General features: G+C 46.0%; 1 non-coding gene across 1 annotated transcript; it reads right to left on the reverse strand.

Annotated features, from left to right (window-relative positions):
• Window positions 1-173,879: 173,879 nt before the first annotated feature.
• Window positions 173,880-173,952, reverse strand: Trnas-gga. Its single transcript has one exon. It is a non-coding gene; the product is annotated as a tRNA-Ser (tRNA).
• Between the last annotated feature and the right edge of the window lie 114,406 nt (window positions 173,953-288,358).

A 288,358-nucleotide genomic window follows, 5' to 3' on the forward strand; every position in this document is an offset into this window, starting at 1 on the left:
CCAGAGAAAGTGACACGAAGAAAGAGGATGGAAGGTGATTTAATTCACAGGGGAGCCGTTGCGTTGTCCACGAGTCACTTCAGGCAGAGACTGCCGAGTTGACGCGGTGTTAAAGAAAATAGTGGGAGCTTTCGTCTAGGTACAACATAAAAAACATAAAAAAAACTAGACCGAAAGAATTTAACTAAACTTTTTTGTTGTTGTTTTCTAGTTGACACATTGTGAGCCTGACTGCCATGACACGTGACTAATTTCGACGCCACGAGGCTCGGGTGTTAAGTTCAAGCCAGGACCGGGAAAAGGGCGAGATTCTAAAATAAAAGGGCAGCGTTTAATAAGGAACGAGACGAAACGAGGCATCTCGCGACTTGACGTTGAGTGTGAAGTTATTGGAGTCGGCGAAGGGACGATGAAAGAAGCCGGGATCGAGGCCGCCTCATCTCTCTCTCTCTCTCACTCTCGAGCAGAATCCTGCGCAATTCCAGACATCGGAATTCAAGCAACGCGCGCTGGCTGAGCTGCTCTGTCTCCGGTGGTATGGTCCCGTGTTTACCCAAGGCGTCGCAAACACTGGGGACACAGCCGCTGTACGGCCGTGTTGTAATGTCGTCTTACTGACATTGAACACACCGGCGGGTGAACTTTTCTGTCGAGTATTCCTTCCGGCGTGAAATGTCGCTTCAACCGCAACGCGACAGGGAACGCGTTTACAATCGCGATGTTGGGCGATTGGATCAGGTGTCCCTACGACACTAAACAGTTTTATTTAGTGCGCAGCGTTTGTGCATCACCAATATTCCATGTAAAGGCCGTCGTCTTGTGTCACGTTGAATTGTTTCATAATAGCGTTCCGGTAACCTTACGTTATGCCATTCGCATACTTCGCGGGCCGGTGCTCCAGATCCACGATGGAATTATTAGAAAAATTAACTTCTTGTCGAAGGTTGGGCTAGTGTCCGGTAGCTTCAGAAGCTCCCCTCTTAGTGCCTACAGAGCGTGTTTGTGGCTATTAACTAGGCGTAATATATCCAATTATTTGTCATGAGCTATTTTTTTTTAACACGGCTTGCAATGTTAATAGCTTTATGCCAATTCAAAGCCATCCCTGATAAACAAAGGGCTAAAGATAAATACTATTTTAATTTTCATTAATAGAAATTCTTGCCTACGAGCTTTTAAATCGCACGAAAATACTTGTTGGCAGTCACATAAAAAAAAGAAAGCTATTCCTGACAACGAACGGGCTGTGCTGCTGGGTGCCAAGGCACATGACGATCCAGTCCCATGCAACCTTCTTGCTAAATCATTTCAGCGAGGCTCATCGATTCATCCGTGAGATCTTCACAGTACGGCATCCACATCCTGGGGTCGCAACCGGGAGGCCACCCCACGTGGTTCCCCGCACGCTCCCCAAGGCTGAGACAAGCCTTCGGCACAAGCTTCAGGCTGGTTGCCCGTACACTGCCATGCGGCTCTACATGATGCGTCGCAAAGCGGATCCTAACTGCCCCACCTGCGGCGGCCCAGAGGACACAGCATATGCCCATATGGTTTGTTCCACACATCATGAGGTTAGGAGAACTCCTTACCATCCGACCACACATTATCTGGCCTGCCATATGAAACTGTTACTAAACTTTTGAACCCGGAGGAACCAGAAGAACAACGGGAAAGCCTTCCGCGCTCTTCTGCGCTTTCTTCGTGGCACCGGGCTCGCGGATAGACTGATTTGCTTCCACTGCACTCCCCAACCAAGGGTTCTGAACTCCGTTGGTAACTAACTGGGCGGAAATTTACACTTCAGTTGGTAAAAATTGAGCATTTAACATATCTTTTTTATTGTATACAATTTCTATCTTCCCTCTTTTTTATTTTTCCTCAACAACTAAGTAGCGACTTGCTCATTAATGGACCTTTTTTACATACCGACGGTACCAGGCGGCGGATGCGCTACCAATCGATAATGGGAGCTACTCTACCAGTTTCTTCGCTCTCTGAGCTGCGGCGCGTGCCCAACGCGACCTTAAAGAGGGGCATCCGTGGCGTCCACCCAAACGTCGTGTTTTTCTCTCCGTTCACTTTCTTTTTTCTTTTTTTTGTGTAACGCAATTATATATATGCTGCAATTACGTGTTCTACTGGCTGATCCACAGCCTCCTTCCGAATTTCCTCGATTTTTGGTGGACTTCCGCCGCTTGGTATCGGGTGCTCGTGCGTGCGCAGAACGCTTCTCGGCAAAGGTCCATTGAGGCCCACACATCTCCTGATTTCCCCCTTTCCCGACACCTCATAATAAACAAACAAACAAAACCATGAAGAGGCGGCGCCGTTCAGACACTTATCTCTTCTTCCACCGTGCGCTGCATGTGGTCCCGGTTTTAACTGAATACTCAAGCCAGGTTTAAGTTTATTCACGGCTCAGTGTGGTAGAGTTGGATGTGTGCTTTAATGAGAAGTTTCCATGGGTTCTGCTTTTTTTTCGAAGGTGCGCGGAGACCCTTGAGTTCTTCGTGCTCTGGGATCTTGCGAAGCCTGTTGTGATATCTTAAATCATCGCGAGGGGAGGAGGGTTATCGCACCCGCTACGCTATATATTGGCTGTCGTGCAAAGTCGTGACATCATGCTACGATTATGCTATACATGGCTTGCACCGACGTCCCATTACGTACTTTTAACCACCGTGTGAAAGGGAGAGAGGGAAGCTGCTTTTGTAAGAATTTTGAGTGACGGGTTATTCTTCTATAATCTTCTGGAAGGAGAATAGCGACGTCTGGGAAAATCTGGGAGACACAAAAGAGGATCTTGTCTGGTGGCTATCGAAGCGCTCTTTGGATGACGTCACATGCAAGCCTAGTATCCGTTGGTGCGTTAGGAGTTTATGAGCCGCCACGTGACGTTATGAGCACGTGAGGACTGGAGCTATGCTTCGTCACTCGAGAGCGAGTTCCACGCCGGTGACCGCCTTTCCCGTGAGTTTTACTTGCTCCTGCTGTTTCCATTTACCTCCTTGCAGTTTTGGCGATAGCGCGTTACAAGTAACCGCGTTACCGGTAGTACTTTTTTTTTGACCTAATAACGCGATCGATACATTTTCAAGACAATGACGTGTAACGCACTCGCTACTTATTTCGAGTAACTGTTAACATAGTTTCGTCTTCCCAAAACATGAAAAACAAACAAAACAACATTAGACTACTTTTTTTTTGTTTTAATGCACCAAGTCTTATAAATTGTTGCGTTTTGCGTTTTTTTATGTTTCAAATTGTGAGTATTTAGGTGGAACCGTAACAAAATTAAGGTAACTACGTCACGCTTCTGCATGGACATAGCGTTTCTTGAAATACAGTGCTCGTGGATACCTGTAACATCAAAACAGTAGAACATTTTAAATCATAAATGAAAATGGAACGCAAACGTAACAGACGTTACTTTTTATCTGGAACGTTAACGCTAACCCGCTCCTTTTATTTTGAGGTAAAGTAGGTCGATAACGCGTTCCCTTTATTTGCAAATAATGAGTAACGTATTTTTTTTTTTTCGTAATGCTTACAACGCTGTTTTCTTGTGGCGCCAAGCAAAGGCGCCAGAAAAACTGCGGCCCCTGTGGCGCCAAAAGGCGGTGCAAGGGCTGTGGATTGCAGGTCAGGGGTTAGATTCCTTTGAGGGACATGGCAAATCTCCCGTGGTACGATTAATTATTTCGAATTATAAATGGGTATGGCCTCACTTGGAATGCTTGCGCGCTGCCTGGTATGGTATGCGCATGTTTTATGATGTCTTGGCCTGCCTGTAACACATTTCTGTCGCACTCAAGCGTAACGCTTCTCGATTAAAATCAGGCCCACCAAAACACTCGGCGTCAAATTATTATGCACGTACGTAATTTAAGAGGGAAGTCATAACGCGCCTGATCACACTTAGTGAAATGAAGGAGCGCATATTAAGGCGCATATTGAGTTCTACCGGTGCATAGCAATACCTCTGTCACGCGGGCATTTCTACTAGCATTCGATCGAGCGGCCAATCAGTTAAGGATCGCGACCTCAATAGGGTTTTAAAGAGCTTTCGATATTTCCATGTCATAGGATCACAAGACTCATTTATGAAAACGCGTATTTCAGAGCCACCGAAAGAAATAGATGAACAAATGAATGGGTGAATTCAAGCAAAACCCTTTGAATCGGACGGCTGTTTGCGCCACCTAAAACTGAAAGAGGCTACACTATATCCGCTGACTCGCAAAACCAATCACAAGTGAACACCGCGCAGTGTGCATTACAATGCTGAAGTGTATGTAACGCGAATACATCGCGGGCACTCTCACCATTGTACGTGGTCTCCAAAGAGGAGATAATGGAAAATATGCAGATGAATGAACCGTACTTCATTGAATCCAGCCAGCTTGAGCAAACTACGAGCGATTGTTGATTGCGTTCTGAGATTCGCAGAACCGTGCTCTGCATACCGTACAGTATTGACTCGGGGCCAGCAGCAATTATTTATGACGTCTCGAAAGCGGCAGGCGCCAATATGCTGGTCCGAGTACAAGCTCGTTCGATTGTTGATCCGTGCGCCGCCTGCTTTATCGTATAGGCGTATACGCTTCTAATTTGAGACGGCCTAGTTTTTTCTGGCGTCGTTCGCTCCCGACTGGACGCAGCCAAAACAATGATAAAACCCTCGAAGCACTGTGGTGGTAAAACGAACTCGCCTGAGATCGCAAGCACGATTGAGACAGTGCAGCAATAAATGAAAATGCCGTATATAAAAAACGAGAACGTCAAAAGAGTGAAAGATATCGGGGAATGCAGGACCAATACATCGATCTCTAAAAGTATTATGCATCTGTTAATGCGAAACGAATTGGAAAAAAAAAGGCTGCGAGAATACAAGCCATATTTACATACTTTGCTTGTTTTCGGAATATACAGTACAAATGTGGAAAATAAATGCGAAGAGCAGCTTTTTCTGTTCACAATTTGCTTATTTAAAATGGAAACTATGCTATTTCGGCGAAATATAATTGTAGGGCTACATGAAATGGTGGTATAAACTGACATGTACCATTTTATATTTTGTTTTATAGCTACAACGAATAAAATGTATACACTTTTTGCTTTGTATTATGACAATGTATGATATTTTCGAGGCATGTATTCGCGACGTTGGGTAGAAGTGTATTATTTAGCGTGCAAGCGCAATTTCAATAGTTGGTTTCTTGAGAGGGTTTACTGCTGTACTTTATTGTGTTAACATCTCACGCAGTCCCACCGGCGTAAATGCTAGTATGTATTATGCGCCAGCTAAATGATTAATAAATGCTTACCGCAGTTAATTTCAGACTGGAATATGCATTTTAAAAGCCAGCCTAAAAATTAAACTTGTTAAGAGGTGAAAGGGCTCACATTTGATTTGTCCTTGTACCGAAGTAATAAAAAAATAATTAAAAAATACAAAAAAAAGTTTGGCAAATGTTGATATAAATTGGTTTAGCGATTGGTCTCACCCAAAGTTAAAGTTACAAAAGTAAGTTAAGGTAGCAATGCATGCGAGTTGGTTCGTGACTTAATAAATTAAAAGCAGCGTACAAAAAGACAGGGACGAAAAGAGAAGCACAGAGGAAGCTCCCATTCCGTGTTCTTCTTTCCTTGTCCCTGTCTTTTCTGCGCTGGTTTTCATTTATTAGAAAAAGTGTCTCAAAACGTCAATACGTCAACCTCATGTCGAGCTCAGGAACCGCTAAATATAAAATGATTCCGATAAGAACGTGTCGCATGGAGTTAAAATCTTAACGAAATATATGAAACAATACTATTGTAGGAAATATTTTCTGGAAATTAAATTGGAACTTAAAAATGCGTGTCATAATTTAAATTGCTTTAAAAAAATAAATAATAATTTTTTTTTGTCTAAAATTTATACGTGAAGTAGCTCTTGGTACGGAGGAGAAAGAAGGGTGTGAAGCAAAAAGTTAGCGTTATGATTATGGGCAGACTGTGTTGGCGGTAACGCGTTACATTTTTTCCGTTATCGCTTGACGTACTCGTTACATCTTCAAAACAGTAACGGGTACATACTAACGTTACTTATTTCCAGTAACGAGTTACTCGTTGCATATTCTTCCCAAGGCTGAAGAACTTACACTTAAATTTTTTTTTTGTGTGTGTGGTTCTAGGAGCGAAGCTATGTGCATTTTTGAGTGTTTTTTTTTAATTTTCTTTGCGGGTTTTTTTTGTGAATATTTAGGTGAAACCCTAACAGCGATAATCTAATTATGTTTAATTTCCGCATGGATATATATATATATATATATATATTTTTAATATGGCGCTTATGCATACCTGTAACGTCAAAAGAGTAAAACGTGTAAATTCATACGTAAAAGAAGTAATGCAAAAGTAACGTGCGTTACTTTTCATCGGTAACGGTAACGCCATCCTTTTATTTGCAAGTAACACAGGTCGGTAACGCGTTCTATTTTTTGGCAAGAATCTAGTAACGCATTACGCTACTTTTTTTCGGTAACGCCTACAACACTGCGGGAAGACGAGATCTAGGAAATTTGAAAACTGAAACGCGTAAAATATTTCTTCTATATATGAACTGATGAGCGTTGGTTACAAAAGGTGCGTAAAGAGGTTCTTGCAGTGACTGCGTAGTGTGCATGGAACCTCTAGATCCCGTTTTTAAGGTAATATACAAACGTTTCAGCGTTAGAAGATGGCGTTACCAAAACTTATTAAAAAAAAAGAAACGCGTCCCGTGACGTCATCGGCTTGACACTGGCCAAGGGACCAGCATCCGCTATATTTTGTTGACCTGGTACATTTCGAACTTTGGTGGCCATAACATTGCGTGTCACGGACGCAGCAGGGTGGTGCCTTACCCCCATTGACTGACATAAGAGATCACGTGACCATAACGACAACCAATGACGTTATCGCTGGAGGCCGCGATGTGAATCTCGGAAGATGAGCGAGTGCACCTGCTGCCGAGATACTAACGAAAAGCACCTGCAGCCGAGACATAGCGAATCAATGTTTCTGGTGATGCCCCCAACAATACCTTACATTCCTTGCCACACTATGCTTCGTTCACCCTTGAGGGCTGTTTTTACTCCGTCGTAACGTCGACGAGCCTGCGCACCCCAAGACGGTGTCCTGCGCCGGCTGCGAACGGGGGACCGGGGGGTTTATACTCATCCGCAAGGCGACGTGTAGCGGCGTAGCCCAACGCGCGTCGGCATAGCGTGCAGGATGCTCTACTGGCAACGTCGACGAGCGCGCATTGGCAACGGTGACTATCCCAGAAGCCCTCGCGCGAGCGCATCAATCGGAGATTCGGGGCATGTCGGGGCGTGCGAGGCGCTTTTACCTGCGATCTGAGCCTGCCTTTCTCGCCTTGTGTCGTGTGCTGTCCACGTGTTTCCGTGTTGGTGTGCGTATTTAACGTTCGTGCGCTCAACTGGGTGAGTGTGTGCGTGGACGTGGACTTCTCCGAGGATGCGCTATTCCCGAGTTTCGTTAGGCCTACCGACTTAACGAGCCGGTGGTTGTGGGCCGTGATGGTGGGGTGTTGGTAAAAGCTGGAAGCTTCATCACGCGCCAAAGGTAGGGTCAAGTAGAATTAAGAATGACCTAATGTGTGGCTATATATGATCATGTGCTCGTCCCACGCGCCGGCAGCCATTCCCGATCGAAACAGCGCCGTCAAATGTATCGGAACGACAGACCCATGGCGAAATATAGGAACTATAGGGTGACTTAAATAACAACGCTCGATCTGAAATAGTCTGAAAAATCGGCGCCTGCACCTAGCAACCTGAACATTTCGTCAAAGGTGTGTTTCACCTGGTCGTTTTTTTAATGTAAAATTACACAGCGTAGCTCCCTTTCTGTAAAAAATAGGCCATAAAACCTGCCAAAAACCAACTGCGGGCGGCGACGCAGACGAACGAGTCGAGTTGCGGGACGCGTTTGGCGCAAATATGCATAGATAGCACTACCTCCCTATCGAGACTGCTCACGATGACCGATGTTTACAAAAATGAACATAATCTTTTTGTGTTGTACAAAAACTTAAAAAAAAAAAAAAAAAAACGCGGTTGCATAACGACGGCGCTTTTGCTGCCGACGGATTTCGTCTGCGTGTCGTCTGCTTTATTTCGCTGGTCGGCTACGCGTTCCGACGCTGTTGGCCCTATTTTTTTACAGAAAGGGAACTACTATTTGGAATTATGAATGAAAAACCCGACCAGTGAAATAGACCTTTGACAAAATGTTTTGTGCAGGCGACGATTTTTACGGCTCATTTGAGATCGAGCCTGCTTATTTCAGTCAACCATCTAACGGGCCAAAAACTTTCAACTGGGGTTTTTCAGCTTGTAAACGATAGTAGCGGTAGGTGATGAACATGGGACTGAATCCTGCATTGTTTGTGTATGGGCTTCATAAAGTGCGCTACAATTTCGAACGCGTACATTGTGTAACTTAGGCATCGTCCGCTCTCTTCGGTGTCCGTTTCTTGGGTCAACATTATGATAATACACTGGCAACCTGTCAGAAAGAGGTCGCTGTGGAATATCGAGTGCACAGATTTCATCGAAGCACGCATCCCGGCTGAATCACTGGAGTCACTTGGCACGACCCCGGTTAACCTGCGAATCGGCTAACCTCAACGACGAGATATTGGAATTTTTTTTTTTCGAACTGCTAACCAGTGTTTCGAATCACTGTTTTGAAGATTTGCTACACGACGTGGACGAACCAGGGAGCGGAAATATAGTGTAGACACGATGCCGTTGCTACGGAGATAGGTATGCGCAAAGTGGGGCGCGCTGTGGACCGCGCTGGACTGTAAACAGGGTCGTTCGGGCGCTTCACGGCGCGGCGTAGCGTAGCGCAGAAGTCGACGGACGTCGGTCTGCGCCAGCGCACATTGCGTCTGTCAACGTTGGAGTATAAACAGCCCTTGAAGCTCGGACTATATAAGCTTCACCCTCAGCGCGAGCTCGCTGGCTTCCGCAGTGCTTTGGTTGCGCGTGCCTGCGCGTTCGCACATCTGTTACCAAGGGCAGAAAGCTCGCACTGAAGGCGTGAGCTTCTTGTCTCAGATTAAGAGTGAACAGAGTATAGAATGTGAGTATAGGGCTGTTGCATGCCACCAGGGGGCGCAAGCGCTTCCACGAGACGCGACCATGTAATGCTGACTTCGTCGTCTTCAAGACGTGACCACAAAGGCGGCGTTGTAGCCTTTGACCATCCACGTGCCATGTTCAAATGCTGTCGTCTGTAAACGTGTGTTCATGCGCGTAAAAGAAAACAAAATAAAATAAAACCAACAAAACATTAACAGCCTTTGGCCTTAGCGTCGTACCGAAACGCCAAGAATGCATTTGTTTCAGCTGCTTTGTTATTTTTCATATCGCCTTTAACCAATGTGAACGCGCAATCAACACGGGACCTAGAAATATTCGATTTTGCGATCGCCAGGGACGTTGCTCAAACCTTCCGAGCTACGGGGGAGAGATATTCTCGGTGTTGCAAATACCCTTTTAAAAAAGTGCTTGCCGTTTAGTAGCTGCTGCGTGAGTTACCTCAGTCTTCCATAGCTGGTCCAGGTAGATACTCTGACAATGTCTCGAATGCGACTCACGAGCGGTGCGTCAGCGTTCAGCGAGAACTCGGATCCAACCACGATCAGAACCTTCATCTTCAAGAAATGGCCGTTAACAATTTTAGTTAGTGAGGCTTCCTAAATAATCAATTTAAGAGAATATGCCAAGGTAGGATGAAGGGAAATCCGGTAGAGCGGAAAAGAAAAGAAACAAAGACCAGTAGCCAACGCTCTGCGGACAGAAACTGTGGGGGAGGAGGAGAGAAATGTCAGAACGCCAAGCTCTGGTTGGTATGATTAGAGGGTAGACCTAAAGCTAACTGCACTCGTCGAAGGCGTTCCAGTGCGAAGCCAAACGCCGGACGCCGGCGTTTCGCCTTCTAACGCGTTCGCCGAGTGCAGTGAAGACAAAGCTTTAGGTCTATTCACTAATCATATCAACCAGAGCTCAGCGTTTTCACATCCCCACGCGTATTCTCCTCTCCCACAGTTTCTGCCCGCATAGGCTTAGAGTATCGCCACTCTATCCATCAATTTCCTTGCTGGTGCCGCCATTTCAGTGCTTACTACAGAGCCGGCGCAAGTGGCGATCGTTACAATTCAAAGATGCCATTTCTCGAGCTTCAGGTACGGTGTCACGGAGCTTTGGGCAATGTAATTTTGCTCCATCGCGGACTGCTTTAATATTTCTGAAGGACGAAAGAGCAAGAGCATTTTCTGTGATTTCAGATAAAACTTGTGATAAATGCGGTTTAAATGTATTTTAAAAAAAGGCGAGAAACGTAACGAGATACCTAAGTCTGACAAAGTATCACGATACAAGCGATACATTGTAAATGTATTTTACTACTGAGATACAAATGCATTTTTTAAATATATCTCGATACAGAGATACAGCTACTCGAAAGTATCAAGATACTATCGCGATACATTTGTATCGCGATACTGCCTAGCCTGTTCTTCTGCTACGAACCCAGCGTCGCGGCAAAGTGAGATCGGACGCAGGCTGAACTTGTGATCGCCTGCTACTTCACGTCGGTAGCCATCGGCACCTCGCTCTTCGTTTGCAAATCATAAGTTGTTCTGCTGCTGTAGACAAGTTGACATTGACCGGTAGATGAAGTGCTAAGGACAATCACATCAGAGGTAGCGAGGATATTTCGCTATTTGTATGTTGATGAGGCGTTTTTACCAAAATATTGAGCGACTGTGAGCTCGCGAACGCATAAAAAATGTCTAATAGGTTGATTACGCACAAGTTCTGGCGTCCAATCAGCAGCTGAGAACGCTCTCGCTTTTACCTTGACCAAAATGAGACCCCTGGTGCAGCGATGATTTTGAGCACTGCCTGGAGTGTCTCTAATCTGAAGCGTAGCTCGGTGCTCTTTAGCGGGAACTATACTCCATCTAATAGACAACTGCAGTGCAGACAAAGGCTTGGGCACTAGAGCGTGACCTTCGAAGGTGCCTCCTATGCACTAGTTCTCATACAAACAACAACATTCTCCCGAGTTAGGCTCAGGAGAACGCTTTTGTGCATTGTCTTTACTTCGGACATTTTCGAGATGGAGTGTAGAGCCACTTTCCGACGTCGTATCAAACGCTGATGAAGTGTCACATACGAATCGTAAGAATCGCCCTTTCAAAACTCCGTCGAGCAACATTGTCGTCTACTGTTTCTTGGTGCAAAGCAATCGACTGGGTCCGAGTCCTCGCCGAGTATACGTAACAGCCGTTTTCGATACGAGACCTGCCGAGTTTACGCCGAATGCTGACTCAGCCCTCGTGCCCCATACGCACTCAGAGCGCGTGCCAAAACAATGGCGTACTCGAATAATAGAAGCTACAGATACTAGACGGCGCGAATGTTCGAAAAGGATCTATGCGGAGAGCAAGTTCGTCTGCTTCTTGCACACGGGTCGCGATGATGTCAGAACGCTCAGCTCAATTATTGGTCGATTGGAAAAAAGAAATAGTGGGTAGACCTCGAGGCATCTACCATTGAGATCTACCCTCTATCCTCTCAATCGGAGTCAATCAGGGCTCGACGTCACTCTGACGTCACCGCAACTTCTGCACAAGAAACATGCTCTCCTCATTTTGTCCACTCTGTACTCGGCATCAAAAATGGCGACCCGTCTCGAGACAATCGCGGAACGGTGTGTCGGCACTCTGCTTAGCAGCTTATTTAAAAGGCTCCAAACCCGCGCTCCCGGGGTTAATGCATTACGCAAAAGGCAGTCGCAGACACAGTCTGATGTCTCGTTTTCTATATGGCAGGACATGAACAAACATGTTTTGAACATGCTTCGTTCGTGTCCGCAGAAAATTTGGTCGCCATGTCTTCAGCGAACGCCGTGTCTTATGTTTGATGTACGAGCACTGGTGATTAAGGTTTTGCGGAAACCTAAGAAGAGACAAATTAATAGCGAGAAAGCGACATGGAGTCGGAAGCGCGTACGGGCGCACAGACGCACGCAAAGGTATACACGAATGCGAAGAGGAGGAAAGAAAGAGTAAAAGAAGGGCGATCATCGGAGCCCGCAGAGCCATCTTGCCCGAGCTCTTGGGGGCCCCCGTGATGAACGGCCCCGGGCTCCGGTCCACCGGCTCGGGTTATCGCCGGGGCTCCAGCTCCGGCGGAGGCCCCGGTCTCGCCGGGCCATTCCTCTCGGCGCTTTTCGCGGAAGTGAGCAGCTTAGCCCGGGGCTACAGAAGCGAGCGACAAGGCGAACGCTACATCTACTCCAGCGGCGATAGCGCTGCCGGCATCTGCTGCAGTGGGAAAGGGACAATATTAAGACGCCCAAGAGGAGTGGGAACGGCCCTCGGGGCATCCATCCAAGGGAGGAAGTCGAGCACGCTGTACACTTCTTCCGAGAGAACCGCCAACGGGGCCCTGATGGGTTCGTGTCTTTTCCTAACGTGAAAAGTGAAAAGAAGTACAATCAATCTTTCTCTCGTCGTTTAGCGATTATATAAAATTTCTTGCAAATTAACGTAACTCCCGGAAAAAAAAAAAAAAAAAGGAAAAATGAAAAAGGAAACGTTTGTTGCTTGGCCTGAATTTGAAGTCCGGAGCAAGTTTATAGACCTTTTGACGCTCCGTCCCATGGGCGCTGCCATCTTGGAATCACTTGACGCGGCCGCCATAACGTGGCTTCAACTCGTCGCTCCTCTCTCCTCTAGGCGCCTTAGCGAAAGCCTGTATTCGAGTTTTAGAGCGCAGCTCTTAGGAGCCCGTTTTCGGCTTGAGCTGCGTCGCCGTCGGCGTAATCGCTCGGTGCATTATGGGAAACGACTCATAATGACATCACGAGGATCCCGCGCGTTGCATTATGGGATACGTCCCATGATGCAACGCGCGGGTCTTACTCGTGACCCGCGCGTTGCATCATGCGACGTCTCCCATAATAACGTCACGGTCACTTGTGAAGGTCACGACAAAGGTATGCCTCCTCCTCCGTACTTCCCCCCCCCTTCTCCTCAAGAGCTGCGCTCTAATTTGGCATTACAGGGAATTTTAAACGTCTTTAATTTATTTTGTCGCGTTTTACTGCGAGTTTTGCCTTGCTTTGTGAAGTGTCGTCTGATACTTATTTTTACTACTTAACTGTGTGCCATCACTATGTGCACAACTTCTGCACTTTATTTCCTAACAGGTTTTGACTACTTGCACCGTCGGCGTACCGGATGCGTCTGCGGAAAGGAATCAGCGTTGTCACTGGCGCGATTTGAGTGTGTAGATGCCTCAGAAACACACGAGGGTTGAGACAGGGTCGGATTAAGGTACGGGCTAAGGGGGCTGCAGCCCTGGACCCCAGGCTGTCAGGGGACCCCATGCTGGCCCCTGAAAATTTAAAAATGCTAGTGTTTTTTTTTTATTTAAGGAAGTTTAGGCAAAAAGCAGAAGAAACACTCCGAAGGGCCTCTGGCGCAATGGCTTTCTCGTTCTCTTTCCCTCAACAAGGAAACAAGGATGCCATAAAGTTTCCGTCTCTAGATCAGCTGGCGTTTTGAGCTCGTTGTGCAAGAGCGTGCTAGAACAACAAAATTTAACACGGCCACCCATGCCCCTTGTTACATTTTTTGTTTGTTTTGTAATTGGAGCTTGGTGGAAGGACGGTTATGGAGGTTTCTTTTGTACAGGGGCCCCTTAGCGTGTTTTACGGACAATCGTGGGCAAGAAGTTAAGCAAGCGTTAAGCAAGCAACGTAGATGGTTCACACATGTTGTTTTAAACTTTTTCGCGAAACTCCATATGGAGTTTATTCCAGAACCATAAGTTTCGAACAAGCGAAAAGGTGCCCGTAAATCTTCCGGACACCGTCTCTATAGCCACCAACAAAGATGCGTTTCAAGGAGCCGGCTCTTAAGACGCACCTTAACAGTTTTCGATGGGTACTGACTGCAAGGAAGTGCTCTAGAGTCGATATCTGGTCTGCCATTGCAACTGAACAATCTTCCTTCCAGCGACTGATGCGAATACTGCAATGGTTTCACCAACATCTGAGGTATAACCTCTTATTTTTTAACGTTGAGTCACATAAATGGCCGCCGATGTCTAAATTACAGCATTTAAAAAGAACAAGATTAGTACTAAATCTGATGCGAAATATTTTCCCCGTTCAAAAAGACAGAGTGTAGATACAAAAAGAAAACATCTTCTCGATACTTATGATAAATTCTTTAAATGCAAATGTGCCCGAACGACAGCGGTCGATGTCTTAAAATCGCACACAGTTTCTCCTATGCTTTAAATGTGGAAGTCTGTGTTTGTTTGCGAAACGAGGGTTCAGTTATTAGAAGAGCGTTTACGAAGTAGTTTGATCCCGATAAAGACTGCTTCAACCAACGCAGTTTCTTTCTTGCCTATGTCACTTCCTTCACTGTTCACACCAGTAATTAATTAACGGAGGGATAGTTAGAAGTTAAATCACTTCCAATAATTTAGAACAATTACAAGAATAATGGCTCTATATTTTCGTGGCAGTTGACGATTTGCGAGGCATGCCATTTAGGGGAAGCAAAATTAGGATGGGAATTTTGCAGGTACCTTTTCGGTTGCTGAATAACTCAATTCGTGTGTGATTAATGATGTCACTCGAAATGTTAGCAAGAGGTTCACCTGTGCTACAAGTAGACATATTGACCAGTTTGTATAAACTGGCCCGGGCATGTACTCTATGAATCTAGCTGTAATTCTAGTCAACCAAATTCATGAACGGAGTCAACATCTTAAACGGAACCAATTTAGTGTTTTTTTGTTGTTGTTTTTGTGGTTAAGTTGATGGGATGTGAACGACAAATCCTAATATTTTCCGAAATGTTTATTTGATTTCATTTTTGTACCTCAAATTTATTATATTGTAAATTGCTAGAGCGGTTGATTATTTGCGAAGTAGCTTCTAAACAATCGCATCCGCATCAATGCCACAAGGAAAACTTGAATTCCATTGAATCTACGGATATAAACAAGGCTCTACAATAATCATACGATGAAACAGATCAAGATTTAAGAAGTTCAAAAATATACATATTCCCGTCGTCATCGTTACCTCCACCACCACCATTATCATAGGTAGAGCTGCCTCATAACAGCCTCAGCCCACGGCCCCCAAATGCATTAATCCGGCACTGATTCAGAGCCCATTTATTTATGTCAGGGCAAATTTGTGACTATGTGTGTTTCTGGAAACCGTCGTGTTCTGCCTTCATAGCAAATCCCAAACAGTTGCTTTTGATTATATTGGGGGAATACATTTTTTTTTTTGCGGTATAAACTTTGTTTTGATCTGTTTTTTATTATCGCTTTAAAAAAAATCTACTTTCTGCTCGGACTCATGTATGCGGTTATTCGATTTTTGTTTTTAGCTAATTCGATTAACGTATTTAAACATAGAGCGTTGGTCTTTTGCGGGTGAAAAGACGTGTCAAAGACAGCTCGAGCGTGCACATTGCGCGCCCCAACACGCAATATGGCACGCCGAAAAGAAGCCGTCTGGATGGAAATCTCTCGAGTGCAGCGTTGTCGATGCCGGGTTTACCCTCGACGCCGCTCAAAGTGAGAGGCGTATCTCTTCGAATAAATGAATATCAGTCTACCCATATCCATGAAGATGTGCCTGTACTTTGACTTGGACCAGCCAAGCTCGGGTGAAGTCAGTTTTCTTGCGCCCTTCAATTTTATTACCCAAGTTATACGAAAGACAGACATACTTCAAATGGCGGGTTTAAACCTTATATAATATTCTCAATAAGGTGTAAAGAAATATCCGTGTAACAAATAGTTTTCTAAGGTCAACATTGTTAAAAGCTGCTTATGCATACTTTAGTAGGCCTGATAGTTGAAAAAAGTTCTACCCGGCTGAGGATGAATCATCAAAGGATCTCTCGAGTATTTAGTTTCTTTAAAGAAATCGATGGAGGCAATAACGCTTTTTTGTCTTGCATTTTGAAGTGGCGCCTAACACCATTTCATGGGATGCAGATGAACAGATGAACTTGCGAGTTTATCTGTTGCGATTCAGCCCATTGTAAGTCAGGCCGTCGACCTGTTTTTTTATTAAGCCTCCATGCAATAATCTATTCATTAGGTTTTTTTTTAAATAAAAATTAGTATCAGCGGGTACGTCCAGTACGGCCGTAGACAATTCTAATCCTTACCCCGGCATCATTTCATTCCTTTCGCAGCAGAACCTGGCCGAACAAAAAACATGATCAGATGAAGGTGTTCGCGAAACTGTTCAGAATGTAGGCTTGTAAATACGACGCAGTTCTCAAAGTGGCCCATTACCACTGTATCGTTCATATAAATGTATCCACAAGAGATACATTTATATCGCAGAACTGAGCCAAAACGACATACCACACAAACACAGCCGCGAGCACGCTGAAACGGAAACCAACCAAATTGAAGCCACCTTATGGCGCCGCGTGTGTCGGCGCCCTCTGTCCACCGGTCATGTAACTACGGAGATGAAAAACTCTATAGGGAGGACACGATGTACCGGGAGGTTTTTTTGGTCTCCTTTGTAAATTAGTGCACCCTCAGGGCAACAATGAGTGAGGTCCTCTGTGATAACTTTCATCGACTGTTTCTTTGTCCCATGCATTTCTAAGGTGAGGGCAAGCCCTCCACATAGCTTGCATGTGATGTCATTCTCGGCCTTGACAGTATTCTATGCGCCATGAGTGTTCGGTTCGCCGTGTTGGTTTTACATCGCATAACTTGTAGTTCAAAGAAACCAGTAAGTAGAAACAAGTTACGACCGTCAATACCCAGCAATGGCGACACATGCATGCTATGTATAGCGAGACGCAAACTTGTTCACTGCTACCTAGTGCAAATTGGCTCAAACGGATGGATCTTGGATCTTTAATTTAAATGGTTACTGTCACTAACAATCGTTCTTATATGGATGATAACTTCATTGTATTATTTTTGCTTAGTGGAAATTATTTTTTTTCTAGAATTTCTTCATAAATACTGTTAATCAGGTTTCTTGATATTGAAATCTCTTTAGCCCATCAGATATCGCACATACGCCGCGCTTCTTCTTTTTGGCCAAGTGGTGTTCACTACAAAATTGAGGAAGGACGCATGAACCCCAGGTAATTCTCTTGAAACAAAAAAACATTTAAAGACACTTCCTGTGCTCGTACACACCAGACATTACTTACTTCGGAGACACTAAACCTAATTGGTTTATTATTTCATTCTTTTTCTTTTTATATTTTCTCCTACCAAACCAAACCCATACAACTGTAGCACAAGAAAAAAAAAGTCAGTTCTACTGCGATTTACGTGATTATTAGCGCGCGATCGAGCAATTTGATTACCGTATTTTCCCAAGGTGCGCAGGCGGGAAAAGTTTTTCTTACTTGTTCCGTTGTTCCGCATTGCGACTGCGAGTAACCAGGACATTCGTGCTTCGTATACCGTTTGCCAAGCTATTGTTAAATTCAAATAGCGCAACGACGGATGGAGTATTCCGAGCTACTTCATGAAAAATTGGTTGCCACGCTTTTCACGAAGAACGGATTACACGGTGACTCACGGCCGTTTGTCGACGCAACACTGTCAAACTTATACAAACGCAGAGGCGTGTATGGACCTTTTTTGTTGTCGACATCGTTTATTGCCGATCGCTTTGCGAGCGACGCTATTACATTAAAAATAATTGATATATGCTGCTGTTACGTACCACGCAAAAGTTACTCGAATACTCAGTTAAGAAACTGCCATTAGAGCCTGCTTAAAAAAAGTGGCTCCGATCCGTACCCGAGAACCGAACAAATGGCGATCTCAACGCCGCCATTTCTCCCGCAGCGACCACTCCAGGAATTGCAGCGCTGCAAGTATTGGTTCAGGTCGAGTCGCCGAAAAGCTGATGGCGCCATCTCGCAGGGCCATCTCACAGAGCCATCTCGCAGTAGCTAAGCAACTTTCACGTTTTGACTCGTCGCTAAAGGGTGACGCTGTTATCGCATTTAGTTCAGATTTAGTTTGGTCTCCGTGAACCCCAGCGGTCCAGGCTTCCAGGGCGAGTTTCCCAGCCGAGTGTTTTAGTAACGTTGGTACCAGTTAGGTCATAGGCTCCTCTATACTAACAAAGCCTGACAGTTCGATCACGGAGCCATAGAGTGCCCGGTTGCAGGTTAGGAGCGCGAGAATCTGGTAGCGCAGAGCGTTTCTCGAGGAGCCTGTAGTCAGCGCACAACTCTTGCTGTGGCGAGGACCCGAAACATGATTTTCAAACCCGACGAGAAATGAAGCGGTAGCCCGAGGAATACGAGAAGCACGGGCGGACATTCCATCGCTCGGCACAAGGGTGTTTCGGCGTCTCGCCTCAACGGGACGCCCGTTCTCACTTTCGGCGGCAGCGTCTCGTGGCGATCTACCAGGCTTTGACAGAACACCTTGATAGGCTTAACGCGGGCGCCATCAGCTTTGCTAACCTAAGACGTGACAAAAGGCATGGTCCTGCTCGAGGAGCCTCGGCGTAAAAGCGACGGGGTCTCGGACTTACGCAGGGGCGTTTACCAATGTCCCCTTTTCGGTATATTTGTACACAACACTTCAGTACACAACAGGCACAGGAAGGTCGAGTCGGAGGAAAGGCTGAATTGATGTGCAAGAAAGATCGCGGCGAGCTAGACAAGGTCTGACAGACGCTTTTTGACACGGACCCGCAGAAGTACCGTAAACTGCGATACGTCAGCCCGGAACAGTTCCTGCAGCTCCCTTCACACGCGGAACCAAGAATCCCGCGACAAAAGGAAAACAAAAAACACAACGATAAGCCATTTTTGTTTCTCGTAAGAATTTTATTTTCTTTCCACACAAAACGCTTTCCTAGTCAGTCCCTGCTCAATACTCAAGAGCAAAAAGCGCTCGGCAGTGTGGGTTCACAGGTCAGCAGACTGAAATAGTATTTTATTTCTGTCGCAATAAACGTTTTTGATAAAAAAATGGTTTTCGCTGTAATTTAATTTATCTACTTTTTTTTAACAATTCACGATTGAAGTCGAGGACGAGCTGACTCCGTTCATTTCGACCAATCGTATGGCCAACCTGTCACGCTCGGGTGTCACTGTGATCGGTACCGGCGTGATTATTGTGAAATCTGTTAAATGAATGTGCGAGGCGCTCAAGTGCAAGTTCGGGATAAAACTTCGGCAACATTACCTGGAATACACATGGCATCCATTTCAATCATAAACTGAACTTCGAAATTGTTTTCATGGTACCTTTGACACAAAGGCCACCGATTCCCCCCTCCCCCTTTCCTAGCCCACAATAACACCTTCTATGAAGCATGAACCACCATTAGCATATTCTGTGATTCACAAATCTCGTCACGTCTTGTCCCAATAATTAATGACATTTTTTAAAAACAAAATTCCGAGGACACCTAGCACTTTTTATGAGTTGTGAATGCGAAAGCATGAATGCCGTTCTTCCGCTCCCTCAGTTCGTCTGCGACGTACTGGCATGGACTCCACTTTCGCTACTGCCGAGGAATAGAGGCCGACGGCCGTGCGCGCGCTCTCGTAATGTGGCCGCGCCACGCTGAGCTTGGCCCTCCAGCCACTCCGGAGTTTGCCCGTTCGGGCTCTGCGGCCAGGCCCGAACCAGGGTTGCCAGGTGTTCGTACTTTGACCCACCAAATTTCTATGAGATATAGCCCAAAAATAGCCAAAAATTCGGTCCTAGGAATAGCCATAAAACAGCCAAAACAAAAATGACCATTTGAAACGTTTATTTTAAACACAAAAGACAAATCATACATTTTTATACATCAAATAGGAATATTCCCACCACAAGCATCACTAGTTCGCAGAACCAACGGCAAAGCATGGGTACATCACTGCGGTATTAAAACGTGTCAAAAAGACCTCTGAAGGAACATAGTCCTTGCGGCACTGCTCTTTGCCCCGCAGTCCGAATACAACATGCAAAATGTTCTCCATCGTTTCCATCGACATCCTGTTTCGAAAGTCCGTCTTTGTGAGGGTGACCTGGCTGAACACGGGTTATACACCAACTCATATTTACAAACAAACTGGAGCGCCCCTAGCGGACGTCACCGGGGCCGAACATGCGCGATGGTGTGTGGGCAAGAGCTCGCCGTCGCCCATAAACAAACCATTGAAATGCGGTGTTGCCGGCGTCGATGTGAGTCCCCCTTTCCCTTTTTCGCGTTCGAAGTGTTGATTCTACGTCTTCCTGGCGATATGTGACTACTTGAGCGGCATCAGTGAAATTACCGAGGCTCGTTACACCGCAAAACTTCGCGTGAATAATGTTACATGCGGCGATTCCTTCCGCGTGGACGCCGCAAAATGTACGCTGAAGCCTGATTCGCATGATGAGATTTCACTTGCAATTTTGAGTCGCGACATCGCACGGGCTGCAAAAGCGTGAACCGTAGCTGAGATGGTCGACGTCGATACTGAAAATCGCAAGCAGAATCGGACCAAGTGAATCAGGCATAACAAGTCGGTCATGGCCACTAATAACAATGATCAACATCTCCTTGTATCCACTGTGTGAATCGAGCCTTCTTACCAACCATCAAACTTAAGACTTTTGAGGCCTGCACTTACTTCTCATCGCGAGTACCGGGCCAAAATTTGGTCTGCGGGCCGGTGTCATCTAAGAGAGCAGACGACAAGCAGAAACGTTTGAAAGAGCAGACGACAGTTTGAACGATCAAACGGCCGTTTGATCTTGAAGGCACACTCAACGTAGTCCGCAGGTGGTCCGTACAACTTGACGGTTGTCCGGCGCTCATGTTGGAACAAAACAAATAAATCTGATGACCACATGTATCCATGAATTCAACCCAAAGTGCTTCCCGCCCAAGCAATCGTGGTCCGACGGCGTCTGGTTTTCTTTTTTCACGGCACATATCCGCGTTTTTGGACGAACCGAGCACATGAAAACTGACTTTCAAAACTTTCTCGACTCTTTTGGTACAGCCCCAGTAGCGGCGTTTTGACGAGAAGGCAAGTTTTTGTCTGATTCCTTTCAAAACAACGCAGGAATACACGCCTCACATGGGGGCTTCCGCCCACAGCCCTAGACCGGAAGTGCGCCCGACGCGCCACCACCGCGCCTTGACGTAACAGAGATGCGTTCGTGTATACTGCAGCGTTGGACAGTGTTGTGTGCTCTGCAACGGTGCCGAAATTTCCCAGAAATGGCGTCCCTTGATTTCTGATTTCTGATTTCTGCTACAGACGACAGGCTTCGCTCCATTGGGACAGGGGAAGGTGCCGTTTGGCGCGGCTTCGAAAGCTAATAGCGTCGGTTCGTTCCATGGGGAAAGCTAATGCCCTTTCGCAATAACAAATCCTCGTATAGCCGGCAGCGCGTAAGATTTCAACTTTCAAGCGTGTATAGTCCGCAGACTACCCGTAAAATTAGTTCACAAAAAACTAATTTCTCCTTGGTCAGCTTTCCCAGGACACTTCACTAGATTTCAAAAATCATCTTTCAATTTCTGGTCATGTTTTTACTTTAATTTGTGCAGGTCGTAAAGCGCTTATCCAATGAAAGTAGCTTTGTTTCTTTGTGTAATGGGTAAGAACAATAAGCAATGTGGATTTAGCAGAAGTGGTAGCTGCGACAGAGAGGGAGGGAAATGCACACGTACGTGTAGAAGCAGTGAACGCTTGTCTCTTTCGCGGTATGTTTGCACTGTGCCCGAGAATTCAGTGAAGTGTCTGCGGCACGGACGGGGCAGATCTCCAGCACCGATACGTTATGGGTTCAGCTTTGCCCAGCCTCGTCTTTATTGACCTTCTTCCCGGCTTTCCTTGGGACTCGTTCGCCGGCAGACGACGAGGAGAATAGAGCACAAAATTGAAAAGAATTAGAAAAAGAAATGAAAAACACAAAAGTGGGTCCCATGATATGAAATCCCGGAAGAAATACAAAAAAAAAAAAAAAAAAAAAACACGGAGAGAAAGATAGAATTCGATTTTCATTCGGAGAGCATGAGTCTATTTGAACAGGCCGTACTATAATTATCTCCAATCTCTTATTGTGAGTGGATTCTCCGTGTTCTTTGTCAACACCTTGTTTTTAATGTTTGCACTAACCTGTAGGACTACGACCTGTGTTTACGAACCTATATAGGCGTACCATTTGAGCGCGACAAAAATAGCGCCTAAAAAAACAAAAAAAAAAAAAACTTTTGGCGGTATATATTAAAAAATTACATTTCTAATATGAATGACAATAATAATCTAAAGAGAAAGAAATACAAAATAAATTATGGTTGTGGATAGATTGGCTGATTTCAAAAAGGCGCTTTCTGCATCGACTTTTGGATATTTTAAATTGCCTGCTGGGCTTTGTTTGTCGTCGATTGTCGGTGATACTTTACGTTCGTCTCAGCTCACCGCACACAGATTTTAATACTACGTTTGTACATTACATTTCGGAGAAATTTCCACAGTCCACGCTTGGGGACACGCTAAAATCTTTGTACAGTAAGATGAGAAAATTGTGGACCTCTAGGCTCTAGAACCGACAGTAAACAACTCCCCTAACAAAATTATTCCCACACAAAGACACAAAAAGCGCGCCTGCACAATCTATTTCCGTCTGTCAAAGTAATAGGAAACACGTCAAAGGGGATTTGCAGTTCATAGAACGAATAACCAGAGGAGTACCGCCCCCCAAACGCTCTCGTTTGAAGATGGCAAATCAGCGAGCGGGACGACACCTGCGCGACGACAGAAAATACCCACTGCCCCCGCTTCAGGAAACCGAGTCTTCGACGCGAACATGGTTCCTTTCACCATGGCTTGGCAAAGAGCGTACGCACAGCACCCTTGAGCGAATAGAGTGAACGAGCGAAACACGTCACATCTCTCCGCAGGAGCAGAGCATTCCGACGATATATAATGTCACGTGCCTCGCATCGACGCGCTGATTGGCTCATTTGGGCCATAGCCTCCGTCGCGTGCCAAGTTATGGTGAAACGGAGAATCTGTAGGAACTGAAACAACACCGAACCCGGCAACGAGGCTTGCAATTCTGTCCCACCCCTCTTGGCCCTGATGCTTACGCGCGTTAGCAGGGTCGGGTTTCCGAAACCGGAAGTAGGTTCCGGCTTTCGCCCCGACTCCTTCCGGCTGGGGAACGCCTGCCGCCGTCCGTCCAGGAAAGGAAGCGTAGCGTTTGTGCGTGCGCGCGCTCGTATCGCCTATAGATTTATCGTCGTCGTTTATCCTTTACGGGCTGCTTCGTCTACAGGCTTGCATTCATTACTTCCTTCCTTCGCTGTGTGTGAATCTACTAATACGGCAATGGTGTCGAACGGCCCCGCAGTAATCAGGCCGTTTTCCGGATATCATGTATAGATCATATTTGGTTTACCAGTGACGATAGTGAAGGAGGGCAAGCGATGACCCATAAGGTCTTTGCACGTGCGAATATTAGCGAGTTTTAGAAGACTAATTTCGTGCGGCCACTCCGCTATACGGAGTGGCGCACAACCTCTAGTGCGCATGCGCGGCCGCCCTAAGATTGAGCGTAGCCGGCTACGCATGCGCAGTTGGGCAAGTTTTAAGCGGAGCGGAAAGTTAAAACAATCTTCTAAAACTCCCTGCTGTCGAACGCGCGCCGCTCGGCACGAAGTGTCAACATTGCCTGGACGCCGATCGTTTTCATCACGATTGATGACTTAGTTCTATCATAAGTCAGAGCGCCGTCAAAGGCTAGACGACATAAAAGCGCAGGTAACAAGGTTACGGCGCACTCCCAGCGCCGGATTGGTTGAGCCATGAATAGCGTGACGCAGCGCTTTTTGAGCTGCTTCATGGCTCCATCCAGTGATTTCCCTACACACCCCCTGAAGGGGGCGGGTGTACACCCCTTTTATATATATATATATATTAAAGTGACTGTATTTATTTTGCCGAAATCAATCTTTTAGACGTTGGGCTGTCTTAAATCGCATTTGGTGACACATCTTACTATCGCATCAAAATGTCTCTAACAGCTTGACCCTGGTGCCCCGAGTTTGACCTCACATAAAGTTTGCAGTTGTCATTAGAAAGTCGCTCTAGTCTGTTGTGTGGTTCAGAAGGACAAGCTGCTTCCAGATAGCTTTCCACTCTTTCCACTTGCGTAAAGAAAACACTGGAGAGGAGGCAACTACCAATGACGGAGAGGTTTGCGGGGAGGGGATTGCCTACTTTTCTCATTAACCAATCCCGAAGGGGGAAGCGTGAACGCCATAAGCCACGCCCCTGGTTTCTTAACCTCACTGTAAAAAATTTTCACCCCATTTTACGGGCAAAAGTTGTGGGTTCAATATGGCCGGTATGCTTTGCCGTAATCTAGAAACGGGACTGTCTGTAAAACCAAGGCATATAATTCCGTAAAATGACGAAACGTCCGTAGTTCAATTTACAGACAGTTATCCGTTTTCCATTTTACGGGTAAAAGTTGCCGGTTCAATATTGCCGGTATGGTTTGCCATAATCTAGAAACGGGACCGTCCGTAAAAACAAGGCATATAATTTCGTAGAATGACGGAACGTCTGTAGCCCACATTACGGACAGCTATCCGTAGGAAATGTGAAAGCTGTCCGCACTAAATACCGAAGGACTATACCTTTCCGAATTATATAAGGCCAAAGCCTCGAGCCATCCGTACCACCTGCACCTCCGATACAACAGGCGACTCACCTGGCAGAGCTCTAGATCTGCCAGGGGTGTCACCTGACTTATCAGAGGTGCAGGACTGGTGCGGATGACTCGTAGCTTTGGCCTTATATAATTCGGAAAGGTATAGTCCTTCAATATTTAGTGCGGACAGCTTTCACATTTCCTATGGATAGCTGTCCGTAATGTGGGCTACAGAAATTTCGCCATTCTACAAAATTATATGCCTTGCTTTTACGGAGAGTCCAGTTCAAAAAGACGTAAATGTCAAGTGCTTCATTATTTAGTGCAAAAAGCTTCCATATTCAAGCAAGCCTAAGTCACATGAAGCTTTTGGGGTAGATTGGTATGGAGAGTTCATAGCTCCGTCATTGTAGATATGAACTTGAATAATCTTTCATCCTCAGCCAAAAAGTTCATGTTTTCCAAAAGAGAAAGAGCACACAACTGGTACTTCTCACTGCCAGGATTTTGTTTGTGTGAGCTCAGCTGTTCCTATAGATGACAGCTCAACAAACGAACCAATTAAGAAGTTTCGCCACAATACCTTTATTGGAAGAAGGCATGCCTTGCTTTAACTTTGGAGAAAATTTACATTATAGTTGTCCTTGTGCTGACCATTTAGATGCCCCTCCATGCTTGTGCTTGAAGTTGTCATTCAATTGAAGACCTCCTCGGTATCTTCATGGTGCATGTAAGGGCAGCTTGAAATAAAGAGCAGAAGAGGATTTGCATTCAAACACAATCGCAACAAATTGTATATGACATGCATGGTTAAAGTAAGTAAGCAACGTGCTTACCAACTAGCCTAGCTCCTACTAAACATGACATATAAAATAAACCCCCCATAAATTGAACCAAAGTAAAAATTTGCATTGATTTGAATACCGAACGTATCAAGTGCTTGAGAAATAAAACTAGCCAATTGAAATTGCACAACTATTCAGTGATGTTAAGCATATTGGATTGAGCCAGATCTCCCTTAGTATATACAGTAGGCTCGCGATAATTCAAACTCGGACATTTAATACTTCTGGTTAAGTCAAACAAATTTGAAAACTTTGGTTGACCCGCTACGTTTTCAATGTATTTATAAGCCGCTTAACTCGAACGATGTTTTCGAGTAATTCATACTTTTTGTTCTCGCAGCACCATTGAGCGCACTTCTTTCGGAGCACCGGTGAACTGCAGAGAAGCAACACCCGTGGAGCTCGCTTCCGCTGGTGTTGCTTTTCCGCAGTGCACCGGTGCTTGGTAAGAAGTTTGTTTAACGGGGTTAAGGCAGAGCAGAACCGTGTATAAACTGTTTTACTAAAAGAGTGCGAGAGATAAAAGGGGAAAGGGCCATCGGCGCTTTCCCCCTTGCTGGAGCGTTAAAGGCAGTGAAAGCCCCAGATGAGAGGCTTTGCCAGTGTTCGGTGTAAGCATTGCCCGAACTTCGTTCGTGTTTTGTTCTCTGTTTTAAACTCCCAAACTTAATTAGAGCCACGGACTTGGATGGCAACAGTCCCCCGGTCATCAAGACACCATTGCTCAGTTATACGGTGCACGAATAACGACAGAAAGCGTCGAATACTGTCCGAGAGCCTGTGTAGCTTGCACGAAATCCGGCAAGGCGAGTGCGACTGCAGTGTCTTTAAGCTCCATCGCTTTCCACATGACCCCGATTTCCGGCAGTAGTGGCTTGCGTCCCTAAATCGAAAAGACTTTTCCCCTACGCCATCCTCTCGACTGTGCTCGGAACATTTTGTGAATGGAGTGGGCATCACATTTAACGCTGTACCGTCAATGAACACGGGGTGCGCTCGCAAGGTGTGTGCAAGTTTTCTCCTGATATTTGCTTTCAGCTTGTAACATTTTGGAACTGAATTTATTTTAATATAGATATTTCGAAGTGGTGACATTGACTCAATTTTATTATCTACAGCACTTAGTTGAAGGCTGATTTTCGTCGCCAGGTGTGGCTGGCAATTGTCAAAAAGTTAGTTCTATTGCTTTGCCTGAATCCCAATCTCCTGCGCAATACTAGAGAGCCATGAGCCCATGCTGACCGTCACAATGCGACTAGATTCTTCTTATTTTCAAAATTAGTACATAATGTAGCTGGAAAGAAACCTTCAATTTCTGTTGCTTAAAGTTGAAACATGCTCATGCATCACTGTTTATAAACATAGAAACATGCTCATGCATCGGTGTTTATAAACGTTTTATTTGAGGATCCCGTGCCAACGAGTGTGTCTTTTGTCGAGAACTGAAAACAGCGAAGTCGAGATGGGCCTTTTGCCGGAGCGAGTCGGTAAATGATTCAACGATTCAAAATTGATGCATGAGCATATTTCAACTTTCAGCAACAGAAATTGAAGGCTTCTTCCCGGCTACATTATGTACTAATTCTTAAAATAAGTATCTAGTCGTATTGTGACGGTCAACATAGGTTCATGGCACTCTGGTATTGCTCAGGTGATTGTGATTCAGGAAGACCAATAGAACAAGCTTTTCGACAATTTTCAGCCACACCCGGCGGCAGAAATGAGCCTTCAACTCAGCGTTGTTGATAAAATTGAGTCATTGTCAACACTTTGAAATATGAATATTAAGATAAATTCAGTTAGAAAATGTTACAACCTGAAACAGCCATTATCTCGAGAAAACTTGCGCGCATCTTGCGAGCATACCCCATGTTCATCGACGGTACAGCGTTAAGTTCGGTGTGCGCTCCATTCACGAAATGTTACGAGCACAGTCGAGAGGATAGCGTTGGAGAAAAGTCTTTTCAAATTACTGAAGCAAACCACTGCCACCGGAGATTGGGGTTATGTAGAAACAGCCGCACTCACCTTGCCGGATTCCGTGCAAGATACATAGGTCCTCAGACTGTATTCAACAATTTCTGTCGTAATTCGTGTACCCTAAAACCGAGCAATGGTGTCCCGATGACCGAGGGACTGTCGCCATCGATGCCCGTTGCTTGAATTAACTTTGGGAGTTTAGAACAGAGAAGAAAGCGCAAACGAAGTTAGGGCAATGCAGATGCCTAACACCGGGACGCAAATAGAGGGCTTGACAAGATCTCTTGGCCAACCAGAAGCCGAAAAGAATCTCCTAGCCGTGGTTTGGGATTGGAGGGCAATGTTAAAGAGCACCTCATGTTTAAGGGAGAAAAAAAGCCGCTCACCTGATGTGCATTTCTGGAAACAGGCTTTGACTAGCAATAAATTATTGCCTCAGGAATGAAGTGCTGCTTCAGTAATGGTTTCTGCACAAACAATTCAAGTGTAAGAACACAAGTTCCAAAATTTTCTTGCCATCCTCCTCCGTCTACTTTTTTGTGCATCTAATTAATTTCATCCCTTGGCAAATCCTAAAGATTTCGAAGTGATTATCCTACGTCTTTCTCTTAGAGCCTAGTTCATGTTGCAGAAACTTGGCTGAGTGGATAAGCTGGAGCGTTCATTGTTGATCGAGACACTTTTTCTTTCACCCCATCCTGTTCTTGAAAGCAGAAAATCCTCTCCCTTGACCACGGTCATTAAGGACGTTTTACAGATCATTCACAGGAGGTTGGCATTGCCAAGACAAACTGATGTCTTTACTTTGAGCGTGGAATAAATGTATGTCTGATCTACGGAAAGTTCCTGTTATACCAAGGCTCGTGCTATTCCGTTGTCAAAGGAGCAGGCATTGTTTATAAAAACTTCGCTTCATTACATTGTTTCAGAGAACAATTGTTCTTTTTTTAATAGGGATCAATTAATCATATTAGGACAATTGTAAAATAATGGCAGGTTCACGCGATGGATTGAATCGTCATTTTCATCCGTGGACCGTTTGTCACGTTACCATCATGTCGGCTATTCCTCCGATTTGCACCTCGTCAGCAGACGCCCAGACTTAACGGCAAAGTGCCCTTCCATGCCGAGATTTTTAGCGGGTGAGTAAAGGCCCGTTCACACCCTTGCGACCAAGTTAGACCGAGAGAGACCAGACCGGTTTTTAAGCCTCTTGCGAGTTCTTAGGACCAACTCCGCTGCATCGCATCCGGTCCTAAGAAGTCGCAAAAGGCTTAAAAACCGGTCTGGTCTCTCTCGGTCGAAGTCAGTCGCAAGAGTGTGAACGGGCCTTAACAGTAAAAGCGTTTACGGTAGAGCACCAACAGCAGAGCAATATTTTTGGTTTTCGAATGAGCCAAACAAAGATAGTGCACTGTACTTTGTCCATTCGCTGTTTCATTTTGTCGAACCATTCTTATTTTCCACTCGTGAAAGAAGCTGCAAGAACTTTGCCCAGCAGGCAAGCCGTAAGTTCTGGTAGTCCTCCGGGTTGGTGTCAAGAAGCTTCAGTGAAAACTTGCCTAGCAAGCTGCAAGCTTCCGTGCATGTCCACCCAGTTTTCAACCCAGCCAAGACCTTTCTTACGGCTGTAGTGTGCTGAAGAGTGGTGCACAAGCAAGCAGTGCGTGAAGGTGTTTCCAAATGCCCCTCCGCAACACCAGGACTTCATCACTTAGACGCTGAAGCCTCCTGGAGCAGGACGATACTTGTGTGATATGGTTAGTAAAGCTAGTAGCGCTTCACGCTAAGCCTGTCATGATGCTTTGTCTTGCTCGGTATATAACAGCTGCACACAATACTTTTTCATAATAGCACAGTGATCGTAGTCTCAAACATCACTTCTGACCTTGGAAAACTGTGCCACAGTGCGATGTTGGCATTTTGCGGAAATGCAGGGCCGGGAATAGGTTCAGTTTGTCCTCGCTGTCATCTGCTCGTCTCCTCCGTATGGATGTGCTTGGAGGACTGATGTTCCGTGGACGTCGTGTCACTTGGTCAGTTTATCTGCGGATAAGTTCATGTGAATCGGCAATAAGTGGACAGCGGAGTCTGCGGTGACTTAAAGGGGTTATAACACGAAAATTAAACGGATCTATTATTCTTGAAATGGATTGCTCATAGACTACTTAGTATATACACCAAGTTACACAATTTTAGAGCTCTGGTAATTGCACTATTCAATTTACGAATTTGTATCATTTTTATCTGGCGACCAGGCAACACTGCCCAAGTTAGTCACATCATGGTGCCCCTAAAGCATGTGACCATGAACGCTCTTTCATTCTAGGGGCCCCCATGATCGCCCAAGCTCTCCTCGCCGCGGTACGATCAAAACCGCTCGCGCAACTCGGTAACCCAAATGCTTTCCTCGCTCTCGCCGCCGGCCCGTTGACCTTCCACCCTGCATGCGCCTGCGAGATATTCCCGGGCGACAGTGACCACAACGAGTTCGCCCGTAACTCGCCGTCATTGGAGTTTGTCGCCAGCGGGTCGCAGTCAAAATGAACAGCTTTGAACATCTCTTGATAGCAATCATACTCATCGCTGCTGCAATCAATGTCGAACACTCTGACAAGGCGAGCGATGTCGTAGACGTAAGCATCACAAACCGCATGCTCGAAACGTGGAAGGTAAACGAGAAAACTGAAGCTCGAGACGCCAAAATAGCCAAATCTGTCAGTGCGTGCAAGGAGACATCGCGCTGGAGGCTGGCTACAAAGCCAGCCTCCAGTTCTGCTTGGATCCGCCCCTCCGAGGGATTCACATTTAAGTGGATTTATCCACGAAAACTATGGCGCCATTCTCAAAACAAATCTAGCAGGGTTACAGGAACATACAATGGGTCCTAGCAGTATAGCTATCTTATATTGTATTTTTGGCGTGTCATTTCACGCCAAACATTTTTGTTGACGTTGTCTGCACGTCATAAAAGTGTGTCTCGTATCCAATTAGACATTGTCGAAGGAACGAGGAAACTGCATAATAATGTCACACACTGTTTACCTTAACCGTTTCTTTTTTCTTCAGTTTTTGATCCTAAGTTGTTTTTTCTATATTTATTGCACGTACAGCCCAAGCTGCCCATGTCTCCACAATCAATCGCCATCCTTAATAATGTGTACAATAAAAAAAAATACATGCTGCCATCTCTGAGCAGCACCGCAAACTATGCTCGGAACAAGCCTGGGATGTCCAAAAAGAGCCAAGGGGTGAGGTATAGTGCGCGGATGAGTGACCCCCATCCTAAACGGTTTAGGAACAACCCTAGGTGGACGAGCTAGGCTCGTCCAAAATGGGTTAAGGTGCACCAACACCTTCCACGTTGTTGAATCTTATGTAGTAGTATATGATCCTAAATTACCAGACTAGGTTACAGAAAGTAAAGAGTAAGAGGAGGACGGGACGTCATACCTTTTCATGTTCTCATTTTTTCGCCAGTCCTGTATTAAAAGGTTTTCATAGTAAAAGTGGCGGTTGTATTTTATTTACCCTTTTGTTTCTCGCAATCTCCTGCCTACCAACTCAACCAGCAAAGTAATGCCCCCCCCAAACACACATCCAACCCACAATAGATATTTTTGGATACAAGTTGCCATGAATGTGCTGTGCATGTGAACGAAGCTAAAGGCAAATTTGCGGTCCGAGGGAATAAAGAGTTACAAAACTGACAAACATGGCAGTAGCATACTTTTCACTTTTGCACATGTACTAGAACCGCTAATTTCTATTAGAAAAGCGGAAAAGCCCAAGGCTATCAGGTTACTCACCGACAGCAACTACCAGGAAGAGAAAGGGGGGGGGGGGTCATGATTGTCAGGGCAGCTGGTCTGTAATGCTTGTGCTTTCCTGAAAGTGGCAAGTAAGACTTTTAAAGAAAAATGACCCAAACTATTGCAACATAATATTCTTTCATTTCATTTCTCATACCAAAAAGGTTGGCATGAGGAACTTTCCCCAACTGACACGACGCAGAATCTGGGACTCATCTGCGTCGAAAAGCTTCTGTAAAGACGCGTCTACCACGCCGCAATCACTTTGAATCTCCAATCAATCTTTCACCCAGCAATACCTTTCTTGTGGCTGTGGTGTACTGAAGGCACAAGTGCAAAGTGAGTGGAGGCATCTCCAAATGCCACTTAGCGGGCCCAGGACTTCACCGCCTCCACGCCAAGGTCTCCTCGAGCAGGACCATGCTTGTGTCTCTGCAATGGTTTGGTTTAGTAAGGCTAGTGGCAATTCGCACTAAGCCTATCATGGTGTTATGTCTCACTCCGCACGTGACAGTGGCGCACAGTTCTTGTTCAAAGCAGCAAATGTCGATTTTAATCTTGGACAAGAGTGCCACAGTGTGGTCACAAACATGTTCGGCTCGTCCTGGCTGTCATTTGCGTGTCTGCTCCTTCGTGTGGATGCGCTTGGGAGACGGACGAACCGCGGACATGATCAATCCGTCTGTGGATCAGTTCGTCGTGTGAATCAGCCATCAATGAAGAGTGCTGTTCATTTTGAACTTGATATAAATAGCCCTTTTGCAAAATCCCCCAAGCACGAAGATTTGTGCGAGACTGTCCCTCGCCTAGCCGCTCTGCCTTGAGATTGCATTGCCTTGTCGCTTGCCTCCTCTAAATCCTCTGTATTTCGATTCCATTACCTGTCCTTATCTATTCCAATGTATATTTTATTGCTTCTAAGCATAGGCGTAGACTTCGGGGGGGCATCGAGGCTCGTGCCCCCCCTGGTGAGATCCGTGGGGGGGGGGGGGGGGGGGGGGGGGGGAGAGGGGGGCAGGGCAGGGCCCCACCCTCGGGCCCTGCCCTGCCCCCCTAAGATACAGCGGTGTGCTGTATCTTAGTTAAGTAAGCGGCAGTCAAAGGCATACGCTACAGTGCGAGTAAATGAAGCGAGCGTGGGTGGCCAAATCACAGCGCGCTCGGCTCTCGCATCACGATAGTTGATTCAGAGCTGCGCCTATCCCTATGACATGTGCGCGGCTGTTCATGAACGGCTCCTCTCGACTGTACACGGGTCTAATTGAACCAACACAAACAGCTAACAGTGCGATAGGAATCTGTAGCAATGGTAGTACTCATACCGGGAAACGACGCGCGAAGCGGCGTGTTGTCCGTCGGCACTCCCATCGAAAAAGGCAAAATAAAGACACAAATACTATATATATACAAGAAATATTGTGCACAGAAGGGAATAGAAACCCTTAGAAGCGATAAAAAATACACTGGAATAGATAAAAATATGTAATGGAATCGAAAAACAGGATTAAGAGAAGGCAAGCGACAAGGCAATGCGATCTCAAGGCAGAGCGGCCAGGCGAGGACAATCTCTCCCACAATTCCTCGCGGGCGGGCCGGGGCGCTCGGAAAAATAGCGAATCGTCTATTAACTGAGCAGCACCTTTCTGTAGGATGGCTAACCCAACCTAAAACCCCTGGACATGTTTGTGTTAGTTTCTTAAGTGGTGTCAAAGTCCCAGTGCACGAGGCCCGTGCAGCACTTGGACGCAAATGGCAGTGCAGCCCTGAAATGAAAGGCATTTGGAAGTGAGTTGCATGTGTCTCTCGCGTTCATACAATTCAAGCTGAACCGTATGTACGCGATTTAGCGAGCGACGGCAACGAGCGACGGAGAGCTCTCATTGCTCGGTTTTTGGATTTCTAGTAAGCTTTGCTCATCGCCTCGGTCGGTTGCTCCCGTCGCTTTCATGTGGCTTGCCTTGTCATGCAGCTGATCGAGCGATAGCAAAAAGGGTCGCCATCACTTTTCTTGTTGCTCGCTAAATTGCTTACATGCGTTTTATACTTTATAGTTGTTTGCACTTGCCAAAATGTGAAGCATGCATTTTATTCAGGGCTTCACCCTTGCTGACTCTCAGACTGCTGGGATAACTTTGGGTTCCAGTGAAATACGACCACGTGATTTCTCCCTTTGCTTATGAGCTGAGGAGGAAGTAGTTTAAAACACTTTTTTTTTTCTGTTTCTTTTGACACTAGTCAATGCGCGTTTTTTTTTCTTTTTTTTTCTCTCCTAACCTTTACAGTGAAGTACTGCCAGAGGGTTAGTTAATAAGTGCACCATACACAGAATTTTTTTTATAAGAAGTCAGTGCCCCAGTCGAGAGAGAACTCGTTTATACTCTTCGCAAGCAACATCATCAATACAGACCTTACTTCTAAAGGCGCACGTCACGCATTGTTTCGAGTAGTTTCCGAGGACGAAAATCGAACTTGAATCTAACCTCGCACAGTGGAAGCGAATACAAGCGCCATCACACTAACGGGTACCTTTAGCAGTCATGGGTTCCGCAAAACACACCGCCTAGCTGTCTGGTACCAAGCCGCCACCCGATTTGCAGAAATCAAGCTCCCTGATACACTCACCAAGTGTCTCGCTTGGCCCCCCTTGCCTCCGGTGGGACCTTTGCCTTTGGTTGTGTTCGCGCAATCTGAGTGCCCGTGCAGTGACAGGTCGGTTCCGTGGCTTCCTTGGCAAAAGCTCGAGGGTCATCCAATGCGGAAAGCACCTGTGCGACAAGGAACCGCACACGTTCGCTTTCACGCCGACTGCACACAAAAGGATCACGTTATGAACGCTCCGAACAGAAAGGACTCAAAAAGTAAAACGAGTGAGCGAGCACTCACCAATTAGACTCATATCCACAGCTGGTTTTATGGGCACACCGGCACCTAGAACACTTCCTTTTTCTAAGAACGTTCTTCGATGTTTGTTCCTAAAGTCTGAAAGCGCCCGAAAGTTGCGAAAGTTTTAAAACTCGCTTCGTTTTTGAAAGTTTTTGCGTTTTGTTACGATGGCGATGGCGATGCGGCGATGCTCGTTGGTTCCGGGTTCCGACCAAGTTTATTTGACGCAACGTGAATTTGCTCGTTTTATTCGACTTACATTAAAACTTTAAGATATAAAAAATTGTTTTAAGATTTATAAAATTATTTGTAATAAAGCATATCGAAGCGCAATGTGTACTAAACTGGAGCTTGGCTTCGTCAGCTTCGTTTCAATTTGACATGGCGGCGACCACTATTGTGCCGTGTACCGTGCTCGACATATTTGCTGTGCATTGGTTGTCCTGTTATCCACCTCTTGCGATCCTCATCAGCCCCAAGCATGCTGTCTAAGTATTGTGTCCTCGCCCGAAAGAATATCCAGTCTTCTTGGAAGCGTTGCTCGAATGTCGTCGGCACCCACGAACCGACCCGGCAAGCCTCACGTCGTTGCTTGGTTCCTCCGCGTTTCCGGCGATGGATCCCCCAGCCCTGGCCTCAGCCCTACAGGACGTAGCCGGTGAAAAACAATCTACGACAACGCGGTGTCTTTGGAATGCGATTGCTACGATCAGTGGCTCTTAAAACTTCAGTAGTCCCCCTTCAATATTGAACTCTGCGATGTGAACGCCCTTACCTTCAGTGTCCGGAGACTGCTGCAAACCTCCGACGAGAGCGGACGTCTCCTCCGGGCTCCGCAAAGCCCAGAGAACTGTACGCGACTGCACGTGATCCTGGTATAAACATCGCCGCGCTCCGTCGGCCCGCCGCAGCACGTCCGCCGAGAGATCGGTTCGCTCGAGTCTCTCGTTCTGCGAGCGGCACGCCCGTTTCTGCTTCGAATATGGCTACAGCCGACATCGCCGCTTCGCAGCTCACCAATATCTCTGCGTCCATCCTGAGACAGGATATGAAAACCTCTCTAGAGCGAGACGACCAAGGTGGGAAATGAATCGCCCCTGGAAAGCCCCGCAAATCTCGTCTTCCGGCCGACTCTGACCCCGAACTTCACGTAGTTATAGTGCATCTCCCAGTCCGTCCTGCTGGTGCAGCTGCGCTGCCTCTTGACAGTTTGCCGGCGTTCTTGCAAGCCGCACAGCTCCTTGCTCATATATGTACCGACGTGTCGCTCCACCTCCGGCAAAATAACCGTCCTCCGCACCCATCACGAAGCGATCGTCAACTGGCTACTTCGCATCACCAATATCACCTTACAAAACATTTCCCCTCCCGTCCACTCCTACCTACCCCCGACGAGATCATCAGTGATCTGGAGTCTTATCAAGGTGACATCCTTCAAGCAAGGCGAGTAGGCACAACAGGTTCAGCCATCATCACCTTCATCGGAACCCATGTCCCTTACACAGTGTACTACCGCCGCCTTGAATTTCGCTGCCGTCCCCACAAACCTTGAGCCCATCAGTGCAACAGCTGTGTCGAGTACGGACACCGCACTCTGGCCTGCCCGGGCAACCGGCGACGCTGCCCCCCGTGTTCCACCACCTTGGCCCGCCCAGACGAGCCCCATCCCTGTACTCTCTGGTTTGCGTTGCTTCAACTCGCAGTGTGGTTCTCAAGCAGGGCACTTGGTCCCGAATAAGCTGCTGCACCTTCACTCACTCCATGAGACGCATCCCTGAACAGTTCTAGCGGCATGTGAAGCGTGGATGCAGGATTCGGTTTATGGCAGTCACCTTGACAATTGCTACAGTGGAGCACACTGCTTACAGAAAGGATCGTGCTAAAAACTGTAGGGGTGTGCTGGTCGTGGTACCTTTTCTACTACCCTTTTGGCGACGCCACGACCTGGAGCTGGAACCTCTCACAAGCATGGCAAGGGGCTGCTATACTGTGCATGCTACCTGGCTTCCGTGAAAGCTGAGTCCTATGACCTGACCAGCGAGCCGCTGATGCTCATTAACATGATTTAATTAAATGTGTGCATACTAGACGTTTTCAAGTTGAGTCGCTCGGAGTGCAGTGTATACCATGGAACCATTTCCAGTGGCCCCAAATACTCGACAGTTCGGCGGTACAGTGTGTTCAGTCCACTTGTTCTCAACATGTTTATTAATCGTGATCCCTGCAATCAACTTCACTGCTGTTACGGACGACCTGATACTGGTGCCGCTTATCAGGTGGCCCCAGAAACCACCAGGGTTTGCAGAACAACATCGACAAGGTCTACTATAAACAGCCAGCTATGCTTCTTCGCACAGCCTGACAACAGTTTTGTTCAAAACGTGCGGAACACTGGGTTTTGTACTTAGCGTGTCCAGTAGACCAGGCCATAACAGACTTACGTGCCTTTCACCAGTGGCGTACCAACTTGGTTTTGAGTGTGTGGGGGGGGGGGGGGGGCAAACTAAACCCCCTTCCCCTCCCCTCCTCCCCCCCGGGACCGAGGAGCGGTACCCTTGGTATCCCTTGGGCGCTGCCAGCCAGTGTTTGCCCTGCCCAGTGGTGGCTGTTTTAGGGGGGGGGGGGGGGGGGGCAAAACAGATGACTTGCCCCCTCCCCCCCTACTCTAAGAACTGGGGGACAAGCGCCCTCCTTGACCACCCGGTTAATACGCCCGTGCCTTTCACAGCCCTGGTCCTGCCACACCTAGAGTATTGCAGCTCCATATGAGACTCCTGTGAGGTTAATCTTGTAAGATCAGTTGAAAGTGTTCATCGAAGGGCAACTATACACTATTATTCAGCAGCCAAGCTCACTCCGCATCACTCACTGCTTTGACATTGGCTAGAATTCTGGCCCTTCAATAGACGACCAGAGTTGATCTCAAGTGTGGCCCTCCAGCGGGTTGTCTTATTATGCCTCCTAAACAGCGTTGTGGAACTGCAAGTTCATGAGACAGCACTGAAGGGAGTTGTTTGCAAGAATTGGGCTGGCGCCTTTCAACCGTTTCGTACTGTAGAGCAACAGCCTTCCTTCTTGGTGTGGTCTTCACTGTTCTGGCAATCCCTTTATTTGCACTCACGCAGAACCCCCCTAACAATCATCACAAGCTCGAAAACATCTGTAGACAGGAAACTCGCTACCTTCACTCCCACTGAGGTAGAGCAGTGCCGATGTGCTTTAACGTGAATTGCAGACTTTTACTTGATTTCTATTTTGTGTTTCCCCCCCCTTTTATTTGTTCCTTTTGCAGGGTACTGCGGGTTTCTTGGTATAGTCTCTGGCCTCTTTACTATAACGAATTGCTCTTTGCAGGATTAGACCATAAAAGCACTTCTAACGCTTTTATCCTCTAGTATGGTACTCTTTGGCACACAACTGTACTATTTTATTCAACCTAACGAAAAACGTGTTTTATGTCCGTTAAGTAAGAAACGGACGCACTGTCCGTCAGAATTACGACAACGTGTTTGTAAAATTACGGAAATTTTTTACAGTGCTGCCAGATATATTGAACAGCCTCTTGAAACAAAAAGGTGGCTAAAGAGGGCGGGCCTGGGAGCGATTCGATTTCTTTCCCATTTTTGTGTTAAAAGAGAAGAAATTGACTTCCACCTGAAATGGAGCTAACTGGCGCTTTCTAAGCGGCAGGGGGCCGCTGAAAAAAATCAGCCTCACCAGGCATTCGATCCCGAATCTCCCCAACACTAACGGAGCGCTCTACCAATTGAGCTAACCAGGAGCTAGTGGTCACTAGAGCAAACGAATGTTATTCGATGTCACGTCTCGATCTTATATGACCACCACAACGGTGAGACGTTAATTATTTGATATAATGAGTTTACGGTGGCTTTGATCGAGAATGGTGGACACTATAAACATCCGTTTGCTCTACACTACCAGCTTCGAGTAAGCCCAGCTGGAACAGCGCTCCGGGCTAGTCTTAGAGGAGTACCCTCGATCAAATCCCGAACAGGGAGGATTTTTTTCCGCAACCACCAGTCACCTCGAGGGCGCCAGTTTAGCTCCGTTTCATGTGAACGTCAACTTATTGTCGCTTAAATCTCCCGCGCCGTGGAAACTCGCCCTAGAATCACAGCGTTAAATCTTTGTACTGTGGCGGCCCACCCTCCTTCATTTACTCTTTGTTACATTAGGGAAGTACCAGAGGGGCACGCCGTAGTGGGATATCATTCAAGCTCCTGTAGGCTAAAACTTCCGTTCGCTAAACAAAAAAAGAAAAAAAAAAAAAAAAAAGGCAAAAGAAACGACCAGGTAGCTCGACAGCGCTTTCGGGTTCAGCGGTCGCTCATCTCGGAATGTAGACATTCCCATTGCATCCGAGCCCGTCCAACCGTGACACTCAACGATACCGGATAACGATAACCCACGAAATATGGATCGAGAGAAGCAGAAATATACCGGAGAGGGGGGAAAGGAGCCAAGGAAGAGAGGGAGAAAAGGAATGGATGGGGCAGAGAGACTAGCGACAAGCGTGGGTCCGCGGGCGAGAGGGAAGCAAGCTGGCCATCGGCTCCAACTGGCGCAAACGGAGAAGACGAAAACAACAGCCATGCCGGACGTCGAAAAGCGGGAGACCTCGCCAGCGCGGTTATCTGCTGGTCATCGCGAGCCCAGCGTCCATTCATCACGGCTCGCTGGCGGCCATTAGAACAGCTATGGGGCAGCAGAGGAGCGCAACAGCACGGCTGTGTGCTCCGCTCTGGCTCGGTTTGGTTTGGCTTGTCTCGGCTGAGAGCCGGGCTCAGGTCTCGTCCGGAGGATCGTTCACCATCAATTACCGGAGTCGAACTCGGTCGACTGTGTGTGTTTGTGTGTATGCTTTTTGTGTGTGTGTAGGAAGGCAAGGCATGCGCTCGTATACGCACGACCACGAATACAGGCGCAGCCAGCGATATTTCTCACCAGTAACGACCGTATTTTCTCACTGCGAGATTCCGACGTATGGGGAGAGGAGAGAGAAGGAAAAAAAACTATGCATAACGAAAAATCAAAACAACAAAAAACTTCAAAGCAGTAGGGAGAAAGAAAGACAATTACTTAGCTGCTTCCTGTTTTAATTTGCTCTAACCTCAACATCATGTCATGTACTGTAAACCGCCCCCGCATCGTAGAATTCCAAATCTCACACGTCCTGCAGAACTAGCGCGAGCAACTTGCTCGCATGAACGGAGCTCGTATACGTGGTGACATGTCGCTTGTGATTGTTCTATTTTTATTGGGATGGGTCCGGAAGAATGTCCCCCTAAAAAATGCCCCCATCAAAAAAAAAAAAAAAAAATTCTGGAAAATATGCCACTTGGAAAAAAGGCCCAAGTGGAAATTAGGAAAAAATGTCCGCAAAGGGTTCTATCGCTGGGTTTTCCCTGATTCTCATGGCCTTCGGGCGGTCCTGTCATTGCGCGGTCACTAATACCGAAGTAATCTATTGTGGGGTATTTTGGAAACCGGATATGACTTTGTCGACCGAGTTTATAAGTTTTAGATAGCCGGTTTCGTTCGTATCGTGTGGGCAAATGCTTGGTCAGCGGAGTTCATTCACATCGGGTACTTGGATGCTTCTGTGAGGCGAGTTCTTTTATCATTCTATCGTCAAATGAAAGTCAAATTGACTTTCTGATAAATAATTAATTTACTCGTGTTTATTTGACTACGATTGCTAACTTACAGCAAATCTTATCTTCCTCCAGTATTTTAAGCTTTATCGCAATTCTACTTAACGACTGATATTGATAAACGCTGTACAGTTTCAATAACTAATATCTATATCAGTATAATATATATTTCCAGAATGGACACCTTAAAGGGGCCCTGCAATCATATTTAAGCGTCTACCTTTTTGCGGTTTCCACGTCTCTTGGGGTTCGGGCAAGCCAGCGGGCACGGAGAGAGTAACTAAATATCAGTGCGTCATATTTTATCCGGACGACGCGGAAACCTCCTCCACCGACGGGGGCGACCCGCGGTACCGAAAGCGCGCAAAATGTGACGTCTTTGGTCCTGGGCTTGCCACAGGTCAGAGCCACTAAATACTTCTTTTTAGTAGAAATACAAAATATAAGTGGCGCGAACCGTTTCAATTATTTATAAGAGTAGTTTCTGTTCAGTATTTTAGATCAAAAAAGAAACAAATGCAGTTCATAAAGTACGGAAACAAGAAATGACCCGTCGACATACCCGCCACCAAGCGGTGGAAAAGACGGCGCATACTAGAAAGGAATAGTGGGATCAGGCGCCGACACGAAAAGGTCTCGGATGTACGCGGCGGCGCTGCAATCGTATGGGCAGGAGGGTCCGACGGGCTCCGAGCCCGTCGGACCCTCCGGCCTTCGGCGAGAAGCTTTGTCTTGCGGTTTGGCCGTTTCGCGGTATGGCAGCGCAAAGCAGCTCCCATTCTAAAGTGATCTTTACCCTGTGTTTGCTGTCTCTTGTGGCCGATGAAGTGTCAAGCCGAATGAGTATTTAATCGCGTAAAAAATGCAATGAGAGCCGCTCTGGCTGCCAGCTGCATACAGCCTATCCAGAACACGCTTTAATGGCGCCCTCTCGCGCCGTCGGCACGGAGTGCGGCAGCCGTGAGCGCTCGATGAGCTCACTACTTCTCTTCTAGTTCACGGCCACTCTGAAGCAACCAAGGACGTCATGAGGGAGGTTATTTTTTGCTTGTTTTTGTAATTTTAATTTGCCTATAACTTTTAAAATAAAGGGAATTTCGAGAAAAGAAAAGTTTTACTAAGTTACTATGTTCAGTGCGCTCAGGTTCGGTGCAAATTAAAAATTAGTAAAAAAGTCATTGCAGGGCCCCTTTAAGTCCAACAAGAAAAGAAGAAAGGTGTGCGTGGATGGGTGCATGAAACAGAAGGACCTGGCACCGGGCGTCCGCTGGCGCTGTGTCAAGCGCGACATTCACTGCAAAGGAGCCTCGATTGTCGGCGGGGCAACAAGAGCCTACAATCAGACTGTTCGTCATAACCAAGGAAAAATGACTGGACCGCCCGAAGCCCATGAGGACCAGGGAAACCCAGAGATAGAGATTCCCTTGAGGACATTTTTTCGTACTTTCCACCTAGGGCCTTTTTTCCCAAAACATTTTGTCCGGAAACTTTTTTTTTTTTTTTTTTTTTTTTTGAGGGGGGGGGGGGGACATTTTTTTGGGGACATTTTTTCCTACACCTGTTTTTATTGATATCGTTGAAGCTGCAGCGGTAAACATCCCGGTCTTCGACGAGAGAAGGAGAGTTGGCGCTCAGCTTTAATCAGCGCTTAAGAAAAGAGAGGGCACGCGTGCCCGCACCTTTGACTGCATTGCCAAGAAAGGTTGTCTCCGAGGGCCAACCATACAAAATAAACGCGTTCCAGAGCCCAGTAGACAATGATGGTAGCACGCAGAAGGCGATGAATGGAACGATCTATACGGCCCAAGATTCTGGCTGGTTTCGACAACGCTGACGAGTGACGCTTTCTACTCTGGACATCAAATCCCCTAGACACTTGGGTGTACCCCACCAGCAGACGTGTGCGACCATCACGTATAAGGGGGATCGCTCATCGGAAAGAAACCAATGGAGGAAGAATTGAGATAGCATCTTCGCCGCACCAAGAAACGGCTCGCTCGAGGGCGGAAGGCGAAACGAAGGGCGGCAACAAGTGATTACCCCAGAAGACGCCGAGAACCTAAACGCGCACTCAGGATGGCCCTCCCCTTCAAAAGAGAGCGCTCCGCCAGATGGGTGACGGACCACCGCCATCCTAACACACGCGGTTGGTCGAGATAAAAATAAAAAAAACACACTAAATCAATATAGGTGTAAACATACAGAAAAACCCTACAAAAAACAACACTGTAAGCTCTTTTCGGGGGAAAGCTCCCCTTCCATACTCTCTCTCCCCATTCTCCCCCTGCCCCCTTCCTTATCCCCCGCCCGGGGTTTTTCTTCGAGCGGACGTCCAGAAGGCTCAATCGGCGCGGTACAAAGAAAACCGATGCGGCTTTCGGCAGCTACACAAAAGGGCCTTTCGAGTCGCTCCGAAACCAACGACAGCAACAGCGGCAGCAGCACCAGCAGCGTCAGCAGCAACAGACAGCCACCGCGCTGCCACTACCGCCTCTGCTTTTTTCTTCCAAGACAACAAAAAGGAGGGGAAAAAGAGGAGCCCGCTGCTCTCTCACTCTTTCTCGTCCATAGAAACTATTGCTTGGTTGGTTCCTTGGCTGCATCACTTCCCAAATTGAGTACGAGCGGGAGACCCGGAGGCTACATGCATACTGCAAGCTAAAACTATAAACTAAAAAAAAAAAAAAAAACGAAAAACAAACGTTTGCGGTGATTTTTGGAAAGAACGTGGTAGCAGAGGAAAGGAATGTTTTCCTGGAATCGTAGCGTGAGGAAGAAAAAAAACTGTGCGGCCCGCTTCCCTATCACCACTCTGCCACAGCGCACACATCGCCCGAGGCAATTGAACTAAGAATCCTTAAAACGAGAAGCAAACAATGGAACGAGAGAACAACGAACCTCGTAATCTTTTTTACCGGGGCGAATGACCGGATTTGTGACGAACGTAAACTTCCTTTTATACGTTCAATGCAAATTCGTGGGCGCGACAGGTTGCACCCAAAGGAAGCTCAGTGCGGCCTCAGTTCTGCACTCAGTGCGAGTGGGCTTAGTCCAGCTTCCGCTCGTGCCCTGAAAGTATGAGAGAAACCTACACTTTATTTCGTAGGCAACTTCTGATAAGCGCGATATGTTGCACTAAAAGGAAGTTCAGTGGGGGGCAGCTTCAGTAATGCTACAACACTCTGTGCAGGCTGCACTGAGTCCAGCTTCCGCTCGTGCCCTGAAAGTATGACAGAAAGCTACACTTGATCTCATCGGTTCAGTGCAACTTCTGGTAGCCGCGAGAAGTAGTACTTAAAGGAAGTTCAGTGCGGCTTCAGTTTTACACTTAGTGCAGGCTACAGTATATGTCGTTAAAAATAAGTAACATGAAGGACAGACAAGTACACAAAGGAGACGGTACTAACGCTGTTTGCCCTTGCTTGTCTTTCGCTGCATTTATGTTGAACACGCTTGAACAAATATTGCCCCCTTTTATAGATAAGCTTTACTATTACACGTTCCGCGTGCTTCTTGTAGGCGCTTGTGAGCAGCTTCTGCTAACTCTCCACTTGCTGCATGCACTCGGGTGGGGAAAGCACGTCCTAATGCAAGGCTCTTATACCTCTACCTCGCCCAACTCTGTACGGTTCTTCTAAGGTAGGGCTATGTACGGGTGTTTACGATCACTTCTAGCTAGTCAATTTATACACTTTTAGGGACCTTCGGATGATCGCTATGATCACTTGACAGTTCATCATCATCACCCGTATTTATTCAACTTTCAGCTCCACGGACATTCCAGAAGTGGCGGGGAGTTGTAGAAGATATGATAAAAGTTTGCACTGAAAAGCTATAATGCGAAAGGCCAGACCTTGTGTTACAAAAAAATAACCAAAGCAAATAGAATATTTAAACAAATAACTAGAAAAGTTTAGTTAATGATTATGTTGTAATTGGATCTGCGAATATTCGCTTAGTTGTGGTATAAGTGTGGTATGGTGACTGAGGGTCACGATGCTCTTGACCAGGGGGTTCCTTTCCGTTATTGTTAATGGCAAGGTAGAGTAAAGGAATAATAGAAATGAGGCGAAAATTAGGCGAACTTTAGCCACGTTATCAATGCAAGGAAAACAACGATTGAGTGGAACTTAGCAGTAAAACTATGATGTGACTATTATAAAAGTAAATTCTATAGAAGAAAGACAGTCGCAATAGTTTCCTTCTGATCGGGTATAAATCAAGTGGAGCCTGTTTGTCTGGGCCCTTCTAAAACTATACACCTATCTCTTTATGTGATTTCATCGAAATTGCCTTCTAGTAATGCACAATATATCAATCTCGAACATGTTACGGAGTCTTTACTCACAAGCTTTACGAGCATTCCTGGGATTGCCAAGATGAACCTCCTACACTGAAACAGTAGCTGAAGCCCGCCCGAGTTTTAATGGTTTACATGCTCAGGAAACAAGAGACGACGCGCATTTATATGTGACACTCGTCACGACTTTAAAATTCTAGTTTAAAAAGCTTTGTTCAAACGCGAAAGAAAAAAAGAAATGCGGGATTTTCCCAGTCAATATTGTTGCTACAGGATAACCTACCGTTGACGTTTGACACTGCAATGGCCTCACCCTCTCCTCATGGCTCTATCCCCCGATGTCGATTATGATTCCTATTGCAGGAATATGTAAAAACTCGAGTTTGCCCACGCCTGTTCTTAGACAACTGACATCGCAACATATTCACAACATATTCACAATACATATGGGTCACAGATCCACATTTACGTGGAGAGATCCCCGCTACCGGCATCATCACCTTATGGAGGCTACATTCCATCAACCCATGTCAGAGTTCTTTCAAATGCAACGTGATCCACATCATCCCCAGCATCCACATCCATCGATTTCAAAGCGGCATTACATGCTTTATCGTCGCTAAATAGACGCTGCCGAAATCCACGATGGATTCATACATGCATGCAAACGAAAAATGTACTCAAAAAGATCACGTCGTTTTGCAGTGGATTCCATGTCATTGCGCAATAACAGAAAACATCCTCGCAGACGTGGCTGCCCAAGATGCGCACAAGACTCAATCATTAACACCGGCGGCGTTTACTCGATCAGATACCAACAGGCTGGTACATCAACTCGGAAATGACATCTCGTCGTCCCTGTGGAACAATCCCTACAACTGTTACAGACGGCTACATAACATCGGCTCCAACCTTCAATTTAAAGTCCCTCGAGGTCTTCCGCGGAAAACAGAGTGCCTAACCCACCGAATTCGTCTGGGCGTTGCCTGTAAAAGCAGGTATCTGCACCATATAGGCAAAACGGAATCCCCTACGTGCCAACCGTTTTCATCGTTTCACTTCTTGAACACATCCTGTGTTCAAGGAAGTGAACACAGGATTTCAAGCTTTGAAGTCACAAAGAAAATCCATGCGAACGCTCTTAGCCATTCCTGCCGACCAAACAATAACAACGGCGCTTTTACTATAGGTTCATGGAAATCAACATATGAAAGCCTGAAGGCTACCAAGGCACTGGTAGAGTTTATCCAAACAGCTGACCCGGACAGGCAACTTTACCTAACCTAAGAATTATCTCTTTCCTTCGGTCTCCCTTTCGTCTATCTTTTTATACCCATTTCTTCTCCCCAAATACGAAGTAGCAGACCAGCATTCTCAGCGAGGTTTAGCTCTTCGTTTTCCCTTTTCTAGCGCAATTGATCTATCTCCTGTTTAACCTGCATAACTAGCGAAGTAGTGTTAGTGTTTCGTGAATATACTGTTTTAATGATTATTTTAAATCTATATTGTCGTGATAACGGCAATGATTCAGAGTTTTTTTGTTTTTTTTTGAAGGCATATACCCAGCTTTATCTGATATAGAGATTAGTGTTTCTGGTGTCCTCAATCTACTAATGAATCTTGACTCTAAGAAAAGCCCTGGCCCTGATGGAATTCCAAATTCTTTTCTTCGCCGATATTCACTTTGGGGTTGAAAATACCGATCTGTCATTTTCAAAAAATCTATTTCTACTCCAACAGTACCTCGATCATGGAAGTCGGCTAAAATGATCCCCTTGTTCAAGTCAGGCAACAAACAGGTAGTTACAAACTACAGACCCATTTCGCTCACATCGTCTTCATGCAAACTTTTGCAACATATTGTCTATAAACAGATATTTGAGTACCTCGAGACTAATTTTATTCTTTGCCCGCAACAGCATGGTTTTCGTCGTGGCTACTCCACCTCAACCCAACTTCTTGGATTCACTCACGACATAGCTTTAGCTTTAGATAAAAGAGGACAACTTGATGCCATCTTTGCAGATTATTCTAAGGCTTTTGATAAGGTGCCACATCATAAGCTTCTTCAGAAACTACAAGTGATTTTAAATAATACGTCATTAGTTAATTGGATGGAAGATTATCTAAAAAATATATCACAGTTTGTTTCATACAGGGATGTTCATTCTAGCAATGTCTCAGTTAGTTCCGGTGTCCCACAGGGATCAGTTTGAGTACCTCTTGTGTTTTTACTTTATAGTAACGACGTCGGAAATGGTCTTCCAGTTAAAATTCGCATCTATGCAGGTGATTGCGTTTTGTACAGCGAAATCAACTCGGTAGACGACCATGCCTTGCTAAATGACTCTTTTGGACAGTTTTTTAATTGGAGTAAAAAGTGGCAGATGGAAATTAATTTTGAGAAATCTGTAGTTATGTCATTTACTAATAAGAAGGAACCGTCTGTTTTTAGGTATGGTAGTAGTAATATAATTCTGCGTCAAGTTCATGAATACAAGTATTCATGAACTTGGTTGTGTATGGTTGTGTGGTGTGGGATCCGTATCTAAAGGGTGATATTAAGCAGATTGACGCAATACAATCAATGGCAGCTACACTCTAAAAAAAGCCCGTGCGTCTGCTTTCCCGCACAGCGCTCAAAGAGCCAATCACCGCAACTTACGGAGGCAGCTCAGCGAATGACAATGCCGAAACATCTGTTTAGACCAAAAAACGCAGACTGAGTTGTGACATTAAGCAATGCAAGCGTGACGTTTTGCATTGCTTAAGGTATATTCACACGATGCATCTTGTTGGCGAATCTTGTGTCGCGAAACTAGATTTCGGGAAACAGATTCCCCGTCTGAACGCCACCGAAAAAGTGGCGCGCCTCCGAAAAAAGTGGCGCGTCTTCCTCGCTTCCGGAGCAATTTCTCGCCGAAACCTCACCGAGGCCTGTCCATCACCCGAAGGAGAAACACGGGCGCTGCCAATGGCCGCTCGACTTTGCTATGATATCTGACCTTCGAGGAGGAGCGAGCTTTTGGAGGAGTCTGATTTTCGGCCGATTCCGTATCCGAGCCAAAGCCGAAAGAAAATAAACAAACATGGCGAGCGACAAGCGGAGAAGCGGTGCGTACGGGCGTACGGGCGACGTCCTACTCGGCGTCAGGTGTGTGAACGGCGCCTAGAGTGCGGGTTGGTGGCGCGGTACAGATTCATCAATAGTCGCGACGAGTGCAAGCACCGGATACAAACCTGGTGACTGGGAATAACTTTCTTTATTAGCGGTGCAAAAATGTCCGAAATGCTTCGAGATCATCTGCCTGTTCTTTGACGTTCGCGGTCTTTTCCGGGTTTGGCAGGAGCCGAATCTGACGAAGTTCATTGAGTGGTATTAATAAAACAGGCTGTCTCTTCACACTGTGCGTACTTCATATCATTTTGATGAGAAACGCTTGGTATTCCCGGTGCAGATGACAAGGTTTGGCGAAATTCTCGTGAGTCAATACGTCACAGGTTTCGCGCGTCATACTCCACGTGTGAACTGGCTGATTTCGCGAAATCTTGGTTTCGCTAAACTGTGGCGCGTTGAAAAGATGCATCGTGTGAATAAGCCTTTAATGTCACAACTCAGACTGCTTTTTTTGGTCTAAACATATGTTTCGGCATCGTCATTCGCTGAGCTGCCTCTGTAAGTTCCGCTGATTGGCTCTCCGAGTGTTGTGCGTGAAAGTAGACGCACATACTTTTTTTAGAGTGTAGATTTATTTGTAATAGATATGACCGCAATGTTTCTCCTACATCTACTATGACTGACATAGACCTTGCGCCTCTTGATTCTAGACGCGCTGTTTTGATGCCAACGAATATTGGGGACCAGACGAATTACCGATATTCAAACTATGGTCTGACAAGTTTAATGTATTTTATACCTTGTTGCAGGTTAAGGTAAGCAGGGCAAGCGCCTCCCGCGATACCTTCCACCCCTTGCACTTGCAAGAGCGACGGCCGGAGATGATGCGAGTTCCTCCTCGCCTTGGTTCTTTTCGGTGTTCACTCTGCTACGTGAAAACAGTGGAGGGTTTTCGCGGGACTCATGACGGAGCTAGTTTTAGATTGCGTTAAGGGAGTGGTCAGCCTTGGACAAGGTGTGTCCAACGCTAGACTTTCTCTCGAATATATCGGATAGCAAACATAATGTCAAAACAAAGAGCGCCAATTTACGAATCCCTGCGGTGCACTCACAGCCAAGTCAAACTACATACACACACTTAAAAGAGCGATGCAACAATTTTTGTAATTTGCGCAAATACCGTATAAAACGGATCCCTAACGTTAATGACCTATGAAACACGCGTTCGTTTTTCACCCCACGCAATAGAAGTCCCAGAAAAAAATTAAAGAAAAACGAGCAGCGTTCACTACTCAACTCGCAGCCAGAACAAGCGGCCACGTGATCTGGAGCCGATTATATGCCGCCAGTGTTGATCATAGCCAGTCTTGGGTAAGTTACTTTTAAAAAGTAATTCGTTACAGTTGCAGTTACTTTCCGAAAAAAGTAGTGAAGTTACCGTTACAGTTACTGCAACAAAAGAGTAACTCATTACAGTTAGAGTTACTTTTAAAAAGTAACGACGTTACTTTTCAGTTACTTTTCTATAACATAAAAAATAGAAAAACCTAGAAAGCGCCCTTCACCAAGTTTGATTGCATAAAATTAGATAGTACGCTCTTTACTTCATATTGTAACTCAGCAGAAGTTACTTCTCAAAATTAGTGTTTGAAAATTTCCACGCCAGAGTAGTGGCACAAATAAAAGTACGAAACATGCGCAGTGTGCAGTACTGGCGATAATCAAAATACGAAGCATGCGCAGTGCCCTCCGCGTGTATTGTTGTTTCACGGTTGATTCACCCGATTAAAAAGCGTTTTCACAGAAAAAAGAAAAAAACACAACATAGATAGTGCTTCAACACTCTAAAAAAAAAGGGAGGAGAAATGGAGGAAAAAGTGATTTTCCTCCCTGTCCCCTACGGAAGGGAGGAAATCGCACCCGTTCCTCCATTTCACCGATTTAGATGCAGCGCAACCTGGTGGCGCTTGAAAAAGGGACGAAAATTTCCTCCCCCATGATCGCGGCGGCAGCGGCGGTTCGAACCGCCGCTGCCGCCGCGAACATGTTCAATGGCGGTGACGGCAACTTGAGGGATTGGTTACCGTCACCTAGATCAATCCCACTACTGCCCATGCGCGGTGCTAGGAGAGAAAAAGCGGAGCTGCGGGGGCTAGCGGAGGTACACTAGCTTAACAAACCAAAAAGCGAGGCGCGTAGCGCGGCGCGCGTCTCGCAAGAATCACGCCGTATGTGCCCGCTTCGAGATCGCGCTTATTCATTGTGAATGAAACCTTGCAGCTGCGATAAGTACAGGTGGCGACTTATCACTGGCATGGCAAGTACGACCGCTTTCGTCGCGTTACTTGCTACATTACAAGTGGACATAGTGAACCTGGAGCGAGGGAACAAAAAAAGGACGAACAGACTCGAAACTATCTATCCTTAACCAGCTCGCCTGCCTATTGGCTTTAACTTCAGTAACAAGTAGGGCGCACAAGAAATAATCGTCATAAGCGTGGAACATTTTTTTCTTTAATCACGTTGTTGCTAAGATCGCTGCTCTATTCGAGTCGACACGTCTATACGTTCCTAGCCCCGTCACCTCCACGAAAAACATATACACTTGAAATAAAGCGTACGTACCATATACAGCGAAAGGTAATCCGTGCAGCGTTTATTTCAGTTCTGTGTAAAACAGAACAGCATATCCAGTCGATAGGAACGAGAACTGCGATGCGGCGAGCGACTGCCGTCCGACACACGTCGTAGTCCGTCAACATCGGGACCACGACCGGCTTGCGGGAACACGCGATATATTTTTTTTTTTTTAAACCTGATCCCCGCACAAGAAAGGACGCTGAAATGACGATTCGGCGAAGGAACGAAGCAACAAATCCGGGAGACAAGGTCAACAATTCATTCGGGAAGAGTCCACTCGGAAGAAAGGGTAGTACAGACATTCCATTCTGGTTGCGGGGCGAAGGGGGGGAGGGAGGCCGGATCTGCGGTCTTGAAGGAACGGATGATCCAACCAAGCGGACGGTTCACCGCCCTTTTTTAGTTTGTGCGGCATCTCCTGCTACTGTGTGCTACATATCAAATAACGCACTCGCAACAAAAAAAAAAAAAAAAGAAGGTAAAGTGAACAAATAATTCCGTCGCACTTTTGTTTTCTTTTATGCGGCCCACTTAGTCCCTTATCGCGCGGTTTCTCTCGTGTCGCGAAACGAGCGCTGGCCGGCTGTAGCACACGACCAAGTTCACCCGGCGTCAACAACGTGAATCTCAAGTCTGCTCGTCGCAAATGTACTGGACTTACTTTTGAAAGAAGCAAGGATGAACATAAGCTTACTATTAACGTTCTATTTAGATAGCGACATGAATAGAATATTACTAACAATTGCTGTACAACCTTTTATTTTAGCTTTAGTGTCCAAAATAGTTGCATTGCGGTAGCTCTCGTAACGCTATATTCTGCAACGGGTTGCAAACGTCCTCTAAAACATGAAAACACGGCTCCGCTACGGTACATATAGCGGAGGCCATACCCATAATGGATTGCTTATAGAGTTGCGGAAGTGACTGAACGATCTAAAACTCTCAACACGGGCTTTTTAACTTTTTGACTTGGGCAGCATGATGTTTTCAAGCGGTTGTGATACCAAAGTCATGGTTCGTGGGTCCTTATCGCTCCCGGCACTTACTATTTATAGGTAGAACGCTCCAGGTTAGAAAATTAAAACAATATTAAATTTCACTTTTACGGGTGACGAAGCGTGACCCAAGATATGTCCCCTGCTCTTGCAACGAGTCTTGTTAAAACCAGGAATATTTTTTGTTTGAAAAATTCCTTGAAATTCTTGTGCAACAATTAAAATTAATCATTCCCCCGCCGAAACTTAAAATTGATTACACTGGCACTGCACACTCCAATCAAGCTATAGCTTGGTGGCAAATTTTAGCACCAGTGTTCTGCATTTCAACACTGCATTGCCAACATGATTCTTCGAACTTATTAAAAATATATTCATTAAATTTTAGTTAATTAACCTAATGATCTACATTTACTTTGATCAGGGTGTTGAATTAAGAGATAGGGGCTATTCCAAGAAACAAGTGAAATAATCTATGAAGTACGAGTAACACTCGCTCCGTCTCTCCGTGTTTATGCGACAAATGATGGCAGTCACCGGCCAATTCGGATTCAAAAATAAGACTGCCATATATAGAGAGAGTGCGAAGTTAGCGTACGTGGAGAGGGGTGGGGGTTCAGTGTCGGTGCGTTGTTGCGTTTGTGGGGTGTTCTCCTTGTGTTTCGTATATTCTGTATGTTCGGTGTTGTATTTCCCATGTAGCGTTCAAACATTGAAAAACAAATTGGTACTCCACCAACATTTTTTTTTCTGTTTTGAGCGCCATCTGGTGGAAGTTATATGAATTACACGAGGGGAGAAAGTTTCCTCCATTGGGCGAAAAAAGGTGGCGATTTTCCTCCCTTCTTAGGGGAGGAACGTTTTCTCCACGAGCAAAAATAGGTGGCAACTTTCCTCCCTTCCTAGGGGAGGAAATTTCCTCCCGTTTTGTAGGAGGAAAATTTCCTCCATTTGTAGAGCAATATATGATACATGCGAGTTCCTCCTTTAAGGGAGGAAGTACTACTCCCTTTTTTTTTAGAGTGAAGACACTAAGATGTAAGTGTTCAGTCACAAAGTAAAAGTGCGTGAGTAAAGATAACTAGATTTTTTTTCATGAAATCTACACGTGGCTATATTCAGGTCGTCACTCGCTAGAAAAGAACGTATTCACGAGTTTGTGCAAGGCCAACTTGACACTCGAAATGTCGGAATAGACGATTTGAAAAGTGCAAGGAAAATCTAAATTGTGCCCTCATTCAGTGATATATTATTCATAAAACACTGGAAAGTAACGACAAAAGTAACGTCGTTACTTTCATTGTTACCCCAGAAAAAAGTAATAGAACAATAGTTACAAGTTACATTTAAAAAAAAATAACTCGTTACAGTTACAAGTTACCAAAAAAGTAACGAAATTACAGTAACGTGTTACTAGTAACCCGTTACTACCCAAGACTGATCATAGCCACGCGCTGGGGTTGGCAAAGCGCAGGACACGCGCTGAGTTCCAGACATTGTTATGGCTCGGCTGTTATCGTCGTTGCAGCGATTGGACACGCGTCACTACCCGAATGCTTCTCGAGCTAGTAATTATCACTAGCCTAAATCGAGTGCTCACGCAATGCTCAGGTCCAATCTATGAACAGCATTCAAATATCGTCATTTGGGTGTACTTCAATCCCCATGTTACGTCATCAGATCTTGCAAAGGAGAGATTGAATGAAAGTGATCGCTTTTGTCCTTGAAATTACACCGCAACAAAGCAGTTTCTTGGCCAGCGGAGTTGCGTGCGAGTATCCTTGACTCCCACTAGGGCCAGTAAGCTCGTGTATAATGAAAAACATCCCAACTGAATATCATTGCACAGCTCCTTTAAATATATTCTTAAGAATAGGACAATAAAAAAGTACACGCAAAATTATATTACTTATAAGCCAGACGCTATGACCACGAAAGCTTTGAGCGCGGTAGCGAACCACATAATTAGGGTTCCGTGCAGCAATGTATGACAAAACAAAAACAATACAGACAAAAAAAAAAAAAGGTTCGCAGAGTCTCAAAGCACGAATTTTCTAAAGCCAGGAGGCACGAATCTTATGTAAAACCCACAGCGCACGACACGACAAAACACGCGGGTCAAGGAAGGAAGCCGCAGCGCCCAGCCGTCCAAAAGCCGAGTCAATCCACGCCCTTTCTGTACAAGAAAAAAAAAAAAAAAGCCGTCGAAAGACAGACGTCGGAACAGTCAAGGCCGTGCCGTGGTCTCGCAGATTCCCACCCACAGAATCAATCGGTTCCACCATTTTCCCCTTATTTTCCAGGGACCCCCTAAGTGAGGTACGCGCGACGGGAGGGACGGACGCTCGCTTTGCTAATGAGCCTGTGCATTTCGGGCCCACCTACGTGTCGTTTCCTTTTCTTACTTCTCTCTTTCCTTTATTTTCTATTCCTTTCCTTTTTGTGTCGGTGCCCCCGTTGTTCCCGGGGATCGTCTGACTCGCCAGCGTTTCTGAGAACGGCGACATCTCCATCGGAACCAGTTTTGAGTCAGCTCCCCCAGCGTCGTTTCGTCGGAAGAGATCCATAAAGGCGCGCTTGAAGCAACAGGAAGCAACAAGGAGAGATCGACAGCAAGGCGAAAGAAATAAAACGTAAAAAGAACGCGTGCGAAGTCGTTCAAGCAGTGTACACAACCAAGCATGTTTCGTCCCCGCCTCGGCTTTGTTGATCGGAGTCCCACCACCCTCCAAGTCGTCACAAGCATGTGAGACTCATAATGGCGGCTCCCTGTGCCGTCTCGGTCCTTCTTGTTCTCTCTCTCTTACTCACTCACCCTAGTTGGTCCCAGAAGCCGTTTGCCGGAATCCCAAAGCGGAGAAAGCGGGGTTGGGCCGAAAATACCGACACAAAAGCCCGAGGCAGGTCATTAGAGCGGGTCATATTTTTCCGGTTCGACTGTCGCCAAATCGAGCGTGTTAGGCTTAGTGCCTAAGTGGCCCACGTGCGAGCCGCCTCTATTTTGATCTTCCTCCGTTCCTTTCTCTTCTCATTGTCACCTCTATTTTTTGTTACCTTAGCAAGCAAGAAAATGGTGATATTGCAATTAAGACAGAAGTGAAAGCGAGCTGGCTAAGAACGACGATAATAATCACTGGAGAAGGAGAACAAAAGGACAAACACAAATCTCCAAACAAAGCTAGGTGATTGGTGCGCGACCAAAAAAGGCGGATTTTTTCGGTCGCAGACCAGCCATCCAGCTGTGTTTAAAAAATTGTATTTGTCCTTTGTCCCCCGTGTTCCCCTTCTATAAGGATTATTATCGTCGTTCTTGACCAGCTCGCTTTCGCTTCTGCCTTAATTGCATTATCATCATAACCTTAAAATGCAAGCCGTTCACCCTTGTTGGTGTTAGACTGGTGGCGGAAACCGGTTTGCTCTACTGACGTCTAACTTCTGGTTAGCTCATTTAGTAGAGCGCTCCACTGGAAACGGAGAGGACCCTGGTTCGATACCAGGGCCAGGCAGATTTTTTCGGTCGTGCACCAGTCACATAGCTGTGTTTGGAGATTTGTGATTATCCATTGTCCCCCTGGTTTCCCTTCTCTACGGATTATTATCGTCAATAAAATAAAATTCTCCCGAAACTGAAAAAAAAGTGAATTGCGTACATGATCGAGCATAGGTTGCACAAAGGTGAACGGGTGAGTCAAAAAAGAAGAGCGAGGACGGCGCCACGGTGGCGACGACAACGAAAACGTTCTTCAAACAAATGGGATTCGGATGTTTGCTCCGAAGGAAAGAGAAACATGCCGAATACCAAAATAGAAATGCACTCCAAAAAATAAGAAAAAAGAAGAAAGTAAAGAAGAAAAAATAAGCAGACCTGGTTTTTCCATGCGGCCTTCGCCACTACTGTGACAGCAAAATTAATTTCGATTCTCGAGTTTCTGGTAGATCTAGGAGAGACGAAAGCAAATAAGGAGTCGCAGAACCACGTCCTTCCGGTCTCAAGACGACCCCCCATGCTTGTCTAAACACATCCATGGCTCCTCGATGTATATTCCCGGTCAGAACAGTTTGTTATCTGGAAGTAATATCGGCGAATAAATGCACGGGTGGGTAAATGTGTCTCAGCTTACTGAATCTTGATAACTTTTTATGTTAACTATCGGCAGAGTGGCCAGAGCTTTAAAGATATGGTAAAAAGCACAATATTTATGAGCAATACCTGAAGCCTCATTATGATTTACCCAATCAATATTTTGCTACTGCTGAGTCACGCATATTTTTAACAATGCCAAAAATCTCAACAGCTCGAAATCGAAACCGAAGCACGAGCACAGAAGCTCATGGCCGGAAGTCACGTAGCTACACCCGACCGCCTCTTTTTTTTTTTCCTCCGCTTTTTTGGCGTGTTAAGCCGACGACGAAGTTGCGTGCAATGTTTGTCGTGCGATTGTTTCGCACTTTATTATATCCATATTCAGCTCTATGTTCTTCGCCCGAAGATCGATTCCGGTGCTACAAACGACAATTCCCGGTCCCACGTTCGTCGCAACGTTGTTCCGTCGTGAGCTGCCATCTCGGTGTCCAGCCCGCGGTACGCCCGCGGTAAGGTCGCCGCATTGAGAACGGCGTGTGCAAGTACTTCCTGTGTTCCGTGCATCCTTTTTTTTCTTCTTTTTCGATCAACGTATTTGCAGCCTTTTGGAAGCCAGAAAAATGGGGTTCGTATTCTTTTCTGTTTGTAATATTGAATACGTGCCTTAGATGACCAACCAATTTGAGTATATTTCGTAAACATAGTTTGAGCGCCACGTGACCTTGCAAGAGAGAGTGAGCGCGACTGAAATCGATCAATTCTCGACCGGCTGTTTTCGGAAAAAAAAAAAGAACGAATTTTGAGTTACAAATCGTGTTCTGGGTTGTTGTGCTGGTATAGGTCGTGGTCAAATAAAAACCTCGGTGAGTATAAATACCCTGTCACTGTCCCTTTAAAATGTTGTTGAATATGTTTAAAAAGGGCCTCAAGTTGCGCTGAATATTTTTGCAGTTTACTTGCTCTTGATTGCATTTATTTTTAGTCTTACGACAACGTCGTGCGAGCTCTGATCAACTACTTTGTTAAGTTAGCATTAGCAACGAGCATAGTCAACGCTAAAAAAATTAACAGATTATAATTAGGATGTTTTAAATTACCTAAAAGCACATAATAAGAAAAAGAGGTCTAAAACTATGCGCAATATTTCGGTGAACTGTTTTTATTAGTTATTTGGAATTATCGATTACAGTCTTCGTATTTTTCACGCTGGTTGCATTTCATGCCTTTCTCATCCGCTGTCGCTGTGGCTCAGAGAAATTCAGTGGCTGCCCAGAAGTATATGCTCTCAAAATGTATATCCTCTCGTCAGCTGAGTCAGCAGAGTAAGTCTACCGCACTGGGAAAAAGAACGACCGCACAAAAAGGACAAAACGTTGCCATGCGTCACTTCAGCAACCATTGCACTCGGTGGTTAGAGCTGACAACGGCGATTTCGATACCGGGTTTACTAGAAATATTTGCGTAATTTCGAACTAATACTTTGGTTATGATCATATTACACCCTATTAAAGCGATATTGGCCATTTAATTACTTTTGATTCGACCCCGAGTGAGGTGTCCCTTTCTAGTAGTACATGAATCGCATCTCAATAAACTTGCCCTCTGTTACGCTGCGTGCGGCGATGCGAGGCACTGCCATACTAAGCTACCACGACGTGAGACGCTCGTTCAAAAATATAAAAGTTTAAGAGTCAAGCTAAATACTGTATTCCAGGTAAAGAGTAACTCTGTACAGCACTAATTCTTCAACTCTTAATAATGTAACTCAGAACAGTAGCTCGTTACTTTCAAGATAGAATTACAAGTTACTGTAATCCAGTCATATAATTATTCTTCAAACAAAGCAAAAAAATAAAGAAAAAAGTGCCACTCAGGATGTTTGATTTGCTAAAAGGAACAGCCCTGTTTTTTAGTTCCTGTTCGACAGCCTGTCGTGTTTGTTTTACAGAAACAACAGACAACGGCAAGCCTGAAGCACGTGCAGCATGCACGCAAAGGTATCATTGGCAGGCTTGCGACCACTCGTGCTTATCCTACGAGCACCAGGAAGCTGCGAGGCTGCCTGTGATGGAGGTGGGGGAAACTAATAAAAATAACATTCAAGGTCCACAAGCACAAGAGCACGAGGTCGCTGCACTGAAAATTTCTTCCAGAAAGCGAGCACTCAGGCTAGGAATGCACGTCTCAAAGCTATAGGACCTTTGAGACGTGCATTTCAAAAGCCCCTAGCTTGTAGCTAGGGGTTCTTGCAAAAAACGAGTAAGAGATGAATCCCAGAGTATTTTTACCCCGTGAATCTGAACATCATGTTCGTTTTCCACGAAGATGTAGCCAAACGGGAAAAGACACGAAAAACCTTCAACCAGTCGTACACTGTAAACGAAAAGTAGCCCGGATGGGGGTTTTAAAGAATAAGATACCGATTAAACTCCCAAGCCTAAAGCATTCACTCCCGCACATGGGAGTATAAAAACTAGAAACCACGACTTTACTCTGGTCGCTAAGAGACGAGGTATAAAAGCGACAACACCTGATTTTACTCCCATTTTAGACTGGAGTTCTAGTATGACAACCCTCCGCAAGACGAAATGGGAGGTGAAAATACTCCCATCCGTCCACCCGTCTGCGGGAGATCGGCCGCCATTGACGCAGCCGGCGTTTCCCCCGTTCCGCTCAGTCCCGGCTCTGGCACCAACGGGTTTCCCGTCGTGGAAGAGTACGTTATAATGGGTCCAAGACGTTTTGGGGCTGGTTTTTGTCCAAAATCCCGACGCTCTCGAACAACAAATATTACACTAGTGAAAAACCAATCACAAAATACGAACTTTTCGCTCAATCTGGCGAATACTCAAAAGTTGAGGGTAGTATGGGGAAGCAGAAGGCAATCCAGCTCTTTTCGGGCAGACTCAAGTATAGTGCAACCATTGTGTGTTGTTTAAAGGCCCTTTCACACGATGCATATTTCTGGCGCATCTTGACTCGCGAAACGAGTTTCGTGAAATGAATGCGCCGTCTGAACAGGACCGAAAAATGTGCGTCTGCATCTCCCTGGGTTTTCACGAAAAACACAGCCAACGGCCTCTCGAGAAAGCTTTCACGCGATCTCAAAAGGATAAGCGAGCCGTTGGCGGGGCCCAGTGGCGGATTAAGAGGGGGCGGGGGGGGGCGGCGGTCTGTTTAGATGTTCTGACTTCCTCTTGATTTGTGCATGTGTAAAAATTTAGGGCGGGAAAACAAAGGGAAAGGGTGGGGGGGAGGGGGGCTTCAAAAGACATCTGATACGCTAACCTCCCCTCTCTGGAAATACCTGCGTCGGTACCTGGCGGGGCCAGATTTCTTCCCGATTCCAAGCCATAGCAGAAAAAAAGTAAATAAACACGGCGCGATCCACGGATGGATACGTAGGTTGCGTTTTCTTGGTCCACACGAGTTCGGGTGCGCACAGGTCGGTGGCGCGTGTCAGCTTTCTCGATTTTTGTGCACTCGTAGCGACGAGCGCGAACGTTGCACGCCGCCGCCAAGAATGCTCTATTCGCGTCATCAACGAGCCCGGAGAGCGCTGCCCGACGGCGGTGACTACCCAGAAGCCCACGCGCGAGCGCCCCATTCGGGAATTCGGGGCAGCTGGGGCCAGTGTGGTGCTCGAGGCGCTCACTTCTGCGATCTGAATCTGCCGTTCTTGCCGCGTGTCGTCTGCTGTACACGTTTTTCCGTGCTGGTGTGCATTTCTAACGTTCGTGCGCTCGACTGGGCGATTGTGCGCGTGGACGTGGACTGCTCCGAGGATGTGCTACCGCCGTTAGGCCTATCTGTCCAACGAGCCCGGGCCCATAGGCCTAACAGCCGGTGGTGGTGGTGGTGTGCCGGCGAAAGCGGAAAGCTCCATGACGCGTCAAAGGTAGAGTTAATTAGAATTAACGATGACCTCATGTGTGTTCTATATTTTATCATGTGCTAGTCGTACGTTAAGGCAGCCGTTCCCGGTCGAAACAAGCGCCATCGAATGTACGGGAACGGAATTCGGGGCAGCTGGGGCCAATGTGGTGCTCGAGGCGCTCATTTCTGCGAACTGAACCTGCCGTTCTTGCCGCGTGTCGTCTTCTGTCCACGTTTTCCCGTGCTGGTGTGCATATTTAACGTCCGTGCGCTTACTGGGCGATTGTGGACGTGAACCGCTCCGAGGATGTGCTACCGCCATTAGGCCTATCTGTCTAGCGAGCTCGGGCCCATAGGCCTAACAGCCGGTGGTGGTGGTGGTGGGGTGCCGGCACAAGCGGGAATCTCCATGACGCGCCAAAGGTAGAGTTAATTAGAATTAAGGATGACCTCATGTGTGTGTGCTATATTTTATCATGTGCTAGTCGTACGTAATGGCAGCCGTTCCCGGTCGAAACAAGCGCCATCGAATGTACGGGAACGGTGGACCCAATGAAACATTTTAACCAAGCCGGCCAGAAATTTTCATCTGGAGTGTCTCGGCTAGGTAAACGATAGCAGCGGTCCGCGATGAAAGTAGGACTGAATTTTTGCATTGCTTGCAAAGGTTCTGTGAAATGCGCTACAATTTCAAACGCGTACGTTGTGTAATTAGGCTTCGTCCGCTTTCTTTGGTATCAGTTTCTTGACTCGGCGAACAGACTGGCCATCTGTCAGAAAGAGGTCGCTGTGGAATATCGATTTCATCGAAGCATTCCGGCGGAATCACCAGAGTCGCTTGACACCACTCCGGAAAATCCGCCAAGCAGCTAGTTTCGACAAACCCGACAGTGTGATTTGTGTTTTGTCACATTTGTGTGAGATTTTGGAGAAAATAAATGCTGGTCTGCATTCGTTATCCCCCAACATTTGTTTGTTTTCGATCTGCTAACCACTACCCCGAATCGTTGTTTTGAAGCGGGTCCAAACCACGGGAACGAAAAGGTACCGACTGGGAATCCGACATACGGTACGTGTAAATACGACGCGGTTGCCGCGAAGACACGCATGCTCAAGGTGGCAGCTCGTCGGAATGCGCTGGCTGGCCGCGCTGATAAACCAGACATTGGCGTAGCCAGGTCGTGTTCAAGGGTCGAAGCACCTTCGAAATTGCATGGTTTTCCTCTTTCCCCCTTTCCCTTTTTCATTGTCAGCTTTTTTTTTTTTTGTGAAGGCATTAAAAGTCCTATGTGCTTCTCTTTCTGTTCGACAACCCACTACGGCGAGGGGCCGGAACATTCCAAAGCAAAACGAAGATGACAACACTGTCCGTGGACTGCGTGAGCGTGAGAAATAGAAGTCCGGCTCCGGCTTTCCGAAGAGCTCTCGCCAAACTCGACAGTGTTATTAGCAACCTAAGCCTTTCTTCGGGCTCGCAGGTGCGGATGACTCCGCTCCTGACGTCACATAAGCCGCGAAATCCTGACCTCGAAGGACGCTGGCCTCGCCTCGGAGAATGCAGGCGGCTTGAATAAAGTTCCCCTAGTCTTTGAGCCTCAAGGACTCCACGCCACTATCAGGGCAGCGAAACAAAATTTCAAAATAGCAATACTTTGACTTTGCAAACCCTACAACCCTACAAACAGGACGACAAAATGACAAACAGCTTAGCTTTCTTTTTTTCTTTTCGTCCCGTCTTTTATTTGTTTTGGGGGCATACGAAAATGTAAAAAAGAAAAAAAAAAAAGAAAAAAGCGGGAGAGAAATGCGGCAGCATATGCACCGTAGAAGCACTTTGGAATGCTCATAATTCTTTTGGTTTCAAAGCGTACCGAGGTTACTTCTTTAATCACTGCAGTGGGTAATGTTTATAATCTTGCGTTCAACACGTGAGTCGTGAAAGTTCCTTTACGTATATAGACTCTCAAAAATTAATTCAATAGCCAAAGCTGTCGCTTGACGCTTTTTTAAATAATGATTATTGACCTACAACTTCAAGCGTGCCATCAACGTCTCCAACAGAGTCGGCACATTCACGTCAGGCAGCATCGTCCGCCCTAGGCGAGAGCAATGTCATGGCCAACGACGTCGGTATCAATGTCGCAATCCTCGGGTTTGGCCAATCACCAGCCTGTGCGGAGCATTCGTTTCATTAAACAAACTGTCTGAGGAAGTTCTGGTTTGGACACAGATGTGAAGGGACCGCACCGCTTAGCGCGTGTCACCGGTAGAGACAATTTGCCTTGGTCCCCAGGTCTTGCATTCTAATGTCAATCGCCTGCTGCAAATCCTGGCCAGCATGCCCGTTAGCGCCGCTGAGGCGGAACGTTCGGTCACGAGACTCCGAAGACGGGAGCCATACCTGAGAGCATCAACGTCCCCGGAGCGCTTGCTACTCCGTTCTTAGCTCGGACCAGAAGCTCCGCCTTCAGCGCGAGCTCGCTGGCTTCCGCTGTGCTTTGTTTGCGCGCGCCTGCGCGTTCAGACTTGTGCCAGCAAGGGCAGAAAGCTCGCGCTGAAGGCGGAGCTTCTAGTCTCAGCTAAGGGTGAACGGAGTATAGGGGTTGCACTTTTGAACATTCACGGGAACATCCAAGACAGCTCCGAAAGGGTCCTCTCGCTTCTTTCGATCGACCGACCGCAGCTTCCACTAAATGTTTAGACCCCACAAAACGATAGAAACTGGTACTTTTCTCTGCCACTTTCTCGGAAAACCACAACGAAGAACGAAAAAAACCAGAAACATGACCACAACACGATCATTTCTGAAAAATGTGCGCAGGAACAATGAGCGTGACGTTTCACTTGCTCGTTGCCCCGGTCAGTGCGCATTGGAGTTTTTATGTGTAATCGTATTCTAAACTTCGCTATTCTTTGGTACTCTTACGTAGTTTTCAGTCATTGGATACCCCAGTGTTCCACAGAGAAGGGAACGCACCGGAATATTTTGTGAGCCTGTCTAGACTTTTTTGTTCAAAGCGCATTATTATATTTTATGATTGCGTGTTTTCGTTGTTCCACAGTAAAGTTCCCCTCTTTAAAGATCGGAGGGACGAAATAAAAAAGGTTGAATTCTTGTCTTCTGAGAAACAGAAAAATAGCAACTAAAATTGTGTTTCCGGGATTTCTTTTCCTCTTTCTTGATTTTTTTTTTTTTCTACTTTTGAATGGTCTGGGCAAAGGAAAGCATCCCCTGAAAACATTTCCTGGCTACGGCACTGGCGGACTGCTTTCTAACTGTTCGCGTACCGGATCGCCGTGCAATGCTCGAAAAGGACAACGAGCTGGCGTGTTATCTCCGATGGGTGGAAAACGCACCAATCTCGCCGTGCCCTTTTATTTCGATATGGCGTAAAATGTGCGTGAAATATCAACAGGTAAAGTGACAAGATTTAGGCACATAAACAAAATCAATCATACTGTGAATTAAAGTCGTCCATCTTTATATTTAATCCCGTGTAGGTATGCCGCGAACTTTTTTCGACCGAAGTTTCGATGATCGATTCAAGTGGTTCAAAAGATTTCGAATTTTCGAAGTTTCCATATTGAGAAATTCGACGGAAGTCGAATTTTCGAACTTATTAAACTAAGAAGTTCGACGCTTTCCGAGATTTCGAACTTATTACCCGGCAAAATTCGATGCTTGTCGAACTTTCGAACTTGATAGACTAAAAAATCGATGATTTTCGAACTTTCGACCTTCTTGCACTAAAAAGTTCGAAGTTTTTCGAACTTTCAAACTTCCTACGCTAAGAAATTCGAAAATTTACGAACTTTCGAACTTATTAATCTACAGAATTCAAAAATTGTCGAACTTTCGATTCCTGAAACGTCAAAGGTTTGACGAACTTCGAGCTTTTAGGGTAAAAGTTCGAAGTTCGTCGAACTTCAAAAAACCGGCGGGCGGTTTCATTTAGATTCAAGCACTGAGGTACATTCGCAATTTTTTTTTTTTTCGCAATTTTACATGCGTTGCCACATTCCTTGCGAAAGACAATGCCGTTTATTTCAATCATCTGGCATGCTTGGTTTTAAAGAAATAGATTCCCGAAGGAGCGAGGAAGGACGACGGGTTTTTGACAATTGTCGTTCGTGCCGTATTTGAAGCGCGCTATAGCCGAAGCTATTTATGGTAGAGATGCTAAACTTTTTTAAAGAATGATTTATGTATAGCCTAGGTAAGTGTCGTCTTAAGATATGATTATTGTTGTTCAAGACGAGTTTCGAAGAAATATCAAAACATATACCTACGGGCAATTATGCCCTAAACTTGGTAATTTTTTTCGCCTATATTCTTTAGGTATCGCAGTTAAATTAACAAAAGAGACAGTACATATCATTACCATCTAAATAATACAAAATGATGTATTTATTTTTTTCCCCCCGTTGAGGAACAAATTAACTCATGGGGGAAGATTTCTAAAATTGTTCAAGTTCAGCACGTCATAAAAAAAACACATTTTTTTTTCTCAGTTTACGTTTTTGTGACGTGTTTCTTTTGGCCTGTACACATTTTGGTGGGAGAAACTTGTTTCATAGTTCTGGGCCTCTGAATATGCAAGAATACAATACTTCCGGCTGGTTCTTGATAGTTCTTTTTTCTCTCCAGCTTTTTATTTTTCCATTTATTGTTATGTGTATTTATTGATTATTTTTTACCAATGGCACAGTTATTTAGGGCGAAAAGACATAGCTTTGAACTTCCGAGCCACCGAGCATGTGACGAGTAGTGCTGACAACGAGTTTCTAACAATGACCATCTACGCGATCTTTTATGCAGTGAAGAGCGACAGTAGCTATACATATGCATAAATAATTTCAGATTAAAAGAAGCTAGACCATGCCCTCTTTCCCTGTATTGTTTTCTTTAACAGTCCGAAATATCTGGGAGGGGGAGGGGGGGGGGGGGGAGGGAGGGACTGGAGCCCCCCCCTCCGTTTTTCCGCTTCCGACGCCACTGGTATTGTAGAACGCTCCTCGACCTCAAGTTGCATCAACTTCTGTGCTTTTTGCTCGGCGTTTCTTCCGCCCCGGAAAATAAACCTCCAAAGCAATTACAAACAAAAAAAATGTCAAGATGCAGGCAAGCTGGTGTATGTTGATCATGATACAAAATACCCCGAGACTGGGAATGAAATTCGCAAGAAATAGTGTAAAAAGAAAGAAAAAAAGGAACAGGACAACGTCTCAAACTTAGCTGAGTTGAGTTTGAGACGTTTTCCTGAGCTGAGTTTGAGACGTTGTCCTGTCCCCTTTTTTTCTGTCTTCTTACATTTTTTCTTTAAAATTTCATTCCCAGAGCTGAGTTTGAGGCGTTGTCCTGTCCCTTTCTTTCTGCCTTCTTACACTTTTTCTTCAAAATTTCATTCCCAGTCTCAGGATTTTGCATCATGTACAAACTAAACTTACTATATGCCAGCGCATAGCCTCCTCTGGAGGCTATGGCCAGCGTCACTCGGGCGGCGTTTGATCGGATTACTGCCAGCGCGCAAGGGGGTAGGGGGGCAGTTTGCCAGATCACTTCAAGGTTTCTCTGAGCCTCAACCACCTGCCTGCCCCCGGCCGTTTTGAACTGGATGAGTATCGTTAAACAGTGCGTTCGTAGAATCACTACTTCGTGATGCACGTTAATGACCACCCCGGGCTGGCGGTCACAATTACTGATCTATTGCCACAGGTCACTCTGCACTGGCAAATATTCCAGCACATCCCGGACACTCGTCGTCTCATTTAATTGCCTGACCAACTTCGCGCAGTCTAAATATCACACCCGAACTTTTCTAAACCTGATTTCGTGAAAACCAGTGTGGCGTGAAAACGTTATTTGAAACTGAAACTGGTGGCGGAACATGAAAACCCGACTTCGAACTTTGCGCACTTGGACATCAAAAAAATTTAAAACCTTAAAAGTTTTTTTTTTTTTTTTTTAATTTTGTTTTGAAAGAGAATCGAAACCTTCGACCTTTTCGAACTTTATGTAAAAAGAAAATCGAAATCTTGGAATTTATCGACCTTTGTCTTTAAAAATTCGAAACGCTCGAATTTTAGATCTAAAGCAATTCGAAACGTTCAAATCTCTCGAATTTCAAATTAGGGAAGTTCGAAATCTTTAAATTTATCCAACCTCAAGTAAACAAAAATTCGAAATAATCGACCCCAACTTTTAGAAACCGTGAAAGCTTCGAACTTTTCGATTTCGAAACCCCGCGATTTAGGAAAGCTGCGAATTTTTCGATTTCAAACCTCCGTATAGTCGAAAATATAGAAGCCTTTCGAATTCGAGCATCAGTTCGGGTCGAAAATATCGAAACCTTTCGAAATCGACCCTAGGGTGGTTCGCGGCATCCCTAATCACGTGCAAAAATAAATATGTTCAAAAATTCATTTGAAAAAAAAAAAAAGAAAAAAAAAGATTTTGTGTCAAAGCGATAGGCAGCATTATCTTCAATCTACCTTTCAAATTCAGGTTCCGATAATTTTAGTGGTTTTAAGTACTATTTGTATCCGATAAAACGATTTTATCTTTTTCGGTTTTGAAACCGAAACCGAAACAGGGTGCCTATGGCAGGTGGCGCTAGCTATCGCCCAAAATCTCCCCGCTCATATCTTGTTTTGAATGGGCGTCCATAACTTTGCTCTCAGAGGCGAGTCGTCGGGTGTCGTCGTCTTGTGCCGGCGTTCGTCGCTTATTTTTTACTTTTAAGAACCTTAATAATGGGCGTTTCTTACTAGTACCTTGTTCAAGAGTGTCAAACGGTATCTCGGAGACGCCGCGTCTAGTCATAGACCGTTGGCTGGCAGCGAGAGGCTACGAAAACTTCAAACGGCCGGTGAGCACAACTCTTTTCTTTGTTCAGAACGAAGTGTTACTTTTGCCGTAAGCTTGCTAAGCTATGCTCTAACCTTTAGCCCCTTTCCCTGGCAAATCGCGAGCGCTTGTTTCGCACTTGGACTCGTCTTCGTGGTTGTGCGACGGCACCGCGTTGTATCGGATCGCCTACTTCTGATGCTCGTAACTGGGCTTGTAACAGTACCGCATCCCTCAGATGTCCACGCAACTTTCTATTGCGAAGTGGCACTGGCACAATCAGTTTCGTGAGTGCCACAACATCGCCAACAGAAATATTGAAGCTGAAATGTTGCGAGTGATTTCCGAATGAACTGCTCCGAAAAAGGCAGAGAACTTCTGTGGCTCGCTCGACGCGCTCCGCCCCTTTCCCACGGATCGGTTGGAGCTAGACTTTTAGTAGATCGTTTTCAGAGGCTCTGTACTGCTACGGGCGCGCGCTTCAGAGCATGCATCGCGAAGTGGCAGCGCGAGCTCCCGCTACGAATAGCGTGGTCTGAAAACACGGCCGCTCGCCGAGCGCTCTACCGGCTCCAGATTTACCAGCGGCACAAGAATCCGCCCGGCGAGCGCGTGCTATTTGCCAAGGGAAGGGCTACTAGTATGCTTGTGTTTGTCCTTTACCTGTCTCGGCTTTCAGTATGTCGAATGCGCCAAGCGACTGAGAGAGAGGAAGAGACGAGTGCGCGAGAACGTTAGAACGCTGAGCTCTGGTCGGATTGATTAGTGGGTAGACCTAAAGCCAGGTACCTTGGTCTGCACTGCATGTGTCAAACACATTCTGATGCAAGAGCATAACGCCAGAAGCATTCTAGCTAGTTCGACAAGTGCAATGAAGACAAAGGCAGCTAAATTTAGTTAGATCTACCCACTAATCATTCAAACGAAAGCTCGGCATTCTGATGTCCCCACGCTCTCTCATTTCCCCTTCTTTCTTAGTCTCCTGCCCAGTATTGTTACCTTCAATAACCGTTTATGTCGTCCAAGTTTGCCACGTTTACATAAATCCGACTTGAGTGCGTAGACTTTAATTATTCTCAGGATTAAGCCGATACGCCAGTATTCACCCTTAAGGGGCCCTGCAATCATATTTAAGCATCAACCTTTTTTGCGGTTTCCACTTCTCTTCTGGTTCGGGCAAGCCAGCGGGTACGGAGAGAGTAACTAAATATCAGTGCGTCATATTTTAACCGGACGACGCGGAAACCTCCTCCACCTACGGGGGCGCCCCGCGGTACCGAAAGTGCACGAAATGTGACGTCTTTGGTCCTGGGCTTACTACTGGTGAGAGCCGCTAAAAGCTTCTTTTAGTCGAAATACAAAATATAAGTGGCAATAACTGTCTCAATTATTTACGCAAGTAGTTTTTGTTCAGTATTTTAGATCAGAAAAGAAACAAATGCAGTTTATAAAGTCCGGAAACCAGAAATGACCCGTCGACATACCCGCCACCAAGCGGTAAAAAAGGCGGCGCATGCTAGAAACGAATAGTAGGATCAGGCTCCAACGAGTGGCGAGCGTAGAAAGGTCCCGGATGTATGCGGTGGCACTGCGGTCATTTACGGACTCGGGGATTTGACCGGTTCCGAGCGTTCGGCACAGGTTTGGCTTGCAGTTTGGCCGTTTCGCGGTATGGCAGCGCGAAGTGGCTCCTGTTCTGAACTGATCTTTACCCCATGTTTGCTGTCGTTTGTGGCCAATGAAGTGTCATGCCGAATTAGTGTTTAATCGTGCAGCAAATGCAATGAGAGCCGCCCTGGCTGCCTGCTCCTACAGCCTATCCAGAACATGCTTTTGTGGCACCCTCTCGAGCTGTCGACGCAGAGTACGGCAGCCATGAGCGCTCGCTGCGCTCACTACCCCTCCTCTAGTTCACGGCCACTGAAGTGGCCAAAGACGTCACGAAGGAAGTTATTTTTTGCTTGTTTTTGTAATATTAATTTGCCTGTAACTTTTAAGATAAAGCGAAATTCGAGGGGAAAAAAAAATTTTCATTAAGTTACTATGTTTAGTGCGCTTAAGTTCGGTGCAAATTAAAAACCAGTAAAAAAGTCATTGCAAGGCCCCTTTAATGCTCAAGTCCTATGCTAAGATGGCACCATGTTGTGTCACATCTCAAAGTTAAACCAGCATTTCCAACTCAAGCCGAACATTGTAATCACATTTTCTGTCTGGTGTTCCGCATGCGGTGGCCTTTCTGATAGCATAAAGATCTTAACCACTGTCTTTGATGCTCTGCAAGAAGTTACAGGATGCAAGAAAGCACTGATAGTTCTGGGCCTTGCCACTCTAGAACCGAGGGAACAATACTGCACACGACATGGCGAGCAAGATCGTTTCCAACGGCTTTCAAGACACTACAGCTACTTCGATCATGGTTGGACCACAAGGACGAGAGGTTCCAGTGCAAGCAGGAGCAGCACTGAGGTAGGAACTACTTTTTCTGCAGTACCAGCACTTTGAGCTCGCGACGCCATTCCTGCTTACAACTTACTCTAGGGGCTCCCTCCGATGCGCAAGGCCAGAGTGGGTGCCGCCCTCGCCGAGCAGCTCAGCTATTTGCGACTCCAGCGAACTATAGGGGCGCGCCGGTCAGGCAGTATGGTGGGCGAAAGGAGGTTGCTTTCGTCGTTCAGCACGCTGACCACCATAAATTCTTTCACTGCAGCGTAAGATCGGTGTTACATGTGAAAGCAAAGCGATTTTTCGACGGTAGAAACCTTCTAGTCAGTGCGTAGGAATGACACGGCGGAAGCATAACAATAATTACTGGAAGCAATGTTTGTTTCTATGCTGCCTACGTGAACCAAGCAGCGATAACAGACGACAGAGTGGAAACGACCTCCTCTCCTGAGCTTCTCGGTGTTGCCGCTACGCAGCGTTGATTTCGCTGGAGTCTCCAATATTCAGCTCATTTACAATGGCAAGAAAGGTTTTCGTTTCTTCTCGAGAGAAACTTACGGAGGGACACCCAGGATTGTGCCCACTTTTTTTCTGCTGCCAACAAGACAAGACTCACCGCCTCCATGTTCTCAGCTAGGCACATAGCCAGGATTTTGATTCGGGGGGGGGGGGGGGGGAGAGATGTGCCCGGTTTTTGCTACCAAGTCTGCCAATACCGAGTTGGCGGCAAAAGGAAAAGGAATGCTATACTCTAGCTCTGCAATGCCTATACAGTTACTCTATATCTGGACTAAGCGCAGCGCTCGCGTTAAACCACAAAACTAAAAAAAAAAAAAAGATCGCAAGAGTGCAAAGACAGGAAAGGACCTTGAGACCAAGTTGAAAAATGTGTCATCTCGGGATCATCCTTATGTTAATTTTATTTCTTACAATTTGTAACAAGTCGTCGCAGATTGTCACCGCGAAGCGGCTTGAATGGGTGGACCAGGTAGGTTAAAAGGATACTGAACCGAAATTTGGTTTTCCCAAAGTAAGGCTGCAGAAGTGTTGAACCAGATGCTACGAACTCCAAAACATCCCTCGAACATCGATGTCTCCAACGGATGGCCATACTTTTGCAAAAAGAAGGGCGCGATCAAGCGAGTTCTTTGACGTAACTGTCCTCCGGGAGAATTTGAGAATGAGGAGAAGCGGCCTCGCTTCTCTCCTCCTCGCTTCGGTTCACCAGCTTGGCGGGACGTAGCGAGGAGAGAGAATGGGAATCGTGACGTGCCTTGTCTCGTCGGCCGGGTTCAATCGCGCACTTCTTTCCCAAAAAAATACGGCGATCCGTTAGATATATCGCCGTATGTGTGGTATTTTTTGGTTTTGCAACTTCCCACCTATCCGCCCGGCCTTGTTTAGTTAGCTCGAAATCTCTGTTCAGTATCCCTTTAACACGCGCCTTAGTGTTACGTGTGCGACATAGTGGTCGTCCCCCACTGCAGTGGCGTGGACAGGGAGGAGGCTTATGGGGCTTCAGCCCTCCCTCCCCTGGTGATAAAGATCCCAGCCTCCTCAGCCAGCCCCCCCCCCCCCCCCTCCCTCCCTCCTAAAAAAATCTACGCATGGCACCGTGAAAGTGGCAAGTTATTTTCTTCGACAAGGAAGGGCACATGGGGGTAAATTACCTTGCTGCAATTTTAGGGATTTCTATGGTGCAGTATTTGCTTTAAAATGTCAGGGAAAAAAGTATATTTTGGCTTTTAAAAAGCTGCATCCAGTTAACATCTGCAACGATTTTTCGTGCAGCGAATTGCCCTATGACGAATCGGCCTATTCGATGAATGAATTGCCGACGAGTTGACCGTCGACAATTTGTCCTAGACCCTCACCACATCATCTCAGCTGCGATCTACAACGCAGGACGACATTGCATTCCTATAGGACAGGGGTCTCAAGCACGCGGCCCGCGACTCGCTGGGACGCGGCCCGTAGGCAACCGGCTACGCGTTCCGGTTCCTGTGCGCTGGAAATGGCATGCGCCATAGTGATCTCATCACGCTGATTCATTTCCGCTCAAAAAGTAGCTCTGCTATTTTAACGTATTCACATAGTTTATACTTATCTGTGCTCATTTGCCCTTTGTTTCGCTTTATTTTTTTGCTTCCCGGCTTTTTGTAATGTACAACAATTACACTACTGCTGCAAGCGCAAACTATTCGTTTCAGGATACATCTCGGCTGCGCGAACTCTCTATCAGCAGGAGTAGCTGCCAAAGATAAAGCTACGAGGTCGGGACTAGATCCATCACAGTATTTTCTCAGTGTGTTGTAATAAAAATCGTCAGGAAAGCAAGGACTGTCAAATTAACTGATTGATTTTTTAGAGACAAGTTGGGCTTGGTGAATTTCCGAGCAAATTAAGCAACGAAAACGACAGTGCAATTTCTCTCTTGTTCCATTAAAAATGCTAGCATGCTGGCGGGGCGGTGTCATTTTAGTTATTGATATCACATGACGTGAGGCCCCAAAGTAGTCATATAAGCCAATCAAATCTACACATGTCACTGGCAAAACTGTGAGTTACAAAAAGCATAGAGGACGAGGTCTTTTCATTTTTAAAATCGTCTAACTCCCCCCCCCCCCCCCCCCCCCCCCCCCCCCGTTGCTTTGGCCCTCGACCTTTCCGGTATGGGATATCTGGCCCTCAGACTCAAATGAGTTTGAGACCACTGCTATAGGAGGTGCGCGTCAGAAACGTTTAATAGGACCCAACAAGGTGGGCAACAATTGCCGGCAACTTGCGACGCGCAAACGTTTCTCGGTGAAGTTATGGAGTGCGAAGGTCAGTACACGAGACCTCTCTTGCTTAGGCGACGCAGGTGGACATTACCAGTCGACTGCTTCCGTTGCATTCTCATATTTAAACAAATCTAAAATTATTACTGTGAACCAAGAAACTTTTTTTCTTCTCAAGTTACAGTATTTTGTGTGCAAAATAAAAAGTGTTACTGTATCTTTGTGGCGTTGCAAGCACGAGGTGCTTAGGCCTTTCTGTTGCGGTGTAGAAACGTTATTCTAAAACACCCTGGCAGAGCGCGCGCTAACGCATGCGCTAAATTTAGTGCTAGCATGCGCTCGGTCGCTCCGGCGAAAAGTAAATCCGGTAGAATAAACACAAATTCGGGACGAAAACAGACGCATGCAACTCTTTCAACTCTCTACGAGATTTATTTCGTCTCCGTTCAAACGACGGCCATCGAGCAGGTTCAGGGGAGGGAGCAGAGGAGGAAAAAAAAAAGGGGGGGGGGGGGGTTGAAAGAAGAAGAGGGGGGAAAACAGGTTATTCGCGGCCTTCCCTCAAGGCCCCTGGTCCCTTCCGCCCAGTTCAGGATGGAGGAATTTCATCTCCCTGTCTGAAAGGGCTAGAGAAGCCGAAGCAACGTTAGTGACCGAGCTGTTAATGGCGTACGATTCGGTGACTTCCCTGCCAAATCTCTGCCGGTGTCCCTCCCAATCGTGCGTACCTTCGTATCTGGGCGAACAACCGTCGCACTTCATACGGTGTACGACGATTGGATGCATGGAGTCGTCGGGGGGTTTTCTCACCTTTCGCGAGTGTTCCCTCAGGCGCTCATTTAGGCACCTGCCGGTCTGCCCTATACAGGGTATCGGAACAAAACGAAAACCAGAAACGAAAAACGAAAAAAACTATATTTTTTGGCGGAACGGAAACGTAATCGAAACGTAATTTATTATTTTGTTCCGGAGTGAAACCAAAAAATTTTCTTATCGGTTTTCGGTTCAAGGGAAAATATCAGGTATTTCAGTAATTCGTTTCACGCAGCGAAGAGACTGCCGTTGGTTTGTACCATAACTAAAGAGAAAACAAGCATCGCCCCCCGCGTCTAAACTCCGGGCGAACAAGCATAGCAAAAACAAAGACAAAAACTACTACGAGAAACAAAAAACATGACGCAAGGCACCATTGCTTCCCACCAATGAGAGCGCGGTGGCGCGACGCCTTCACACGCTCGCAATGCTCTCCTTGGCTCTTGCGCCCTCTCCCTCCATGCTTTCTTCGGACGACACAGACAGGCAACAGATCACGGCAAGCGCGGGAAGTTTGTGACCTGGCGTTGTAGAAGTCCATCTATTGTTTTTCTACGGATACGGCAGTCTGAGACTCTGTTGCAAAATGTACTTCTTCATCCCTATGGGCCTTCAGGGCCTTCTCGGCTCTGAAATTTATTTTATCGGACCAGAGGTCTTGTCTTTCACCGAGCACACTTGATGACGTGCTGCTTCTGAGATCATGCTCGGTGCCTTGATCATGATCTCATTCTCAAGGCAATGAACATGATCTCAGAAGCGATGTCGTTTCCGCGGATTCCTCTATAAAGCACCTGAATTATCTATTTTTGTGTAAAAATAAATGTTACGTTCCTTTTAATTTTTGCTGCGATGTTTGTTTGTTTTTTTTTATAGAAAGAAACCGTTACAAACCGTTACGGAGCATTATTTTTTCGTTCCGGAGAGGAAACGGAACGGAACTTTTTTGTATGGAACGAAAATGAAAACGGAACGAAAAACATTTCGTTCCAACACCCTGGCCCTATATACCCCCCCCCCCCCCCCCCCCCCCCCCCCCACACACACGAAAAAAGGATGGTATAAACCACCTCCTTCCTGCACTTAACTAACTGCTGTCCGTGCTTTTTGTTGCATTGGGTAACGGAGGGTGGGGTATTCACCATTCTGCACATTTGTTGAAGCTTTTGCTTGCAGCTAAACACTACCCCTATCTCGAAGTGATAGGCAAGTCCCTTAAGGCGATGTGCGGTGTTGTGCGAGTAGGGGATAACTGCAAAATGTGTTTTTACGAGGAACAGGAGCGGCTGGCGGTGCCCGGGAGGCAGTGATCAGCCTCTTTAGTGTCTTTGCCACTAAGTCTTCAGGTTACCCTGCCCTCTTTAGCCTCTCTGTCTGTAGAAGCACGCTGTGCGTGGTGAGATGGGGGCACGACCTGGTTCCAGAGGATTTTAGGAGTGAGTTCACGAGACCCCGTTTTACTGCTTTGGAGTGGGCACTCGTGAAGGTCGGACCGTCTTTTGTGTGCGCTATCTGAACTCCCAGCATATCCCATCGGGGTGCATCTTCAGGTGCAGGTCCAAGTATTGAAGACACTCTTCAGAAGGGTCTTATTTCTTGAAGGAGAGTCCGGTGGGTCTCGAAGCGAAGGCCTGAATGACAGACTCGGGAGGGGTCTGCTTTGGGTGCACGATCAGGTAATCGTCTACATACTGGAACACCCGGCTCTCCGGTGCGGTCTCCTCCATTCAGCTCCTATGCACAGCATGCACAGCGTGCTTCTAGAAACAGAGAGGCTAAAGAGGGCAGGGTATCCTGAAGACTTAGTGGCAAATACACTAAAGAGGCTGATCACCGCCTCCTGGGCACCGCCAGCCGCTCCTGTTCCTCGCAAAAAGCGTTTTACAGTTATCCCCTACTTGCACAACACCGCACATGGCCTTAAGGGACTCGCCTATCACTGAGCAAACCCCCGACGACTCCATACATCCAATAGTCGTACACCGTATGACGTGCGACGGTTGTTCGCCCAGTTGCGAAGGTATGCGCGTATTTGGAGGACACTAGCAGAGATTTGGCAGGGAAGTCGCCGAATCGTACGCCATTAAGAGCTTGGTCACCGACGTCGCTTCGGCTTCTCTATCTAGCCCTTTCCGACAGGCAGATGAAATTCCTCCGTCCCGAACTGGGCGGAAGGGACCAGAGGCCTTGAGGGAAGGCCGCGAATAACCCGTTTTTCCCCCTCCTCCTCTTTCAACCCCCCCTCCTTTTTCCTTCTCTACTCCCTCCCCTGAACCTGCTCGATGGCCGTCGTTTGAACGGAGACGAAATAAATGTTGGTGAGAGTTGAAAGAGATGTAAGCGTCTGCTTTCGTCCCAAATTTTGTTTATTCTTTCCGATTGTTTATGTATAATTACCAACACGCTCGTTTTTAATGTTAAATTCGGTCGCTGTAGCTATTTTACTATACGAAGTTGGTACTGGTATTTTACTATACAGTTGGTACGCTAGTTGATCATTTACTGAGATAAAACAACAGAGCGCTAAAGGCTGATTTTGGAGTAGCCATAAATATTCTAAGAATGCGAACCACTTCATAACGGCAGCCACGAGCAAGAGTTCGATGTTTGGTACAGCCCGTCGGTACAGCCCAGAGATGGAGAACGGCAACCTCCCTGTTTGTCGTCTGCTAGCAGAGTCGGGCGCGTGCCCTCTCTCGTTTTACCTCGCCGACCCTGCTAAACTTCCCGGATGTGTGGAGTGGGTGCTGTGGTCTAACAAAATGGCACCGCCTTGAGAGAACTAAATGGAATGGTCTATAAGCTCCCTACGGAAGCCAGAGTTGCGCATCTGTTTTCCACGTGCCGCCGCGCCGCTATTCGCCGAGATCCGATCACGTGAGGAGCAGACTCAAATGCCGTGCAGGAAAGTAGACGTTGCGTGCGCCCCGGCGTACGTTCCCCTGCTTCAGTCAGATCCTCATCTGAATTCAGTCAGATGAGGAGCAGGATCACGTGCCGTGCAGGAAAGACGGCGCTACGGGGATAAACACGCAACTCTGGCTCCCATAGGGAGCCTATACAGGAGCTCTGCAAGCACTGGTACCACAGATTGAGCAGCACCTACCTCTCCATGCTTATGCCGCAAACTCTCAGCCTTGGGGTTCGCCCGTGGTCGGCGCCAGGCATGTAGCAAGTGAAGGGGCCCATGGGGCTTGCTCCCCCCCCCGAAATCTTCCATTTTGCTGGGACCCTCCTGTCCCCCCCTCCCCCTCATACAGCATTTTGTCATAGGCGCCCCCCCCCCCCCCCCCCCCCCCTTGCCCGAAACAAAATCCTGGCTACGTGCCTGGTTGGCGCGGTCTCGCGCGGCGAGATGCAGCAGTGTCCTGTGAGCAGTTAGAAACAATCTCGCTCACCAGGGCGTGCACAACTACATCCTCTCTTTTCCAGAGTGAGGGTAAAAAACCGGATTTTAAGCCTTGTTCAACTTCTTACTAACTGTGCAGCGATATTACCAATTCTAAAGAGTCGCAAGAGATTAAAATATGTTTTTGCACCCTCCGGTCATAAGCAGTCACGAGTTTGTGAAACAGCCATTAGAAACGTTTCATTTCAGTTAATTTATACCGCTAAAACGATATCAGTTTTGAGCAGTCAAAGCAGGATCAATCGAAACTTCGAGTTCAGACCAACATCCTTTTGCGAGTTCTTAATAAAGTATTCGCACGACTAGGTTTCTCCCTGAGCACAGGATTAAACGTCATCGAGCTCTAAACTCACGTGCTCCGCATCACGAATGTTCTCAAATCCCCCCAGCTCGTGGGGAGCCGAGGGGAATTTGTGACCGGCCGACAGAATATCTGTTGTTTCGTCAGAGCGACCAGGCCTCCCCTTTGTCCCCCTGCTTTTAGGAAGGTACAGCAGTTAAAGGGACCATGAAATGACTTTTTTACTTTTTCCAGATAACTTTTACATTAAACCGTCAATGTTCACTGAATGCCGAACAGGCATCCGTTTTCGTCTCGGTTTATTAACTTCTACACAAAAAATTTATGAAATATCGACTTTTTCTTGACCGCAAAACAAGCCGTGACGTACGCTGCTTCCGGAACCGGAAGTTCTCTCGGCAGTTGGAGATGCGAGCGTTAGCGGCGACGAGTTGGGGTGTGCCGGTAGGTTCTACTGCGCCGATGTCACCGACATATTTTCTGAATCGGCGCCTCTCATCGCCGCATCGCAGCTGAGCGAAATTCAATGAGATACGTTGCGCTACAGCGACAGCATGGGACTAGTCCCATACGCCGTTATGCCTGTTGGGAAGTGCAGCGAGTCTTCCGGTGAAGACTCCAGAAGTTAACCAAACTGTCATTGTTGGTAAAAGGCGGCCAGTGTCAGTCGTTTGCAAAGCGACGTAGATGGAAACAAATTGCCGCGGCGTTTTTCGCGGTCTCGGAGATGCAGGAGCGAGCCGAGTGTCGCGTCATACTGACGCGACACTCGGCAAAGAAAGGTTGGACCGGTATTGCGCGTATACCTCCCACGAACTGTTACAGCTCGACAGTGACGTGCAGTCTGTCAGAATAAAAATGGCATACCAATAACAAAGTGTACATACCGTGTTACGAAGGTAATCCATACAGCGTTTATTTCAGCTCTATATCACACAAAACAAGAAGAGAGAATTGACGAGGGTCCCTTTTCGACGAATGTTCGTCAACCCTGCCTCGGAAAACAAGGGGAAGAGATTGACCTCACCTCTTAACCTAAAATTGAGGTCAGCGATCAAACTATAATACGGGAAGGGTCCACAAGGGTAGCGCGGGCATATTCCATTCCGCACGCCAGCCGGTCGTAGGCAGACAGACGGTCTTGCGACGAAGCAACGCTGCGCCGAGTCGGAGTGCCTGCTACGCCTATATATCCTGAGAGCTTCGTAGGAGCGGGATTCGCGGCTGTTGTCACTCTTCTCGGGTGTTTGTGGATCCAGCGTTCTTGTTCGTCGTGGTCTGTTTTAAGTACATTTTTTTCTTGCTGCTTGAAGTCGGCACGCGCGAGATGAAGACGTAGAAAAATAAACGTTCAGTCAGTCAGAGTTCTGAGAGGAAGGAAACCAAAGGAAATCACCGTTCTAAACTCGGCCCTGCCCTACTGCGCACGCGCAGTGGTTGCTTCGTTTACCACACGATAGATGGCGCTTGGCTCTCAGCATTATCAAATTTGGCAATTTTCGCCACACATCTCTAATTATGCTACAAAATGTGGATCTGAATATTATTTAACAAAACTTTTAGGAAACATTCGCCGGCTATTTATTGTTTACGATCGCGGTGCTGGTGAGGTAGGCTCTTACCCAATAGGCGACCTTGATTTGGCTGACGTGCTCCATTTCCGCGGATGCATCGTAGTGAACAGGCGAAGGAAGGAAGGCGCAAAAGAGTCCAGTTTTCTTTTAAAAGTTCTATAGCAAATAATTTTTTTTGGCTCCCTATTTTTGTGTTTTTGTGTTTCTTTTCACACCTTTTACGACGTGCGGTGGATGAAATTCGATTTTAAAATCATTTCATGGTCCCTTTAACAACATTTAGGTGGGCGCCTTTTTTTAAAAAAAATTAATATGCTTTTTGTTTGACGAGTTTCCGAAGGTCGCCAGCACATTCGAAAAAAAAAAAGACTCCGGCAACTCCGACTCGGTTGTGCGAATGCTTGCTTGATATTTCTGCACTGCCTCCTCCTTCTCGTTTTTTTCCTTCTCGCAGCTCTACGACATACTCAATTTTCTCCAGCATTAATGATTTCTCATGAGATACCCCGTCACCATTATGCACATTTACAAGGCAATCAAAAGCCTTTTAGCTGCACGAGCAGTTTCTTTGAAGCTCACTACCCATACAGGCATTGTATTCGATCGACTTGTCTTCCTTTTTTCTTAAAGGGGCACTAAACCAATGTCTGCGAAAGTCTATTTACGGTCATAAATGTGGATGTGTCTGCAATAGTTCCCGAGGAATCGATTTCTGATGCCGATTTAAGTAGCAATAGCTACTTAAATTGGTTAAGTGCTTCTTTAATTTTTTAACAGACAATTGCTAACCAACAGATTAAAGCAGGCTCCTCTGTTCCGTGCAATTTGCTCCGTAATCAGTCGGTCAACTTGACCGTCAAACTATATCTTCGATCTGATATGTTTGGTATACTATCCCCATCACGTGAGCGGATAGTTGAAATAGCTGCAAGGCTATGTCCCTTTTATCAAGGTAGACCATCTTCTGTGGTGAAGCTAAGGTTCTTGAGAGGCAGGTGCTTTCTTGTGGCCCTTGTGGGTTGCTCTTCACACGTCCGTTTGTAGAGCAAGGTTTAGCATGGTGACGGGGTATCTTTTTGGTGGTAGTCTTTATCCGTGCCACAGTTTTCAAGGGCATAAGAGCATTATTTGGTTGACTGACACTTGGTATTGTGAGTCAAGTAGATTGTCACGGCTGTGCTCATCTTCTTTGTCAATGCTTTCAAAATATTGAGAGGTTATTGTCTGATTGGCCACTAATTGTAAGTTGGCTTTGTTACAATTTTTTGTCCTCTGATTCCGAGTTATCAGGATGTAAACCAGACCGAGGTGCCTGCAATTTGACAGGCTTACTGTTCTGCAAGGTCCATCAATCTTAACAATACCTAGGTGGTTGAGATGAATCTTCAAAGCTCTACTCTAATTATTTTTATGATTTTATTATTTTTGTTCTAAGTGATTGCTTCTTTTATGCTTTGTATTTTCAGAAGTGGGCTTTCAACTCCTTCAGCTGGTGCTGCAAGCCTGCTGGCACAACTTGTGGCCCAGGTACCAGAATGAAGAGCTGAAAGCACTGTTCGAGCGAGAGGACCAGTGGCCCTTGCGCAGCTCGAAAACCGGACCGGGCAGTCATCAGAGCTATTTATGTTCCACTTCCATTAGCTCCAAGATGTTTCGTTGGCACCCTTTAATGGTTTCCGTCCGTGACGTCACAAACAGAATTTCCCTTGTCCTGATTGGCAATATTTGCCTCTACCTCCCTGTAATTGGCAGGATTTCCCTCCCCGTTAGCCGGCATTTGGGTAAGCATTATCAGTATTCAGGAAGCTATGGTTCGGCGGATCGCAAACCCAACTACAGCGACGCTTTTTGTCGTGCACGTTGCTAATAGTCTGCGCCACTAGTTGTGTGCAGTGCAAGCGAAGCAACTCCAGGCAAAAAAAAAAGGGCAAGCACTAGGAAGGCTGGACAGAAGAAGAGGGCGAGGCGAGAAAGAGAGAGCACTAGGAACGTTAGAGAGGAGGGTAGGTTTCTCCCCTCCCCAACCTTTCTAGTGCTTGGCCTTTCTCCCCTCGTCTGGCGTTGCCTTTGTCTGTCCTTCACGTAATTATAGTCTGTTACAACTCAAGAATGTAAGGAAAGGGAAAGGAAGGCTGGGGAGGAGGAAGCAGACGAATTGCTGGAGAAGAGAGGAGGAAGTTTTTCCCTCTTCTATCTAGCATTCCGTCTGCTTCCTCCTCCCCGACCTTCTTTTCCCTCGCCCCATCTTCTTGAGCTGTAACTTACTATAATGAAACAGGGTATACGGGACATGTTGCTTTTTGAAACAATCAAGACTCATGAAAGATTGATAAGAGCCTGTTGGTATGGTTATTTTAATCTTTAGTGGAATAGACCGATCTCACTTAGCGTTCAGCGCATGTGTGAAGCCGCCATAACTTTAGTTCACATGAGGCAGGTGGCAGTGCTTGAGACACCTCGTGCCGTCTCGCGCTTTGCACGCGCAGAGCTCCAGCGAGGTTGGGGCACATGCAGAAAGAGGAAAGTTCCCTTGATGCATTGCAGCAGCAGTGGCTTAGCCAAACTGACCTGTGAAATCAGTCTATTACAACTAAAAAAATTGAAATTATTTGTATAAGTTAGGCAATTCCTTGTTATGTATTTGCCAAATATAATTGTTAGGTGTACATCCTTTAGAGGAATGCTGAAGCGAAATTTTGATTTCGGGAAACAACGCAGAAGCGCTACGCGGGACGCTACAAACCTGAAAGCATCATGCATAAATCAATATTTCTAACGGATGGTTGTATTTTTGTGAAAGAAGAGCATGCTTGAACAATGGCCAAAAAGGCCCGTGACGTCGTGATTCTGGTTTCCTCCTTTTCTCACTTTGACTCCGCGAGGACGCGAAAAGGGAAAGAAGCAAAGCCGTTTCCCCCCTCCTCAACTATTCTGCAGGAAACACGATCTCGCGATTCTCACTTATCGCATCCTTATTTTACAAAAATATGGCCATCCGTTCGAGATATCGCTTTATGAGTGGTGTTTAGGGGTTGGTGGCGCCCCGTTGAACACTCCTGCTACCTTATTTTGGGAATTCTAACTTTCTTTTCCTTTCCTTTAAGACCTGTTCACATTAGCACTACACCTGTGCTGCCAAGTTATTAATCTTGGTGAAGCTTTTAAAGTACTGCATTAAGTCGGTTTGGGGATGCATCACGCTACGATTTACGACAGAGGTGCCCGAAGGTATTGGAATCACTGCATCAAAAGCTCAAAGAACAAACTTACCTGAGTAAAAGGTAAAAAAATGACTATTTTTTTCTGCCTACGGCGCCCGTCTGCTAACTGTGCACCCTTTGACTGGCTCAATAACTGACAGATGGCGACATCAACCCTAGCGGCTTGTAGCTGCTCAGCAGCCGCCCAGTCACACCAAAATCGGACAACCTTTTTGAGTCATAAATGGTGCACACTTTTTCGGTGCTATAATTGTCAGAACATTATTTTATTTTTACCCCCAATAAATCACATTAAATGGACACAAAAATAATCAAACCGATGGTTCGTTGAATAATTTCAGCTACATGTGGTGTGCTTTTGGCGTGACCGTGGAGCTACTGAACTGCCATAAGGCGTCGGTGCCGTTGCCGCCATCTGTCGGTTGTTGTGCCAGTCGGAGGATGCGCATATACTAGCACACTGGTGTCATAGGTAGCCAAACCAGTTTTTTTACTTTTTACTCGGGTAAGTTCATTCTTTGAAATTTTTTCTGCGATGCTTTCACCACCTTCAGGCACCTCTCTGGTAAATCGTAGTGCAATACATTGTGAAGCCAATTTATGCGGTGATTTGAAAGGCTTCACCCAGATTCGGGGCATTACAATAGTGCAGTACTATTAGTAAGTGCTGGGAATAGTGCTGATTTTGCTCTTTGTTAATGATCTGATGCTCATACACTGCTGCATCAGTACTAAGTTAAGTTCAAGTCAGCACTGTTTTACTGTTGATTTAGCTCTGTGCCGTATATGTGAGCTATCCCTTATAGTCGTTTCTCAAAAAGTTGATAACTCTTGCATGTTTGCAGTGCACACGATTATGATAATGGGAGGGCTTTTGCTTCTTCTGCCTAGTGATTGTGCGAGAGTGAAGAAAATTATAGTTTGTAGGAGTAAATCGCTAGAAATGTATACTAATTTCAATTTCTTAAGCTTACATGCAGCAAGACAGATATCCTACAGTTTTTGCAATAGGTCGTTTTGTTTGGTTTGACTTTTTTAAAGCTTGCAATAAGCTGTCAATTTTTCCGGCTTTCAAAATTTTTACACGCTTGATGACATTTTTGCAGGACTGTCACTCACTCTTAAAGTTACTGAGACTATGAAACGATGGAAAAGGAAACTAGCACAGAAAGGTAGATAGTTATAAACATGTTTAATGTGAACTGTTGAAAATAAGGGTGTACCTTGGTCTTTTTTTTTTTTAAAGGTTATTACAACAAAATTTTAGCACTAATTGTACTGTCTAAATGTTAACCATGTTCTGCCCACACCATGGAGACACCAATTTTTTTTTGCTAAAAAAGGCGCCGAAACATTATTTAAATAAACCAAATACTGTCACGTCACACCACATAAAAGCAGCACCGCTACACGGGAACATGGTGGCAGGCTGTGTGCGCCCGAGCCCTGTCTAACTTGGCTGAACCGGTTTTCTTTTTTCTCCCGTGCTTATTCAACTCCTGCGGAGAGCGAGGAGGGACAACTCAAGCGGCCAGCTTGCAGTGCATTGACATCATCAAGTGGCGAAGCTCACAGCCACGCCAGCCCCCAAGCCTTGATTGAAGGAGAACCAGACGTCACGAACGTGTAAGCTCACAACCACGCCAGCCCCCACGTAGCTTTGACTGAAGGAGAACCAGACGTCGCAAACGTGATGCATATCGGGAGATCTTCTGAGACACTAGTTCTAGATGTTTTGTGTCTTTTTGAGCAAAAAATTGGTGTCTCCACTGTATGGTCAAAACATGGTTGACATTTAGACAATAAAATAGGCACTACAATTTCGTTGCTATATCACTTTAAAACGATTCTGCCCTTTTACCATATTTTCAGTATCAGTAGTATTGATATTGCTTTGAAGAAACTGTCTTCAATTCACTTCTTGAGAAAAGTCTACTCCCCACCTGGTTTGCAAGGTTCATACGATAACGTCGGAAACATCTGTTGTGTTGATTGTGAGTACATTTTAACTTAAATGCTTGTGCTTTTTTGGTTACAGGTCCCTTCCAGCACTACGCAGGAAAGAGAATGGCCAACAGCGGACTGATTGCAGGAAGAGTGATTGCATCTGCCGCTACTGCATATAACGAGCAAGCTGCGACGTCTAAGAAGGAGCAGTCAGAGTGTTTAACATAAATAAGCTGAGGTAAAAAATCTGTGACTCTCATATTATGTTTTATCAAATTCTGTTAAGTTTGAGGTAATTTATTTCAATATTTTAGGACTGATTAAGGAAGAACTTTGAACTTATGGTATGGCTCCGTCAGGATGTGGCGTACCTCATTGCCGTCTACTGGATTTTCCACATCCACTACGTAAAGAAGGCACATAAGATGCTGACTTTCATTGAACGTGGTTTTGCCGACTGCTACATGAAGCCACGGGTGAAGGCACTGGAATTGATAAATTTCTACAGAGCGATCGTGGCTTGTGTACCACAGTTAGCCTAGCGTACCCTACATTGTAATAAATACCCCTGTCAGTCGGGCATTTAAATGGCCTTCGGAATGAATTCCTTCAAAGAATCGGCAAATCAGTTCACAATCTCGGCTTTGCCTGTGCCCTTTGGTGTTCGCAGACATTTTTTGAGGAGTTTGCTCTGAAGGCCATTTAAATGGCCGTCTGACGGGGTATAAGCCAGTTTGCGCCCAAGGCAAAATGAGCTCTTGTTACACGACATGTGCAAAAAATATTCATAATGCAATAAATTTATTTCGTGCATTGTGCTACCTGCTTATGCCTTTCCTTCCACACTTCCTGGCTTTGAAGAAACTCCTAGATGGATGCGAGGGAATACTCCCGTAGGTATACGACTCTTAGGAGGATGTGAAAGAAGACTCCCGTGGGTCCACGTACTAACTCCCAAATGGATGTGAAAGAATACTCCCTTAGGTCCCGGCTGTAACTCCCAGGTGGATGTGAGAGAATAGTCCCATAAGTGCACGTAAAAACTCCCATATGGATGTGAAAAAATAGTCCCATAAATGCACGTAAAAACTCCCATATGGATGTGAAAAAATAGTCCCATAAATGCACGTAAAAACTCCCATATGGATGTGAAAAAATAGTCCCATAAGTGCACGTAAAAACTCCCATATGGATGTGAAAGAATAGTCCGATAAATGCACGTAAAAACTCCCATATGAATGTGAAAAAATAGTCCCATAAATGCACGTAAAAACTCCCATATGGATGTGAAAAAATAGTCCGATAAATGCACGTAAAAACTCCCATATGGATGTGAAAGAATACTCCCGTGGATCCACGTAAGCACTCCCAGGTGGATGTGAAAGAATACTCCCGTGGATCCACGTAAGCACTCCCAGGTGGATGTAAAGGAACATTCCCGTGAGTCCACGTAAAAACTCCCATAAGGATGTGAAAGAATATTCCCTTGGATCCACCTAGGAACACTCTGATGGAAGTAAATAAATACTCCCATTGATCCATGAACAGACTCCCGTACTGCTGGGAGTTCTGTACATACTCCCTTGCATCCCCCAAAAACCTCTGGCCTGCGTGGGAGTTCATTCTGAACTCCCATCCTGCAGAGTATAAAAACCTCCCATAAGGGAATGCGCTAGAGGACAAGCGATGTACTCCCATCTGGGTATATTTTCGTTTAGTGTGTACCCTTCGTAAAATTATCTTTCGGCCGTCAAGCGCGTGTCGCTCGTGTAGACAGCGTGTGCAATTGCGAGCTTGCCGGGTATATTGCCCCGCACTGACACCAGGGCCGGCTTGCTCATCTTGCGGCTGCGGCCGCGGCCGCGGCCAGGAGGGATTTTTACGACACGTGACCAGCTCCATGGGGACAAGGAAGTACCTAGCGTCCCTGCCTAATGGCGGAGAGATCCGCATCGCTTCAAGCACAAAAGCCTAATTTCGCTCGCAGAAACTGATTGCAGGGACTTTCAACTGTACTCTAATTGACCGCCCCTTTATACTGTAAACAGGAGCCAAAATAAAGAGAAAACCGCACGAGATAAAAGCGACCGCGGTATATTTAAATAGCTCCGCCGGCGCCGCGCCTCGCACCTTCTGTTGTGGTCGAGAGGTTAAAGCGCCGGCACTTCTCGCGGCATGAATGTTCCGGGTTCAAATCGCGCTAGGGACTTTTTTTTTTTGTATTTTGCGCGTGTCTTACTTTTTAACTGTGATCCTTTTTAGGAAATCATCCACTTGCACTACTGCGCCTTACACGGTTTTTACTGTCAGTCCCACCTGTTCAATCGAAACACCGGGAAGCAAAAACAAAAGATCAACGCAAGTTAACGCGTTAATACAATCATTTCATAATGTTAATTAAAAGGAAACCAAGGTAACATCATCGGTGTGGCTTTCACACAAACGGAGCCGAAACAAGCATCCTTTCCCCAGCAAGTACCATTTTATGTTTTCAAATAACGCTCTTGCTACGATTCCTTTCAATAACAAGAGACGCCTATTAGGACTAATAAAAACTGCAATTGTGACAATTAAAAAAACTCCAAAAAACAAGCAAACAGAAAAAAAAGCCTAGCAGCTTTGGATACATTGATTGAGCGAAATCCTACAGGCAAGGCAGCAAGCAAGTCAAACGTCTGAGAAAGTAGTAAAACCGAAATAAAAGAGATCATGCTTTTACTTGCATGGAATGTGATAAAAAGTATATTTATACTCTTTACATTTTGTTGTGACAATCGCCATACCGATGGTGTTACCTTGGTTTCCTTTTAATGAACATTATGAAATGATTGTATTAGCGCGTTAACTTGCGTTGATCTTTTTTTTTTCTTCCTGGTGTTTCGTTTGAACAGCTGGGACTGACAGTAAAAACCGTGTAAGGCGCAGTAGTGCAAGTGGATGATTTCCTAAAAAGGATCACAGTTAAAAAGTAAGACACGCGCAAAATGCAAAAAAAAAAATGAAGTTCCTAGAGCGATTTGAACCCGGAACTTTCGCGCCGCGATGAGAAATACCGGCACTTTAACCTCTCGACCAAAACAAAAGGCGCGAGGCGCGGCGACCGCGGAGATATATAAATATACTGCTACCGCTTTTATCTTGTGTGTTTTTTTCTTTATTTTGGCTCCTATTTACCTTCCCTGGCCGTAACTTTACCTGCCGCTCCTACAGTATAAAGGGGCGGTCAATTAGACTCCAGTTGAAAGTCCCTGCAATAAGTTTCTGCGAGCGAAATTAGGCTTTTGTGCTTGAAGCGATGTGGATCTCTCCTCCATTAGGCAGGGACGCTAGGTACTTCCTTGTCCCCATGGAGCTGGTCACGTGACGTAAAAATCCCTCCTGGCCGCAGTCGCGGCCGCAGCCGCAAGATGAGCAAACCGGCCCAGCCGTGGCGTCTTTTTCTGACCTCTTTGAAAATAGAAAAAGTGCGCGTGCATAACCTTCATAGGCGCTAAAGATACGCGAGAGCGGAGATTCCGAAAACACCTTTTATGACGTAACGCTCCGGGAAGGAAGGGCTTCAGCGGCTATTTGATAGCAATTTTCTGCAGCCTCCGTGCAACCAATTGAAAAAAAATCACGATATCCATGATCCTGGAGGCTAAATGAAGACGATTTAAGTGATTTTCCACAAATAGAGTATCACTTCAGTTTCCCTTGAAGCGTGAACGGAGTTACACCGCAGTTACGCCAGAGCCAGGGCGCGCACCAGACGCAGATCTAGGGCTTCACATGCTGTCTTGGCCAACCAAGCCGAAAATAATCCCCGAGTGGTGGTAGCGAGAAACAGTTTTAGTAAGTGCGTAAGAGTTAAATGTAGTACCTCTTCATGGTTAAAAATATGGCGCACGCGATATTTCGCTTATGATAATGCAAAAAAACATCTAAGAAACGAAGATGCCGCTCGAAGTCCGATTCCCTCTGGCGGAGTCTGACAGCTCGGGCGGAAGATTCCCGGGCCTCGGCGCCTGGCGTACGGATTACGTCAATCGTTCTGCTAGTCGCGCACGCCCTTTTGTAACGTCTATATCTTTACATAACTTCCAGCATGATTTTGCATGCGCGACCGTGATCGAAACATCACGTGCACCATATTTTCACTCAACAAGAGTTATACCTCTGTCAGACCGGCACCTCCTTTAGGATTTTCATATAACCATTACGGTCTGCCGTGCCAGACAGCGCAAGTAAATGTGATTTAGACGATGTTTACAGCGGTAGAAGTCTCGTAGCTCGGTTCAAACATACAAATCACGTTCACGCCAGAAAAATATTATTTTGGCGATATAAATATTTTTTAAAGTTCTTCCTAAGCAAACAATATATATATATATATATATATATATATAAATGTCGAGTTCAGTCGAATGATTACCACAAAGTCCACTTTAAGTCCAAGCAAAGTGTTTTTTTAGCAATTAGCAGCAACCTTGGGCGTCTCCCGCCCATATATCTTAACTTTGTTCAGTGCTCCCGCTCCTTTCCTTGCTTCTGCTACGCTTTTGCCCTGTTCGTGTTCGGCGTCGTGCTCACGCTTGAGGTTCATCGCACGCGTCGGAGGACCTCCAGACGATCCTCATAAAGTCGCATCGGCGCCCAGGTCGCCTCAACGCTTCAATGGAAGCGCGGCGACCCCTTCCTAACAGTCAACGTTACTAAAACACTCAGTTGGGAAAGCCGCCGTCGAAACCTGGGCCGCTGGCGTCCACCGAGACCGAGCTAAATGCGACAACAGCGTCACTCTTTATCGTTTGTCTGTACTGTAGTCACCTTGAGCTTTTTGAAAGACTGTTTTTTCGTAAAAACAAACAGAAAAGACTCTTTTTGTATGCAATTTATTGGAGTTTAGTACAAAAAGAGGGGCGCGTTATGTTTTTAAAATCTTTAGTTTGCAGGGTTTTGCGGCACAATTAATATTGTTTTTATACAACTATGCCTCAGCGGTCCTTTCAGGTAGCGCGTCCCGACCTAGGTGCATTTTAACTCCGGTAGTTTGACGCGGCGCGTCCGCCGGGGGTGGCACCCCTGTAACCTCCATCTCTTCTTAAAGCCAAAATAGAAGTCACGTGCAGTTCTTCGTCATTAGTTCGGTGCTCGGAGACAGACTGGGGCCACTTCTTTAAAGCTGTCTCTATGGGAGTTTCGCAACTGAGTGTTTTAGTAACGTTGCTAACAGTGGACGCTCCTCCGTCGTTCGACATATCGCACGACGTGAGTGTGAGGTATAGAAATAAATATGTACGTTATTAAAGGGTGAAAAATATGAAGTAGAGAAATAAAAGTTAGATAACGATGGTTGTAAAAAAAAAACCAAGAGCAGGAAAACTGAAGCGCCGAAGCGGACGATGCGAGCAGGCGACGACGATGCCTACAAGATAGCTGGGGCCGTAAGTATACGGAAAACTATTAGTAGAGCGAGGTCTGTACAGAATATAGTGAAACACGCTCTTTTTCAATAATAAAAAATTAGAAAGCATTGATTTTAGATATCGGTAAGATCTTTTATTTCAATTCGCAATTCTAGTGTATAGCTCTCTGCTGACGAGAGGCCTTTAGCAGCCGTAAAGGAGTTCCGGGAACTCAGTTTCGCGAAAAGGACCTTTAAGCTATAAATGCCATTTGAGTTGCCGTGTGGCGCTGCCTAAATGACATTTACACTAAAGGTCCTTTTGCGTAAAGGTCATTTTAGGTGCCCGTCTAACAGGGGTATTACTCCGACGCACATGTTAATTGTGTTTCTCGCGACCACCACCAGGGCTCCCGGATCCTGGCTGGCCGTATCTGAATTTATGAAGACGCCCTGGAAGACGCCCAGCCCGCTTTCGGCCAATGGCGCCTTCTCAATTGCCTCTTATACTTCCCAAGAATGGCGAAACTCTATATATTCGCCCTTTTTCGTTTGGCAACAAACTCAGTGGCGCCATCCCTGGCAGAGTGGCCGGTTCCATTTTCAGCGTTCGTGCGTATGGCGCGTGATTTGCTCGCTTTCCCAAGCGAGAACATGCGCGTGCTGGGCTGATGAGATCGCTCTCTGGGCTGAGGACTTGTTTACATTGGAATGGTGTATAGACGCTTTCAGGCAGCTGCGCATAGACGCCGCGCCGCCGTAACCGGCCTTCAGTTTTTGTGTCCTTTTATTTCGTTTATTTCACTTCAGCATTGCCACAGCACGCAAGCTTATTGCCACCTTAGCTGCTACTCTGTCCATGTCTTCAGCATAGGCCTTTGTGGAGGCTCGTCAACGACCGCATCAGTGGCTCGGCATCTCGGTAAGGCAAGAGAAGGTCGGCTATGCGGCTACAGCATACAGTTTGCAGCGTCTTTAGCAGGTGTGGCCAAGCTGCGGCTCGCGAAACGCATGCGGCTCTTTGCGTGTCAAGGCGCGTTCACACTCTTGCAACCGAGTACGACCGAGAAAGACTTCTTGGGACCGGATGCACTGAGCGGAGCTGGTCCTAAGAGATCGCAAGAGGCTTAAAAACCGGTTTGGTCTCTCTCGGTCGCACTCGGTTGCAAGAGTGTGAACGGGCCTTTAAAGTGCAGCCCGCGGCTCCCTAGCGCACCCCCCCCCCTCCTCTTCCCGCCTCCCTACCGATCACACGAGCACTTCCCCAAAAAGGGAATTGGAATGCGTTTTAAATCGAAAGACAGGTTGCGGTTTGGTAGTCTTGTGCTAATACTTCCTTATGTACAGTTGAACTGCTTTTGACTCAGACAGATTGAACGTAGTTTGAGTTTTTATCGCTCTGGACAAAAGTTTGCCCCCCCCCCCCTCCCCCCCTTTCCGCGGCTCTTGGAAATTTCGTTTTGTTTGCAGCTCTTAGGCCGGTTCAGCCTGGCCAGCCCTGGTCTATAAGTTCGGACCGGTTACTAGGGATGGGTCCACGTTCGGTGTGAAGTCAAAAAAGAAAGGCGACGGAACGCAGAGGTTAAAGCGAAACAGAAATTTAATTATGCGATAAAAAACCACCATACCGACAACACGAATATCTACCAACTAAACGCTAAGAAGCGTTCACCACGAAGCACGCCAAGGAGCCTTCGGGCAGTGTGGCCACGAGGAAACAAACAAAACTCAAAACCAAAACACCGCGAAACAACGCGTCGCTCTCGGCACCAATGCAGACGGGAACAAAGGCAGAGTTCTATCTGCAGAGTTCTATTTGAACTACAAATGAAGGGCAGCCCAACTGGCCTCCGCTCGTCAGAATGCATTGTCATCGTGCGGTTGTATTGATCTTCGTTGCCTTTTATGGCCCCTACTAGCGAATGCTCAAACACGAATCACCAAAAAAAAAAACTAAATCCGCGCAAAAGATAGGTGCCGAATAATGTTGATTGACCGGAACTTTGCCCTCCAAAAACAGCAACAGCGGGAAGCAAGGCCAGAAGAGTGTGTGCGCTTGCGCAGAAGCTTGCAGGAAAAAGGTCCACTAAGAGGTACACCAGTTAGCCTCGCGCTTCCATTTCCTCTCTCCGCGGCGCTGCTGACGTACCTCCACATACACACACGACCATGGCTACGCCCCCGGCTATGATCAGGATCCGGCCGACCACGACCCTCAGGAATACGACCCGGACGAAGAACGGGCCCAGATTAAGGACCAGTATCCAACAACACCGTGGGAAACTTCCCCGAACGCGGATCCCCTTCCCGGAGGTTTCGGCAGATGGGCTACGGTACTAGTCCCTACAAAAAGTACGCTCGGACACCGCTCTCCCGCCCGCCCGCATCGCATCGTGGAGCAAAGAGAAACCAAGTCTGGAGCTTGCTCAAGATGCAACATGGGAAAAAAGGCTGACACTCATCAAATTTTGTGGGAGTGCCCTAAATCGAGTGAAGGACCAAGCGCCGAACCCCCAGATACCGACTCTCTGGAAGGGTGGGCTCATCCTCCTGGATCCGAGGGCGACCAAAACAGAGCTCTCACCGGCCGCCTGCATTTCATCGACGGAAAAAGTTGGGGACGTTGGCGACCAACATTGAATCCCGCCCCTTTCCGTTCGTGCCAGCGTCCGAACCGCGTAGTCACCAACACCTTCCTTGTCCCCTTCACCTTTTTTATGACCAATAAACGCTTTTTGAATGACTGAACGAGAAACGAACGCCGGTATGTTTCTTCGACCTACGCGAAGCATAAATACAAACAAAATCTACCAAAATATGTGACACTCCCAAAGGCTCCTTCGAATCCACGTTGCTTCGAGTGGATGTTGCGCCTGCTTGAGGCTCATCGGTGCCGGCTGTTCCTTTTTGTCGCTCGAGTGGTACTCGGACATTAGATCTCATGGCCGCCGGAACTGGACAGACGCTGAAATTCACAGGAGCGTTGTCATTAAAAACAAACATGCTCGTGAATCACGGGGTTTATTGTTATTGTGTGTTTTTGTCATCAGGCCTTCGTACAGGTTGACAGGTCTTCTGCAGCGGCACTTTGACTCTTAACTACAAACACCACCACCACCACCAACAACAGCAACCAAAAAAAGTAATCCCTCTCTGTTGTTAGTCGCGCTGCTCCCGCGCTCTGAGAGCTGCCGGTCAGTGTTGTCTTTTGGAACACATTTTTAGCACAAGGGACACTGACAGAGTATTTATGCTCGCCAAGGTTTTTATTTGTACATGACATATGAGAGCCCAACTACCCAGAACACAATTTGCGGCTCGAAATTCATTTTCTTTCCGTCCGAAACCGCCGATCGAGAACTGGCCGGTTTGAGTAGCGCTCACTCTCTTCTCCGTATTCACGTGCCGTTCTTTATGGTTTAGACACACACTATAAATATAATCAAAATCATGGGTCATCGAAGGCGCACACTCAATATTAAAATTAAATAAGAAAATATTATACACAATTTTAGTGGCTTCTACATAACTGCAACTACGTTGATCGAAGGAAAAAAAAAAGAAGTTGCACAGTGATCGGGAAGCGCTCTGTGCATTCCCTGCTTCATTCTCAGCATGGCGGATGGCTGAACGAACCAGATGAAACGATAACTGCGGACAAGGGGTGTGAGACCTCTACTTCAGAAATACTGTTCGCGGTACCGGCGAATCTGTCTAGCTTTGAAAGAGAAATCGTTTACCGATCAAAACAATTCGGGTTTTTTCAGTACGACACGTCTGACCACCAAGCTTATTCTCACGAAGGCGTCGCCGAGTCATCGCCCCTTCTCCTGACTTAAGACATCACTCATCTTACGAACACGAATTGGTAAGAGCTTGAGAAACGCGCTAGCTTAAAGCACGAAGTGGTTGACCTTGCGTTGTAAGTGCGACGTGCGACGCGCACGTTTTTTGTCTGCTTCGCACGGCCAAAAAAAAAAAAAAAAAAAAAAAAAAACGAGGTTTTTGGCAACTTTTTTTTACATTTCTTCTTCCACTTCAGTTTAATTTAGGTTTCAAGCAGTTGCGTTTTTTGACATTACAAAAAATATACGTGACTCTGTAGCAAAATATTGATTGGGTCTGGCACCATATTGAATAGCCTGGCAATATGTATATATCTATATATATCTATAGGTATATATATATATATATATATATATATATATATATATATATTTTTTTTTTAGTTGGGAGTTTGGCATTTTTAAATTTTGCCGTGCCGATTCAAGTGGAAATTGTAGTTATTCAAAACATACTTCGGTGAAAATAAATGTAATGGTGCGATAAACACACAAACAAAAAAGTATTGTCAAAAACAATCGATCTTAATCAAGTCATTAGAATCCCCCCCTCCCCCTTTTCCTTTTCCCGCAAACAAAGAAAAATCCGTCATGTATAAGCAAAACAGTAGTAGAAAGAAAGAGGGAGAGAGAGAGAGATAGAGACAGTGGGCCGGAAAGAGTAAATAGGAGATATAAAACAGGAAAGAAAGCCGTGAGGAGCGGTGTAAAAAAAAAGCGCGACGAAGGCGCAAAAAAAAAAAAAAAAAAAAAGCAAATAAACCGAAAAATTAAACAGGCAAATCGGCTGTCATCGCCTCGTTAGCTCGTCGTCTCGATGCCACATCGCCTGCCACCATTTTGCTTACAGGAAAAGGAGCGAGAGAAGCAAAGAGAGGGTATCAAGAGAAGACCGAGGAGGAGGAACACCAGGAGGAGGAGGGCAAGGGGCAAAGGCGTAAGACGATCCCCTCCTTCCTCCTTCCTGCATCCCGAGAAAGGAGTATGGCCGGAGCAGGAACACGTTACGCGAGTCGGACGAGACGCATTCCGAACGCTGCTGCCCGCTCCCTTCCCCTTTTCCTTCGGGCTGGACCACTGCGGACGCTACGAGCCATCCCAGCCAATCAAACGCTTCGAACGTACCACGTGACTCGTACGTCGTTGGGGCGTCTTTCTTAAGGTCACGCGACACTCACAGGGGATTGGATTGGCACCGAGGGCACGGCATGCCATCCGTCGCGGTCCACGGTATAAGACGAAACGCGGTGAAGAAAGCGTTCCAGCAACGAGCTGCGCGGCGAAGCACCAATTCAGGAGCGTGGAGAGTTTTAGTCAAAAGAACAGCAAAGCTGTGAGACGCGAGAGCGAGGGAGGTGGAGAGAAAGAGAGAGTAAGAAGCGCCTTATCACGGCCGGTGGAGGAGGCTGAGGGAGATTGCTGCAGGCAGCGGCGCCCATTCAGAGAACCATCCGCCTCTGCTCTCCCCGCCTTGTAATTGGGAGCTACTTAGGTACCGGTTCACTCTGCCTTGCCACAGCGCCGCCGGTACGTAAGAGGGGACCAAAAAACAACGAAACAACCAGCACTCTAGCTCTACGTTGGTTGTGTACACGTAGACCGACAAGCTCTAGAAACTTAAAAGAAAAGAGGAGAATACAAAGTTTTAGGGACGCGCCCCAGACATCGCCTCCATTCTTAGATGTCGCGTGGATGCACACGTTTGTGGAGCGGAGCAAAATAATAGTGTGTGTGTGTATACATATGTATATAAGAAAGGAAGCGAGCACACGCCGAAGAAACCCTTCGACCAACGCCAGCGAAAGGCGGGAAGCGCGTGAGATGAGAGGTTGGAGTCGAGCCAGCACGAATAAAAGCAACTGGGGCGGGACTGCTCCCCTTCCCCGCCCTCGCATTGCCGGGACTCTTCTAAGCGGCAAGTCTTTCGCGGTAAGAGATGACATCATTAAGATATGCTAGGAATCCGTCGCCCTGTAGAAGGAGGGTAAGCGCAACGTCGCGATATTTTAACGAGTCTCCAGTTCGGAATGTTTTGCCAGTAAATGCACACCTCAAGCGCCCGCCGCACGAGTCTTCCACTCACAAGCCTGTCATGCTCGCTCGTGTGTTCGTGGAACATGAACTCAAATGCGTCGGTTTCACAGAAAGAGCTCCGCAACCATGAACTACGAAAACAGTGGACTTACTAAGGCCAGTAGACAGGTGAAACATTAAAATATTCCTCGCTGTACTCTCGGGGCTTTAAAGGGACCATGAAATGATTTTAAAATCGAATTTCATCCACCGCACGTCGTAAAAGGTGTGAAAAGAAACACAAAAACACAAAACTAGGGAGCCAAAAAAAATTATTTGCTATAGAACTTTTAAAAGAAAACTGGACTCTTTTGCGCCTTCCTTCCTTCGCCTGTTCACTACGATGCATCCGCGGAAATGGAGCACGTCAGCCAAATCCAGGTCGCCTATTGGGTAAGAGCCTACCTCACCAGCACCGCGATCGTAAACAATAAATAGCCGGCGAATGTTTCCTAAAAGTTCTGTTAAATAATATTCAGATTCACATTTTGTAGCATAATTAGAGATGTGTGGCGAAAATTGCCAAATTTGATAATGCTGAGAGCCAAGCGCCATCTATCGTGTGGTAAACGAAGCAACCACTGCGCGTGCGCAGTAGGGCAGGGCCGAGTTCAGAACGGTGATTTCCTTTGGTTTCCTTCCTCTCAGAACTCTGACTGACTGAACGTTTATTTTTCTACGTCTTCATCTCGCGCGTGCCGACTTCAAGCAGCAAGAAAAAAATGTACTTAAAACAGACCACGACGAACAAGAACGCTGGATCCACAAACACCCGAGAAGAGCGACAACAGCCGCGAATCCCGCTCCTACGAAGCTCTCAGGATATAGGCCTAGCAGGCACTCCGACTCGGCGCAGCGTTGCTTCGTCGCAAGACCGTCTGTCTGCCTACGACCGGCTGGCGTGCTGAATGGAATATGCCCGCGCTACCCTTGTGGACCCTTCCCGTATTATAGTTTGATCGCTGACCTCAATTTTAGGTTAAGAGGTGAGGTCAATCTCTTCCCTTGTTTTCCGAGGCAGGGTTGACGAACACTCGTCGAAAAGGGACCCTCGTCAATTCTCTCTTCTTGTTTGGTGTGATATAGAGCTGAAATAAACGCTGTATGGATTACCTTCGTAACACGGTATGTACACTTTGTTATTGGTGTGCCATTTTTATTCTGACAGACTTCACGTCACTGTCGAGCTGTAACAGTTCGTGGGAGGTATACGCGCAGTACCGGTCCAACCTTTCTTTGCCGAGTGTCGCGTCAGTATCGAGTTGCAATCGCAAAAGATCGGTCCCGAAGCGCTTACCAACAGCGCGAATACAGCACTTCCATCAAACGCGCGCGTCCGCTCCGAGTGTGAACAGGTATTTACGTGGCTCTTGCTGACACTCGTAATTCAAACGTATCTTCTTTAACGTCGGCTCGCTCCTGCATCTCCAAGACCGCGAAAAACGCCGCGGCAATTTGTTTCCATCTACGTCGCTTTGCAAACGACTGACACTGGCCGCCTTTTACCAATGACACCCTATTGGAAAAACCAGCATGAAAATCAAACTGGCCAAGCTGGTAACTAAGCTGGTCAATCTGGTCAATGTGGTAATCAAACTGGTTTAACTGGAAATCAAGCTGGTTTAAGCTGGGCAAGGTAGAATTTAAGCTGGTCAGTCTGGTTTAAGTAAAAACCAGCATGGTCTAACTAGAATCTGGTTTTAGATTCAATCTGGTGTAGCTGGGAGCCAGTCTGGTCCTAACTGGTCAAACTGGTTTTCCATTGAGCCAATGTGGTCAAGCTGGGAGACAAGGTGGTCATGCTGGGAGACAAGCTGGTGAATCTGGTCGAACTAATAATCGTGGTGGTCAAGCTGGTCATGCTGGGAGCGCGGACGCCAAGGTCGGCTAGAGATAGCCGAACTGGCATTGCTGGGAGCGCGCGCGCCAAGGTCGGCTAGGATGGAGCGAGGCCACGTCCTGTTCTTTGTCCTCTCGTTTTTGGTAGACGACAGGGCGCGTCAGGCGCACTGCAAGCTACCTTTGTGTGTGAGAAACGAGAGAGAGGGAGTGGTAGGAACGGAGAATTTTAGGACGCGTTTGGCTATCTTAGGCAGACTTTCGAAGGGACGGCTGTGCGCGCGTTGTTTGGAGACTAGTTGAACGACGATGCAGGCGAAGCGGGTTTTGAGGAGGCAGCGAGCGGCACTTCGTTCGGTGCGGGAAGATGTCGGACGCCCCGACTGAGGCGTGTCTTCGAACGTGTTTGTGCTCGTGAATGACGGTGGTGCCGAGGAGTATCGCCAATGCCATCCAAGCCACACGGATTTCCTCGCCTCTGCCGACCACGCAAGTTGCCGCTTCGCCCCCATCACTGGTGGGACCCAGGTTCGCTTCTCTCATCCGAGTAGTTTTTTCTTTAGCTATTGCCTGTTTTTAGCGTGTGTCTAGTATTTTTCGTGTTGAAAGATAAACAATATGGTTTTATTAACATTGTTGGCTTTGCACCGAGAACCACTGTCTTTGCGCCGGTTGTACTGTGTCAGCGCCGAGGATATGTAGCGTCTGAGTTCATGTGAGGCGGCCGCAAGTACGAAAATAATAAATTGGATGCCAAGTTGGCTTTTCTGAAGAGCTTGGCTTGTTTATCCTATGTATTAATTTAAACAGGTTAAACTGGTTGGGAAGTCCACCAGCATGACCGGTATAACTAGCATGACCAGCATGCCAAACTGGGCATGCTGGGGCAATAACCCAGCTTGAAGCTGGGACCAGATCAACCAGCATGACCAGCATGCCACACTGGGCATGCTGGGGCAATAACCCAGCTTGAAGCTGGGACCAGATCAACCAGCATGACCAGCATGCCAAGCTGGGCATGCTGGGGCAATAACCCAGCTTGAAGCTGGGACCAGATCAACCAGCATGACCAGCATGCCAAGCTGGGCATGCTGGGGCAATAACCCAGCTTGAAGCTGGGACCAGCTTAAGCTGGTTTTTTCAATAGGGCAGTTGGGTTAACTTCTGGAGTCTTCACCGGAAGACTCGCTGCACTTCCCAACAGGCATAACGGCGTATGGGACTAGTCCCATGCTGTCGCTGTAGCGCAACGTATCTCATTGAATTTCGCTCAGCTGCGATGCGGCGATGAGAGGCGCCGATTCAGAAAATACGTCGGCGCAGTAAAACCTACCCACCTACCGGCACACCCCAACTCGTCGCCGCTAACGCTCCCATCTCCAACTGCCGAGAGAACGTCCGGTTCCGGAAGCAGCGTACGTCACGGCTTGTTTTGCGGTCAAGAAAAAGTCGATATTTCATTAATTTTTTGTGTAGAAGTTAATAAACCGAGACGAAAACGGATGCCTGTTCGGCATTCAGTGAACATTGACGGTTTAATGTAAAAGTTATCTGGAAAAAGTAAAAAAGTCATTTCATGGTCCCTTTAAGCTTAGTTCACTGAATACAAACTCGATATTGACGTGCTGTTGGCATTGATTTGGGAAGTTTAAATGTGGCATTAGTTGGTGCATAGTTTTTCACGGTTAGGGATGACCCCATTATGATATTCTAGCAATTTATCGCCGCATATGAACAGTGAGCGCAATGCCTCAACCCACCTGCTGCTGGTGCTGACAGTGTTGAAGACGCACACAAAACCAGAAAAGGCAGAATGTTTTACTTTGCGGCGGACAATTTGCCCGAATAATTCATGGTACAAATAAAACCAAAGGGGAAATCGGTAGGTGGAAATTAAGCTTTTTTTGGTTTTGTGTGCGTCTTCAACACTGACAGTACCAGATGTAATGATTTAGGGAAAGTAACCAAGATGAAGATTAACGCAAGAGTAAGGGGGTTTCTACTTGAAGCAGAGCGTAATTCGCACCATCTATAGGCGACTGGTGGCTGCTGAAAAAGCTGCCTTGTCCGGGTATCGAACCCGGGACCCGGGACCTCTCCGAGACCAGCGGATCGCTCTTGGAGAGGTCCCGGGAGAGGTCGCGATCCGATACCCGGACCAAGCAAACTTTTTCAGCGCGACCACCAGTCTCATAGAGGGAGGAGTTTCTCTCCATTTTAGGTGGGAGTTTGTTTACTCTCCGGTAATCGAAAGCTAAGGTAAACAGAGAGAAGCAGCTAATATGCTCCGGTTCGAGAAGCGATTCCTGCTCTCGACGTTTCCCCACACTGCCCGCTTTGAGTGCCCGGATGTGGCTGGAAGCGGAGGAGCAACCCCAGCCCAAGAGAGACAATGCGCGCGAGGAAAGGGACTGCCGAACAAGAGACGTGACTAACAGCGTCTTTCGTCGTCTCGTCGGCGCGGTCCGCCTCCCTAGTTAGCGCGGGGAGGGCCACCCACGACGCTGTTTAGGGCGAGAGGGCGAGCACAGGGACACGACACAGGCTCCCCCAGGAAGATCCTAATCAACGGCCTGCCCAGGCAGCGGAGGCTCGGGCGGCTTGGCCTTTGAAAAATGAACCTCCCGGGAATTCACCTACTTCGCGGCGCGCGCGGTTAGTCAGCCAAATGCCATCTCCGGAAAATTACGCTACCGCTCACCTGATCTCCGGGGAATAATGCATCGCAGGCCCCCACCTCCTCGCCACGGCGTTTACTCTAATGACCTCCGAGAAGGTTCCTCGAAAGCCGACTCCAATGGAGTGTTTACCTTGTCTTTTTTTTTTTTTTTTTTTTCTAATGTCCCGTGGTCCGCGATGGGCGGTTTGTGTCGGCTCTCTTCGCAGAAGGAGCAACGGACGTGTGGTTTTCGTGCGTAAGGGAAAAGCGACTGATAGATATCCTCCGTTGGATGCTTATGCATCACGCGTCATGAGTTTGAAAAGGGACCGTAAGCATCCGGTCTGTTATTCGAGACGATTGTGACGCGTTGACATACGCATGCTTTTCACTCAAAACAAACAAACATATGCTGGCAAAGATTTCTATCGAATTTCCCGCTTGACATCTGTTTTGCGTTGGCGTGGCTCGGGTATTTCAGGCGCGGGGATGTAGAAAGCAGCAAAACAGAACATAAAAAAATATCGAAGGCTCCAGGAGGAAGCAACTAATTGTACTTTAACGATGCTGGGAAGGAAACATGAGATGGTAACTATACTCCCTCTACACGATAGCATCGCTGCAAGGCACGGGGAGCTTGATACAACGATAACCCAGGGTAAACAAACAAGGCCCCAAGAGTTTTCGTGTGAGCAACGAATTGTGATTATGTAAGTTCCCGAAATTTGTAAGCGATGCTGCTGTTGGACATCCGATTTTTTCTCGTGAGAGAGATAACGATATAAATAAAAATAGAGACAACACCACACCGCTGATAGTTTGACAAGGATAAGAGCATTGCGCGCACATCTATCATTAGGCTATACGTTGTGAAAACGTAAGTGGCGCCTCGGTTGTCTGGCTTGTGTAGCTTCTTTGTCTGGCTTAGACAACCTTGTCTGGCTGAGACAGCTCAGGGCCAAAAACGACGAAGTGAAAGATCAACATGGATCTTTTCACTTCCAGAAGCTCTACAGTCGGGGCCTTCGGCACGCAGGCGCTTTTGTGGCCTCTTCGTTGCGGAGGGCTTAGCAGAGGGGGAAACGCGGTCTACGAAAACTCCCCTTATATTTTACACCCTGGAGCGGGGCCAGTCATTAAAAGGCAAACGATTGAATGGTCCGGCGAGCTTCCAGTGCCCTTGCAGTAGTGTTGCAGGCGTTATCGAAAAAAAGTAACAAAATACGTTACTCGTTGCTTGCAAATAAAGGTAATGCGGTACCGTCCTACGTTATGCCAAAATAAAAGGAACGCGGTACCGTTACCGTTAACGACATTGTGGGGGCCCCATGGGGGCCCACTTCGTTGTTTTTTATTTTCTATTTTAGTTCGCAGCACCATCACCATTCGCCATGCACAAACGCTGGTGTAGTCGCGAGCGCGCGTGATTAACAGACATTCGATCTGAGACATCGGAGTCGCTTGACGTTTTTTCTACAGACATAAAGTAACGCCGGTTACTTTGGCGTTCCTTTTGAAATTTTGAATTAACACGTTTTACTGTTTTCAGGTTACATGTATGCATAAGTGCCACATTTCACGAACCATTATGTCCATGCAGGAACTGAAGATAATTACTTTATCTTTTTATGGTGTCACCTAAATGCAACAAAATGCGCAAAAAAAAAACGCGAAAAACAAAAAAAAAATTACATGGCTTGGCACCTAGGAGCACAAAAAATAATTAAGTGTAATTTTTTAAGTATTGGAAAGAAAAAGTAACGGGTAACGTAACTCCGTTACCCGTTACTCAAAATAAGTAACATAAGTACCCCCTATTACACGTTACTGTTTAAAAAAAAAGTAACAAATACGTTCCGCGTTACCAAAAAAGAGTCACGCGTTACCGGCAACGACGTTACTTGTAACTCGTTGACGCCAACACTGCTTGTCAGCTTACAGTGAACGGATATCTTTTGTGTCGTTTTGAAACTTGCACAACTATGTGGAGCTGAACGGCGTGAAGCAAAAGGCAACTGTCCTAAATGTTAAATAAACGTTTCGCTTAAATCCTGATGAATCCCAGACAATTAGAGTGTGTTTTTTCCTCTTTTTTCTATTGTGATCAACTGATTGATTCTCAGTGTGCCTGCGATGTCGTGCAAGCGAAAAAACAAACAAACTTGGAACTTGTTCTGATCGTCCTCCTGGTCGTCTTTCACGGGTCACCGAGAGAATTTCGAGGCCGATTTTTTGTTTCATTGCACATCTGGGTCACTCGCTGCTCTCGCTCGACAAATGGAATCTGCTACCAGCCAAGCCAATTTTTGTTTTAGCTGCGCAACTTATAAAACGCTCTGCTCAGTCAAAATATCAAAATAATATAGACGTGTTGGAAAATTACTTCTACGCTCCGAATAAAAATTTTATAAGCGATCAATCGGTGGCTCTTAATTGATTGATTATTTGGTCGAGTGTGGACGATGGTTCAATTGAAGACATTGCGCGAATGATCCCATTATCTATTTGGAACACGTATAATTTTTCGGATTTGTAAGGATTTTCGATACAGAAAGAGACAAATATTACGCTTGAAGGAAGGCATTTAATTTCACAATTTTTGTTTAGATGCATTCAACTGCACTACGCTTGAAGGAAGGCATTTAATTTGACAATTTTTTTGGATAAATTTAAATGCCATGGGCTGATAAACGAAGCAGAGGAGTAAGCAAAAAGAATTGTATACATGTATTTTTTTTAAGCAAGTGGTCAGCTAGAAGTTACTGCAAAACTTATCGAAAAGTGTGATATATGTATTGTTTACCTAAAAATCTATAGTTATTATTACAAAATGTGAGGCTTTAAAAATTGCAGTGTGTGGCCTTCACTCACCCATTATATCTCCCTTGCTGTGAACAGTATCAACTTGAAAACGTAACACAACACCAATACGCAACAAGCATATTTGCCAGTATAGGTAACCATAAATCAGATATAGTGTAGCCTTTAGACAAGTTATGCTTTCATCTGAAACTGTGTACATTCACGGTTGTGTGTCTTGAAATAATGACATCCCGGAGAAAAGTTTCGCCAGTAAATAAGTTATTAATGTTGGGTTTGGCAGAGGCGTAGCTATTGTGCATAGGAATGTACCGGGGACTTTTGACCGCTTAATGGATGGGAAAATTAAGCAGTAATTATTGTATTAATTGATTACTTGGAAGGTTCATCGAACAATTTCACAGCCCTAACACAAACGAAATATATTATATTCCTCCCTCGCTGCGTTTGTTAGCAATCACCTGTAACTATGTGAGCTCCATGAAACCGAACACTTTATTTGCCTCTTTGATGTTAGTTAAATTGTTGCGTTATTGCGGAACATTTTCAATGCTTTCCATCCGTGACTAATTAAAGTAGTTCAAGCCTAGAGGCTGTGCTGTGTTGCGAAATGTTGTGTTAAAGTTAAAGCTTGCTGTCTTGTCAGTTTTTGTGTGACATCATGCATGTATGCTGTGAATGTTCGACATTGTTTTCAAACGTTGCGGAGTATCGTGAAGAAATGTCCGGGAATCCTGCCCGATAGCGGCCAGGGTTCTGCATGGGTGAACTTTGCTTCCTGGCTCGGTACGATGTTCGCATCTCACTTCATTGAAAATTTCTGTGTTGTGCATCAGTAATAATAATAATAATAATAATAATAATAATAAATATTTTATTGCCTCGTTTTTAACACACTACATAGACCGGCCCGCAAACGCATGCATGGGTATGCTTGTCTGTGGGACCTGGCGTCCAACAGGTTGCTTAGAGAGTTATAACAAAGCATGCATTTTTTTGCATGCAACTAAACCAAACCAAACAAAGAGAATTATACCCTATAAGAGAGCAAGCGAAACACGTGGTCCATTTCAGTTACCTATCGTCTGACAGCACCAGTCTCTGAGGTCTTGTTTTAGTCCTTTTAGGGAATCCAGGTTATGAAGCTGTTCTAGAAACTTATTAAAATAAAAAGGAACATAGTATGACCTTGCATTCTTTTCATATTTAGTATAAATCCTAGGAAGAATGAACTTTTCTGTTCTCATCAAAATTCGTTCTTTTGGTAAAGGAATTCTAAAATCACTATTAAAGTGATGTTTTACCAAACTTACATAACAGTGCAACCTCTCAATAGTCAACACTCCCGCGGCATTAATTTTCTTATCTTTCTCTACTTCCTCGCACATTGTCCCATATGTGATATTACAAGCAATTTTATAGAGGATATTATCGATTTTTTATTTTTTATAGTTGGAACACATTCCGTATAACGAGATTCCATAACGTAGGATAGACTCAGCCAGTGCGTTATATACCCTCCTTCTCAGAGAAACGTTCGCCACACTACGCAGCCTGCACAAATAGGCTGAGACGGCTCTAAGTTTTTTGATGATATATTCCACATGAACATTCCATAAAAGATTTACATCCAGATAAATCCCTAAATATTTGGTTGTTAGAACATAATCTAAAGGTACGCAGCTACAGGTTTTGCAACTATCTGAATGAAGGAACAGTGGAGTTGACAAGTTAACATGTTTGTACGGACTATGAAAGCACATCAATTTAATTTTACTAGAATTAACAAAAACATGATTGTCAGAAAACCATGTCATTAATAATTCGATATCTTTCTGGAAATTGAAAGTGCGCTTGTTTCATCGCTATGTTCTAGTACCAGGGCTGCATCATCTGCATCTTGATACACTCGAGATGCAAGAGGCAGTGCTCCAATTTGATTTACGTAAATATTAAACAGTAAAGGTCCTATTGTTGATCCCTGTGGTACTCTCGATTTAATTCGGACTACATTACTCCTAGAGTCTCTTATTTTGACCAGTTGATATTTATCTGTAATGTAATTCTGCAAAAATGTATAGAAAGGCCCCCTAAAACCTATATTTCTTAGCTTTAATAAAAAATTTTCATGATCGATTGTTTCAAAAGATTGTTCAAATCGAGAAAAAGACCTAACACAAAATGATTCTAGTCTAGACTGCAGCCGACATAATGTGTAATATCTTTCAGCAAAAGTTCAGTGCTTGTATTTTTACGAAATCCGTACTGGGATGAGCATATTAAAATATACTTTTCACAATATGAAGTCCTTACATTGTATATCTATTTTTACATAATCTGTGCAATAAACTGGCAATATAAAAATAGGTCTGTAATTTGAAACGTCCTTTCTATCGCCATTCTTTGTATAACGGTCTAACTATAGCGGTTTTTGACTCTACCGGGGCTTGCCCCGTTAAAAAAACTGCCGTTTGCTATTTTCCATAAAACTTCTTTTAGCTTAAAAAATATGTTGAATATTAAGCGTATTTTGTCAATCCCCGCATATAGAGCTCGCGCCTTTACATTAGTGTTGTTGATCAGGAAGTATTTTCCGTTTTTCGTGCGTCCATAGACGAAATTAACTTTTGCCGTTACTGTTTTTTCTAATACGCCTAGTAGATTTTGCCAGTGACATATTTTTATTACATCTTCAAGGACTATTTCTGTCATCTGTGGTAAGTATGCAGAATGCAAACTACCGTCGTAATCCTCTGGTCCCCTCCCCCCCCCCCCCCCCCCCCTTGATATCTTATACTTTTTCTAAGATCAGTGACCCCTTGAGCAAAAGAATCGTTAAATAAATTACACAATGAGACAATGTCGTGATCTCCAAAAGCCTTTGCAATTGTTTCATCAATTGTTTGCTTCCTTTTTGAGCCGTTGATTTGTTTGTTTCCCTGGCACTTCTGAAATCTATTAGTGTAATAAAACGTTTTTGCTAGTCTTATTTTCGCGGTTACCTTACTACTTAACTTTCGAAATTCTGCTCTTATTTGAGTATTGCCGGTGTTTGCCTTACATATATTCCATAATGTATCTTTTTTATGACATAACGTCATGATTTCACCATTTATCAATACATTATCTGGTTTTCTTTGTTTCAGTTTCACTGTTTTCCAACACTGCTCATAAATGGACCTCATCTTGTCGCTGAACCTTTGATAAGCAGTAATATGGTCGTATTCCAATTGTTACCCCCCAATTATAAGCTCTTATTATTTTGTCTATTCTCGTATTGTCTAGAGTGCGTTTATAGACCGTCTCTTTGGTTCCCCTAGAGTTTACTCCCAGTATAGACAGCGCTACAAAATAGTGGTTGGCAACTTTTTGCTTAATCACCCCTGAAATTAACTTGAGATCGCTGCCTCTAACAATGATATGATCAATACAGGAACGCGCTAGGCGCGTTCCTAAACATTCTTCCCTAGTGTAATAAATAATTACAAGCTCTAACCCGTAGCCTGCAAGTAGATTCCGGTAGTCAGACACACCGAACCTGGCTGCACTCATAATATCTATGTTCAAGTCACCAGCAATAATTAAACATTTGTTGTTAATAAATTCATTGAGTAGCTCGTCGAATTCATCGAGAAAAGAATGTATATTCGCACCAGGTGGCCTATATATCCACAGATAACAAAGGATACCTACTGATTCGACCCACACACCACCAAACCTTCCGCGTGTATCCAAGATAACTTCAGCTGCTCAGTCATCGAGTTGTTATTTATAAAAACTAATACGCCACCACACCCCGTCTTCCCTCTCTGCACACGGAAAACGAGTGATATCCGACCAGATTAAAACAACTAACCATCGTTGTATCTATATTGATTTCTGTCAAAATGAGTATATCAAGACGCGTCAATCTGTTGCTTAAGTAGACATTTAATTGGTACCAATGTTTATGTAGACTTCTTACATTTATGTGCAATACGTTAAGATCCATTCTACCACATTCCACATCTGCCATCACACTCTGGGCGTTGATATCCCAGTTTGAAATGCTGGGAACGACTTAGCCATAATTAATGTAGTTGAGATAGATAAATTTTGTTCCTTTTCCACGTGGATCGCAGCCGCCTTTTCTTTTTCCCGGACTATAATTTTTTCGTTAGTAATCCACACAAATTTGTAGTTCTTCTCTTTTGCGCACGACTTCGTTTTCCATAGTAGTTGTCGAAGTAACTTTGTTAAATTTTCATTAATAAATATCCGTTCCCTTGCAAGAGCCCTTCTCTGGGAGATCCAGAAGTCTCTAACCGCTCTCTCTTTAAAGCGAACAATGATGGGCGGGAATTTCCCTTCCTTCGGACTTAATTTGTGTACCTCTTCTATACTGTCGTGTGACGGAGCCGGTAGCTGCAGTTTAGCAGAAAGTTGCTGGATAGATTCCATTAGGTTCTCGTTATCTTTTTTGTAAACCCCGTAAATTTCAACCTTTTTCCTCCTTGAGAACTGCTCTGCCGCATCAACTGCGGTCTTCAGCTCCTGATCTCTCTAAGTCTTTCTTATACATCGTCCTTTCCAGCTCATTGGTCTTACTTTTTAGCTCTTTTAGCTCTTTTTCTTGGACATTCACCTTTTCCAGAAGTTCATGGTACTCTTTTCCCATCACTTCTAAGGAGTGCTGTATGCCTTCCACGGTTTTTTCTTGACTGGTAAGCTTCACACTTACCGCATCATGTTTGTCAGATTGCTCATCGATGGATTTTTCGATTTTATTAATATGGGTTAAAACGTCCGTTAGTTTTGTGCTCATGGCAAGGATGTGCTTCATTAAATCTGAAGCATTCAATTCTTCCGAAGTTGCGTGCACGACGCTGAATTGACTAACTTCCTGGGAGTCCCTAGCCGCCTGCGTCGTCTGTCTAGCCTCATGAATTTTACAGGTTGCACACTGCCAAGCACCCAAATCCTCTCTCGTCAAGGTTTTAAGCAGAGTCTTAGCCACCCCGGCACACTTCCCCACATGATAGCTATTATTACATTCAACACACTCCAGACTTTGGCTATCTGTCGGAATTGACTTCAAACAGCTCAAACATTCAATAAGAGGCATCTAGGAAAGAGGAGCAGTCCAGCGAGGCGGCAAACAAAGGAGAGCAAGATTGATCAGGAAAGATCCTTACCTAGAAAATGCAGACGAGAAAACAGTGTTACGTCTTGCCACACACCCCGCTGGACTGCGCCCTGCCGTAGACTGCTGCTTGGTTTTGTTGACCGCAAGGGGGAGGTACCGTAGCCAGCAACGACACTTGAACCAATTGTGTTTCATGCGACTATCAACGTCCGACAGTGCAAGTGTGGTTTCACTGTCCGATAATTCGGTGACTTTTTCCTTGGGGCAGTTGATCGTCAGCAATGACTCAGGCACTCTGACGTACTGCGCTCATCCTCCACCGCCGCTTGCTCTCGTTGACTGTTGGCGATAGTCCCACTTCTGTTTCCTTGGCACGAAGATAGGTCTTTGCCGGGAGCGCGTACCAGGTGCTAGAAAATGGAGACGAAAAAACAGTGTTACGTCTTGCCACACACCTCGCTGGACTGCGAGTTCACAATGCATTGTTGAGAAATATTGATAATTGATGGCCATGAGATTTAATGTTATGAAACATTGCGCAAAGCCGTACATGTTACGAGTAATTATGCGGATTATTTCAAAATATTTCAAAATGCTGACCGTCACTTGATAATGACTTGAATAGTATAGTGCTGCTGTTAGGCGTCATATGATGCTGTGCATTGTTGTAGGCTGTGAACTGCACTGCTTCGTACGTGGAAAGTTGTATTTTGGAAATCGCTGGGCAGTGCGTCACTAGTGAACTTCTCGTGCGGTGCTCTTCTGCTCCAAATTATTCGGTCGAATTGGAGAGGTTGTGCTATTACGTGCTGTATTACTATATATTAATCATTGTTGCAGACGTTCTGCAGTGATGGGCAGCGCAATAGGAAGTGGCATTGAAAGGCGGCTTGTGTAATGGTGTACTCTTAGGAAACATATTCGGCATCGACAGAACGTACAATGACAGGGCTGCGTCTATTAGTATGCCATATTTGTAAACACGTAACAGTGACGCGGATTTGCGAGCAATGTGGCGCATTGAAGCAAAAGTTAGGCATATATCGAGCATTGTCGCAAAATCGCATGCGATGCTGTACATAATAAAGGTCACACGCAGTAGCTAATAAATATGTAATTGCGTACCACAGTAAAAACAGAATAAATGAATGCATGTGTTTTTATTGGTTTCTCGAAGACTTTTGACCGCCTCAATCACGAAACAAGTTACACCTTTATGGTATTCGTGGTATTGCCCTGAAATTGTTCAAAAACTATCTTCGTGACCGTAAACAATGCGTAGAAATTGCTAACAAACTTAGGCCACAAAAGGCTACAAAAGGGGGTTGTACCTCAAAGCAGTATCCTGGGACCTCTTCTTTTCAATTTGTACGTAAACTACATTGTAAACAGTGACCATGATGTAAGTTTTATTATCAACGCAGATGATACGAGTGTCTTTTTTTCGAGAAATCACACCAATAAAGTTATAGAAAGTGCGATTAAATTTCCTGATCAGCTAAATGGTTGAACGAAAGCCAATTCATTGGAAGTAAATGCGATCAAAACGAAGGCAGTTTTTTTAAGCACGCAACACAAATAGCTTTCATGCGGTCAATATTTTTCTTGGGGGAAATGAAATAGGTATAGTAACAAGTTTAAAAGTTCTCGGTATAGTCTTTAATCAGTATATGATGTGGGATAAAACAGTGCAGCATATATGTAAAAAAATATCCAGGTTTGTTTGTATATTTTATGAATATTGTGACATACTCCCCATTTCGGCTTTGCTGCTCATTTATAATTCTGTTTTTTATTATATGTATTATATGCCACGCTGCTTATGACAGTCACCCGAAGCCACCCTTTAATAAATTTAATATAGTACAAATTTTGAGTCGTTACAACAACAAACTTGCTCTTTCTTACAAACATTGAAAATATTTATTTCACAATGGCCAAGCTTGAGCGAGGAAAAGTGGTATATCAAGATCGATGTGGAGAAAAAGTGATACTGTCGCACTCCTGAACAAACTTCGGAATAAAAATGCTAAGGTACACGTTCCTCTATCTCTTAAATTGTTTAGACAGACTGATCATAGATATTAGTGTTGCAACTAGGAAACATATACGCAGGATATTTATTTAAGTATCCGTCAGTGGGTAAATAGTATACTCGAAAGCAAAAGGATTGCTCAGGGTCATTATCATACGTTAAATTGTTTTGTTGTATTTTACGTCTGTAATTATGAGTACGCTATTTATTTGTCGGTGTTAAAAATACTTGTATGCAAACTCAAAGAATGTTTACTACTCTATGTTAGTTTGTTTTCTTATATTTTTATTTCTGTGATTCTGTTAAACTGTGTTTTCTTGTTTTTCTGATCTGCTGCTGCTGTTGCTGTTGGGGGAGGCAAAGGCTTTGTCAAGCAACTAGTAAGTAGCTTGTTTTCTCTCCCTCAAAACTTTATGCTTAAAAATAAATTTTAAAAGAAATTAATTTTAATTTTAATTTGGTTATATAAACCGTATTTTGCATTTTTAATCATCTCGATCGCGCACAGTTTCAATGTGCGCCTTATCATTAATCGCTTAAAAATATTGGGTCAAAAAACAACAACAACAATTGGTAGTCAAACTGAAGTGTTTTCAACCCGTACGTTTATGCTCGTATAATATAATTTTGCCCCAATGACCGCAGATACGAGCAATCTTAACTTTCATTATACATACTCATATGAATTAACAGCTTTGTTTTTATTGCTTCAGCTCCGAATATTCAAGGACTCTGAGCACGTGTAGATAACAAGAAATATAAGAATACGGCTCGCGAGAACTGTTGAAATAAATTTTCCGTCTTAAGAAACAACATTTGATAACTAAAAAAAAATGTACAAGATGAAAATGAGCGACGAAGACAACAAACTATCGGATTACAAATCCATTTGCCCCTATATTACAATTAGAGCAACGATAAAGCGTAATGAAAGTGCCCTGAAGCTAAAGAAGCTTCAAATGAAAAAAGAAAGAAGACGTGAACAGGAAATTAAAAGCAAAACAGTAACGGCAGACTCTAAAAAAGAAAAAAAGAAAAAAAGAATAGAAATATCTCGGAAAAACCAGACTGGTTTTATAAACAATCCCCCTTCTTCCCCTGCACTATTCTTCTCAGAAGCAGCGAATGATTTATGTCGATTTGAGGTTCATCTTCGATGGCCGGCTCCACTTGGTAATCCACTTTGCCGAGACCTCTCGAAAGAAAATGGACCGAAGACCAAGGAGAGGAGATTAAGCTGCCGCCGCACCCAGTCGGGACGCGAATTGAGCATATTCAATTCCCCTAATGGGATTTACTGCCGCAGCGCCGGACCTTCTCTAATCCAATTAAAAATCGACCAAACTTTCTCCTCCGAGTACTTTATTTATTACAGTGACTTTTTTGCCCCCCCCCCCCCTCCCCCTTCTTATATTGGCATCCAACTGCCTTAGCGCATCTTCGAATCGTTTGCCGGGAACTAGGCCGAACAAAATAGCAAACAAAGAGTAAGTAATTCCTCGTTTATTATTTTTTTCTTTTTAAACTTGAGGGTTTATCGGGTTAGAGAACTCCGTGGTTAGATAAATTCCAGGGCTACGCATTGTTTCGGAATGAACCCAGGAGGACGACAAATCGTAGATTCATGAAAGGGTTTTATAAAGTGTCGGAAGGGTAACTGTCTGCAGGATCAAAAAAAAAAAAAAGGAGCCAGATAAAGCGTAAAGGAAAAGAAAAAAAACTCACGGATTTCACTTGAATCAAGTTGACAGGAAACATCGTTTAAGAACTAGTATTTGCTGTTTTCCTTGATAAAGAGAGAAGTGTGCCGCGAATAGAATGCCCCTTGCGTAAAATTTAGTCGTGCTATTTTCTTTCGTTCCGAACAGAAGAAGAAATGATTGCGCGTCTACAGAGATCGTGAACGCCATTGAAGGGTAAAAAGAAAAGAAGATACAAACAAGCTAATGAACGGCCGGAGTGCCATGAAACTTTTCCCCGGATGTATGTTTAAGTGGTGTATTTATACCATTAAAATTTTATGAGTGCAGGTTTCGGGTAAAAAAGATTCGGCAGGGACACTTACCGCTCATTCACACTGGAAGCGGATCCGCGTTCGCAAAGCGGTTGCGAACGCGGTTGCATAAAGATCCAGTACAATTGCACGCGCACGTGATGTCATCGAGTGCGCGTGCAACTGCACTGGATATTTATACAACCGCGTTCGCAACCGCTTTGCGAACGCGGATCCGCTTCCAGTGTGAATGAGCGGTTAAAGGGGCCCTGCAAGGACTTTTTTACCGGTTTTTAATCTGCATCAAACCTGAACGCACTGAACGTAGTAACTTAGTGAAACTTTTCTTTTCTCGAATTTCGCTTTATTTTAAGAGTTATAGGTAAATTAAAATTACAAAAACAAGCAAAAAATAACCTCCTTCATGACGTTCTTGGTTGCTTGAGTGGCCGTTAACTAGAGGAGGGGTAGTGAGCTCAGCGAGCGGTCACGGCTGCCACACTAGTGTCGACAGCGCGAGAGGGCGCCACTAAAGCATGTTCTGGATAGGCTGCATGCAGCCGGCAGCCAGAGCGGCTCACATTGCATTAGCTGCCTGATTAAACACTAATTCGGCATGACACTTCATTGGCGACAAACGACAGCAAACACGGGGTGAAGATCAGTTCAGAATGGGAGCTACTTCGCGCTGCCATACCGCGGAACGGCCCAACCGCGAAACAAAGTGGCTCACCGAAGGCCTTCGGAACGCTCGGAGCCGGTCGGATCCTCCAGTCGATACGACCGCAGCGCCGCCGCGTACATCCGGGACCTTTCCGCGTCGGCGCGTGATCCCGCTACTCCTTTCTAGTATGCGTCGCCTTTTCCACCGCTTGGTGGGGGGTATGTCGACGGGTCATTTCTTGTTTCCGTACCTTATAACTGAATTTGCTTCTTTTCTGATCTAAACTAGTGAACAAAAACTACTTTTATAAATAAATGAAACGGTTCGCTCCACTTATAGTTTGTATTTCGTCTAAAAAGAAGATTTTAGCGGCTTTGATCAGTAGTAAGCCCAGGCCCAAAGACGTCACATATCGCGCGCTTTCGGCACCGCGGGTCACCCCCGTAGGTGGAGGAGGTTTCCGCGTCGTCCGGTTAAAATATGATGCACTGATATTTAGTTACTCTCTTCGTGCCCGCTGGCTTGCCCGAACCCCAAGAGACGTGGAAACCGCAAGCGACTCACGTTGCATGTGATGGCGGTACGAAGATGTACGGCATCACGCGCGGCGTCGGTGCTTGGGGGCAATGAAAAATACTTTTACTGTCTTAAAACACGCAAGAAGAGCAATACAATTGTAAGAGATCTGGAGAAATAAGCATTAGTGATAAGTTTATTGCATGCACAGTGCCAAAGTCGCTCATATTGGCCGAGGAACACTTTCAGTACGATGATGCTCCATAGCGATCTTGGGCGACTGGTTTTGACGACCCTTTCGAGATTCGAAACTTTGAAAGGGTCAGAAATGGCGATCACCATGGCAACCAACAGCGATGAGACAATCACCTTGAGAGGTTTCGTCATTTCTATGTTGGTATTTGTTTGTGTCCGGCTAGCAGGTGAGAAGGCAATGGCGCTGCTTTACCAGATCCAGTGCCTTTAACCGAACGCAGCAAGAAAAGAACGCCGTGACGATGCACCTTTGCCGGTCTTTGATTGGCTACGTTGGATCGTCGGCTGCTGTCGGACTGAAATTAAAACAAAGTATAGACGTTTTCCAAGCAGCCAGGGTACGAGACCGGGTCTGGCCACCGTGGATGGAAAACGCTTTGGTCTCGGCGCCAGTCTGGAAACCCTGGGTACGCCTCGGCAATGTTTGACTATCAGATGATCTGCCTGCCCTTACAAAAACATGTATTCAAATTGTAAAAAAAATTCTAAACAAAATTGTGTATAGACGCTAAAGATGTTCTAAAGAAAATGTTTCCACTTTTCGATACACTGTCTATAGCTCTTTGGCCGCTTTTATTCTCTAGACTTTCTGGAAACAAATTGTAGAAAAATTGTATATAAAATGTATAGAACAGAAATAATAGCGTTTCTATGCCCTGTCTAAAACCACAAAATCAGTTTCTCGCGTAAAATAATTAATTTATGAATATTAATTTTAGATTTGTCAAGATCACAATTCATACCCCATAAACAAGCACTGGCCACTTGCTGTGTGCAAATACGCAGGGACTACAAATGCACCTCCATGAAGCAGTTATAAAACTAGTAATTAAATAGTGTTGACTGCTCTACCGCAATACAGGGTGTACTCTTTATTTTTCAAGCTTCAAAGATTTATTTAAAAAAAAGCATGGAATCTACACTTACGCGGTTTGTTCAGGTGAGTTATACAATCAGGGGGAGATAGTATAAGGGGCTAATAGTAACGATTAGTTGGCTAATTAACTGTATTTTGGGCATGGCGAAGTGAAACCAACCACGATGCTGACCGAATCCGTCCTTTTCGCTGTTCAGGCGTTCCTGTTCTGCTGCGGTCTCGCTAGCTCTGCTGGCCTGCCGCCGCCGCTCCGATGCCCTGCAACTGCCTCGTCATCTCCGTCCTTGTCTGACCTCATGCCAGTACCTTCACGCCTGCCGGAACCCTATCTTCTCATCGACATCGGCGTGGCGCTGCGATCAGTGACGTCACCTTCGGCGGGAGCTATAAACACCGGCCTACAGCACTTCCAGTTCATTGGGCATGGCGAAGTGAAACCAACCACGATGCTGACCGAATCCGTCCTTTTCGCTGTTCAGGTTCGTTACGCACATTGCTCAGTAAGATCTAGCAATAGGTTTCTTGTTATTTTGCCATGCCCAGGCACTTGTATGTGTATCATGTATGATTGTTTTCTTGTTTGTCGGCTCCTGCTTTGTGGGGACGTTGAATCAAACCCTGGCCCCGACAGTGATTGCATGTTAGATAACATTCTCAAAGGACAAGCTGAGATCCTTAATGGTATTCACGACTTGAAGTCACAGCTAGTTGCTTCCGATGCAGTAATAGCCTCCCTTCGTACTAAAGTAACTGAGCTGGAAAGACTCCTGCAACTCAAGAGCTCTTCTACATCCAAAATAGATGGTCTCGACAGCACGTTAAGCTTGCTCCAGACTAACACAGCACAACAAACTGAAAAACTTGTTGATCTTGAGGACCGTAGTCGTCGCTCTAATTTAGTGATTTATGGATTACCAGAGCCAAATAATGAAACTGACCTTCAGCTTAAAGATCACGTAGTCGGGGAACTGTTTGAGAAGAAACTTGATGTGAAATGTTGTTCAATTGGTAGAATTCACCGACTCGGTCGAAAGAAAGCTAATCGTCCGGTCATTTTGTACCTCCAAGATTATAACGAAAAGCAGGCTATTCTGAAGAACGCTAAAAAACTAAAAGGCACGCACATTTTTATTGAAAATGACTATTCACGTTGCATACTTCGAAAGCGTAAGCTGCTGTGGGAGAGTGCCAGGAGTGATAAAGCTGATGTAAGGCGTGTCTTTATGGTTAACGATAAACTTCGCATTGATGACGACACGTTTATATGGGATGACAGCAAGAACGCACGGGTTAAAATTTCATCTACGCACCACCAACCAGAAAGCACGTGACATCACCGGCACTCTCCACCACAGTACTTGCGCCTTCTAAACATTAATGCCAGAAGCATAATAAACAAAACTGTGGAGCTTGAAAGTGTAATGCTTTGTCACGATCCTCACGTGACAGTATTAACTGAGACGTGGCTAAGCGATGAAATCGATGACAGTGATATAGTTGCTGGTTCATTCAATATATACCGAAGAGATAGACCCTCCCGTGGTGGCGGTGTAGCCGTCATTTTAAAAAGCAGCCTATCTGCTGTAGTGCTAGATCAAATAACTGATCATGAAAGTCTGTGTCTTCGTGTTACTTTCGGAAAGGAGTCATTCATCTTGATCGCTGTATATCGCTCACCCTCATCAAGCAATGAATACCTGGCTAGGCTTTATGATTATATACTCAAGTATTCCAAGAGCTGCATGCTATTGGTTGGTGATTTTAATTTACCTAACGTTGATTGGCATAATTTATCATCCTCCTCACCCTCTGATCAAACCATTTTCGACATTGCGTTTGCCTGTGACCTTTCTCAAGCAGTTAATGTACCCACACGCGTCCAGGGTGACTCATCGTCCATTTTAGATATTGTCCTTTATAGTAGGTCTCTGTCTGAGGTACAGGTATCAGTGGAGGATGGTTTGTCCGACCATAAGCTTGTTTCTTTCTCCTGCCTCATGGGCAGCTCGGATGATTTTGTGGCTCAGAAGCGCAAAACTATTAAAGACTTTTCTAGGGCGAATGACGAATCTGTTCTCGATTACCTTGAGTTATCCTTAGAGACATTTTCTGAGAACGACGTTAATTATTTGTGGAATAAATTTAAATCAATCTGTCATTTTTGTCTTCGAAACTTTATTCCTAATAAAAGTTAATATGTGCGCCGCAAAAACCCCTGGATGACACGCGAAATAATTCATCTAGTACGGAAAGTAAAAAGAAACCGTAGAAGTCCAGTTCACAGTTCCTCCCTCCCCTGCCTAAAGCGAGCACTGGCAGCTAAAATTCGCACAAGTAAGCAGTTCTATCATTCCAATACACTCACACGATTCCTTAAGACAGATCCAGCGAAGTTTTGGCGACACCTCAGCTCAAATCAACAAAAAACTGTCGATTATGTCAAAATTGGGGAAATGTTGGTTCACGACAAACAACAAATAGCTACGGAGTTTAATCTTTTCTTTCAGTCAGTGTTCTCGAAGTCTTACACTAGACATTTCTCCTTTAACGAAGAAGCTGAGATAAGCTCAGAGTTCATCACGTTTGAAGGTATCTTTTCTATGCTACTTAACCTCAAACCTAAATCGTCAAATGGTCCTGATGATATACCAAATGCGTTTCTTCGTCGTTACGCTGAGTGGATTTCTAGATTTCTTGTTGTTATCTTCCAGATGTCATTTTCATGCGGCGTTGTTCCCTCAGATTGGCGAATTTCTCGGGTTGTACCCGTTTTTAAAAAAGGAGACCGTACGATGTTAACGAATTATCGCCCAATTTCACTTACCAGCTCTTCGTGCAAACTACTGGAACATATAATTTCTAATTACATCAATGATTTCCTCGATAAACACGAAATAATCTCGCCTTTTCAGCATGGGTTCCGAAAGGGACTTTCTACTACTACTCAGCTCATTTCAACTATTCATTCTTTTGCTTCTATAGTAGATAGGCCTGGTCAAGTCGACGTCATCTTCCTTGATTTTAGCAAAGCCTTCGACAGAGTTCCTCATTCCGGTCTTATATACAAACTAAATGAGATTGGCCTTCCCAGCACAGTTGTTCAATGGATTTCAGCTTATCTTCAAATGCGAAAACAATTCGTCGATGTAGTCGGTCACCATTCTGATCCTCTTCCTGTAATTTCGGGTGTTCCGCAAGGGAGTGTCCTTGGCCCTCTTCTTTTTTCAATTTTTATTAATGACCTCACTTTTTGTATAGATAAAAGCGTGAGTATTCGTTTATTTGCGGACGACTGTTTATTGTTCAAGGATATTAACTCTACTAGGGACCAAGTTGTTCTGAACGAAAGTCTTAATGCAGTTTCTAGCTGGTGCGATCGTTGGGAGATGAAGCTTAACCAAGAAAAGTCCTTGTACATGCGCATCACTAACGAAAAGTCCTCTCATCAGTATGAATACTTTATTGGTGATAACTACATCTCTCGGACGATGAGCTTTAAATATCTTGGTATTACAATTTCTAGCAACTTATCTTGGTCCTCACACATTGAACACGTTTGTGCAGCTTCCCGTCGAAAACTAGGTATGATAAGGCACAAGCTTAAGCACGTGCCTTCTCATGTGAAACTTTTAGCATATAACACATTGATAAGAACGAAGTTAGAATACGCCTGTACAGTCTGGGATCCATTCACAAAAAAAGATATCAAGATACTGGAAGATGTTCAAAAGTAAGCAGCTCGTTTTATATTTAATCGCTACCACCCGCATGACTCACCTGCTGCCTTAATTCAAAGTAACAACATCATCTCTCTTGAATCACGAAGGAAGCTAGCTAGACTAAAATTTCTTTATCAACTCTGGTTTAAAAAACTCCGGCTTGAATCGTCGTCCTTTCTTCACCCATCCTCGACTAGGCACACAAGGCATGACCATCCGCATAAAATAACTCCAGTATTCGCTCGAACAAATGCATTTAAATACTCCTTCTTTCCCAGAACCATAACAGAATGGAACAACCTACCTCATCACATATTTATATCTGACAATGTTTTGGAGTCGATTGAGCGTTTGTTTGATGTGTAACTTTTTGCATTGTGTTTTATTTTCCTGTTCCCCACTACCGCCACTCCTCCCAACTTTGTTGTGAGCTACTACATGTGCTTTATTACAATTTTTGCATACTTTTCCCCTGTTCCCCTCTCCCATTTTACGGATTACCTGGTGTTGCGTTTTTTTTTTTTTACTTGACTTTTGTAACCCCCAATCCTGCTTGGGCCGCAATTGGCCTGCAGTATTCCTAAATAAATTAAAAAAAAAAAAAAACTTTTTAAGTATTGAAAATAGACATATGAAAGAAACTTAACAAAGCATAATTGGAAACCACTAAATCAACTCTTAGGAAGATAGAAGACAGGGGCAGCATTTTACGGCGTTCTAAAAAAAAAAAAAAAATAAACGCCTAATTTGAACGAGTTTCTAGGTTTCGGTTTCTTGTAATTTTTTTCTTCTTCAGAAATCTACACTCAAAACTTTTAGTATGATGACATCCACCACCTAAAGACACTCTAATAAAATGTGACACTACTCTTTTCGTAGGCTTATTTCATTTATAGGGATTTTTTACGGCTTAGTGGTGGGAGTAAACACACTGAGCAACATCACTTTTTTGAGTCATTCTCTCGGAATGTTCAATATATCATGAGTGATCTAGCGCTTTTACTTCCCCGCAAAGCCCTCGCAAGGAATGCTCGCTGTAATTTATGGAGGGAGCTCGGCAAATGATGAGGCTGAAATTATGTTCAGACATAAAACAAAAACAGTAAGCGCTGTGACACTCAGCATGTCGTTTCACGTGCTTGCGTCATATATGAGTGTCATAGCTTAGAATCTTTTTGTTTTTAGGCCTCATTATATTTTTAACCTTGCCTTTTGCCGACTTCCCCGCAAACCACGTACTAGATTCCTTAGTGTCCGCCGTGCCAGGTTAACACGAGACTCCCCACGTGCATTCCGTTACAGTGGTCAGCTAGGACACCCATAGGGCACACTTAAGCCACTGAATAAACTACTCTTATAGTATCGGCGCCCCATTCCGTTCCATTAAAGCGATATGTTTTTTTCCTTATGAGAAAAAGCGTTTCTTTTTGCATATTCAACCTGCAGGACCAAGTGCTGGTATAATCATCACCATATTACACATTTGTTTAAAAACGCAGTCAGGGAAGCGAAGTATGTTTTTATTCATAATAATCTTCGTTCGCTAGTAATACAACATATTAATTGTGATGTTTAACAGTGCAATGCATTAATTATAATTTATAAGGCTGAAAGAATTTACCGTTTAAACGTTTATATTGCTTATCGTTTCAGAAGTAAACGAAAACATGCATCCTTCCCCCGAAATACAGCGATTCCGCTGTGTAATCGAAAAGAAGAAAAAAAACGAATTATTTGCCAATCTGCAGCCGCGTGTGGCGGTTCCAGGAACTGCTGTGTGATGTACTCTGGGGATGTCGTTGGTAAATGAGCGACTTTAGCGATTTGTGCAGTGTTGTGCTTAATTTAAGGCTATTTTTTCATTTTTTGAGCGTACAGCAATGCGTTAGAAGTATAGTGTTATTCCTAAAATGAATTAAATCGCCTTGAAGCCATCAACCGGATGTCAACAAACCCAACCCCCCTGCGCAGTCACCCTCACCATCGCTTGTTTGTGCTACGTCTCAGACAGCATCTTGTTTCCACGTGCGTGGGAGTGCGTTGACGATGACGAAAAAGAAGAGTCTCGTGAGCCAACGCGTGAGCGATGTTCGAACTGCTTGGTCTGCCCAACGGTCTGTCGATGTCCCGTTCTGTGCCAAGAGCACACCTTGCGTAGATATTTGTAGATAGATGAAAGAGCTTCGGAAACGTCTCGAGTAATGTCTAACAGTTTGGTTTGTTCGAGGAGCAGATATGAGTCTGAACTTTCGTTTTTTCTTGCTTCTCAACGTACGATCGTATCGTCCGCCGCGTCACGGGCGATGCCTACCGGGTGCGGTGTCTCGTTGTGTCCGAACCAGAGTCTGCTGTCCGTAAACCGAAATCTCCTCTATCATCGTCTGCCGCGCGAGGAACTCCTCAGGGGTGCGTGGTGTCAGAGACCACCACGCCATGACGCCGCGTTGTTCGAGAACACGGTTGACACGGTCATACAGAGGTCACACAGCCCTTCAGGAAAACACATGATACCCCAGAGACGTCACTGCCCACGTGACTCGCAAGTACTTTTGGCGCCGATGCACCAGTTGATAGGCGCCGAAAACTTCGATCTTTGTCATTTTTTTTTTTATAAAAACTAGCGCACGGAGGCAGAAATGGTTTTGTTTTTGGATCTAAAAATGACCGAGACCAACGCCAACAATCATTTGGCCGAAGTTCAAAAATTGTGGCACCTCCCCTTCAAACCCTGAAACTGAGAAGGAAGCTTGAAGATAAATATTAAGGGTCAGAATAAAGGTGACCGTCAAGCGTCCAAAACTCAGCTAACACAACTTGCCAAAAACGTTTCGGAACGTCGTTGATAATCCCAAAAAGAAGATATGTTTAAATCATCGCAACGGCGTGGTTCTGCCTCGATCTGAATGCTGTTCAGTATTGGATCAATTGTGTTCAAAATCATTTTAGTATCTACCATCTGTTTGTCTTCCTGACATTAGTGGTGTGAACTCTCCTCCTACGGATTCATTGAAAACGGACTGGTTTGTGTGATGCGCCTAAGAAATTTAGAAGTTTCTTCGTCACCAGGAACAAATAATATGAACTTGATTTTTTTTTAAGTACCGAAGGGTACTCGTCCGTACTTCGGCCTAAGTTTTTTTTTTTTTTTTTTTTTTTTATTATTATTATTATCGCTAGCCTCTTGCTTTGAATCCGCCGACTGGAAGGTGGGCAAGGTCGTGAAATTTTTTTAAAATCACCTGAGGAGCATTTTTTCGTTTAACTACAGACTAATTATATCAGACATGTACAAGTTACTCAAAAAAAGTAATTAAGTTAAGTTACTGAGTATTGACCTCAAAAGTAATTTGAGTAGAGTAGAAATTAATCAAAAAGAAAGTAATTGAGTAAATTACTAATTACCGTAAAAAAGTAGCGAATTACTTTTGAAGTTACTTTGAAGTTACTTTTATATGTTTTGTTACGGTAAAAAAAAAGTACATAGGTTTTGATCCGTTAGCCAAATTGTGCTAGCGAAATATGAAACTGATTGTTTTTTTCAAAGATATGCTTTAATAGCTGGTTCTGAATCTGCGTGTCTAATTTGTTTGCACTTTCTTGTTTATTTGGTCAATGATGTACTGCAAATGTGCCATTTATACGTTGAGGTTTAGCACCGTCTGAGCTTGATTTTTAGACAGCGTTTGCTTGTTTACAGTGTTGCGTAAAGTGCATCTAAAGAGTACTTGAAGTAAAGTACAAAGTAAATTAGAGGTTATGTATTTCAAGTAAATAGTAAGTACATCGGGTGCAGTGTACTTGAAGTAACCTACTATAAATACAATATATTTCAAGGTTAAGTACCAGTACATTCAACAGAATTATTCATGATGTCATTTCAATCCCTTTACAGTGTTTTTTTAACTGGTACGCATTGCTCCAGAGGAAATATGAGGTGCATCCGTTTTTTTACGGAAATGGCAGCGAATATTATATAAAGTCAGACTTGGACGTAGTTCAACTACTCTACTCAAACTACTGTAGTTTAACTACTTTTCCGAGTAACTTGGTAACTTTCAATTACAACTTTATTTGGGTAATTAGTAGTTTAATTTAACTACGTTTTTCAGGTAACTTCTACTCAAATTACTAACTACTTTTGAAATCTAATCCTATTTTTTTTTTCATACCAAATGTTTGAGCGCAGAAATAAATAAGACTCTAGCACCCTAGTATTCCCGAACAAGGGGCCCCCTCACATTCCGTTCCCACGCACTTATTCTCGGCAGCTGTAGAAGCTGCAGCACAGGCGTCCTGGGGCCAAGGTGGCGACGAGCAGCCAAAACATAACACCGGCGCGCACGAACGCCGGCAGAGGTTCTTAACCAACCTTGGTCGGGTATTGACCTAATCCGGGAATGCACGCAGGCGCCGCGCCTCCAGCTGCAACCGTGAAAGACGGGGACACTCCGAGTGTTGTTGTTGTTTTCATGTTGTGTGCCTTTAGTGAGCTCTGGCTCAAGTGGTAAACTCCACGGTGGGCGCCACTAGAATGACCTCGCGGCTGGGCGCCTGTTCTCATGGTCGCCTCGTCGTCAGCGCATGCTCCCTTCCGAAGCCGGACTCCCCCGCGCACAAACGCAGACACGGATAATCCGTTCATGGGAGCACGTTCCCGCTTCCCGCTTGTTCACGTAATCCTTCACGTCCTTCCGACCTTCCACGCCAGGGAAACCTCCTCTTTGTTGAAACGGTTGTACTTGTCACCCTTGGGAGATCCTTTTGTTGGACCTAACGTCAGCGGCGAAAAGCATTTTTTTTCTTAGTGGCGTAGCATTCACATTGCAACGAGATGCGTAGTCATTCGGATGATCCCATCGTCGTGGCGCGAGACTTGATCTCTTGACGGTCAGGTGCACTCGCTCGGCCAACTCTCCGAACGTCGTGAGAATAAAGAGGAACCAGTCATAACAGTCTTAAATTGCCGAATAAAAAAAGAAAGGAGGAGGAAAGTTTGTTATAAAGGACCCTCTAGCCGAGGCAAGCCTCACATGTTTCGTCATGGACACCAAAGATGCCGACACCCGCTTACCCAAGCCTGCAAAGCCTGCTTCTGAAATTGAACGCTGCGTTTGCATCCAGCGCCACGGTGGAACGTCGGTTTGGCTTGACTGAGGACGTCATAAGAAGGAAAAGGGGAACATCCTCCGATAACAACTTTGAAAGACAATTGCTTCTGCGAGCGAATAAACTATTTTGGAAGTCATAAAATGACTGCATTTATTTCAGTTTCGCAGGGTTTTTCACTGATCAAAACTGCTGTTCTTTTTGCTGCCACAAAAATATAAAAAGTAACTTCGAAAGTAACTTAAAAGTAACTCGCTACTTTTTCGCAGTAGTTAGTAGTTTACTCAATTACTATTACAAATGCGTAATTTCTACTCTACTCCAACTACTTTTGGCGTGGATACTCAGTAACTTAACTTAACTACCTTTTTTGAGTAATTTGTACATGTCTGTATAAAGTCAAGTCGCCACAAAGTAGTTGTTTTACTTTCGTTGACGAACTATTTAACTCAATCACCTTATAAGGCACTTATTTGTTTCGGTCTTATAGCCGCCATTACCTCACTCAAATAAATGACCAGATGACGTCTTGAAAGGGCGGGTTTTCACACGACGATACGCCATTTGTTTTTGTTTTCAAATCCTGGGAATGTACATTGAAGCCGGGACTTTCACTTTCCTCGGAAAGTACACTTACATGTTTAGAAAATTTACTTCAAGTAAAATACAAGGTTTCTAAACAGCAGTACATTAAGTACCATGTACTTAGAGTACTTTTCAACACTGCTTGTTTATTATTTTTCATATGAAAAAAATTGGGGGAGTTATTAAGGTTTCTCGAACGATCTTCAAATCTTTGAAAATCTCCATATTCTATGTTTTGGGACGAAAATCAACGCAAAAAGGCCCCCTTTGCGTTGCCTTTTATCACACGATTCTTCGAGCGTAGCACAAACTACGGGAGCACCACACGAGGTTCAGAGCAGGTGATGCATTTTGTTGCCTCCTTCGAGTAAGGATCCAGTGTGTGTACCTCCTGTAGTGGGCGAGAGTTTCTATGTTGGGGAGAAGCGGGAACCAGCCCTTTCTTTGAATGGGTCAACTCTCCTTGAGCCTTCTGGACAAAAAACAAAGAAAACGCGTCAGTTTTCGGTGCTAAACCCGCAGTTACTCGGCCTGTCTGGCGTCGTGCCTGTTCGCTCCCCGTGCTTCGTAGCAGTGTTGCTGCAGATGGGGGGGGGGGGGGGGGGGGGGGGGGTCCGCAAAAATTTTGGGGGTTTCGGACTCTCCAACACATTTTCTTCCCCACCCCCCTTTCCTACGCAACATGCTTCCCCCTTTTTCAAATATCAGCTGATCTTCAAACATCTTATCTCTTTTGTGCGGGAACGTTTGTTGATAGGCACAACCACTAAAATTCGAAAGTAATTTGTAATTTGAGTAGAAGTTACTTAGAAAAAGTAATTAAAGTAAACTACTAATTACCGAAATAATAATGTAATTGAAAGTTACTAAACTACTCAAAAAAGTAGTTAAACTACAGTAATTTGAGTAGAGTAATTGAACTACGTACAAGTCTGAATTATATGAACTAGTGAACTTACAAACTTTTCGAGAATGTAATTTATTCTAACCTCGGTGGTTGTCTAGAAGGTAATTCATTCCTACCTCTGTCAGAACAGCGTTCGTAAAACATTCTCGTGTGAGACGCAATTTATTTTATCTACACACGGCCTATCTTCTACTTTAGAGAATGATTTTCATATCAACAACACTTTCTTTCATTTTTTTAAAGATTTTTTTTCTCTTCACAAACTACTTTTTCATAAAATTAAACATTGACCTGGCTATCAATGGGCGTGTAGAACATTTTTTGCCTAACAAAACAAAATATAGTTTAGTAAGGTACGTTGTTGGGCTAGTTGGTTCATCTTAGTAAAACATAAAAATATCGCAACAGAAACAAGGCCTGTCCTGTTTACTTCTTGTCCTTGTTTCTGTTGCGCTATTTTATATGTTTTACTAAAACAAAATATGTAACTCCTAATGACCTCGATTTCCCACCTAGTCCACTTAACTCTAGTGGGCCGCGGAAGGCTGTATTCTTGGCCATCTGCTATTGCACATATACATGAACAGTCTACGTAACGCTATCATTTCCCTCATTGAGCTGTTTTCCGACGAATGCGTCGTGGTCAGAGAGGGAGTACTTCTCGTGCAAGCAACGTTTATGAGCAGTTTCGTAACTGAGCTAATCTAATAACGTTGACTAGCAGGTAGTGTCAGATGCCAGACTAGATGCAGCGGATTTCGCGAAAGGGAAATACTAGACTTCCGAGCGTGTTCGGCCGAGCAGCCAAGCCAATCTATTAGAAGGGGGTGGGCCACTAATCTGTGCGCGGTGCTTTGAACGGATCGTGAGCTTCTCGCGGCGAGTAACGGCGTAAAGATTTCGTGCTTTTTATTCTGAAAAAAAAAAAAAAATTAAGAAAAAAAAAAAAAGAACGAAAAAAACGTGTATTAAAAAGCTATAGAAAAACCTTTTTTTTTTCATTACAGTGTTTTTTAAGGATAGACTGCAGCCAATGCCACACACACAAGAGCTCGACAATGGCCAGGTTTATCAGCCCTATTAGCGATAGTATCGCTTTATTCTAGGAACAACAATCAAATGTACGTACGGTGCGCGTTAAACTATCTGATGAAGAGCGCCGTGCACGTAGGCGTCTGGCGTCTCGGAACTCAGAGTATCGCTAAATATTTGAGAAGCTAGAACGTTTCACGTATCCAACAATTTGCCTAGCAATTTGCCATAAATTATTGCCTCTCCTCCTATAGTAACCAGCATTTGTTGTTGTTTTGTTGCATTTCCCACCAATGTTATGCATTCTTTTACTACATCCAAAACATTCTGTGACGCCCTGGGCCTTGAAGGCATCTATATAAAGAAATAAATAAAATGCCCCTATTATCTTGCGGGCACCGCCATGTTGGTGCTTTGGGCAGAGTGGGAGCAATTGGCGATGGTTATTATCGTTTGAAAATGTGACCTCCTGGCTTTAGATAGGAAATCAGAAAGCACGATGGGATGTCGCGGTTCTTCGTCGGAGACTGTTTTAACATTTATAGAAAACGCAAAAGCCTCTTCCGCGATTTGAGAGTAAGCTCCAGATAACTGGCAAGAATTATTTTATGCAACGCGATGCCTGAAGTGTCGCTACCCTGAGGAGTAGTTTATTTAAAGAAGCTCTAAGGCGCCCTTGCACTGAGAGAGCCTCCGACGCACATAAGACCCGGCGAAGTGTCCGAATTAAAAAGAGAGAAAAAGAAAAAAAAAAAGAGAAGAAAAAGACGAAACATTTTTAATCTCGAGAAAACACTCTGCTGTGTTCATTGCAGTGTTGTAGGTGTTACCGAGAAAATAAATGTTACGAAATACGTAGGTATGGATAAGCGCCATTTTTGAAGGGAGCGGGAGTGTTTTGGCGGGAAACAAAGAGGCGCATTTCTGAAAGTACGCAGGAGGAGTGCAAGAATTCACATGACTTGGCGTCTAGAAAGAGGAAAAAGTTCAAGTGTATGTTTTTTCTAAGCCTTGGGATCACGTAACAAGTAACGTAACCACGTTACCCCTTTACACGAAATAAGTAACGTAAGTACGTTATCCGCCACTCTATTGATAGATGTAGCGAGTGCCTTACTACGCTACCGAATAAAAGGTTACGCGTTTCCGGTAACGCCGTTATATGTAACGCGGTACAGCACACACTCGTTCATTGGGGCACATAGACATAGGCTATATTTGAGCTTTGTGAGCCTGTTCTACTTCAGAAGGTGTCGCGCCACAGCGACGTTGGACTCGGTGGATTTCGTGCGCCCAAGCCGATGAATCATAACGATTAAACGAAGTTACAAAAACAACCTGCAGTTTTCCAAGAAAGAACCGCTGTTCTCGGTCCCTCGATCGTGACTACTCAGGAATGTGACTCGGGTCAAAATTAAGCTGTGAAAAAATAATGGCTGTTCGAAAAGCTCCGTTGAAATCGAATGACAGGCGTGATAGCCTCTTTGGTGCTTCTACCTTTAGACTTCTTTTATTATTTTCTTGTGTGCGCATGTGTGTGTGTGCGTGTGTGTGTGTGTGCGTGTGTGCGCGTGTATGTGTGTGTGTTTTTCTGCTTCGGGCCATTCCAAACAAACTCAATCTGTCTCTGAAGGGGCGGAATGTTTTCGGTCCTCACGTGCTCTTTTCACGCCTCGCAAGAATACAATGAGCGCGGGAACTCTCGGATGCACAAAAGGTCGAAATACACAGCGTTAAAAAATAATCTCATAATAAAGAGCCATAATACGAGAAGCCGTGTTTGTATACCCGGCCTAGAGAAGCCGCCACCGTCGCCCAGCTCGGCGGCTCTTTCAAGAAAGCAGAAGGTCAAGTTTTTTTTTTTTGTTTGCTTGGCGAGTTTGTCGACCTTCCATGCCTCACCTACGCTCACCTCACGTCGGTTTACGTGGGTGAAAACAAAAATAAGCGCCTTAGGATCAGCGAGAACTAGAAATAGATAAAGAAGGGACAACAAAGGCCGGCAGGAAGAGACGGTCTTCACCTAGAGGCCTGGAACATTGCGTCCCGCTAATCCCGAATCCGTCTTTTTGAGGGGGACTCCCCGCCGCACACATTCAGAGGGAGGAACAGCACAGACGTGCGCTTTTTTCTTTGCGGGTTCATTTTCGCGCAGCGCTTTTTGAAACGCTAAGTCCGGACGGGCATTGAAACCGGGTACAAAAAGAAAAAAAGTCTTATAAATAGGACGCATATTATAAACAAAAAACAACATTTAAACAGTACAAGTTTCAGTGCATGGCCCAACCTTGATGTTTTGAACGCAGTATCACGGCCCCTCGATGCTTTCCCCCGAGAGGAGGAGATCGAGCGGCCATGGTAAAATGTATGTGCTTTAAATTTATTTTGGCCACTTCTGGTTTTCATTTATTTTATTATCGATATATACCTTTTCTCTCTCTCCTCTTCCCCCTCCCCCGTTTCAAGAGACTTGTTATTCAGGTAGGCAAAGAACGTGACACGTATGCGTTTCCAGGAACGAACACACAGTAGTCGCATACACGAACGCAGCTCAACACAGCGTCCGGCGGCGCGAGAAATTTGCCTTTTGTCATCTCTCCCCTTCCTTTCCTCTCGCTACCCATTCTATGTGTCCCCCTTTCTCATTATTTATACTTCCGAGTCTTTCCCCTCGCGTGAAGCCTGCGAAAATATCCCTTCCTCACAACAGCAGCTGAAGGATGGTACAGACATTTGCGTGAGTGTGTTACTAAAGACCAGAAAGGTCTTTAGTAAAGAGCTAAAGAAACTGAAGAACAGAAAGTTACTACTCCTTACGTTACTACTCCATGCGCAGAGTTTAAGCGTGCTGGTGCACTTTAACTTGAAGCACCTGAACGCATCAGCTCGTGAACAAGACCGAAGGTATTGCAGTACTTGGGAGAGCAGAGTTTCACACTATGAGAAATGGTCGCTTATAGCATTGTCAGAAATATTTCAAGCTCATAGTTAACGAACTATGTGTAAATAACATGAATTAACGCAGATGGAAAGTGAGCTAGGGTTGTTTGATAGATGACGCCAGTGTGTTATCTCGTCGTAACCAGTCACACATCGTCATGATGCGATAGGCCACACTCAAACGAAAATGTCTGAACCAGCCTTGAGACTTCCTCAAGGTTTGAGACGGCACCTCCGGCGACTGCAGAGGTGCGAGAGAAACAATCATGAGCTTTGGGGAAGTTTTGTTCCCACTTCGCAGAAGCCTAGCGGTGAACCCACGAACTACAAACACCTCGCAGAACAAGTAACCGCAACGTCTGGTGGCATTGCTTCTTTGTGGAACGATGCATGAACACCAAGCCGATCCGTAGCAGCACATACCTTCGTATACGACGCTGTTCACACCCTCTCCTGAATCTATTTTTCAGGTTTCTTTAGCGTATGTGTGTATTTCCCTACCTCTCTTACTCTCGGCACCACCCCGCTCCTTGTCACACCGAACAGCCTCCATTTACAGCCCCGGGAAACTGAAAACAGGACGCACTGCTTTATATTTACTGCGCCCCCCCCCCCCCCCCCCCTTTTCGCTTTTCTTGCTTCACGCGACAATGACGGCGCAGAAAAGAAGAGAGGATGTGAAGAAGAAGGAACCCTAACTTTTTTTTTTCTCCGTACGAGAAGAGAGGCAGCAATAAAGAGGGGCTTGTTCCGTTCAAAGGAGCAGCCGTGGGTGTGATATGGCGGCCATAGAAAGGAGAGCAAGACTGTCTTTTGGACGCCGACCCGCAATGGCGGCGGCGTTCGTCGCCGTTGTCGTCTGCTACCTACGGCTAAGCCTAAGCTCCCCCCGCCCCCCCCGTCACCTATACGCCTGCGCCCGGCGAGAGAGCGTAGCAATTCGCCCGTGTAAGCGCTTACTGCAGCGCCATCTGTACGGAAAATGAGCAACTCAAAGAGTGGGGACCCGGCGTATTGGCGTCGGTATTTATTTCGCCACAAAGAAGAACGCCTAGAATCGCCCGTTAGCCCGAAACGCGACTGCTATACAGCCTAGTCCGGAGAGATGGCGCTGAAGGCGAGGTATACGGACGGCCTGGCAATCAGAACCCTTCCCGCCGTCGACACATGGTCTGCTTCGAAAAACGTCCTTTGTCACTTTATGGTTGGACCGTTTCGACGCCTCGGCTCTTTCTTTATGCGTGTGGTCTGTCTGTGGGTCGCCGATGCTTTCTCTTCTCCGCGTACGACAGTCGGGGGGGGGGGGGGGGGGGGGGGGGGCGGCTATGCGTTCGTGGCCTGTTTGGTAGTGTGAGCAAGGCGGGTTCCTGCGGGTTGCGTTTTAGTGGAGCGACGCTCGGCATTTTTGGGCGTGTTGAGCAAGGCGGGAGGCGAGGACCCAATTTTCCGGCTGACTAAACAGCTGACCGCTTCGGCGCTCCGGCTCGGGACGGCTGGATGATTCTACGCGGGGAACCTTTTTTTTTTTTTCTTTCTGTTTAATATTTTTGCTTGACTTCTTTAGCCTCCATGTTGTAGGCGATGGTGTTTTTGCCCGTTCAGATGGAGAACGGCAAAGAGAGCGGAGTTGCGGCCTGCCGAGAGATGAATGAAACCGCAACCCTATGATCATAATGCGCGATGGCAAGAAGGCAGCTTTTCAGGTTGTTGTTGCTGTTTTCAGCAGCCCCAGTTATAAAATAAAAATGACGACGTGTCAGTGGATGATGGGACCAGGGAAATTGAGCCGTTTATGAACAAAAATGGCTCTCTTTTACTTTTACTTTATTGCTTTATTTTTGGTGGCACTTATGTTAGTTTAATTAAAATCTAAACTATAATTGGGGTGCGTTTCCCTCAAACCTACTGGAATTTTTGTACTGCCTCTTTTTTGATATAGATAAGAGTAACGCCACTTTAACGTCTCAATATACGGGTGATTCGATAAATAAGGTGAATTTTTTTGTATAAGGACTTCTAATACACATAGAAGCTTACTTTTTAGTTATTTTTATTGTTTTACTACCTTTCCACGTGGATTTAATTTCTTATGCAGATTGCAAACAACACTGTGAGAATTCAACCGAGTAACAGAGATGGCTGACCAAGAAGCATGCTCCAGGATTGAACAGCGGTCAGTTATCAAGTTTTTGGTTGCTGAAGGGTGCAAACCCGTTGAAATTCACAGGAGAATGTCAACTGTGTATGGTGCTACATGTTTCAGCCAGAAAAATGTCTACAAGTGGGCTAGACTGTTTAAAGAAGGACGGAGCAGTGTTGAGGATGAAGACAGGCCTGGGAGGCCTACAGAAGTGAGATCTCCTGAGGTGATCGAATCAGTCAATGACCTCATTCAGTCTGACAGAAGGGTGACAGTGGATGGCATTGCAAGGACTTTGAGCTTATCTGTGGGGACAGCACACAAAATTGTCCATGATGACCTTGGCTACTCGAAGGTCAGCAGCAGGTGGGTGCCAAAGATGCTTACGGCGGAGCACAAACAGAGGAGGGTCGAGTTGTCCCAGCAGTGTCTTTCCCGCTATGAGAAGGATGGTGATGAGTTTCTGCAGAAGGTGGTCACATCTGACGAGACATGGGTTTGGCACTATGAGCCTGAGTCTAAACGACAGTCCATGGAGTGGAAGCACGCAGGCTCTCCAGTGAAGAAGAAGTTCAAGTCACAGCGGTCCACTAGGAAGGTGATGCTCACCGTTTTTTGGGATATGCAAGGCCCAATCACCATTTCATTCATTGAAAAAGGAAGCACTGTGAACAGTGCCAACTACTGTGAACTGCTGAGGCAGGTCAAGAAAGACATGAAGAACAAACGCAGAGGTCATCAGTCAAAAGGAGTCATCTTGCATCATGACAACGCAAGGCCTCACACAACAGCCTTAACGGTGCAGACCATCAGCGAGCTCGGCTGGGAACTGCTCCCTCATCCCCCTTTAGCCCAGACCTTGCCGCTTCGGACTTTCACCTGTTTGGTCCCTTGAAAGCGTTCACGAGAGGCACGAAGTTTGAAAGTGACGATGAAGTCAAAAGTGTTGTGAGCGACTGGCTGAGACATCAGTCTAAAGATTTTTACGCTGAGGGAATAAGGAAGCTTGTGCACAGGTGGGAAAAGTGTGTGACAGTGCTGGGAGACTACGTAAAAAAAAAGTAAGCTTCTATCTGTATTAGAAGTCCTTATACAAAAATATTCACCTTATTTATTGAATCACCAGCGACTTGGTAATAGCGAACATTCTGTTAATGTTAGAAATGAGCAATATCTATCTATCTCTACACACACACACACACATATATATCAAATCGAAATAATATTGTGATTAATTGTGAACGAAGAGGGGAGAAGGTGATTCTTGAATTTTTCGCATTAAAGATAGGGAAAGGGGAAGGGAAAGAGAGCTGGCGAAAAATTGGGCCAGGAGCGGGGACTGAACCCACAACCTTCCCCTGACCGGGGCGACGCCTTAACCGATTACACCATCCCGGCCACTGGTTTCGGCGGACTCAATTTCTGCGGGCACTTTTCTGTCTCAAATGAAAATTGCCGGGTGGAAATTCAGACATGTACAAATTACTCAAAAAAGGTAGTTAAGTTAAGTTACTGAGTATCGACGCCAAAAGTAATTGGAGTAGAGTAGAAATTACGCATTCGTAATAGTAATTGAGTAAACTACTAACTACTGCAAAAAGTAGCGAGTTACTTTGAAGTTACTTTCGAAGTTACTTTTTTATATTTTTGTGGTAGCAAAATGAACAGCAGTTGTGATCAATGAAAAACCCTGCGAGCCTAAAATAAATGCAGTCTATTTGTGGCTTGCGTTTTCGCCAAAATAGTTTATTCGCTCGCAGAAGCAATTGACTTTCAAAGTTCTTGATAGGAGAGTTTTCTCCTTTTCCTTGTAAAGACGTCCCCAGCCAAGCTAAATAGACGTTCCACCGACGGGCTGGATGGAACGGCACCATTGAATTTGAGAAACAGGCTGTGCAGGGTCGGGTAAGCGAGTGTCGGCATCTTAGGTGTCCATGACGAAATATGTGAAGTTTGCCTCGGGTAGAGGGTCTTTTATAACAAACTTTCCTCCTTTTTTATTTTTTCTTCGTCAAGTTGAGATTGTTATGACTGGCCCCTCTTTATTCCCACGTCGTTCTGAGAGTACGCTGAGTGAGTGCACCAGACCGTCAAGGGTTCAAGTCTCGCGCCACGACGATGAGACCATCCGGACGACTGCGCGTCCCGTTGTATTGCTAGTGCTACGCTACTGAAAAAAAAAAAGTTTTGGTTTAACACAAAATGGAACCGAAGTATACTTCGCCGCTGACGCCCGGTCCAACAAAAGGATCTCCCAAGGGTAACTCGCAATCCTCGCCGGCGACTACAATATTCTGACGCGCCTGAATCGTTTTTAACAAAGAGGAGGACTCCCAGGCATGGATAGTCGGAATGACTCGAAGGATCACGTGAACAAGCATCGTCGCTCGTATAGAGTTGCAGCTGGAAGCGGGAACGTGCTCCCATGAACGGATTATCCGTACCAGGGTTTGTGCGCGGGGGAGTCCGGCTTTGCAAAGGCGTATGCGTTGACGACAAGGCGCCCAGCTGCGAGGTCATTCCAGTGGCGCCTCCAGTGGAACCTACCGCTTGAGTCAGAACTCACTCAAGACAGACAACACGAAAACAACAAATCTCAGAGTGTCCCCGTCTTTCACGGTTGCAGCTGGAGACGCGGCGCCTGCGTGCATTACCGGATTAGGTCAATACCCGACCAAGGCTTGTTAAACATCTCTTCCTGCGTTCGTGCGTGCCTTTGTTATGTTTTGGCTGCTCGTCGCCACCTTGGCCCAAGGACGCCTTCCCGAACAAGGGGGCCCCTTGTTCGAGAACGTCACTTCATCTGCCGGCGTCTAATTAATTTCTGCGCTCAAACTTTCGTGATGGGCAAAATTAGCACTATATAATTTCGAAAGTAGTTAGTAATTTGAGTAGAAGTTACCTGAAAAAAGTAGTTAAATTAAACTACTAATTACCCAAATCAAGTTGTAATTGAAAGTTACCAAGTTACTCGAAAAAGTAGTTAAACTACAGTAGTTTGAGTAGAGTAGTTGAACTACGTCCAAGTCTGGGTGGAATGTCCACAGGTGGGAACAAGAATGATCAATCCAATTGCAGGACTATTTCCATTTTACCCATCTTTTCTAAGTGCCTGGAAAAACTCATCCACACCAGAATTGCCTAGTTTTGCAACCAATTGTTTCTTCTGACCCCCCCCCCCCCCCCCCCCCCCCCGCAGTATGGCTTTCGAAAGGGGCGTTCGACTGAATTCGCCTTGCTAACACAGAAAGAAATAATCTTGAAATCATTTGAAGAAAAGTGCACCACTTTCGGTATATTTGTGGACTTTTCTATGGCCTTTGACCCCATTAGTCATATCACCCTACTTAAAAAATATTAGTTTTATGGCCTTCGTGGGGTAACCCTTGACGTTGTGACTTTATATTTAGAATTTCGTCAACAATATGTTGTCATCGACAATCAGCGTTCAGTTCTAGAATCACTACGTGCCTGTGTTCCTCAAGGAAGTACACTGAGTCTTCAACTTTTTAATATATATTAATAATATTGTCAAAAGTTTTGTTATATATCCTGATGACATTAGTTAATTTTTTCTGCGCAAGATAAAGAAAAGATCGCGCAAGTCGCAAATCGTACACTTGAGTCACTTCACAAATGGAGCTCCATAAATTCACTCCCTGTTAACACACCCAAAACTAAGGCAGTCCTCTTTAAACTGAGAAATAAGTCTATGCTTCTCCACCACAAACTTGTTTTTGGGCCCTCCACAATTGAGATTGTACCAAGTACTAAAACCCTCGGCATAATTCTTCAGGAAAATCTGTCATAGAATTTTCACATTGAAAGTCCCATTCTCAAGATTTCGAAAGCCGTTGGCATTCTTAAAAGGCTTCGCTTCGAGCTACCAGTGAAAAGTAAACTCCTTTTACACAACTCGTTCTTTTCTTCACGTCTAAATTATTGTCATCGGGTTTGGGGAACCACAACATTAACCAACATAAACAATCTTCATGTCTCTCAGAAAAAGGCCATACGAAGTGATTGTCAATGCCCATATGATTCTCATACACAGTACCCTTTTTAGGGCTCTGCATATCATTCCAGTTACCTACCTGCATGACTACACACTAATTTTAATATACACCGCAAGCATTGAACTGAACAATCCTTTATTTCAAGAGATCTATGGTCTAGCTAGCACGAAGTATAAATTTTTATCCTATTCGTTATGAGGATGTCTGGAATGTACCATACAGCAGAACAAACTACGGAACATAGATGCTGAGACACCAGCTCTCATCATTATTGAATAATCTAAGGAAGGAGCAACAACTTCACAAGAAAAGCACGAACACCTCGTGCCATTAATAATATGTGTATCTTGCTCACTTATTTTTGTCAAATGCCTTATGATATTACTGTTCTATTTCCCGGTTATAAGTGTCTACACGCTTTTCTCACTGGACTTCCTGCTGCATGATTATTGATTTTGTTTACATTTGTGACAATTTGCTTATCCGCCTCTGCCAAGAAAACGGGAGTGGGTCCCAGTCCTGTCGACTTGCCTGTAGGCGAAATAAAGCTGATCCTTGATTTTCCCAAAGTTTTGAAGATGACGAAATACAACCCAAAACTAAATTAAAATCATGCAAACGTGCATATATCACATTGACATACTTAAATAAGAGTTAAGAAAAATTCCCGTATAATGTACTTTTTTTCGTTTCGCAAAACATTATTCAACCACTACAGTTCCGTGAAAACGGGGAAAAAGTTTTAGTTTCAATTTTCGTAACATTCAGCACGCGGCGTAGTTGCGAACCTTCCGTTAACAAAACTTGCAAAAAAACAAAAACAAAAAACCCGCAGAGCTTCTGTGTTTTTGATGCAAAAGGGAAAAGGAGAGGCAGTGCGGCTGAAACGTGCCCGGCCGTCGCCTCACGGACCAGTCTCTCTAAAAGACATTCCGAAGCAGGAATACGGAGATCACGAATGAAGAGTCCGTGCTCTGTTCACCTTCAAGCTGACAGTGACGTGGACGCTGCGTGCTCGCCGGACCAATCACTCGCCTCCTTCACATCACCTGACCCCTCTCTGCGCCTGGGTGCGAGCTGGAGCGGGATCACGTGGCAGGTGATCAACGCACGACCGATACCGAAGAGCACGTCTAGCATTCCCCAGCACAGTCAGCTTAGAGCCGAATGGAGAGTAAAAGCTGCGTCAAGCCACCCCCGCTGAGCGAACGAAAAGGCGAGCTGACTGAGGTGTTCGGCAACCCGGCTCCCACATCCGCAAATGGCGTTCCGCTGTACGAAAGGATGCGCGGGTTGCGTGCTGTGGCGGCTCGGCTTTCCCAATCATCGGCCTTCCTTATTCATGAATCCCGTACTTTGCCGCCAAACTTCGGCGTCTCCATCGCCATGTATCGAGCACGTGCCTACCTGCATGCCCTCCGGAACTTTCAGTGTGTACGTGTTTTGTTTCGGTTTCTCTCCGTAGCTTGTATATTGGATTCGCCTGTTCCTTTCCCATTCGCATAAGTTGGTTATGAACTCTGTACGGCGATCGAACCTTGTTTTATCCTTATATATATGTTTGTTTTTTCGGGGTTCTCGAACATTCGGTAACCTAAAATTTCACTGCTATAATTACAGCAGGGTTTCAGGCCGCACGAAGCTCCATTTGAAGTATTTGTAATCCTGTAAGAACTCAGGCTATTTATAGTATTCGTTCCCGCCCCCCCCCCCCCCAAAAAAAAAAAAAAAAAACAAGGAAAGAAAAGAAAACACAGTGTGAAAAAAAAAAAACGAGGACTTTTGTGTTAAATAATTTTCTGCATTCTATGAGTATCAATTATTTCTCTCTCTTGTAATCTTGGTTTCCTCGCAATATCCGAGAGCGCTCTGCTTAATTATAGAGCCTTTTAGTAGGTCGTACACTGAGGAAAGCCGGCTCAGCGGGCACGAGCTCAATCAATGCTTCCAAGTGAAAGAACCCGCTCCCGCTAGTAAAGCATGCAGCTCTGGAATACGATCTACTAAAACTCTCTTATAAGATGTGTCTGGTTGCCGTTGCAGTGTCCAGGGATTTACTTCCGTATCGTAATGTGACGTGAGCAATATTGAACAAGGTAAAGTTACAAAAAGGAACGCACGTTGTGTCGGCGTGGTGTATGTAACATTAGTAACGGACAGACTTGTACGCGTTACTGAAAAAAGTAACCCATTATAATTACAATAACTTTACTGTAAGAAGTAACAGATTATAATTACAATTACTTCACTGTAAGACGTTGCCGATTACAATTACAATTACAGCCTCAAAAAGTAATAAAAAAACTACTCTAAAGTAATCGATTACTTCCCACGTTACTTTTCATTCAACTTTTTTTTTTTATTACGGTAGCATAATCTTTTGGGGTCTCGCGCTCAGTGGTTCCGAAAAAAGAAAGAAAAGGAAGCCTTGACCGTTTTTGTTTAGAGCTGTGTGAGTGACGCCACCACACCCAATCCCTCTCGTGAAAAAATAAAATAAAATAAAATAAAATGAAAAAGCGCTGTTTAAGTGCATTACTCACAAAAGGCTGGATGAGACGCGATTTTTCATACCCAAACGTAGTCTCCGGTATATAAAAAAAAATGTACCCAGAAAACGTGCAGCATAATGAAGTGGCCTACTAATCCTTGAGGTCCCATCATTAGTGGTTTCGAAAAAGAAAAAAAAAAACATTGCCCAGAGCTGAGTGAGTCCAGCATGATCTAACCACCCCCCCCCCCCCCCCCCCCAAAGAAAAAAGAAAAAAAATGAGAAATTGAGAAAGATTGTAATGAGTAATTTTGTAATCAATTACACAGAAAAATAATTCAATTACAAGGATCGTTACTTCTTAAAGTATATAATTGAAGCGTTTCAAAATTACGGTAAAATGTAATCGATTACAAGTAATCCATTACTTGTAACGCGTTACGTACAAGTTTGGCTAACAGATAATGTTTTCGCCGTTTCCCGTTCCATTTGATAAGAGGGGCCGGTAACCTCGGACCGTTTTTCGCCTATATTTCACTCCAGTTTATGGCATTCTGCTCTCAGTGATCAATAGAAAGAACGCACAAAAAAGAAATCCGTACATCCGGTTTTTTATTTATGACTCTGTTTCGTATTTTTATAGCTTTATTAATTTGGGAAGTTTTGAGCGCCGGTTTTGTACTTATAGTAGGGAATCGCGATCTGGCACATTAAAAATCACAACAATATTTATCAAGTGCAAGACAGTAGGTGGTGTCACGGGCATCATTGAATTTCCGAGTGAGCGGGTCAGTTATTATTAATATTATTTTTACTAATATTAAAAAAAAGAAAAAAAAAGCTAAAAGCTCTGCCAGCCTTAAAGAACATCTTTTTCTTCGAATTGCTTCTACTGAGGTTTTCATACGCATAGCTTTTAAAGAGCTCTTCAGAAGTGACTTAGTTAGCGTCCTTCGTAATATTCTCCCGTACAGAGCTTACCGCTACATTGCCCACCTGTCACGCCCGAGCCCAGCCTTTCTGAAGGTGCCAATAAAGTTCTCATTGTGAAAGACAAAAGAACGAACCTGTCATCGAGTACGACGAGAGTCGGTCCTGCTACAAAACACAAAAGACAGCCGTAAATGAACGGTCCTCATTTCGATTGTGTTGTTTTTAAAGTAAGATCTATTAACGGGTCATTAAAGGGTGTATTAGCCTCTGCTGCTGACAGCTTGATTTGGATGCACCGAAATGGAAGGAGCGTCAAGAACACCAGCGGATCGCAGGGGTAGTTGGTGCGCACGGGTTACACATCAGATGTCGCTAGTGCCACCTTTTACAAACTGGTATTCGGTTGGTGATATTGCGAAAACCAGCCCACAACAGTGCGCAAAATAATTTTACTGCTGTCGATTCAGCATTCTTCAAACGCAGCAACAATGTGTCTTGGTACCATCGCTGAAATTTCTGTTTTTCCATCAGGTTATCAGGAAGCTTGGTGCTGCAAACGAGCGCTGTCACAATAACGGTATAACGGCTTTTCAGTGCAAATTCATAGTAGCAACAAGCATTCTTTTTTCGTAGACACAATTTTTTTTTTCAGCTTATCAAAATTTCCAGGAAGATAACGACACACTCCAATTCCAAAGGAAACGGTTTGACAACTTTGTTCGTCAACTAGAGAGATGTATGCTTTGCAAAGACCCCGTCACATCGAGGCACTGCTGGAAGTAACGTGTTACAAGCAGCGCCATTATAGGTAACGCTCCATTCTTCAGTAACGCGCTAACATACTCGTTAAGTTTCTAGATGACTAGCAAATAAGGTAGTTTAGTTGCTATTTTGCGGATCGCCTGTCAAGTTAGGTTACATGCTACTCCCTACTTTTGAATAACATATTTTGGTTTAAAGGCCGACGAGCAGACACGACATTCTGCCAGGCAGAACATCCTCCTCACCCTGGGGGAGGAGGAAACGGGCAACGGTGGACATGCTAAAAGGGGAAGAGGAGGAAGCGGGGGAAAAGTGGAAAGCGCGAACTGGTCGTCGGCCTTTAAAGGGCCCCTGAAAAGAAAAAAAAAGTTTTTTTTAAACAGTCTGGTTGGAACACGCGTGTCAAAAAATAAATTTTCCGCGAAAAAAAATAAATTTTAGAGCAATATTGACGGCGAGAGATTTATTTGAAGTTTTGCGCGCAAATTCCATGGTCATTCAGCTCGGCTTCTCATTGGTAGCGATGGTCATTCAACTCAGCTTCTCATTGGCCAATAGAATGAGTGACAGCTTAGATGTTGGTTTTAAAATCTTCGTGATTTTTTTAAATCGCCTTTTGAATTACATATTTTTAGGTTTAAGAAACAATCCATCGAATGAATGTCGCAATTGTTTACAAACGTTTTACAAAATCGTAACTTCCGTTCGGATACTACAACAAAACAACAAACAAAAGCTTCGCCATTTTGTTTTCTGTCGTGGTCGCAGTCTTCGCGTTTCGCGTTCTGAAGAGGGCTTGTTGCTTGTGTTAGTTAGTCAGTCATAGTAAGTACTTAGGAAGTGGCGCCGGGTTACAGGTTTCTGTTTTTCTGCTCTTTGCGCGATTCGTGTGTCCCGTTTACCTCATCTTTTGTTTGTTTTCTGGCGCGCGCCAGTGCCAATGTTTGTTTAGATGTCGGTTCCCGTGGTTCCCGTAAAGAGTTTAGTGAGGCACGCGGCACCGCACTCAACGTTTAATAAAAAAAAAAAAATCAGTTACCACTGCGTGTCCTCGCGGCGGCTTGAAGGATCGTGCGGCTCGAACGAACTCGTCAAGGCACCCGCTTCGCCGCGGCGAAGCGGGTGCCTCGCGGCGATCGGAGCGGACGCCTTCCGTCTGGCGAGGCGTGTCCTCGTACGGACGAAGGCCCAGCTGCTGGCAGCGTTGAAGCAACCGACGCTTCAGGTCGGGGTCCACCGCGACGACTATGTACTGTGTGTACGACCACGGTGACCACGGTAGGTGCACGATACGACGCGGTATGTCGTTCGACCGGCAGACAGCCGGCCAGGGGCTGTGTTCCAAATCTCCAAATGGATCCGAGTTTCTCCGGCGGATCGTATCACGTGACAGCACAGATTGAAAAACGCTGTACGCGGGTAGGTTTTAGAACGCCAAGAGTACAAAACCCTCACCCTGGGGTAAGATCGAGTCAATTTTGGAACACGGCCAGGAAGTAGCAATGGCTCTCGTGCGGGGCGCAGCCAAGCCAGGAAAGCAGCCAAGCCGATCCACTACGAAGAGGCGGGGACTACCTCTCCTCCACGCGCCCGAGATGCCGAGAGAGAGAAAAGTGGAAAGGAGGTGACTGCCGACTAAATTGCGTCTGGCGCAGTCAATATTGCTCTAAAAAAATTTTTTTTTCGCGTAAAATTCATTTTTCGACACGCGTGTCTCAACCAGACTGTTTTTGAAAAACTTTTTTCTTCTTTTCAGGGGCCCTTTAAAGGCCGACGAGCAGCGCCAGAAAGGGGAAAACTCTCCCTCAATTCCTTCTTTCTATTCGAGAAAGAGGGAGACCCTTCGCCTTTTTGCGGGGAGTATTTAGAGAATCGATACTGCGGCGAGTGGAGAGAAAAGTGTGCGAGGGATTGGAGAGAAGGAAACTGGGAACCGATTTTCTGCCCGGCGGAAGAGGACTCTGTAGGTTGAAATTTAAAAACAAAACAAAAATCTAATTTGGAAACTGACGAAGAAATCAAATATTATTTAATGTATCTTGAATAAACCACATTGGTACAGGCAATAATTATTCAAAGTCATCGCTAAAATAATCTCGGCTAAAGCGGGTGCCAGTTCTGCGAACACCATTCAAAAAGGCTGGTTACCTAACTTTACCCAAGCACACTTCCACATCCTTTTTACACCCTTCAAATACGAAGGACGTGAAAAGCGAAAGCACCTTATGTTACGATGGAAAAGCTTGTATGTCGTCGAAATCAGGGCGCTGAGAGGGTACGGCCATGGGAAGACTTGTACTGCACTCGTGACAAATGATCAAATTACTGGCAATGGATTACTTTTTGGAGTAATTTCGTAATATTATGAATGCATTTATTAGGAAACAACCATGAGTGTAATTTGATTACTTTTGGAAGTGCTTAGATTACTAACCATTGCTATTGTAACCTCCCCTTCCTAATGGCGCCCTTTATGTCTACAAGTTTCCCATCAAGAAATACGTGAACCTTGAGAGGATGATGGTTTACAAAAATTGATGAATTAAGAAGATAAGTAGCCTGTAATTCGGTGATTGTAATCCTATACTAGTCGAAACAGGTTATAACGAAGTAAACGGGAATCGGAAATCACTTCGCTATATCGGCTATTTCGTTATAACCGACTTCGGTTATAACGAAGTGCAAAACGGAATGGGAAATCGTAATCGCTTCGCTGTAGCCACTCTTTCGTTATAACCGACTTCGTTATAACCGGTTTCGACAGTAGTGAACAGTACGAAATACCAGTTTTCCGTCCGGCAGAAAATATGTTTTGAAAATCTAAAGTAATCGGAAAAGTAGCGCTTATACTCTTTCAAGTAACGGTCAATTACCTTTCTTTCCAAGTGGTCAGGTAATATAATTGAATACTTGTTAATCGATAGTAATTGGAATGGGAATCGATTACTTTTTTCGATTAACGTGTACGAGGCTGTCCACGGGTGTGTAGGTCCTTGTAAAGGTGTTTCTGCACGCTTAAGGGTGAAAACAATGTCTTAGTTTGTGTTGCTCTGATGTTCCCCCAATGTGTCGCCCAACAAAGCGCACGACCAACAAGTTGACAGACTGTTGATGAACACGTGTTGATATCGCCGCCGTGTCTCTTCAGGGTGACAGGGCCTTTACTTGACTGCAGCGAGCTTCACAACAGTCTGCAACTTGGATCTCATAACCTCAAGAGTGTTGCTCTTGTCATACGTTGAGTGAAAGCACGCTCTCTGAGCATGCGTTGTGAGCAAACGTTTTTATGTGTTGCTTTCCTATTATCCCCTTTTCATGAAAATTGTTCTTTTCTTATTCTTAGCTTTGTTTTTGTTATGTGTATGTGCGACAATTGTTTTTGCCTGGCAGGGTTTTATATTATTGCATATCTTTTATAAGACGAATACGAATGCAGTAATCGCACAAACAATCATTTGTACGTCGTATAAGGTAAAACGGTCTAAAATGAAAACATAAAGCGGACATATGAATGCAGTTGAATGGGGACGATTATAACCCTGCCCTTCCCTCCACAAAGTCGATAAACTTCCGAGACAAACATTTAGGTGACAAATTCCTCCCGTGCACCGTGTGGGTATACAGCCACATCTTTTATATATATATTAAAACGTACCAACGAGACCGCTTCTGCCTTCGTTCTTTCTTTTTTCCTTCTTACTCTCGTTGGTCACTTCGCATCGAATTAGTGACAGGCTCAGTGAGCAATTATTCGCTTGGCGGCTCGTTAACGCGGCAACCGCCAACGAAGCCCGTCATTTAAAAGTTAGCCCGGGAAACCCAGGCCGCAGATGTGGCTTGACCCGCACACACGCCGTCGTCGGCGTTTATCCCGCGACTTAGATTAACCGCTACGAGTTCCATACGTGGGTCTCCCCGCAGAAAGTCCTGCTCGGAATCCAGGTTTAAAAATGAAGCACTGTGTCACGGAGTCATTACTTTACGGTCATCGGCGAAAGCCACGCAGTCGTCCTCTAATCAGGCATCGCCTCAATCCCCGGACAAAGACATGCTTGTCGCATTCCTTCTTGTTCGTTCTGGTAGGGAAAGCATGCTTGTCCCATAGGCCTCTCTCGTTCCTCCTTGTTTACTTCAGTACGTAAAGCATGCTTGTTATAGGAGGCTGCATTGTTTCAGACTTCACAGATTTCATTAAAAGCAGAGAAAGGTATACTGATGCGGTTTGTGCAGTTGAGTTATACGTAAAGTTCGGTGCTTTCGGATAAAAGGAAAGAAAGAAAAGAACTTTCAAAAACATTCGCCAGTAGAATTTTTTATTAATTCGGATTTATCCTTTAAACTCCAAATTTCAATGTACCGATACCCCCCCCCTCCCCCCCCCCCCCAAAAAAAAAAAAATGTTATTTTACAATTAAGTTTGGTTAGCCCTGAGGGTCCTGAGAAACTGCCACCCAGTTTTCATTCAAATCTCTTGAAAAAGGGATCCTGCCACTTATCTCGTCAAAGTTCATTCAGGGACAAGAAAACTTTTGAGTCACAACAAAATCCACTGTTCTAGTTTCCAGCTTGGGTCATACCATTTCTGCTTCTTAGAGGTAGGAAGGGTTGCGTAGAGGGGGTGGGCAGTTGAAGCTTCTATATTGCACCCTTTACCTCTCCATCCCACACAGTCGGGCTCAACGAGTCGAAATATCCACTAGTGAATATCCAGGCTCGGAGGATATTCAGGCTAGAGCACTGCACGGGCCAGGGCCAGCCCAAAGGCCCGAGCCCAGCTAAGTCTGCGGGTGTCACGCACTTCTCATGCCCGGGCCGGACTCGGGCTTGAATAAAAACATTTAGGGGCGTGCTGTCCCGGGCCAGTCCGGTCCGTGCCTGGGCAGTCGTGTGCCGTAAATTTAAATTGTTAATAAAAAAAAGTGTGCTTATTGATATTTTACGTTCAATGAAAACAAATAAGCGAAATGCAAAGTCACTACCACGCCGTTAAAAACGAATAGCGAAACGACGTCTTGCATTTGGAAATCCTTCACGTGGATAAAAGGAAACATATGGACTCCACCAGCATGGTGGGAAAGTACAGGCAAGAAAACGTGGGCACTCCAGTCGCAGGGGACAACATGAGTGTCCTTTTCCTCTGCTATTCAAACTAAAAAGAAGAAAAACGCGAGCTGGACTTTGCACTTTGTACAGGGGGCCTTACTATGACCACCAAAGATAAGCTAACATACCCTAGATAATTTTATGTTTATACAGCCTTTTGAGGCTGCCCTAGCGTGATTGCGATTTTTTCTTCACGAACACATGTAGAGAGGAAAGCTCTCTGTGAAACGAATTGAACAACGAAAAGTCCAATACCTCTTCAAAAAATGCATAAATAAAAACATTCGCCACTTTTTTTCACCTCTAAATCAAATATGAAGCGCGTATTTCGCCCTTATTCTCGAAAATACATAGTCTAAATGGGGACATTTATTAAGTAAAAACAATCTGGTTTAGGTTTAATATAAATTTACGATTACACACTTTTAGGTTAAAGCCTGGAAACTTTTTCGGGCTCATGTATATAATCTGTCGGGCTCGGGCTAAACTCAAACTTATATTAAGAAAGAAAAATGAAAGCCGTTTACAACTCCCTGTAACGCCGAATTAGAGCGCAGCTCTTGAGGAGGAGGAGGGAAGGGTACTGAGAGAAAGGTATATCCTTCCTCCCTTCTCCTTACCTCCTCATCCTGTCTGCTGCTCCTCCCTCTGAGCGGCGTCGCCGTCGCCTTACGAGGGTCACGTGACCTCACGGGGGTCAAGTGACGTCACCGGTGTCACGTGACTTCGTTGGGGTCACGTGACCTCGCGGGGGTCACGTGACGATGACGATGACGTCATCAGTGACTTCACTGACGTCACCGACGACGTCATCATCGCTAGTGACGTCATCAGTGACGATGACAATGCGGATGTCGATGACGTCATCAATGGCAATGACGATGCCCATGCCGATGACGTCATCAGTGACGATGACGATGCGGATACCGATGACGTCATCAGTGACGTGACTGATGACGCCATCAGGAACGATGACGATGATAATGACGATACCGATGACGTCACACGCCCCATAATGCACCGCGCGGTTACGCCGACGCCGACGCCGCTCAAGCCGGAAACGGGCGCCTAAAAGCTGTGCTTTAAAAAATTGTCGGGCTCGGATTGGGTTTGGGCCGCGCCTCTCCCGAGCGGGGTCGGGCTGGGCCTAGAAATTCCGGCCCGTGCAGTGGTCTTATTCAGCCACATCGGATATGACGGCCTGGTTGAGTCTTTCATCTCGTTGGATACGCAGACTCGATGGATATTCCGTCTTGTCTGCCACGTGACCAAGTGGATATCGTGCGCGGAGCTGCATACAGTCTCATTCATCTGGCCACCTAAATTGAGCAAGGATTTTCGCAATAGATATTAGAATTTGTTAGAAAGAATGTTGGTTCCAGCAAGTTGGTAATACTTAGCTAATTTTGGGAAATATCTACAATTTCTGACAAATATGGAAACAAAAAAGAGACGTAGAACCCCGCAGAACCTCAAATGCAAAAAAAGTATATATATATAGTTATATATTTATTTATTTATTTTAGAAACATGTTTTATGTAAATAATTTTTTTATTAATACATTTCGTGGTAAAATAGAAGAGGGCAAGGCAGTAATTAGCCTTCAAGAATAAGATGTAAAAATATACAAGGTGCACACCGGACCAACTGTTTACGCGAAAAGAACGCTACGGACGCGAAGCTTCGCAAAGTTCTAGGTTTACGCTCCCGGCACGCGGTCCCTTTCTCCACGTCTTCAGAAGTGGACAACGCGATCAGCAGAAAATATAAAACTTTTGTTCATTTTCTGCGTCACTAAACGACTACTAAACTAACTGTTAAGTAGCCCCTGGGAGCGCACCAATGCTTATGATTCTGTGCACGCAAGGAAACGGTAGGTGGAAGCATAGCCACCGGTGAGCGAGGGAACCGGATCCATTTCTGCGTGGAGCCTCTCGTCTCTTGCCGAGATGCAGCTTGATGTTGGTCTTGCCGCAGCGAGCGGGTTCAGCATAAAAGCCTCGATTCTATTACGTGCGGTATGCTGCGCCACCTGGAGCAATTCAAATTCCCTCATGCATATTGTTCCTTTTTTTTCAATTTCTAATTTTTTGTGTAGTTTTTTGCTCAATAAAAAGTTCGGTGAACAGTTAAACAAATAACCACTGGCGCATGAGTGCGACAAGCAGAAAGTTACAAAATTACTCGTAGTTAATTATTTAGGCTCCCTAAATTTATTACTTCCGCTTTAGAAAGACGCTTACAAGCAAAGCGCAGTTGATTTCATGACGTAGAGCGGAATGCTTTTATTTATTAAAGCTTGAGTCGTTTTAAATGGGACACCCGTATATCTTTGCTGAAGCAATGCATGAAATCACACGTTTTCTCTGAGAGGCCAAAACATCGGGGGCATTTATTTTAACTCCGCCACAAATTTGCGATCATCTTTGCGTTAAACTTTGTCTCAGACGTTTACGTCTCAGACAAAGTTTAACCGAGAGATTATCGCAAATTTCACCACCCGTTTACTCCCAGAAAGCAGAGTCTCATCAGAAACGTATCTACTGAACTTAGAACTGCAAACTTATTTTTACCCCCCCCCCCCCCCCGTTACTTTTACGTTCTAACTTGTCACATTACACAGCATACAGTGATATTCTATGTCTCCACGGTTGCCTCATTGGATATCCAGTCTCAGTGGACATTTAGACCTTGTTAAATCTTCCGTGTCATTGAATATTAATGTACGCTGGACATTCCTACTCAATTGAGCATATCGTCTCGATAAATATTCTGTCTCGCCTGCCTGTCACGTGACCAATTGGATCCTTCGATTCGTTGGATCTTCCGTCTCGATGGGTATTCAGGCCGTAAGCGACGCAGCTGTGGAGTAGGTTGATGTTTAGAGTGGAATGAATACTAGCTTCCCAGCGACTACCTCCAAGAGTTTATTGATTTTAGCTCAACGTTTCCGAAGCAATACTTATTCGCAACGGTTCTAGTGGGACAAATTAGTTTGGTACAACCAAACTAGAGCTCTGCTGGTATACTCAGTTTCTCAAGTAACCAAAAACCGTAGGGGGCGCTACGGTTTATAATTATAACCTACAAACCATATGGACGCAGCGTTTTTTTAACCTAACCATAGACCGTAAGTGGCGCTGCGAGTTATCGAAGGAAAGCCCAATGCCCTTGCACTGTCACGTGAACTTCGGTAGCGGAGCCGAGATGTATGGGTCACGTGGTACCTACACAGCGCTGGATTGGCTGGGCGTAGCGTCCGTTGCTGTCCATCGTAAGTTAAAACGAAGGTTCAACGCTACAACCTCTTTCATGTTAAAATGCGGTCTTCAGCTTGCACCGAGTGTTTCCAGCGACACGAGAAAGTGTAACGACAAAGCGCATACGTTCGCCGCTAAATCTCGCGCAAAATTTTCATCCGCCAACTTCGGCGAGCCATCGTTTGGCAAACTTAGTGGGCTTTGAATAACCCCACAATACATTGCGCCCAAGTATGTTGTCAGGTATGAAGGAAACAGGTCCCATTTTGGTGTAACGAGAACAACCACCTACTCGAAAGAAGCACGTTGTAATGCAGAATACGTGTTTTTGGCTCGGGGAGCGACCCTCCAAAGACATGTAACGTGTCGAACGAGATATATGATCACGGACAGGTGAAACATCACATACGGAACGTGCGTTCTACGCCCACTGGACTGAGCGGGAGAATTCTCAAGAATAATTTAGAGGGTGCGTGTTTTTTTTTCTTGTACTAAATTTATCCGGGAAGGTATTGTGACGTGACCATGCGGCATGATGTAACGGGGTCACGTCATACTGTAACACGTTAGGTCGTGAATTTGGCGATAGCACTAACGACAGCGACAAGTCTCAAACCAGAGTATTTTGCGATTTAACAGGCTTTGTAGAATAAAGGAGGCTATGCTCAAACACGAGCACCATTCACGCGAGGGTATCTTTGGCAGGAGGTTTGTCGCTGTCGTTTGTTTCTGTTTGTCGCTCTAGTGGGACTCGGGCATAAGACGCCAAGACAACAACGTACAATTTTTTATTGAACAATACAATAAACATAAAAAACAGAGCCACTTATTGTTTTACACTTGTCTAAGCACAAATCAAGCATCCCACGTCAAAGTTCAGGCAGCATAAACGTAACTGAACAAAATAATATAATGTAAACCACTAAATCACGTGAGATATGAACAAAGTGAAAATTAAAATAAAACACTCGAGCGCTTTTTGTCATAAGCAAAATAAAGATGAGGTTGAGACGGTGTTCGAGAAAGTTCATTAAATGCGGATGATAAACATATAATCAATAAAAAAGACCACTTTCCCACTTTCTGTGAAGAAAAATAGCTGAGCTTGGCTCACCATCTAATACCAGCAACAGAGGTGTCTAAATATAGTAAGGCTGGGCGTCGATTGAAAATTTTAACCCGATTCAACGCCACCAGTTATTCGATTAATTAATGGATTATTCGGTTCGTTCATTCCGATGCATAAAAGACAAAAAAAGGCAAAATGTTTTGTTTTGTTATTTCTGATAATGGGTGGTAAACGGTGCACTGTTCAATTTCGTATTTTAAATCAATCTCGATGTGTAACAGAGAATAGTCAAAGGACACCCGCATTCACAAATTATTCCGCCGCAGCCGCAGAGGCAAAAAGGTTCGTTGATATTCTCCGGCTACAACGAACTCCTTTTACTGTTCATTATAGTCTTTGGTGCACTAAACGAACACTCCTAAAGCGTTGAAGTGGAGACACGTATTACTTTCCCCACTTGTATGGCGCTACAAATCTCGACTCTGTAGTTTACTTAAGTTCAACATTTCACCTAAAGTTTGCCTGTTTGCCTCCATACAGGTGTTCTCATCCACGTCTTTGTGGCGAAAGCGTTGAATTTTTATTTTCTTTATCTCGTAAAAATCAAGTGATTTTTACCCGTTAAAAATTAATCGAGAATAAAACATGATTCGATTAATCGCTAGGTTAATCGATAAAGTACCCGGTCCTTCTAAATAGGCATCATTAATCACGGACATGAAGAAACGAAGCGATATGTTTATTTTTTTATCACTCCAACAAGGAAGTAAGTAGATTCGCGTTCATTTAATTTGAAGAGGTCGAGATCCAGACGTCACGTGTTGGGACACGTGGTCCACTTCGACAAACCGCGTCCCTTCCTTAGCTTTCTCAGTGCGACAGCGTGCGGGTCACCGCCATCGTAGGGAGCTTTGGCGGGATCTGAAGTTCAAGCTACAAAAGACCCTTCAAAACGTTGACAGGATAAAGAGTCTCCGCGCTAAGCAAACATTATCTTTGTGTCTGTGTATAATGTGTGAGTGCGGGACGACGCATTCACGCCGAAGCACAAAAAAGGAGAAAGAAAACATTTTTTTTTTGTTTTTGTTTTTGAATGCGGCTACTTTTACTGTCGACTGTCTTTGTTTGTTACGGACGACAATACGTTTCCGATGGTCGGTATAAACGGCTCAAAACACGGAAGCGCCTGAGAAAGCAAACAGAAGGGTGGAATAGCAGACAGCAGTAATTGCTTTCGGGCTCTCCTCGTCCGGCACGGAGTATCATAAAAGTGGCGTCGCGAGCGAAGGGTTTCGAATAGGCAGACTGAAAAAAAGAACGCTCCTTTATCACACGGGCCTGGTTCTTTCCAACGGAAATTCTCGATTCACTTTATTTCTTCGGCAGTCCTCGAGTTAAAGCCTTGGATTAGGGCACTCCTTGGCTCTCCCTCTCTGTCGAGTGACCGGCTAAACCAACATTTTACGGCGTTAAGCCAACATTTCCGCCTTCTAGCCGAAAAGCAAACACATACCAGCGGTGCCACATTGAAGCCAACATTTCATATTTTTGTTGGGGGAGAAGACGTGCGATTCAAGTGTGCATCGGCTCCCCCGCACCTCTGTGCACATTCAGATGAGTTTTCGAGCACATTTTGACGCGATGATTCTTTTCTGTCACGAGACGCCCTTCTTCAAAAATTGGGTCTTTGAAAATTCTTTGTGATGTTTCCAAAAAGGTGATTTTGTTCTCTTTTACCTTCTAAGCGGGAACGAGTCGAGCACAACTCACGAACACAACAACACGTCGAAGAGGGTATGATATGCAGCGATGTTTCTATAAGGTTTTTGCTGAAGGAGCAGTGGATGGAGGCAACCAGATTTTGTCAGACATTTCTTGTCACATTAAAAACACGGAGGATGCACTAGTCTCAGCTGGAGTTACAATCTACCACCAACATTGGCACTGCGATTATTTTCGGCACTCACGGCCCACTCGAATTTCTCTAATCTTCTGAAAAAAAAAGAAGAAGAAAGATCTTAAAGTTAATTTTGCTGCTCCTCAAGGACACTGTCTTCATAAGAAAGAAAACGCCACCTGGACCACATATGACGCAAGAATTATTTTTGCCTACGCAACCGAAAAGCGCGCTTACTTGAAAATTGACACCGTTTTCAATTCTGCAATATATCCGGGGACAACCTGTTACCTTTACTTTTTTTTTCACCTAGCTGTGTTTGGAGATTTGTGTTTGTCCTCTGTCCCTCTTGTTCCCCTTCTCCAGGGATTATCTTCGTCGGCTGTTACCTTTACCATTCATTTCAGTCAGCTGGTGACAGCAGCCGTAACGGCGAGACATAAGAATACAGAATAGATAAGGGAGCAGGTATATGAAGGCAAAGAAAGCAAAAACACAGAAAGAAGGAAGATGTAAATGCGCTCAACAGTATTCCAGTTTAATATTAAATCGGGTTCCGCGTCTTCAACGTCGAAAGCCCCGTTTACTCTACTGCACACTTGAGCACAAACCGCCGAGCTCTCCAAAAACTCCAGCCGGAACTCCGACCAACTCCTTCAGGGATCTTGAACCCAGGAAGGCAGCAGACCACAATATGAAGGCCCGGCGAGACCGGCAACAGCAGGAGCGTACACAACCACAGCCGGCAATAATAAAGCCCCGGAGATCCCAGACTCCCTCCCCTCTCTCATCCGAAAGCGTTTGAAACCACGGGAGGTTTCCCGTGCTCGAGCATCCTCAGCGGATCCTTATCTCCGATCCAAGTGGCGTATTAGAATGCTATAGACGCGGCCGCTGGATAAATATTATGGGAGCGGCGGTGGGGGAGGGAGACTGCCGCTTTGTGTCCGGCCTCAAATGAAGGCTGGATCGCACGGCGCCGGCTTGGAATCTGCACGAGCAAGCGCGCCGCAGTGAAAGGTCGGCAGGGTGTGTGTGCGAGGAGGGCGGGAGGGTCTCTCGTCCCAATGGGGCCATCGAGGGCCCTTCTTTCGGGGGTCCGCAGCCAGCGAGCCATGCGAAGCCCCCTCTGAGGATGTGTACCCGTTTTGTGACGGGAGTGGACGGAGGGAGCCGCTGTCGCCCTGCCGCGATTAGGCCTTTTTGAACTGTCCGCTCGGCGTCTCTTCCGCCCGTTTGGGTGACGAGGGCGAGCCGGTCCTGTTATGGACTTCCTCTTGGCTGCCCAAATGTTTTCCTTCTGTTTTTGCTTTTTGTGTTGCTGAAACGAGATCTGTTTGTGCGGCTCTCTCGCTGGCACTGGATATTTATATATTGTATTTATTAATTTGTTTTTATTTGAATACGCAGGATTGCTATTTTCTCTACGTGCGTTAGAGATAACGCCGCAGTTTCAGTAAAAAATGTATATAATTTTGATAATACTCGGAACTTCCTTGGTAGTCGGTGCCTTGGAAGTTCCACCTCCAAAGCAATTTCTACTTGAGTGTAGTCAGCATCAGGTTGGTCTACCATAGTATGGCGACACTGGTTCACGCTGTGCAAGAGGTATTTAGCGAGTTTACTATTACTGATAGCATGCGGGTTTTTAAATGCATCAGGTGGTGGCGATACACGACTGTATGCCGGTGCGATGCTCATCCAGATCAAAATGGGAAAGGGACCCCAAGATCTGCGGCGGGAGGTGGTCCAAACTGCACTCGTGCGTTTTAATCCGGGCAAAGATGACAAACTATGAAGGATTTCGTTAACCTGTGTGAACGAAGCCTACAGCCATATCGTTTCATTTCATCTATTTCCTTTAAGGCCCGAAGGCCCAAAGGTCCGAAGCCATACTCGCTAAACGTGAACAGAACAACAAATACAAAATATATTACATAGCCATCCTAATGTGCATACTCCGAAGGGGTTATAGCGCTTCCTTCCCCTTTAATAATTCCACAAATTCAATAATTAAATAAACAAACAATAACAGCGTTCCTCTATTTTTCACTGTGTCACCGACATGTATTGGAGCCGAGAGGTGTTGAAGTTTGTTTCAAACATGGCGTACCCCAGTTCTCATTTCAATTCTATTTTCTTTAACATTTGCTATGAGCTCGCAAGTGTATCCCCCCTCCTCTCTCTCAAAAAAAGAGAAAAAAAAAGAGAAAGAAACGAAAACAAAAAGGAGTGAATCACGAAGGCAGCTTTAGTTCTGAACAGTTGAGCTTAGTCTATTGTTCTACATCAAAGCGACAAGGAGCAAAGCGTAATTGTGATAAGCATCACAATCACTTCGTCTCATCACTGCCGGAACTTACCGAAAAAGTGCAACAATCCATCTCCCCATTCTTATTCTTGGCAGTTGATGAGCTCACGTTTTGGCTCCACGTCTTCATCTTCCCCGTGCTTTTTTTCTCTTTCTTTTTCTATTAACTGCCTCTCTAACTTTCGGTATTTTTTTTTCTTCCGCATGAGCACACCATCGTTCACGCGCGAAATACCTGCGCCTACAGTACTCGCTTTATCATCCAATGTCAAGCCGTGCCGTGGTAGCAGCGGTTGCTTAAATTAAAGCGGCTGGCTTAAAAAAAGCTTCCTAGGGGTCACGCCAAAATTTCTCGTGGACGCAGAAGACAGATCTTCCATTTAGGTCGCAGTCTTCATTGCGTTAGGCGTACACCGTGTGCGCCTGACGCAAGAACGGAAGATGGGGTATTTAGGCGTGCGATAATGATTACCTACCTAAACACGTACCCGACCTTCCATTCTTTGACCACCTTTCTTACCTTGGTTATAGAATAACCGCGGGGGGAGTGGAGAGGAATGGGACGCTGGGAGGAGTGGGACAGTGAATATATTTCTTCAGTGAATAGTTCAAAACAATTGACGAGCTGCTTCATTGATTGCGCTACAGTAGCGGTTATTTCAGTTATAATGCCGTACCTGGTGGACGCGGTGTGTATCGAGTTAAAAGGTTAAAAAGCGCCACACAATAAGGACAACAAAGACACAAAGACGACAGGACGGGCGCTAACTCACAACTAATTTTATTAGAAACAACACTGTCACTTTTATACACAAGATCGTATGCCAAACCCACACTGCAACCAATCACCACTCTCACAAGCAGCTATCTAGAAACATTACTTCATTCTGAAGCAAAACGAGAGAAGGCATGCTAACGCATTTGTCACCTTTCTTTTTGATATAAAACGCCTCTATAATCTCTCTCGGTCTTATCTTTTGATTTCTTTAAAAACTTTGTTTCAGCCAAAAGAGGCTTACAGTCAGCACATCGCCTGCAGTGGTCTGCCAGGTGTCCGCCCACGTTGTTCTGCACAGCAAGATTATTCTCGCGTGCCCTATCGTTAAAACAGCGCCCGGTATATCCAATATAAACTTTTCCACATCTTAAAGGAATCTCATAGACAACATTGGTCACACATTCAGTGTACTGTACAGCGTGCTTTTTTGAACAGAGTGCTTTTTTTCTGCCGTGTAAGCATCGAACAGACTTTTGAGAGCTTGCAAGGGACTGAAAAAACATTTACATCGTATCTACTAGCTATCTTTTTAATGTTGTGAGACACTTTATGCCAATAAGGAATCACATGTACACGTCTTTTAACTTTATTTGTCTGGCTGCCCCCTTGTGAGTTAGTTCTTTTTATTTTTTGAAGTAGGCTCTCACAGCAGCTCGAAATTAGGTTAGGTGGGTACCCTACGTTTTTTAGCCTTTTTACTTGCTGAGCAAAACTGATGTCCATCTGACGTTTGCAACTTTTTGCAAGAGCTGCCCGAAGACATGTTAACGCGATTCCCCTCTTGACCAGTTTGGAATGTGCACTTTTGCAAGAAACAAGGCTTTTCTTAGAACGCGGGCTATACCTCCAACAAACATGGTTGTTGGAAAACATGACCATAAGGTCCAAAAACCGAATGCAGTTCAGCACGGGCATTTCCCATGTAAACTTAAGTCCACCTGACGCTTCTTTAAAAGCTTTAACGACCCCCGCAACAACCGCATCCAAACCCAAATTTGTGTCTAAAATTACAAGATACATATCAACAAGATACATATAAACATATCAACATATCTAAAGACTTTATCTACATGCAATTCAGGTAGGCATTCCAAAATGCGTCTGTCCAATGACGCTAAAAATATGTTACATAAAACAGGGGCAACCGACGAGCCAATACAAACACCAGATTTCTGTACAAAGAAACGCTCATTGTAACTGACGGCAGTGGACTGGAGGTAAAAGACCAACAACTCTAAAAAATGTTCGCTACTAACGCCCGCAAAACCTTGAAAGTTTACCTCTCCCGATTCGTCTATCTTATCCAGAACAGCTCGGAGTGTGTATCGGATTGCGCTATACAAAGTAGGCACGTTGTTATGTGAAGGAGTTCTTGTGACATGGACGCGCGCGACCAATTTTCGTTCGGAGCTTTTGACCTGAAAATACACAGCGGAGCCTTATGTCGGCCTGATATTGACGACAGAATAATAATAAAAAGAAGCATATATATATATATATATATATATATATATATATCTTGGTATGGGGAACGTTTAAAGTTCAGCATGACCAGCGACTAAAAGATGTGCTTGAAGCCGCCACGCATGGATAATTAACTTTTATTCCAGAGAAGCGTGAAATCGGAGTTTCGGAAAATGAATTTTTGGGCGGTACGATTTCTCAAGAAGGAATAATTAAAGCCAAACCGCGAACATGTTGTCACGAATGACAAAGTGAGACAAAGAATAACTGGGGAAACTGAAACGTTTAATGGGGCGAACTTGTGCCCCCCCAAAAATAAATAAAAATCGAACAGAAGAAAGCAGAGCGTCCCGGGCGTCGAAATCGGCGTGACAGACAGCACAGTCGAACGCTGGGGCGAAACTGACTCCGGCTTGCCACGCGGAGCTCCTTTTGTGCACGCGTGGGCTTATTGAACAATCAGCTTAGAAGTTTCGGCGCGTAGAACATTCTCACCTCAAATTAGAAACACGGTTCTCTAATTTACCAGAACATCACATTAGAGTCAACAAAGATACGTACCCACGGCCAGAAATCGAACTCTGGCTTTCTGCGTGGAAGGAGAGCGCGATAACCGGCGTTAGGCCACGGCCGCGCTGATTACTTGGCCAGCTGCTTGCGCGGCATTACTCCCTCCCCTTAAAAGGTGCACCACCCCGAGGTGCCACAAAACAAAACAAAACAAATAAAAAGAACGGAAAACTAAAGAGTCACTCAGAACGCATAAGGTTCATAGTCCTATCGAGCGTAGTACGGTTTTAGGCGCACGACATGGACGACTTCAGGTCGTGGTGGGCGGCGTGATGAGGTTCTTTTCCGTCGGGCATCACTTCGTAGTTCAGCTCCCAGAGGCGACGAAGTATCTTGTATGGTCCAAAGTACCTTTTAAGCAGTTTCTCACTGAGGCCGCGGTGACGGATGGGCGTCCACATCCACACCCTGTCTCCGGGCTGGAAGCGGACGTCCCTGCGACGAAGGTTGTAGCGGCCCGCGTCGACGCGTTGCTGGTCTTGAATCAGGAGTCGGGCGAGCTTGCGGACTTTTTCGACCCGTTGAGGAATCACATGGGCGTCGTCGCTCTCATAGTCAGATGGCTCATGGGGCAGCATGGCGTCCAGCATGGTCGTCACCTTCGGACCATGTACCAGCTGGAGAGGTGCGAATCCAGTGGTCCCTTGGACCACCGTATTGTAGGCGAACGTGAAGTAGTGTAACACCTCGTTCCACGTCTTGTGCTACGTCGACGTACGTAGAAATCATGTCGGCGATTGTCTTGTTGAGTCGCTCCGTCAGCCCGTTGGTCTGCGGTTGTTACGCAGTGGTACGACGATGGCTAGTGTGACTGAGCCGGAGGATTTCTTGGGTCAGCTGTGCCATGAAATCATCCACGATCTGTAATCGGAACTACGAGAGCGCCGTGCCGGAGGACGATGGACTCGATGAAAAACTTGGCGACTCCAACAGCAGTGCCTGAAGGAAGTGCTTTCGTTTCTGCGTACCGCGTGAGATAATCTGTGGCGACGATTATCCAAAGGTTTCCCAGGGTCGACGGCGGAACCGGACCAAGTAGATCCATTACGATCTGCTGGAACCGTGCAGTTGGGGGAGGAATAGGCTGCAGGAGACCTGCCGGCTTCGTCGGCGGTTTCTTGCGTCGCTGGAACTCGTGACAGGATTGGGTGTAAAGGTGGACGGTCTTGAGAGCTTGGGCCAGTAATAATTTTCGCGAATACGGGCCAGGGTCCGACTGTAACCAAGGTGTCCGGACGTCGGGTCGTCGTGGCAGGCTTGAAAGATCTCCTCTCGAAGGTCGGTCGGGATTACCACCACGGCAAGTTGTGGTCCCCGAAGTTTTCTTTGTAGAGTACACCTTGTCGAATGGCGAAGGTCGGCAGGACTCATGAGAAAACACGGTGCACGGTACTCCCGCGCCCTTCCAGGTGCTCAATTAATGCGCGCAGCGCAGGCTCGTCTCTTTAACGTCGTGCCAGGTCGTCGGTGGTCACTGCTCCTAGGAAGCACTCGTCGTCATTGTCGTCGCTGCTGCCGGAAGGAGTCTCGACGGGGGCCCTGGACAGGCAGTCGGCGTCGCTATGCTTGCGGCCTGACTTCTAGACTACAGTCGTGTTGAACTCTTGTAGTCGGAGACTCCATCGAGCGAGGCTTCCTGAAGGGTCCTTGTGGTTAGCAAACCAGCAGAGCGAGTGATGGTCTTTGACTACGCGGAAAAGGCTCCCGTACGGGTACGGGCGGAATTTCGTGATTGCCCGGACGATCGCAAGACATTCTCTTTCAGTCGTGGAATAATTTCTCTCCGATCTGGACAGCGTCCGACTTGCGTAGGCGATGACTCGCTCGGTGCCTTCTTGCACTTGAACTAGTACCGCTTCAGGTCCTGCATGTCTAGCGTCCGTGTGAATCTCTGTTTCCGCATCCGGATCAAAGTGTCCAAGGACAGGAGGAGTCTGGAGTGTTCGCCTCAGCTCGTCGAATGCTTGGTGCTGCTCCTCGGCCCATTCGAACTTCTCAGCATCCTTCGTGAGGTTCGTGAGCGGTGCGGAAATCCTTGCGAAATCCCGAACGAAGCGACGATAGTAGGCACAAAGTCCAAGGAATCTTCGCACGGCTTTCTTCTCTGTCGATGCTGGAAATGCCGCGACCGCGCGAGTCTTCTCGGGGTCTGGCGGACGCCTTCGTTACTATAGCCACGTGGTCTAGGAACTTCAGTTCGTCATAGGCGAACCAGCACTTTGACGGATTGAGGGTGAGCCCGGCGGTCTGTATGGCTTGGAGAACAGCGCGGAGTCGTCGCAAGTGCTCGTCGAAGTCAATTGAAAATACTACGACATCGTAAATGTGGACGAGACAGCTCTGCCACTTCAGCCTTGCCAGTACGGTGTCTTTGACGCTTTGGAAAGTTGCTGGCGCCGTGCATGGTCCGAAGGGCATCACCTTGAACTCGTACAGTCCATCCGGCGTGACGAAGGCTGTCTTCTCTCGGTCCCGTTCGTCGACTTCGATCTGCCAGTAGCCGCTCTTCAGGTCCATCGATGAAAAATATCGAGAGTGGCGGGGGCGGTCTAGAGTGTCGTCAATGGGGGGGGAGTGGGTAGATGCCTTTCTTCGTTACCGCGATCAGCTGCCGGTAGTCCACGCAGAACCTAAGCGTTCCGTCCTTCTTCTTAACCAGCACGACTGGAGACGCCCAAGGATTGCTTGAAGGTTGGATTATGTCGTCGTTCAGCATCTCTTGAACTTGCTCCTGGATCACCTCCCTTTCTTTAGCGGAGACTCTGTACGGCAATCGATGCACCGGGCGCGCGTCGTCCTCGGTAACGATGCGGTGCTTCGCAGCGGCGGTTTGGCGCACCTTCGACGACGCCGCAAAGCAGTCGTGGTATTCGGCGAGGAGTTTATTCAGCTGCCGTCATTTCGGGTCTGGAAGCGAAGCTTATGGTGGATGTCGACCTGCGCTGTCGACGTACTGTCTTGCTCAGGTGGAGGGGACTCTTCAGTATTCGCGGCAATTTCGGCGGAGTTCTGGAGTTCCTCGATGTGGCCCACGGCTGCACCTTTCGTGAGGTGTTGCGTTTCATTTCAGAAGTTCGTCACGAGGACCACAGCCCGCCCATTCTGAAGTTCAGCTAGTCCTCTTGCGACGCCTATTCCTCTTCCCAGGAGCAATTGGAGGTTTCCCCCGAGAAGAACTTCGCCGCAGGAAGCTTCACCGATCCCGACGAGTACGCAAACACTCGACCGCGGTGGTAGGTTTACGTGGTTTGCGAGGACTCGGACCGCGGATGACGTCGCTCTGTGTTCCTCCGGTGGTGGAGCAGGTTTTCGAAGCGTCAGCCGGTTTGTTCCGAGGTCGATGACGGCGCCATACTGGCAGAGAAAGTCCATTCCGAGGATAACGTCCCTCGCATCGTCTTGCAGAGCGACGAACTTGACAGGGTACGTCTCACCGTGGATTTCGACTAGATGAGTGCGCCTTCCGACAGGCGTAATGAGGTGTCCTCCAGCAGTTCGTATCTGCGGCCCCTCCCACGGCGTCGTCACTTTTCGAAGGCGGCGAGAGAGCCACCAGAACAGACTACTCAAGACTGAGTAGTCTGCTCCGGTGTCCACGAGTGCCGATGCATCGTTGCCGTCGATAATAACGTTTAGAGTGTTGGACACGGATACAGGAGCGTCGTTGTGATGCGTAGCGTCGGGAGAGTGGGAGCGCTCCGTCGTTTTTGGAGGCTTTTTGCTTCAGTCGCCTTCGGCAACGCCACCTCCAGGCGTTGCCGCCCTTAGTTTTCCCGACGAGAAATGGGCGACAGGCTCTCACGACGAGGTTGGTGCATCGGCGAGGCTGGACGTCCTGGTGACAGCGACCGGGACACGCGGCGAGATGCAGGCGGAGGAGACTCAGGTCGTCGAAGAGACTCTTAAATCTCCTGTGGTCGCTCACCATAGCGTGGGCGTGGGTAGCTCGGGTGGAAGCCGCACAGCCCTATTTGCCGGTAGGGGCAACGGCGGTAGATATGGTCAGCTTCCCCGCAGTGGTAGCACAACGGGCGCCGATCGGCCGTCCTCCACACGTCGGTCTTCCTCGGCGAGGGTTGCTCCGGGCGGACGGACGAAACTTGTCCTTCCTGGCGTCGAGGACACTGCGGCATCGGAGGGTCTCATCGGGGTGGTGCCGTGACCTGGCGGTGAGCTTGCGGCGGTCGTCGGGCCATGGCGACGTAGGTCAGCGTCGGTTCTTCGGATGCGGCCACGGTGACAGGGGCATCTGGTAGGAACGCTCGCTGAACCTCGTCTCGGACGACCTCGGCAATGGAAATTGAGACCGGGCGTTCAGCAGTCGGCACAAGCTTCTTAAGCTCCTCCCGGACGACGTCGCGGATGATGTCGCGAAGGCCGAGGATGCTAGGGCTGATCTCGTAGCCCGATGCAGAAGCAGCAGCGACGCTCGAATGCCGATGGTAGTGGCTGGCTCTTGCGAGGATTGCACGTTCCATGTTCGTGTCCTCCATGACAAAATATTCGACGGTCGATGGGGGGTTGCGAACAAGACCACCGAAGATGTCATCCTTTACGCCTCGCATTAGGATCCGCATCTTCTTTTCGTCGGTGGCTTGAGGGTCGGCGCGAGCGACTAGGCGCAAAACTTCCTCGACGAAACTGGTGATAGTCTCGTTTGCGCCCTGGGTCCTCATTTGAAGAAGGTCCTCGGCCCTCTCTCGTCAATATTGGTTAACGAATGTCTCTCTCAGCGCATTCTTGCAGGCGGTTCACGAGATCAAGGAAGTCTCGCGATTCTCGAACCAGTCCCTGGCCGTCCCTTCGAGGGCGAAGTAAAGACTCTGCAGGCGCTGTTCTTCCGTCAATCGGTTGTGCTCGGCCACTCGCTCGTACTGCTGCAGCCAGTCCTCGATGTCTTCGTAAGGCTCACTGTGGAAGGACACGGGCGTAGGGGCAGCGACGAGTAGGACAACGACGGGTGGAGTGGTCATCGTCGCGGTCTTCTTTGATTTCTGAGGCAGGGGTCCGAGTTCCGGGGGTAGGCCTCGGTTACGGCGACTTGACCGGGTCTTGGTCTGGTCCTCTGCGAAGGGTAGCCTCCCGGGGCTGAGCACGTCACTTGGCCAGCGTGTTTTCGGAGGGGTGGGGTCCACGGGCATAGAATGCTAATAACCATCACCTCCACCAAAAAGTCACGAATGACAAGGTGAAACAAAGAATAACTGGGGAAACTGAAACGTTTAATGCAGAGCATCGCGGGCGTCAAAGTCGGCGTGACAGCACATTCGAACGCTGGGGCGAAACTGGCTCCGGCTTGCCACGTGGAGCCCCTTTTGTACACACGTGGGCTTCTGGAACAATCAGCGTAGAAGTTTCGGGGCGTAGAACATTCTAACCTCAAATTAGCAACACGGCAATCGAATTTACCAGAACATCACATTAAAGTCAACAAAAATGCGTACACACGGCAAGGAATCGAACCCTGGCTTTCTGCGTGGAAGGAGAACGCGATAACCGTCAGGCCATGGCCGCGCTGCTTACTTTACCAGCTGCTCGCGTGGCAGTGTCAAGACCATGAAGCTGAAATCGGCAATCCACCCGACAAGCTAGGCGTGCAGAGTTTGCTGGGTGTCGTCAATTATTTGCTCAAGTACCTTCCCTCGTTGGCCGAGATGACGCCTCTGTTGCTAAGCTCAATTAAGCACATCTTTGAATGAACGCCTAATCACACAGAGAATTGGCGAAGGAGTATGCGAATGCCTAAGCAAATAACTCCTTCTTGCATTGTTAAGTCCGCGTGAAGAGAGGAAGGTTACATCAGATACGTCAATGAACGATCTGGCATTATCGCTCTAATGGCGTCATGGCGAAAACTGACGTCTCAAAACATACGCACCGCGAACGCTCGTTTCAGGAGAGCAGCGTTACTGGCACATTGGAAAGAAGGCACTAGCGGTCAGGTTTGCTTGCCAAAAAGTCCACCACTTCGTTTAGGCCACAAGAAAAGTTTGGAAACCGATCATCGGATATTGATTGCAATCGCTCAGAAGCGACTGGAGATGTTTTAAACCCCTTGACTGCAGGCAAAATACGACACGAACACTAAAAGGTGGCGATTGATATATCTTATAGTGTTCGTGTCGTTTCTTGCCTGCAGACTCGGGGTTTATATCATGTTCAATCTAAACCAGCTCGTTTGCGCTCTTACATTTACTCGATTGGAGAGATGCCGCCCAGATTGCCGAGGATTTTTCTACGGTTACTAAAATATGACTTTGCTATGAAATACATTCCAGGGAAACAACCCTCTTTGGCCGACATGCTATCAAGAGCTACACATGACAAGTCAAGTCAGGGTATGACACAGCAAGCGAGGACGATGTCAAAGTGCACGCTGTCAGTATTGACACAGCCTTTGTCAACGCCACTGCAGTGAAAAGTATTGCGGATGGAACCGCTAGGGACCCATATTTTTAGGCACCGTAATACAAAGCATATGCACGGGCAATGGAGTAGAAGGAGAGTTAAAGCCTCATGAAGGATGATCTATTAGTAGCGTGAGGCATTTTTCGGAGAGGCACAGAAGTTGTTGTACCCAAGCCATGAGACCCGAGATATTAAAGAGAATTTGCCAGGTCCACATAGGTCTAAACAAGTGCAAAGCGAGAGTCCGAAGATGCGTATTTTGGCAAGGCATTAACGCAGAGGTTACATCCCCCAGGAAAAAGTGTGGGATAAAGAGGTGCTACGCGAACAGTCAGCCCAGGGAACCACTCATCTTAAACCCTGTGGGGACCCTCTCCCTGGCTCCTCCGCTCTCCGCGACCTTGCCGCTCCCAGCCGCCGTACTGTCGGGCGCTCTTTCGTTCTCCGTGACCTTCCCGTTTCCCGTCGCCGTCCTGTCGCGGAACGTCCGAGCTCTCCGGGAGGAACGGGGCAAGCGCCCCCTCACCCAGCGCTGACGTCGGAGGATCGGCTCGCAGCAAGGTTCCCGATTGGACGGTCGGCGGGACAAGGACTTGGGAAGGTCTTAAGAGGGGAACGGAGACAAAGGAAGAGAGCTTGGGGCTGCCGACTTCACAAGGGACAGGTCATGGAGGCGAGCTCGGACGGCGCTGGACGCTGGCGCAGGGAGTGCGGGCACTACGTCGAGTGGCGGACTCGACAAACGGACCGGACAGTGACCCTGGACGACGACGTCCCCATGACGCGGTGTGGACGACCACCGCTGGGACTCGGAGAAGCTGCTCGGGCAGCGGACTCTCCCCCGGCCTCGCTGATGACCGTCCCCCGATCCCGAAACCCCCCAAGGCAATGAGTGAGTGAATAAACCCTTTTGCCGAGAGCAAAGCATTGAAGTGTCATATTCATCCGGAGACAGGGTTTGTGGGAATCGGAGCTAGAAAAAGCTCGCATAAACTTGCGCCGCAACGTGGGGCCTGATTTTCGATCAGGCAGGCATTTCGATTCCCAACCTGTTTTCGGTTGAATTGGGGCACTGTTTCGAGCTCTTTTTGGGGGTCATCTTTGTCGCGGGAGCGCCGCACGAAGTTTCGTTGCGGGAGCGCCGCACGGAGGCCCAGACATTACCGCCTGTCTGACTAGGAGGCGCGGTTTTTGACCGCTGTTTTAAGGGGTTAACCCTTTTCCCCAGCCTGTCAGGAATTTACTTATCCCCCGTTACGAGAAGCGCCATGAGTATTTGCTGTTCAGCGCACCGTTCGCTGCTGGCAGGTTGATCCTGCTACGCAAGAGCACTGTGTGCGTCGAAATTACCGCATTCCTCGAGGCATGTAGCCTCGGGCGTCACCCCACCTACGCCTCCGGCCGTCCATGTCTGCTGGACAGATGCCGGCTCACGGTTTGGGAGATGTGACGCGCCTAACCGCCTTTGTTCGCGTATCGATGTAATGGTTTGTAACGCTTGTTACTGATCGGACGCGTTAAAGAGGCATCGCTTTGGGTGGAGAACGTTCCCATTGCAGATGGCGGTTGCATGGACTGTGTTTGGAAATTATTCCCGCATTGCATTTTGTCCGTGAGGAGACTAGCGTTTCGGTTTGACCGCATGCTAGCTCCCAGTTGGCCTTGCTTGAGCTGTCAGCGCGGTTTTGAGCTTCGTTAGTTGACAGCGTCTCAAGGTACGGATGCGCTCTTGTGGTTGCGACCAAGATCGCTTTGAACGAGTACCTTGTGGCCAGAGGCTACATTTAGGGGCTAAGCCCACTAAATCGTGGCGGATACGCGATGTCTGGTGCGTAGATATTGGAATCCAGAAAACCACAGAGTTTCCGTTTTCACTTTATCAGTGGCTGTGCGTGTGTAATGCTCCGTGGAGTCCAGTCTGACGCGATGGGCATGACCCGTGCGTTTCTGGTTGTAGAGTCGTAAGGTTGATCTCGTTTAATTGTGCGCACAGTTGCTTCCGGATCCTCACACCGCCATATCGATGGTTGAGCCTCGAGGCGGGAGTTACTCTTTATTTCGCTTTCTCCGTCTCCGGTGGAGCGGCGGCTAGCGCGCGCTTTGCGCTGCCGCCGGATACAGTACGGTTCTCAGCCGTGCTTTGGTTCGCGTTGGGATGCGAGGGCGTAGAGAGCGTAATTGGTAGTGCAGAGACCTGGAATAGAGCTAAATTATAGTTTTAGGGGAGAAAAGACAGCTAGGTGGGGAAAGAGCTGTGCTCGTGCAGTGAAGACCTGCACGAGGGGAGTGGCGGTCTTGCGATGATGTGACGAGTTGTTCATAGTTTTATCCTGTACAGATGCGCGGTTGGCCCGCGAAAACGTACGGTTTACGTCGGCGGGTACGTGCCCGGGAAGCCTAGAAATTATGGCAGCGGCATGGCCGTCGGCGGCCTATAACTGTTGTGCGTTGGGTCAGCCCGTCGCTGTACTAACTCCAGCTTTTGCATGAATGGGTAGCGGGTGTCGGAATGCGGCGGTAAATGCTGTAGACACTTCGACGCTGCGGAAACTGTTTATGCAGAGCAAATATAGTTTATTAGCTCGTCCATTTCCAAGACCGGCCGGTTAGATTATTTGGCATTTCGGTATTGCGCTCGTTGTGTGGAAGTTGAAAGGTGCGCGTGTGGGGTACTTACATTGGTTCGAACCCTGCCTGTCCTCACAGTCGCAAGAAGACTTTTCAGTCATGCGGCGTGTTGACTTGGCTATGGGCGAGCTTTGTGCGTAATCTACTGCGTTTGTATGTGGACACGTTGCTCGATTCGAGAACGTTGAAGAGTCGCGAGACGCGTTGACGGCGTACCTTTATTGCTCGATCCCGGCCGGCCTTGACATCAGCTGGAAGACTTTTTAGTTATTCGGTGTCGGGGTTTGGTCGGGGGAAAACTCTAACGTGCGTCGATGCGCTTATCGCGGTTGTCGAGCCCGTGCGGGGTTCGGTGCGGACCGCCGTTACGCGCTCGTCGCTCCTGTTGGGTGGTTACCTCCGAGCGGTGAAGCGGTAATATCTGGTACATACCCAGACGTTACGGACATAGCCGTGTAAATAGGCTGTTCAATGAGATTTGCTGTTCGCACGATCCAGGTACTGTTCCCTTTGTACCGGTGTAAGTGGCCGGCACCACGAAACAACGGCCTCTCAGTAATGTGATTACCCCTTCTGATGAAGGCGTGCTGCGTAGCTTGGCTGTAGCGTGTTTGTAGCTCGGGTGTCGCGAACGCCGAGTGCATGGGTGCCTATCTTGGGTGATTGCTACTGTTGCCAGCATGTTTTTTCGAGTCGCACCTCGCGAACGGGACAGGATTTGTGTCAGTTTCTGTTTTACGGGAGGAGGTTGTTGTTAGTTTTTGAAGTTTTATGCGTTTTTCGAGGTTGTGTTAGAGATCAATATTGTTGTCAGAGATGTGCGGTTCTGACGCTCTGGTAGATTGCTTACTGTTTTAAAAGAATGCGGTTGAGTTTGATAGGAGCAAATGTTGCATAGTGGGCGTATGTACGATTTGAGTATACAATGAGTGCTCATACTTTTTAGCTAAAGAATGGTTTTCCTCTTATGTACCTCTTGAACGTGTAGCGTGACGTTCTTGATGATTGCCTGCCCGTTAGTATTGAAATGAAAAGTTTTGTTTTTATTTCGTGGCATGTCCAACGATCGAAAGATTTTGGTTTCGTCTCGCTGTCTGATATAGCGTGCCGCTATTCGTTTTGCGCATTTCGCTGTCTGTTACATTAGGGACGGAAGCGAACTTTAAGTGCCGGCGTGTTGTGTGTGCCTGAGTGCCCGTCCGTGTTGTGAGCTGTGGTGCTCCGGACCAGTTCGTGGACCGTGCTCCGTCGGTCACGAGCTTCCCAGTGAATCAACTTTCACCGCTGACCTGCCTGGTTTGATGCCATCATCATCATCGAGGGTGCTCGTCGTCATCGGTGACACTCAGCTGAACGAGCTCCCTGCCCAGGGTCCTGGGGACCACGCAACCTCAAGCCCCCCGGGGTCCGAGCCTTGAGGGAGGGGAGGTGTGGGGACCCTTTCCCTGGCTCCTCCGCTCTCCGTGACCTTGCCGCTCCCTGCCGCCGTACTGTCGGGCGCTCCTTCGTTCCCCGTGACCTTCCCGTTTCCCGTCGCCGTCCTGTCGCGGACCGTCCGAGCTCTCCGGGAGGAACGGGGCAAGCGTTCCCCTCACCCAGCGCTGACGTCGGAGGATCGGCTCGCAGCAAGGTTCCCGACTGGACGGTCGGCGGGACAAGGACTTGGGAAGGTCTTAAGAGGGGAACGGAGACAAAGGAAGAGAGCTTGGGGCTGCCGGCTTCACAAGGGACCGGTCATGGAGGCGAGCTCGGACGGCGCTGGACGCTGGCGCAGGGAGTGCGGGCACTACGTCGAGTGGCGGACTCGACAAACGGACCGGACAGCGACCCTGGACGACGACGTCCCCATGACGCGGTGTGGACGACCACCGCTGGGACTCGGAGAAGCTGCTCGGGCAGCGGACTCTCCCCCGGCCTCGCTGATGACCGCCCCCCGATCCCGAAACCCCCCAAGGCAATGAGTGAGTGAATAAACCCTTTTGCCGAGAGCGCAGCATTGAAGTGTCATATTCATCCGGAGACAGGGTTTGTGGGAATCGGAGCGAGAAGATGCCCGCAACCCGACACCAAATTTTTCGTGGTACAGGGTTGGTATTGACCTGTTCTAGTACGGAAGACGATCAGACTTATCGGTATAAGATGCTCTTTCCAACTTTCCAGAAGTGAAGGAACCGAACGACACATCGTCCAGCATAGTCATGGAGAAGCTGGGAGCGATATTTGCGATATACGGCATCCCGTGAAAAGTATTTACTGACAGTGGACCCCAGTTCTGAAGTCGAGAGTTCGCCTTATTTGCTCACAAATATTGCGAGCAAATAAACATAAATAATAAAGCAAAAAGAAAGACTGACGTGTGGAGGACGGGCGATCGACGACCGTTGTGCTACCACTGCGGGGAAGCCGACCATATGTACCGCCCTTGCCCCTACCGGCAAATAGAGCTGAAATGGCAGAGCGGCCTCGACTATCTGGACGATGTCGTGGTATTTTGATGGGATCTTGACGAACACCTGTGGTGACTTCAAGCGGTGCTTCAAGTTATCAAGACCGCCGGCCTGTTACTCAAGCCAACAAAGTGTCGGTTTGCCTATGGTGAACTAAAGCTCCTTGGCCACGTCATGAACAACAATGGTGTTCTCCCTGACCGCGAGAAGACCTGCGCCATAGCTGCATTTACGCCGCCGTCTGACAAGAAGGACGCGAGAAGATTTCTTAAACTTTGTGCCTACTACAGGCGGTTTGTTCGGGACTTCACGACGCTCTCCGCACCGTTGACGTACCTCACGAGGGACGCCGTAAAGTTTGTGTGGACAGAACACCAGCGGTCATTTGATGAGTTAAATCGAAGACTCTAGACGCCCCCGAGTTTTGTCCATTTTGACTAGTTCGCTAAAACGGACCCACACGGACGCCAGTAACCCAGGACATGGCGGGGTACTGGCCAAAATGCAGGACGGGGCAGGGCGAGTCGTCGCATACGCAAGTCGGACGCTGTCTAACGCAGAAAGAAACTACCCAACGACCGAAAAAAAGTTCCTTGCTGTTGTCTGGGCAATTACAAAGTTCCGCCCATATTTGTATGGAAGTTCTTTTCGCGCGGTCACAATCCACCCCTCGCTCTGCTGGATTGCGAGTCTGAAAGATTCGCAGGCCAGCAGAGCGACTGCAAGAGTTCGACGTGGCCGTGGTGTACAAGTCCGGCCGGAAACGCAATGACGCCGACTGCCTGTCAAGCGTCCCCGTTGAGGCCGGTCCTGCCTGCACTGAAGAAAAAGACGATGAGTGTTTCCTCGGCGCTCTGGATGTCAGCAACATGGCAGCACTTCAACGAGACTACCCTGAACTGCGAGCACTCATCGAGGGCCTCAAGGGACAAACGAGTACGGTTCCCTGTGCTTTCCTGCTAATACTGCCTACCTTCTCCCTACGGCAAGGAGTGCTGTACAAAGAGGACTTCGTCAACAACAACACAGCATGGCCTGTTCGTTATTCCTTCCCGTCTTCGAGAATAAATCTTCCAAGGATGCCATGACGACGCAACGGCTGGGCAACTTGGCTACAGCAGGGCGCTCGCCAGGATTCGGAAAAAGTACTACTGGCTTAGGCTACCGAAAACCGTTCACCTCTACACTCGATCATGCCACGAGCGGCAGCGACGCAAGAAACCACCAACGAAGCTGTCAGTACATCTGCATCCGATTGCTCACCCGTCCACGCCGTTCCAGCAGATCGGAATGGATTTACTTGACCCTTTTCCGTCGTCAATGTCGGGAAACCGCTGGATAATCGTCGCCACAAATTATCTCATGCGATACGCCGGAACGAAAGCCCTTTCATCAGGAACGGCTCTTGAAGTCGCCAAGTTTTTCATCGAGTCCATCCTACTCCGGCACGGCGCTCCCGAAGTTCTCATTACAGATCGCAGGTCATCGTTCATGGCACAGCTGATGCAAGAGATCCTCCGTCTCAGCCACACCAACCACCACCGAATCACGGCGTATCATCCCCAGACTAATGGGCTAACGGATCACCTAAACAAGACCAACGCTGCCATGGTGTCGATGTACGTCGATGTGGATCAGAAGACGTGGGACGAGGTCCTGCCGTATGTAATGTTCGTCTACAACAGAGCGGTTCATGAGACCACTGGTGTTACACCATTCCAACTGGTGCATGACCGCAAGGTGACCACAACGCTTGATGCCATGCTACCTCACGAGCCAGCTGGCGACGCAAGTGAAGACGCCCAGGTGGTTGCGCAACAAGCAGAAGTCCGCCAGCTCGCCCGAGTCCGGATCCAAGACCAGCAACGTGTCGACGCTGGACGCTACAACCTTCGTCGCCCGAACTTTCACTTCACGCCCGGAAACAGGGTATGGGCGTTGACACCGATGAGATGTCGTGGCCTCATCGAGAAGCTTTTAAAGCGCTACTTTGGACCATACAAGGTCCTTCGACGCCTGGGAGATCTCGTCTGCGAAGTGGTACCCGATGGAACGTACACATCATCGCGACGCCGACCGCGACCCGATGTGGTTCACGCCGTTCGACTGAAACGATTCTACGCTCAATATTACTGTGGACCTCTGTGTTTCAAATGACTCTTTAGTTAACTGTTCTGTGTATTTACTTTGTAATATTTTTTGTATTTATAAACAATACAACCTGGCCCAAAGGGCCATGGTAGGAGAGGCACAATACAAAATATAATAATACTATTGAACACCATAGATATTGTGGTCCAAGACAATATATACAATAAATATCGCACCCAACACACAAAACAGTAAATATTAACAAGACAGTCTGAATGTGTGACATCAGCGTGCAGCTTGTTCTGAATCGCTGACCTGACACGCAGAAATCTGGCCTAAAACATTATGCAATATATATAGCACCCAGCATAAAAGACGATAACTATTAAGAAGCCATCTGAACGTGAGAAAAAGAAATTTGAATCTATTTTGAAAGAAAGACAGTTGCTTTATCGATAAAATAGTCAGTAGGGTCTGAATTGGTAACATCAGCGTCCAGCTTGTTTTATTTAACAATGGTCTTAGGGAAAAAGGAGCATTTGAATGTGTCCAATGTTTTTGATACTCAAGTATTGAACGTGCATGCGATGATCTGGTATTTAATCTGCCTGAAAATGTAGTGTATCTTGAAGTGTCAATGTTCAATTTGCCTTAAATCATTAAAATAGTATCTTTAATCTATCTATCCGCGCTCTTCGACTTAATGTTAGCAGGTTACCTTGTTGTAACATTTCTGAACGGGAACTTCGCGTTTCATATTTGTTGTAAACAAACCGTATTGCTTTCCTTTGTGTTGCATTGGGGCGATGAACTTTTTAAAAGGGGGAGTAAGGCCGCGCGCACAGCTGACCAAGCAGGCAGCATGCCCATGGCCAAAAAGTTAAATAAAGAAAAAAAAAATAGCCCGTGACCGAATGGTTATCGTGCCTGGCTCCCACGCATAGAGCCGAGGTTTGATGCCTGGCCTCGGTTATACCTTTTTGTTATTTCTGTGTAGGTTGCGTTCTGGTATATTCAAGAACCCTGTTGGCTTTTTCGAGGTCTGAATTTTCTGCACTCCGAAACTTCTCCGCCGATTGTTCCAGAAGACCACGCGTGTACATAAGAGGCTCCGCGTGGCGAACTGTGGTCAGTCTCGCCCCAGCGTTCGACCCTGCTGTTTCACCGCCATCGACGCCTGCGATGCTAGCTTCTTTCTATTTTGTTTTGGCCACAACTTCGCGCGATTAAACGTGTAGTTTGCTTCAGTTTTCATCGCCTCATCAATTGTCATTCGTGACAATATGACTTAAACATATAGAGCGCAGCCCGGAATTCCCTCGGTAAAGTTGTTAATCTGTTAATCAAAGAAAGGCGTGCTGGTGGTGAAGCGGATCCTCAAGAAGACAAAAGAAACGCTCGAAAATTTCTGGCTAGGTTTGCTTAGCTATAGATCAACCCCTTTAGAAGACGAACATTCTTCAGTAGAACTGCTGCAAGGACGACGACTGAGATCAAGCCTTTCGGACTTCGATGAGAACCTGGGTTGGAAAATGAAGAAGGACGTGCAAGCACCTCACACCACTCGAAGAGGTCGTCAGAGTCAAAAATAGGTGATGGTCTTAGAAGCCAAAAGGAATCACCAAGACAGTCTCGGCCGTACCGATATTTAACCCAGAGTAACAGGGTGATTCGGAGGAACAGACAACTTCTACTATCGACAAGAGAGCCTTTCAGGCCGCACAATTGGGGCAAAAATCCTGGAATTTTTTTTTTTTGGGGGGGGGGGGGGGGCACCGTTTGAGTATAGGTGGTTGCTGTTCCGGCATTCAAACGTAAGTAGCGCATATTCTTTTTGCTTGATTCTTGAACCTAAGGGCTTCGCCAATGAGTTTCTTTTGACTAGCGTCATTTTAAGTCTAACGTACTAGCTATTGCCATAATTGGCAACTTACCGGGGGCGTAAGCAGTTTGGAAAATGTAAGACTGTAAGGTGCTGGGAGGAATGGAACAGCGTCTCAATCCTCACAGTATAAAAAGTGCTGCTCTGACTGGCTGATCAATAATAAAGTCAACTTGTATCAATGGTGAATCATCGTTTTATAAATGATTTCGGATTTGGTCACTAGATATTTGTTTTTTGTAAAATTTCACCGCGCTCTTATACCGCGGTCCAGAAACACAATCAATCGGAGGAAAAAAAAAAAGAAAAAAGAGATTGCATCTGGCTTTTGCGGGATGTAGACCTGTCTGCCTATAATATTCACTGGCTAGTAAAAATTTTAGTGTAGTTTTGCAGGTGCCCCATTTCTTTCTTGGGGAGCGTGGAATGAAACACAGCTTCACTTGTGCAATTAATTTTGTTAAAATTGTTTCTAGAAGAGCTAGGACTAATTGCTATTCAGCTAATTTGGAGGGTCTTTTATTCTACGATTACAACCAATAAACTTGTTTTTACACTCTAAGAAATGCCCGTGCGTCTACTTATCCGCAAAACGCTCGAAGAACCAATCTTTGCGATCTACGAAATCAGCTCAGCGAATGATGAGGCGGAACATCCGTTCAGACCTCAAAATGAAGTCTGCGCTGTGGCATTACGCAATGCAGGCATGACGTTTTGCATTGCGTAATGCCACAGCGCTGACTTTATTTTTAGGTCTAAACGCGTGTTCCGCCTCATCATTCGCTGAGCTGATTTCGTAGATCGTAGAGATCGGCTCTTTGAGTGTTTTGCGGGTAAGGAGGAGTGCAGGCTTTTCTTAGAGTGTATGTGCCCATTAAACTCTCAACAATTCTAGTGTGAAAACTGCAACCTTTTCTCCCATTCTCCCCTGTAGTAAAATGAAGCTCCATTATGACAAGACTTACAACTTTTATTTACTGAGGTAGAAAAATAAGTTAATTTGCAACGACCATGACTTTTAGTCACGAATAATAGGATGCCATTACAAATTACCCATAAAGTAATTAATTGCAGTAATTCATTGATCGTAATTTAATAACTACCCAAGTATGCCTGTCAGTGACTGATGACTGTTTCCACAAAGACCTCACTTTTTTTTTTCATTTTGTTTTGATTTTACCCTCGCAAGAAATGTTCCCTTTATGTAATTTTCCAAGCATTCGTGAGAATAATTTATGCCACGGCTGGAGCAATGGCGCGTTTCCTTTGGATGATGTTTTTAAGTATTTTTTTTTTAGTTTTTAACGGCGATCTCCTAGATATCCAGGGGAACATTATCGGTTCATCTTATTCGCCACTAACTACTCTTGGACGAAACACGGGATCACGCGCCGTAGCAACGTAGCACAACCAAAATTGCAGTCTAGCGACTATTAGTGGTTACCGGGAACCTCCGGTTGGCAGACCATCCGTCGCATCTGTGCCTTCATCTCCTCCCTAAACTAAATAATAATAAAAAAAAAGAACCGCCGGAAGAAAAATGTAAGAAAAACGTTGTAATTTTCCACGCAAACCCCCATCGTCCCCTGCGCGAAACAACGTTTAGTGCAGCTCTTTCCTCGTGCTCCGACGACGAGTCCATCGCTCAGAAGAATCTCGGCATATGCATACCCTAACCCGTGCAACCTTCCCACGAACACCATCGAATCAGCCATCCACAATGGTGGCCGGGCGGTGATTCACCTTCTTCACCGCACAGCGCAGCATAACAACAAGCCATGCCAAACGCGAACCCGTTCATAGCTTCGCTTTGTTGCATGCCCAAGTGCCTTTCGGTCCGGCTATCTCTGATCAAACACTCGGGGCCGAACAGAACGTACCAACGTTCGAGTTCGCGTTCCGTCGTCAAAGTTACGCGTCGTTGAAGAAAACAAAATAAACGGGTTCCGCAGCGTCTTTTTGTCCGAAGTCGGAGCAGCGCGTGCTCGACGGCAGTTTACCCGGCTGCCGCGCTCATGCGATGAATTCATGCACGCGCGCGAGCTGTGCGTTTTGCTTTCTTTTTGTCATGTAAAGGAGCGTCGGCGAGCCCTCGTATATAACCGGTTAATTGGCTCCTCGGGCTGCAGTCAGGGAACGACGACGTCCAACGGGGCGGACGTACGCCTATCTACGCTGCCGCCCTTTCCTTTACCTGCCCGAGCGCTTGCCCGGGCACTATACAACAGTCGACCGTATGGCCCAACAGTTTGGGCCGAGGCGAGTAAGTAAAGCGGGCGAGCTCGGGCACTTGGCTGGGCGGCGGTAGAAGACCGAAGAAGACGCTCGCCGCCAGAGAGACCTTGACTCCCGTAAATTCCAGAGCTCTTTTTCTTTCGAGGCTTGTTGTTCTTTGTTGGGGGTTTGGAGCGTGTCGGTTGTTTGAGTATGCGCGCCTAATGTTGTGTGTGTGTGTGTGTGCGGGGGAAGGGGGGGGGGGGGTTCAACCCCTCCCGGTTGTTTAGAAGAGACGTTGCGTTGTTAGGCAAATGAAATTCGGCTGCGGCAGCCGTTTGTTGTCCGATGGGGCCGGACCGACGAACTAATCGGTAATCTTTACCCTCTTAGGCGGGACTTGTTCTTTGGGCCAGATTTTTCTGTTTTTTGTTTTGTGTGTGTGCTCTAAGCTTGGGCGTGCGTGGACGCCGGGTTGTAAGAATGATGGGCAATTAAAAGGTCTCGTGTGAGCAAGCGTGTGTACACGTGAAGGTACACACGCAAGCGCGCTCCTACGCAGTAAGGATCTTTGTTTCGAGAGCACCGACAGTCGTGTGTCTGTGTGTGTGTGTGTGAGTTACGTACGCGGCGGCTTCAGGTTCTTTATGCAAATCTGGGTGGCTCTTTTGTGTGCGCCCGGATGCTTTCGGCGATGTAGACGTTAACGAACTTAAGACACACGAGAAAAGAATTTGTCTGCGGGCTTTGGTTTAGACGTTTCCCGGTTCCTTTGTGAACGCGGTGGGGGCTCTCCTTATTAATTTTTCTTTCACAGTTCACCCAACCCGGTTGACTTAAGAATTCCACACACATTGTATCGTGCATTTTTGCATATTTGTTTAATATTTATATCTCTCTGTATGCTACATCTGTTCATAATACTTTAGTTACGTTAGTGAGCTAATAAAACGATTCATCCCTTCTTTCGGAGAACCTTCAACATTTTCTAATGCTATCTAACTCTCGCACAAACTGCTCTAGTAGAAAGGAAGAAAACGAATGTTAGATGTCCGTTTCTTGCGGCAGAACTTAGGTAACGAGACTAAGGACGTTGTGAACCTGCCGGGTTCGAGTTCGACCAGGTTTGACTTGTGCGAACTTTCGAAGCCAAGTCATTTTCTAAACTTTAGGGTAAACTACTGGATGAATGATTTTTTCCAAGCATACGGGGTTGTGTTAAAGTCGCGCAATCCTCTTTTGAATTCTAACCTCATCGAATTTTCTCAAAAGTTTGAACGTTCTGCGAACCAGCCGAGCCTCAAGGTTCGACGTCGTATCCTACCCATAATATATGTTGATCATGGACACGAGCTCTCCCACCTAGAGTATGTAACTGCTTTTAATTTGTATTTTGTATCTGTCTTTACCGATGAGCAGTTTCCTATTCCATGTAATGCAATCTGTGTTTCGCTTACTCTAATACGTGAACCCGTTGTATTTACACAAGGAAATTCGACCAGCATAGATCAACATTAACTTTAAAGACCGCACCGGGAAACAACGAAATATGTCCAGAATTGAAAAAGAAGTTCAAACCATAATTTCTGTTATTTTTTTTTTTTTTTGAATTTCAGCAATTAGTAGAACAATTAGTAGTACTTTCTTGGAGAGGGAAGATTTATGAAAGTTCTGCTATTTTTTAAATCTGGAGATAAATATAGTGTATGTAGAAAATATACCCTGCATTATTATGGAGCCTATAATGTATTCCCATTTTATTAGCTATTTATGTGCCCATCATCTTATTTGTATGAACCAACATGGTTAGCGAAGGTTTTATGTCGTGTGTGAAACCCAAGGTTGCAAACTTTTTCAATAACCGCCAGCAAGCTACGTATGCTGGGGAGGGAAAATCTACGAAATTATCAGTGAAATCGGGTGTTGCACCGGAGAGCGTACTGGTACCACTTTTATTTCTAACATAGTATGCAAGAGAGCCCCCCCCCCCCCCCTCCCCCCCGCTCCATTTAGGGCTCTTCGCAGGTAACTGCGTTGCTTATTAGTTCACCCGGATGATTGAGCACTATTACGACATAAACTTAACATAATTTTACTTCGGTGCGACACATGGCGACTAAAAATTAACACAAACAAAACTAAATTTTCAGGAATTTTCAGCGGACCCTCCCCTACCCTAAAGAAATATATGCTCCACCACGCAGAGACAGAAAAAGTTAGAACTACAGCTACCTAGGAGTCACAATAACAGAAGATCTCACTTGAAATGATCACATCAAAAACAGTGTCCAGAGCGTGGGAAGCACAAGGGTACATTAAACGCAATCTTTTTTGCTCATCGAAGGCAGTAAAACTAACAGCAGCTACAACGTTTGTCAGGTCAAAACTTTAATACACTAAATCATCTGGTGTCATCATGAAACATACCTTCTTAACAAGCTCGAATCTGGTGAAAATAAGGAATGCGCGTTACATCAGTCATGACTACTCACGCAGATCTAGTGTCACTGCTATTATATACAACCTATAGACTTAGTCCTACTACCCAATAAAACCAAAAGTAGCCTGCCCTTGTTTTTTTTGGGCTATTTATAATTAGATTTTCAACCTAAATATACAACACCACTTTCATGACGAAAATAATCCCTGGAGAAGGGGAACAGGGGGGACAAAGGACAAACACAAATCTCCAAACACAGTTAGGTGACTGGTGCGCGACCGAAAAAATCCGCCTGGTCCGGGTATCGAACCCGGGACCTCTCTATTTCCAGTGGAGTGCTCTACCAACTGAGCTAACCAGGGGTTAGACGTCAGTAGAGCAAACGGGTTTTATCAGCCGCCGTCAGTCCAACATTAACAGGGATGAAAGGCTTGCATTTTAAGGTTATGATTATAATGCAATTAAATGAAGGCTTGCACCTTTGCATTTCATTGCAGTATAACCACTTCCATATTTTCAAGGGCGTCCAGTACGAACAAATTTCAAAGCTAGGCGCTTTCCCTTGCCCTTATAAACTGGAATTCAATGCCCACGCACATTGTCTATAAACTGTTCAAATAAAATTTCATGTCATGCAAAATGGTTTTATGTGAAGCGTGTACTGTGTTTTTCCTATCTTTCTTTTTTTGCTTTTCTAATCACGTTATATTGAAGTTACTTTCCGCCTCATGTACCTTTGAGAAAATTAAAAATTAAATGAACTTAACTCTTTTTGTATCTGGCCTCTTTCTCTTGAACAATTTTGTGATTTTATAATTATTTCTTTAAATTGTTTCTTTTTAGCAGGATCGGAACAACAAATAAAGCATGGAATGCAAACACTGCCTCTTTCATGTTTCTTGACCAGTGGATCTTGGAGCAATTGCCCTGATATAGCACGAGAAGTCATAAAGGAACTGTCAAATAGCTAGTTGTGCTAATATTCCTTAAAGCTATTTGGGTATTCGGACAATAAAATGAAATATTATCCGACACTTTGATCCGTTACTCATGTTGATCGGGATGGCGACTGCAAGGCGAAAATTCCTTAACTGGCGTCGTCGGTTGCCTTCCCAATTGTGACGGAGAGAACGTCAACATAATGAATGTAGCTATTTTAACAAAGATACCAATATAAGGCAGCGGCTGTTTTGACGTCGGATATCGAAACGACAATACATATTTTCAGGATTTCAGGAAACGACATCATATCCTTGAAAATAAAGTCTGTGATCGTTTTGTTGGCAGTAGTAGAAATAGCCGCTGCCTAGCGAATACCTCTTAGACTAAGAAAACATTTTCCGACTTCGAGAGACGCCCATACGATGGAAATTACGCGCGTTTCAAATAATTTCGCTAGTGATAATAAAGTAGGCAAAAAAAAAAAAAAAAGGCACAAAATGTGACGAGTGTAAAAGCCCGAACAACTGATCTTTAAAAGGTGAGACAAAGAATGGAGAAATACATTTTAATGCGGAAAGACGGTATCACGTCAACAACATCGGCCAAGTCAAGTAGCTCTCAAAGAAGAGTGATTGCGGAGAAATTGCATTACTTTATAAATATAATTACCAATGAAATATCTTTGTCCGCCAAAATCTATTTTTAACTAGTAATTCTTGTGTGCTAAAAATCGAATCGTACTTTACTACTTTTGAAGCAAAGTTGCAATTGTAATGTAATACCCGTGTCAGACGGCGTTCTAAAGATCCTTTTCACTAAGCTCCTTTAGAAAAACAGCGAAACAGCGCACGCCGTAGGGCACATGCGCACGCAACATCGCGAGCAGATTGGCCGATTTTATAAAGGAGCTTAGTGAAAAAGATCTTTAGAACGCCGTCTGACACGAGTATAATTCTATTTCCGAAGTAGTTTACCCAAGTATGCTGGCAGGGCGAGAATGCCCAGCCTCCAGCACGCGTTCGTTGCCTTCTATCATTCTTTGGCTGCGCGTGCGAACCCGAAGCTCGTGAGGCGCCGAAATTCCATTGAAGGCGGAAAGCTCGAGCTGGATGCGGGACAATAAGTTATTCTTGAAGTCTGGGGCTCCCCCATCATCTGCTCTTTGGATCATGGCAATCCTCTGCACGCACGGGAAGAGTACACCATGAATAGAGGATATTCATGTTAGATTAACATCTTGTGATTTCTGGACGCAGAAGACAGTAGGACAACAAAACTGAGTACGTGTTGATCTTGACTTTCATTCTTCGTCTTACGTGAAATCACAATGATAAGAATACATTTATGTTGAATCGCTAGGCAAATGTGATGCATACGTGGAACGTTCTACTATCACAAACGTTTAGCGATACTCTGAGTTTCCAGACGCCAGAAGCCTACGTTCGTGGCACACTTTATCAGAGAATATAACGCGTACCATATGCACACTTGATAGTTGTTCATAGAATGAAGCGATACAACAGCTAATCGAGCTGATAAACATGGCAATCTCCCAGAGCCATCCATACCCTCGATCTCCTCTCCCTCAGTGCGCACAGGTGGTCGAGCTCCTCCCCGCCTACCCCTCTGGTCACGTGACCTCCCAGTTAACCAATCAGCGTCAAGCATCTCCATCCTCCTCTCCCACCCGTCAACCAATCAGTGTCGAGCCTCGCAGCCACGCTTTTATCTGGGCTTCACGAAACGCCAAACGCCTAGACAAAGAACGTTTCATGTTAACATTAATTCACTCCGCTTCCAGTATCTACAGAGCCATCGATTGGGTCCGAGCGCAGGTCGGAACAACTGCAGAATTCCCATCGCCGCGGGGTGCAATTTGGCACAGCTGCAAGGTCTGGGTTTTCTGCCCCCAAAGCTCTATTAAAAAAAACCTTCTTGTGCTTCTTATCCCAGGAGTGACTATAGCAACAATGGCCAGTGCTACCGTTAATAAATAATATATCTACGTTTTTTTTTATGATAGAGTTTAAGAAAAATATCCTTCCACAATCCTTTCAAAAATTTCCTAAGGCACACAAGCTAGCTTTTGATTTTATCATAAATAACCTGGAAGCACTTTTAGTCTATGCATTATACTCGTCGCAGTACTGTCCGTAAAAGAAACACAGCCTTTGTCATTAATATGTAAATTGTAAATTCATATACAGAAAACAACAAGATATTGCCGCACGCGGGGTCGAGCAAGCAACGCTCGGTCACGGACTTCTAGAAGATTCGTGTTTATTCTTACTCGGGACGTAACTTTTATAATTTAATCCTACTTTCTTGTTCCCGAAAGGGCCTGTTCATTCTCACCCCGAGCGCTCGACGCTCAAACATGCTAAGCTGAATTTTCGAGATGCCCGACTCCCACTATACTCTGTTTCCCCTGAAGCTGAGATGACTCAGCTTAAGGGCCTCTCTTTGCTTTGGAAAGACCCGGCACGGTGGCCGATGCACAGGTAACGCAACGACGATGCGTTCCCTGTGCATCGGCCGCCGTGCCGGGTCTTTGCAAATCAAAGAAAGGCCATTCATGAACAAAGGCAAAAAAATGCTCAAAGACGACATCACCCAGCCTTCAAGCAGCCCGTGGGCTTTTCCTGTAACTAGTGAAAAAGAAGGACGGAACGCTCCGATTCTGCGTAGAATACCGGCGGTTCAACACGGTGACTTAAGAAAAACGTGTACCCGCTGCCCGACATCGACGACTCACTGTACCGGCTGCGCCACTCGCGATAATTCTCGTCGACGGACCTGAAGAGTGGCCACAGGCAGATCGAAGTTCATGAACGGAACCGAGAGAAGACTGCCTTCGTTACGCCCGATGGACTATACGACTTCCAGGTGATAGATACCCTTTGGACTGTGCATGGGGCCGGCAACTTTCCAGCGTGTTATGGACGCGTACTAGCAGGCCTCAAATGGCAGAGCTGTCTAGTCTACCTAGATAACGTCGTGGTATAGGCTCGGCCGACATCGACGAGGAGTTGCGACACCTTCGGGCGGTTCTTGAAGAAATCACGACCACCGGACTCGCCGTCAGGCCGTCGAAGTGCCGGTTAGCCTACGGCGAACTGAAGTTCTTAGGCTACGTTGTGAGCAACGATGGTGTTTGTCCTGACCCTGAGAAGACTCGCGCCGTAGCGGCATTTCCAGCGCCCCCCGCCAAAAGGCGAAGATTCCTGTTGCTTTGTGCGTACTGCAGGCGGTTTGGTCGGGATTTCGAAAAGCTTTCTGCTCCGCTCTTGCTCCTCACGGAAGACGCCGTGAACTTCGAATGGGGAAAAAAACAACAACAACATGGATTGGACGAGCGGAAGCGACATCTCCATTCGCCACTTGATTCTTGGTTACTTCGAATAATCACTGAAAGACAAGTTCACATGGACACCAGCAATGCAGGACTCGACGCGGTCAAACGATAAAAGGGTACACCTTATTGAAAAATCGTATTTGTATGAGAAATTTCTGTGTGCAATAAACACATATAAATCATAAAAAATATATAAGAACATAAAAGAACCATATAAGAAACTTGTGAAAAGGTTCTTATATGGTTCTTATATATCTTGTATAGTTATTATATAGTTCGTATATGGTTCTTATATGTTCTTATATATATTCAATGATTTATATGTTTTTATTGGACACAAGAAATTTCTCATTCAAGTAGTTTTTTCACTAGGGTAGGGCGCGTGATCGCCTGCGCTAGTAGGCATTTTTCTCGATTACTGAGAAGGAATATCTTGCCGTCGTCTGAACCGTCACGAAATTCCGCACGTACTCAAACGGGTTTCGAGTGGTCACCGACCACTACTCGCTGGTTAGTGAGCCTGAAGGACCCATCGGGACGCCTCGCTCGATGGAACTTAGGACTACAAGAGTACCATGTTACCGTGGTCTACAGGTCAGGCTGAAAGCACAGCGAAGCCGACTGCCTGTCCAGAGCCACCGTCGAGTCAGCTACCGGCTGCACCAAAAACGACGACGACAACGGACGCTTTCTCGGCGCAGTGAGCATTAACGGCATAGCAATGCTCGAACGGGACTATCCCAAAGTGCGCTCATTGAGCGACCACTTGGAGTGACGAAGGGATACGATTTCACGAGCCCTCTCACGTGCCCTGCAAACATTCGCTGGGGACAGCAACTCGACGTAGCTCCTGGTAATCCCCACGAGTCTTCGAGAAGAGATCTTCCAAGCCTGCCACGACGACCTGACATCTGGCCACCTTGGCTACAGAAGGACTCTCGCAAGGATTCGAAAGAAGTACTACTGTCCCAAGCTCCCGAGGACTGTCCACCTCTACACACGATCGTGCCACGAGTGCCAGCGACGGAAGAAACCGCCGAAGAAGACGGCAGGCCTTTTGCAGCCGATCGCGCTCCCGACTGCACCGTTGCAGCAGATTGGAATGGATATACCTGGACCTTTCCTGCCGTTGACGCAGGAGAACCGCTGGATAATCATGGCAAGTAATTATCTCACCTGGTACGCCAAGACGAAAATCCCGTCAGGAACCGCTGTGGAAGTAGTCAAAATCTGTGTCCAGTCCGTCGTCCTCCGACACGGCGCACCCCATGTCCTCATTAGGATCGAGGCTCATCGTTCATGGCGCAACTGACACAAGAGATATTGCGCCTGAGCCACACCGACCACCGCCGAACCACGGTATACCACCCGTAGACCAACGGGCTGACGGGGCGATTAAATAAGACCATCGCCGACATGATCTCGATATACGTGGACGTTGAACACAAGATTTGGGGCGAGGTGTTTCCCTCAACACAGAGGTTCAAGAGACCACTGGGATTACGCTTTTTCAGCTGGTGCATGGCCGGAAGGTGACGACGATGCTCGACACCATGTGGCTCCACGATCCGACGGACGACGGCACCGACAACGCCCAACTGGTCGCCCAACGGGCAGTAGACGCACGCCAGCTAGCCCGCCTTCAGATAAAGGACCGAAAAAGTGTCGACGCTGGCCGGTACAACCTTCGTCGTCACGACGTGGAGTTCCAGCCCGGAGACAGGGTGTGGGTGTGTACGCCCATTCGACGCCGCGGCCTCAGCAAGTAACTATGAAAACGCTACATCGGACCCTACAAGGTCATTCGCCGCCTTGGGGACTTGAACTGCAAGGGGCCCTCCTACGGAACCCGACTATCATGGACAACGCCAGCCACGACCCGAAGTGGTCCACGTCGTTCGGGTTCGACGCAAGCCGTTCTATGCGCGTTAGGACTGCGACGCTGCATGTTTATTTCGTCTCGCCGTATTTTTTATTAGTCATTCTTGCTTTTCTTTCGCGTTGCATCGAAAGCGTGCGCTTGTAAAGCGGAGATAATGCCGCGCGCTGGGCCGACCAAGCACCGCTCGGTCAGGGGCTTCTTGAAGATTCGTTTATACTCAGGACGTAACGTACATAATTTCGTCCTGCTTTCTTGTTCTCGAAAGTTCCTGTTCGTTCCCGCCCCGGACGCTTGGCGGTCAAACATTCTGGGTCGAAATATCGAAGTGCCGACACTCACTAGAAAAGGAGCTGCGTGTAACCTTGTCAAGGCAGCCTTGCTCTCGCTTGCTGTTAAGCCGCCAAATCACCGCCCGCTGTCTGCTGTCTTGACGCTCGTGCTTTATATTATTTGGCACAAGTTCGCCCCTTTAAACTTTCAGTTCCCATAACGTTTTTCGCCGCTTCTGCTCCGGTCAGTCATGACAATATTGAGCTAAAAGCACGAGACACCAATATTTCCTGTAATATATGCAACAACAACAAAAAAAACCTTATTCGTTTTAAAATGACCCTTCCAAATATTTTCTCTGATATTTGGCGTATTTGAAGACGGAATGCATAAAGGCCGGTAACAGAAGGTAAAATGTGCTAAACCAGGCAATATACGTCAAGCGGTTTAAGAAGCCATAGAGAACATAGTTACCGTTGCACACGAAAAGACAGGAATAGAGAGAGGAACATGTAAACGACAGACAAGATCGCACTCACATTCTTCATGTATTGTCGAAATATAAAAAGAGGTACAGAAAGCAGAATCAACTCGAGCGTCGGCCACACAGGCACAAGGGAAAACAGGCTCGAGGACCCGCAAGCAGGGGGGGGGGGGGGGGGGGAGGGGGGAGACACGTAAAATTACTCAGACGAAAAAAAAAATGAAAGACGTTTATAACTTTCTATAATGCCGATTTAGAGAGCAGCTCTTGAGGAGGAGGAGGGAGGGTACTTAGGGGTGGGTATGTTCTTCCTCCTCATCCGTACCCTCTTCTTCTCTCCTCCTCCACTCCTCCGCCTCTCCTCCTCCTGTCCTCCCCTCGTCCTCTGCTCCTCCTCCTCTCCTCTTTTCCTCCTCCTGTTCCTCTCATGAGGTATTTCGGTTTCGCTATACACCCTGCTAAACAATCTGATATATATATATATACAACGGGCATGGTGGCGGGAGGCCGAAGGCGTGGGTATATAACTGAGAAGAAAAAAACCCTTGGTGAAAAGAGCAACAAGGGACGATTTATTCTTCGACGTTTCGGCCGGCGTCCGGCCTTCGCCAGAAAGACGAAGGCCGGACTCCGGCCGAAACGTCGAAGAATAAATCGTCCGTTGTTGTTGTTTTCACCAAGGGTTTTATATATCTTCTAATATTCTCGCTCACCGCTTGTCCGGAGAAAGAAAATATAATTCTCACATCTGGGAGCTCCCCTCTATCTAAGTTCTGCCGGTGTCAGGAAAGCGGACAGCTGGAGCAAGGCGGGAGAACGAGACAGCGTTGAAGTCAACACTGACGAAGTACCTAATACTCTCGATGTCATCCCACTTGCTGTCGGCTCTGTCGAAGACTGCTCGGGGTTTCTGTTTCCTCAGCTTTAGTCTTGAGCGTGCTCCCCCAAGATGGCACAGCAGAACAGCGAGCATCGGGGCCAATGGGATGTTTTCCTGCATGACTGGTATGAAGTTCTTTGCCTTGCACGAAATCTTTGGTGAGTGCCGTAGGCGAGAGATACAGAGCTACCACGAGCAAGCCGTTGTCGACCTTGGCGGCAGACAATTTACCAACTTCGTCTTACGTGCCACAGAGATCGATGGGCACAGCACAGGCCTGTTCCCATGTAGATGGCCACTTGGATAACGAGCACACCATGTTTTCATTTGTGCCTCTCCTCCTCCACTTTTTCCTCCCTCCTCCTCCCTCCTCCTTCGTATAGCACTGTATTTTCTTTTGGAGGAGGAGGTGGGAGGAGGAGGGAGAAGGAGGAGGGAGGAAGAGACAGGATAAGGAGGGGAGAAGGAGAAGGGAGGAGGAGGGAGGATGAGGAGGGGAAGTAAGGAGGAGGAGGGAGCGAGTAGGAGGGGGGAGGAGGACGGAGGAGGAGAAAAGAAGAGGAGAAAAAGAGGAAGAGGAGGGAGAGGAGGGAATAGGAAAGAGGAGGGGGAGAGGGGGAGGAGGAAACGTCCCATAATGCAACACGCGGGACCGTTGTGACGTCACACGTGACGTCATTATGAGAAACGTCCCATAAGGGTCATTCTGTGACAAACGTCCCAGACGTTGCGCTCGACCCATTCCGATTTCTAAAAAAAAAAATGCATGGCCTTTTGCCGCAATGTTCGTAGCCATGCCCTGAAATAGTTTTGTCGAAAAAATTTCTTTGATGACGTGAGCACGGTTTAACTTTTAAAAACAGCGTGAAACAAGGCATCACTCAATAATTGATGAAAAATCAGCTTTTTAGTGAAACACCAAAAAATATTTTTCTTAAATTTGCACGGCTTTCTACTTACAATCGGTTGGGCTTGTAAACATCTGTTTAATTTAAATATTTTTTAACAAAACTACAAACCTTTGAAAATTTTAACATTTTTGTTATTTTATCAAAAAATATCTATATGCTCCCGGGACTTAATAGAACTTTTAACCGGCTGCCCCTGCATGTATATATTCTATAAAAATGTTTAAAACCACTCAATTAAATATCTCGCAGTAAACAAAAATTCTGAATTTAAACAAAAATGCGTTTTGACGCATAAACAGCCGTTTATTTCACCCTGAGGTGGTTCAAGTAGAAATACTAAATATGGTGGGTTTAGAAGAACAATCGACATTTTTTTTCATTCTGAAAGTTTAATCAAAGTAATTTTTCTTTAAAGAGAGAAAAAAAAAATTAAGTTGAACGCTCGCACCACAATCCGGCGTCGCTTCTTAACGCCTCTTCGCCGCAAAGCACGCCACCTGCGACGATAGCTGACACGATTAGGTCCAAAGAAAGAATGGAGTTTTCGGCCGCTTCTCCTTGTCCGCCTTTATGGCTGCAAGAAAAGAAACGACGGGTATCGTGTAATAATCGGAGGTGCCGCCAGCGCGTAGCAATAGGAGGCCCGTTGTGCCGTTTGTACCCGAGGGCGGCTTGAAACCCGATGCCTAATACGGGCGGCATCAGTTGACGTGCACTTCTCCTAAAAGGAAAACGCGATAATATCGCCGCGAAATCTAGCTGTCACGCATACTGCGGTGAAAAGCGGAACTATACAGCGACGCAAGAATTTGCCGTTTCAAAGCCGATTTAAACGCAAACGAGGCGTGAGCATCCAACTGTGCGCATTCGTTAACAACACATCGCCTCGTCGTATGAGATTGCCCGACCACGGGGCTTTTGTGTTGCTGTCCCCATCTGTCCTGACGTCGAGAAGAGAAAGTGATTGCGATGTGTACGTAAGAATCAGCTAGCTTACTAGTGGGTGCTCTTACCTGACAGCGCTAAGCATTTGCTGATACCAAGACAGTGGAAGTCCACAGGAGGACACAGCCGCGCAAAACGCTCAAAATAGGAAAAGCCATAAAGCAACAAGAGTAGAAAATAGCCTCTTTCCACCAACATGTACCCGACAACTCGAGATCCTGATTTCTACCTGCTTGCGCACACCGTGACACCGTCGCACGCTTTGCCAAGCTCGACGGTGGCGTGTTGTGCAGAGAATAGGCGCAAGGAACGACACTAGGTGGCGGCGCGAAACCTCAACTTCAAAATGTTTTTTTTTCCTCTTTCGAGCGAAATTAAGGTATTATACTTTCAAGAACAAAGGGAAAAAAACTCTTTTCTAGAAGTCACTATGTTACGCATTCTTCTTTGGGACACCTCATGGCAGAATTGACGGCTCTTTAAACGGCGAAACACAATTTTGCACAAATTTAGTTTTTCTTTTTCTGCAAGATGTTTAGTTGTACGACCTGAAACCTTTTTTGTGCACAGTATACGTACAGGACTGTCAATAAGGGTATTTAGAGTCGCATGCAGCAAAGCCATAGTTTGTAACAAAACTAAAAACATGCTAAAATGCTCATATATTCATTTTTTTTAATTGCTTCGAGCATACCAAATTCCATGACCATGATTTTTATTACATAGCAGTACAAATACCGTAGGGTTTTTAGGAAAAAATATTCCAGTGTTCCGTAAAAAAATCTTACTTTTCATTAATTATTGAATGACTCGTAGTTCCACCCTCTTTTTACTAGTTCAAACCACCATCACCCCATGCAATTTGTTTTTCGTCAAAAATGTATGTTAGACAGGCACCACAAACGTTACGGAAGAGCCATCAATTTTATTTTAGAAATCGGAGATGGCCGTGGGACCTTTGGCATGGCATGGAGAAGTCCTGCGTCCCGTAGTTTAAGCGTCGCGTTTCGAGCCGCTCATGAGTACAAAGGGTGCAACGGGCCTGCTTTTGCTACGCGCTGGCGGCACCTCCGATTATTACACGATACCCGCCGTTTCTTCCCTTGCAGCCGGAAAGACGGACAAGGGGAAGCGGCAGAAAACTCCGTTCTTTCTTTGGACCTAATCGTGTCAGCTATCGTCGCAGGTGGCGTGCTGTGCGGCGAAGAGGCGTTAAGAAGCGACGCCGGATCGTGGTGCGAGAGTTCAACTTCAAAATTGTTTTTCTCGCTTTAAACAAAAATCACTTTGATCAAACTTTCAGAATGAAAAAAATGTCGATTGTTCTTACAAACCCATCATATTTTGTATTTTTACTTGAACCATCTCAGGGTGAGATAAACGGCTGTTTATGTGTCGAAACGCACTTTTTTTGCAACTTCAAGTTTACTGCGAGATATTTAATTGAGCGGTTTTAAACATGTTTTATAGGATATATACCTGCAGGTCATCCGGTAAAAAGTTGTACTAAGTCCCGGAAGCAATTAGATATTTTTTTTATAAAAACAACAAAAATGTTAAAATTTTCAAAAAAAATAACTTCATTAAAAATATTTAAATTAAACAAAACTTCACAAGCCCAACCACATTGTAAGTCGAAATCCGTGTAAATTTAAGAAAATATATTGTTAGGTGTTTCACTCAAAAGCTGAGTTTTGATCCATTATTGAGTGATGCCTAGTTTCACGCTGTTTTTAAAAGCTAAAACCGCGCTCACGTCATCAAAAAAACTTTTTCGCCAAAAATATTTCAACGCATGGGTACAAACAACGCGGCAAAAGGCCGTGAATTTTTTTTTTAGAAATCAGAAAAAGGGGGGGGGGGGGGGGGTCGAGCGGCAACGTCTGGGACGTTCGACATGGAATGACCCATAATGCAACGCGCGGTTGCTCTAACGGCGACGGCAAAGCGCGGGTCACTCGTGACCCGAGCATTTTATCATGGGACATTTCCCATAATGTAACGCGTGGGACCCTCGTGAAGTCACGGTGACGTCATTATGGGAAACGTCCCATAATGCATCGCGCAGGTCACGAGTGAGACCCACACGTTCCATTATGGGATGTTTCCCATAATACAACGCGCGGTTACACCGACGGCAACAACGACGGCAATGGCGATGGCGACGGCGACGGCGGGCGCTCAAGGCGGAAACGGGCGCTTAAGGGCTGCGCTCTAAAAGGTCATTTGCTCCTCTGTTAATGAAACAGACGGAAAGCTGACACATCGCTCACCCACGCTGAGGATGATAAAAGCTTAAAGAATATCTCTGGTATGTTTTTTCCCAGCACCTGCCTATTTTCTTTGTTCTTGCTAATGATGGCGTACAATTACAAGATTTACAGTGCTGGGGCAGATGGCCCCCACCGTAGAATTTAGAGAGAGATTGTGTTCTCTCAAGGGGTGTCCAAACAGGACACTACAAAACGCACGACTCCGACAAATCGTGAAAATTGAAGCGGGCGACTCCGCTTCAATTTTCACGATTTGCCGGAGTCGTGCGTTTTGTATGTCCTGTTTGGACACCCCTTCAGCCGGTCATTTACATACCGTCCGGTCTGTCCAACATAGTTTCTACCACAAGAAAGGGGGATGCTACATACTACACTCAGGGAGCAGGGCGCATAAGTGCGGAAATGGTTCCTGGAGCGGACTTTTATCAAATTGTTTCACCTAGATTGAATTTTTGGTCAAATTTGAGCCATTGGTGTGTGTGTGTGTGGGGGGGGGGGGGGGGGGGGGGGGGGAGGGGGGCTGAAATTACTAAAGAAACGCCGTGCCGGCCAGCCACCTTTTTAAGATTGTGGGAAATTCTGTGCGTGTACAGGACCACAACAATTATCTTTTTTTTTATTTTATTGTTGTTGTCAAAAGGGGGCTTAGACTTTTGAGCTCCTTTCACTCCCTTGACTAATGTTCCCACTTCCTCAGACAGCACCCGCATTGGAAAAATACAAGGTTGTTAGCCTCTCAATAGACGATATGCAAAACTGATTGGTCGACTGGCAGCACTGTGCACGCGGCCATCGAAACAAATGACATGGGGAATTATCGTCCCATTTATAATTTACCTGTCTTTTCTAAGGTTTTCGAAAAAATATTGCATAACCAATTAAGTTTATTTTCTGATAGGCATGGCCTGCTAAACGCTGCACAGTTCGGCTTTGGAAAACATATTTCCACGGAAGCAGCACTTTTAGTACAGAAAGAATTTGTTTTGAAAAACTTTTAGAATAGAAAGCTAGTTTTAGAAGTGCTTATAGATTTCACCGAAGCCTTTGATTGTATAAACCTTAGTATCCTACTACAAAAACTTGAACGTTATAGTTTTTGCGGTCATGCGCTGACACTTTTGAGTTCGTACTTAAAACATAGACACCAATATGTGCATTTAAATGGTTTTTCTTTTCTGGTCAAACCAATTCCTTCTGGTGTTCCCCAAAGTAGCATATTAGGTTCGCTCCTATTCAACATATATGTGAATGATATAGTTAACATGGATAAAGAAGCGAATCTTGGTATGTATGCCGACGATGCAAGCTTATTTTTTTCTGCCGACGAGCCAAACTTACTATCAGTCTTGTAAATAAAGCATTATCAAAATTAAGTTTATCGGCCAATGAAAACACACGAAATATTAACACAAGCAAAACGAGAGCCGTTATATTTCGTCCTAAAAATAAACAAGTCCCGCACAATACCAGCCTTAGCTTAAATGCGTCCTGGGTTGACATTGTGTGTTCTTTCAAAACACTCGGTGTTATTTTTTCAGAGAGCATGTTGTGGGACTGACACGTAAATCACGTTATCAATCAGCTATCTTGCATCGTTGGGTTAGTCAATCGTAATCGCTCTCTCTTGCCAATTTCTCTACGACTACTTATATACAGGCCTCCTTTCTACTCATACTTAAGTTATTGTCATCTCGTATAGAGCACGACCACGTCAACAAAAATTTGGGTGAGATATTCTTACTTCAAAAGAAAACAACCAGAATTATATGTAATGCTACGAATGACTTTTATACTGCCGACTTCTTTACGCGCTTTGCAATTATTACGGCACATAATCTATATAATTACAGGTTGAGCGTTAGTTTTAAAAACGAGGAAAAAGGCATTTTTCGTGTTTGTCCTAGCTTTCTACAGCCTCAGGGTTGTCATAAATCATGAAATCAAATAATAAATTTTCGCTTACTAGCTGAACTTTCAGTACTGACTAAAACATTCAGGCGTATGCCACTCGTCATACTGAGTATTGGAAGATGATCTCTCACAGAGAAAATTATGGTAAACAAATGCTGAAATACACTCTACCGTATTTACTCAACAACCTCACAGGTAATGATTTGGAGCTTAGCTAAATAACTGTGAAATTTGTGCTGTCAATGCTAAAAATGTAACCATAAGTGACTGTCGAGCCACTGTATTTCTTTTTTTTTTAATTTTCTTTCTTTCTTTTATAACTTATTTCTTGTTCTTGCTGCCGTCTGTTGGGCCACTGTAGGGGGCCGGAGACCCGTCAAGCTGTTCCTTTTCAGCTTTTTTTCTCCGGCCTGCCCTTCATCATCGATGAGAGACGAAACCTATTATTATTATTATTATCTTGGTAGCGTCAATTACCCTGAGTTTCGGTTTCTCAGCATTTCCAAGGCATGGGCGCTCTGCCGCTAAGTGCGATTTGGAAACTTTATTGTTTTCCGACTTCCGATTACCCAACGTGGAGAAAGGGCTAGGCCGTCATGCTTTTCATCTCTGAGGGTGCTTTTAATTATTTTTTCGATGCGGATCCGCATGAAGTCGTACTGTTTAGCGGTAGACTGCTCCACGCCAATACATGCCACTCAAGGTTAGTTTCTTTCTTTCTTTTTTTTTTTTACTGGCGGAAGCTTTTTTTTTTTTTTTTTGTGGAAATCTTTGTGTTTTTCAGAAGGTAACTGTGCACTGGGCAATATTTGTCAGGCGTTGCAATCAGCTCAAATAGGTTGAAGATAGCATTGACCTCGAGCACGGTTGACGGATGTTGCCCTATTAATGAAGATTTGTTCAACCATGTCAGAATAACTGCATTGACTTTCTCGAAACTGCTCCCCCCCCCCCCCCCCCCCCCCCCCCCCCCCCCCCGGAGCTTCTTTGCACTAAACATGATTTTAACCTCGGGTGCGGCAAAGAAAACAAGAAAAAAAGAAAAAAGAAAAGGGGAGATGTGAAATAAATGTGGCACCGTCCGGGTTGCTTCATCGACGTCCGCAGCGTAAGTCTTCGCCGCCGCCGACATCGAAGTTTTAGCCACTGCGATGAACCTAAGTCGAACGTGATGTGCAACAAAAAAGATAGCGAAATCCCACCTCTGTGAGTGTTGAAAAACAGACACGTCGTCCGTGTCTGTTGTACTTTCTATTCTACATGACCGCGCTTTAAATATTCAAGAATGTTATATCAACAAACTCTCGTATTTAATTTCAGAGCTGTTTTACAAACTAAATCCCCGAGGCAAGATCAAGTGTATAGGAATCGGTGCAAAGCAATGGGACTGTTTTCCCGGCTTTCCAAAATAATTAAGTTTTTTTTTCTTCAAAATAAATGACATTAAAATGAGGTCTCTGTGGTGCTGTAAGCTTTTGTTGTTCACTGTTAACCCATACGCATCTTCAATTATGGTTGGTGGCTTAGATGACTAACACTGTCATCTTTTTGCCTCGCGTCAAAACCTTGGTCTCGTCCGCAGGCATTGAGCTGCTTGCGCATCAAGACAAACGCAGGCCGACACCACAATGTGCACAAAAAAAAAATTTAAAAACAAATTTTGTACAACTTAGTGAAAGATTACGGCTCAGTTCAATCGTTGTAAATCACTTCACACCGTGCGATAACGTCCGCATGTTTCTTCGCGTTGTCACCAATTGTTTCTGTTAAAAGCTGCGTCTCAAGTAGCGAATAAAATAAATGCGAACGCTGATCACGTTCAGGTTACCCAAGAATTGAATGTTTATCGCTGAATCCACAGCGGAACGCATCAATGCGTTGACATTGCATCTCTCGCACGAAGCGCGGTTACTTGTTTACGTGGGCTCCTTGCCGGTCGGGTCACTGGTTTCGTTTTCTCCCCTCCACCAAGATGGCGGACGTAGTTCTCGATGCGCTACTAGATGCGCTCTACATTACACATATTGTCTATTTGAGCTTCAAAACTACATTTTAGGGTATGAAAACAAGACTTATTTAGGGCACTTGTAAGGCCTGACATAGCTATACCCCTTCTAACGACTTCAGAGTGAAAAAACGTGTAGTTTAGGATGCCTTTTTTTTTTTTTTTGCAGCGAGGTGAATAAAACCAGCACAGTTGATTGGGCAGCAGGGAAAGTGAAAGGTCTAAAAATTGCAAAATTTATTCGGTGTTTCATAGGTAAATACAATTCTAAACGACATTTTTTGGAAAATGTCCATTTGTTTTTCACACAACATCATAATAGATTTTTTTTATACACCAGCAGGAAGTCGTCGACGTATCTAAACAATTTGGTAACAGTCGTAGGATCAATGAAGGACTCAATAGCACGGTCAACACCTGAAACAAAATTATCGCTTAAAAACGATGCTACACGTGAGCTCATGCACACTCCCGACGATTGCAAATAAACCCCGTTTTGCCACCCTATGAAACTGGATTTAAGATAGAAAAGTAAAGGTTCTAGGACACTTTCTCATGTTCCCCCACTTGAATTCCGGAACGAAAGTTAATCATGTGACTCAATGCAGGACTTGACAGAGGCTAGCAAAGAATCAAGGGGAAGTGAGTGGAGGAGGTCCTGAACATCTGCGCTGAAGACACTGGGATTGTTTAGATCATTTGTCGTCAAACATATAAGAACGGCTTTGAAATTGACGTTTACACAAACTGAGAGCCTTTGTGAACGTCTCAAGTTAACACAGTTAGCTTCCAACATAAAAAAAAGCTCAAGAGCTGCACTTAGAGATCATCTTAAGTGCAAAAACACACAAGCAAGCACGCCCATTCCGAGCAGTTGTCACCGACAGTGGATCGTGGCAACGGCAAGTGTCGACATATCTGCAAAAACACCCTTGCGAGTTAAAGATAAATGATCCCTTTTTGATTGGCGATACGGAAAACTCCTCAGAAACTTCCTCAGGGCACCTTTAAGTCCAGACGCAACCGCCGCTACTAGCTATAGAACTAAGCGCCAAAAGCGCACAATGATGGTGTTCTACTTCATGTCTATGTGCGTGTTCTATCACCTCTGAACAAATCCTAAACAAAAAATGGGCCTAGTGACTTGCGCTTTTGACGCTGTTTGATTGCTCCCATTGGCCCGTGGCGTCGGCTGCGTCTGACCTTAAAGGGCAACTCCGGCCAAAATTCAAAGGGAAATAGATTATTGGTACCGCTTTAGTGACACAAAATACGACCCGAGCCAAGATATTACGTGACGAAGCATACCAAAATTGAATGCGTGAAGATACTCCGTACCAAGTTCAGAAAAGTTCTAGTTAAAAACCAAAGTTATGAAACTACCTTCATTTGGTTGCTTAGCTTTTCTGATAGCACACGCCCGGAATATTAAGATTTATCGTGGACGTAACCATTCGATGTATAAAGGCATGATGCTTTAAAACGAAATTACAACTCCCGCAAATTTGTTCGTCGGCCAGTCTATGTACGGCGTGAAGTGACGTAGCATAAAAGCACGACTTGACGCCGTAAAGTCCAGCGGCAATGTCGCGTGATATCAAGGTGTCACGCGACACAGCGTCACGCAACGTAACTTACCTCACGTCCGGCTACGTGACGTCAAGATATCGCGGGACACCACGGTTTGACACCATAGCGTCACGTCACGTAGCCACGTCGCCTAACGTCCGGTCGCGTGACGTCACTGTCACGTGACACTACTACTTGACTCACTAATTTCGCGGTAACATAACGTCCTCCGAAGAAATTTGGATGGTCGCTCCTTAAATATCGCATTTCGTGCGTTACATGACCGAGCTTAATAGATAAAGCTAATTACTCATATCTTTAATGACTGACTGTAGTGCAGGAGGCATCGAGAAAATAATTTTAATAAATCCGATAACAACCAGCTAATCTACTGAAAGCTACAAACCAGACGTTTAGGGCGAATGTTGTGGTACTTTTTCAGTAAACACCAAGAAACCGTATCTTAACGGCCACACCAATATTATCTACAAAACGGAATCTTAACATTTGCGTATATATACGCGCTAGGCCCAACATGATCATGATTTAAGACAACCTTGAAACTGGGGAAAACAAGAAGGACGAACACGACAAAGTCTAAAACATAATTTTTTTTTTTTTTTGCGCGGACCGCGGATATTTAAGCGGTTACATGACCGTTTTACCTCCAGCAAGTTTATGTTGCTACATGTGGGCGCCGGCGGGACCAAAGAGAATGTAATATGCGATAGCATTTGGGCCGTTATACACGGGACCAATGAAGTCTTCGTTGGCGCATTACTTCGGCGATTCTTGCGTGCTCTTCAGTCTGCCTCAGCGTGGCGCCGTTTTCGTACCAATCTTTCCATGGGACACAGCGGCCTCTTTATCTTTACCATCTTGATTAGTCATGCACACGTCAGTCGAAAAAATTAATCAATTACAATTACAGTTACTCTTGCCTGAAAAGCATTCGATTAGACTTCTCAATTACTTGAGAAAACGTGTAATTGGTGGTTACTTAAAGGGGCCCTGCGAAGACTTTTTTTTTACTGGTTTTTAATTCGCACCGAACCTGCGCGCACTGAACGTTGTAACTTAATGAAGCTTTTCTTTTCTCGAACTTCGCTTTAGTTTAAAAGTTATAGGCAAATAAAAATTACAAGAAAAAGCAAAATATAACCTCCTTCATGACGTCATTGGTTGCTTGAGTGGCCGTGAACTAGAGGAGGCGTAGTGAGCTCAGCGAGCGCTCACGGCTGCCGCACTACGCGTCGACGGCTCGAGAGGGCGCCACTAAAGCATGTTCTGGATAGGCTGTATGAAGCGGGAACCAAGGGCGGCTCGCATTGCATTTGCCGCGCGGTTAAGCACGAATTCGGCATGGCACTTCATTGGCCACAAACGACAGCAAACACGGGGTAAAGATCAGTTCAGAACGGGAGTCACTTTGCGCTGCCATATCGCGAAACGGCTGAACAGCACGCTAAACCTGCGCCGAAGGCCTTTGGAACGCTCGGAACCGGTCGGATTCTCGAATCCGTAAACGACCGCAGCGCCGCTGCGTACATCCGGGACCTTTCTACGCTCGCCGATCGTCGGAGCCTAATCCCACTATTTCTTTCTGTATGCGCCGCCTTTTTTACCGCTTGGTGGCGGCCCGTACATTTACGGGTCCTTTCTGGTTTCCAGACTTTATAAACTGCATTCGTTTCTTTTCTGATCTACAATACTGAACAAAAACTTATTTCATAAATAATTGAAACGGTTTGCGCTACTTATATTTTGTATTTCGACTAAAAAGGTGCGTTTAGCGGCTCTGACCAGTAGTAAGCCCAGGACCAAATGCCTCACATTTCGCGCGCTTTCAGTACCGTGAGTCGCCCGCGTAGGTGGAGGAGGTTTCCACGTCGTCCGGTTAAAATATGACGCACTAATATTTAGTTACTCTCTCCATGCCCGCTGGCTTGTCCGAACCCCAAGAGACGTGGAAACCGCAAAAAAGGTGGACGCTTAAATATTATTGCAGAGTCGCTTTAAAAAAAGAAAAAAAAGTAACCGTTGCTTTTGCGATTACTTCAGATTTACAGAGCAACAGATTTATCTGCCGTTTGAAGACAGGCTTTTCGTATACTGATTGCCATTGGGTTAGGATTAGCGAATTATGAACTACTTGTCTTCCTAATCCAGAAGTTTTGGTAAACTCTTCTTTTGGGGGGGGGGGGGGGGGGGCCTTTGTTCGAGGATTTCTTGGTAGGAAACGTGTACAAAGGGCCCGATTAAAAAGGGGGTGGAAAAGTAGTAACGATTACAATTAATTTGATTTTTCTAATAAGTGCCGCACATGTCTGATCTTGATTTGACTCCACAGCTCCTGCTCCTTTTGCGCGCAGCCGGTTCGCGCTGACGTCACCGGGCCTGTTGAAACCATGTTTCGACAATCACAGCGTCCCCTTCGTTCGAAACATGTGTTCTCTTTCTTCCTCTGGTTTCAACCAATGAGAGGGCCCGCTGACCTGCCGCCTAGGGATGGACGCAAACGAACTCACGGTTCGTTGGCAGCATCAAACTCTGCAGTGCTTTTCACGCAGGCGAAAATTGCCGAGTCACTGTACTCTGCACGGAAGCACGGTTATGATCTTCCGCAGAAGAAAACTACTGCTTAATCATCAGAATGCCTTCCACGGCCAAGTACATGCATATGGCACCCAGTACGGGAACTATTTATAAATGCGGCCTCATTTAAAAGCTCGTCCTTGCAATTACTCTTTTTTCCGGATTGTGGTCCGCGCCAGGGGTCTAACCCGCAAAGCAAATTTGAGGTCAAAAATAAAAGTTAGTACTTAGATAGTCCGCACCCGGGGCATGGTTCAAGCGTAAAAATGATCATGCACAATACACCTTGACGAATGCCCGCTGTATTAGTTCACAAAGAAGCTTGCGTCATACATTAAGCAACATTTATATCCTCTATTATTCGCAAAACTCTTCTTGTCTTGAAACACAACAAATCATTCTGTGGTCCACTCTCCGCACCAGTAGATAGTCCAGGAAGAAAATAAACTTTTGAGCAAAGAAGACGGTAGTTCGCTACGGTTTCGCGTACAAGTGGCTCACCTATCAAGGCTGCTTCTCTTTCATACACCCCACACGCTTTTCGTGAACTGCCGGAAAGCGCAAGATACTTTGCTCATGATCTAGGGCGGAATCAACGAGGTAGAGGGGCTTAGAGCGATAAACCGGGGTTCCGGTCTGCACTCGAAAGTGACCCACATAAGGAGGCTGCCATTGTACGCAAATTTGACCACACGTCACATGACCAAACCAAATACGTGACGTCAGAGGAAAGATGGCAGCGCCCATGCAGCGGCTGGCCCCAGCTGGGCCGGAGCTTGTCGGATGCTTTGTTGGTTGGCGTTCGTCTCGGCGAGTTGATTTCAGACGCGGAAGCCGTCATATGAGGCCGGTCGAAAGCGAGTTCAGAGTTCAGCGTGGTGTTTGACGTAGGTATAACGTGAAAATACGGAGAATCGGTGTGCATTTCGCTGGTGACCGACCGGGATATTGCCACGGAAGAGACAATCTGACCTACGTTGCTCGGACCTCGGATTGATTCGGATACCGCTAGGATAAAATTTAAGGCGACGTTTCTGTGCTCTCGTTGACCATCGGAATCTTCGAGGTTTGCAGTGAAGCGTGTGAAATATATTTGGATACACAGTTTAGCGACGGAAATTGCGTGGGGCGTGCTTGGCGGTGTGCAATCGCGGTGCAGCTTCGATCAAATGACCCAGGGCTCACTTCGGTTGTGCGGCGCACCGGAAGGCTGCCTTGAAGCTGGTAGTTCCCGTGCCGTGCTGAATGATGATGTGCTGCTTACAAATTGTTCCGGCGTAGAAGTGCACTTTCACGGAGCACAGGTGTGCGGCGCACCGAAGAGCTGCCTTCAAGCTGGTAGTTCCTGTGCCATGCTTTAGGTGATGCTGTGCTGCTTCCGAAATTGTTCCGGCGTAGACATGCACTTACACGGAGCGCAGGTGTTGCAGTTGGTATTGATCCCGCTGGTCTGTCGCACGTTTCGTCAACACAAACGTTTCATCCACACTCGTTACGCGAATTGCAAGCTGTCCGGACATTTCACCGAGCGTGTTGGGTACCCAGCTCACGCCGTTTTGTGGCAACAGTCTGCAGTGGCTCATTACCAGAAAAGTGGTCCCACATCCATTTCAGTTCAGTTTGTCCACGGCAGTCGCCAAACCCCGAAGGAGAGGATTTATTCGGACAGAATGCCACTAAAGCAATGCAGCTTCTTCAGTGGTCAGGATAGATTCTCTTCTGCTAGTTTTGTTATACTGTCACGGATCCTTGTTCCAGTCCTATCTTCTATCAATATTCACTATTCTGGGACACTGCAGGTCATGCTCAGCTGTAATCGTATGTTCAGGTGGAGGTGCTGGGCACTTTACCCGTAGCCCTTCACTCTGTGTGAACCCGGCGGCTCTTCAGCCGAGTTACCCGATAATGGAACACGGCTGGCGGACTATTCTGCGTCTTACAGCCCGTCGAGCCGTAGGCAAAGTCCTGACCCAAGCCTTGCAGAACAACCGCAAGACGACCGAGTACCACAAGGAGTAACCTTGGAAATACACCACGAAGCACCTGAAATCTGAGCCAGTTGCTGCTACAAGGAAAAACCACCGGAATTCGGTCTCCTGTCAGAAAATCCGAAGCTGACTAAGCCAACAATGACAAACCTGTAGCAGCAAACCGTGTCCCCTCTCACCATTGTTTGCATGCCCGTCGCAAATCACACTCCGACGCTTTTTCACGCAAGCTGTATGAAGACGTCAAGGACTGGACCAGCTCCTGCAGAACCTATACTTCTCGTGGAAGCAACTGCCGGCGCTGGTCTGAGAACCATGGATCCTCCTTAACGTCATGGGAAGTTTGCAAGATCAAGCTGAAGCGCGCATCCGACAGCCAACATCAACGAAAGAGAGCCGCATTCTTGATTCTGTCCAGGACACTGCCCTAATGAGAGCGCCACCACACTCGTGGAAGATGTTTTGCGCTTGATCGAGCGCCGACGCCCACGCCGACCTTGATGCTACAGAAGACAAGAACCTAAGAATCCCATGCGCCTCACGTGAGGGACAACACCTTCGCAGCCTTGTCCGCAACCCCCCAACAACAGTCAAAGTGTTCATATCACTGAGGCTTCCAACATGGAATGTGCACTGCATGCCCGAGCCTGCCACTATGAACAACTTCCCGGCGTCTCGACACTCGAGTTGTCCAGCTACTACTTCGACGCCAGCCTCCCAGGCATCCACGACATCACCCACGACGTTGTCTGGGAGGAGATCAGAAAGCTACTTCCTGCCATCAGTTGCCCGGCTTTTATTTTGATTGCCGAGATTGTTTCGGAACAAGTTTGACAGGTATTTCAACCGAGACTTCTGCGAGCGAAGCAGCATCTGACAAACCAAGGGCAACTTACGCCACAATGGCACGACGACCGCCACCGGCTGCCCATTAGTATTCAATGCCAATTCAATGAGACACTCTAACGCCGAAGCATTCCCGACATCATGTGTAGGACTGTGCTCAACAAAGTACACCGAGGGAAACGTAGGTGATGCGAATGTGCGACCAAAAACCACTTTGCTACCACTGCATGAAGCCGACCATGTCTACCAAAGCAGCCCGTACCAATGAATTGGTCGGCGAGGGTTTGTGCCAAACGACCCTCGATTACGTCTCGAGGAGCGACCACGGGAGATTAAGGATTACCTTCGGCGACCTTTGTCCCTGATGCCGAAGGTGCTGAATCGAAGATTCTGAATCCCTGATTACCCCAAAGCTCCTCATGTCCATCACCTCAACAAGAGGTAAGCACGACAAAGCAGGTGAGCGGCGATGCAGTGACAGTGGATTTGGTGTCGGTTGTCGTCCAAGGACAATACCTAAAAATTTGCTGACACCAATTTTCTGTGTCCACTCCACGAAGCACACAATTTCCAACTTTGAAGGAGAATGCCCCTGAGTGACTTGAAGGAATAGAATGGTTGGTTGCTCTCAAAAGTGAACTGCAAGCATCACCAGACTTGGATAGCAAACAAAAGTTGTTGCCAGCTTTCAAGTCAACGGTACAGCAAAAGGCACAGCCACGTAAGCAATACATGCCCGAGCTTGCTACATTGATGCCGAAAACTACCAGGAAAATTTTCGGATAAGAAGCCAGCCCTTCAGCTCCAGTGCACATGACGTATGATTACAAGACAGCATCAGTCGGTCAAAGTTGCCACTCGACCAAACTGAACACCGACGTGCCAGGAGCGTCATCCGACAACAAGGTCCACAGGTGCTACGACTGAACGCTTGACACGAGACTGTCGCAGAAAGAACTCGTTATGGAACCATTTACTAAGAATCAATAATTATGTAATCAAGTGGAAATAAACATATTTGATACACTAACCAGATAAACATATTTCCGCTTGCCTTCATGCCTTGAGAGTCTACACACCGAGAATTGTGTCCATTGCACGCTCTGGACCTTACGAGGACACTCGCTTCTCTGACCCTTCAATATTAATTAAGGGGTCATACCAGACTGGCAGACTTCTTGCAAGAGGCTGCACTCGTTCAACCTTTCCTGAACATGTGGTGCATCCGAAAACCAACTCCAGTGATGTGAAAATGTTATTTATTAATTTATTCCTTCCAGGGGCCTTCGTAGGCATTGCAGAGAGGATACTTAAAACTACACACATGATAATAGCATTAAAGCACACTGCTGTAACTTGTTAATTGGAAAAACAAACACACCTCTGAGCATATAGTTTAATAGTATGTGTTGATGCATTGTTATGTAGCATGACACTTCCTATATGTATGACACAATAGACCCTTTGCAGAACCTTATCAAGCAACACAACCGTCACCATTTTTTTCGGCGCAAAGCACACGAATGGGCCCCAGTTCACGTCGAACGCCAATGCAGCATTCGAGTCCAATAGGTGCCGAGCCGAATTCACAGGGATGGCGGACATAACATTCTTGTCGAACAAATACCCAAAGTATGAAAGCCTGGGGTAATTACAGTAGTAGCTACTGTAATTTGTTTCATCAGAATTTGGCAGACGGCAAAGGCTACGGTCTCGGTGAGTCAATACACACATTGGAGAGAGGCACATGACAGCATATCACCAGAATGCTCGTCTGCACAGATTTGTCACACACCTTCGCTCCGTCTCTCTGAGTGGCTCGAGGGGGCTGTGGCGGTTGGCCTTTTCCAAGTTACGGTGATGCGAAGTATAGACAGCCCACACTTTTAAAAAGAGTCTATTGAAGAGACCGAAAGGAATGGTAGTCAACATTTTTCAACAAGACTGCTCTCCAGGAAAGGGATGAACACAAATATGAATCATCTTATCCAGGTAATTAGAACAAATAAAAAATAGACTGACTAATACAATGCACTTTTGATGAAAAAGAGTATAGCTGCAATAAATCCTACAAAAAAGAAAAAATGCGCTGTTAATCTATGCATGCACCAAAACAGTTCTTCTTATAGCAAGTCGAATAGCTTTGAAGCAGGTGCCTGCAACGATTTATTCTTCCCCATACTCAATAAAACGCCAACCTCGTAGCTGAAAATAAGGGTGCACTTCGCACTCACACACACAAAAAAAAAAAAAAGGAAGAAAAGCGATCGAATGTCGAATCGTGGATTAGCACAAAAGGTTAAAATCGCAGGAGCTTCCTCGCTAAAAGTTGCTATGGTTGTTCGGTGACGGAGGGCTGAAACAACTTCCCTTAGGACCTAATGCGACGTATACACTTCGCGTAGATTCTCAGATATTTCAACGTTCAAACAAAGCTAAGAGAATGCGAAAATTTCATGTTAAAAGCACTCAAAGTTATATCGATCCTCGGACACATCCCGGAATCCAAGCACCGGTATGGCGATGCAGAGCTGATGCTGTCTCACAGGCGTTAATATCCAGATGATCCAGAGCGATCTTGCGCAAAAACGGTATAAAGTCTCATTCCTTCATATTTTCACATTATAGCCGCGTCAGCGAGCACGAAGAAGCCCGAAGTCGTCGGAAAGCAGCTGCACATCACGGCTACCGCGCACCGAACAAACTCGCATCCGCCAGCTCTGGGCGCTGCCATCTTACCTGTGACGTCACGGCTCTTGGGAGGTCACGTGACGAGTGGTCACTTTTGCGTAAAATATGGCGGCAACCGGGGGGGTGCCACTTCTGAACTTCCGGTTTATCACTCTAAGCCCCTCTACCTCGTTGGGCGGAATCAACAGCCTTATCGAGTCTTGTTTCATCAGTCGAAGGCAGCCATAACGTGCTATCGCCAGCGAGTTGAAAATCCCTCAGAGCCGCCGCAACGTGGCTCCAAATAATTTTGGTTGTCAAATTACATTGCGGAAGCGCGGAGCGTTCCTTCACACGTGGTCTTGTGTGATAAATGCACAGTAAGGCTGCATTGGCACTGGCGTTCGAATCGCAACCGCGAAGCAGATCGGCTCGTCTTCATTGCACTTGAATTTGTGTTGCATCTTCAAGCAACCGCGTTCGCAACCGCTTTACGGATGCGATTTGAGTCGCCGGTATGAATCCGGCATAACGGAACAGGCGCGTATTTTGAGGGAATCTTAAGGTTGAAAATCTTTTTATGGTGATTCTAACTCAAAGTACCCCAGAACTTAAATTACGTAGATAATGATAGACCACTTTTCCAATGTTAGCTGAACGGACGTATGGAAGAAAGTATAAAGCGTTACCTCGTTATGATATGGACCGAGATAATCTCTAATCACGTCGCCCTGAGCGTCGAAAGAGCGGAAAGACATTAGCGACACCTTTCGTCCGAAAAACACGAATACATAGATGTACACTTCCGCAGATATTCCTTTGTCCGCGAATCCTCTCGGCGGATCCTTTCTCTCCCCGGAAGGCCGATAAGCTTGTACCGACGGGTACAAATTGCTCCCGTTCAATTTTCACTCTTTGCTATAAATACTATACTTTCCTTCGGTTTTTTTTTTTTTTTCCTCTTTCGCCCCACCCTTCAGCTCAGCTTTCACCAGAAGTAACTTGGGAAAAAAGGAATACTGTATCCCAAACGCGGAGAGCGAAAGGAAAGCAAATAGAAAGGGAGTGAGAGAGAGAGAGAAAAAAAAGAAGAGAGACAGAGAGAGAGAGAGCGAAAGAGGGAAAGAGAAATAGAAAAGAGAGAGCCCAAAGAAAGTATTTTTTTGTTTTTATGGAAAACTCTAATCTTGGGGCAGACGCCCGGCCCGAACCCGTAGCGTCAAATTCTGCCACGCACTCTCGCTCTCGTGCCACCGGTGTGTGCTCGGAGCCAACTGAAGCAGCGAAGCGCACACAAAAAAGAGCAACAACTAACAACATCAAAAAAAAAAAGAAAAAAAAATTAAACGGAAGAGGGAGTTAAAGAGAAGAAGAAGAAAACAGAAAAAAGACACTTATTTTTGCGAAGTTTCCGAGCAAGATTTATGCATGCCGCCCCCCCCCCCCCCCCCCCCCCTAAAGTTCCCTTTTGTTCAAGTGTGCGCGCGCTCTCGCGCTCGTGTTGGCGTGAACGCCCGCATTTTTCAGCGGCGCTGGCTTCGAGCCCGGAGGCACTGTTGCTCGTTCTGTGTTCCGAGGGCCAGAGACGCGCGGCTGGCTTTTGCCGTTCTTCTGTCGGCGGCATTTGGTTAACTTAGGGTGCCTCAATGTCCTCCTGTTTAGGGTGATGCCACGCTTTGTAGTACGCGATGCCGACAGCACGCGCTCGATGGGAAAATACAAAGAAATCGTCGAAAACAAAATGTCGCCATAGCACAGTCACCGCCACAAACGCGTGCAGGGACACGCTCTTTCACGCGCTTCTGAACAAAAAAAATAAAAACAAACATGTGGGACAAAATGGCGAGACGCCACCCCCCTAAGCAAAGCGCACATGAAGGCACCCTAGGTTGACTTTGACGCAACGCTTCCTTCCAAGCCTCTTTCGCGAGACGAGAAAGGACGTGCGGTGCGAGAGACAAGTGAGGAACACACAGAAAGACGAGTATACATTCGCGACCCTTACCATGATGCGGTTCAAATCTTACCCGAGTAGGTTCGCGTTGCCCTCGCGGGTCATGTCACTTGATAGCACAGCTAGCGCGATGCTAAACGTCGAGTAGGATTTCGGACGCCAAAGTATCAAATTTTTAATCTGAACTAAGACCGAGGAGGCTTAGTGTCTCCTCTCTTCAGTCACTCTTATTCTTTGTCTGCCTGCGCTTGCTTTCCTGCCACTTGATTCAACCACACAAGCTCCCTTGCCTGTATCATCAGATCTCAATCTTACCCACTTCTCAATGAAAAAAATTGTAAATTATATGTCTACTGTCATCATCAGTGTAGAGGAGGTAAAGAAGTGCTTAGATGACCTTGATGTTAAAAAGGCTGTAAGTCCCAATGGTAATTGTCACTAAGAGTTTTAAAATTCTGATCATTCGTTGTCTTCCACTATTTAGAGATTTTTTTTTTTTTTATAAATCATTAGAACAAAGTGTACTCCCGGGTCAGTGGATGATGACGTGTGATACGCCAATCCATAAGCACGGATCGAAACACAACATAGACAAGTGTCGCCCCATCTCAATAAGCTGCATATGATGCAAGATTACCGACCATGTAGTTCTTATGAATGTTGTAAGACATCTCAATAAGAATTAATATTTTTCATCCACTCAACATAGTATTAGAAAGGGCCACTCATGCGCGTTTCGGCTAATTAAACTTTAGCATGACTTGGTTGCAACTTCTGAGGGATTACGAGAAACGCAGGCCATCTTTTTTGATCTGCGTAACGCATTTGATAAAGTGTCTCAGCCCTTCCTGCTGCACAAACTGAGCTCACTCATCAATAATGGAGACATATATCGTTGGATTGCTAACTACCTTTCTGGAAGAAATCAGTGTGTTGTCATAAATCGTGCAAAGTCAGATTTTGTTGATGTGTCTTCTGGAGTTCCGGAGGGGTCGGTGCTGGGACTTCTTTTATTTCTTTTATTTATTACTGACTTATCTATGACCCTTAATTCCTCTATAGGGCTGTTTGCGGGCGATTGTGTTTTGCACAGCAGGGTAGGGAGTGTTGCTCATTCCGCTTTTAGATGCGGAGCATCTCTTGCTCGGGTCTATGTCCCGCGGCGTCGTAGTCCGCACACACAGTAGGCATGCGCAACTCTCCTCCTTCCCTCTCTCCAACAGCTGCGCGTTACTCTCTCCGCTCTCTCTCTCTACCAGCTGCGTGCACTTCGCGTGCGTTCGCTTCTAGTCACACCGCGCGCGCATGCGCAACTCTCCTCCTCTAGTCTCCTCTCCTCATGTGTGAATATAAGCAGCGGTAGCGCGCTGCGCGCGTTCATCTATCAGCTGTTATCCCCTTCCCCTCCCCCCAATCCAACGATGACCGTTCGGCCCATGGCTGTAACTCCAACGATGGTTTTTCCTCTTTTGCAAGACTTCTCTCTCTCTCTCTCTCTGCGCGCGTTCAGTTCACCGCTGTTGAGTCCACTCCGTTCTTCCGATGAAGTGTGATGGAAGCAACAGTCCCGTCAGTTAGTGGGTTGGCGCAAGCAAGCGTCAGCACCACCCCACAAACTAACAGCAATGCTACGTCCGCTGAAGACAAAGCTGCGCAGCGAAGGGCACGCGACGCTGAGCGCAAACGCTTGAAGCGAGCGGCAGACCCTGAACTACGGCAACGAGAAGCGGCGTCCATTCGTCAACGTCGAGCGGCGGATGCTGAACTACGACAACGTGAAGGAGCGGCGGTTCGAGAACGTCGAGCAGCAGAACCTGAGGTTCGGGACCGTGAAGTTCAACGTAAACGTACGAAGCGAGCGGCGCAACCCGACCTTCGAGAACGGGAAGCCGCGTTGGTTCGTGAACGTCGAGCAGCAGAACCTGAGGTTCGAAACTGTGAAGTTCAACAACGTTACTAACACCGTTAATAACACCGTTAATAACGGTCCGCGATGCTCCGCATCACCCCATGGTTCCCCTCGGGAAGATGGCGTAATCTTTTTTTACAGTCGGACATAGGTAAAAAATCTGGCTAGTGCAGCATTTGGGAGTGGAACTTGAATGTGAAAAAGTCTGTGCAAGTCACTTTCGAGAAGAAAAACGAAACTCTGTCGAATCATGCAATTTTATTAATAATCAGAAATTAAGTAAAACACTGACGTTAAATATTTGGACATTAAATTGTTAAGCATCCTTTATTCTAATGCTCATGTCGCTCAAACTGCAAAGAAATTAAGACGCACTTTAACTTTCTCACTCAACATTTACGCTGGGCTCCACAGAAACTAAAGGAGACTGGCTATTGCTGTTTGGTTAGAACCTTCACAGGAATATAAATCTGTTTAGTGGATCCGCATGAGAAGTAACCGGTGCATTTTTGAGACGGATACTTCGTAGAATGATGAAACCGGTGGTGCATGCTATACCGCACTGTATAGGGTACTCAATCCATAGTGTCATGCTCACGATATTGTTTAGGATGAGGTATAGGAACAAATAGCAGAAAGTAAAAGAAATATTTCACGACAATGGAACCGATAAGTAGGTTCCGATCATTGCAGCACACTGTTTTCACGTAAAAAATAATAATAAAGACACTAGTTAACATACCGTCTACGTCGTGTGCGCGGTAGGCCAACTTACACATTCCTCTATTCTGCAATATAGTCGCTGTTAGTCTGCAGCAAAACCTTCTTTCAAATAACCGCCGCTGTTTTCTCTTTATCGGGAAGGTCGCACTTTCCTGTCCAAACTGGGTAACTTGACAAGAGCGTACTTAAAGGTGGTGTAATGGTCAGCAAACACAAACGAATCTCAATTCGCTTTACTCGCAACAAAAACCATGATTTAAAATGGCAATCTTGGCGCTCTTGTTTAGCGTCCAATAAAGTTTGAGTCTCGATTCTTCTTGTAATACCGGCAAGTACAGAATATGCCGTGCGTGCATTACGCGCGCGTTATGATTTGTTATGCTTGGTTACGGGAAGCCTGGGCTGGTTTCCGATATTTCGCACACGCTCATGTGCCTCCCGGGTTTATCAGAACGATCGAGACAAATTAAAATTTATTCAGGAGTGGTGTGCGTGAGCGGCATGGCTTTAGTGAGAAGTTTCCACGAGTTCTTTTACGGGTGTGTGTATACGCCTCGAGTTCTTATCGCTCTTGGATCGCGAGGAGCCCCTTGTGTCACTGTCAACTGAAGCATGGGCGTACCAACCCGGGGGGGGGGGGGGGGGGGGCAAGGGGGGCACTTGCCCCCCAGTTTTTAGAGTGGTGGGGCAAGGCATGTGTTTTGCCCCCCCCCCCCCCCCTTTCCTGCAACAGCCGCCACTGGGCAGGGCAAACACTGGCCGGAGTCGCCGAGGGATACCAAGGGCACCGCCCCCCGGCTCGGGGGGGGGGGGGGGGGGGGGGCGGGGAGTGGGGGGTCTGGTTTGCCTTCCCCCCCCCCTACTCAAAAACAAGTTGGTACGCCACTTAACTGAAGTAATCGGGAGGGGAGGAGGGTTTTCGCGCCTGCTACGCCATCTCTCCGCTGGGCGAATCGTGACATCATACGCCCGCCACGCTATGTTGATGCGTTATGAGTAACGTTACTAGATTAGCTCAATTACAGAACTGCCCATAGACACGGCTTGCCTCCCGTCGTTCGACGCGCCACCGTGTTCTGGGGACGGCTCCTATGGTATAACTGCCGTGTATTCTGTGGAATGCGCATATTTCGAAGCGCAGCGTCTAGATGGCATTTTACCCTACTTCATGAAACGTGCAGTTTTGAAACGTAACCCTATATGGCGCTTCAAACGACCGGAGGCCTACTTAAGGGAGTGAGGAAAGGGGGGGGGGGGATGCGCCCTTCCACGAGAGTTCCAAAAGTGAGGTAATCTAGTGACGTAGGTTACGATCAACCCCGTGACGTCATGAGCATGTAGGGAGATACGCTTCGTCATCTGTGAGCCAGCTGCGGGGGCTGCCTGTCCCGTGAGCCAGCTGCGCGGGCCGCCTGTCCCGTGAGCCAGCTGCGTGGGCCTCCTGTCCCGTGAGCCAGCTGCGTGGGCCTCCTCTCCCCTGTGAGTCATGCTTGGTCCTGCTGCTTGTCCTCCCTCATTCTTGAGGCGCCGAAAAAAGTCGTCACGCCGCGGACCACACACTCCGTGTTTCGATTCCCGCTGAGACGTTCGGTAAATCTTGCTTGGTATATGCATTGCCTCCTAGGGGTTGCGTATGCGTTGTGATTCCCTGCCCTGAGTGTAACGATTTTGCGTCACACTCGAGCGTAACGCTTACGCATGAAATTCAGCCCATGAGCATATTCCGTGTTAAAACATGTTTATCCTTGGATTTATAACTTCCAGTAACTTCTCTGAGACAAACACGCTATTAGTCGATACTGGCAGGAAGAACTTGAAAGAAGCCTTATTAAAAGGTGCTCAAGCCTTTGGCGAAATGTAGTATGTCACTTCATCGAGTTTAAAATGTTAAATAACCTCTTCAAATAATCTTTATAACATCCTGAGTCTTCCGGCGTCCACTATAGCTAGAAATGCTCCAGAAATGTGCCCCTTGCAAAGCACCCATCTTTAATTAATTTTGGCAACAGTAAGTTCAGTTAATAAAGCACGCCAGCTGGTTTTCGGCAGACCACTCCCTGTGGACTATCACGTGCGTGTCGCTTTCTCTCGAGCTAACAGCCGAAGTGAAGCTATTACGTGACATATTCGCGAGCGGCGGGTGGTCTTAGGACCACTCGATCACGGCCACTCGTCGCCGAGAAGCCTGATCTCTTTTCAACCAAGGTACGGCACGTAAGTGGTGCTGTAATAACAGGCTTTGGAGCGAAATGTAGTGAAACGCTTTGGCGCACGACCACCCAGGTTCGCCGCATGGAGTGGTGTTGGCAACCTAAAGCGATGAAAACCGCCACAGGGGTCAAACGCATCCGTTACTCGAGTCAACAGTGCAATCTAGAGGCAGGCTTCAGCCACCGAAAATGGAGCCCGCCACTATGTTCTCAAAAATGATGTGGCTAACGTTCGGTTACGCCCAGTACCTCTTTTTTACTAAGCCCGTACTCGTTGGGCTTAGAAAGCAATGTCTAACCACCAAACGTAGTGAACGTGACCATTATTAATGCATCAATAAAGTTTAAGAAATTGCGGTACGGCATTTTTTTAAAAGTATGTGTGGTCCGGTTCGCGGCTCCCAACAGAACTGCCACGCCCTCTGTTCGATTCTGCCCTACTTCACCCTACTTACAACGCGATCCCACTACCTTCAGTGATTTTGTTTGTTTAGTTCTGCGCAGTATATTTTACAACCCAAGCTGGTGTCCCGAACGAGTATATTCCTTCTGAGAGCGTTACACTTGTGAGAGAAAGGCGAGATAAACTCTACATGGGACATTTTTTCTAACTCTGTCAGCATCTGTAATAATAAAAAAAAAAATAGCTCTAAACTTAAATGCAACAAAATTGTAAATGAATAAATAAATAAATTAGATAACAGCTACGAGATGCGAAAACGTTTGTCAGTAGTCGTCATTCCAAATTTTAGGCCGTCAAGACAAGTAATGATGAAATGTAACGTCACACTTTGCACTCCACTTAGTGAGCAAGCCCGTCTTGACCCATCAAGGGAAAGCTACGAGTCGGTGAGAGGTATTCTCTTCAATGCTCTGGGGTCTAAACTTCGGGTAACCAATCTGTTGAGCATCTTTCTCAGCAAAGGCGTGTAAAGAAGTATCAATACGTGTCGATCAAGGTCCATATAGAAGATACTGAAGACACTGCCTGATTCAAAGTATGTGGGAGTTTCTTGTTATTTTTAGCTCTGCACTTAGAAAATTCACATCTGAGAGAACTAAACCCAGTGATGAACTGGGTTCATCGAGCGAGGAAAGAAGGAAAATGGCGGCCGTAGTCATGTTTTCGTGGCTCCACATGTTTCTGATTTTCGCTGCGCTCCTATAGCTGAGAACTGACAATTTTACTTTTCCCGAGACTAGCGACTTCATGTGCTTCAGCAGCCGTCTACACGGCAGCTCCAGCTACTGTCTGACCGGCGTTCTTGCCTCCTTTTCGAGCAGGGCAGACGTTAGGGCTCTGCCGGCCACTCAGGTATACCGTCGATCTACGGCAGCGCACCTCGTGACTCACGCTCGTCGGCATAACGTTGTCCGGTGGTGTCTTTTGCTCCCCGGTGACGTCGTGCTTAACCCCGGTCCGCAGCATCCAGCCTGCACTTGCTACACGAAGCGAGTGCGCGATAACCAGGCAGCACTCTGCTGCGACTCCTGCGCGTGGTGGTTTCCTCGCGGTTATGTCCAGATGTCTTGCGAAAACCCGTGACTCTGTTTGGTCTGCTCGCTGATCAATAGTCGGATGACACCTTTGAACCCCCCGTGCCTGCCGAAACCGGCCCGCCTCTTTGCAAGTTCATCGCCGTCACTGGCGGCAACAGCGGCGTCCTCCGCAATTTCGACAAGAGTGGCATCAGTCGTACGTCGAAGGGCAACCTTAACAAGGCCATCAACGTCTGGTTTACCAACTTTCATAGCCTAAAGAACAAGATACGATATTTTCGCGCCACAGAAAGCTCACTGCGGGGTAACGCAATTCTTCTACTGTAATGTGGCTTGGCTGGATCCCAGCGTGCACGACGGCGAGCTGCTGAGCACGCCCCACCATCTACCGAAGGGTAGAGGACGCAGGGGCGGCGGGGTGCTAGTCGCTGCCCCATCCGTTCCATGGTCAACCGGAGGAATGATCTGGAGCACCCTGACTTTGAGACACTCTTTCTCAAGCCGCACTTACCTCATTTTACTATATACTGCTTGGGTGCGTACTGCCCACCCTCGACACGTGACGCCACCTACAAGCTTCCTGATGCTTCTCTCACCCGTGCTCTGCTGAAACCATACTGTGACGTACCCCTCAATGGAGATTTCAATTCTCAGATAGACTGGTGGGATAACGACGAAACGATTCCAGGTGATGCCCTCGACGATCTGCTCCTGGACTGAACATAATCAGCTGGTCTGCGTCAAGTCTGACGTAGCTCCACCTACTCCCCACTGAACAGTTTCCTTGATTTAGTGCTCACCACCGACATCACAAAACTCTTGTCCTGCGATGTCTTCTCAGGGCTCAACGGAAGTGATCATATGGCCGTGGAAGTGTCCTTGGCGACCTCTGCCTTGAAAGGGTCATTTTGCCAGCACCAAGTGGTGGTTCCTTGAAACGGACCGCTTACACCTTGCCAAGTTAGCTCATCTTGCGCCTTAATGTTTGACGACTGGAGGTGGAGATTGTCTCTAAAATTTTTATCTCTGGCGTGATTTTGCAAGTGCCATACAGTACGAGTTCGTCCCTCACTCCCTTCGATCTACCCGACAAAAGAGAGCCCCTTGGATTGCACGGGAGATTGTCAAAGAAGCCAGTAGCAAAAAAGTGCTCTTTAAAAAGTCTATACGACTGCAGTGTGCGGAGACTGTACGGGCTGCAAAAGATATTCAGCGAACGCTGAAATCTGTCATTCACACCGCCCACATAAACTATTCCCGAAACATCGCCCTCAAAGCCGAACATGATCTAAGGTTTCTCTGGTCTTATATGACCAAGCTGCAGACTAGCAGCAGCAAACCTTCTTTTTTGAGTGACAATCTTCCTGTTAGATCCACACGATACATTGCACAGCCATTCGCTCTGCACTTTTTTAGCGTCTTCAACCCTGGAACGCCAGCACCAAGCATCGACTGTCTCGTGCACAACATTGAGGAGAGCACGGCATGCCCCAGCCTGCCAATGGCCGATGCAATCTTGTCACTCGACCGCCTCCAAGAAGCTCTTCAACAAATTAAGCCTTCTCTCTCTCCGGGTCCCGACACTCTCCCTCCGGCTTTTCTCAAGCTGCGTTGCCGTCAGGAATCTGCTTCTCTGGTCAATATCTTCCAGTCTTTTCTTGAAAACGCTGTTGTTCCGGAAGCAGGGAAGCGGCAAGCCTGCGAATGGCGTCTTCTCCTATCGGCCAGTATCCACATCGATCCTCTGCAGGACATTTGAGACACTGTTAAATCGGATTCTAAGAAAGTGAACATTTCGGCAGACGTCTGCCTGGTTGTCTAAGAATACTTAACAAACCATATCTTCCTTTCCTCGTCTCAGCATGGATTTAGGCCAAATAGGAACTGCGAAGCCAACCTGACAAACTTCACGCACTTCATCAGTGATGCATTGGATGGTGGCACTCCTACAGTCCATAGCCAGTTGGACTACAACTACGCATTTGACACCTTAGGTTACTACCTTTTCTTCCAGAAGCTTGCTGGGGCAGGTGTACGTGGCTCCTTGCTTCTCTGGATTGCGTATTTCCTCATCGGACGCTCACACAGGGTAGTTGTTCACGGGACCTGGTACTTCCGCGCCTTGAGTACAGTGCGTCCGTCTGGAGTCCCCATCAGGCACACCTGATGCAGCGTCTGGAAAGGGTTCAACGACGCGCAACACGAACGCTTTTGGCGCGTACTAGCCGGCCGACCATCCCGCCGCAGTCGTGAAAGGACCGACTGAAGCATCTGGCCTGGCACTCGCTGGACCACCGGCAGGCTGGGACAAGTGTGAGACTCTTGTGCCAACTCATAGACGGCTCGCCCCATGATACCAACCTTAACAGTGCCTTCCACCTGAACCAGCGCCCTGGGCAGCCAGACCGGCTACGGACACGCACACAACGTCATGACCATTCCTACCGCCCAGCTGCGGTTGAGGCCTTCTTGTCGACAGCAGCAGCGGCAGTACGCTGTACGGAGACTAAACGCCTCATCTCGACATTTAGTTGCGGAGCACACTCCTACCGGACTTCATCGCCGTGAAACACCGTCATCGTGCCCTGGATCATCTACTCATGCCTGTGACCGGGAGCTTCATCGGCGATTGGTGAAAGAAATCAGCGCCATCTGCACGTGGCTGTGCTTGGGAGCACCGCCGGCAATCGGCAGATAGGACCAGCGGCACCGCGGCTACGCCACCACCCCTATAAAGGAGGCACTCTCGACTTGCGGACGCACAGCAGCAGCGGCAGTACGCTGTACGGAGACTAAACGCCTCATCTCGACATTTCAGTTGCCGAGCACACTTCTACCGGACTTCATCGCCCTGAAACACCGTCATCGTGCCCTGGATCATCTACTCATGCCTGTGACCGGGAGCTTCATCGGCGATTGGTGAAAGAAATCAGCGCCATCTGCACGTGGCTGTGCTTGAGAGCACCGCCGGCAATCGGCAGATAGGACCAGCGGCACCGCGGCTACGCCACCACCCCCATAAAGGAGGCACTCTCGACTTGCGGACGCACAGCAGCAGCGGCAGTACGCTGTACGGAGACTAAACGCCTCATCTCGACATTTCAGTTGCGGAGCACACTTCTACCGGACTTCATCGCCCTGAAACACCGTCATCGTGCCCTGGATCATCTACTCATGCCTGTGACCGGGAGCTTCATCGGCGATTGGTGAAAGAAATCAGCGCCATCTGCACGTGGCTGTGCTTGAGAGCACCGCCGGCAATCGGCAGATAGGACCAGCGGCACCGCGGCTACGCCACCACCCCCATAAAGGAGGCACTCTCGACTTGCGGACGCACAGCAGCAGCGGCAGTACGCTGTACGGAGACTAAACGCCTCATCTCAACATTTCAGGTTGGTCTTCTTCACGTTGTATAAATCTTCTTTTTCCCCTCCGTGATTCACTGCTGCTGCTGCTGCTGCTGCTGCTGCTGCTGTTGTGTTTTGTTTCGTGGTTTTTTGCTGTATTTTTTTTTGTGTTTATTCCGTGATTCTGTTTTACAAAGAAAATGGCCCATGGTACAGATGTTATATGTCCGGCATGTGCTGAAGATGTGTCGGAAAGTGAATTACAGGTTAAATGCACGGAGTGTCAATATTCTTATCACTTAGGCAATTGTGCCGGAATTTCCGAAGCGACACTTAAAAAGAATGCAAATATCTGAAAAACCTGGTGGTGCCAGACTTGCAGAGCTGCTAAGTCTCGGAGCAGTCAAAGCAGTAGGCAACCTAAAGAACAAGGTGCCGCTTCCGGCACTCAGAGCGACGTGCAAACCAGTGAACTCAATGTAGCTACTCTCCTGGTTGGCATGAATGCTAAGCTTGACACACTTTTAAACCTTAAGGAAACAGTAGATGGAATGGAAAAGTCACTCCAGCATATGTCGGACAACTATGACGTCATGCTCAAGCGCGTTGGTGAACAGGACGAAGAAATAAAAAGTTTAAATAAAAGGGTTACAAACTTGGAAAAGACGAACGCAGAGATGGAAATAGAACACTTAAAGCAAAAGGTGCACGATCTTGAATGGAGAAATCGCAGGCAAAACCTCGAACTGCATGGGATTCCTGCAAGCGAAAAAGAAGATCTTCTGTCTAAAATAAATGAAGTGGCAAAGAACCTGGATGTGCCTGATCTGACATCGGATCAAATTATCGCAGCACACAGACTTCCCTCACGTGCAGACAAGATCCCCGGAGTCATTGTTCGCTTTGTCAGCCAGGTGACACGCGATATGTGGCTAGACCGGCGGTCACGACTAAGGAATGCTCGGAGTAAGACATATATCTTGGAAAACTTAACGCAGCAAGATAAGGCACTACTGTGGGAAACGAAAGAATGGGCAAAAACAAACAGGTTCCAGTACGCTTGGTATAAAAACGGCAAGATTCTTGTCAGGGAGAAGGACGGAACTCAAGCACATCTAATAAAGACTAAGGATGACTTGCAAAAATTGGAGTAGTTTTGCTTTGGGTATTGCATTTTTTTTTATCTTCACTCGCAATGACAGTTCTTTCTTACTTATTGCCAAACGAGGTTGTTAAACTTTTTAAAGACCAACCAAATGTGCCCTTTTCGTTATTTCATTTAAATGTTCAATCAGTGCGAAACAAGTTTGATGAACTTAGCATCTTTCTGGACAGTTTTACATTTTCTTTTGATATAATAATGCTAACTGAAACATGGTATAACCAGAGTGATGAAGTGAACCGACTAGAGAAGTATGCAGTATTCAATTTAAATCGTAGCAACAAAGTAGGAGGAGGTGTATGTATGTACGTTAAAAAAGACCTTGAATATAATATTGTCAGTGATTTCACAGCGACAACAAAGGACTATGCGATTTTAACTTTACAACATGCTAAATTTGTATTTTCTGTCGTCTATCGACCGCCATCTGGGAATGTTGCGACCTTCCTTGAATTTCTTGAAAATTTTTTAAAGGTTGTTGGTGAAAATAAATCATGTCTTTATCTTGGCGGTGATTTTAATATAGACATGCTAACCTCCTCTAAACATCAGCTTGATTTACTGTCACTGTATCAGTCATATGGATTGTCTAATGTTATTTCACTGCCTACTCGTATAGCGCCTCTACATGACACGTTGCTTGATTTATTTTTAACGAACGTTCCCACCACAGAGATACTTGCTGGCGTGATCGGGGTAACGATTAGCGATCACCTGCCGATCTTTATGTTGAGTCATGTAGATTTCAACACCAAAAAAACTAATGTTGCTCAATCTTTTTTTAGAAATATCAGTACAAAAAACTTGCAACATTTTGAAGAACAGATATTTTCTGCGAACTGGAGTGCGGTGTTGTCTAGCGCATCAGCTGACGAAGCATTTGATTACTTTCTCGATAAGTTTATTATGATATACGACCGTTGCTTCCCCTACCAACAGCGAAATATTTCCCGCAAATCACGTAAACCATGGGTTACGTCAGAAATAAGAAAAATGATAAATAAGAAAAATACTCTTTACCATCAATTCGTACGTAGCAGAGACGTTAGCGTGTTGGCTAAATTTAAGGAACAAAGAAATCAGTGTACCAGGGCCTTAAGGCAGTCAAAGCGTTCTTATTTTAACAATTTATTTCAAGGTGTAAACAGATCTGATGTTATATGGAAAAAATTGAACGGTATACTTAAGAATGGGCCGCACAAGGAGATAATCACGAAAATCAAAATTGAAGGCACCGATATAGAGGGGGAAGCATTAGCTGAGAAATTTAATGAACATTTTGTTAAGCCTGCTCAAAGTGTGTGTTCTATGAGTGCCTCTAAATACATGCTTAGTGTTTCTGACAGCTTATTTCTTACCCCAACCGACGAAGAGGAAGTATTCTCAGCGTTTCAAAACTTAAAAAACAGTAAAAGCTTCGATATATACGACATTCAAATAAAACCAATTAAACATGTATTGCGGGCGATTTTACCCTATTTAACGCACATATTCAATTTAGCACTTAAGTATGGTACCTTTCCAAAAAAAATTCAGATAGTAAAGGTGACTGTAATATATAAAACCGGTGATAAGAATGACTTAGGAAATTATCGACCTATTTCGGTTTTACCCATATTTTCCAAGGGATTAGAGAAAATCATACATCAAAGGCTTAATAATTTTTGTGAGAAATTTTCAATCATTACGCCCTGTCAATATGGATTTATGAAAGGTCGCTCGACTGAGATTGCACTTTTAAAACAAAAAGAACTACTTTTAGGCAACATCGAAGCGAAGCTGATAACACTCGGCATATTCATTGATTTCACAAAAGCCTTCGATCGCATAAATCATAAAACGTTACTTAAGAAACTGTTCATTTATGGTGTTCGCGGGGTCGCTTTACAAATGATTACTAGTTACCTTCAAAACCGCCATCAGTGTGTTGAAATAAATAAGAAACGATGAAATTTCAGATCACTAACCGGCGGTGTACCACAGGGCAGTATATTGGGGCCACTCCTCTTCAACTTGTATATTAATGACCTAGTAAATATTAATGGTAATGTGAACTGCATTATTTATGCGGACGATACGAGTATATTTTTTTCCGGCGTTAACATAGATACAAATATAAGCAATGCGAACCATTATCTTTATCAATTAAATGCTTGGGCACTATCGAATTCCCTGCAAATAAATGTAAGTAAAACAAAGGCCGTGGTATTTAGATCTCGGAATACAAATTGTAGTCCTCGGTCTGTACTTTTGCTTGGTACAGGCACTATTGATATAGTTGAGAGTGTAAAAGTCCTGGGGGTAATCTTTAATCAGTACATGACTTGGAACGATATGGTGCAATACACATGTAAAAAGCTATCGAAGGCTGTGGGTATAATATACAGATATCGCCATATGATTCCTAGTTCGGCCATGATACTCGTTTACAACTCTATTTTCTACGCTCAATATAACTATTGCTTTTTGGTATGGGGGAATACGACCTTGACTAATATAAATCAAATGCATATTCTTCAGAAGAGAGTGATTCGTACGATATGTCATACTAGCTATGACAGTCATACGAAACCATTGTTTAAAAAATTTAATATTGTGCAAATTACCAGTCACTATAGTTACAAATTAGCCCTTGCCTATAAAAAGTCGTTTTGTACCAACCGTTTACTTTTATCGATCTCAAATCTTCAGTTCAGGGAAACGCTCTACAACACTCGTTCTGAAGATGCGTGGGCAGTACCGCACTCCAGGACCAATTGCGGCGATCAAATGCTGAGATATGCACTACCGCGCCTTTTAAATTGTTGCAGTGAATTGGATATAAATATTTTAAGTGGAACTCGGAAGGACGTGCTTTCTGTATTTGTTGATGATTTTCTTAAACACGTTTTGGAATAGTTGAAGTATGAATCGATTGTACGATTGACCTCACTTTTTTTCTTTTTTTTTTAGTGGTGTAGAGATTGTGAATTTGTATGAGTTTGTGTACGTGTATATATTTTTTCTCTCTCTGCTGCGGTAGGGAGCGGATTTAGCTCACTTATTTTCGTTTTATTGGTGTAGAGATTGTCAATTTGTATGAGTTTGTGTGCGTGTACATATTTTTTTTTTCTGCTGCTGTAGGGAGGGGGGCAGAGGCTCGTCAAGCAACACTGAGTTGCTTTTTTCTCTGCCTCCCCTCTCCAAACGGAGAGAATATAAAGACTTTTGACTTGACTTGACTTGGCTCTACTGGATGTGCGTTCCCCCATTCCCGAAGACAGCTAGGACAGACTCTGTGCTCCTGTGCAGTGTGTTTATAGAACCAGGAACTATTAGAACGTACAGGTTGGGTTTTAGGAATGGGGGTGGTGTCGTGGGGTCACGGACACGTCAGACGTGCTCGCCAGCGTGTCTGGTCCTGCAGCGCGCCATGGGGCGGCGCGTTTATCCCGGGTCCGGGTGTTCCACGGCGTTGCCTCCAGCGCGCAGAACGTCTCACCCCGCAATTGTCGGCGGTCGGAGTTGCGGCCTGATCGCAGATATGGGTGGGTGCATCGCATTCCCCGCCGTCCGCATCGGTCCTCGCCAGCCGACGCAATGGTACTACTGGTGCGCACTCGGGGTAACGTGCTTCGTGGTCGTGTGGTTTCCGTTGGGCTCGTGGATTCGGCTTGGGGCCATTGCGGGTTTAGACGACGTTTGCTTTTTTATATTTTATGTAGCCATGTACTGTTTGTAACTTGTTTGTTTTGTCTCCTGGGAGGCGGCCCAGCAAATGACCATGCCTACGGTCTTTCGCCTTTATGCTTTGCCTTGTACGCCTCGCAGGAGATAGCTCGTACTCATGCAAATAAAAATTATTCTTATTAATATTATTATTATTAAAATTTAACCTCTTCAGTTTCATGAAGTTGGCGGCCAGCGATCTTTCTCAGTAATATAATTATTTAGCTTTTTATTGCGGCATGGACGGTGGTAATGCTTTGAAGAATGGCAAGTTGGTAACTCCAGGATGGATGCCGTAGCTCTCAAATTTGGGAGACTGTTCAACATACTGTAAGTCGAAGAGGTGAACGTTAGACAGTGGTAACTAAAACTTAGGAATTTATGTTAGGCAGTGCTATATTTTCGCATTGAGGTTATAATTAACCCGTAGCGAAGTAGGAGAAGAAGAAGTCGGATTTACCTTGGCTGCTATCGAGGTTGTCCTGCTATATTGTGTCTTTATTCAAGATTTTCGCTGCTAATTCAAGATAAAAACGATACGATCCTCGCTATTGACGCAACGGTCACCGACCATGGCTGAGGCGGGTCATCCCGCCGGCCAAGGCACACCGTCGATCGAAATGGAACTGGATGGACAGGCTGAGCGGCCATCATTGGGTATGTCAAGCGCTTCAAGCACAGTCTCTTACTATAAGAGCATCTCTGACGAGCTGGACGCCAACTCGGCACCTTTTCAGCTCGTTCAGAACCGAAAAAGACGCAAAGCCTCAACTAGTTCGGAGTCAAGCGACAAGACCGTCAAGACTATGAATCATACTGATCCCCACCTCACGGTGATAGTCAGACCCAAGGATCCAGACAAAGTGATCGCAACCATTAAACCGAAGAAAATTCAAGAAAAACTGGACATGACTGCTCCAGACGGGGTGATCCTGGTAAGCCAAACCGAAGACTCAACGTACTGGCAATCGACACCAGAAATAGAGACGCTACGAAAGCGCTCCTTGCACTCACCTCACTAGACAGGATCGCTGTCCTGGCCTACGAACCGCTCCCACTAGAATCGGCGGTCGGGGTGATCTACGAAATGCCAGCAAACCTCACAGAGGTCGAACTTCAACTGGCAGTTCGCACTACTGCACCTGTTATCTCCATCCGACGACTGGGTAAATCCAAGACCGTCAAGCCCGTCTTTAGCACGGACACTCTACCAGAGTACGTTACAATCGGATACGCAAGATACAAGACACAACCGTACATCGAGAAACCACGTCAGTGCTCCAAATCTAACCGTTTTGGGCACGTTCGAACCGCCTGAACAAGGGAATTGCGATGCGCTCGCTGCGGGGAACCCAATGATCGCACCAAGTGCGAAGCGGAAGACCCACTCTGCATGAACTTCCACAAAGCACACGACTCTACATCTCGTTTGTGCCCGGCATACAAAAGAGAGCAGAAAATTTACAGGTACAAGAGCGAAGCTAAGGTTGGTTACACCTCAGCAAAAGAGGCTCTGCGGTCTACACAAGATCAGATGTCCAATGGCCATGCCAGGACAGCAGTCAACCAAGCAAGACACGACGTCGCAGCTCACGATTTTCGTGCTCAACGAGATTCCCCGTCAACGCAGCAATCCAGCGTGAGAGAAGGCAAGACCTATTCAAAATCCACAGAAGCTACAGCTCCTACTTGGCAGCTAAAGGCTGACAAAGAATTCCCAGCACTTCCTGGATCTGCATCAACTTCGCGTGTCGAAGATAAAGAAAATAGACAACCCAAGAGGGACCAGTCAAGGGCATCGACCAGGGAGCAACCACCTATGTCCGGGGTCAATCTTCAAACCATCACCAACGTTGTACGTAATATTCTTCGTTCATGGGATTCTCCTATAGCCCAAGCACTATTAACCATACTAGATGCCATACTGCCGCTTGTTATGATCTGGTGTCATTAGACAAGCTTCGTAGAGATGCCACCGTCCTTCAGTGGAATGCGAGAGGCCTTCGAAATCGGCTCTCGGACTTTAGACAATTCATATTCAAATATCCTGTTCCTATTATCGCAATATCAGAGTCGCGGGTGACGCACAGGATCAGACTATTAGGGTACGAGCTTTTTTATTTCCACAAAACAACTGGTCTTAGCCGTGTTTTGGTCGCCATTCGAAAGGACCTGACTTGCATTCAACACGATATTCCATCGCACCCTACAAATGAGTATATTGCTGCGACTGTTAAGATAGAAGACATTTCGTTCACACTTATTGCTAGCTATATACCTCATCGAGCAGCCTTGGACATTCAGAGGCTGGATACAATTTTGCAGCAAACCCCATCACCCCATTTTCTGACAGGAGATTTCAATAGCCACCACTCCTTATGGGGAAGCAGAAAAAATAAGGCTCGAGGGCGAGCCTTATTTGACGTTACACTAAAATATGACCTCGCAATTCTTAACGACGGTAGTCCGACGTATTTCAGAGGTGTGTCTACAAGTAGCTCTCTAGATTTATCGTTCGTATCTTCATGTCTCGTTGAGAGAGCCAGGTGGTTCGCTGATATTGAAACTCATGGGAGTGATCACGTGCCCACTTACACTACGTTTCAAGGATTTCATTGCTTGAAGCAGCGCACCACAATGCATTATACTGACTGGGATATCTTCAAAACTAAACCGGAGTCCGCCTGTACTACCCTAACGGAGACAGAAGGATCTGTTGCGGCCATCAACTCTTCAACCTCCGAAGCGTCCAAAACCGTCAATATGACAAACCACCCGACAGCTATTGATGGAAAATACGAACGACTGCGTGGCCATCCGCCGGCGGGCTGAACGCAGGGCAAGAAAAACTAAGAGTGCTGAGGATGTCAGGGCTTCTAGGAGAACACAAAAGCGCGTTATACGGCACTTGGACAAGCTTTCCAAAAAACGCTGGAGGTCTCTTAGTGCCGGCCTTGATCCCAGAAAGCCGGTTACTCGCATATGGCCCATGATGCGAAGCTTGCGAGTTAGGCCGCAGCAAGTTCGTCCCTTCCGGGCCATCGCTTTGAGCCGCCAAGTCTCATCAGTAACCATAGCCGAGGAATTCTGTGTCAAGATCACCTCCTGCTCTACTCTTATCGACTGCAGAGTGAATACGACAAATGACCACGCACCCGTAAGTGTATGCAATGCTGTTGAAACATATTTTACTTTAAAAGAACTTGATATGGCACTCTTTGCATCTAACGTCAAGTCGTCCCGGGCACGGATGGAATACGATACTCAGCCTTACGTCACCTGGGGGACGCGGCTAGAACCTTCTTGTTAAAGGCCTTTAACTCCTCATGGGAAACAGGAATCATACCGAGGGAATGGAAAATTGCTCGTGTGTTGCCAATCCTCAAACCTGGAAAGTTTCCCCTAGATATTAATTCGTATCGTCCAATTGCATTAACAAGTTGCAAGAGCAAAGTAATGGAAGGAATGTTGCTAGCCCGTATGGAATGGGATCTAGAAAATAGAGGATTATATCCCTCGTCCATGAATGGATTTCGACATGGAAGAAGTAGCATTGATAATGTTATTGATTTAGTGACAAGCATTGAACAAACGAAGACTGTCAACAAGATAACAACAGCTGTATTTGTGGACATAAAATCGGCATTCGATACTGTAGAACACGGGGCCATTCTTCACGATCTGGGGGCCATTGGCTAGGGAGGACGCATATATACATGGATTGCAAGTTACCTTAAAGAAAGACAAGTGTACATATCGACGCCGGAGGGTAACACTGGTTTTCATGAAATCCAGAGGGGAGTACCGCAAGGGGGGGTCCTTAGCCCCATGCTTTTTAGCAATTCTCTTAGCGGCCTTCTTAAAATACTTCCTAAAACTGTTCACGTATCTATATACGCTGATGATATCTGTTTCTGGGCGTGCAGTAGGTCTCTATACATAAACAAAGCAAGACTACAGAAAGCAATAAACATCACAGCACGCTACGTCCACGAGCGGGGTCTGCATATATCACCGGACAAATCAGCGGTGATGGTATTCAGCAGAAAACACACGGACAAATACCCAATCGTGATCTATGGAAAACCAATTCCTTACGTCACTGAACACTCGTTTCTGGGTGTCACTCTCGACAGGCAACTGACATGGAGCCCCCACATAAAGCGTCTAAAGAAAAAGCCGACCTCGTTTATCGATATAATCAGAATGATTAGTGGGACTAAATGGGGATGTTCTGTCTCTGCGCTAATGTCCCTATACAATGCTCTGTTTCTCAGCCTTATGCGCTACAGTCTTCCTGTTATGCATAATGCATCACGGTCTCTTCTTAAAGAATTAGAAAGTGCCCAAGCACAAGCTCTTCTGGATTACTTAGGACTGCCGAAATGCACATCGAATGTGGGAACTCTGGCTGAAGCACGAGCAGTTTCACCCGCCATTTTAAAGACACAAGAAACGTTGCGAGCTCATCTTCGTCACAAAACACGAATACATAAACATCATCTAGCAAATATCTCAACAGAGAGACCATCCTCAGGATTTGCCCAAGTAGTCACGCTTTTGGAGGATTATATTCCCAGATCATTTGAAGCCGCTACAATTCCAAGATATCCACCGTGGCAGTTCCCCCACTTAGAAATCAGAACAAGTATCCCAGGGATCCCTTCGAAAACAAAGATTCCTGCGCCGGTGATCACCCAGATTGCTCTTGAATGCATCAATAAATCATACAACTCACTCCGCCACATCTTCACTGATGGCTCTACAATGACGTCATCATCGGCTCTGGGAGTCTACATTCCTTCTATGAGAACATCCATAAAAGCAAAGCTGAGCCGCGTCACCTCATCAACGGCGACAGAGCTCGCGGCAATTCGAGCAGCAGTGACACAAGCGGGAACTGAAAAACCTCAATTTTGGGCAATATTTGTTGACTGGAAGCCCGCTCTCTTCACCCTCTCCTCGATGAAAAAAAGTAGCTCATATCTACAACTTGCACAAGATATTTTGGAAGCAGCTCGCCAAGCTTCGTGCCAAGGACACCATTTTATTCTACAGTGGGTTCCTGCCCACTCCGGTATAACCGGAAATGTTCTCGCCGACAGAGCTGCTAGAGATGCCCACGGAAGTATTATTATTGTCTCTATTCCATTCTCGAGACCAGATTCAAATAGCATGATAAGAAACGTTGGCCAAGAAATAACATCGTCTCTTTGGGAAGACCCTCAATACCACTACAGATATCTTTAGGATATTGATCCTAAGCTACAGTTTCGTGCTCCACGAGGTTTACCAAGACAAACGGAGACCGTGCTACACCGCTTGCGGCTTTAAGCTGCGTACACCAACAGCTACCTTCACAAAATCGGAAAAGCTCAGTCTCCTGAATGTGCATCGTGCGGCGGCGTCCATAACATCCAACACGTAGTCTGCGAATGAAAGGCAGTTAATGAAAAAACACCCCAACGTCAAAGAGGAAGAACAAATAAGCATCGACATCGTGTTTGGTTCCTGGATGACATCTTCTGACGGTTATAAGGCCACAGAAGCTCTCGTGAAGTTTTTGAAGAATACTCGTTTACAGCATAGGCTGTGTGTAGTGTTCTAAAGTGAGCTGATGTGGTAAATGACGCTTGCCATTGAAACACTCACATCTACAATTATTTTTAATTTTTACCTTGTATCACTTTTTTATATTCTCTTACACTTCCTTTATATAAATTTTGTTTTCTTACCTTTTTCTACTCCTTTCTAGTTTTTCTTTGTTTTTCCGTTCATTACACAGTGTAGCAAACCAGCACAAGGCGCTGGATGACATCACTGTTTTAATTAACGCCAACTTCTCTCTCTCGTAGCGGGGTATTGCGGGGACAGTCATAGTGCATCAAGAAAGCTCCTTGTTTCACTGTTGCAGAACTGAAATTTAAATATCGAGGTCTTTAATGAGTGTAAGTGGATCTGACATTAGTGAGAACTAAACTCAGGATTTCACAGAAATGAAAAAAAAAGGTCAGCATTCGATGAATGTTTTGGAACAAAACAATCTACTTTAATGGCCAAGAAAAAAGGGCTGTCGAGCTGGGAAATATTTTTACTTGAAACAGAGAAATTCGAAAGATTCAAGGAATTTAATTTGTTTTTGTCAACATTGGTCTGCTTCCAGAAGTGCAGGTGTTTTGCATTATTTTCGAGAGGAGGTGCCTACTAGATGGCAATATTTATTCTCCCAATCAGTGAAGTAATACTTCCTAGCTACAACAAATGCGCACATAAGTGTGGTGAAAGCGACCTAAATGATTTTGAATCTACCTAGATAAGAATGGATGGCATTGTAGTTCGTCACCTGAATTGCTGTTTGCGGGGGCACTCAATAGTTTTATAGATGCATACGAACGCGCACACCTTTGCTCGCCTTGCTTATTAAGTAATGCCCCGTCGTTGGCGGTGTTTAAATTGACAGCGAACTTTATATACATTATTTACAGGAAAAGAAAGGGCATCGAAGGCCAGGCGAAACGGTTGGAGCCGGCTTTCTCCGCTGCTCCCGCTCGTGAATGTCGGTCGATCCGCTCGTACCTTGTCTTTTCTCTTCGCTTCTTCATCGTGTTCGAGACCCATGTGGAAGTTTCTACAGTTGATGCAGAATATTTTGCTTTATTTTGTAGTGGCTTTCATGCACAATAAATTTGTAAAAGGCTACTTTAAGTCACTTCTAGTACGGGCAAACTGCTTTTTTATCAATGATAATGTAGTGATTGCGCAGGCGAGCTGGTGGATGTTAACCATTTTGTTCTTAGCCCGAGACTGAGGCAGGAAAAGGTGAAAGTTTCAAAGTAGAATAAAAATGAACAGTCGAGGACACGTCTCTAGAGACGTGTCCTCGACTGTTCATTTTCTTCTACTTTGAAACTAGAGGCGTGTCCTCGACTGTTCATTTTTCTTCTACTTTGAAACTTTCGTCTTTTCCTGCCTCAGTCTCGGGCTAAGAACAAAATGTTTTTTATGCGCTCATAATCACGTATGCATACTACTTATTTTGGCGATCTGCAATGCGCCTCTATTTTATTGCATAAGTGTGAAAGCATAAATACCTGTCGGCATGCGTGTAGGCAAAGGAACGTTTTACATTATCAAAATGTCAGTAGCGAGGACAAACCAAAAGTGTAGTACAGTCATAGTAAAAAAAAGATACGAACAGCGGAGCGCTTGCAACCTGAGACTAAAGAACATTGGCGGTACTTCACCGGCGAGATTATTATGGATGTGTATCGATGTGGCAACAGTGAGTTCTAGTATTACGGGGACGACCAAACGCAAGAACTGTGCGTTTGCGTTAGCGTTGCGTGTTGAGCACTGCGCGTGCGCGGAGCCAAAACTGCGGTGTTCGATTGGTGCATGGCGTCGACTATACTTCGTTTCAGGTTAAGCTCAAACACTCAAACACAGCTGACGCTGCGAACTAAGGGGACCAATGAGGCAGAGCCAAAAGCGCCACTCACTAGCTAGGTCCGTAGCCAGGAGGAGGGGGGCCTAGGCCCCCCCCCCCCCCCTCCTTTCCCGAATTTATGGCAAAGTGGAGGAAGGGGGGGGGGGGGGAGTTCCAGAACGGCTTCGCTGATGTCAAGCGAAAAGGCTACCCTTTTTTCTTTCTTACTTTTTACAAACACGTTGGTTCGAGTTATGTACATGCCCACCCACCGGTTTCAGTCCATAGGCTCCAAATTTTACAAAAATGTAATTTTCACATGTAAATCGAGGCTGGGAGACCTGTGCAAGTCGGTAAACAGAGGGGCTCCCGCTGCCCCGCTGCATCAAGGAATGTGCAAACAGACTCACCACACGCAAGACTGAGCAGAACTGTGCGTCCCCATGTAGTGAGAAAACCCGAAATTGGGCATTGTCATTTGCAATGTGAAGTGATCTCACTGCGTGGTTTCTGTCTCAATACAAGAAGATTGTCTTTTATTGCAACTTAAAGATTGCATTGATACGCACAAGTCTGAGTGTCAGTGAATTGTTAAAAAGCGATGGCCCTTCTAAACGAAATCAGAATGACTTCAATTAAGTGACTAATCGGAACCTACAAATAGAGTATATCAGCTCCGGCGGCTACACGGTCAGTTGCCGCGGTACTGCAAATTCATGTAAAGGAGCGGCATCATTTTCGCAATGGCAATTCCAAGGACAGCGCAAAGGAAACAAAGTTAGGGTTAAGTCGCAGAGAAAACTTTTGTCGCGATTAAGAAAACACGATGAACCGGTCTCTTGCTTTAAAAGACAGATGAAGAGGTCCTTGAATTTGAACAAACAGTAAAGGTTGTAATGTAGATGCCTGCAAATAATATGTCTGAAGTTTTATTTCGGCCTTTATTAGTAGGAGCGTCGTAATAGCCAATTAAAATTTCGATGTAGACCCGCCCTTCGCGGTGCGCCTACGGTAGGAAAGCAGGAGGGCGAAGAAAAAAACTAACACAACTAGATAACAGGCCGCAGAGAGGATCGTTGTCTGCCAGGTGGCAATGGCTGCGCGAGTCTTTCAAAATAAATGCGGTTTACGTTTACTTCTGCCCAAGTTAAGTGCGATAACTGAATTCACGGGGCAAGAAGCTATAGAAGCACGCTCCTAATTTCGATTTCTTGGAAAGTTCTTTCGTTTCCATTTAAACACTGTCCGCATCCGCCGGTCTGAGGAGCCCTAGGTATCGTTTGATCGACGCTCCGATGTTCGTAGTTCTTTATACAATGGCCGTACAAGCAGCGACACTGCTTTCACAAATGCCAAAATATTCGAAGCTTCACAATGTACTTTTCTTTTTGTTAGGAAGCATGATTTTTGTCTGTGAAACTTTTTCGCTGGGACTATATTTCTCGTTTGATTCGTTGGCGAGGATATTAAAACAGACTCCCGCTTGGGCATTCATTGCTGTCACAATGCACATTTGCGGGCTTATCAATGCTGTTTCCTCGCGCCGATCGTCGAAAAAGATGTGACTTATTGCCAACATTAGCCGGCCATATATAAGATGGTGCGACTCATACACCGGTGCGGTTAAGGACGGGACCACACGGTAGAGCTCATTATGCGACAGCCTGACTGACGACACACAACGTACCAGAGCACGTTCCATCTCTCAGACACCACCGTTCCCGAATCATCGAACACGCGTCGTCCCGGTGAGTATGCGGCAGCGCGTCTGCACCTGCATGCCATCTACGCGGACGCAGCACAACAGCCACACCGCACGACAGCGACCGGACGGATCCGTCGAAAAGTAGAATTCCGCATTGAAGAGACGCGGGACACAATGAGACCCCGACACGTCGAAACGCTCCCTCGCAAAATTTAAAGAGGGCCGCCCGCACGGTTTTGTCACATAATCCGGACTCCATTTCATCCTCTCCACTCTTTCATCTTCTCACATCCCGCAGCATCGAAGAGAGCGAAAAGGAGACAAAAAAAGGAGGAGGGAGAGAAGAGCAAATACTGTCGCGTCTGTCGGCGCCACCCTATCTATTTGCTGCTCCGTTTTCCTTTTTTTTTTCCCTCGAGCGAGGAAGCTGCCCCACGAATCCCAGTTTATTTCGTGGGCCGGTCGCATCCTCTGTCGCGCGAAGATCGATGTGATTTAGAGGCGGTCACGGCATTGAAAAGGGGGCCGAGAGAAGAAGAAGATGAAGGGGGGGATCTGGATCAACACTCCCGAGCAATCCCCGCCGGCCCCCCTCCTCTGCGTTGTTCCCGCACCCCGTAACCCCGACCACCCCACTTTCGGGCCGGATATTTTTTTTCTTTTCCTTTATGTTCTTGAAGTTCTTTCGTTGCGATCGTTCGTCTATAAAATGTCCGCTTCCTCTATTGTGTGTCCGAGCTGCGCCTCGGACGAGTGTCTGACGCCGAGTCCGTCTCTCGGGAAGGCGTCCGGGTTCTTCCATTTTAATAGTGGAGCTTCAGCGTGGGTACTCGGGACGTCGCATGTAATGCAGCGTTTTTTGCGGGCCTAAACGGATGGTGAACCGAAATTTGGATTTCAGAAAACATTGCAGGAGCGCTAAACGGGGCGCTACAATCCCTACAACACCACTCACAAGGCAATATCTCGAATGGACGCCCGCATTTTTTGAAAAAGAGGTCGCGATTGAACGAGGCCGACGAGGCGTGTGACGTCAACATATCTCGTTTCCTCCTCTTCGCTTCGCCACCTCAAGGCGACGAGACGGAGAAGACGTTAGGTCGTTTTCTCTCCTTCTCGAGTTTTCCCCGAGAAACAAGACGTTATATTTCTGTGTATTCAAGTTGAAACTTGATTGTAAAACATGTTTCCCTGTTGAATACATGTGCATATGTTTATCACATGTTTCTATGGTTGCAACCGGTTGGTCTGTTTGTGTTATTGCCATTTCCTTTTTTTTCTGCTGTGCGATGTATAAGGGTTGGGGGGGGGGGGGGGGGAGGGGGGCTTGTCAGGTAAAGTCGGTTTACCTTTTGCCCACTCACCCGTGACTCAAGACGTCGAAATAAAGGTTATAAAAAAAAACATATCTGTCTAATGCGCCTTTCTTTTTTTTAAGAAAAATACTGTCATCCGTTTGAGATGTTACTGTATGAGTGATGTTTTGGTGTTTGTAGGGTCCCGCTGCACGCTTCTGCCGCCGTGTATTGTGGATCCAGATTTCGGTTCAGCATCCCTTTAAGGCCTCGGTCGTATATGCTCTGACAAGGGGAGGGGCGGAGGGGGGGGGGGGGGGCGGAGTTGCGACGCGGCGCTGTTAGTGGTGATTATGTGATGAAGATCATAAAAATTTCATTTCAGAATAGCATTTTCGGATGGAAAACCCATATCTTACTAAAGTTGGGTGTTGCTTTGGCGCGGAAAAGCGTGCCAAGACGAAAACAACGAAGAAAAAAACTCCAAGGAAAGTTTTGGCCGCGGCACAGTATAGTCGGAGAAGTTCCGTGAGAAACGAGTGGAATTATATAGCTTAAATGAGAAGGTTTATAAATTATTTCAGCTGGTTGGTTTACATAGTTAGGAACCCAACGGTTAAGCCAAGTATAGACGTCCTCGCATAAATCAATGAATGTTCGCTGTTCATGAAGTCGTTACTTTAAGTGGGAAAGCAAAATGTCTTGTCATCTCACGCAAAATATTTATATTGCGTCACGCTCGGACCTTAATCTATGCTAGACGTAATCGACATCGCGATGGCGCAATTTGGCTGACAGAATGTTTTTTGCGTCGCTATCCTCACAGGCAAAAGTTTTTTTCTTAATTGCTTAATTTTTAAAATGTGCCTACGAATTTTGTAGATAATCGCCCCGTCCCAGATATAAAAGAGACCGAATCTTCGTTCTAATTGATTCAGTGAAATGGTGGTCATTATACGTCATCTACGCTGGGCTTTATTGCAAACACAACGTTGGCACATTTCTTTTCTTTTTTTTCCTTTTTTTTCTTTTTTGCTGAGATAGCGTATTAATGCAAGCGAAGCTTCACCGCTTGGATTACTGCCCTGACCGAGAACTCCCCGGAACACAAGTAAGTTTTATGGCAACGGTTCAGTTTTACGAGATAACAAAACAAAAACAGGAAACGGTGGCGGTCTCTTGTTCGCGCTGTGTACAAAGTTTATTCGTAACACACGAAGGACCACTATATAGTCTTACATCTGCGAATTCATTGGAAAAAAACTAATCATAAATTGAGAAGAGATAGACTATTTCTTACCATCTGTTATTAAGCATAAGTAGCGTTCCTGACATCAACACCGATTACTCCACCCACTCATCTGATACTTCAATACCGCATAAAACGTGGTAACCTCTAAACTGAATTTTCCTGTCGCCTCAGGAAGAAGCGGAATTCAATATAGATCCATTCAGGTCCAAAACGCGAACGAGCAAATGTTACAAATCGTCGCTTTCACATAAACTTAGAGTTCATTCGGCCTAATACACCTTTACAAGACAAAAAAATCTAAGGTTGCAGCGCGAGACGCTAGAAATTTTGGAACTGTTCCGACGCACGCCCGGGCTGACTCGGACCCTTCGTATATCTCGGAAATGGTCCGACCTGTTCCTCCTTTTTCTTTCGCGTTCCGGACAAAAGGAAAACGGCACGAATGCAAGATATGTCGAATAAAAACCGTTTTCAAATTGTCCGGGCTTTGAGTTGTGAAACCATACAACGTCGAGCCAAAATCAACCTCGTCTTCTATCCCCCGGTATTCTTTCCCCTTGTCGTCATGATGACACACCGAGTAGACGGTGAAGGGGTTCCGCAAATTTCTGGAACGGTCCAGTATGCCTCGCGATCCTCTCGCGCAGGCGACGAGGGGTACACGAGACCGATAGGCACGCTGATACAAGCGCAGCGGCTCGCACGCCACCGTGGCGGCGCGTGCGAACGCGCGTACCGTCGATACCGCGTAGATGACACAGCGGGGGCACTATAATTGCCGGTCTCGCTTCGAGGACGCGGAGGAGGTGGGTGGAGACGGCTGACAGCGCCTGTCAACCGAGCGTCCTCACCAACGTACACGCAGCCGCACAAACTCACGCAGACGCGCGCGCGCCTGCGCGCTGCCCCGCTGCAAGTTTTACGCTCCAAGCGCGAACAAGCTACCTCTGACACACACACACACACACACACACACACACACACACACACACACACACACACACACACACACACACACACACACACACACACACACACACACACACACACACACACACACACACGCACACACGCACACACGAGCCCACACAGACAGGAACAAGCAAACAACACCGCTAAGGTACGTCAGTAAAATAAAAAAGAAAAAAAAAGAAATAACGAAGACTCTTGTTTCGTCGTTCCTCTCACGGGAAGTCTATTTATTCGAGGGCGGCCTCGCTTTTATTAACTGTTTTTGTGCGCGCGTATTTCATCTTTCGGTTACGTTGGTTCGAAGCACGGCGGTTCGAAGAGATGGGGGCCTTTGGCGGCGGCGCGGAGATGAGACGCCGAAATGGGTGGTCCATCTCTGCTCGGAGGAGGGGATGGAGCAGAGGTTTTTGAGGCCTTGGATGAAGCCGACAACGTCGCTCTTTCTTTTGGGGCGGCACGTCCCCAAACAACGCCACGCAGTGAGCGAACGAATGAAAACACAAACGACGCGACACGACGTCACCATCAACGAGTGGCATGAGCCACACTCGCCATCGCGAGGCTTCTCCGTTTCAATTACCCGTCCGCGTGGCGCTGAAGAGTCGTCGAGCCTTCGGGGGCGGCCAGAAATGCCAGAGGAACAACACCCGAGATGCGGCATGGGCGTACGCGCAACTCGGTATCTTCTTGGTCGAGGAGCGGACCTCTGTAATTTCGGGTAGCATGTTGGCCACGATGTATTCTTGGCTACTGCGTTGGTAGACGAACCTCTATGTTCAGGGACTGTCACTGTCGATGACGCGACAAAGGAGGGCGTTCACTTCGGGGAACCGACCGCGTTCGCAATGTTTTCAGGCGTATGTGCATCTGCGAATATAGCCTTCGGTAAATGTTCAGCTCGTTCTTGCTTCCTGTCCAGTCTTAAAGAAAAAAAAAGAAAGTCAGTCGGTAACAATTTCGGCGGCGCAAGCGAATCCCCAATCGGGAAGTGCTTTCCACGCGGCTCCCGGTTGGGGACTCTCTTCGGTTTTTAGCTATCAAAGATTGGTGTCGCCATCTGGGTGTTGAAAAAGGAAACCGCCCATTTAAAATGGAAGAAACGAGTTTAGACTTTGATGAAACAATACGAGTCCGATGACGTCCGTGGAGACACGACTCCAATAACAAGAAAAATTTGTAAAATTAAAACTTAAAAAAATAAAGACGTTTTTTTGGAGGGCCAATAAGGTACTAAGATTTTTCATGGAGTGTAGGGCAGCACTTTGACGAGGCTGTACATAACAAATAATATTTTCATTTCCTTAGTATTCTTTCTGAATTATAGACGCTTACAGGCTGGAACGAATTAGGTTATAATTATTACCTTTTATCTTTACCGTAATTCTGGATTGAATGTAATAATTAAAAGAAATTCTCAACTGACAGAGGATGATTTAGAAATTTTAAAGTCTACGTTTTCATAATGCCGCTATAACTGCGTGGTGTTCCTTAAATTGCGAGCCAATCACCTAACAGGGATATCACATTTCCTGGTCCGAAAAAACAAAGAGACCGTTTGAGTCTCAAAGTCAATTAATCAATCAATCATTTTTTTTGCGTCTGTACAATATTACAGGCACTGGAGGCATGAAGTCGTATCACCAGATTTCAAAATTCTCACCACAGAACAGAGCCCGACCCAACTTTACCATCACCATAAACTTGCCCCCAGGCGTGACAGCAATGCCTCGACAACCCGCATGAAGCTGACAATCGGAACCTAAATTCAAGAGAAAATGCGAAGCATATTTGAGATCCTGTGTGTGTAATCCCCATTTTGATACTCCCTAAAAACCCACTCACAGTAAGGTGTTCGCTTATGCGAACGGGAATTTAGTCTCAGGCGTTTGTTAAATTCACCAGCTCGTTACTTCGTATATTATTTGAACTGTCTAACAAATTGTCCAGTCGTGTCACCATCCTAAGACTGATATACGAAGTTGATTATAGATCAGTCGCGATCTGGCTGTAGAAATAATCTTAATCCAAGCTTTTCTATATCCAAGCCTTTCGTGAATTATCGCATAGGTAAAGCTTTGACTGATTTGCAAATGATCTGTTACTCGTCGTCTACTCCCCAGAGTCCATTCACACTCACGCTTAACCTCGTCATCAAGTCGCGGGCGCGGGAGGGCGTCCTGCTTCTTCGTTATAGCTGGGACTATAGTGCTTCCTTCCCTGAACATCGGAATCCATTCATACACACTACTTTGCGACAAAACACTTCCTTTATACTGCGCACAAAGTCTTCCATAAATATCCGCACCAGACACCCGTTCAGACCGCAAAAACAATGGCTTCTCCAGTTGTAGAAAATCACCTCGCCCCTCAGTCACAACTGAACTGACTTAACACGTTCCATCCTGCACATCAGTGGCTGGAGAGAAAACAAGCTCGTCCGACAAGCGCCGATAAGACGATGCCGCCAGCGTAAGACCGGAGTGCGGATAATGTTTTTTTAATCATCCTGCGCAGGAATGAGGCTCCCTCGCCTCCCCGAAATTACATTATTAAAAATCGGAAGAGTCCGCATATCCGAGGATTACCCGCGAAATCAACCACGGACATCCGCAGTCAAGTGGCGGATGCGGATAAAAATTCATCAGATTTGGCGGATTGCGGATCGGATGCGGATGCCTGGGTGCTCTGGATGAGGACCGGATGCGGAAATCCGCGGCTCAGGATCTACATTTTTTTGCCCAGGCGGTGCAGAAACGTGCGCGACCGCAGAACGCAGAGTGAATGGGTGAGCGAGACCATGAAAGTAGTGCATCATCGAATGTTTTGCGGAAGCAAATTACTCTCCTATAAAAAATAAAAAGTACCAACCGGAGAGAACGTTTTTATTTACGTCGAGAAAGACCCGATTCTCACCAAAGATCGATTTGAATCGTTCAACGTGACCAAAAAAGCTGTTCCCTAAAAAAAAAACAAATTGCAGGGGAGTTATTTGTTTGGAGAAAGCGTGTTCTCGTTAGGCAGGAAAAGAGCGGAAAACGTTCTTCGGCTGAAAAGAAAACCCGAAACGTAAAAGCCGCAAGAAAGTAGAAGAAACCTCCTCCGCAAGTAAAACGTGGCTTGTTTGTGCGTTTTTTTTTTTTCATCAATAGTTGGATAAGTATGTGGTTCGAAGCACTCGGTTGCGGATTTGTGTTTAAAACTGAAACCGACAGGAGGTATTGCCATTATTGAATATTGTGATATTTTCCCAGTTGTGCACTCTTGACTTTAATAAGCGTATATATACGAGTACTTCGCTGCGGTGTTTGACCGCCTTTCCTCTTTCACATTTTTCATTGTTTGACCTAAATAAAATGATAAAATGGTATTAGTTTGTCCTTTTTTTATTTTAATGTTTAGACAATGCGCTTTTGCTTAAAGGGGATGTTACGCAGCAAAAACAAAACAAAAAGCAACAACAACGACAAAACAATTAAATGCCTTTTTAAATATTTTTTATCGCAACTTTTTGGCAGGGTGTTGCAGACTGCCAGGACGATTTCAGAACTGCTATCATCTTTCCGGCGAAGCGAAGCGTCTCGTGAAGCATGATCGCTTGTAATATAAACGCGATAGAACCAAATACGATAAAATGAGTTCCACCGATTCCTGACTCGAAGACATTTATAGAAAGCAAACGGCTTATAACTTCTAAAGTACCGTCCACGCGCCCTTTTTTTGCAGCGGAGCTGTTAAGAGCTAGTTTCCACAGGATCGTATCCGCCAGCAAATAATTGTCGACACAACACTCCGGACAGCTACCGCCATCTATGAGCGACGGCGGCAATTCCAGACCACCGGCTTGCCAGTTGTCTGGTTGGCGCCGTCGCTCATAGACGGCGACAACCTTTCCACTCTGGCTTGACGACTTGCGGCCAGCCATTACTTCATTCCCACCATAGTAAAGCTTCGCTGGTCTTCTTTCTTCACCAAAATATAAAAAGCTGAAAGTTTTTTGTTTTTTTTTTAACTGTTAATTTTAGGATTTAACATGATTGCGGGTTGAATGTGGTTCCAAAGTCTGCGGATGGGGATCGGATGCGGATGATTCTATTGTTATCTAAACAGGGCTCTAAAGATCGGATGAATCATACCTGGCTCTTGGCCTTGGTTGCAAGTCCCCGATAGGGCCCGGCAAACGAAAAGAGAGCGATCACACGCGCGCGCAACAGCAAAGCAGGTTTAAAAACAAACAAGGCAAGATCCAACCATCACAAACATCACGACCAAGTTGACGGTCGCACACACGCGACGAGACGAGGAGGAAGGGTACCATTGGAGCGAGGAACCGGCCTTGCCGTCGATGCGACGTCGGGGCGGCCTTGCGATGCGGGCCATCGCCGGCGATGTAGTCTGGTTCATCGGCCAGGTCGGCGCGAAAAAGGCTAACAGTGGCTTTGCACGCCACTGACTGGAACAACCCGTCGGTCCGAGACAAACACACACGACACTCGCATCGGGATTGTTGGCCTCGCGTGTGTGCGTGAGGCAGCAAGTTCCCCAGCTATTTTTTTGCCCGAATCAGTGCGTGAGAATACGAATGTGCACAGCAGAGATGCTCGATTTATTTAGACTTGGTTAAACAAACGTATAAGAGCCGGCATCTTACGAATCTGCTATCTCAATTATGGCTCGCTACCGGAATTTCACTGACCGAGGCACCGGCTGTAGACCCCACTCAAAGACCTGTCAACAAACGACGGTTCTGCCTTTGGATTCAGGGTGTGCACGCTACAACGAGGCAATAAAGAAACGCGGAACACGAAGATAATTCAAGTTGAACGCGATGCCAACTTGTTTTGTGTGTTTCTTTGCTGCTCTCCGCAGTCTCAAAGAAGGGCCGGATTAAAAGCCCTGAGCTTACGAGCGACTGGCAAAATTGAGAGCGGAGAAGTATTGTCACTGGGACCGCTACTGAAATCTCTCGTGGCAATAGGGAGTTTTCGTAGAGCGTTTTCGCCGTCGCGCAACCCTCTCCGCAACCCGCTACGATAGCCGGAAGTCTACAGTCAAGGCCGTCGGCGCGCAGGCGCAGTAGCGGCCTCTTCGTTGTGGAGGACTTAGCGGAGGGGAAAACGCGGTCTACGAAAACTCCTTATTGAAACTTGGTAGACTTGCGTCAACGAATAAAATGAAACGTTTAGTGCAATGCCACAAAGCTCACAGTAGATACGAGCCTCTAATCGCTATATTACTCCATGAATAATTTGAAAAGTAAGTTGTCAAGTGGAAAACACCGAAAACAACGTGAATGCATGTTGTGCACGTTACGAGAAAAAAAAGTAATAGATTACAATTACAATTACTGATCATTACAAACATTACACGAAGTCGTCGATTACTTATTTGGGTGAAAAAAATTGACCATTACTTGTAAAAGTAAGCGTTGTTTTTCTGATTATTTCAGATTTCAAAAATGTTTGATTTTCTAGCTGCTTTGAAAACCAGTCTTTTGGGTGATTCTATTCCATGAGTGGATTACAATCGCCGGATAATAAAATGCTCACACCTCAATCCACTACTTTTGGTAGACGGTCCCCTTGTCGGTGACGTGTTTTGAGGATTTCTTGGAAAAAAAAAAAACTTGTGGAAACGGAGGGCGCCCCTTAGGAAGGGCAGAGGAAAAGCTTTATTTGCTTCAATCTCTATTCGTAGTGAAGTTCGAAAGATAAGCCATGATTGGAACAACACCGATGTTTCCGGAGCTCAATCTAGGCCATAGTAGATCACTAGAGCAAACACCATGCTTGAAGGAACGTGCGCACACGCTTCTGCCATGCCTACGCAACTTCAAGCAAAAAAAAAAAAAAAAAAAAAAAAACCACTTAAACCTTGATTTTGGTAAATGGTGGATTCGTGTGGAATGCGAACCGCTAGTCTTTCATGCGGCAAAGAGATCACGTTTTATTTTTTTTTAATTTTTTGCTTTACCTTAACATTGACATTATCTGGTTTTGGTTATTTTGGGAGAGGAGTAATGTTTAAACAGTTAAGAAAGATGTAGATGCGACAGTAACCATAGAAAAGTCGCATAGAAAGTCTTCGTGTAGGGGTCAGACTTTCCCCAGTCCCCTACATAAAACTGAACAAACCACTGCACTACATAAACTCGCGAGCCTAAGAGTCTGATCTCTTTTCGCGCAGCCCATCTACAATATTTTAATTTTTATGTGTTCCCTAGATTTAGTACAGAGCGGGCATATCGCAGCAATGTGAACTCGAAGTGAGGTAACTATGCTGCCGTACACTCAGAAAATGACGGGGTAGTAACGTTAGAAGCCATTACATCACTTGCAAAGTAATACGATTACTCTTGTAATTACGACCTTATAAAATTAGTCGAACTAGTTTAAAATTACTTCAACATGTAACTGATCACAAGTAATCGGATTACTGGGTACAGTGCCAGTCTGCGTAAATTATGCGTCGGAAATGTCTACAACATCACAACGCTTTCAGGTCCTAGAGCGCTGGTCTTCCCCGTGTGCAGCAATAGGAATGTTAGCTTTCATTGTTTTTGAAGATTCGGCGGTGCTTTATTCCTGCAGCCGGGAGACATTCCGACTGCGAAGGAAAAGGAAATGTTTTAGAATAAGAAATGAATTCTCTGTCTGAGCGCACATAACTTGGTACGGAAAAATGCGACGACCTGGCAAGATTTTTCGAGAGTCCATATCTTTTCAGCGGCGAGGCACTAAATGGTAGAGGTTCTATGTATCGGAATATCATACGACTGCTTTCAATGATCAGTTTATCGCGTTTGATTCTCTTGCAGTGGAACAACGCGTTGGAAGTAAAGTTTTGCTGTATAAACAACATTTGAAGGGGCACTCATTTGGATTCTGAGAACGTCTATTTAAGGTGATAACTTAATCTACGGGGTCTGAACTTCCTAAAGAAACCCCTAAAATTTCACTCACGGGCGGCCAATTTCCTTAATAAATATCAAATTAAATATCGTGACACGCCTCTCTTTCTGCACCCTGGAGCGGACACCGTGGGACGCCGTCGAACGGCATTTTCAAACAATAATGGCTCTATTACGTCTAGTATACACGCCACTATTTTAACGGTTTCGTCAAAATATTATGGACAACGAGCCTAAAAAGCAATAATGGTAACGTTTAAAATCTCCTCGCGAGAGAAAATGGTGCTCGTGTATTTCTATTGCTAAGAGTTTACTAGGAGCTCTTGCCACCTCTAACTGATCATTTTATTGACTAAAGCCCAACAAGCAGTGCATCGACAAAAACAAGCTCCAACAAAATGCACTTGAGTTCTCGTTTACCATTATCCTAGTACAATTCAAAAGCGGTGCTGATTGGTTAGTTCCCGTGCGAATATGGGTAGCTATAACAACATTAAAAAAAACAATCATAACAACAAATTGAATTATAAAAAAAATCCCGTCAACTTTTTCTCATACCAGCGCAATCAACTCACGGGAGCAAGCTGTGTGAATGCGAGCAAATTTAAAGCCCATACCGATGGGACACGCAAAAAAATCCGCTTTCTAACACCGCACTGTACGATAAGAGATCTACTAGGAGACAAGCCCATATAGCCCAAAACACGTCCCCGATTATTTTTATCAACCCTCCTAGAGAAGGAAAGAATTTTGAATATGAAAGAACTTAGTATACTAATGCAGGTTTCGCATGAGGCGATTTTTCGCTCTGCGTGAAATCCATCATCATTGACGTTGGGAGGTCTTTGCCGCACGACGCATTGCGAAAAACCCATTTTTGTAAAACAACATAGACAAGCAACAGTCTCAACCATAATCACTAAGCGATTAACAGCTTCAGAAACGCAGTGCTCAGCAAACCCGGACCAACGTTTCTTTTTTGTGTGCGTGTTTTTCGCTGTTCCGCGGTCATCGCGATACCGGTATCAGCCACTAAACGCTGACAAGCGAATTACAAAGCAAGAAACGTGAACACAATGAACACGTCCTGCGTTTCTTCAGATGTCAGGAACCCTAAAGTTCCTCTGTCTCAATCATTGTTAGAAGCATCCTCGATCGTCAATCCAGTTTTCTTTCTCGAATACTTATACGAACTTCGCACGTACACATTCATGCCCAGAGCGCGGAGGGCGAGAGCACGCAAAAAAGTACGCACACAAGGAAAAGATAGAACCAAAGAAAAAAGAGCGAAGACACGGGTCCTCCCAAAAAATAAAGAGGTCCGATCCGGTCCCATGGATGGCCGTACACGCACGCTCAGATTGCGTCATTAGACTTACCGATGACAAGTGGCGTCAAGACAGAGGGGGGTTCCTTGTCAAAGCAAAACAGAAACGTCCCAGCGAGAGATTGAGAGAGACGCCGCGATAGGGGAAGAGGAGTCGCCCCAAACGAAACCGAGACGGGTGAGAAGGGTGAAAATGAGCCACCGACGGAGGGAAAGGGGCACGACGAGTTTCTTTCTTTAGTTCACACGGGTCCGTCCTTCCTAGGCCGGACTGATACGTGGATAGCGCGGCACAGGAGAAAAGGGGGAGATAGTGGCGGGCATTAGGAGTAGCTTATTAAGCGCGCCAGTGCTCGCTCTTCCCGTAGGCTTATAATTAGACAGTGTCGCGTAATTTTCTCAAACAAGATTGATTTCAATCAGGGACGTCCACGGGTTAGCCACCGCACCGCTTCTCTCTCCGGGGTCGTCTGGCTTGGGTCCGCTTTTCGGCGCCCCATCTCGCTTCTTCCGCTGCTGACAACGCACACAAAAAATAGACAAGAATCACGCGCCTAGACGTACGCAACTGCTTGCTCAACCACATACAAACATAGATTCGGGAAACACTCGTACAAAACATAAGGCAAAGAAAACCAAAACATGCCGAAAGATCACTTGGGGCGAAGAAAAATTTTTTTTTTATGTCGTACGTTTTGTTGCTGGTGTTAATGTTATCAGATTTTTTTTCTTTTTTCCCGACATCGAATTACTAAATTTTTTGTTGTTGTTGCACATCCTTCTCGTTTTCACCTCTAATTGCCACGGCCGACTAAGAAAGTCTTTAAACGGCTCCAATATTACCGAAACACAGGTACACACAGCCAACCAGTGGGCCCGTTTCGCAGGCAGCAATTTAAGTTAACTCGAGCGGTCTATTTATGCTTATAGAGGTACCTGCCATGTTTCGCCCGGAAGCGATAGAAGCGCGTGATTTGATAACGAGACCATTCATTTGATGGCAATCTCGAAGAGCATACCGAAGAAGGCCCGCTTCTTGGCGGGAAAAAAATGAAGGGGAGGGCGCAAATGGCGGACCTCTTAATCAAATTGAATAGGGTGAATGCTTTTGCTCTAATAAGAAAGTTTGAGAACAGTGCTGACACCTATCCGCGTGTAAAAAAACCACAACAGCAACAAATAAAAAATATTGAGCAAAACAAAAATGCGGTTGCGATGTTTATAAAAGAAATCTAGCAAGGAGATGGGGGCATGTCCTTGTTAGATGTACCTCTGAGTCTCAGGATCCCACTATAGCCTCTAGCAACCCTCGCGATACAAGCTATTGGGATCGCCGGAAGGAAGAAAGGTCAGTGCGTCCCTTGGGGGGGGGGGGGGGCACCGGTGGCATATCCCCAAGACACAACAAAATGCAAACACATCAAAAGTTTGATCAGCCGTCGCGAATGATGCTTATTGCGGCGCAATCGAGCAGAGAGATCCCTCGTTTCGATTGAAGTACAGCAATCCTCCATTAAAAAGGCGAAACAGCTAGCGGGAAGCGTGCTTACTCAGTAGGTTATCAAAGCCAGCAAAAAAGCAATGGTGCCGCGAAAAAGGCTCTTTGCTAAACTGTCTTCAATGGCACCAAGCGATGCGATATTGTTATGACTCCGATATTTCTTTGTAATAGGCGACAGGGATTTTTCTTTAATAAATTGTTGTAAATCATACCAGTTCCATGTATCCTCGGGAGTTTCTCAGGGGTCCGTCCTCAGTCCCCTACTGTTTTCCCTTATCATGAATGATAGAGTGCGCGACATTCCTGTTTCTTTGCGTATTTTTGCGGATGACAATATGTTATGTAGTGCACCGAAATAAGAACACCGTCAGACCAAGACAATCTTATGCCCGTGCCACACGGGCAACTCGAATGACATTTACAAGGAATGACATTTGTGTGATCGGCGAATCAGCTCGCAATCCGTCGAGCGTGGAATGCGCCACGCCGGGAGTGTCGCGCGCTGATTGGCCGTCCGCTCAAATGTCATTCGTTCTAAATGGCATTCGAGCGGCCCGTGTGGCACGGGTATTAGAGCCATCTTAAATAAAATTTCTGAGCGGTGCGAGAAGTGGAAAATGTCTCTAATCAAGAATAAATCAAGATATATTCCCATAGCGCGGAAGAAGACCTTTATTTTTTTTCTTTATTGACAGCATTTATTGTCACTCCAGTTCGTACGTTTCATTTCATTTATTTTCACCTTAAGGGCCCGGTTAGGGCATTACATAAGGGGAGGGCTGTAGAACGAAGAATGCAGTAGTAGACGCAGTAGTAGAATAATAACAGTAACTATAAACAAGAACTTGAGATATTATACGTAATGGGCTAGTAGATTATCGTAAAACACTGTTCCATCAGAGGTGCTGACGATGGAGGATGGCAACTGGTTCCACTGTGTGATGGCATATGGGAGGAATAATTCGTTGAATGAGATAGTTTTACCGGAAATACGTTTTATTGCACAAGAGTTGTTTAGGCGGGAGGATATTCTATCGGGGGGTGAGAGCAGGGCGTTCTTTAGTTCTGGGCAATGATAATAAATTTTATGAAGAAGGCTTAAACGGGAGAGTTTCCTTCGAATGAGTAAGGGTATAAGCCCGAGTTGAGTTTTTAGAGAAGAGACACTGGTGAAATGGTCATACGATGATAAGATAAATCGGGCGGCTCGGTTTTGTACTGACTCCAGGCGATTAATTAAACTTGATGAGGACTCCAGACTGCAGATGCATATTCTAAGTTTGGCCTTACATAAGTTTCATATGCCAACTTTCGGACTTGGGGAGGGGCGTCTCGTAGGTTACGTCTGATGAATCCGAGGGTCTGGGAAGCCTCTGCAGAAACGGCTTCGATGTGAGGTTTCCATGAGAGGTCAGGCGTTAGTCTAAGGCCAAGATATTTATACATTGAAACTGATTCGATCACGTCTCTGTCTAGGGTGTAATGGAAGGGTAATTGAGTTTTCTTTGGGGGTAAAATGGATTAGCTTACACTTATATTTGTTAAGCGACATGAGCCCTTTTCCGCACCAGTCGTTAATTTTTTAGATCATTTTGAAGCAAAAGATTATCAGTGCCTGTTGAGATGGTGTTATAGATGACGGAATCATCGGCGAAAAGTCGTATTTTGCAGGAGATGTCATGTGGGAGGTCGTTAATAAAAATAAGAAAAAGCAGTGGGCCAAGGACGGAACCCTGAGGTACACCTGAAGTGACGTTTGTTAGCTTTGATTCATGCTCGTTAACAACCGTGTATTGGAAACGAGACGCGAGAGAGCTGCTAATCCATGAATATGCAAAGGGATCTAAGTTTAGGGATGATAGTTTAGAAAGCAGACGTTGATGGGGAACACGGTCGAATGCCCTCGAAAAGTCGAGAAATATGGCGTCGGTTTGTATATGGCGTTCTAGGTTAGTCTGCAGTTCATGAACAAATTCACATAGTTGGGTCTCGCAGGAGAACCCCCTACGAAAACCGTGCTGGTGCCTGAAGAAAAAATTATTTGACGATAGGTGAGTCATGATGTTAGAATACAAGATGCGCTCAAAACGTTTTGACGCAATGCAGGTTAGAGAGATGGGACGGTAGTTCGAGGCGGAAGATCGAGTTCCCTGTTTGTGGACTGGGGCGATCCTCCCAATCTTCCAGTCGGAAGGCAGACAGCTCTCGGAAAAAAGATTGATTAAAGATGAGACTGAGAATTTCACTGGAAACGTTGGCTGTATTTTTTAAGATCTTTGCATTAATATTGTCTGGGCCTGCTGAGGAAGTGAGCGGTGGTTTTTCTATTTCCTTAACAATACCAGTTGAGTTAACAGTAATCAACGACATGGGATCATAACACTCTTCAGGCACAGTTGGAATATTTTGTGGGGATTCAGTGGTAAACATGGAAGAAAAGTAATCGTTAAGCACTACAGGAAACTCCCTCTCTGCTACAGGCTCACCAGCAGTATCCTTCAGATAGATATTTACGTGGCCACTTTTAGGTGACATAAGATTCCAGAATTGTTTTGGAATATTTTGCAAGATTGCGGGCAAGTTTTGGGAAAAAAATTTAATTTTATATAGCTTAATGGTTTTGGTATAGCTTTTGAGCGTAGTGTAATAAGCGTCCCAGGCAACAGATAGTTAGTTCGTTTTGCCCTTGCAAACAGTCGTTTTTTCCTATTGCACAATGACCGGAGCGCTTTATTATACCATGGATTCGAAGAGTCCGTCCTAATACGTAAAGTAGGGACGTATAATCTAACCAGATCACTTATTTTATTCTTGTAAAGTACCCAGTTTTCCTCAACAGATCTTATCGAGAATTCAGATACGTACAAGCTATAAAAATTTGATAAATCATTGTTCATTGCTACGTAATCGGCTTTATTATAATCGTGAATAATTTTACAGACTGGGTTTTTGACAAATACTGGGAACGACAGATCAACGTGAAGGATACTATGGTCGCTCAAACCGTTACAATGACTTACTGTTTTTACAATATCCGGTGACGTAGTTAAAATGAGGTGGAGAATGTTACCAGAGCGTGTCGGTTGGTTAACCACCTGCGTCAGATTGAAGGTTTACACATGTCAAGAAATTCTGTCGATGTGCGTGACCCATCAGATAAGATTCAAATCACCAAAAAGCAACAAGTCAGCTTTTGGGAAACGGTTTTTAATATCAACTAATATAGAGGAAATAGTGATGGTGAACGATGAATCACAGTCAGGTAGTCTGTAACATACAGCCATAACGATTTTATTGGATGGCGTGCAAACACATATCGCAGAAAATTCGATGCTTCTATTTGAAATCGTAACATCAACAAAAGAAATACTTTTTTTTATAGCTTTAAGTACACCACCCCCTCTTCGAATGGCTCTGTCATGGCGAAAAATGTTCCAGTCATCTTTATGGGGAATACTTCTTTGTCATCAACACTAGGATGAAGCCATGTTTCTGTTAGGACTACGATATCGGATTCACTGTCCGCCATGACGGCAAAAGATCATCGCGCTTCGGTATGACACTTCGAATGTTGGTAAAAAGAACAGAGTGTAGTTGGTTTTTATCGCGCGGTTCAATGTGGCGGGAACTGATTATCTTTCCCTTAGCTTTTTGCTTTGTTTGCTATGCATTTAGCTCGACAACAGACTGTTAATCTTGATCAAAGAAATAGTCTTTGTTACCGATGTGTAATTTATCAGAGCGCACCTTAAAAGATACGTTGAGGCTCTTTCCGTACTCAAAAAGTTTGGCTCGAGATTGTCACACTGAGGCGGAAAAATCGTCGCGGACAGCAAAATCGCTTCCTTTCAGCTGAAACCCGGAAGCCAATCTACTCTCTTTGTCTTTAAAACGAGAAAATTTGACGATAATAGGTCTGTTATTGCCATCATGAAATTTCCCTAAGCGGTGCGACCGTTCTAGATTGGAGGGGTCCAGGTGGATGCCCAGTTTTTCTGAGCAGAAAGCAAGTACAATTTTTTCCGATTGACTCCAAGTTTCGTTCAGAGGGTCAGGACAGTCAAAAAAGAACAGATTATACCGTCGAAGTCAGTTTTGGTGGTCATCACATTGTTTTTGAATGTTAGTTATCTCAGCCGACATGCCGGCCTTTGGTGCAGCGCCTGACACAGCTTTTGCCTTAGCCAGTTCCGCCTCAATAGCAGTTACTCTCGCTGACGGCTGACCTACCAAAGCACTCATACTTTTTTGTTCATTTTGAAGAGCCATAACCTTAGTCAGCATGTCACCTGAGTAGCCCCAATTCGCTGAACAGTAGATAGAATGTTAGCAATAGCTTCGGTATTTGGGCCTGGGTTTGATTCAACGTCTCCCGACATTACCAAAAGCATTTGCGAGAGCGAAACAATGTAACAGTACTCGATACAAAAGCGGGAAAGCAATCTTAAGTAGTGGCGAACGTCGTCGTTGGGGCACGACACCATAATCAAACAGTGGTCGCTAGTGCGAAAACATCGTGCATTGTCGAGGTAACTAACCTGAAGAAACAGAAGGGTGTGCTTCATTGCTTGCTCGGAGGTGACGTGCCCCAACTGGCCGGTCAGCGAGAGCTCCTTTTGTAGGCACTGTTCAGCTGGGGCTGTCCCCGGTTGCCAGGTGAAGTGCGGTGATGTGTCCAGATTTGGCGAGGTACACGGTGCAGGTGCTGGTGTCGGTCCGTGCTTCGGGAAACAAATCCCCCACTCGTTGTCGCTGCCATCGGACCCTTCTGCTACGAACGTCGGTGGAAGAACCAGCGCCAGGAGCATCTGAAGAAACAGAAGGGTGTGCGTCATTGCTTGCTAGGCGGTGACGTGCCCCAACTGGCCGGTCAGCGAGAGCTCCTTTTGTAGGCACTGTTCAGCTGGGGCTGTCCCCGGTTGCCAGGTGAAGTGCGGTGATGTGTCCAGATTTGGCGAGGTACACGGTGCAGGTGCTGGTGTCGGTCCGTGCTTCGGGAAACAAATCCCCCACTCGTTGTCGCTGCCATCGGACTCTTCTGCTACGAACGTCGGTGGAAGAACCAGCGCCAGGAGCATCTGAAGAAACAGAAGGGTGTGCGTCATTGCTTGCTAGGCGGTGACGTGCCTTAACTGGCCGGTCAGCGAGAGCTCCTTTTGTAGGCACTGTTCAGCTGGGGCTGTCCCCGGTTGCCAGGTGAAGTGCGGTGATGTGTCCAGATTTGGCGAGGTACACGGTGCAGGTGCTGGTGTCGGTCCGTGCTTCGGGAAACAAATCCCCCACTCGTTGTCGCTGCCATCGGACCCTTCTGCTACGAACGTCGGTGGAAGAACCAGCGCCACGAGCATCTGAAGAAACAGAAGGGTGTGCGCCATTGCTTGCTAGGCGGTGAAGTGCCCCAACTGGCCGGTCAGCGAGAGCTCCTTTTGTAGGCACTGTTCAGTTGGGGCTGTCCCCGGTTGCCAGGTGAAGTGCGGTGATGTGTCCAGATTTGGCGAGGTGCACGGTGCAGGTGCTGGTGTCGGTCCGTGCTTCGGGAAACAAATCCCCCACTCGTTGTCGCTGCCATCGGACCCTTCTGCTACGAACGTCGGTGGAAGAACCAGCGCCAGGAGCATCTGAAGAAACAGAAGGGTGTGCGTCATTGCTTGCTAGGCGGTGACGTGCCCCAACTGGCCGGTCAGCGAGAGCTCCTTTTGTAGGCACTGTTCAGCTGGGGCTGTCCCCGGTTGCCAGGTGAAGTGCGGTGATGTGTCCAGATTTGGCGAGGTACACGGTGCAGGTGCTGGTGTCGGTCCGTGCTTCGGGAAACAAATCCCCCAACTGGTTGTCGCTGCCATCGGACCCTTCTGCTACGAACGTCGGTGGAAGAACCAGTGCCAGGAGCATCTGAAGAAACAGAAGGGTGTGCCTCATTGCTTGCTAGGCGGGGACGTGCCCCATCATGAAATACCATGGATTTATTTTCAAAAATATATGATAAAATTCTCACCATGGTTACACATATTGAATAAACTTTTGTTACACGTATTGAATAAATTTGAAGGTAGCATCATAAAGCGTAATATTGACAGCTTACAAAACTTTGCTTATTTAGATTTTAAATATGCCGACACTGCATGGAATTCTTCTACTGTGTCCAGTAATAATTTAATTCAGAGTTAAAAGAAAAATATTTCGTTTTATTTGCACCAGGTATCGTCGTACTCGCTCTCTTTCCGAACTCTATGCGACCTATGGCCTTCAGCCCTTGGAAGTTCGGGGTAGGGTCAATAGGTTAAAATGTTTTTTTTTAATTTATGGTACAAATGTTTTAACTTGAAAAAAAAATCGCGGTTGCCCTCCTCCGCGTTACCCTAGGTCACAGAACAACATGTTTCTGTCTGAAAATGAGTGCTAGAGAGATTCTTTTAAATTTTTCTTTTTCTCCAGGACGATACACATTTAGGATTCTCTACCAAATAACATTGTTACAATAACCAAATATGCCTCATTCTTACGTAAACTTTCTCAGAATGATTAATGAATTTTCTCATTGTGCGTTTGCGGTTTATGATGTACAAATGCGTGTTCGTAAATATCTTTCCGAGGTATGGTGTGAGCAGGGTTTTTAAAATTGTATAATGAGGTTTTGCCCAAACCGTTTTATAGATACAGGGTGCTCGATTTAAATTCGAATAGATTAAAAAAAAAGGGTCCGAGTTAAGCGTGGAGTTCCGTTTTCACCATGTATTTATCAAGCACGGCGGATATTAAATAAGGGGCCAATTTTCATGGTAAGGTGGCTTATTAAGTACAATCCACTGATTAACTTTTAGAGCGCAGCTCTTAGACGGCCGGTTCCGGCTCGAGCGGCTTCGGCGTCGGCGTCGCCGTCGGCGTAACCGTGAGATCACGTGACCCCCCGAGGTCACGTGACCCCCTCCCCCGCGATCACGTGGCCCCCCTTAAGGTCACGTGGCCCCCCTTAAGGTCACGTGAACCCCCGAGTTCACGCGACCCCCTGGTCACGTGACTCCCCTCCCCCGCGGTCACGTGAACCCCCTCCCCTTTGACAAGGAGGGGGAGGAGGGAAGAGGAGGAGGAGACGAGGGGAGGAGGTTGAAGGATGAGGAGGGGAGGAGGAGGTGTAGGAGAAGGAGGGGGAGGAGGAGTAGCAGGCAGGATCACGAGGTGAAAAGGAGGGAGGACGGGTACACCTTCTTAGTACCCTTCCCTCCTCCTCCTCAAGAGCTGCGCTCGAATTCGGTGTTACAGGAAGTTGTAAACGGCTTTCATTTTTTAATTCTTGGTTCTAGAGCTCATGTTGCAATTGTAGTATTGACGATAATTGCTATTAAGGGTCAGAGCAGTTAAAAGAATGAACGCATATGTAACAGCCTTTTTGCGGTATAATCATTTTTTTTTTCATTTTTGTCCTGGTTTAAAAGTTGCTCCGCAAAACAGCGTCGCAAGTCCTGTCCACGATGACGCTTAGAAGAGTCATGTAGTCGTTTCCGTCACGGTGACATTTGTGTCGTCTTTGCGCGCAATTTTTAAATCTGGCCAAAAAAACTCTGAAGTTTATCAATTAAATATTAAAACAAAAACTGGTACATTTTCGTTAATGCTTTAGTGTATCTGGCCTCCAATTTTGATCGCCGTCAATAGTGCGGTTGCTTTATGACCCTTTAATTAAACAGTGAAATAACGAATTTTAATTAAATAGCCAACGAACCTTGATGAATATTCGCCTCATCTGATGTACGCCAATCCTGAGAAATACACGGTGGAGACGGCCATTGTAGAACTCTCACCCCATTTATTTAAAAAATTATGTTCCAATGAAGAGCAACCGCTGTAAATTATTTTTTTTTTAACTCTGACACTCTTATTTTTTAAATACCTTGTCTGTACTGAAGATTTACCCACTCCTGAAAAATCTCCCCCAGGAGATGTGGTATCAATAAATAAATAAATAAATAAATACATACATTGTGTTGACTGCTTTCAGCGTGACTCACAAGGCAACTTCAATAAGTCTGTCATCGGAAGTAGTTTTATAGTATGTTAGGAGGCCCGGTACTTTGACGCTATGTTTTCAGAATAAAGAAACAATACTTTGAGCATAAAAAATACTCGGGTAGGAAAGAAAATTGATATTTTTATGGTGTTCTACAAAAATGACATTGGAAATCATCCACACTTTCATAATCAATTACTTCATAGCAACATATATGGAATATCCTTTAAGTTGTCGGAATGTAATCACATCCAGCCGTATTCACCAGGCGTTATTATCTGTTTAACCGCTGACTAATCACGTCATCAACTCAAATGATCACTTTGCGGGTGGTAATCATGACTAAGGAAGCACTTGGTATTCACCGACTGTGTTTAGGCTTGAGTCACTTAGAATGCGATTACCAAATCTTTGTCAAGATGTTGGGCTAATTTTGCCGATGTACAGCGGGTGTCTATACTTCGTTTCAGCTTCGGTCCGAGCGCGGCCGATGTTATGAGCCGAAGGGCCAATCAAACAGCGAAAGAGGCATGACGTCATGGCGTGCTCTCTGCAGTTGATAGGACCAGCTGGTATTCGCCGTCTCTCTCTGCGTGCCCCTCCGCCGGCTAGTCCTATCAAACGCAGAGAGCACGCCATGACGTTGTGCGTCTTTCGCTGTTCGATTGGCCCTTCGGCTCAAAACATCGGCCGCGCTCGGACCGAAGCTGAAACGAAGTATAGATGGTCCGCGCCATGACCGACTTCTATGAGGGCTGACCTCCGGCACTAACAAACCAATAGCTGTTTTGGAACGCGGGGGCACACATTTAAAAAGAACCACAGCAGAAAGTAATCTGAGAACAGAGCTGTTTAGAAGTCAGAGCAATCGCTAAAGCGAACTCAGCAGGACGCTGGGTGACGATAGAGCACATGATGTACAAGCGCTTTAGTATTTGTTTATGTCGCTGCTAATGCGGCTTCCGGGAAGTTTCTCTCGCTTTTTTTCAACCACAAATTGCGTTTTAACGCTACACCCCTGGGCAACGCCTTCATGATTTTAGTGACTCAGACAGCATGGGCAGGACTGACGATGAGGGCTTTATTACGCAGCTGTCCAAAAAAGAAAAAAAAAAGTCGTCTTGGGGCCCAATTAACGTCATAGAGCAGCAGTACCATAATTTCTATCGAGAACAAGTCTCCAGAACTTACTGTTTTAGAGCGCAGCTCTTAGGCGCCCGTTCCCGGCTTGAGCGGCGTCGGCGTCACCGTCGCCGTCGGCGTAACCGCGAGTAACTCTCGTAACCCTCGTGAGGGTTACGAGGTTTACTCTCACGAGGATCACGAGGGCTACGAGGGCTACTAACCCTCGTAACCCTCACGAGGGTTACGAGGGTTAGTTACCCTCAAAAGGGTTACCCTCACGAGGGTCACGAGGGTTATGAGAGTTACCGTCACGAGGGTTATGAGAGTTAGTTACCCCCACGAGGGTGACGAGAGTTACCCTCACGAGAGTGACGAGAGTTACGCTCACGAGGGTCACGAAAGTTACCCTCACGAGGGTCACGAGAGTTACCGCCACGAGGGTCACGAGAGTTACCCTCACAAGGGTTACTAGGGTTACCCTCACGAGGGTCCCGATGACCCCCATTGACGTCATCGCCCCCCCCCCCCCCCCCCCCCCCCCCCCGTTTTGACCAACCATCTGACCGTTCGCAACCAAGCTCTGGAGTCTTGTCGGCAATCATCCTTTGCCGCAAAGAAGCACGTATGTGATTTCCTTGCCCAGTTTTCGTATCCAGTGGTTCGCCTTGCGCAACAAGCACCTAAATTTATTTTTCCTCTTTTGGTTGCTCTTTTCAAGTAATTCATGATACAAAATCCATCCACCACTTCAACTCAACATAGAAATCTCCAGAAACACATGAGTGACATTAGAAAAAAGAATCCTCTGATACTTTTTACTAAAATAAAAACAACAACGACCTCTATATTTGATAATACACGGAAGTTAGGGCGATACTGACTATAAAACAGCTCCTCAGCTCAACATGCCTATAGGCATACCGATAAAAACACTGCCGACAATTATACAATGGAATGTAAACCGTCTTCGCCCTCGACTTCCAGACCTTCGGCGCCGACCAATGCCAACCCAAATAGATGTCCTTGCTTTGCAAAAAACGTACGTAACCCCAGGCTCACAGCGCATCTCCCCATACATTCAATACAACAGCCATAGTCCTCATACTGACGGCTAATTACCAGCATCTCTGCTAATAAAAAGGCATATTCACTAAAATGAAATTAATCTAAAAGACTTGAACACGGAGTACGACGAGCACGTTGCAGCAGAAATTCGCAAAGCGGATAAAAAGTTACGATAATTTCAAGCTACATCCGACCAAACCAGCCATGGGTTTGGTCGGTTCGAAAACGTGGAACGAGGCATTCGAATCATGGGTACTGCGGTGACTCGTGTTCGCAGATTGCATTTTGCATGATGTACGAGCAGTGTGGCCCCGGCTTAAGGACCCTGGAGTCAGTTTATTATATAAGAGAGTGGTTTTAATAAATTGTTGATTTTAGCATGTCGCAGCGGCAGAATGTCTTGGATGGAAGTGGTGATTTCTGACAGGCCGTTCCAGTTCAATGATAAACATGAGATAGGTAAAACAGCGCAGAACGACAAAGACTAGAAGGAAGGAACAACCAAGACGGGACAGGCGCTGCCTCGCAGCTAAAGATTTTATTACAGAAAGCATCAAAACTAAACACCCAAGGCAGCAATCTAAACCACGCATGCGCCATCCTTTTAGCCTCATCACATAGGGCACCGGTCATCCACGTGCCGCGTGATACCCCCACATTATTATTTTTTATTGTCGAAGTCAAAAACAACATCTCTTTCACAGATAACGTCACTGACGGCTCGCAGATGCATTGCGCCCCATTTTCCGCTATGTCAAAAGGCCTCTATCACCTCCCTCGTCACCTTGTCTTTGTGCCTATCTACGATAACTTGCATAAAGAGCTCTTACAGTGCACCGCCAAATGCCCTGCGACCGTGTCTCTCAGTGAATAGCTGTACTCCCTGAGCCTATCATTTAAGTACCTCCCGTCTGTCCAATGTACACTTTACCACGAGAGAGGGGGACCTTGTGTACCATTCCGTAAACACAGCTCAGAAACGGATTTGCGTTTCTGTTTTGTGCACCTGCTCTTTGACTGCCCTCCGGCCTTGGCCCTCACCCTCGAAAAAAACCTGGCTCGACATTTGAGGGGGAGGGGGGGGTGGGGGGAGAACATCACAGGGACGTTTTACCCACTTCGTACACTCTTTAAATTGTGAGAGACCTTGTGCAGGTATCGGATGACGACAGTCCTTCGCCTGTCCAACAGTTTCTTAGCGGGAGAAGTTCCTTTTACCTTTTTAACAAGGTTTGTGGCAGCATCACACAGCAAAGCACACGGAAACCCAGGGTCTTTCAGCCTATCGCACTGCCCAGAAAGCTCTCATGCACCGTGTGGACGCAGGACCTGTTAAGGGCCGCGTCCAAGCATAAAACCGCAATGCCCCTTTTTGATAACCTTCGAGAGGGGCTGACCTATAGTCTAAGATGGTCTTCTTTGTCCGAGGGCTGTTTTTGATTCTTTAGTAGTCCTAGAGGGTTTCGACGGCATGGTGTCCTCAGTGACTGACGGTTTGAAAATTTTTGGCGAATGTGTGTGTTTGTGTGTGTGTGTGGGGGGGGGGGGGGGGGAAGGGCGTCAGGCTCACATCTTTAGTCTTCAAGGAGGGGGTCCTACAGTTTTTTCACCTTTTCCTTCGCTTCGGCGGCAGTCATATTTGCTGGAAGTACAGCCCTTGGTCAAAAAAGGGCACCTTAGGACTACGGGTCAGCCCACTCGTAGGTTATAAAAAAGGCTTCGAGATTTCGTGCTTGGACGCCGCCCTGAACTGGTCCTGCGTCCACACGGTGCATGACTGCATTCAGGTGCAGTGCGACAGTGAGAGACGCTGAGTTTCCGCGTGCTTTGCTGTATGCTGTTGCCACCACCCTCGTTAAAAACGGAGAAAAAACCTGTCCCTCTAAGAAAAGTAGTGGATAGGCGAAAGGCTGTCGTCATCCCATACCTGCACAAGGTCTCCTACAATTTAAAGAAAGTAGTAAGTCGATACAACGTCCCCTGTGGTGTTTTTGCGCCCGCTGAGAAGTTGAGCCAGATATGCTCGATGGTAAGGGCCAATACAGAAGGGCAGTCAAAGAGCAAATGCACAAGAAAACACGCAAAGCCGTTTTTTGAGCTGTGTTTCCGGAATGGTATACAAGGTGTCTTACTCGTGTTGCAATGTGTCCATTGGACTGACGGGGAGGTGCCTAAATGATAGGCTCAAGGAGCGCTACTATTCACTGAGAGCCACTGTCGGAGGGCGTTCGGCGGTGCACTGTAGGAGCTGTTTGTGCAAGCCGTCTTTTGAGGAGACCACGCTTGTAGATAGGCACAAAGACAAGGTGACGAGGGAGGTGATAGAGCCTTTCACATAGCGGAAAGCGGGAGGCAGTGGAATCAGCGAGCCGTCGGTAACGCTATCTGTGAAAGAGATGTTGCTTTTGGTTTCGACAATGAAAAAAAGAAGGGGGGGGGGGGGGGGGGGGGAGCACGCGGTACGTGGATGACCGGTGTCTGATGCGATTTGGCAGAAAGGTTGGTAGGTGTGTAGATTTCTGCCTTACGTGTTAACTTTTCATGTTTTCTATAATAAAACCTTTAGTTTCGAGTCAGCGTCTGTCCCGTCTTGGTTGTTCCTTCCTTCTAGTGTTTGTCGTTTTGCGCTGTTTTACCTACATTATGTTTAGCCTACACCAACTAGCCCAGCATTCAACTTTGGTACAGTTCATTGATGTTTTAGAAAAAAATGTAGGCCATCTTTTTCAAGGTGATCAATGTGAGGAGTAGGTGATGCCTTAGTATAAAGTAAAGTCGTGCCGTACATGTTCATCGATATAAAAACCGTGAAATAGTCCAAGCTTAGAAATGCGCTTTTGTGATCTCATAAAGGTGTTTAGTAAACTGCGTTTAAGCTTAGTAACGATAATAAACCTAGCATTCCGAGATGTTATACGGTAAGATACTGATTCTGAACTGATTCTGGATCTTATTCAAAATTTAAGAGGAGGGTGCCAGATAGACAAATCACATTCTTTCTTCGCCGCACTATTGTAATGTATTTAAGGCGTTTGACGCATGAAGAAGCGAGGCAGATGTTCTGAAGTTGGAAACTAAGCGTGCATTCAAGATCGGAAATGATGCAGCACCCCACTCTCCTCGCGACGTCTTGCATGACGCTGACGCACGGACTGACACCGGCGGGTTTTCGTGAAAACGAGCGCTATAATGCAAACGCATTTAAAAGATGCGTCACGGATACACCGTTCGTTATCAGATTTTGTTTGACTATTCCATCAACTCACTACCGTTAGAAAGTGTCACTTCTTATGAATATTTGGGTGTAACCATTACATCTACTTTAAGCTGGTCTGTTCACTTAGAGAAGATCATAGCAAAAGCGTCCCGTAAACTGTGAACTCTTCGAAGGACTACGCGACATTGTAATACGGAAACCAAGTTTGAGGTGTACACTACTTTGATTCGGTCACCATTGGAATACGCAGACTTTTTATGGGACCAGTATTCACAGCCATTGATTGACAAACTTGAGGGAGTACAAAAAAAGGCACTGCGATTTACATTTAATGCGTACGGCATGCATACGTCTGTGTCATCCCTTTATGCGTTATCCAGATTAACCCAGTTATCGACCTGTAGAAAATTGAAGCGTTTGAATTTTTCGTACAAATTAATACACGATAAGATTGCAATGAAGTTCGAAGACTATCTGGTGTACAATCTCAGTCGAATCACACGCAGAATCATTAACCATTTGCCTACCGGAAAAAAGTTTAAGAAAAAACGATTTGAAAATACCGATTTTTTTTATGTGCCCCATAAATTTAATATGCAATTCAAAGGCCAAAAACAAATGCCAAAAAATTATTATATGAGAGATCTTTGAAAAACACTGCAAAAGAAAAGGGAACTACAATTCGGCTTCACTGCATTACAGCAGACAGTTCACATCCCCTTGCACATGGATGTTCAGGCTGTGCGTAGCAGTACTGCAGACAGTTCACATCACCTTGCACGCCAAGTGAACGCAAAATGTGGAAGGGCTGGAAGGGGATTTTTAACGTTGATTCTAGTCCAATGTCGCCATGCCGACATGAAGTCCTCATCGAACTCGGAGTCATCTGAGCTAAAATCCAATAACTCAGTTGCATCGCTCTCAAAGTCCGATGAACGATTCATTTCCTCGTCTTCCGAATCTGAAGAGACACCACATTATCTTCGTTTTCGCACCAATTTTGAGGCAAGATCGTCACTACGAACGCAGTGACCAGAAGATGTTGCCGCCATCCTTAAATCCCCTGTTGCCTGCGTTGGAACAATTTTCCGCCAAATTCAGAAATTTACTATGTTTTAATTTTCTGTGAAGCGCCATCTATCCACGGCAAAGCTTACTAGAAACAGTGAGGACGAACCCGGGTCGTCCATGGTAGGGAAAGGGTTAAAATCTTCTTCGAGAGTTTTGATGCAGAAAATACATTTTTAACTACTCTTTTTTTCCTAGAACTGTCCGAGACTGGAATGGCCTGCCTCACAGCATTACAGGCAGTGCCAGCTTCGACTCGTTTGTCAGCGCCCTAGATGGAGTTTTGAATCCACTTGACTAATCGTTGCCAAGTGTCACCCTCTACTTATTGGGAAGCGTCTGTTCTATGTGCCTTCTCCTTTTTCTCAACTATGTTTTTTGAAGCCATGTAAACTAGAGCTCTGCTTTTTTATATGTCACATATGTACTCACATGCCTTGGCCCACAAAAAGAGGCCGGCATTGTTATTCAAATAAAACAAAAAAATCATTTTTTGCGTCCGAACGTTGTATCTCCATCCTCGTTGGCTGCGCACCTACCTGTATGTTAAGAAAATTGACCATCTACAACTATGGAGGATACACCACCATAAGGTGTCCGTCTTGTGAAGTTGAAGCTCCTCATTCCCAATTCATGTGGTTGGTCTTGTGAATTCCCAGGGCCCGCGGAAAAGCATAATTCTCACTACTCCCAAGTTGCTCGCGAACAATGAGATGAATGACTACAAATTGGTATTCATGCTGAAATTGCTTGTTAGTTTCATTAAACATATCTCTGGGGTGTGACCACCCTATGAAAGCCACATCGCTGTTGGACTTTTCAAACACTCGAGCAGTCAGGTTTGCATTTTGCAATTTTGCGCTGCGTATAAATTGCCCGTTGATTGGTATTCTGCGAAATTATATTTAATCATTCATGCGTATCCGGGATTATTTATTTATGGCTAATTAGAACTATTCAATCGGCCCATTCAAAGAAAGTATCTTGTAGCACTTTCGTGTCGTGGCTAACCACAGGGGACCAAGATATTTCCATCCAGCAACACAGAAACAAACAAAAACTGCCCAAAATTGCCCGTGTCTGTAATTTATGCAAATTATCGACCCCAGTAATTAAAAAAAATATTTTAATAAGCGGGTATGTCCACCGCACATCACAGGTTTTAGGTGAGCCTTGTAATCAGCAAAAAATTTCGATATTGAGACCCATAAAAAAAGCTCGTTAATCTTTCCTTAAAGAAGGAAGCATCTTTCAACGTTTCGGCCTGCTGCGTTATTCGATAATTACAAAGCACAGAGGAACGTTAAACTGCAAATTATATTTCGAAAGTGCCACCCACAGAGCCAGAGCCAGTCTGAGCTTAAGCATTGGATGTCCTGAGCGCAAATTTACGAACTGGTCGGTAAGCAATTAAGGGAACAACAAAAAAATAAAATGCCCGCTTTAATTAGGTGACAACCAACAAGAAATTTTGGTTGTTGTTTAACCACAAAAGTTTATCATAAAGTCTAAACTGGTCTTGATCATCGTATGCTAAATTAGGAGCACGGAATATGCCATGCCTGCATTATGTGCTAGTCGCGAAGCTCTGCGTGGTTTCGGATGCGTCGCATACACTCGCGTACTCTCGGGTTTATAGAATCATCGGGACAAGTTAAAATCTAATCAGGAGTGAGCCACCTGCAAGCACAGCTTTCTCTTTTTAAGGTCTGCGACTCTGCGTCATACACACAGTTACGGCAATGAATGCTCAGGGCCCCTAAACTCGTCACACACAAAGTTGAGGCCAAATTTGACGGAGCGCATCGATTGGCCTACCACGACGATGACTTCGCGCTATTTACGCGGACGTCCAATCCGCGCACTCCGCGAACTTTCGACTCCAACTTTGTGTTTGACGGCCCCATGTGTCCTGATACCACCCTGTTGGCATTGTAATAGGGTTCTCTCAACCTCTCGTTTAGGCATCTGACAGTCTGCCCTACGTACTGTTTACCACAGGAAAGCAGGATGGAATAAGCAACTTTTTCTGTGCATTCAAGAAACCGACTTTTGATGCCTCGTAGTACGATCCAAAGATGCCTTTGGCAGGAAGATTACCTTTTCTGCGAAGCTTAAATAACTTGTTAGGGGCCGAAAAGATAACAGTGACATCTACTTGCAAAAAGATAACAGTGACATCTACTTGTAAACAAAGTTGCTGTGGTGCCGTATTTGCATAGAGTTTCTTACGGGAAATAGGAAATATTTCCCATAAGAAACTCTATGCAAATACGGCACCACAGCAACTTTGTTTTTTTTTTTTTTTTTGGCAACGTTTGCCGCATCTGTAGCGTCCGGTAATTTTAGGGTAATGCAGGATATATATTTATTTATCTGATAGATTACATTCGGTTGACAACGTCTTCTTCGGTCTGCGACCGCGCCCAGTCTGTTCTTTTGCGCAGGCGTCACGTTCTTCACCGGGGCTCGCTCTCCCTCGCCGGCGTCTCCGGTTGCACCAGCCCGCGCGCCGTTGCCTGGACCAAAGGTCGTGTTCGCTGTGCGTGGCGAACACGCACACAATACACGGCACGCACACAATACACGGCAATATCTCCCCCTTAAAAAAACTTCACTTTTTCACAGGCCCAGCCGCGTTGGTGGCTGGCGCGTCCGCGTTGATCTTCTGAGAAGAGGAGGGCTGCCCTCCGTGCTCTGGCCACGTGTCCCATTAAGCGGTCTGGCTGGCGAGCTTGGAGTGCCTGCCTCCGGCGTTGCAGGATTGTTCTGCGTGGTTGAAAAGTCGTCACTGCAAATCGGAGACGATGAACCGTTTCGCTGGCTGATGCCGCAGGTAGGGGCGAATTTTTTCGATGTTTTTGCGCCCTTGAGGCTATCGTCTTGATTTGGAGATATTCCCTCCTCCTCCTTGGGTACATGTCGCAGCTGTTCAATGTGCCGTTTCCAGGTATTTCCGTCGTTCGTGCGAATCTCATATGTTCGATTTCCCAGAACTCGTACGACGACTCCTTTCGACCATTTCTTGCCATTCCTGTAGTCTCTTGCCCACACCTGGTCGTTCAGATGTAGGTGTCGTTCTTTCGAGTTGCGCGAGGCGTGCTGCTTCGCCTGTTTTGGTCGCACGACATCCGTTATTGATGGTCTAAGAAGATCGAACCTTGTGCGAAATTCGTCTCCTGTCATCATTTTGGCAGGAGGTGAGCCAGTTGTCGTGTGCGGGGTTGTCCGGTATGCCACCAAGAAGTTATGGCATGCCTTTTCTATGGTCAGCCCCGACTTCAGGCTTGCGTTGACAGACTTCTTGAATGTTCCCACGAAGTTTTCTGCCGCACCGTTTGTTGCGGGAAGGTTCGGGGGTAAGAATGACTGCTGCACTCCGTTTCTTGTCATGAAATCCCGGAATTCGCTTGATCGGAATTGCGGGCCATTGTCTGTCACAATCCTTTCTGGCAGTCCATATCTTGCAAAGAGAGTTAGAAACACTCTTATGGTGGCTGCCGAAGTCGTCGAGGTCATGGGGACTACTTCGGGCCATTTTAAATATGCATCAATGATCAGCAAGAAATTCCTTCCTTGAAAGGGTCCTGCGAAGTCTGCATGCAGGCGTTGCCATTTCTTTTTGGGGTATTCCCACGGGTGTATGGGAACCTTGGGTGCCTCGTTGCTCACTTCCTGGCACGGCCGACAACTACGGACCGTTGTTTCGATGTCATGATCCAAAAGCGGCCACCACACGTAGTGTCGTGCCAGTCCCTTCATCTTTGTCATTCCTGCATGACCTTGATGCAAGTCGTTCAAAACGTGTTTTCGGTACCTCGAGTGTACGATGACGCGTGTTCCTCACATTCAGCAGTCGAGCTCCACGGTTAGTTCTGTTCTGCGATGGAAGTAAGGCTTGAGGTCTTCGGAATTCACTTGTTCCGGCCATCCATCCATGGTGAGTCTTAAAACTTCAGACAACACAGTGTCCTTTTGAGCCTCTCTGCTGATCTGCTTATGTGTCAGTGGTAGTGCTTGAAACTTTTTCAGATGGAGACATTTGATTTCGTCCATTCTTGTAGTTTCTGATTTTATAGTTGCCTTGTCAGTCATTGGGAGTCTCGACAGCGTGTCTGCGACTACGTTCTTATCAGTCGACACGTACTTTATGTCGAAGTCATACCCTGACAAGATGATTGCCCATCGCTGCATTCTTGCTGCGACCGTGCCTGGGATTCCCTTACTGGGATTGAAAATCGATACCAGCGGTTTGTGGTCCGTCCACAGCGTGAAGTGGCGTCCAAACAAATACTGGTGAAATTTGTTTACGCCCTCAATTAGACTCAGCGCTTCTTTGTCAATCTGAGAGTAGTTTCGCTCACCTTCAGAAAGCGTTCTTGACATGAAGGCGATCGGCCTCCGTTGCTTGTTGGGTAGTACGTGTTGAAGTACTGCACCAATTCCATGGCTCAATGCGTCACAGTGCAGTTCCAGAGGAAGCGCAGGGTCATAGTGCACTAGCAGACTCTGCTTGGTGAGTTGCTTCTTCGCTTCGTTGAAGGCTTTCTGGCACGGTCTCGACCACTCCCACCTTTTATTTTTTCGCAGCATTTCATGTAGTGGATGTAGGATGTCGGCTGCGTTACTCATGAACTTCCTGTATTCATTCAGGAGTTCTAGAAATGCTCTAAGTTCTTTTTTGTCTCTGGGCGTCTTTGCGTGTAGGATCGCATCCACCTTCTTGGGATTTGGGTGGATTCCTTGTTTGTCTACAACATGTCCTAGGTACTCGATGGAGTCCTGCATGAAGCAGCATTTTTCTTTTCCCAAGCGAAGGCCACTTTCCTTGAGTTTTTGCAGTACGATGTCCAGGTTCCGCAGGTGATGTTGATCGTTCTTGCCAGTTACCACGATGTCATCCTGAAATGTACCAGTGTACGGCAACTTTCCAACGAGTTCTATGACGCGTTGGAAGATAGCTGATGCTGGAGTTATCCCAAATGGCACTCTGTTCACCTGATAGAGCCCTTTGTGTGTGTTGATCACAGTGAGGTCTCTGGATTCTTCCGCTAAGGGGATCTGGAAGTAGGCTTGTTTACAGTCCAGCTTGGTGAACTTCTCCTCATGAGCAATCTTCACAAAGAGGTCTTCAGTCTTTGGTAGTGGGTACCTATCTGGCTTAAAGGCTGGGTTGAGCGTAACCTTGTAATCCCCGCATATGCGCACTTATCCGTTTGCCTTCATCACTGGAACGATTGGAGTTGCCCACTGACTCCTCATTACAGGAGTGATTATGTGCTCTTTCTCAAGACGATCCAGCTCCTCTTCGATCTTTTGTCGGAGGGCTTATGGAACTGACCTTGGTCTGAGAAACTTTGGTTGAGCATCATCATTCACGCAGAGTTTCACGGCGTAGTCCTCCAGTTCTCCCGGACCTTCAAAGATGGAACTGTGTTTCTGTAGCACACCTGCGAGAGTTAAGGTTTCTGCACGCACGTTGTGCACTTCCTTCCAGTTCACTTGAAAATCCTGAAACCATGCTCTTCCCAGTATGGGAGGTCCCCCATTCTTCACCACTTGTATTTCATGACGCGTGACTTGCCCGTTGTACCGCATCTCCACTTGAACCATTCCCTCTGGAACGATGGGCTTGCCGGTGTACGGCTTCAGCGTTATTCCCGAAGGTTTCAACTGGATGTTTGGAAGAATTTCTTGAAACGTCTCCAGGTCGATCACAGTCACGGGTGAGCCTGTGTAAATCTCCATCTGAAGAGGTTTGTTGCAAATCTCCACAGTTACTGTGATGGGTTTCGGGTAGCTTGAGTCGATGAAATAAAACGGAGTTTCGTCTCCCGAGTCCTGTGTAGTGACCTGGTTGGCGAAGTTTGGCTTTTCCTTTTTTTTTTTTTGAGTCTTGAGGATCTCGTTTCCTGTCGCGACAGACCAATTGGAAGTGTCCTGTTCTTCCGCATTTTTTACAAGTCTTGTTCCTTGCAAAGCAGTTTTCAGGGTCGTGATTGGTTTTGCCGCAGCGATGACATGGGGTCCTGCTTGTGCGAGATTTTCCTTTTTCTTCGCTGGCCTTTTTCGGAAGTGACGTCTTGTGTTTCCGCCCTTGCACCAAGCGATTGACATCTTGTTGGATTTCGGTCTCGCTCCTTATTTCTTTCGCATCCTTCATGGCTACCTCATCGAAGTGGCAAGATCCACCGCTGCCTTGAATGTCAGCGTCGGTTCAGCCAGCAGCTTTTCAAGAATGTTTCCGTCCTTAATGCCGTCGATGAGCTTGTCCCGAAGGCGGTCGTTGAGAGAAACACCGAAGTTGCATTGCAGTGAAAGCTGTTTGAGCGCAGCTACGTAGTCTGCGATGGTTTCGGATTCCAGCTGCTTCCGGTGATGAAATTTGTAGCGTTCGACCGTTTCATTGGGCGTCGGGTCGATGTGGTTCTGCACTGGTTGAACGATCTGTACGTACGTCTTGGTGTTTGGTTTAGCAGGTGCTGCCAAGTTCCGTATCAGTCCGTACATTTCTCGTCCGACGATAGAGAGGAGAACATCGGCTCGCTTTGATTCCGGAATGTCGTTCGCAGAGAAGAACACTTCGATCCTTTCGATGTACGAAGACCATGATTCCGATTTCTGATTGAATTCTTCAATTTTCCCGATGCGAGGCATTCTTTAGGTTTGAGATGGGGCGACACTCACGTTACCGCTATCTCCTTTGTTCCGATGTCGCTCAGTTGTTTATATCCGTCTTCGTTGCATAGATCCCATCCTCGTCGCCATTGTAGTGTACCGGTAATTTTAGGGTAAGGCAGGATATATATTTATTTAACTGATAGATTACATTCGGTTGACAACGTCTTCTTCGGTCTGCGACCGCGCCCAGTCTGTTCTTTTGCGCAGGCGTCACGTTCTTCACCGGGGCTCGCTCTCCCTCGCCGGCGTCTCCGGTTGCACTAGCCCGCGCGCCGTCGCCTGGACCAAAGGTCGTGTTCGCTGTGCGTTGCGAACACGCACACAATACACGGCACGCACACAATACACGGCAGCATCCACACCGCCTTCTGTTTTAATTTTCTTCAATAAAGTGACTGCTACCGACGTCAGTAGGTGTTCCGGAAACTCCGCTATCCGAAGGCGGAAAGCTTGAGCATCAAAGCTGTTACGGAACTAATAAAAACAGAGGCATAAAGATAGACAATTCGGTCAGGATGAGCTTACTCTTTTACTGTTCGGCTCCATCTCGTTTTTAAAGATTCGCGCTCTCCATCCCGCTCGTCTTCTTCATCTTCCGTTTGCAACATCCTCCCGAGTCTTAGGTTTAGCGTTCGCGAATCTCCAGCAACGGAGATTCGCGAAATGTGAGCAGTCGCGATGATATGTGTCCTTGGAGCGCAGACAACTAATGCCAAGGGAAAAGAGATGCTGAAGGCCTTCTGGGAGCTGGACAGAATGGGTATTGCCGAACGCGAATTGGACGACACCGATGCAAAAACCATCAGTCGTTTTGAACAGACGATCGTTAGGAAGAACGAACATTACGAAGTGGCTCTACTACGGAAAGAAGGCGCTACTGATCTGCTGCCAAACAATCGCAAAATAGCAATTTCCCGTCTCGAAAGTCTGTTGAGGAGACTTTCGACAAAAGAAGGATTGATACAGCGGTATGATTAGGTAATTAAGCATAATTAAGCAGTACCTACTTAATGGGCATGCGGAAGTGGTACCAGACAGAAAAGAAAGTGACAGAGCGAAGGCCATCTACTATATGCCGCACAAAAAAAGTAATACGTGAAGATTCAAGGACAACGAAGCTAAGGATAGTTTTTGATGCATCTTCTCACGCCAAAGGGTACAAGTCTTTGAATGAGTGCCTGAAAACAGGGCCCAACTTGAACCCCGAGCTTCCACGAGTCCTACTCCGGTTCAGATAATACCCGATCTCCATGACTGCCGACATTGAGAAGGCATTTTTACGGATTGGTATTCGTGAAGAGGATCGTGATGCCTTCAGATTTCTTTGGTTTGCGGAAGAGCCAAGTTTTCCTTTGAAGGAGGAAAACATACGAGAATGGAGGATGACCAGAGTGGGAACGCGACAGAAAAGCACTCGACAAAACAGCACTCGACAAAACAGCACGGTCAAAACAGCACGCGTCAAAACAGCACAGCGACAAAACAGCACGGCGGCAAAACAGCACGCGTCAGTACAGCACGCGGCAAAGCAGCACAGCGACAAAATGGCACAGCGACAGAAGAGCACGTACCAAAACAGCACGGCGTCAAAACAGCACAACGACAAAACAGCACGCATGTAGCAACTTCGAGCGCGCTCTTCGCCCCTAATGAAGAAAATGTAAGGGCGTAAACGAGCTCGTGTACATTGCACATTGTTGCAAAAAAAACGAGACTGCGGGTAAACGACACAACACTAAAAGTCTGTAGAGACGTTCTAGTGTTCTGTCGTTTACCCGCAGTCTCGGAGTTTTTTTCAACCATCTTCACCTATCTCCACGGGAATAATTTCGAACCTCCTTGACCCTTTCGCTAGGTTATAATTTAATTTGCCTATTTCAGTGCTTACCAAATTCCGCAACCCGGAGCCCCACTCCACAATATATAGAATATCGCGTCACTACCCCGCTTGAGCTTTTCACGTGGCTACAAGAATGTGTTTCAATGAGTACTTGTAACAGTCCACGTAATAAAATATATGCTGAAGCTAAAATTCATAACGAAGAACAAAAAATACTGATGGCAGCAATTGCTTCCCCCACTGAATCTGTCGGACCCGCAAACCTCCTTTTGCAGCGAAGTTGTTGTTGGTACGTCTGTCGGATTTTTCCGTGTCGTTGATAGTAAGCAGAAAAAAAGATCAAAGGTCAAATGTACTCCTAACATCATTTGCCATGATGTTCAACAGCTTCGCTGGCCAAACATGTCGGAAAGGATGTGTTTCAATCAAGTTTCGTATCTTAATTCAGATGTAGTAGGGATGAGTGTATCTTATTTGGCAACCTTTTCGTTTTACAGCCGCAATTAACTGTAAGCCTGCTGCACGATTACATTTATAGTGGAAGGTGCAAAGTGAGTGAAGACATATGTCTGACAGCTCCTTAAAGTTAGAGATTAATCGTACGCGGTGTACCTGCAATTAATTACTTATTGAATCACTCGCAAGCCGTACGATTGATTCATTTATTGTAGACAGCACCACCAGCAAACTTCTGCGTCAAAATTTGCAGAACCGCTCGAGAAATAGCCAGAATACGCATTACCACGCGCGTACTCCGCTCACGAAAGAACGGATTCGACAAGTTGGCCGTCGGCGAGTTGGCTTTCGACGAATTGGCCTAGACCCTCCATTCTTTCACAGTGCCTACTTTGAGACATGCATTTTTTTAACTCCATACGCTATATTTAGGGTTCAACGTTTCCGGCTTACACGGAATAAAACCGGTAAAAGTATGCCGAATTCGTTTTTCCAAATTCGATTTAACTGAAAAAGGTCAGTATTTTCGAGGGCCTGTGGAGAGGTGGGTGGGTGGGGGGGGGGAGGGGGGGGGGGGGAGGGGGGGGGGTGATTTATTACTGACCGTATGACAACATCCTTTGGCAGTTTTCAGCTTGTCTCCGAAGTCGGTTCAACTTTTAACAAAAGCTAGAGGGGCGCAGGGGTCTTCAGAACGAAATCTGGGTTTTTCCTCTGATAAGTATTTGTGTGCCGAATCCTTTGTTCAATGAAGAGAGTTTAATCGTGAAATGAACAATGAAAATCAAAGGCGTCCGTAAATGCCGCACATTTCTTAATACCCCTAGCATCTGTCAACTACACTATAAGAAATGCCTGCGCGTCTACTTACGGGCAAAACACTTGAAGAGCCAATCTCTGCGATCTACGAAATAAGCTCAGCGAATGATGAGGCGGAACATCCGTTCAGACCTCAAAATTAAGTTTGCCCTGTGGCATTACGCAATGGAAGCATGACACTTTGCATCCCGTAATGCCACAGCGCAGACTTCATTTTGAGGTCTAAATGGATGTTACCCCTCATCACTCGCTGAGCTGATTTTGTAGAATCAGAGATTGGCTCTTTGAGTATTTTGCGGATACGTATACGCGCAGGAATTCCTTAGAGTGTAGAGGAGGGCATAAATACGATTATTTTATTGTCGTTTCTGTGGTCGACGCAAATTTACCACCTCTCGCAGTCATGAAAATGGGGAAGAAACGCACTGAGTACAATGCTTGCCTTTTTGGATTTTGATATTTGCCTCTCCGACCGAAGTGCATGGTAGTGAAGCTCATGTTCGTTCTTTCTACAAACGAGCACACGACGATGATGTCAGATCACGATAGGGCCCCAGTGCGCCTTGCAGAACAGGTCGCGTCGGTTACCACAGACAGCAACAAATAAAAAACAATCCAGTACTTCGTTTACTCACTATACATTTTAAATAAACGCTTTTATGTATTGCATTGTCGTCAGTATACTGAATTTCATCAATAAACCGAAAAGAATTGAGAAGTTTATAAGTCTACAAATATTCACCGCAATTCACCGAAAACTTCTGTATAGAATAAAAATCGAAAAAAATACGCCGAATCTTAAAATAATAAAAACCGAAAATGCCAAACCTTAGATATATCTTTAATGTCCTGTTTTGACGCTGTGCTCTTTTGTCTCGGTGCTGTTTTGACGCTGTTTTCTTTTGTCGCTCTGCCCATTTGACGCTGTGCTGTTTTGTCGCTGCGCTATTTTGACGTTGTGCTGTTTTGACGCCGTGCTGTTTTGGCACGTGCTTTTCTGTCGCTGTGCCGTTTTGACGCTGTGCTGTTTTGTCGCGTGCCTATTTAACGCGTGCTGTTTTGTCGCCGAGCTGTTTTGCCGCTGTGCTGTTTTGACGCGTGCTGTTTAGACCGTGCTGTTTTGTCGCGTGCTGTTTTGTCGTGTGCTGTTCTGTCATGGTGCCGACCAGAGTACCTTTCGGATCTACATCAAGTCCATTCATGCTCACGGCCACTATCCATTACCACCTGAAGCTGGTCTGCGAGCAACAGTCAGCGTTAGCAGACAAACTAAATACCGCATTCTATGTCGATGACCTACTTCTTGGAGCTGAGAGTGTTGAGGAGGCTGTGAGACTTTACAAAACGTCTATTGACGTTATGAAAAACGCTGGAATGACCTTGAGGAAACGGAAAGCTAACAACGAAGAATTACAGCTGCAATTCGACAATGATGAACCAGAAATTATATCAGAAGGAAAGATTCTCACACCTTCGCAAATCACCAAAGTACTTGGAATGATCTGGGACAGGCAAAACGATTGTTTTATGTACAAGGTAGAGTCTCTTCTGGAATTCCTCACTGCAATTGTGGAAAACAAGTGGTTCATTCTCAAGGCAGCTTCACGAGTATTTTGATCCTCTCGGACTGATCGCACCATTCGTCCTAATGGCCAAGTTGCTCTTCCAAAAACTATGGCTAATTGGGATGAGCTGGGATGAAGTACTACCCTCAGAGTTGGTCAACGAATGGCACGCCTGGACGACGGATCTTGTGCAGCTGCACTCTTTGAAGGTACCAAGATACATAGGGCGTGGTGTTCTGGCAGAAGCGAGAAAACTGCAATTGCACGTCTTTGTAGATGCAAGTATGAAAGCCTACGGCTCGTGCGCATACTTGAGAACTCAGGATAACCAAGGGAATGTAGCCACCATGTTGGTTGTCGCGAAGACCAGGGTCGCACCGATAAAACCTTTAACACTGCCTAAACTTGAGCTCATGGGAGCCAATATGGGGTCCAAGCTATTACAATATATAAAAGACTCCTATTATGACGTGGACCTAGACTACATCATGTGGACGGCTTCGACAGTTGTCCTCAGTTGGGTGAGAGCAGGGCCGGAGAAATGGAAGCCGTTTGTCAAAAACAGGGTAACGGAAATACTAGCAGTGACGTCGCCGGACCATTGGAGACACTGCCCCGGTCAAGACAATCCTGCTGACCTCTTGACAAGAGGATTGACTATTTATGAGCTTCGAGACAATGCCATTTGGTGTAAAGGACCCAACTGGTTGTGCCAAGAGCCTTCAAAATGGCCTGGAAACGCAGCTCCGTTGCAAATCACGTCACAACCGGAAGTCGAACAAGAGACACAGATGTTGTTGGAGAACGATCGAGTGGTGCCAACACTGTTCGATGCCGGAGCTTATAATAATTGCCAAAAGGTTCTTCGTATAACTGCCTGGGTCATTAAGTTCGCTAACAACGCGAACAAAAAAAAAATAAAAAGGCAAGGTCAGAGGAGGGCTAAGTGCAGCGGAATTGGACACCGCAGAGCGGTATTGGGTTAAGTAAGTACACGTACAAGTACAAAACTTTCCTCTAAAGGAAAGTTTTGAGACTGACATTCTGTTAAGAAAAAATGGCACAATGGAACTGTATCCAACACTCGCTCAGTTCCATCCTTTTTTTGATGATAACAAAATCCTTCGAGTCGGAGGACGACTCCAGAGATCTGCCGAAAGTCTCGATGCGAAGCATTCAACTATAGTTCCTAACGAACATAGCTTTGTGAGGCTGGTCGTGATGGATGCTCGTTTTAAAGTTCTGCACGGTGGAGTAGCAAGCACGATGAGTCATCTGCGAGAGCGGTATTGGATTATACGGGCCCGAACTGACCAAGAAAGTAGTAAAAGGTTGTCTCATATGTGCACGCTTTAACGTGAAACCCACAGCAGTAGAGCAAGCTCCACTACCGACAGACAGGATTAAAGATGCGAAGCCATTTGAGGGAATGGGGTTGACTTCGCTCGGCCATTGTACGCGAAAAAAGGATTAGATAGTTCCGAAAAAGCATACTTCGGACTCTTTACGTGTGCTGCTACCCGAGCAGTCCACCTCGGGCTTTCAACAAGTCTCTCCGCGGAAGACTTCATGCTTGCATTTCGGCGGCTCATATCAAGGAGAGGCATACCGCGAGACACATACTCAGATACTGCGCTATCATTTAAGAAAGCATCAAAAGACCTTCAGCATATTTGTCTTACATTAGAGCAAGAAGTGTTTATGTTGTTCATATCAGAACGCAGAATTAACTGGAAGTTTATTGTACAGGGCGCTCTATGGTGGTGTGGATGGTGGGAGAGGCTCATCCGATCTGTTAAGACAACACTTAAGAAAGTGCTGGGAAGAAACAGCCTGAGCTTCGAAGCATTGATGACGACTCTCACCGAGGTCAAAGCAATCCTAAACTCAAGGCCATTGACCTATCTTCATGAGGGAGCAGGGGAACCATCAGTCATCACTCCTGCCCATTATTTAGTTGGACAAAGTTTGGCAGTTCTGCCAGAGACCAGCAATTCCAGCGAGGTTCAGAGATCTGTGACGCACCAGGAAACGGTTCGGGGGTTCCAATATAGAAAAAATACTTCTGGATCATTTTTGGAAACGCTGGAGGTACGAGTACCCGCTGGAGCTAAGATCTGCTCATCGGTACCCCGTCAGAAACACTTGCAACCTAGAGGTGGATGACGCGGTAATAGTGAAAAAGCTCCGAACTTCCAAGTCATTTTGGAAACTTGCGAGGATTGTTGAGACGTATCCCGGAACCGATGGAATTGTTCGTGCCTGTCTCGTGAAGCAGTAAAATGGCGCACTCGTCAAGAGACCAGCGCGGAAACTCTACTTTTTCTGTTTGCGACAAAAGCTAACCTGTGCTTGATGGGAACAAAATACCTTTAAAGCGTTCGTGAAGCACAAATTTACCATGCCCCTTTTTACCAATTTGAAAAGGGCAGATTGGTAAGATGAAAGGGGCTTCAATTGGGATCTAGTGTGTGTTATTGGGTGCGTGTGTGCTTTTTCTTGTTTGGTCGTCGTATATAGAGTTGCGCTTTAACGATTAAACTTCAGTTGTAAGTTCAGCGATTGCGTGTCCTCTCTTTTCTGTCCCGTTTGTTTGCGCTGTACGTTTCAATCATACCAGTACTGTACTGCGTGAATATTTCAAAATTTAATTTTTTTTGCAGTGTTTTTTTTTTTTTTTGAGGGTTCATATTGCGGATCGCGGTGGTTGTGCAAAAGCTTTAGGTCCTGGAGGGACGATCACAGTCGGAAACGTGACCAGTTTTCCCCGACAAATTTTGGAACCCAGTAGCGGAGTTGCCAAACCGCTGAACCAATGAACGGCGCCTCGGAAGTGCCGTGATGACGCGTCGCGTTTGTCGATATCAGACTTGTGCCCGTTACACAAAAATAAGTAATTAATTACAATTACAATTAGTTTGCCTAAAATGAATGGATTTCCGTTACAAATTACTCCCCGTAAAAATAATTGATCAATTACTTCGTTACTTTACACGATTACTCTCGCTTTACTAAAAAAAAACGCACAAAAGCCATGCAACATTGCGGCGCGCCCAGCTGAGCAAGCAGGCAGCGCGACCGTGGCCTAACGGTTATCGTGCTTGCCTCCAACGCGAAAAGTCGAGGTACGATGCCTGGCCACGGTTACACCTCTTTGTTGTTTCTGCAATGTTGCGTTTCGGTAAATTCGAGAACCCTGTTGCTTATTCGAGGTTAGAATGTTTTACGCGCCGAATCTTCTACGCCGATTGTTTTAGAGGCTCACGCGTTTACATAAGGGGCTCCGCGTTGCGTGCCGTATTCAGTGTCGCCCAGCGCTGGATCCTTCTGTTTTGCCGACATCGACGCCTGCGACGCTAACCTCCTTCTATTTTTGCTTGGGCACATGATCGCCCGAATAAACGTTCAGCTTGTCTAGTTTTTCGCCACCTCATCATTTGTCATGAGTGACAATATCTACTCCGTGTGTGAGGGGCGAAATTTTGGGCCCCGTCAAAAGTAGGACACATTTAATACTAGGCACGCATAATCTGAGGTTAATAATATTAGGAAGACAAATCTATAAAGTTTTAAAGAACTTAAACTGGTGTTCGAGATAAACGAGTCTTGCGCTGTCCGAAGAGGACAGAACTAAATACCATGAACATGCGACGAAGGCACTTGGGCGATGGAGGCACGTACACCATTCGAATTATGGCATCGACAAACTTCAAAACACGATTCACGTGAAGATGTGGATTTTCTGTTTGCTGCATGTTGCCTAAATAGGGGCTAGTTTACCCACTAAAACCAACTCGCTGTTAGGGCAAGATGCGGTACCTGCCTTTGGGTACAAGTGCAGACTATAATGCTTGACAAGAGTTGTTATCTGATCGTGACCTACTTGATCATCTTTCTTGATCATAAAACTTATTAAAATCATAATGAGAGGAAACAGGAAAAAAAGAAACAAAAGAAAGCGACAAACCGGAGAGGACAGAGCGAGAGTGTTGAAAGCGTCCTGTCCTGTCCGGTTTGTCGCTTGCTTTTGCACCTTTTTGCGCTGTTTATCTCATTATGTTTATCAACTATAAACTATCAACTATCAACAACAACAGCAATGCTTATTGGTTCTTAGGGAGCATGGCGCAGAGAGGGGTTGGGAGAGAAGAAGAGGGGGAGGGGGGATTGGAGGGGGGGATGTAGCGGATGTAGGCACCACAGTCACAGTGTCCATGGTCCTACTCCTCATGAGATTTACGCGACGATTTTGTGGCTTATTAGATTTCTGCTCGTTTGCGCGCTCGAAGCAGTCCGTTGGTTTTCCAAGAAGTTGAAGCACGTTGCCTTCATATAGACCGTCAGATCCTCCCAGCTTGGCTGACCGTACAAACGAGGACAGAAATGGGCTCTGGCTGGACTGTCGTGCCTTCCGTGAATTCCCTTCTTTTGCCTCGCCAGCACTATCTTCGCTAGCAAACCCCCGTCTTGGGTTACCATGCTGAAAGCGCGAAGGCCGTTGCATCGCCCTTCTTCGACTCTCCTCTTGGCGGAACGAAAGCCGCCTCGGTGGCTCCGAGGCAAAGCGCCGGCCTACAGATCCCCAGGTGGCGGGTTCGAATCCCAGCCAATTTTCCAGCAATTTGATGGAGGCTTAGTGCGGAGAAGGCGCCGTGTAACCGAGCTTTCGGTTGCGCGTCAAAAGATCCCCTGGTTGTCCAAATAAATCCTCAGTCCTCCTCTGGGGTGTGCCAGATCCACGACGTTGGTTTGGCACGCAAAAAAAACCCAAATAGAACCTTGACTGGACGGAGGACTTGTAAAGAGTGATTTCAGTAGCTCGAATTAATTACTCAATTGCGAGGAAATAATTAGTTACAAGTAATCCCGTTACTTTAACGGGTAACTTCCAAGTGTCGTTGATATCAGGCCAACGTCCAAGACTCCGGCCGAGAGATGCAACCATGTTTGCGCACGTTTCCGTCGGCGGTCGCTGCCATAGGGGTCTTCGAGGCGACTTCGATTAAAGCCAATAAATTCCTTTATTGCAATTTAACCAAAAATTTTAACGAGCGACTAAAAAAAAAAAAAAAAAGCTTGGTCTGGCAGCAAGTGTGTGTTACGTTTGGCTTGTCACTTAATGGGATGTTGCGCGCAGGAGAGAGTGCACGTCGATGTATGAATTCTGATTTCATTGTACGTTTCCGAAGGACCCTGACCAATATCAGCAGTTTTTCCTCCGGTTACGAAAACGACGAATGCCCGAGCCGGCCCAAGTGGGTAAACAATCATCATTTAAACACGAAATCACAAATATCAGGTTTATTTGACTTAAACCAGATATATTTGATTTCTACCAAACATGATTTAAATCACTTCAGCAGAAAAGAATGACCTTTTATTGCTACACGAGCTTTCTTTAATGGCTACCTGATATAAGTCATTCCTGCTCGATCATTGTTTGCTTTAAACACCAACTAATTGCCCTTGGATAGCAAACCTTGATAGAAAAACGTCCATTAGGAAATATTTTCAGTATTGTTCTGAGAGAAAGTGTTTTATTTAAATCATCGTAGCCAAATCGGCGCAATTAAAGCACGATATAAATCTTGAGGTAAATCACGATTGAAATGATCTTGATTTTCATTGTACATCCTGGCGATGCCCAGGAAACATGACGCAAAATATTTTAGAGGCCGACATGCTGTAGAGGCTCGCGGTTTAGAGAAGCTGGTTTTACCAAACGCCGTTTTACCAATCGAAGTTTATAAAATCGCTTTATAAAGAAACCCAGTTTAGAGAAAATGGGGATGAGCCTGAGCGAATTCGGCCGCCGCCAAGGGCCGTGTACGGATGGATCAGGTGAGTTAATATTTTTGTAATGAGCAGCCGCAGGCTTCTGCCGCGAAGCAACGTAAACGTGGGGGGGGGGGGGGGGGGGGGGGTTGTTAACACGCGACCCAATGATACGCGCGCGAAGCAGAAAAGCCTTTTCTCCACAGCGTTCTTTTTCGATAAACGGAGTTTCTCAAACTTTAGGCTCCTCTTTCTCTAAACCGAGCGTCGATAAAACGTGCCCTTTTTCTACAACGTGTTTCGATGAAATGGTGTTCGATGGACCGTAGTAAACCCGACATGCTGCACTTAGGGAGCAAGGCGAGAACTACGATACGTGCGGGGTTGTGATGCAGCCGAGGCATTATGTACTTATCACATCATCGTGTTTGCCGTGAATTAATCCAGCGATCTACAGAGTGCCGTGATTTCTCTCAAGATAAATCATGACGGCTGCGTACATATTTGCGTTTCCTTTCTTTCGCGACTCAGACGAATTTATACGTAAATATATACTAGAACTCTAAGCTCGTGCTTTCTTTGTCGCCAAGACAACGGCATTAACAAACCTGAGATGTTCCTCACCGAATTTCCACACTGAAACCAGACCTACTACTTGCACTCGTTGGCGGGCCTGGATTGGGCTCTGGGCTCCAAGCCCGCCAAGGTGCTGACCCGAGCTCGACCCGAGCTCGACCCGGGCTCGCAGATTAAAAACAAACCCAACCCAAACCCACACACACACACACAAAAAAAAACGTATTATTTGGTTTGTTTTGGCGAGTAAACCCGAGCCTGTGCCTAGGCGTTGATTCTCGCAGCGCCGTTCGATATATCTGATTATTTAAGATTAATCACCCTAAATATAACTATCCATGACTTAGAGTGTTTTTTATACGCTTTGCACGCTTATTCACTGCCTGCTATTAACTATGTATGGTTTATATTGTCTTGGCCAGAGTGTGAGGAGCATTTCTTATGCTCGGGCGTAGCGTTTCTTGCCTGAAATGCAGACCTTAAATATATTGAGCCGCATTCAACAGACGTGACTAGCCGCTGTTTAACCGTTGACGAACTACGTCGTCGACTTAATGATTGCGTGGCGCGTGGTAACCGCTGACTAGTAAGCACCCTAGATTCACCGTCCGTATTCAGGGCTTAGCCGCCCCGAGGGACTTAGAAGGTGGCTAAAAAATCTTAGTCAAGTGGTAGGTCTAGTTTAGCTGGTGTTCAGTGGGCGATTGGCGGCTCAGCACCATGGCCGACTCCCATCACCGCCGACCGTCACCGTACGGCACACCTAATGTTCGCAGCAAATATTGAAGCAACATGCACGTTTAGATAAGAGAGAGGCCGCTAAAACAATCTCAGCAGATCGCTGGACGTCGAGAGAGCCAGCCATTGGCGAGCTCATCCATATTGGTTATGCTGCTGGAAATTCGGCTTCAGTGATGTCGCCCTTGTGATTTGTTAATTTTATTCATAAAAATTATTTATAGACATCCAGGCTTTCTTCGTAATATTTGCATTATCCTAATTAATGTGTACATATTTAAAAGTTTGTGACTCACATGCGAGATCAATCTTCCCACATCACATCCGCATGGCAGAGTCTTCTGCGGTAGCAAATGAGCAGTTCGTACCCGAGAGCCCAGCGCACCGTATCTGATGTGCAGAAACGGCTCCCTAAAACTCTCTAATAGGGAATTTTAGCAAACCGCTATCGTGTTCCGCTTATATAGTACAACCGGAGCCTTTGAAGCATGCTTTTAAGCACGCGCCCGGGTGGTACCGTGCCCGCGGGAAACGGTAACGGTTTGCTGCGCGGAAACGGTAACGGTTTGCTAAAAGTTCCCATTAGATGACTTGTTTTTTCGTAACGAAAGTCGTGAATTTTGCTTTAACCTTTTAATTGTTTTTAGGACTCAAGCTAAAGTTTCAAATATAAATAAAGTTTATGAACTATGTGATATACTCTCCATGATTATCACAAGAATCAGAAGTTACTAATGAAAATAAACGTTTTGCAGGGGTGTTTCTTTTGTTTATCCCATATTCAATTCGAATTCGAACATTTTTATTTTTTTCTAGCCGTTGTTAAACTACTTCCGTCAGTGTGGAATTGTGTTTGGTTGGGTACGGTATAGATAACCGTTGTTAAGCTTACTTTTCTTAGGAAAACAAAGATATTCGGTTGAAGGATTGTGGTTGTCTTGCTCAGCGCAGATATGCGATGAAATAAATTCAACATAAGATTCTAGAATTTCACCTTGATCGGTGCAGCAAATCCATGCGTTGCCTAATTTATCTCAACTTGTCCCATGACAACTCCGTTATAATTTTACTGGTTCCCATCACTCACAAATCTTTTCATAAATATGGACACCAGTGTATTTCCAGCTTTGCTGAATAACTGATAATCTTGTCAACCCGAACTTAACAAACAGGTCATCTTCTACTTATTTCCCATTTTTACCACACCCAAGTTGAGCGTGCCCCCCCCCCCCCCCCCAAACCCCTTTCCCCCTAAAAAAAAAGAAAAGAAAGGTAGGCGGGTTTAGGTTATGGCAGAAACAAACGACGCATCGCCGCTCATACCCCACTTAAATAGAGAGCTAGAGGTCGAAAACAAATGTCAAAGTTTCAGAACGAACGATCTGATTCAAACGAGTCATAAGTGATTTTATAAAAATTTCAATGGGAAAACGGTGGCCGGTTGAGTCCTGGAATACATGAAACTGAATGGCGCAAAGTTACCCAGAAGGAACAACATTGTCCCACTCCAATTAAAAAAAAAATCGCTTATACGTTTTATGTAATATAACCGTCTATTCTGAGACTTTGGGAAACTGGCTCTGACCGGCTTTTGCTACATTTGGGCATGGAAAGAGTGTTCGGCAACGCGTAATCTATTTTTGCAATACAAAAAAAAAAAAAAAAAAATGAAAGTACAGCAACAATAAAAAACGTTGTAAGTCGTATCGGGGCACCCCTTGTACAGACTCACGCTCTGCAGACCCATTGGACGAGGCGGTTTAAGGTAGCTGTGCTGGACTCGCGTTAGCCAGTTCCCCATTGGTTGGGGCGAGAGAGATCGGAACTTTACTTCTATTCCCGCTCTCAAGGTAATGTGCCTCGGGCCAAAATATGCCAAGCGTCGCCGCAAAAACTGCCTCGGCGAATGTGTCTTTCATATCGTGAGAGACTGCCCATTTCCCGTACGGCGTTGCTTCTACACAAAAAGAACTCGCGCAACGTAATTCGAGATTGCAAAACTGACGACTGTATACCATCCAGAACGCCAACGTGTTCGCGCTAAACTGGAACATCACAAAACAGTTCTGGTTTTGAGTCAAACCATTGGCAAAACAAACCGAGCAACTAACCAAACAAACAACGAACAAACAAAGAAAGAAACAGACAAACACAAAAAACCAATAATTTTCCGCCGTTGTCGATTCGGTCTGGCACACGAACGGTCGCGCCAGTTCTGTAGGACGTACGTTACGCAGGTTCGCACGTGACTGCCATGCACTAAACAACACGAGCAGCAACAACGTACACACACAGAAGCGCCATGCTAAGGCCAAATAAAAGCAAGGACTGAAAGAAGGAGGACGAACGGTCTGTTCCGGTATGGCCACGTATATACATATCAAACACAACGGTGGCAATATCGACGCCGAACAACCTGCGGTTCGAAGCGGGCTGCGCCGAGCGGTGCACACGGCGTTAGCGGCGGCCATATACGGACGCCGGATCGGCGAGCTGACCGCCGCGTCTCCCTCCCGCATGGCGGTCACGTCTCTATCGGGCCGCCATTATCATAGGTTATACGATTCCCCGTGCCACGCGGCATATATACTCCCTTCCACCTCGCGATGGACCGCAACGGAGGCTACGAGCCATCCCAACCAACCGAGGAACGTATCACTCGACTACGGGCCCTGTGTGTCGCTATACGCCTCCCGAATGTCACATGGCACTCAGACGACATTGGGTTGGATCCTTTGGCTCGCAGGTTCCCCTGCGGTTCATCGGAAGATGAAACGGAGTACAGGCCCCGCTTACGCCTACGCGCTTACGCGGGGAGATCCGACCTAACGGCTGCCGTTGAATGTTGCTGCCGCAGCGATACAGTTGCAACTACAGTGCTGAACTAGATTCACTCCTTTTTTTTATATCCTGGCTTCTGTATCGTTTTTCTTCCCGGACATTATTATTTGCTTTCGGAAGTTCTGGAGTGTCACGCTTTCTTTTTCTTTTCTTTTTTCACGTTTTTAAAACTCGTGGGCAGTGGTTGCTGGCGTTTTTCTCTCTCTCGATTTTGTGCGATTATTTTTATATATTTCTCGATGGGCGTACTAGACTCGGAACAAGTTCAACCAACATTCACAAAGGTTATATTAACGATCGTTTTAAAACACCAATCAGCAGAGACGAAGAAATGGAAACGAAAGTAAGAGTTCTGGAGCACGGTCTCTCGAACAAGGACTCTCGAATATTTGTTCGAGGGACCTTTTTGTTTCGCGTGATGATCGTTGAAGCATATCGCGCTAAAAATCACTATCTCATGGCAGCGAATGCCCAACTATTTATTTATTTATTTATTTGTTTCAATACCCTCAGGGCCCATATTGCATTACAGAGGGGGCGGGCATATAAGAATTCGCTCAAAAGAAAATACAAACGTAAAAGGCACTGATTAAAACACAATCAATTCGACAAAATATTAACAAAAGTGATTAGTAAGCGCTTCTTTATATAAATCAAGTGATGGGATAGCTGCTAAAGATGCTTGAAGGTGGTTCCACTCAGAAGACGTTCTTGGTATGAAAGAGTCGTTGTATGCTGATGTCTCACAGCGAGGAATGCCGACCTTGAAACGATGATCAATGCGGGGTTTAGGAATAATTTAACTTTTAGTGAGGCGTTGAAGTGATACATTTTGTATAAAAGGCATAGACGAGATATTTTTCGCCGTAAGGAAAGAAGAGGCAGGGACAATGAGGTTTTCATAGATGATACACTAGCTGTGCGATGATAGAATAGATAAAACGTACTCCACGATTTTGAACAGCGTCAATGTTAGTCACAAGCGTTGTATGCCCGGGGTCTCAGATTGATAAGGCGTACTCTAATTTTAATCGAACTAGAGTTTTGCTGACGTAGCACGATCTAAACTTCTCTGCACGAGCGCGCGCCGCTTTGTCGCAACTCACACTGATGTTGATTGGTCGCAGATCTCGGTCTCGTACTTGCAGGCCAATGGCCATTGCGCTTAGTGCGCTACCCAGTGTTCACTCCACTCGGCCTTGAATTAAAAATAAACCTTGACTGTTGGTTCAACGATTCAATAAAATGTTCGGTGATATTTTTTAGTAACTTGGACGTTTTCTCGATTGAATATCCCAGTCGATTACTTACTTTTCAAAGGCGACTTTAACGTTGGCAAAGTTTACGGATCCGAAATTCCGTCTGCAGCAAGATTCCATTTTTATTTGGTTTATTTGGCTGACGCGGATGAAAAATGAACTAAAAGAGGGTCCAACGGTCTATTTAGCGAAAAGTTAACCAATCAACTTTATGCCCGGCGCCATTAATTAAAGATGCGTTCTCAGTTGTTGGTAAAAAACGTATAATCTACACATTCATAAAACGTATTCAATTAAAAACGAAACCTTTTTTCAGCAACCTTTCTTTCACCTGAACGATTGAAAATTTAGAAGTGATATGGAAGTGCAGCACGTGCAAGTGACACCGCAGGAACAATAAACTGCGACCGGAATTTTCGAGGAGCAACTTTTCGTAGTGTCCATCCAACGTCAAGAACACTTTAGATATAATCAGCCTCGCGGCCATATTTGCTTTCGTACTATGGTGCCTGGAACGCGTCTCCGCTTGGTGTGTTATCCCCTCCTCAAGAGACCTGTTGCTATAGGGAGCGCAAGTTCGTCTGTTTCGGTTGCAGGGGTTGCGGGGCCGTCAGAACGCCGAGCTCTGATTGGTTCTGAATGAAGGATACTGGGTTGACCTTAATGCAGCTTGCTTTGACGTCTACCCACTATCCTTCCAATCAAAGCCAATCAGAACTCGGCGTCTTTCTGACGTCACCGCAACTCCTGCCCAAGAAGCAGACGACTTACTCCCCATATACGTACAGCGACATGAAAGCAAAGGGATTTTGGGAACCCCGTCGGTACGGATCACGCGCTATTTCGTTGCATCTCTGCGACTGCGCGTGATTCGCGGCAGTTAGCGCCCGCAGCCGTCGCACAGCGTCACAGCCATCCGCCATCCCGGCCATCCGCCGCAACGTCGTACGTCGTTGGCGGCGGATGACCCGGGTCGACGCTTGTCTGCGTTGTGCCGTTGGACAGAACTTGACAGGCCTACGCGTCTTGCAGTGCCACTGAGTTCACTTATTTTGCACCGGAACCGCGGCATGGTTCGACTAGGTTCGACAAAGCGTTGGTGTAGCACCGACGGAGCCTGATATACATTGCATCCTCATGGTATTCAGGCGTGTATAGGCACAACTCACGTTCCGATCCTGAATTTTTGAATACTTGTCAAGCGTATAGTTACGTATTGTCACGAACTGTTTTGTGCATAGCTAAGGAATCGTCAAACTCAGTCACGTGCAGTCAGGAAATTGTTTACAAATTGTCGAGTAATTACTAACCACGCATAGTAAAAAAAATCATATTCGTTTCACCAAAGCCTAATTTATTGCCTTATAATTTAAACGTGGGCAAGTTAGTAATGAAAAACGCGTTTGAAGTTTCCACTGTATTCAAAGCACAAGGGAAGGCGACTCCATTCAGCGAAAAAACAAAGACGGGAAGGAGAGAAGCGGAGAGCTACAGCCTATAGTACATCCCAGTCTGCGGCAAAAACTTGAGCGCCTTGGTGGCAGAAATCGGAGACACAAGGTTGGAGCTGCAAATATTGGCAATTACGCCAGTATAGTACTACTGTGAATTGCACTATACTACATGATGCACGCTCTAACTCCCATTACGCAGTAGTGAAGTACGCTGGTGTATAATGGAGACTTATACAAATCTTGCAAAGATGAACATCAAGGCGCAAACCTGTGGTTTTTGTGGCGTACTCCACGCGCTCGAAATGCGAAAATTCGAAGAAAAAAAAACTATTTGACATCATGGACATCGATTAAGGAAATCGATGTAACATGTTGGGTAATGCTTGCAACACGTGTACTGGGTCTTGGTAATTTTAGTTTAAGGAGAGTTACTTCGGCGCTATTTTGTTTCTCCCCTGTAAAATGTATATAGGCCAAGCGAGGAATGATGAGCGAATAAATAAATCAAATGTGCATTCGTCAAAATCACAGGCGGCGGAAGGCGTTGGCGATTCTGGCACGGCAATTGTGACATTATCGGGAGCGCACTTGATACCTCTCTATCCATGATGTCCTAATGCATGAAACTTAAAGGAACGACGGAAGACACGCAAGATATTGCTCGGGACCTGAGGCGTGTACGACAAAAAACGAAACAAAACAACCATAATCAACTCAAAGACCCTAACTTGAGAACGGAAATGAAGTCCGAAGACAGAAGGTCAGCACAGAATTCGCAACTGTTCTCGAGAGTATAGGCAACCGGGGAGCGTGAGATGGATAAGCCTTTAGGTAAAGAAAGAAAGAAGAAAAAAGAACAGCATGGAAGAAACGAAAGAAGTCAAGAACGCAACGAAATCAGACAGGTTTCCCGAAGAAACAAAAACCGAACAGGGCTCCCTCATCACGAAGACATTATTGGATTGTCTCCAACGGGCGATTCGGCCAATCCGCCTTTGATCGGACGAGCAGAGGTAGAAGCAGCGGCGTCCGTTTCCTTTCCCGCGATTCCCCTCCCCGTCTTCCCTCTGTTCTCTCCTTTTGCGCCCGCTTTTTCCCCTCTGCAAACTGCATGAGCTTCGGGGCCCCATACCAGCAGCAAGCCACGTCTGAGGACGCCCACGGTATGAACGGCCTCTTGGGAGAGTATAGGGGAGGCCCATCAGCGCGGCCGCCATACGCAACCACCACAGTCCTGGGGGCATTACCCGCCGTCCACATGCGCGCACATGAAGGAAAATGTCCGCCCCCATCGGTCTTGCGTGTATTTGCGTTCGTCGTGGTGGCGTGAGCTGTGTGTGGTGAAAGGCCGAGCACCGCGCCGACGGCAAACACTGGGAACTCGGACCGCGCCGTCGGCGGCCGAAAATGCGGGCGTAGCGGTGTTTTTCCTAAGAAGGCAACAACCAGAACCTGCTCCGGGGTTATGTTCTAGGGAACGAAATGGGACGAGAAATAAACTGATTGTAACCGAGTTATGGGATGAAGTTTGAACCTTTGTCTGGTTTGTATTTGATGTCCGGGTCGCCAAATGAAATTAACATGTTATTTCGATCCCTCAAGAAGGAAATAGGAAGAAAGAAAAAAAAGAAGAAAGCGCCTAAGGTATTTTTACTGACTGAATGCTTACTTAATGCTCCTATTGTTGAAAAAAAAACATTGCGATTAAGGAGAATGATTACAATAGTATAATTTGATAGAACAATATGCGTCGCAAGCCCAAGTTTTTTTTTTTTTCTTTCTTGGTTTTTTTCCCCCGATGTAACAAGAGATTGGGACTCCCGAGGAGTACGAAGTAAATAAGTGAATTCAATAAGACAAAATGTTGGTCATTGAGTACCCCCTTTACTCTTATCATTGACCTGTGTCTTTGCTCGGTTACTTCGGTTACAGTAACGCTAAGAATTACGCGTGAGTTACGGGTAGAATAAATGGTTCGGTTACGGTAATAGCTACAATTACGATTACTCGGAACTGAAGCTTTCGTGAATCGTTTTGGGAGTGCACGATTCTGAAATATTGAACGGTGCAGCACTGTGGTTCTTCGAAACCGTATATGAAACTGACTGGTTGTATTTTAGTGAATCGTAAAACTGGTGCAACCGTGTACACAACGATGATGATTGCATTTCGCCTGCAGCACTCCCTTCTAGTAAACATCAACAACGTCCCCCAGCGTACAAATTCAGCACTCGTGTTGCACGGCCTGTCACACTGACGTAAAAAAAAAAAACGACTGAGGTAGTTTTTACTCGTCGGCATTTCAAGAGCACTGCAGCAGGATAGAGTAAAAAGTGTCTGACCGACCACGAAAATCGGTGATCTGTCTCTATGGTCTCGAACTTGAACGATTGCTCACGTCGTGCACCGTTGTGACGCCTGCTCGCAGATGCCACAGCGGCTGGTTAGCCCAGATAACGATAATTTCTTCACACGCGTCGTTTGCAATATTTACGATCGCTTGTCACAATGAGCAGCCATCGAAATAATTCAGTTTGATATCTAAAATGAAGCAAAGTGTAGCAGGATAGCAATCAGATTCTCCCTATCCCAAGCTATCAATATCGTCTGAGGCGCGGAAACACACTTTTAGAAAAAGGTCAATACATTCCTTCGTAAAGGATGGAACGATCTTATAACCTCCTTTCCTACAGAAAGGGAGGAAATTTCGCACCTGAAAGGAGGGGAGCAATGTTCCTCCCTCGTGTGCATCTCATTATGGCGCGGCCCCGATTGGAACGAATTGCCCTCAATAAGGCTTAAGGAGGAAGCTGCATCTATTGTCGCTCTTTACACGAAAACGCTTGCGCTATTCAACCAAAAATAGTTGGCATAGTTTTTGAACAGGAAAAATCCTTGGGTCACTGACGGTCCCCCAATGCCTGCAAGCAGCTATCGCAAGAAAATCAGTCAGCTGGTTTGCACCCATCTGAGCAAGCCACTGCTTTCTGAGCGCGAGGAGCGGCAAATGAAAACATTCACGAGCTTTTCAGGAACTGTATTTATTGCCAAAGCCTCTTTCCCGCAAAGGTAAGGAAACTTGCGTACGCAGTCACTCAGTGTTATCATTGTCAAGAGTGCGATGTTAAACGCAGACAACCGAAACCCGGTCGCTTCGCGTACTTCACGCCTTACCTTTTCTGTTCCTCGAGCCATCATTCTTTTGTTAGCACCACACGACAGGAAGGAGTGCTGAACCATTCGCGAAACCAAAAGCCGCTCTCAAAGCAGCTAATTAGAAGCAGTGTGCTTGGCTCATTGTTGCACGGTAACCAGAAAATACCTATCGCAAAGCGTGAAAGAAGGTTAAATTGCTCGCCACCAGGTGGCAGGGTCAAGCAGAGTAGCTGCAAGAATTGGGGCTAGGTGGCGCTGCTAGGTACCGCCCAATTCATAGGCCACAAAAATATTTTTGCATACTCGCGCCACTATGAGGATAAACAGCGCTAAACAAGGAAGGAGGGATGGAAGAGGCAGGGGGGGCGCCTTCCCTCGTCCTTTTGCGTCATATGTCCTCATGGTGGACATCAAACCAGCACGCCAGATCATCTCATTGCAGCTCGCGTCACCGTGGCGCTTAGGGCACCTTCATCATATACACACGCACATGCATTACGCGCACCAAAAGCGTCAGCTTAACATACACAACCATCTGATAACCATACACAGCACATAGAAACCTCAACATTCAAGTACACTACCCCTATTACTAATGCCGAACACTGCGCTTGCGCCTTTCATGCTCGTCATTTTGAAGTTACGGATTTCCTGGTTAACCACCTAAGCAATACACAATGTTCCCAGTATCTTCATTTCTTCTCAGCCCTATCATTCCTCAGAAGGTATTTTCAACGGCCCAAGCGATAAATATTTTAGTAACAATGAAACGTTCATGCAGTAATTATTTGCGACAGCCGATAAAATAACCCGCTCAACTGCGTTTCCTAGCAGCCATGTGTTCGCTTCCCATTGAAGCACGCTGTAGAATGGCGCGAGGAAGGCCAGTTTTCCCACCGCAGTATTTTTGTTTCGTTTTGTTTTTGCTCTGATCGTGTGCAGGTGTTTTGGATTGACTTGTGTAGAGAAGGTATTCACTCAGTTGGAAGCGGTGCTTCACGGGCAGAGAAATCGCCTTTCGGCCAACAGGAATATGGTCAAAGCCGCGATTTGCGGCAGGTGTTGTTTACGGCTAGCTTCGCCGTGGTGAGTTCAAAAACGGTCTTCTCGCCCGCAAGCCGACTGTTGACTAGAAACTATCCGGCTATAACACACATGAAATATTCCAAGCACCACATCAACCTTTCTGTTTGATTTCGTTAAATGCTAATATAACAAAAGGTAAAGTGCTAATCACACTTGTCTATAACGCGCGAGCGTGCGGCTTTCTCCGGGGAGCGCTAGACTGGTGGCATTCGCGGAAACTAAGCTAGTCACGCGGCGCAACATGGAACGGCCCGCTCGAGGGCTGTCCTGCCCACTCTATCAGCTGGCGGCGAACGTGGAAGGCTACTCGCACGCTTTTTACAAACATCACTGCTCGTACAATAAACAGACTAAAGCATGAAGACGTATCAACCATGTCGTCATCAAAAAGCAAAAAAAAAATATATCAAAAAGCACTTTACTTTTATTGCTTATCAAGCTGATAGAGTGGGCAGGACACCCTTCGAGCGGGCCGTTCCATGTTGCGCCACGTGACTAGCTCAGTTTCCGCGTATGCCACCAGTCTAGCGCTCCCTGGAGAAAGCCGCACGTTCGCGCGTTATAGACAAGTGTGATTAGCACTGTACCTTACGTCATATTTCAAGCCTGTTCAGCTTTTCCTAGGAGAACGCAATCGGTCTCGAGGAGGTGATAATAGGACATTGCAGGTGCCAGTTAGAGTGGCCTGTACGCTGAGGCGCTGCAGGTCAGACCAGTGCGTCAACGTGACCCTCAGGTCGATCCACTGCACATAATCGGACAAGCGGGCTTCTTAAGCTCTTGAAAATAAAGCAGGATGTCAACCTGCGACGGTGTACGTCATCTCATCTTTTTGTTACACCACTGGTACGTGAAACACAGGGTGACATCGGCGAGTCGACGATTGCATTCTTCGTTCACAGCGCACAGACATCCGTGGCGATGCTGGCGACATGCGGAAATCCCCTGGTTGGCTCCACGGTGGTGGTTGGGAGGGGGGTGGGGGGTATGACGTCAGTTAGGTCGCTTTCCCAAGCCATCCTCCCGTGGTGCTCACCTCTTTCTCATTGTCGTAAATTACTCTCTCACACATGAACCTCACATGCTCATTATAATGCATAATTGCGTCCACGAACTTAATGGCACCAAGTTCTACGGTAGTTCTTTTCATAATCTCAGCAGCTGATTGCGCCTGCTGCCTTTCATTTGTTCGTGTAACAACCATGTATTCGAGGACAGCGTTTTAACGAGGTCTGTAACTTCATTCAGCTTAAGAAATGTGTTTCACTTCAATAGAAATTGAATTACTGCGAACGTCTAATTTTTCGCGGACTCAATAATTCACGGTTTAGGTCAAAGCTGAAGTTTTGGAATAATTCGCGGGTTCTCATTCTCGTGACGCGGTGGGATCTCAATGTAGATTCCAATGTGTTTACATTCTACAGGAATTGTTCGCGGGACGTACTTTTCGCGAATTGTAGACGATTCGCGAAGTTCGAAAAAATTAGGTTCTTGCTAAAATTAAGTCGTTTACAGCACTTACGAATTTTTACAGCGATTACTTTGTACATGCACGTGTGAGAGGTTTTGTGGTGCGCTCACAAAACTTCCCAAAACGTTTGAGGGTATTCTTAGCATGCATCACAACCAACATTGAACCATGCAGTTGAGTATGACTATAGTGTACTATTAATATGTATCGTGACCAACGTTGGACCAACTCAATTTGCATTGACAAGGGGACATATACATGTGGAATGACTGTTGAAGACATCAGACTTGAAGCGAACGAAACTCCACTTCTATGATGTCCAGTCAGCTGTTGCAACAAGCCGCCGAAATTCATCGTGTGAGCAGCCCGGTGACTCTCGGAAATCTAAGAGAATCGCTTATACGTTCATGTTACTGAGATGTTCAGGAAGTAATGCAACACGGTCATGCCGGTGTACAAATTTCCCCAACCTCCCACATCGCTCGGATGGAAGATAAACGCATTATTGTTATCATTAAAATTTCCCGTGGAAGGTTTCTGCAGGGATTCCAACTGCCAAACCCCATTCTGGTCTCTGCAACGCCCCACGCTTTCGTTTATTCAAACTGCTCAACGTCTCGGTCCGTCCTCTCGTCGTGGTCCATCGTCTGCCCACCAGGGTTTCGCACGGCTCGCCGGTTTTGCCTTCACGTTGTCTCGTTAAACTCTATATCGTAAGGAGCAAGCGCAGCTGGCACATCGCGCACCGCGTCCTCTCCTCTAGTTTTGGTTGGTAAAAGCTTCTGGGGATGCACGACGGACCGCAACGGGTTGATCGCGGTCCGTCGTCTGCTCCTTGGGGACTTGCCGCCTCCGCCTCACTAGCCTCGCCTTCGCTTCGCTCACGTAAGCCGTACCGGACGCGAGCGAGCGGAACGCTACGACCCATATCATATGCAACCAACTACCAAACTAATATGGGATAGAGCCAGGTGCACCTCATGTAGGTGCATATATTTTTTAAACTTTTTATGGTTGAGCATAAAAAAAAAAGAAATCACGTGATTCCGCCCCCGCTTCCCCTCCCCCTTAAGGTTGGCACTGGTTGGCACCAGTGTACGTAGCACTGCTGGCACTGCTCCGGAACTTCGTTGTTTCTAACGGTTTAGTTTGCTCGTTTTACAAAATTAGAGATAAAAACATCGAGCAAACGAGATGCTCCGCGTGTTTGGACTGGGAGACTGAATTTTAGGTGGCCTTAGCTGCCGCTCAATCAGCTCAAGAGCGTTTATTGAACAACGCGTGTGACGTGCCCGAAAAACTAAACCGAAAGAAGATGAGGCGGGAGAGCGGAACTTTCCTCCCGTCTGGCCTCGGAAAGGAAAAAAAAAAAAAAACGTCTCGTTCCTCCCTTCTTCTCAGTAGAAGGGGAAAAAAAAAAACGCTCCGTTGCTACCTTTTTCCTTCTTTTTTTTTCCTCAGAGTGCAGTCGCCGAAGCGATGCCTTCTTGTATTCTCTCCAGGTTGTCGACGGAAGTGGCCACGTTTCGGTAACAATTCCAGCGGCCAAATCGGAAGAAATGAAAGAGAAACGGATTCCTATGTCATCAACGGTTCGCGTGCGAATTCGCCATGCCGTCGGCGAAGCTCTCGGTGACAAACTCTATGAGTCGAAAACCGGAAACTTACAAAACCTCCCTGATATTTATGAAATCAGTTTGCTTTACGTTTTTTTGGGGCTCCGATAATGGTCATTTCGGAGACATGTTCAGTGTTCCCTACAGAGAGCCGGTATATTTCGATTTGAGTCAGCCGGAAGAAGGCGTTCGGTAAATTGATCCAGGGAGAGCAAACGGTATTTACAAGAAAAAATATATATATTAGAACCACACCTGTTTTCTTAATACGTTTCGCTCCAAAATTTAATGGAGTAAAATTTGTATCAAAAGCTACACTGAAAACCGGATGGGTTAAATTCGCTTGAGGTAAATCGCTGAATATGGTACGCCACTTATTTTTCGCATCGGTGCAGGTCGTGCAATTATTTTGTGGAAATGACGAAGTCAGGACTCGCCTTCATCAAAGGAAAAGCAAAAACTAAGGCGGCGTCATTGGATGCTTCATTTAGGCTCAGCTGAAACATTCCCAAATAGTAACTTTTTTTTTTAAAGGTTTTCTGCGTTGTAAGAGTAAATAAATCAAAACCCCCGAAGCAACGCTTGTTACTTTGACATAAAAGTAGATTATTTTAGAAATGTTTGATTAAAGCAAGGTCATTCTGAATATATTGACACCACAGGAACCGTCAAGCCGCATCTTTGATTAAATCACAGCTTTCTTCCTTATGAGACCGATGTTTGCTGATTATATCAAAAGGGGTTCAATTTATTGTACTAGAAGAAAATGTAGACCTTTTGACTTTCATTACCATTAAAGAAAAGTCAATCCTCGTCTGTATAGGCTCCTCGTAATTACTTACGCGAGTTGTTCAATGAACGCTTGTTTAGGGCAAGGTGAGAAGTGAAAACAAGCAAGTCACCAAAACTGCCATGTATTGAGCAGGAAGGGTGAAGTGTAGCATGCTTCACCCCCGTCTTGGCTGTCTTCCACTGCTGCACTTCCGGACGCGCTCACTCCATTCTTAGTACCTAGTTTCCCTTAGAAGTTAACGTAATATATTCTGTGAACTATTCTTTAAAAAATACTTCCTAGTTCAAGATTTCTACTGAATAAAAATCTGAGTGTGCCATTTCTTTTCAAATGCAAGCGTTTTTGGTCTGCTTAACACGAAGTAAGATGCCAGTTTATCTAAAAAGATATTATATCGATTATCATATCTCACACAACCAAGGGAACCATATTACGACCAAGAAATACACCTATATAAATCATATCAAATAGCGCAACAGAATCAAGGACAAGCCTGTCCTGTTTACTTCTTGTCCTTGTTTCTGTTGCACTATTTTATATGTTTCACTAAGATGAACCAACTAGCCCAACAACGTACCTTACTAACCTATATAAATGGTGTAGGTTCAGTCTGCTTTTCAGGGACTTGCTTTTCTGCAGTTAATGTAACTAATATACAACATAAATTTATCTGTATTTTATATTAGACCTAGATCGATGAATCCTAGTTAGGGGCGTAATATTGAAAGAGAATTGTAACAGAGTGCATGACGCTCTCGAGAGGTTGCGAGGGAAAGCGTGTCATTGTCTTCCCTAATGAATACAGGAGAAAGCATGGCGATAGTCGTCGTAACCGAGGGGTGACTGACGTAGGTGCAAATGTGTTGACCGACTTTATAAATATGTGGCCGTGAAGAAAACACAACGGTTCCCGAAATAACTTTCATCGTTGTTCGAGGAGCTAGCTGAGGTAGAATCGTGCACGTGCCTCGACAGTCTCTGTGTGCTTCTTCTCGTAATGGTGCATATTGAACGTTTTCCGGAGAAGACTTTGCTAAGATCTTAATTCACGCTTGAGGCCACAAACGAAGATATCACCACCAAATAAACGAATCATTTTCGGAAATTCGGACACCTCGACGTGTCCGGCTACCGAACACGGGAGGACATCTGCAGATTCTGCCACGAACGGTGGAACGCCAAAACACTACAAACCAAGAGAAACGAGCCAACAAAGTGACCATTAATATCAGTCCCCAGCGCACGGGACACGCGCTGCAACAAATTCCAGCTCGACATTGATCCCTCCAGGAGCTTTATGCGTTCGCGGTGTCACCTTTTGTGATATGGGCACGAGGGACATTAGGGTGACACATGACTTTCCAAATGTCACGTGATTCGCACGGCTAGGGCGGTGGTCTATCCCCCTCTCCGGACCCTCCCGCTCGCTGTGGAGTCCGGGGGTCCGGCGAAGTCCATCTTCCGCGCGACAGCCCCAGACAAATAGTGGTCGCGGAACTCGGCTTAATTGCTTTTCTTGGCGGCTGAGGCTCCGTGGACGGCTCTCCTTGCACACCCCTGTATGCGCCCATAAACGCGAATGGTCTTTTTCTTCTCGCTCTCTTACGTCATCTTTCTTCCCCTCTGTGTGTTTATTACTTTCGTTTCATTACTATTTGCCGCTTGGAACGGCGCGAGCCCTCTTTCTTGTCGTCTCTTGGCATAAAGTTGTAGCGGAGGTGCATTCATTATTGTCATGTTTATCGCCATTCTCCTAGTTTTTATACCCTGCGTTTTTTTTTTCAGCCAATTTGATGGGCCTTCCAAGGACGCGAATGCTCATTAGAATGTAAATTACTTTCGTCTATTGCATCCACCAGAATTCACAAAATTCGCGTTGGTAACGTTGCCATCTTCAGGTGCAACCATCCCGTCTCTCAAAACTCCAAAACACAGAAGATAGAGAGCAAAATTTGTCTAACGACGAACTTTCATATAACAGCATGCGTGTATTCCAATATTTTCCAGACGCATCTGAAGTAAAGTCTTTCAATGAAGCAGTTTAGTACAAGCACCTTGACAACGCTAACTGCCATATCTACCAGATCTTTTCAGAGGTCACATGCATGTACTAAACTCAACTGGTGGGCTAGTTGGCTATGCAACTTTTCTTAAAATTAGTGCAAAGACAAAAAATGAAGAATGCAGGGACGGGATTGAGCTCTACTTACAACATGATCAGTAAGTAACCCAGCCTTCAAGCTTAGACCTATACCCCTTCTTTTCCTTCTCTTTCTTTCTCATGGCTATTTTTTTCTCTCAACCGCCACTTTATTTGCTGACAATTTTCCTATCTCTTTATTCGTGTGTCTTTCTTGTTTAACAGTCAACACTTCTCTGTCTTTCTCTCGCTTAGTAATAAATGCCAGCTGTAATTAGTTATTTATTTATTAAAATGCTCTATCCTGTTTCTACGTCGGATGCGGATGAGTGTCGTACCGGTGTGAGGTTGTGTATCAGTACTGCGTGGTGCACGTTAAAGACCCCAAGCTAGCGGTTGTACCACTCTGGCTAAATTTCTCATCTTCGGCTGACACACCAGACGCCCACTGAGGCAGACTAAGTCCGGCTGTATAAACATACACATACCAATTCAAATTCTCTACGTCCTTCCTCCTCCGTCTTTGCGCTAATTTTAAAAACATGCATGTACGTCGTCTGTTTTTGACATCACCACTGTACTCTCAGAAACAGGTCGAACTCACACTTCGAAGAACTTGAACGTATGGTTCTGGCCTCTGTGCCTAACTTGTGAACACATCCGTAACATAAATTTTCCACGAAGAGATAGGCAAGAGACCACAAAGTATTGATTCAGGATATCTATTTTTGCACGTCCTCGTTTCAAGGATTTGAGCTCAGTCCTTACAAAACACGTTTCGAGGACCGCTCCAATGGCTCAATATATAAGTAACAAGAAGAGTTTAGAAGCATTTGATTTGTATTAGACCCTTCTAATAGATTCGTCCTTGTACAACCGCAGTGACAAAACGAAACGCACATGAAAACAGGAATGATTAGCCCACTGTTCAGTAATAGCACCTTTTCAAAGGACATGCGATATTGTTGGGCAGTTAACTCACTTGTACTGCTGATGGCCGCTGTAGTATACGATTCTACAGCTTCCGGAATCGCAGAATTTAAAAGGATAAGATTAGCCTTTCGATCCAAACATACGATGCCTGTACTCGCCTACCGCGTTCTTTCCCATTGCTCTTCATAACCGGAAATCCTTTCCCTCGCGATCTCCACCGTAAGCACCCCGTTTCCCGTGCAACTTTAATTCCGACTCTGCCTTTCCTTTCCCATCCCTTCACTCACCCCCTTCCCGTGGTGACCGTTGGCCACCGGATCATTTGTCAGGGCGCCAAAGTGAAGGGAAAGTGAGAAGAGAGAGAGGAAGAAATAGGGTAGTGAGGGATAGTAAACGGGGAGCTGGGGATAGCAATCCTAATTGCGGTTAGCGTCCTACAGCCCGCCCGACGACCAGCGTCCGTCCGGTGATATTGGCAGGCACCTTCCTCAGGCTGAGCCCATAAAACCCCGTTCCCCGATAAAAGCGAGGAAAAAGGGGGAGCCCTTACCGCTTCTTATTTACAGCCTCGAGTGTCATAAATCCCCTTCTGTCGGTTTCTTGGGACCGTACAGGGATTAGGGGAGAGCCTTTGCTCCGAGAACGGGGACTTTTGGAACCAATAGCGC

Source organism: Ixodes scapularis, unplaced genomic scaffold, assembly GCF_016920785.2.
Source record: "Ixodes scapularis isolate PalLabHiFi unplaced genomic scaffold, ASM1692078v2 PGA_scaffold1__304_contigs__length_218370807, whole genome shotgun sequence".
Taxonomy (NCBI): Eukaryota; Metazoa; Arthropoda; class Arachnida; order Ixodida; family Ixodidae; genus Ixodes; species Ixodes scapularis.